This window comes from Colossoma macropomum, unplaced genomic scaffold, assembly GCF_904425465.1.
Source record: "Colossoma macropomum unplaced genomic scaffold, Colossoma_macropomum, whole genome shotgun sequence".
NCBI classification, from domain to species: Eukaryota; Metazoa; Chordata; class Actinopteri; order Characiformes; family Serrasalmidae; genus Colossoma; species Colossoma macropomum.
This window is the reverse complement of record NW_023495818.1, coordinates 759,145-1,042,410: the sequence shown is the minus strand read 5'-3', so window position 1 is coordinate 1,042,410 and position 283,266 is coordinate 759,145. Positions and strand designations below refer to the sequence as shown.

General features: G+C 38.5%; 1 protein-coding gene across 2 annotated transcripts; it reads left to right on the top strand.

Moving 5' to 3' along the window:
* The first annotated feature begins 97,905 nt into the window (after positions 1-97,905).
* nlgn4xa (neuroligin 4 X-linked a) lies at positions 97,906-220,515 on the top strand. 2 transcript variants are annotated; one of them, XM_036563566.1, is made up of 7 exons: positions 97,906-98,102; positions 104,380-105,119; positions 121,870-121,934; positions 131,948-132,100; positions 193,482-193,667; positions 201,814-202,603; positions 217,335-220,515. In XM_036563566.1, the coding sequence occupies exons 2-7, from the start codon at positions 104,659-104,661 to the stop codon at positions 218,224-218,226; spliced, it is 2,547 nt and encodes an 848-aa protein (XP_036419459.1). In that variant the 5' UTR covers positions 97,906-98,102; positions 104,380-104,658; the 3' UTR covers positions 218,227-220,515. The 2 variants fall into 2 exon arrangements, with proteins under 2 accessions (XP_036419459.1, XP_036419458.1); XM_036563565.1 differs by lacking the exons at positions 97,906-98,102; positions 121,870-121,934 and having other exon boundaries at positions 105,031-105,122.
* The last annotated feature ends 62,751 nt before the right edge of the window (positions 220,516-283,266 follow it).

Genomic DNA, 283,266 nt, shown 5'->3' with positions numbered 1-283,266 from the left:
GACTCCCATCATAATAGATGCATACTTCAGTGCGTTAACTTGTTTGTGATGAGATTCCAGTTAAGGCTACCTTCTGATAACCCTTCTGTGTAGATAATGCTTGTCCAGCAACACTGCACAGTGGGCCAGCACATCACTATTTTCATGCCATCCAAATCTTCCTATAGACCCTTGACAGTGATGTTGGGGTTTTGCTTTGCATACCTGACCAGTCTACAAGCAGATTTTTCTTGGTTTTCCAGATTTTGCTCTACTTGACTTCCATTTCTTAATGATCTTTCAGACACTGAAAACTATAAGCAGAAAGTGTTAAGATATCTTTTGTTGTCTTCTCCTGTTTTGTAGGAGTTGATTATCTTTAGTTTTAGATCTGCAGTGAGCACATGACTATCGCTGATAAGCACAACATGCTGAGAGGTTCAAAGGGTCACATAATTTATTACACATCTGCCATCTTCTCAAAGTTGTCCTAGAAACCATCCCCTTTGCAGCGCTACACAGTGTCTACATACTTACAATTCTGCCTGGGTGTAGTAAGCTGTCCAGGTGCTCTTAAATGAATGCAACTGTTTCAGACACGCTAAGCTTTCTGGAGTAGTATTCTCGCGTACAGATGTATGAGATTTCAGACGCACAACTAGTCTCAAAATGAACTAGCCCTGTTTATTTGTGAGAGAGAGGGAAGACATTGTTTCTGCAATTGTGCTGGAAGAGAGAAAGGCCCGGGCGAAGGCAGGCGCGCGCTAGCTGAATGACTTATTCATACGAGCTTGATGAAAGAATGGATTCCATTATATGAGCAGGTGGGAGGTTACAAATGAGAGATTCGAAGAAAAAGAAAGACTAAAGATATGCAGGAAAGTTCGAGCACCAATCCAGCTGCACCCCTGCAGATTAAACAGAGGCAATAACATAGTAAAATGAGCCTTTTACCCACACATACACGCACACGCGCACAAACACACAAAGATACCGGCTCCGTGTCTGCCTCTCTTTGTGAGACGGAATTGAAATAAGGCCCCCATTTTATTGTGCCATACATAACGAATCATATTAAATATTGCATGGTCTCAATTACTGCTTATATAATTATAATTACTGCGGGATGTAATGCAAATTCATTCATTATTCAGTGACAAGTCGGCTTGAGTGTCCTTGAGCTTTTGGAACAGAACTAGTCAGAAACCAGGCCATTCTCTGCCAAGGCCAATGACAGTAATATAGTACAGCTGGCTTTTATGGACTGAACACCTGCAAATACTGAGGAAAATGATAATAACGACTAGTGGCAGACATTTTTACATTTTTTTTTCTTTGACCCTTTTTTATGAGGACGGTTTGGTTCAGTCCGCGGTTCCTTGTTCAACCAGCTTTATGAAAAATGAATCTCAAATATAAGAATGTTGCTTTAAAAGGGTCACATTTTATATTTATTTTTTATATATATATATATTTTTAAATGGGGTCCACTTATTAAGTTTGTATAGCCATATGCACAAAAGAGTCTATGTTCATTTTTACATTGCCTTTTTCCAACCTCTCTTTATCCCTCATATCTAAGCAAGCTGTTTTTGTTACTGCACTTTTAAGACAGATATACTGTATGTTCATGATCTCTACTGTGTTGGGCCTCATTCAAACTGAAATGTACTGATCAAACTGTTATGTTTAGATTGAAATAAAATAAAAAAAAAAAGCCTGGTATGTAGAGCCGTTGGAAGGCTGCTGTAATATATTTGCTTCCCAACAGCCAGAAACAGCACAACGTTTCATTTTCCCACATCTTCTACTCCCATAACTCTGCTGCATACTGTCAGCAGTAACACCGCTGTTTATCACTTCAATTTGAGTGGGTGGCCAAACTGTGGTAGGGTGAATGGGAAGTCATAGTGTTGTGCAAAAGTCAGATACCACTTATATCTTTAATATCAATAGATAATTAAGATGTAATGTGATCTACTTGTATAGAGAAGGAGGCAGTCACAGAAAAAAAGATACAGAGAAAATAACTAATAACGGTGCAAGACCTAGTAGACCACCAACACCATTACCATCAGATAAACAGTACATAAGGCTTTCATCTTTGAGAGAGAGGAGAAAATCAAGCTCTACTGTTATTTATATCTGAAAAAAAAAATCTGAAAAAAAGCAATCAAAGAGGCTACTGGTGTTCTCAGAACAATGAACTGACCACTTCAGTCCTCAACATCACTGAGAGTGTTTGGGATTACTTGAATCATGAGAAGCAGAAAATGCAACCACCTACTACTGAACTTTGGAGGTTTAGAAAAATATCTGCAAATTTATTTGAAAAACTGAAGCAAGTCTACTATAAGAATAGAAGCAATAATAAAGGCAAAGGCTGGACACACAAAACACTGAACAATTTGATATTATATGTGGTTGTTGAGCCTTCTGCATAATTTTCTGTTAATTATACAGTGCTGCTTGAATGTTTGTAAACCCCTTAGCATTATGTGCATTTCCGCATAAGTTTAACCTAAAATGAGTCAAAACAATAGATGAAGAGAACCCATGAAAACAAATAACACAAAAATATATCGCTGTCTGTTCATTTGTTGAACAAAGTGATCCAACATTATATATTTTGCTTGGCAAAAGTATGTAAACTAATCATTTTGGTATAGTTGATGACAGTCAGGTGTGTGTGTGTGTGTGTGTGGCTGACTACCCTATTTAAAAACATGAACCTGAGTCTTCACCATCAATGTCTGGTCTTTATCACACATATTTGTTAGTGCATGCCATGTCACAGTCAAAGGAGATCTCTGAGGACCTCAGAAATTTGCCAATGCTCATTATTCTGGAAAAGGTTCCAAAACTATCTCTGAAGAGTTTGGACTTCACCGATCCACTGTCCGGCAGATGGTGTACGAATGGAAGAAATTCAACACCATTGTTTCCCTTACCAGGAGTGGACATCCAAAAAATGACTCCAAGAGTAAGGCATAAAATATTCTGGGAGATCACAAAGGTCCCCAAGGTAATGTGTGTAAGAATTTACAGGCCTCTCTTACAATGCTTAATGTCAGCGCTCATCAATCACACAAACACTGAACAAGTATAGTATGTATAGAATAAACATTGCTGCCTGTTTAAAATTTCTTAAAAGACCACCTAGATGATCCAGAAGACTATTGAAATGATATCATGTGGACAAATTGGGCAAAAATAAATCTTTCTGGCTTAATAAAAATGGCAAAATCCAGGCAGTTCATTCCAGCATATTAACCTCATCCCAACTTTGAAACATGGTGGTGGCAGTATCATGGTTTGTGGCTGTTTTGCTGCTATTGGATCAGAACAGCTTACCATCATTTGATGGAGCTATGAATTATGGATTGAAGAACACCATGTAGTCTACAAAGAATGGTTGAAGCAGACGAAATACCTGAGTCAAAGCCCAGAACTAATCTAATAGAAATGTTGTGGTATGACCTAAGATGTGGTATTCATGCGTGAAATCTCACCAAACATAACTGATCAACATGTACAGGAACTGTTTGGTTACAGTCCTTGCTGTTCAAGGGGGTCACACCAGTTATTGAAAGGAGGGTTTCACACACAAAGACATTTAATGTTGGATCACTTTGTTCATTTAATGAATGAAAAACTATGAAAAAAAAAATGTGTTATTTGTTTTTATTGGGTTCACTTTATGTATTGCTATGAGTTAAATGAAGATCTGGTCGTATTTAAGGTCACATTTATTTTTTATGTAAAGCTAAAAGGGTTCACAAAATTTCAAGCAGCATTTTTTTTTCTAATGCTAAAAAATGAATAATGTACTTATGAATGGTAATTAAATAAATGAAGAGTGATCTCTGACTTTTGCAGAGTACCATATCTAAATGTGTTCGCACTGTATTTGTGACATGACAATTATGATGAATTCAAAACATGCTGCTGTTTCCATATATGGACCCCATGGCATGGCCTGTTTTAAACCTTTAAGTGAGTCTTATTTTTTATTTGTTTGTTTACTTTTTTAAAGCAAGCAAAATGTTAGTTTTACATGGTATGGGACCATTAAGCTCTAAGCCAGTCTAGTGCTACAGTGCTACAGTGTGAAAAACATCTTAACACAGCACAAATAATGTACAGGCATTTCTCAAGTGTGCCGAGAGCTTAAGAGACCCTGAACAATTAGCGTGCTTTAGGCGAGGTCATAAAACGGCCATTGTGCCTTGGCTATTGGCAAGCCCTTAAGGGAGTGGAAGCCTGTCTTGAACACGCTTTGAACCGTCATGCCAAGAACCAACCTGCCTGTCCACGAAGAAAAACTGTCATAGAGTTTCAAAAAAAGTGCTTTGGACGTTTATCTCAGCATGCCATGTACTCTCTCTCTCTCTCTCTCTCTCTCTCTTTCACTGTCTGTCTCTCTTTTCTTTACACATTTTACTTTCTCTGTCTATCTGTCTGTCTCACACTTCACTACCCCCCTCACTTTCTTTCTAACTCTCTCTCTCTCTCTCTCTCTCCCCAATACTCGACACTCAAGCCGAACAACCTCTCCACCGCTGGAGAGTTCCATATTAGCGCCAGTGAGAGCCAATGAAATATGAATGTGTTCAGTGAGCGCTAGACATCATCAGAGTGCTGGCACTGCAGTTAAGCGTCCTGAAGTCTCCATTAAAAATAGGGTCCCTAGCGTCCCACCCTGTACTACACATCAAGACTGCCACATCCATCCCTTGATTTACTGTATCTCCGGGTGCCAGCTGCACCACCGCAGAGTCGGCCTCTGCTCTGCACACTCTATTACGCTAACGTCCCCTATCCAGTCTGCACTTTCGCCTTTAGTTGACAAACCCAAAAGCAGTGGTAGCACATCTGAAGCAAGAAACAACTTCTGCTGACCTCTAATGTATTACTGCAGCATATAGGGTCAGCTTCCTGGACATGGATTAAGCCTAGTTTGGGCCAAATTGCATTACCAATGGTGAGTCACCATTGAAAATCCTTTTTTAGTCTAGGCTTACACTTAATCTGGGTCTGGGAAACCAGCTTGAAATGTTCAGATGCTAACACCACTGAAAATAATATTAGAGTCCTGCACAGCAATATGGCGGTAAGGGTTATTAGTAAGATATATCAAAGTCCACCTGAAATCAATTTTATTCTTACCTTGTTAGTTCCCATCCCTGGTCATATAAAGTATGATTCATCATATATCCTTTGAAAGCACTGGTAGTGTCAAGAGGGCGCTGGGGGGCTGCAGCACCCCCTCAAATTTAGACAATGTTTGTATATTATTTACATGCTACTGTTGAATATGGTAAAATAGAAAGGATTGGATTAAAAATAATTCAGTTTCTTTGGGGTACCAGACCACTAGGGGTGCTATTTTGATACCACTTTATTGATGCCTGTGTGCACCATAAGGGTTGCACGATATATCAATACATACTAATATATACAACTATATAACAAAATAGCAATACAATATACTAATATATTAATTGGTGATAAATGACAAAATGCAATTCTTATCAGCCCAATATTGAAATTAAATCTGATAATTACAATTGACAACATTGTGCATGCACTGAAACGTGTAATCACTGGTGGTTAATTTTTAGGCACTGCTAGATCTGTTTAAATACTGTTGTGGATGTCTTTACCTAAAAGTGCCTGCTAAATATGTAAAATAACTATATAAAGCAATGTGAAACATTAACATTCAATTAATTAAATGAAATTTTAAAATATAACTTTTTTCTGTCACATACACTATATGGACAAAAGTATTGGGGCATACCTCTTAATCACTGAATTCAGGTTTCATTCAGTCCCATTGCCATAGGTGTATAGAATCAAGCACCTAACCATGCAGTCTGCTTTTATAACATTTGTGAAATAATGGGTCGATCTAAAGAATTCACTGAATTTGAGTGTGGTACTGTTATGGGATGCCACCGGTGCAACAAGTCAGTTTGTAAAATTTCTTCCCTCCTAGATATTCCACGATCAACTGTAATATTATTGAAAGGTGGAAGCGTTTAGAACCCACAGCATCTCAGCCAAGAAGTGTCAGACCACGTAAAGTGTCAGTACAGAGCAGGTTGCTGAGTACTGAGGCACATAGTGCATAAAAGTCACCAACGCTCTGCTGATTTAATAACTGCAGAGTTCCAAGCCTCCTCTGGCCTTAACATCAGCACAGAAACTGTGCGTCTGGAAGCTTCATGGAGTGAGTTTCTGTGTCCAAGCAGAAACTGAATCACAGTGCCAAGCGTTGGATCAAGTGGTGTAAATCATGCCACCACTGGACTCTGGAGCAGTGGAAACAAATTCTGTGGAGTGACGAATCACGCTTCTCTATCGGACAGTCTGATGTATGAGTCTGAGTTTGGTGAATGCTAGGAGAACGTAACCTGCCTGACTGCATTGTGCTAACTGTAAAGTTTGGTGGAGGAGGGATAATGCTATGGGGTTGTATTTCAGAGGTTGTCCTTAGTTCCAGTGAAGCAAAATCTTAATGCTTCAGCAGACCAAGACATTTTGGACAATTGTATGCTTCCAACTTTGTGGGAACAGTTTGGGGAAGAACCTTTTCTGTTCCAGCATGACTGAGACCCAGTGCACAAAGCAAGGTCCATAAAGGCATGGCTGGGTGAGTTTGCTGTAGAAGAACTTGATTGGCCCACACAGAGCCCTGACCTCAACCCCATTAAACACCTTTGGGATGAACTAGAATGGAGAATGTGAGCCAGACCCTCTCGTCCAACATCAGTGTCTGACCTCACAAATGCTCTTCTGGATGAATGGGCAGAAATTCCCACAGACTCTCTCCAACATCTTGAAGAAAGCTTCAAAGGGGGGACCAACTCCATATTAATGCCTGTGGATTTGGAATGAGACGTCATAAAAGCTCCACTAGGTGTGATGTATAGGTGACCCAAATCTTTTGTCCAAATAGTGTATGTAGTCTGAATGTTATGAAACATTCCTGATGTTGCCACTGTTGAAAAAAAGCTTTTCCCATAGTCTTCCATTAAAATATGACTTTTGCCCACCTCTAAATGTCTGATTTTTGGCTACAAGTTGGCAAAGCTAATATTAACCAATAATAGTGAAGGGGAATCCTCAGTGCTTTCTAGGCTTTCAGGGGAAGCCTAGTGATTTCAAAGAACTAAAAAATGCGTACTTGTTATTTTTACTGGCTAATCAGGAATTGTGGCATCTAGGTCGATATAGCTAAGCAAGCTCTTTTAGGACTTGACGAGCTGGAGTGTCCCAATGCGTTTGATTAACATTCAGCATAATTACGAAGTGACAGATTAATCAAAGAATTACATTTTGATTTCCAGTGGGCGGGACCAATTTCATGAGAGGAAACATCACTCTAAGCCTTCTAGAAGTCGTAGATACATCACTGGCTGAATACGAGTGGCAGCTTAATAAATGTTTTTTTCGGAATTTAAAACAGCACCATCAGCTCTGTACCAGGCTTTCCACTGAGTCTCCATGAAACTGCTACAAGGTAAAATATATGTTAATATGTCAAGTAAAACATGGAATGTCTTTTAGAAGCTTCAAATATCTGCGTTCAATATAGAATTGCCTTTTTAAATGTTCCATCCCACCTTAAATGCTGTAGCAGTTACAATCAGGTGCCAACTTAAGCCAAATTGTAAAAAGTACTGCATAATTTAAAGTGGAATGGAAAATTCAAACAAGAAGTTAATGTGAATTACATTTGTTCATGCCAATTGCTGTTAGCTTAGCAATAACAGACTATTGTCCAGGTGGGTTTTTTACTTATGTTTTGACCAAGTTTATTTATGGCCAAATTTTGACCGACATTTATGACCCAAAATGAAGGCCCATCTCTGATCGTCATGGTTCACCACTGAATAATATATTTCACCTTGACCAATCATCAAGTGTAAATGCTGAGCTAGTCAGAGGCCCTCCTTGACACCATGTTTTGAATGAATATACATCACTCTAAGGAGGGCTCAGAAACAGAACTTTCTAAACCTTTTATAGACATAAAGGAATAAAAGCTAGAGGGATTTTATTTTAATAATACTGCCTAACCTCTTCTGGAGTTCATTTGCTGTTAGCACTATTAGCGTTCTGAGTATTACTTCAAGTATTAAAGTAAAACACCTTTTAGCACATCCATAAATGCTAGATGTCTGTGGACAGAAAGGATGGAAGCCAGGAGAGAAAACTGTGTTTTTATGTTGTAATGCTTTGTATCCAAATTGCCAAGCGCTGAGCTGTTAGCTTGGCTGTAGCACACCAAGCCTCTTTTCAATCTGACCACTATTATTAAAGGAAATTACCCACCAATCATTTCAGATTTACCCTTACTTTCCAGACTTTTTTGAGCACTTAGCATCATTCTGTCTACCGGTCTTGAATGTTGGCTGTACACAGAATGCGCTAGGGGAAAACCTTCTTGCTATATGAGTTCTAGTTTGCATTAACCTCTGTCTGCCCCTGTACACATATTTAGTCAAAAACACAAACATGATACATTTTTAATATAGTCTTTTTTATAGTCTCTTCTGTATGTGCCTTTAGCTGTGAAGTATGTATGTGATATAGTGTGTGTTTACAGGCCTTACATCAACTATGAAATAACATATATAGCATTACGCAATGACCAAAACATATTTAACAAATCTAAACTGTCTTAGATTTTTTCAGAACAGCTTCATGAGGAGCCACCTAGTATGCTTTTCAAACAAAAATGTTTATTAATAGTCAGAATATAAAAGTCAGTGGTTTTTTTGAACCACGTCCTACATCTTTATATATTCACATCACGCGCAGGTTCAAAAAGAAGGTCCAGCTCAATGTTTAGGTCTCAAAAGCAAAATCACATTATACTGATGAAGATATGATGACCATTGTAGACAGTTCACTTACATCCTTCTGAAAATACGTCCTTTTTTTTTAAATACTCTTTCAATGCACTCGCAATCATCAGATTCATCTGAAGTACTTCAGTATCTTCTGCTTGTTGCGTGCAATTCCACAATTCCGCCAGAGAGGTCTCCAAATCCCCAAATTCTACATAGTGCTGCTTTAAACAACTAATACTCCTAAATGGTTCTTTTTGGGGTAATTGGTGTAGAACCTTAACATTAAGTGGAAGTCCTAACTTTAAAAAGGTTATACACACATCTCATTTACAGAAACTGTTCTTTAAAGAAGCATCACTTGAAAGCAGAGGTTAAATTGGGGTTCAGGAAGTGAAAAAGGGCCATTTCTTGTGTGGGTGTTGACAACTTGGGAGCAATATTGTTCAAATTATGTGGTATTATGTGGGGTATTCAGTTCTGATATCATGAACATTTAATTAAAATGAATCTAATTAAAACTAATATTTCTGTCCTAATGACTTAATTAAGTCAATGTATTCTCTTGGTTGTTTTCTGTATTCTTTGTTTGTCAGTTTTGGCATTAAAATGATATCAAAATATGATCTGATTCTTTTCTGATGAAGATGAAAGTCACTCTAAAGCTTTAAAGTAGCAAAGTGAATTGTTCCAAATAATGATACCACAATACGGTTCATTCAGAAAACTTGTGAAATGGTCCACCTCTGCACAGCATTTTACTGCCAAGTTTTCAATGTCATCCAATCAGATTAGAAACATATTTCTAAAACTACTGTAAACCTCAGCTTTCCTACAGAACATCACTAAGCAGTTTAACTCTGTTCAGATGGAGCTGAATGGCAATAAGGGACAAATGAGTATATTTAGCAATAGAGAGCAAAATTGTAGCCAAACCAGTGATTCTCAAACTGGGGGCCGTGGCCCCCCGGAGGGCTGTAGGAGCTCAGGGGGGGCTAATAAACAGCAGCTTAATTGTCTAATAGTTTATTAATGTCTGTTAATAATTACATAACTTGTTACATATTGTTGTCATCCAAAGATAAATGGGTATTTTCAAAGTGGTAGACAAAAAACATTCCTTACTTTTAAAGTAAGATAAAGAGGTTTTATTTTAAGCAAAGTTGGCATCTCTATTGGTCTATTCATTATAAAACCTTTACACAGTGTAAAGGACAGCTGCGGTGCTCAAATGTTGTAGGGGGGAAAAATGGAGGTTATGATATGCATTAATAACTGCTACCATTTCAAATTTATACCATTTACTTTTTGACATATGAATAATCAGTACTTATTTTGAATTTGTAAAATAATTATTGTTATTTGATTTTCATAATTCATTGCTTATATCACTTAAAATAGTAAGAATTTGCCTAGTAAATTTACCTAATTTGTCTTGCTAATTTGTGATGCATGAACTCTTCCATAATGCTGAATTAATTCTTATTAAGTGGTTAATACATACATTTTAACTTTGTAATGTATTATATTTGACACTTAAATGTAAGAAATTTATGAAAAGCATGTACAGTGCTTTAATTATTACTTATTGAAACACAGAATAAATGGTTAATAGTTCAAATGGTAGCTTTATTAAGGAATTTGTATAATTAATAATTTAAGATAAGGCCTTTTATTATAAAGAGTTACTGTTATATCTCTACTTAGTCATGTTTAACTTTGTCAGTTTTTTAAATCCGCTGTGGGTATATCTAAAAAAGTAGTTTAAAAATAATAGATATTATTAAGCTTTATTAAAATTTAATATACTTGCCAACTGATCAGAATTCATGGTCATTCAGAGCCCACTTGACAAGTTATCTGTAAAGTCATAGAACAGTGCCATACCAGGTAAGTGATGGCTACACAGAACACTAGGTGAAACTGAGTTCATTACAAAGGGGCCTGGGGGGCTGGAGAGGGATTAGGGGTTCAAAAATCTTTTTTGATACAAGTAAATTTCAAAGTTTTAAGCCTAAGCTCTTACACATCACTAAGACATTTCAAACTGACTTCAACAGACATGGCATCAGATATATCTAAACTTCTGACTTGCCTTCTTGTGACTCTCAGCTACATTGTTTGTGTGTATTTCTTTACTGAGTAACCTCCCACAGGTCAAGTCTAAGTACATCTTCAACTTCACATCTTCACTCTCTTACCCATCTTCCCTGGTATTAACTACCCATGGGGTCATGCGCCGTCGGGAGTCCCTTTATCCAATTCACCTCTATCCCAGCCCTCCATTCTTCCTTGCCCCTTACCTTTTTCCTCAAGCCCCTGGGACCTCAAAGCTCCCTCATGACTCCCTCCCCCTCCTGGGCCCATCTTGGAGCGGGTCGATGGCTCTGCTGCCAGCGGCGCTCGTCTCACGCCGAGATGTCAATAGATCGCAGGCCGCAGGAGAGCGCCAGGGAACGGCCGAGACTTTTCAAACAAGCCCCACCTGCTGGCTCTGAGGTATTGACGGCTGCCTGAGAGCATTCATGTGGAAAGATTGCGAGAATGTTATAATGTCGCGGCTTGTAAATCGGAGGATGGAGTTTGCACATCAAACAGAGCCAGGAAAAACTGCACAATCTCATACAGGTCAAGACATGGGCACTATTGCATTATAACAGAATCCTTTTCTGTCGAAGAAGAGTCTCTATGTGGTTTCTGGGAAATGTACTACAGTGTATCCAATAACCTATTCCAGATATTACAGTTCTATATATGACAAACCTGAGAATGTGGTTGGAAATCATTCTCACCCTTCAGAGGAGACTTTTTACTTTACATTTAATCTTTACATTTAACATTGCTTTTAATCTTTAGCCCTAGAAATCAAGAGTATTGCTGTTATTTTGCAATACTGTCTAAATATTAATGTATAATTATATAAGTAATTACATGGTTAGTTATATAACAAATTTCATTTACATTAGCAACAGGTTTGCATCTTCACAGGCTGTACTCACAACAACTTTTCATTGTCATCATCATTAACAACATCACTTTTATTTATATAGCTTTCCTGTGCTCAGGGATGTTTGATCAATCATCAATTTTCATCAAATTTAAATCATGATAAAATATATACTCCTTACAAACACAAATATGGTATTGATTGAAAGTTTAGAATCAACACTTCTCACAGAACATCTTCGCTTGTTTCAGTGAGCAATAAGTGAGAAATAGTAAATAGAAACTTGCAACTGGTGATAACTGATGGCTTCTGTGGGTTAACCTGCTATTGCATAATGTTGCCTCAGGGCTACAAACCCATTCTCCGCATGAGACAATGACATAATTTATATTTAACACCAATGAAATGGTTTATGACAAAGAGAGAAGAAAAAACAACAACAAATCTGAACCTGGTCATACTATTTCCTGGTGGGCACTTTTGAAAATTTGGTTGCAGCTTGTAGATGACACATTTTTCTGCACAGGACAGTTTCCCTCAGAAAAGCAGATTTTTCATTGACTCCAAAAAACAAAACAAAACAAAAAAAAACACATCTGTTATAGGTTGAAGTTATTATTTTCAGTTGGAGTTCATTTTTTGACATTCAATATCATATACATTAATTTTGTGTTATGAGTTACGATTACTAAAATATGTATGTTGCCTAGAAGCAACATTGCTGAAGGTAGAATGAATATAGCCAGTAGCAAGCAAATTGTCACTTATATAGCCACTTCAGAGAACACAGCAGTGTTTTAATGTGTGTTTTTACTTATTTAGAAAGTCTGTAATACTTGCTTTTTGACAATACTTGGTATTTTACTTGGCTGTCAGCATATAGTCTGTTTTACCAATGTCATCATAATGGATTAAAAAATGAAAGCTAGTTATGATTATTTAAACATTACTTGCTTTGTTATATTTCAGCATTGTGTTAACTATTATTTGTGATTTTAAGCACTTGTTTAGTATGCAAGATTCAAAACATTTTTGGTATTTAAAGATTAATACATTGCATAGTTTCATTCCAAATATTTAAATAAAATTTTTTTCCCATTGTTGCACATTGTTGCCTTAAGGCAACATACCCAAAAAGCCCCCCTACATGCATTTTTAAAAACTGTTTTAGATTTTAATAATCAGGTAAAGTTTATGCAAGTGAATCAAGTATGTTTTATTTTACTGTAAAATGAGGGTTGATAACTTGAGAAGAGGGTTAATAACTTGATTGAAATCTTGAAGAGGGACCCCATTTCTCTGGCAAAATGAGGCACTCCATAATCAGGATTTAAGCCTTGATTTGGTCATGCTAATATGCTTCATGTGCCCATGTGACAGATCATTACTGACTTTAACACCAGTGACTCAAGATAAATGAATAGACAGCTAATAAAGTAAGTACGGAATGGTCTACGGTGGTCTCTGCCTGTAGTGTTATTACCTGCCTGCTGTCTTAAAAGGATCTGGCCTCATGGCGTGTGCAATAAGAAATGTGCAGGGTGTTTAGTACTCTGCGTGTGTGTGTGTGATTGAGTGAGGACTTGTCGGGGCTAATCAGCGGAGGTGTGTGTGACGAGCTTCGCCTGGTGTTAATATCAGCACTCAGCGAGCCTGACAGAAACCCCATGCTGGAGGAATGAATTCAAACCAGTCGGCTAATCAATGTCATAAAGAAGTGAAGGGGCGGTAGAGTGAGCTTAGTCAAGCATGGAGTGGTAGAAGACACCAACCCACACACACACAGCTGATGACATTTACGTCAGATAGAAAGATGATACTGAGCCGTAAGTCATAAGTAATTGGAGAGTGAGACTTGGGTCTGTACACGAGACATTATAAAGGAGGAGGAGACAGTTCACTGGTTGAATGAATGGGAAAGCTCATAAAGCTCAACATGGTGTCTGTTAAGGGGAAAGTCCCACCCTTCAATTCAGTTGAATTCAACTTTATCGTCATTATACCAATACAGTGCTGAACAATGTTAGGATACTTCTTCGGGGCAGTGATAAAAAATAGATAGAAAAACAATAATGCAAAGACAGTAGACAAAAATACAAAGAAAGTAGGTGCACAGATACAGAGTATGTGCATGAACAGTAAGTGTAGATCAGAAGGTGGAGGTAGAATTTAAAGTGCAAACGATCCCAGCGCTCATTGGGTGGAAAGTAGGAAACACCCTGCAAGGTTGCCAGTCCATCACAGGGCCCAGATGTATACATTCACACACACATTCACACCCGGGGCAGTTTAGCATCTCCAACTGGCCTGACTGCATGTTTTTGGACAGTGGGAGGAAACCACAGCAACTTAGTTGTATAACTTGTAAGTTATAATACGATCAATTAGTTAATAGAGAAAATCCTATTTAACTCCTATTTATTAACTATTAATCCCTTATTGCATACTAAGGCATACTTTTTCGGTAACTGCAGGGACTTGCAAATAATGGAGCTATCCTTAGGATATAGAAGTGTGTAAAAAGAACTTTGGGCACATGGCTTGTTAACGGGTTCACTTATAATTCAAATTATCACTTACAAACTAAGTTGCTGTTTGTAGGCCCTGTTATTATAAAGCATTACTGTAAAAAGTAATATGATTACACTCACACCTAGGGGCAATTTAGCGTGTCCAATCGGCCTGACTGCATGTCTTTGGACTGTGGGAGGAAACCGGAACACCTGGAGGAAACCCACACAGACATGGAGAGAACATGCAAACGTCTATTTATTAACTATTAACTAATTAATAATATTATCGCTTACAAAATCTGTTGCTCTTTATAGGCCCTGTTATTATAAAGTGTTACTGTACAAACTTATATGATGTATCTGTGTAAATACATCAGAAAGTTACTAAAGAATATATTAACCATTTAATAATGATTAACTAAGCAATAAGGAAAACATGCATCACAGAATAATAAACAGATATTAAATAACTTAATCCTTTCAAACAAGACATAGACAATTATTTCATTATTATTAATACTTTTTTATGCGACCACATAAATTCTTAATGTTTCAAGTTACATATTAAAATGAGTTACAAGTATCAAATAACTAAATCATTATCAACAACTATAACTAATGATTCAGTTTGTACAATTCAGAACAATTATTGATTGATTTCATTTATCAAATGGTAAATAATTCATATGAAACAATTATGCAATTTTTAGCAGTCATTAACAACTTTTAGATAATGATTAAGTTTCTGTTTATTACTGCTGAAAAATGCCTTAGTTTTTATAATGATTAAAAAATTGTATCAAGTTTGTGGTTGAATTAAAATTTTCCGTTAATCATAGTCAACTCTTAGATGATGAGTTATGTCATTTTGCTATACTGTTCAAAATAAATACATTATTAAATAGTTAAGCATTCATTACATTTGCTTACTGATCTACATTCTATACCGAAAGATTCACTCTTAACTTTTTCTGTTTATTTCAATGCCAGACAAGGACAAACATGATAGCAGAATCGATTGCTTTCCTTTCACATAAAACAAGACTGTACTCACAACAACAACTTTTCATCCAATTCACATCAAACAAAATCTCTCCTCTTCTACTTCTACGCACAAATTTGGTATCAACTGAAAGTACAAAGTCTGCACCTTAGACAGAACGTCTCCAAGTGAGAAAATATTACTATGGAATTTTAACATGCTTTTGTTAGTGTTGATGCTTTTTAGCAACTTCAGTTTAGATGTATTTCCTTTGAGGTTGTTTTACTTTAATATTGTGAGACGTGTAAGAATTACAACCATTTTTATGCATAGTTAACCCCATTTTGTGGTACCATAAGAAATTTGACAATTGGCTGTTCAGTTGTTTCTTGGCCAGCTGTGTTGCTGCATCATTAGTCCATACTCAAGGGAAGAAGGCAAAGGTCGAGAGTAGCATTTGCATCTGGAATCTGTTCCTGTTTTCTCTCAACATGAGGACCAGAAAAGTGTCAGTGCCAGTAAAGCCAAAGAACAATGTAAGAACAAATGGTGAAAGTATTAGAGTTGCTAAAATCAAATGTTTGGTTGTTATGAAGCATGAAAACAAATTATCAATAGCAAAATGAAAAAACAAACATATCACAAAATATCACAGCAGTGAATTACTGATGAATACTTTCAATCACATTGAAAGACTGTTGAACAAATAAGAACATTATCCAGGATGTAACAAGGACCTCTATAAAGTAAAGACTACAGCTGATTGACCTCTAAGGATTTACCAAAACTAGAGTTCTGGAACGTAGGTCGTATGGACAGACATGGTGATGATCATCACCTTATCAGTGGAACCTGGTCTCATGGGCATGTTTTCCTGCCTCAATTCCCCCAGCCTGAAAACGGTCCCCTGAAACAAGCAGGAACTGGAAATAGATGCATTACAGGCATGGCAGAGCATCACCAGGGAAGGTGCTCCATATCTAGTAATGGTATTTAAAGGTATTATAAACATGACAGTTTGTATTCCATACCCAGCTGGAACACGTGACTAAAATGACAAATACACAGCTGGAACACGTGACTAAAATGACAAATACACAGCTGGAACATGTGACTGAAAACAACAAAAACACAGCTGGAACACCTGACTGAAAACGACAACAACACAGCTGGAACACCTGACTGAAAACGACAACAACACAGCTGGAACACCTGACTGAAAATGACAAAGACACAGCTGGAACACCTGACTGAAAACAAAACACAGCTGGAACACGACGAAAATGACAAAACACAGCTGGAACACTGACTGAAAACGACAAAGACACAGCTGGAACACCTGACTGAAAATGACAAATACACAGCTGGAACACCTGACTGAAAACAACAACGACACAGCTGGAACACCTGACTGAAAATGACAAAAACACAGCTGGAACACCTGACTGAAAACAACAAAAACACAGCTGGAACACCTGACTGAAAATGACAAAAACACAGCTGGAACACCTGACTGAAAACGACAAAAACACAGCTGGAACACCTGACTGAAAACGACAAAAACACAGCTGGAACACCTGACTGAAAACGACAACGACACAGCTGGAACATGTGACTGAAAATGACAAAGACACAGCTGGAACATGTGACTGAAAACGACAATAACACAGCTGGAACACATGACTTTAAAAAGGACAAAGACACAGCTGGAACACCTGACTGAAAACGACAACGACACAGCTGGAACACCTGACTGAAAATGACAAAGACACAGCTGGAACACCTGACTGAAAACGACAAAGACACAGCTGGAATACCTGACTGAAAACGACAACGACACAGCTGGAACACCTGACTGAAAACGACAAAGACACAGCTGGAACACCTGACTGAAAACGACAAAGACACAGCTGGAACACGTGACTGAAAATGACAAATACACAGCTGGAATACCTGACTGAAAACGACAAAGACACAGCTGGAATACCTGACTGAAAACGACAAAGACACAGCTGGAATACCTGACTGAAAACGACAACGACACAGCTGGAACACCTGACTGAAAATGACAAAAACACAGCTGGAACACGTGCCTGAAAACGACAAATACACAGCTGGAACACCTGACTGAAAACGACAAATACACAGCTGGAACACCTGACTGAAAACGACAAATACACAGCTGGAATACCGTAAATACTTAAATTCCACTGTCTAGTCACATAGGCACTGTAATATGTACATTTTTAGCTGTGCTTCCACAACTGTTCATCAAAATTTGTCACATTATGAGAGGCAGAACTTTCCACTATATCTCCAGCAATGCTCCTCTATAAGTCGTACGTTTTTTATTTTACTTTATGCATGTCACGTTAGAGAACTTTTATGATTATGATTGATGGCATAATTTAGCATGCTGAGCTTAAAGGGCTGGAAATGGCAGGCATCACAGACTTTCTCTAGTGTTTCCTTTCACTACCGATATAAGCTCATACGCTCGGATATTCTGCGAAATGCTCTTTGGTTTTTGAAATGCACCACACAGGGAAGACACATGGCCAATATAGCCCTGAGCATGAATTAGCTCTCAGTCTGGCTGTAGCTGCAGGTTCCACTATGCTTTGAATAGATTAAGACGAATGACTGTTAGACAAAACGAATGGGTCCATTTTCACTTGTCAAATTAGGATGACAACACAATGACAAAACGCTTAACTGGATGAATACGCGATTTACTATGAATAAATTCTAGATCCTGTATCGTATGGGAACAAGCTCTAAGACAGAGCTGCAGTGAACGTTTCAGTCGCTGTCCAAGGTGCTGAAACAGCACCAAATGAATGATGGGGCTTCAGTCTCTGTCCAAATGCTGATGTGGTTTCTACAACTCTGACGTTAATGGTCATGGTAGCTCAGAGATTTGGTGAATGTTGCCTCAAGGTCCTGTAGGCTGCATACAATTATCCCATTAAGCCCCTGTGGACCTCCATTATAGATCTTTCCCCCCGAGAGAAGCAGAAACTCAGAAATACTGCCAACGGCTCAAGAAATGGTGGGAATTCCACTGGGCTTGAGGGCTTCTCCAGAATTTCCTTTTTAGGCTTTTGGTGACTAAGAATCTGGCATGGTGTCATTTGACATCCTCTGTTGTTATTGGGATCAGGGAGAAATTTGCATAAGTGAGAAATGAGAATAAATCTCTCTCCCCGTCTGTTGATCTCTCTCTATTTCTCTCTCTCCCTCTTCGGCAACACCTGCTAAAGCCACATAATGACAAGTGTCATTTATCAGTCAGCCAGGAGAGCAGGTGAGCGTTAATGAAAATGCAGAACGAGAAAAGAATCTGCAAGATACCGGCTAAACAAAAGAGGGCACCTCAATTTCGTCTCTTTGTCGAGGCAGTCATTTCTTTCTTTTTTAACGAATGCAGCAGCGACTCAAGGATGCAAAACAGGACACGTCCAACTCCAAGCTGACACATTCACAGGGAGAGAAAAGAAACAATTACATTAGGAATGGAGAGGCAAACAAATCCATCTGTGAGCAATTGATAAACGGCAATGCATGAACATGAGCGAGGGGAAATATGAAGTAGCTCACACGCAATGCAAAATGAACAAAGGGCTTCAGGGTGTGGGGAGGCATCAAGAGGGGCCCAGCTATGGCCCGGAGAGAAAGAGAACATAGACGATTGCCTCTTCTGCTTGTGTGGGGTTAGGAACATGGCTCTGAGGACGTTGTTTTGTCCCTGCCATTGTGCATGATACAGTACTAGAAGTGGGGTGGGGGGAGTAGTTCAAGTATGACACAAACAAAGCAAAACACTAAAGCACACTCGTGGCCCTCTTGTGTAGGCCGAACCATACTGTGGGATGTCAACACGACAGCAGCTGGATCTGCGTTGTCATCAAATGTGACCTAACCGGTCATTGAAGTGTTTTTTTAGGTTGGATCTTGTCCCCTCACAGGGCTCTACAAATAAACATTCAAGACCATTTTAGGCAATGAGTGATGATGTTCACTGCCCTGACACTGAATGCAGTATGAATAATGTCATTGTCACTGACAAGCATGGTTTGATACATTTCACGGTACGGCAGAATCTAAGGAACAGTGGCTCTGGGTGACAAATGAGCCAAGCCGGATTTTTAGTATTAAAACTGGTTTGTATCTCAAACTATAAATCACGAGCGCATACCTTTTGTCCCTCATTATGAAGCGAGTAGTCAAGCGGTAAATGGTGATAAACAGTCCATATAGATATTCAGAACTATTTAGCAAAGGCTTTAAAAGAACTCTTTTGTTATGTTTAACCCTTTAACCCACAGGCTTGTTATTTAGTTATTAATATTCAGGCTTATTGTTGGGTAACTATGAAATGAAGATGCACAGTACTGTGCACAGGTCAGAGATCACCCTTCATTCATTTAATTTCCAGTCAAAATGGCCATTAAGTTCAAGTTATTCATATTTTCCAGGAGATCTTCCTGAGGAGATCGGATGTAAGACAATCCACTTTTATAAGGAAGAAAAGGAAAACAAAATTTAAAAATTGGAACTTCCTCCTGTCTGTTGTTTAAAAGATTGTTAAAAATACAGTGAAAGAGCAACTATTAACAACAGTACAAGACCTGGTAGACCACCAAAACTGAGACCCTCAGATAAACAGATAAAACTTTCATCTTTGAGAGAGAGGAGAAAATCCAGCTCCACTCTTACTTCAGATCTGAAACAATTCACAGGTGTTTCTGTCCATCCTTCCACTGTGAGAAGACAACTCAACACTATGAGTCTGAAAGGATGTGTAGTTGTTACTGGGAAAAGGAAATTTGGTAGGGAAAAAATGTGTTCATCAAACAATCATTTGCTGGTGTTGTTTGTGAATGTATTAGGGATTACTTGGATTGTGAGAAGCAGAAAGTGCAACCGACTACAACGACTGAGCTGATACTGAAAAAAGAAGAGCTTTTACTTAATAGCAGTACATTACATGGTTATTACAGTGTGAGCTGGAGACTGGCCTTATATATGGGTCCTTTCCTTAACGTTTAAGGGGTTTAACTATTATTTCCTATTTTGTTTGAAATAAGAGTGTCCAGATAATTTGTATTATAGCAGTATGATATGGTGGAGCCATAGTGCAGTGCAAGAAGGCCACACAAATGTCTGTGAAGAAGTGTGTATAGAAAATCATTGAAGGCAAGCTCACCCTCCATTGACTGGTAATTATGTCTCAACTGCTGCTCGAGCACAACATAAGCTCTATATACTTTGGCCCCAAACCCAAACATCCTAAGCTAAAATCTATTCCTCCTTCTGGAATCTAGTACGAGGTGTCATAGTATCTGAACACTGTCTAGCCTATAGCATTGCTTATAATTATGGTTATTTTATTTACTGTATTATTTATCTCATTATCCATGAACATCTATATTTTTACTAACTAAGTTGCAGGGTTTACATTTACATCCTTAGAGCTGAAGTAGTTAAGTTTTGGAATGCTATATTGCTGATAGCACCCATGTGATACCAGGTATCAGTATTGATATCAGCAGAAAACCTAGATTGGATATTGAAGGAAAAAAAGAGTCTGATCCAATCCTTTCATAAATCTAGCCTGAAATACCACTCACTCCCTCTCAGTGTGGTGTGGTGTTGTTAGCTGTTTATTTTTTCCTGTGAGGCAGTAAAGTGAGTAGTTTCAGCATTATATCCTACTTTTAGATGCTCATCTTAAGTGAATCTCTTCAATTAAAAATAACTCATTTTAAAGCTTAGCAGATGTTAAAGAACCAACACTTTAGGCCGGTATCAGCTGATACTAGGCCTGTCTTAATTATTACATAATCACCTGATCTCAGCTGTTTGAGCTGAGTGTAGTTATTTTAGCTGAGCATTTTTTTCCACACTTGTTACCTTTCACAGTTATATGCTTGTTGCAGCTGTGAATTAGGTGCATTGTCTTTTCACTGGCTTGAGGCAAATATGTGTACATGTGAACAAAATAAAGCAGAAAACACATATTAAGACACATCATGGGTCTTGAAAAAATAACCCAAAAATATTTTCTGTTGCTATGTAATGTGTGTTTATTTGATGTTTGTTAATAACATGTTATAGGGTGGCGATGAGTAATGTTGTTAACTTGATAATTGTTAATTGTTAACACCTTTAGAAGGCAGTAGTGAGTAATGTTTGTTGGGGGCAACAAACCAGAAGGTCGCCGGCTCAATCCCCTGAGCTGACAGTACGTGACTGAAGTGGCCTTGAGCAAGACACCTAACCCCCAACTGCTCCCCAGGTGCTGTGGATAGGGCTACCCACCTCTCCGGGCAAGTGTGCTCACTGCCCCCTAGTATGTGTGCTTTCACTAGTGTTTATGTGGTGTTTCACTGCACACCTGGGTTAAATGCAGAGGTGAGATTTCCCCGTTGTGGGACTAATAAGGGTCATGTAATCTTAATTTGATGTTTGTTAATAACACCTTTAGAGGGCTACTAATACCCACTGTGCCACTGTGCTGCCCCGGTGGTGAGTGATGTTTGTTTATTTGATGTTTGTTAATAAAACCTTTAAAGGGCAGCAGTGAGTGATGTTTGTGTATTTGATGTTTGTTAATAACACCTTTAGAAGCAGCAGTGAGTGATGTTTGTTTATTTGAGCTCAATTTTTTTCTGCTGTCATTTGGGGGCAACTAAGTATCAACAGCTATGGAGCCAGATAGCTGATTGGCCAATTTGGCCATTTAGGCTTGTTTGCACTTTAATAGTTGCATACAATTAACAACAAAATACATTTCCATTGTTCATCACAACTCTTTATATTGCAATTAATAATTCATATGGCATTTGAAATTTCACGACTGTGACAGGCCAATCTCCAACTCTCATGGTTTTGGCATTACACCAATGGTATCTTTTCTCAAGCTCTCACACTGTGCAAAGAATCTCAGGCTGGCCAACCTACATGCTCAGAGCCAACTTCTTTATGTTCTTTCTGCATGATGACATCTGACTGGCTCATATTATAACCTATTGAGAAAATATATAGCTGTTTTTTTAAAGTGGAGTGCTGGATTTTCCCGAGAGCGAGGAGTGGCTTTAAAAAGCATGAGTGTCCTCCCTCGCTCCAAGATGGCCCTGATACCACTCCATCTCACAAGTATAACACATGCAAAGTGTCTCAACGCATTAACTGGACGTGCTTGAGTCCTCTTTGGTTTAAGTTTGTGTCCTCGCCATGTACTGCTTAAAAAAGTAATACATTAAAACTTACCAGTTACTTCTTCCAAACTGCAACAGGTTTACTGTACTGATTCCTACCTTGAAAGCAAAAGGCTAATCTCATTACTCATTACTTTACTTCTGTGTTACACTCTAAAACAAATCTCTGCCAGCTGGAAAGGCAAAATTCATAGCAGTTTGCTTAGAAAGAAATATAAATCACAGTAATTATCATTTAAATGCCATGTGACTAAACCCTGCCTTTGCTCCATGCAAAATACCACTAGTTACAGTTGTATACAAAAGGGGTTTGGGCACCCCTGGTCAAATGACATGTAATATCAACATTTTGGAAAATTGTAAAACATAAAATGGGGCCTGTGCAAAATTTATGGCACATTTTATATTTTCTTATTCTTTCGTTATTCTTTTCCCAATATGTTAGATTCAGTAAATGAACAGAAATTGTGCAGTAAAAGGTGCAGAAATGTGTTCCCTGTAGAGGATGTGTTTCACATTTTCACTTAGAAAATCAACAAAACATGTAATTTGACCATGGGTGTTTAAACTTTTGCTTATGACTGTTTGCTCACTTAACTTTATGAATGGCTGCTGGACTGGCTAGAGGTCAGATTAGCCATCTCTAATTAGTACTGCATACAGCTTAACCAGTAGCCTAGGAATGTTAATGTACCTGTTGCATACAAACTTTGAATATTGCTTGGACTGGATCTAATTTGTTGTTCCTTTATCAAAATAAGCAAATCTGACTCCAGATCAGGTGTATATCACTTCTTGAAAAATAATATTTTCTGATTGGTCCTAAAAGTGCTGCTGGAATCAGCTCAGAGAAGAGTACACAGACAGTTCATTACTATGTTGGAAAAACCCACTGAAAGCTAAATATCCTAGATCACCCAAACAGCAGGGCGAGAGACCGAGTGGGGAGAGAGGTGTTATTTTAATAGTATGACATTAAAGGTAATGTATCATGTCTCACAGAGTGCCTGATTACTGTGGAGGTGGTGCTGTTTATTTTCACACTCTGCCCTTTTTATGCATCATAGCCTACACATTCACCGAGCAACAAACAAAAGGTCTGAGAGCATTTCAGCCATTAACCTTTGAAGTTTGAAGTTCAAAACATACTACATGGACTCTTTCCCTCGCCCCGTCTCTCTCTCTCCTCCTCAGCACATGTTCTCTTTACTTCATGTGTGTCATTCCTCCATATTTAAAGCATATTTTCACTGTAGAGAAATGACTCCGTGCGTGTGTTAATGCCTGGCCCTGAGCGATCGACACTACAGAAACAGTCTCTCTCTCTCTATCTCTCTCTCTCTCTCTCTCTCTCTCTCTCTCTCTCTCTCTCTCTATCTATCTTCCTCTGTTTCTCTCTCTTTCACCCTCTTTATTCTCATATTGTCTTCTCTGTTTCTCTGTCTCTCAGAGTCTTTTGCATCTCATCCCTCTTTCTCTCTCTGTTTTCTTTCTCTCTCTTTGTCTGTCTATTTCCCTCACTTTCTTCTCTCATTCTCACTCTCTTTTTTCTGTTTTCTTACTCTCTTTCATCTCATTGTCTTAATCTCTCTTTCTCTCCTTGTTTCTCCATCTCCCTATGTCTCTCGTTCCCCCTCTATTCTTTCATAGTCTCTCTCTTTTCTCACTTTCTCTGTTTCTCTCTCTTCCTGTTCTCCTTTCTATCTTTCCCCTCTTCTGTCTTACTCACTCTGCCTCCCCAAGTTTTCTTTCTTTCTTTCTTTCTTTCTTTCTTTCTTTCTTTCTTTCTCAGTTTTCTTTCTCTCAGTCCCTGTCCCTCGCTCTCTCTTTCTTTGTTTTCTTTCTCTCTCTCTGTTTCTCTCTGCTTTTTTTCTCTTTCTCTCTCTCTTCATCTCTCTCATTTATTTCTACCTCAACTTCTCTCTCTGTCTCTCTCTTTCTAACTTTGTTTTATTTATCTCTCGCTTTCTTTTTCTCTCTCTCTCTTTTATCCCCCCTCTTTCTTTCTCTCTCTCTCTCTCTCTCTCTCAACCTGCTGGGGGTAAAAAATGTCCCAGAGGCGACCTCTAAGCGCCCAGGAACGAATCCCTTCTTCTTAGTCTCTTCTATTCGTGCACCACTCCCACCGCGTGGAGCCCCCCGGACGCCTTTGATGACTCTGGCTTCCGTCTAATTAATGAAGGGAAATTAGGGGATACAGCTCTCTCCCTCTCTCTCTCTCTCTCTCTCTCTCTCTCTCTCTCTCTCTCTCTCTCTCCCCCTCAGCCTTAATACGTTTGATGGCTCATTAAAAACCATTCAGTCCGCGAACCCGCAATGCGATAGCCACTCCTGCTGGGAAAAAAAAAGGGGGGGAAGGGGTGGGCTACGGTCTCCACATCCCTTGTTCCCAGGGTGGATGTGTATTCTGATGGGGGGAGGATGGAGGAAAAGAGGTCCGAGATTCCCTAGGCTCCTCCAGCAGCCCGAGAAAAGGGCTATGCTTAAGAAAAAAAAATCGCTCTTTTGTCGTCCTCCACATGGGACAATCGCTAATTTATCCCTCTGGTAGTTCCGTTTTGTCTGTGTCCCCTCAAGGCCCTCGCTCGCCGGAATCTGAAAGCATGTGAGGTCAAGGCCGGAATATCATGAACAGCATTCAGCTTCCTTCTCAAAGCTCCACTAAGATTAAGGAAAGCAATGCTGTAGGGAAAAATGCTTAAGCTCTAAAGGACCCGTAAGCAGCCCTTATATATTGGTGACATAACTAATATATAAGTGTTTTAGTACTTTCAAAATTATTATTTACTTATGTACTTAATTACTGAAAAATAGTTATTAATAAGTGAATAATAAGCCTGCAGCTGAAGCAGTTAAAACACTACATAAGCAACACTTTGAGGCAGTCTTTGGAGACTTAGCTACACAACATGTGTTTATTTACTGCAAAAGTTCTAACCACAGAAACATTTGCTTCCTCAAGAAAAAGTTGAGTCTTTAATACACCGTATTTGGTCAAACTAGACTCTAAAACATTCTTTCTGATGCAAGATAACTACAGCTGTCACGCCTCCTGCCGAGGATGCCTCCTCTACTGGTTCACTTTTGCCTGCCGACTCATTTGAGTCAATGGACTGTCTGGAAAACCTCAGTTCCCATGATTCAGTGGGCAATCACATGACTTCTCCATCAGGACCAACAACCAATAGACATTCCAGCGCTCCACTTCACCTGAGTTCTGAGTCTACACACCTGTTTTCCATTACTTGTAGCTGGTATATAAGCCTGGGCTTTAGTTTCACACTTTGTGAAGAATTGCCAACATTTCCTGCTGTGTCCTGAGTGGTCCTTGTCTGTAAGTTCTCCTCCAAGCATATTGAGCTGTCCAATGATGTTGCCTTAGCACCAGTTTAAAAAGGTCCGGTGGTCCACAAGTCTCGGGGAAAGCATATACATGACTATATGGGGATTTTGATTTTTGAAGTGAAGCTGTAAACGAGCAAATTGTGAGTTTTACACCAGGAACCCCTGCAAGAAAAGTCAGCATAGGATATAAGGGGCAGATGTCCAGCCTTCATAACCTGTTTGCAGGAGATAGAAAGGACAACAGGCTGTAGTGGGATCATTTAAATCTAGTCCAGTCACTCTTAAAAAGAGAAAGAAGCCCCAAATGAGAGGCAGCTGAGGATTTATAACACTGCTTCAGGTCACCTCATTCCAGGCCTAGCGTGCTAAGGCCTATTTATGCTTCTAGGGAAGCAGCACCATAGAGGATTCAGGCTAAAGTCGGCCAGGGGCCGCACACACAGTGTACCAATGTTTAGTATGTCACACTACTCTGAGACACACACACACACACACTGGCACTCTTTCCACCCTCTCGCTCTGTCTTTCTTTCTCCATCTTTGTCTCCCTATGTTCAAAATCTGAGAGTGTGACCACATTTTCATGTAGATTTCAAACATGAAGGAACCACAGTGGAATTGAGCTGGACTAGTTTTACTTGGGGAGATGCTGTAATATCAACAAGATCTATTATTTTAATAATAAGATCTCATAATGAGAAATATTAGACGTATTCATTAGATTTAAGGCAATTTCATTTGCTAAGATCAATTTTTTGCAGAGTGTTATAGTAAGACTGCTCAAACTGACAGTCACTGCATCCTCAGCCAGGCTCCGCCCCTTTGTCATCCCTATCACCTGTGTCTAGTCTGTAGACTGGTTTTGTAATCATCTCGGCTCATTCTCATTTGAATTTTGTATATTTAAAGCCTCCATTTTCACCTTTGTCTTTCTGTGGAATTGTGGTTTTGTGTTTAATTCATTGCTGTGTCCTAAGTTAGCCTAGCCCTGCTTATTTCTTTGCTTTGTCTTTTTTGTGTTTTGTTCCTGAGCTTTCAGGTTGTTAGCTAGTCTCACAAGCCAGACTTCCTATTGTAAAAGAGTCTGGTGCATTTCATCCTTTAACATGGACAAGAACCACCCACTTGCAAAGGAAAGGGCTGTTGGAGTGACATGCGAAATATCCATCCCCAGAATGTTGCAGCATGAATTGTATGGGCGCATGATTTTCAAAAGCAGGCTGCAAACAAAACAAACCTGCAACAAACACATCAATATCTGGGCTGGGTTTAGTCTAGGCTGTCTGTGGTATATTTGGGGAAATCACACAGATATTTTATTCCATATATAATATTCCATATTAATTTTCTTACAAATCACATTACAGAACTTCCTCTGGTACATCTAATTCAGCTTTAATAAAGCACTAGTTATATTTTTGACTTCACCTCAGGCATCTGTTGTTCCATGCAAATTTTTCAAGATGTGGGTTCATTAAGCACGAGCAAAGAAACAAGCAAACCTTTATTTATTTTCTACTGTTCTACTGCACCATGAACAGGGTCATAAAGACTAATAACCAAATTTCACCCCATGCTTTTATTCTCTCATCAAATGTTGTCCAATTTGCTCTCTAATACAGCATTTTGTAGGTTTACAGTTACTGATTGTAGCCCATCTGTTGCTGCACAGTTTCTCAGAGAATGGTATCTGAGAATGGTCCACCAGCCAAAAAGTATCTGGTCAGCAGTGGTCCTGTGGTGGTCCTTTTCCACTGATAGACAAGGTAGAGGATGGACAGTAAATTGTGCAAGCACAAATTAACTGTAAACTTACAAAGGTAATCTATAATGGTGTTTCTAATAAAATGGCCAATGTGTGTAGGTACAAAGTAGGTGTAGCTGAGACTGGCAACTCAGGGAATCCAGAACTTTTTCAGATCATTATTTTCCATGTTCACAACATCAACTCCCTCACAAAGCCTAAGGCAGATTAACTGAATATATCTGATTGCCTGCAGTCTCAGCAGATGCCCATAGTGGCTGGGTCGTATTGCATTTACATGCATTATCCCCTTCATTTGCCAGACAGGTAAAGCATGCTGGAGAGCCGTTTGGTTGAGCATTACAGAGACAGGCCTGGTGTTGCCCGCCTGAAATATGTTGCCCACCGTTCTTCATGAATTCCAAATCACAGCGAATTAATTAATGTCCAAAGCGCACCGCAAATAGAAAATCCTTCAGCGGGAGAGGGAGCGTTTCGGGCCGTCGAGGGAGCATTATTCAGCGCCAGCTCACGACTGAACACGTCCGTGGGCAAAAGTCCTACTTTAGGAACTTTGATGCTACTTTTTTTGGTGAGAGCTTGGCTTTGCCTGTCAAAAACAGGATTTTGAGGGAAGAGAGACAGAGAGAGAGATAAAGAAAGAAGGAAAGAGAGGAGGGCTTCTCTTTAGAGGACATGATGAATTTACTAAATTATTTACTAGATTATTTTTGTAGGGTTTGAGACTAATCAGGCATCATAAACATATATACTAAAAAGGCATTCACAGTTTTTATCACCTCCATAGAAAAGTGCCGCCAATAGAATAGGACCCTCTGGAGCATGTGTAAATAAGCATAAGGTCACCATGTTAGCTAGAGGGGTACAAAGAAGCCCCCCAAGAATTAGCTGTGGAGCAGTGGAACTGCATTCTCCGGAGTGATAGAGTTCCATCCAGTACGTTTGGGATAAGTTGAAACCTAATCACCAGTACCAGACCTCACTAATGCCCTTGACTATAACATTGAGACAATGCTCTTGTGGCTGAGTCAATCAAATTCTCAAAGCAGTGTTCCGACATCTAGTGTAAAGAATTTTCAGAAGAGTAGAGGCTTTTACTGTCAACTAAAGGGGAAGAAACTCCCTATTAACACCTTTGCTTTCAGAAGAAACAATGGATAAGATGTCCACAAACTTTTGGACATATAGGGGATATAGTGCACATCCACCTTGTCTAACTTGGATGCTTTTTCTGCAAGGCCCACACCAGCAGAATGCGTGGGTTATTATGGGTTAAGATGAAAACTGAGATTTTTTTTAAAAATTCAGTTGTTAAGATGTAAATGAAGTCATTAAAATTCTGTGTTCTAAAGAAACTTACCAAGTCCGAATTGTTCACAGTGATAGTGAAATAGGAACCAGATGTACAAAGCATTTAATGCTAATTCTAAACTCTACCTCACAGAAAGGTATTACATGAAAATGGTAACAAATATACTGTCTGAGACTTTGTTCTACAATAGTTATGAATAACAGTCTGGCTCACAATATATTTCTTTTTTCAAAACACATTAATGGTGAAGGGGTACATGCAGGGTGTTGCAAGGTAACAATCTCCAAAGAAAACTTTTTTTTCCTGATTTACTACTATTTTACTATTATCAATATTACACACAAAACTCAGAAGGCATGTAGGTTCACTGGTCATTTTAATATTTAATAAAATTGTTATATTTCTGTCATAAACATTGTAACCCCTGGTTCTAATCACCACCACTGTAAAGACATCTGAGTCTATACGTTTCTCTACAATGCACCGTTTCACATTAAAACATTCTGAGTAACTTTGTTTACATCTCAGTGACTGAATTATGCAGAATGTATTGAACAGGTTGGTGAAATTCCACTTTAAAATAAAAGATGAAAAAAAAATTCAGCAAAGAAACAAAGTGGCTTTTCAGAGTTTGCTGTTTTGTGAATAGCTGCTAGTTTCATGCCAAATGTGAAACTTTCACCATATCAACTTGATTAAAGTCCTGCCAGCAGAATTTGATTAGCGCGCTTACAGCAGTATATGATACGCCTGAACCCAGGCTGCTCCTGTAGCCCACATAACAGTGTTCCTTTTGTAGCATAACTGGCAACATGAAGTGGTCTAATAATACCGGCCCACGTAATTATATTCATAGGGTCACCTCAAGGACCAGCATGCCATACGGTGCATTAGTGAGTACGAGGAACAGCCTTTTCTATTTATTAATTTATTTTTCCCAAGCGTTGCTTTATTCCAGCTAAATTCAGAGGGTTTTTTATTATGGTTATCAAAACCTTTTGAGTTGAGTGTAACTTTCACAAAGGAATTGGCAGACAAAAATTAGACGACAGTTTCAAAGAGCATTCCATGCACGCGTGTAAGTACTGCAAAACGTCAGAAGACTGAGAAGGGAAAAAAAGAAGGGAAAGCTCATGGAGCACTGGAAGCAATGGAAAAAAGAGCACAGGTGCTGGGAAGAACAAGGATAATGTAGCCAGGAGAGAGTTAGCTTTTATCAACATGCATTTGCTAAGCTGTCTTAGGAAGTGTGTGAGTGTGGGAACCGTCCAAATGTGAGAACACGTGTGGAATGTTAAAAAAAAAAAAGAAAGAAAGAAACAACAGAGCTGCTCAGGTCTAATCAACAGCAGCGATGGCTGAAGTATGGGAAGAAATCTTTATGCAGGTAGAAGAATTGTTACATCAGATAGAATCTGCTTTGGTGAAGTTATGATAGAACCAAAGCTTGTGGGAAAAACCACTTGTGAAACTCCTCCAACCTTCTATCAAAAGTCCTATATACACAATATGTGCAAAAGTATCAGGGCACCCCTTCTAATGAGTGAATTCGGCTACTTTAAGGTGCTGATACAGGCATTCAGTGGCTTACAGTGACTCATAGAAAAGCAATGATGATCTAATGGGATGCTCTGAAGAAGCTGCACATGAGCCTAAGATCATCATGCCTAATGCCAAGCATCACCTCCCCCACAAAGGGCTGTGGAGCAGTGGATCTGTGTTCTCTGGAGTTATGGAGTCAATTCAATAGCTTTGGGATGAGCTGGAGTGATCCAGAACCAAGCATCCAACATCAGTACCTGACCCCACTAATGCGCCGGTGCCTGAATGCAATCAAATCCTCACAGCAATGTTTCAGCATTTAGTACAAAGCTGTCCCAGAAGAGTAGAGGCTGTTAGTGCGGCAAAGCGGGAACAAACTTCCTATTATAACCCTTGATTTCAGAGGAAGTATTGAATGGGAGGGTGTCTATAAATTTTAGAATAGATATAGTGTATGTACCTTAGACTTATTCTGTGATGACTGGTTCAAGTGTGAACTAAAGTCAGAAGTCAGTTAAAAGTCCAAAATGCCTTTCCAACTCTGACTTTGAACCAATTTGGTAGACTGATTCATATACTTATCTGTACTACTATGTCACAGCAGGGTGGCTGTTGATATTTGCTTACTGATAAATCAGAGACCTACATGCATAACCTATATTTAAACAAGTTTACATAAAATATTATTCTGAGGCAGAACTTATGTGAAATGATAGAAGTGTATGTAGTTGTTAATATGAAATAGCATAGAAAAAAATCAGTGTCAAAGTAAGTAGTTTGAAGAAAAGTCCAAGCATAAGAGACAGACACCTTAACTATTTAACTAAACAGATTTTTATTCTGTTTTTTTTGTCACAAGCTACCATGTTGAGCAAATAAACATAAGAAAAGAATCACATTTCCCACTTCCGTCACCTTTTATTGATTATAGCAAATCAATTATTTCTATTATATCAATTAAGCATTTCTATGTTCTACAGTGAAGTGAGTTCTGATCTGAATGTGTGGAATGTGTGGGCGTCTTTTACATAGTGATAGGAAACAGCAGCACAGAGAAAACTCCAATTCCACATGCTGATCCATTTTACTGTGAACAAAGTTGACATGCATCATAACAACAGATTTGACTGAGTTAAACACTTTTCATGGGAACCATAAAATGCAATTTCCATCTGTGAATGTTTTTTTATGGCAGGGGGTCCACACCACTCCAAATTGATTTCCATTTCACCACTAGGCAACTAGATGAAATAAGGTTAAGGGAACCAAAAGCTTCACTACACAAAATATCTACAATAACGTTCCTAAAACTGGAAAAAATGAAGAACGCGACAAAAGAGCTTCTGGCTAAGTGAAGCACTTTAATTGTTGTTGTGGCCTGGTAGACTTTGAAGAGGCGAGTCTTTTAGCTGTCAAAATTGGAATGAGAAGTGGAGGAGAAAGCAGTGTTTTGAGGAAAGAGAAATGAAAAGAGAAAAGGACGATCGAGAGGACAGACTCGGAATAATTTGTCAGCAAACAAGCACTTAATGGCTGGTCTTTTGTGCTTGCAGAAAGCAAATCCTGAACTTCCTGACACAGTGATTTTAGAGAGGCATGTCGTATTTATGCGCTTTAATAGACTTGTCTGTGTGTGTTTGAGAAGAGCAGAAGGCAGAAGGCAGAAGGCAGAAGATGATCATTCTATATTGTTACAATATTGATTCTAAGGGAAATGATCATGTTTTCAAGTATTAAAATATAGGGTGTCTGCATTTCTTTAGTTTGTTTGCAAAAACTTAAAACTAAAGCCTGTTGTTGTGTGCACTGTGTGTTCAGTTACAAATGGTCACTCGGGTAGGAACGTTGTGTTGTTTATGTTAAGCAATAAGCTTTGTCTGTAATACAGTTTATAAAATAAGATTAAAGATCACCCAGAAGAACATCTTTGTGTAAAAGCTTCAGAATCAACCTGCTTTCTTGGAGATGGGTAAAGGCACCTACACTCTTAAAAAATAAAGGTGCTAAAAGGATTCTTTGGATTGATGCCATATAATAACCAATTTTAGTTCACTGTAGAACCTTTGAAGAACAACTACTTTAATGGAATGGTTAAATGTATTTCCTAGAACCATGCATTCAAGCCAGGAACCACCAGAAACAAGGAACCATTTTTGTCCATTTTTTTTTCAGAAGACTTGCTTTCAGTTTTTTAAAGAAATCTGAGAATATTTTTCCACACCTCCAAAGTTCAGTCTTAGATGTTGGTTGCATTTTCTGCTTCTTACACTGTTAGAAATAAAAGTACTGTGAAGGTACATTTCTCATTCATCAAGGTACAAACAATGTAAATGTTCCCTCAAAGGTACAACAGTGGTATTAAGGTCTAATTGTGAACCTTAAATAAAAAGCCTGGAGACGAGACGGGGTGTGTGGAGTCAATACAGCTTAGAAAATATCATTTCAATGGATTATGGCACAATTATTTTCCCTGACTAAAGGGACTGAGATGTACCCTTGAGGGGACCACCCCAGTGACAAGAGGGGTACTGCCCCAGTGACAGTGTCATATCTTTATTTCTGAGAGTGTATGATCCAAGTAATCCCAATTACACTCAGTGATGTTGAGGTCTGGACTCTGGGGTGGTCAGTCCATTTTTCTGAGAACATCAGCAGCTTCTTTTGTTTGTAAATTTGTTCTTTTTTTGTTTGTTTCCTATTCTTAGTAAGGGCTTGATGAGAACAGAGTTGGTGGTCTACCAGGTCTTGCATGGTTGGTTAGAATTCATATTCCTCTATATCTTTTAATCACTTTTTGAACTTGGAAAGTCCTGTTTTTCTTTTCCCTTTTGCTTTGACTTTCTCCTTCCTTATGCAAGTGGATTCTCTCATATCTAATGTCCTCAAAAATATGTCCTAAAAGGAAAAAATTGTACTGTGTGCCATTTATTCTGAAAATTAAATAAATGAAAGGTGGTCAGTGACTTTTGAACTATACTGTAGAAAACTGGATCTGTTAGCACTTTACAAGTCAGAAATGTCCTGTCCTGCCTGGTAGCGGCTTTCTGAGAAAAGGTCTCAACTGGCTGCTGGAAATGTGTTTATAACAGAAGAAAAAGCAGCATGATTCTCAGATAGAGTTCTGAGATAGAGAGAGAGAGAGAGAGAGAGAGAGAGAGAGAGAGAGAGATGAAGAGAAAAAAGAGAAAGGTCACAAGGGTCCGTATGACTCATTACTGTCACACTCATTACACACATCTGCCCGCCTTTGCTACATTTGCACTTGCACAGATACAGCTGGCATTCGGGCAATAATGCTCATATGAGAGGTGTTATATTTGACACAGAAATCAGATTAATGAGATATACAGCTGGCACTCGACAGATGCCACTTTTTGGCCAGGCCACTAGAGTTACACTCCTCAAAGGGCCCAAATCATGGAGAACTAACAACTTCAATATGCTTTTGTAAAAGTTATTAAACTTTCAAAATGTATAGTTCACTGCACAGGCCATACAATCCATACCCAGGAACTAAGCTGCAGAAACAGCCTGTTGTTAATTCATCATGGTTGCAATGACACAACCATGAAAAGATTTACGTCAGACTATGACAGTTTAGCCCCACACTGTAAGACATAACAATTGCACTAATTTAATTTACTTTACTAGTTTACATTACTTATCTGTTAAACTAATTTTAAAGCTAATGCAAATCCAGGAACATGTCCCATTTCCTGTACACTCTTAGAAAAAAAGGTATGAACCTATCACTGGGGTGGTCCCCCTCTTGTCACTGGGGTGGCTCCCTCAAAGGCACATCTCAGTACCTTTAGTCAGGGAACATAACTGTACCATAATCCACTGAAATTATATTTTCTAAGTTGTATTGACTCCACACACCCCGTCTCGTTTCCAGGCTTTTTATTTTATTGTTCTGATTTAAAACATTAGGTTATAAAAAATGTACAAATATGTACTTTTCACCTGGGAAAAACGTATTTAAGGTACGAACTTGGACCCTAAAACCAGTATTGTACCATTGAAGGTACATTTACATTGTTTGTTCCTTGATAAATGAAAAATGTACCTGCACAGAACCTTTATTTCTAAGAGTGTATAATGCCTAAGTAACTTAGATAATTAGCTAGTTAAGGTCAATTCATTTGGAGATGTCCTACAGACTGAAGAGTCTTTTGCCAGCATTCTTAGCAGTTTTGTTGGTTTCTATGGTTTAATTGTTATTTTTTCTAATTGTTCATTAGTTCTCTGTGCATAATGCTATTTTTGGGTGATTGAATATTTGGTAACACTTTCTATGATTGTCACCTTTGTAAGTATCTATAAACACATTCATAACATGTTATAATGCATTCATAAGACCTTATAAACATAGCTATAAATATATTATGAAAATGCATTATACGTTATAGCCATGTTTATTATGCATTATGAAGTACTGTTCATAAATTATAAGAGCTCATAAGTTGTATTTGTCCACTCTAAGTAAAGTGAAGCATACTGTACTAAAGCCTCCTCCAGTGTTAAGAGTGAGGCTTCAAGCTGAAGTATTTACTGAAGAATTTGCTGAAACACTAAAACATACACAGTAAAGCACATTACAGGCTTCAAATGTCATCAAATGTTTAAACTAGTGCTGCCATCAGTGTTTTACCCAATGTGGGAAAGTCAATGTACACCACCGTTAGCTTGGTATTTGTCTTTACTTTACACTCTCCAAGCTGGGACTGACTTCTTTGGCACTGACATTATAACATGTTATTAACACTATTTATAATGCATTATATTAACAATTCATAATGTATAATAAAAGTGTAATTCAGTGTAATTCTTTTTTATAAATATTTATAACCATGTGTATAATGCCTTATGAATACATTATAACATGTTATAAATGTGTTTATAGATGCTTACAAATGTGACATTCATAGAAAGTGTTACCGAATATTCTCATGCTAAAATGTTTTACTTGTTTTTGTTATACTCACTATGATTGTGTTTTGTGTTGAGGTTTATCAGTTCAGTCTGTAGCCAAATGTGCCGTCAGACTCCATGCAGTTTCTGAACAGAGTGGCCATGATACTTTAAGCCATTTAATTCCTCAGAAATGGGCGACTCAACCTCCATTCCTTTATTACTGTATTAAGTGATGGTTAAGAAAACATGTATCCATTGGATAAGCAGCCGTTTGTTCATTCCTGAATGAAAACAATCCATTTAAAATAATGGAGTTGGTTGTCAGCTGATACCAATGCACTGCACAGATAAGTATTTGCAGCCAAACACAATTAAATGAGAGGTTAACCTAACTAGGCTGATTTAACTTAACCAAATCAAGAGTAAACAGAACTTGAAAAAGTGGAGTGTTGTCGGCTCAAACTAGCGGAAAAATATTTTACATTTTGGGGGGTTTTGAGTTAACTTTACTCACTGTAGAAGTGTGAATCATTAAAAAAAACTACATAATAAGAAATTTAACTATAAAGTTATTTAAATGTTTTAATGAATAAACAAGTTTGCATGACTTTTTTCTTTTAAAGTCAACAAACAGAAGTTTACATTGCATTTGAAGTAATAAGCAGTGCTGCTCCAGCAGTAACTGCTTTCTGAAGGAGGCGCAAAGCAGGGTAGCCAGTCAGAAGAGAGATCATTTGCATATATACTTGTTAAAGGCCCAGTGTCAAAAACAGCCTGTCTGAAAGGTCATGTATAGTTTGATTAGGACTCTTTAGCTCCATAAACAAACATTATTCATTGTCCACAATATGTCAAGTAGAAAAATAAGGATACATAACAAGACAGGAAAAGGTAGAAAAAGACCCCCTTAAAACCTTATTCTTCCATTAATTTGGAGTTCATCTGTCATGTCTCCAGCTTCTCCTCAGGATCAGCAGCCAGTCATTCCAAGCTCTGGCCCCAGCTTCCTTGCTCCTTTTGTCCTTTTCCTTGTCTTGGCACCTCCATTATTACTAATTGAAAAGTTGATGAATTTTTAAAGCTTCCATTTGCTACAATGCAAGACTGGCTTGTTGTCAGTAGCAGCTGGCAAGGAGACTCTGGATGTCGGAGAGAAAAGCTGGGTCTTAGCAGAGGTCTTTCGGTGAATATGATGATAATCATAATTATTATGAAAGTGGTGGACAGTGCCCTTTTACATTAATCTACACTGCCAGTTAAAGTGCAGACGCATCATCTCATATATAGTGGACATCGAAAGTGTGGATATACTGCATATTTAATTGATGTCAGCAAGTTATGTAAAAGTTGGGTTAATACTGTACCATATAATTCCTTAACACTTATAACACCAGCTATTCAGTTTGTAGCTTGCTACTTCCAAAATGTCTTAACTACCACATTTGACAGTGCTTGAGGGTTTGTGCACAGTATTATGGCCATCCTATGATGTATACGCTACATCAATATACACAACATACAAAAGTGTTTTCAAAAAACTGAGACAAAATGTAAATAAAACATAATGCATTGATATGCATAATTTAAACTCTATATTTAATTGAAGATAGTACAAAGACGACAAATCAAATGTTGAAACTGAGAAATTATGCCACCCTTTGAAAACATTGGGTACATTATAAAATGAAAAACTACAACAAAAGAGATCCTGAACTTCTGAGCAGCTGAAATACCATTTCAAGTAAGAATGGGAAAACATTTCACTTTCAAAACTCCAGCAAATGCTTGCAGTGTTGTTAAACGAAGAGGTGATGCAACTGTTGCTGGCATCAAATTCAAAATGGGCATATATTAAACAATAAGATGTGAGTTTCAAAATGTGATATGTTTGTAGGATTTTCAATTAAATGTAGGGTTTTAATGATTTGCACATCATTGCATTCTGTTTTTATTTATTTATTTACATTTTGCACAGCGTCCCAAATTTTTTTGGAAACAGGGTTGTACACTAGCATCCAAAGTTTGGAATCATTGTTTTTGATCAAATAAATGAAGAATATATTGCAGGTTCATGTGTAAATGTTTCTATTATGATGCTGCTGCTGTAGAATGTCACAAATCTTAAATAATTTTTTGAAAGCTGTGAAAAAAGACGGATTTTAGATGATGAACAGAGAAGCTGATTATTCCTTAATGACTGAGAAAGCTGTATAACAGTGAGAATGTAGATAAAATAAAATGAACATCCAGAATGCCGCTTCTTGAAATATAGTGATCAAATCTCAAATAGAAATCACTAATAGAAAATTACAGTATATTATTTAACATGTAATATGTTATTGGTGCTCCTAAATACTAGAAACTAAATAATTAAGATAACTTCTGATGTTTGGCTTATAGTATGCCAGTCTACACAGTCTAAGTTAAAATAGAAGAACATATCAGCGATTATTAACATGACAAGTGATTCCAAAGTTTTGAGCACTAATATATGTAATATTCCAATATTCCAATTTAGAGTACTTCATGGCCTTATAATCAAAATGACAGGGTTTATTTATTTATTGGAAACATATACAGGACAAAATATGTCAGCATTAAACCTCGCCAGTTAACCACATTAAATATTCCTATAGACAAAAACGGATTTGACCCAGGGCTTGTCTTGATGCCAATGGTGAGTCACAGAATGCCAACATATCCTCAGACATAGACAAGCTGAAAAATTGAAATGCAAACAACATTTTTATTACATATTTGGCGGATATTCTTTACAATGGAATGATATGACAGATGTAGGAGAATGTAGTGTTAAGAGTCTTGCCCAACGACTCGTATTGGAATAGCATGGTGTGCTTGCACCGACCGAACCCGTGAAGGGTAGTGGAATTCATGTGGAGGGCAGCAGTTGTGCTGCACCAACCTCACTGAATGGGCAAACAGTCAGCATGCAGGGAATCCGCATGGGAAATAACAAGGTTCAGCAACATGCAGAGTGAGTAAACTACTGTTAAGACTTAACAAACTGCTGAGGGAAGCTAGGGAGTTTGTATGCTGGCGCTGATGAGAGTGTGTGGTGGAAACGAGGAACAGATGCTGGTGGTTTGTAAGCCGACAACACCGGCCACTGATAGGCCACTGCGGAGGAGCATTAGCTAGGGCATACACACACACTCATGCACTTCTATTCTCATCTGTCTGCTCAAATCAATGGCTTGCAGCCTCTATACAAATAGAAGGTCTCAGTGCCCTGGAAGCTGCTATTCCTTGGCATCATTCTCCTACAAATAACCTCAGCCTTGTATTATATTGCTTCATTTGGGACCGCATACACGCACTAGTCCATTAGCTGGAAAGCGAGTCCTGCATCTGCTGCGGTCGAGGTTGGAGAGATGTTTCACAGAGTGTGGAGCAGTTCCTGCAGGCTAAGGAAGCATCAAAGCCCAACAGTCCTTCCGCACCCAGGAGCCCAAGATTAGACAGACCCCGCATCAGCAGGAACTGTAGAATGGTGTGCCAGACCATGCCCAGGCTGAGTAGATCTAAAGAAACATCTCTACAACTCTCAACCCTGACCCCCTACAGGAGAATCTCTGAGAGCAGGAGCAGCTTCTTTCAGAAATACGTGCTTCGGGTTGTAGCTGTGTTTTTGTGTTGGTTTTTGAAAATTTACATCCCACCTGGTGCCTTACTGATCCACTTGAGCAAGCTTAGTATCCATTCCTTGTTAGAGTAAGAAGATTCAGAAAAGAAAGAACAAGCAAAGCGAGTAAATGAAAGTAAACAGACAGGTCACAAATTAAGGAATAAAACTTGAATAAATAATAAACATAACAAGTGCAGATGCGCATTTAATGACTGTGATGTTCATGCATTAATGAAAAACAGAGGAGCAAGTGTTCATCAAGTGGAGAATGTCAGTGTAGGATGTGATTAGACTGCATCAGCAAGAACAGGCTGTTCACAGCTACATAGAGAGGGATACTGTAGTAGGGCTGCAGTGCATAAGGCCTGAATGCTTGACCCCTACAGTTAGGTAGTCCAGTGTTATGCTGTAGAGGGCATTTTGTTGGCATAGTTTGAGTACACTTGTCCCCTTAGAGGCAAGGGTCACTTCAAATTAATTCAAATTTATTCTGACTGATTACTTTTATCCTACGATGAAACTTGTCTATCATGATGGGAGTTGTCTCTCTCAGTATGGCAGTGCCCTCATCCACAGGCAGGAGGGGTCACTTTAATAGTTTGATGAGTATGAAAATGATGTACATCATATGTTATGGCCTTCACAGTCACCAGATCTCAACCCAACAACACTCAAAGGAGATTTTGACCAATGTGTTAGGCAGTTTTCTCCACCATCATCATTAAAACAACCAAGTGAGTGGGTTCATTTTTCCAGAGACTTGTTCCAGTGTGTTTACATCTAAAAGAATAATGTGTTAGTTTTAATGATCAGTCTATGATCTGAGGATCAGGCTTTTCAATCATATATTTTGTGGTTTGGTAGTAAAAATTCCATGAATTAGTAACAAAGTTTTTTATGGATTTACAGATGAAATCATTTTTTTTTAACAGAGTACCTGTGGATTTATAGATGGCAATCCTATAGAAATCCTATAGAAACTGGCTTATCTAAAAAAGTTCTAATCCCAGACCATGGGGATTATTATATATCATTGCTGTCTTCACAACAGCTTGTCTCACTGAAATCATAACTTTACAGGAGAAGGAAAAAAAAATTTCGGTAACAGTTTCTATGAATGTCACATTTGTAAGCATCTGTAAACACATTTATAACATGTTATAATGCTTTCATACAGCATTATAAACATGATTATAAACATTTATAAAAAAGAATTACACTGGATTACACTTTATAGCCATGTTTATTATACATTATGAATTGTTAATATAATGCATTATAAGTAGTGTTGATAACATGTTATACTGTCAGTGCCAAAGAAGTCAGTCCCAGCTTGGAGACTGCAAAGTAAAGACAAATACCAAGCTAACGGTGGTGTACATTGACTTTCCCACATTGGGTAAAACACTGATGGCAGCACTAGTTTAAAATCTGACATGTGAAGCCTGTAATGTGCTGTATTATGTATGTTTTAGTGTTTCAGTAAATCCTTCAGTAAATACTTCAACTTGAAGCCTCACTCTTAACACTGGAGGAGGCTTTAGTACAGTACACCTCACTTTACTTAGAGCGGACAAATACAACTTATGAGCTCTTATAATTTGTTATGAACAGTACTTATAATGTATTATGTTAACAATTCATAATGCATAATAAGCATGGCTATAACGTGTAATGCATTTTTATAAATATTTATAGCCATGTTTATAATGCCTTTTGAACATGATATGAATGTGTTTATAGATGCTTACAAAGGTGACATTCATAGAATGTGTTACCAAATATTCTTAACTTCTAATGTATATTAAATTTAGGACCATTTTTATGGATCAATTCATCATGAAGTGTTCACACAATGTGAAATGCAGCTGTTTTCAAATGTTGTAAAGAAAGAAAAAGAAAACACAAAGTAACTTACAGATATAATATATGTCTAAAATAGGGGGGTAACAATGCAAAAAAAAAGTGAAATTCAATTGAATATGATATGGTGATGTATGATTTTCAATGCAGCAAAAGTAAGGATGACTTGAATATGTGCCTTGTATTCATGTGTTATGGTTAACATGCTGCATCATACACACAGTTTACAAGCATGGGGCATAAGGGTGCACATATTCTAAGATCAGATACAATTTTCAATTCTGAGGCCAAGATGCAATTCAATTTTTTATATTTTCTATGTGATTCTTCAGAGCTCTAAATTCTATCTTACACAGATTATTTTGGCTCAGATAGGTGCCACTCTCTAACAAAATAACCCCCAAAATCACAATCTCTAGAATTTATAATTGCTTTAAAAAAAAGCGCAGTGCTTTGAGTGTGATTGCATTTGTAAAATAAGCCCCTCCTCCTCACTGACAATGTTTTCATGAAAGATCATAAATGAAAGACAATTAGAAGAAAGCGAGAGCCGTATATAAATTTCAACACAGTTTAAAACTTGATTTTTCAATATTGGAATTGTTGTACCCTTAATCCATATATTTGTAGATGCCTGCTTATCCAATGTTTCTTCTAAAATCAAGAGTATTAATAATATTAATTCTCCCTTTGCTGCAGTAACAGCCTCTATTCTTCTGAGAAGGCTTTATTCCAAATGTTGGAACATTGCTGTGAGGATTCATTTGCATTCCGTCACAAGAGCATTAGTCAGGTACTAAGATTAGTCGGTTAGTTTTGGATGACAAATGCCCTCCAGCTCTTACCAAAAGTATTGAATGGAGCTACATCACTCCAGAGAACCAACAGCCCATTGCATATATTGGGGGCGGTCGTGGGCTGGAGGCTAGGGAAAAAGCCTTGCGACCAGAAGGTCGCTAGTTTGATCCCCTGAGCTGACAGTACATGACTGAGGTGCCCTTGAGCAAGGCACCTAACCCCCAACTGCTCCCCGGGCTCTATGGATAGGGCTGCCCACCGCTCCGGGCAAGTGTGCTCACTGCCCCCTAGTGTGTGTCTTCAGTAGTGTGTATGTGGTGTTTCACTGCACAATGGGTTAAATGTGGAGGTGAAATTTCCCCGTTGTGGGACTAAAAAGGTCACTAAATCTAATATCCTTATAGCTGATGCTCGACATTGGACTAATGACCTTAGGCTTATGTGCAGCTGCTCTAGAGTGTCTCATTCTATTCTCAATGCTTTTCTGTGGAGATCATACAAGCAGCAAGAAACCTTAAAGGATCAGAAGTAACTGAATAGAAGCAGGGTCTGGATACTTCTGGACATGGAATGTATTTTGATATGACTAACCACAATAATGAAAAATACAATTCTATGACTCTCTTCTGCTCTTTCGAATCAAGCTGAAGTCCATCTCTGCCAGCAATTACATAAGAGAGCCCAGAGTGCTGCTTTTGTGCTAATGGCTGAAGGAGAGGAAAGCACTTATATGGCAATGGTAAGACGCGAAAGAAGAGTCAGAGGTTTGTGTCCATTTATAGACGCAGCATTGGCCCTGTGAGAGAAGAACCTTATTTTTATCTCTCTCTCTCGCTCACTTAGCAATTAACAGCTGCACTATGTACAGTTAGGCCTAGTGTCGACTCAACAGCGCAAGGCCTTGTGCGCATGTTTGTAACTCTCTGTCGGGAAAATATGTTCCACCTCTCAGGTCAGCATGACCTGTGAGCCGCGGCGAGTACTGGAGTGTGCAGTGTTTTTCTCTGTAATTGTTCACCATGGATGCGGCCTGCCCGCAGAGGCGCAGCCATTACCGGGTAACGGAAAAGCGAAAATAACCCCAGGCCTGGCCGAGGCAGCCGTATTTAAACAGTTAGGCTACCTCAAAGCAAACTCAAATGCCCTTTTCATGCCTCTGCGCCACCAGGGCTCAAATGACTACCTTAAAACCATATACACTAAGTGACCTGTCACCTATCACATAATCAGCTTTCTGCCTGCCTGTTCAGTGCAACATGGGGATTAGGAATAGTGCAGGGAATAAAAACATAATCGAGGAACAAAATCAAGCTAGACTGAATAAAGTAATGCATTGAATTTGCTTGTTTTTAACATGTATGTCATTTTATAACCTGTATATCCTGTCTAGAATATTGTAACTATCTTTGAGGCTATTTACACCTTGCCCTAACGTGCTTCATGTCTGTATCAGATCTGGAAATCTTTGTCAGGTTCAATTTAGGGCCAGTTCACACCTTGAATCAACATGCATTTTCAGTGATCAGATCACGTTTGGATTTGCATAAAAAGCCATTTAATAATTGTGATTAGATTACTATCAGAACACTCAAACCACATTCGGAGGTGGTCAGAGACATCTTGAGAGCTTTTAACTGCTCATATGGCCATGGGGCTGCTGGTGGGCCCAAAGTTTTATTACACACTTCTACAACCTAAGAATGGTTCAGCCCATTTTCATTAAAGTCCCCATAGTTATAGAATAGTAAGCCTCAGTATGTAATAAGCCTGGGATTTTAAAGGGTTAACACAAGTGTAAATGGAATGCCTTTTCATTTTCTGTATTGAATTACATGCTGTGTGCTGACTAGCAAGTGAGAGGCTAAACAACGAAATGAAAGACGAAGGATACGCAAGGCTGATAATAGCCTCAAACCAAGAGCCTATTTGCACTCTTGTTCAATGAAAGTGATAACAGCTATTACTATAAAAAGTTACTATAACATGTTACCATTGGATCTCGTCTGGTCAAACTGGGGATGCATTTTAATGAAAATTGTCAAAGGAATCTGGCCAAAGTTTGTCCAGAAACCTGTTATTTGATCATATGAGATTCTGTTGTACTTTTTCTGCATAAAAAGCACAACAACACGTACATCAACTGTAACTTTCAATCACATTCTGTGAGAAATGTTGTCTTCAGTTTTTGTTTTTAGCTATTTAATTTAGATTTTCGTAATCCCTGGCGCCTCAGCTATGTAGCAGCAAAGCATGCAAGTGCATGACACAAAAGAGCAACCTGGCCTTGTGGGGAAGCACAACTCCAACAGCGTTTAACATTTAGTGAATGATTTCTCTCTCAGCCGCCCACGAGACGCCCAACTACCACATCTCTTGGTATCTCTGCATTAGACCTGGGGCGTCTGCTGAGCATCTGTTCAGCAGTACGTGAACTGTGGGTGATGGAGAAGTAGACTGAGCATAGCTCCCTCAAGGTCATGATGTTAGCCAGCAGGATGTAGAAGAACGAAACAGCATCCGCAAATAAACTATTTACCGAACCTTTTATATTTAAGCTTATTCAGTCCTTTTCTATCATTTTAAGGTTCTAATCAAATGTGAAATCATCATCATGTTCACTTCTGTTTCTAGCTCATGTATTTTCTCATTTTCTTATATGTAGAGCGTATCTCTGTGAGCAGCCATTCACATTCTTATACAAGCAAAAGAATTCTCAGCCTAACCCAAGACCAGCTAGTTTTAGCCAACCACTCTTGACAGTAAAGAGCCCAAAGAGGTTCTTTGGAGTGACGTTATAAAAGAACCTCTTTTGGTGTCTTGAAGAATAATGGATGATTCTTCAGTGAACTATTTTTATAAATAGTATAAATAGTGAATGTTGATAATTTGAAACACTTGCAAGCGTTAGAAGGGTTCCATACTTTTCTCTAGAACCACGAGGCAAGAACAATTTAGGAACCTTCATATTTAAAAGTGAAAATGAACCCTGTCAGAAATCCACAAATTTAAGATGTATGGGTGCGAAGAACCTTTTCAGACATTGAAGAACCTCCGTGCAAAGAACCTTTTCAAACATTGAAGAACCTCCATGCAATGTAAAGATTCTATACCAATTAAAAGCTTTTGTAGAACCAAGAGAATATATTCAAAGGTAAGTTCAACTCTTGCCTCTAGTCCAAAATACACCACAAATTCAAGGTCAAACGGTGTGAAGAACATCTTTAAAGTTTGTAGAACCTTCATGTAATGTTACGGTTCTATTCTAATTAAATGCTTTTTGTAGGGCTGCAAGTTTAAGACAAGTGCCATTTAGAAGACCTCATATTCACAAGTGAAAGTGAACCTTTCACCATCCAAAAGGCACCACTAATACAAGCTGCATGGGTGTGAAAGACCTTTGTAAAGTTTGAAGAACTTCCACATAATGTAAAGGTTCCACATCAATAAACTTTTTTTTTTTTCTGAAACCACAATTCAAGCCAGGAACCATATAGGAGCCTTTATATTTAAAAGTGGATGTGAATCTTGTCCATACTCCATAAAATGAAGAAATGAGGAACACTGTTTAAGGTTTGGAGAACCTTCACATGATGTAAGTGTTCTATCCCAATTGAAAGGCTTTTTTTAAGGTCCAAGTCCAAGCCAAGAACAATTTAGGAACCTTTATTTTAAAAGTGAATGTGAAACTTGTTTCCCATAAAAAGACACCACAAATCTGAAAACAGGCAGGTGTGAAGGACATTTTTAACGTTTGAAGAACCTCCACGTATTGTAAAGATTCTATAATGATTAAAGAAGGAACCTTTATATTTGGAAGTGAACCTTGTTGCCCATAAAAAAACACAAGCATTCATGTAATGTTAAGGTTCTATACCAATTAAAGGCTTTTGCTAGAAGCATAAGTCCAAGCCAAGAACTATTAAGGAATTGTGAACATGAACTCATCAACAGCCCAGAAGGCACCACAAATTCTGCACTGCGATCAGTGATAAAGTTCTCCTTCTACCAATATTCTCTGCTGGAGGGAATCAGCGAGTCTATCTGATTTGTGTGCAATGCAAAAACAAGGAACAGACACAAACGAACAACAGCTGGCATACACTCCATGAAACATCCACAATGAGAATGCTTCCCACTGCTCTCTGTTCTCACAGACAAAACACATTGTTTCTTGTTGTTTTTCTTCATAAAGATAAAGCAAACGCTAAAAGGAGAGGAGGCGGCTGCAGCATTTCTGCTATTGCTCATCTGTGCTGGTTTGTGTTACTGAAATGAGAAGCTTACTGTTTAAATTACAGAAATAAATGTAGTCTGGATGGATCCTTTTTGGTGATATACCCACTATACTACCACCCACCCTCCACCAAAGGCTTCAAACTGGTTAGAGAAATGAAAAGAAAAAAAAAGAAAAATAAAACACAAAGAAATGGTACTTTTCTAGGTACAACAACAAAACAGAAAAGCTAAAAAACGTGGCCTAAAGCTAGCATTTAATATGTTATTTGTCCTGTTATGTAATATTATGTAGTTCTGTTGTTGTCCTTCTGTTGTTAGCTTGCTAATCCAGTATTGGCTGGCTGCTCATTCGCCATAGCGGTGCTGACGCTAGCCTCAATTTAATCTTTCCACCAGTCTCTGGACGTTTTCAGGTTTACAAATATGTTGTGGCATATCGTGAGCATAGTTACAGTTGCTAGGCTATGAAGGACCAACTGTGTGAATCAGTTTGCTACAGCGCCACCCTGAGGCAGAGCAGTGCTACATTTCTAGTTAGTCAAGAATACCAAAGAAAGAAAGATAAAAATTCTGAATTTTGAGACATTCAGGGAGTCCAAGAGGGTAATTAAGGGGTCTCAGACTCCCTAGGATCCCCTGTATTTCACATCTTAATTGCATCCCTCAGCCTCATCGGTTTGACAGAATTCAGCATTTCAACACTCACCACAACAACAGCAGGCATGTTTACAACAGATGTAGTGATGATCACAGAGTGCTCCTATAAGTGCTCTGAATTAGAAACATTCATTCAATATTAATATTATTATTATCATTTTTTAAATTTATTATTAATATTGTTATGATTATTATTGTTATAGTTGTATGTAGCTCAAAACGTGTCAATAATTTAAAGCTAATTACTTACTTACAAATTCCAAAATGTCTTTCCAAACAGTATCTCATGATTTTATGATTTTATTGCATTAACATATGCATTAATAAAGTGTACAGCCATTTATTCATGATGGATGAAATTTCACATGATCAAAAACAAAACATTTTGCAATGACTTAAAAATATAAACCCACCTAAGTCAGGTACATCGATTTGTTATTAATTTTGCCAGACCAATCACTGAGCTTGACTTAAATATCACAGTATTTCTGTTTTTTATTTGTTTATTCATGTGTAAAATGATTAGTTTGGTTAAATGTCTATGCATATTGTAATGTACGTTTTGCCAAAAAACAAAAACAAAACAAAAAAAAACTCTGTGTTAGATAGATAACCAGGTACCTGTCTTATGAAATTAGAATATCTTGCTGAGTCAGCTAACTTTAAGCTTTGTTTGACCTAACTCTGATTTTTTGTCCCACAGTGAACACCAACAGCTTCTTTGTCTGATATGCAAATTTCATTTTTTTTGGCTGTATTTTTTTCTCAGTAAGCATTTCTTGACAGCTACACATCAATTTAAATTCTCTCGTTTTCTCGTTCTCTCCCGTTTTTCACTTATTTTTCTTTGTTATTTTCTCCTTCCACATGCAGGTGGATTATGTCACATCTTATCCTCTCAGAGACTTGTAATTAATGGTCATTTTCACTGGAAATTAAACAAGTGAAGGGTGGTCTCGTTTGCACAGTAGTGTAAATGCTTTCCTTTTTCTATATTCATAAGCAATAATACACAGCCTATGTAAAGGAACAGAGTTAATCATTAATTTGTTCTAAACAGTCTGGGAAAGTTATGTTGGGGTTACAATACAAGAATGGAAACTGAAATATTGGTTCTACTTTTCCGTTTCTGACATCTGTCCTCCGCACCCAGAGTGGAGGTTTGCTAAGCTTTTCGCAGGTGGTGAAAAGGCCCAGCAATTTTCAGAGTTTTTCATTAAGGGTTTTGCCAGAGAATTGCTTGCTCTCCTACACTGGAGGAAAACATTCCCTTCTGGATTATTACACTGCTGGAGGAAGGAGGAGCAGCTCGGCACGCTCATTGGGAGCGAGGCTTTTTAATTAATAATGGCTCCTCTACTGTTTCTGAAGGACCTCTCTTAGCACGTGAGCCCAGACTTGTCCTAATAAGTGCTCCTTAAGGTACCGCACCGCCTGACTAGAGCAGGCCTGCTCACGCCACGCCATTTAGGCTCAACATGCTTTTAGCATTAGCGATAAGGTTCATCACGCGTGCTAGCTCTCGCAAAGGAGCCTTTGCAGCACTTAGCAGCCGCCCGCTACAGCTAAACAGTACCAGAATTTACACGCTCAAGCAAAGTTAATGCTTTTTATTCTCAAAGAAAAATGGTAAATTAACTCACGATAATGTGCTACCTGTCCCTGTCTTTGAATGTAGGCTACCATAGTCCAGATAATTGGCTTAGATCACCACTTCCAACAATGCTGAGCTTCAGCAATGTGAACCCAGTACACTAAGAACTATAGAGTAAGCTGGCTACCTGCAACGTTAGTGACAGTAATGTTAGTAAAGTATCTAATTTTCCTGCTGTGTTGGGTTCATTTGCTCTTCTGACTTCAACAATGGAAAAACAGAACCACTTAGGTAGGGGTACTACTGACACAAAGGAAAGGAAATATATGGTGATATTTGCTGCATGTCACCCTATAAAGTTTTTTGGACCGCATTATATGTCTTTACAAATTAACTTCAATTACACATTTCTTCCAGAGAGGTCTCCAGATCCCCAAATCTTACAGTGTAGGTATAATTTTCTTTTCTCCCCCCGACAATTTCCTACCCAATTTGGTCGTGACCAATTCAACCTGCTGCCTAGGTCTCCCCCTTATCTCACAGTGCTCACAATCACCTCATAGCAAGAAGGATCTGGGTTCAAATCCCCAGGCCAGGGAACCAGGGTCCTTTCTGTGTGGAGTTTGCATGTTTTCCCCATGTGTGCATGGGTTTGCCTCTAGGTGTGTGTGTATGTCTGAGTGTCTGTGTGTCTGCCCTGTGATGGACCAGCAATCTGTCCAGGGTGTTTCCTGCCTTCTGCCAGTGAGCACTAGGATAGGCTGCAACAGAAGTAATAAATCACATTACATATTTTTAACATCATATCTTTGGGCCTGTACAAATTCCCTCCCCCACAGCTAGGGCAGTTTTCAGTAAGGTAATAGAGCCAATTCACTTGCTCACAGCCTGACTGGAAGGCAGTGTAATGCTGAAATACATGCAGGAGGAATGGCATGCCTTATGCTACCACTCTTACAGAGCTGCATCCCTCACCATCATGTCTTGTTAGCAGCTTCTGCAATGCAAGCAAAGTGAATTATTAGTGAATTATTCATAAGTGTGGCGCCCAAAGTGTCGGCGGGTTAGGGGCGGCTATTACGTTCTGTTCCTCTACCAGCATAAGCCTAATTATGGATGGGAAGTGCAGGTGTCTCTATTACCCCCAGGCCACGAGGATGGAAGGAAGAGACTTGGAGCTTCTTCGCCAGTCACACATTCACTTCAGAGCAGACTTGAGAATGTCATTCACACTCCTGGCTCCGCAGCTGACACCATGGCAAAGCGTCTGTTACAGCAAGAGGTGTTCCGAAACAGATTCCACGTCCGGAGGCCTGCTGTCTCACTCATGACCAAAAGTGGGCTGTTTGCACTCTTGAAAACAAAGGTGTCGGAAGGGGTTCTCCGGAGTGATACCATAGCAGAGCCACTTTAGGTTCCCTAAAGAACCTTTCAGTGGCTGCTTGTTTCAAGAATCTTTCCTATCAATGACATGGGTGAGCCTCAAACTCAAAGTACCTTCCACAGAATGCAAAAGCTGTATATACATTACAGGTTCTACCATACACTCATACATTGTGCCAAGAACCTTTTAGGAATCTCTACTTTAAAAAAAGGGTTCCACTGATTTTTCATAGTTTCTACATAATTCAGTCGGTAAGATGTAAACAAAGTCAGTCAGTGTGGTTTGATGTGAAATGCTCCATTTTAGAGACACTTACCAAGTCAGAATTGTTTATAGTGGTGGTGATAGGAAGCAGACATCTGAAGAGTTTAATGCTTTTAAAAGCTCCTTCACAGAAAGCTGTTTCATGAAATGGTTATGAATACGCTGCGATGCCTGGGAGATTTTTTATGATGGTTTAGAGATAAGGTTTGGCCTGAAACTTGCCGGAGAGGTACATGCAGGATGCTATGGGGCACGATACTTATTTTCTTGGATTTCCCATTATTTTATCAAGATCAGTGTAACATATAAAAACTCAGAAGATGCCTGTAGGTTCACTGGATAGTAAATAAAATGTGCATATTTGTGTTGTGACCCCCAGATCCTTGGAAGCTATTACATTTTTTTTAATCAATTAAGTGCTTTTACACAGTCCTGTAACTGGCAAACTTTTCAAAACAAATAAAGACATAACTGTCATCAATATTACAATGTTTTAAATGCACTTACTACTAACTACTAAGCAAAAACACAATAGCAAAGCTGCAATTAAAGTTGTTTAAAAAGTTGTTTAATTTAAAAAAATTGCACTGGTTGTACAAATGTTATGGTAGCGTCTTAATTCAATTTTACGGTGTGTTTAGTGGGGGGATTACTCCCCCCTTTAGTCATAGCCAACTCCACCTGCTTGGTAGGTCTCCCTCTATCACACAATAATACCTTCTTGATACAACAAAAATAAGCAGTGCCTTAAAATATGTGCCTTTTGTTCAATTTAGCAGAGCAACATTTGAGACCTTAGCACAGTTTTGCTTGATTCATTTAAACTGATTTCTAAGCAACAAATAAACAGAGCAAAACCTGTTATAATCTAACAAAACCAAATCAAAATAAATAACAATAGGAAATGTAATCTCAGCTCAACACCAACTACACCACATTGTTCAGCTGTTTTCTTCTAGCTGGCTGACAGAGAAAGACAAGATGTTTTGATTAAACAAAAAAATGCATGATGTTTCAATCTAATCAAAGATAGTTTGGGGATTAAAATATGTATAAGCACTGTATAAATATAGCATAAGACACCATCACAAATGTAAATTTGTCTGTATACAAATTAATAACATTTAACATTTTCAGTTATCCTAAGAGAAAACATCCATAAGTTGCCGTGACCCAATTCTTAAAAAAAACAGTATTGTCACACATCCCTCCAGCCCTGCCTCGTCCATGAACTCAGTGTTCCAGAACTCTCTGGGTGGTAACATGACACCCACATCTACCTATTGTAGATCAGCTTCCCCTGAGTACAAATGTGTTGCACCTGTGTCTGTAACTATTTAAGTTGTTTGGTGTCTGAACCTCTTGTGAGGTATCGCTTTTTTCTATAAGAGCTATTGAGCTGTTTTTCCCGTAGATGTTCTACCTGTGTACTGAACCATTTTTCTGTATTTTTGAATTCTGCCTTTTTGCCTTTTGGACTGTTCGCCTGGATTTGTCTTTGGTTATGTTTGTATTTTGTTGTATTCAGTTTTTCCTGGTTTTGACCTTTTTGGCCTGTTTTCCGCCAATGTCTCTATTGAACCCCAGTAAAGTCTCTTTTGTCTCTGTTAACCACACACACACGTCTGACCAGTTCTGTTTTGTTACAAGTATTTGAAAAAAAAAGGATTATTTTTTAACTGAGGTGATCTAATATTGGATAGCAATGTTAGCTAGTTAACCTAAATAAAAATATGTTGCAGCATTGTCTGACTTATCAAGAAATACAAACAAAGATCATTAAACTGTAATCTACTTGGAGCACCTTCAGCAACAGACTCAGTCAGCTCTGCTGCAGTAAGGAACAGTACAGGAGATTGTTTTTACCAACAGCAATCGCACTGTACATACAAATTTGTCACTGTGCACCTCGTCACTGTGCCCGGACATTATTGTATACTGAGCTACTGACAGGACAGGCTCACTGAGCACCAAGTGGACATTATATATCTCTACTCTTTACTATGCATTGCCATTTTGTTTATACATCTATACATATTACATATTGCACTGCCACTTGTTTATACACCCATGCATATTGCACAACTATTAACATAGGTTATCGTATGTAACCATCCATCCATCACTTACACTTAAATCCAGGGTCTTGAAGATTGAAGGAGTGTGGCTAACAAAGTGATGAACTTAGCCCTCCTGCAGTCTGCAGTCTTGCCTGGGTTTTTTATTACAGTTCACACAATATAGGCAGTATTAAATAAAGTATTTCATGATTTAATGAATGAATTAATGATTACTCATGCATAAATGAGCATGCAGGAATTAATGCGATTTGGTGTACCCTTATTATAAAGTGTTACCAAATTCCCCTTCATAAACAAAAAAGTTCTTTGGGGAGATGCCATAGATCAACCACTTTTGCTTCCCAACGAACCTTTCAGTGGATAATTTTCTAAAGCAGTGGTTCTCAAACTAGTCCTCGGGCATCCCAGATGGTCCACATTGGGATAGAGCAAATATGTAGACTGGTCAGGTGACAGGTTTGAGGGCCCATATCGTCACTGTCCAAAGAAAAAAAGGATCTCCAAAATGATAATTTTACAAGAGAGGGCAAAAACTTTCTTAAGTGTAATGTAAGTTAACTTGATTTTATTCTAAGCAATTTTAGAGATTTTCTGATTTTCCCCACTTATGACATCCACTTATGATGTTTATGTTGTTTTATGTACCAAAAATAGGCATAATTTATTTTATCTGTTCATTTTCCAACCTCTCTTTATCCCTTACAATCAAACAGCACGTAATGTTACCGTGTCTTTAAGACTGATGTAAGTAAATAAGCTCTGTTCTGATTGGCTGCTCTGTGTTGTGCCTGGTTTAAAAAGCACTCTAAGCTGGAACATTTCTGTAACATCAGCCTGAATAGGCAGAGCTAAATTGCTGTAGGCTGAATAGAACTGGATGTATGTAAATGTGCTGGTTTTTGTGACATGTGAGCTCAGAACAGACCAATTTTCCATGTGTAGATTCTATGGACTGAAGCATGAATGGTATGTTTTGACATTATAACAATGTCTATATACTAAATTAAACTCTTTTATTCAACAAAAGGAAGGGTTTTATTGACATAGACCTTTTAGAAAGTCCTGAAAATTAGATGAACAAGTGAGAATAACCTCCACATATGGTAAAACAATTAAAGATTTTTCCATAGAACTGTATCTCAAACCATTTAGGAGCATTTTATTTTAGGTGACTAAACATGAATTCCCTAACCTTCTCCATTTCTCTGTATGTGAGCCTGTAAATATTACCAATTTGCTGACATTCCAGTCCATTTATCATGTCTTTAGCCAGGTCAAGTGCTATACAATCCTGCTGAATATTAGTGCCGTGCTGCCTCTATGGAAAAAGGCAATTTTGCAACACTACTCACAAATGAGTTTCTGCCAACGACGGCGGTGGAGACAGTATTTATGGCCATGGCTAAAGTTCCTAACATCAAACCTCTTGGTAAGTGCTGTCGAGAAGCACCCCGACTTCTGGACCTGCTCCTCACAAATGAAAAAAAAAGGAAAAAAGGCAAAACGAAAAGAAAAGTATTAAAACCAGAAGAACATTAGAGGCCACAATATTGCACTTAATAACTGGACAAAGTTCTGTAATTGAATTTTATCTGTTAATGTTGTAGCGGCGCGCCTCATGCTAACGCTAGAGAAAGACTGCTGTTGGCATGTGTGTAATTGGTTGAGTTGGTTAATGTTCAAGAGCGCTGCCGGCTGAAAGCTTAATGCCAGCCGCAGGAGGTAATTTCAAAACTACGGGGCGGCGCATGATCAACGGCAATCAAATGGCAATTAAATTTCACTGCCTCCTGCTCAGCCTGGCTAACAGGGATGGCTTAGCATAGTGGGGCTTATTGCAAAAGTGCTTATCAATCAACTGTGCAACAATTGAATCCCTCGCCAAGAAATTAAACTCTTTATATAAGGTGAAATCTAAGAAGATGGCTGGCAATGATAAATCTGACCTAGATTTGTTTTCCAATGTAATTGCTTTCCATTGACTTTAGAACCGGAGGCGTTCAATAAGAGACCCTGGCGTAGTCTGTGAATATGAGAATTGTAACTGTAACCAAAAGTTTGCATCAGAAAAAAAAAAAGACTTGCACTACACATTTTGATAGACTCCAGTTCGGTCATTCATCAGTGCCCTAATACTGCAGCACTCTCTTCCCTACTCTGTAGAAAGTGAGAACTAATTAGTCCAAGATTAGAGAAGTATTAAGTTAGGGCTGATCAAATGAACCACAGCAACTGGTTTCCTTGAACTATTTGAGTTAATTCAATTTCCAGGGCTTCACTGAGTGAGTCACACTCCTTTATATTAGCAATGACATCTCTGCGCCACGTACAGTACTGTGCCAAAGTCAGAGATCATCCTTCATTTATTTAATTTACAGTCAAAGCAGCCTTTGAGCAAAAGCAATTCATTTTTCAGCGTCAAAGAAAGTAGAAAGCATATTCAACAGTAAATGACATAGAACTGAATATAGTATATTTTTTCAGTATTTTTCAGTACTCTGCCTTTATTACAGTTTCCATTCTTCCATTCCATGTGAATCTTTTCAGGGGACTTCTTCCACTCCTTTGACAGTTCAGTCTTAGAAGTTGTTTGCACAATCCAAATAACCTCAAACACATTCAATGATGTTGAGGTCTGGGCTGTTATTCGGAGAATACCGGCAGCTTCTTATTTTATTTTGCACGTTTTCTCTTGGATTTCTCTCGACATTTTCTCAGTAACAGCATCTTGACAGCTACACATCCTTTCAGACTCATAGTTTTGAGTTGTCTTCTCACAGTGGAACAATGGACAGAAACAGCTGTGGATTTTTTCAGATCTGAACCAAAACTGGAGCTTGACTTTCTCCACTCTCTCAAAAAGAGTGCTGGGTATCTGCTGGTGACAGTTTTGGTGGTCTACCTGCTCTTGCACAGTTGAGCGTCCAATGTTCTCTATGTCTTCTAATACCTTTTGAACTCCAGTTATAAAATAAAATTTTTTTTTCATTTATTTTCTTTGACTTTCCTCTTCCTTACGGGAGTGTATTATGTATCACATCAAATCTCCTCAGAAATAGTTTGAATAATGTAAAAGATGACTTTTTGACTGGAAATGAATTAAATGAAGGGTGGTCACTGACTTTTTCACAGCACTGTAGAATCTGCTCCACCCTCACAGCCACACTGTCTGAAGAAGTCCCCTATCGCCATTGTAATGACGAGCAAAATGTTAAATCAATTCTAGAGATTGCACTAGTAATGGCATGCCACTAATTGGCCCTCAGGCTGAACCCTGTCAGTTCACAGTGCGTGTGTGTGTGTGGGTATGTGTGTTCATTGGTGCCATGACTGAGCACTTGTAGATGGGACCAGCTGTGAGCCTGTCAGCTTCCTGACACATCAGTCCTCCTCCCTATTCATTAGCGACTCATTGCAAGGACAATGAGGAAAACAGATCAGACCGACCGAGTACCTGCGGCATCAGTACCTACAGCCTCAAACGCTTTACAGCATGCATTTCAAAGTTACAGTAATACGAAGGACTGCAAAAATGGCAAGGCATAAGACACTAGAGCGACAGCAAGGTGTTTTAGAGAAGTGGATAGAGCCTTTGATAGCAATTTCATGGACAGATTTTTGGTGCCTTTGGCTGTAAAGAGGCCACTTCACTTTGAGTGAAGAGCAAAAATGCAGCCTGAAGGATGGAGAGCAGTGTAAAGGAAACCTATTTTCCAGCCAAGGTACATTATGCCTTTTTTAGAAGTTTAGTGTGAATTGCAGTATCTATAGCTGTACACTCTGTGTACACTCTGAGTGAGTCTCTGCTTTTTCTGGAAAGAAAATTCTGAGGCAACTTTACACTCTCAAAAATAAAGGCACCAGAATGGTTCGTTGGCATTGAACAAGTCGATTGTTCTTAGGAGTAGCCATTGGTTCCTCTTGGTTCCTATTATTGGTTCATAATTTACCCTTAAACTAGTAAAGAACCTTCTCAAACTTGGTTCTTTAGGGAACCAACATGGGTCTTCTATAGCATGGCGTTCATGGCATCATTGCAGACAATGCTTTCACTAAAAATACCGTTCCTGAATGGTTCTTGGTTTGGATGTATAGCTGTAGGAAACTAACTAGTGTAGATCCTTTTGTGTGGAGGTTCTTTAAGCTTTGAAAAGGTTCTTCACACTCACAGCTGATTTGCAAAAATGGTTCTTTAAAGAACTATCCTTCTAAATGTTCTTTAGGGACCCAAAAGTGTTCCTTCTGCACTTTTAAAAGTAAAGGAGCCATTAGCTTAATGAAAAATAAACAGACAGTTGAAATTGCTGTCTGTGGAATGCGACAGAAAGAAATAGAAAAAAAAAACAAAACGCTGGAGTATTCCTTTAAAGAGCCACTGAAAGGTTCTTTTAGGAAAACAAAGGTGCTTTTTTCTACACTGTTAAAAATTAATTAGCCAAAAAAGGGTTCTGTGCCTCCTGCCATGGAAGAACCATTTTTAGTTCCCTACATAACCTTTTAATGTATGATTCTGTAGGGAACGACTTTTGTGAATGAGATCCTTTTTTAACATAAAAAAACCCTTAACATCATAAGGAATAAAGAACCCTTAAACTGACATAGAACCTTTAAAATCTTTTAAATCTCTTTTTTTTTACACTTGGCCCCACCAGGAACCAAAAGTTGTTCTATAACATGGAGTGTGGCATCGTTCCAAAGGACTCTTTCACTAAAAATAAAGGTTCCTAAATGGTTCTTGGTTTGGACATATGGCTCTAGGAAAAACCTAGTTGGTATGGAACCTTTTACATCATGTGAAGGTTCCTTAAAAAGGTTTCTCACATTTTAACATCTCATTTGCAAAAATGGTTCTTCAAAGAACCGTCCAGTGTAAGGCTCTTCAGGGAACTAAAAGTGACATCACTCCAAAAAAAACAACCATTTTTCAGACTGCAAAGTTACTTCAAACTGTCTCTCCAAGAGAACACACAGACACCCAAGCAGTCACCTCCAGTCTTTCAGGGAACCAGTCAATGACTGTGCTTGTGAAGGATTGGCTCGAAGGAGATGTGCATTTGTGATTTATGCAACTGGTGTTAGACTCCCCTCACAAGCTGAGGAAAACAGATGATATTAACCCGAGGGCGTTCGATAACTAATTTAGCCCGGGACGCTAATGATGAATATGATATATCAATCAGAAGAGCGTTAGATACGCTGATGTGTAGTGCGACTCTCATGGTACGCCCCACTCAGTCCATCAAACTGTGCTAGCTGCCTGTGCTTACAGACTCCACAGGAAAATAATCGCACAAAGATGCTAATCCAATGCTAGCCAGTCTGATCATTGCTGTATCAATCTAAAAGACCCCCACAGCCGGTATTGCTAGCCAGACTATATCAAGATGTCACTGAGTGAGCGTTAATTATCATACACAGAGGGATTGTGGAACTAGCCGTGCGTTCAGTCATGCTAACTCTCTCTAATGCCACTAGCATCCGAGAAACGATGCATAATCCAGACTGATTAAAGTCTGTGATGAGCAGAGCGCGTGGTGCACTCAGGCTTGGAGCATGTGCCAGATAAGCAGAAGAAAACATGGTCTGAGTGAAAAAAGAGAAATACAAAAGTGACGACAGTATTCAGATATACATCCTTCAGCAACGGCAGCTGGGCTTCTTCCTTTTCTTTCCTGATATCACTCGTGGAATAGAGGCTGATATGATTGTCTCTTTGGGTAACTTATTAATCCTGGAAAATCTTGAGTTGTTGACCTAGTTATGTAATGAATTACAGTTGCATGGAAAAGTTTGTGAACACCTGGTAAATTGCATATTTTTTGCAGTAAAGCATGAAAAACTATTTTTATGTAAATGTTAATGTACAGTTACTGTATATTTGCTTCATGTAATAATAATTGTGGCATGTGAAAAGGTTTGCACACCTTTCTAAGTCAGTTCTTAGTATCACTACTTTTGGGAGTTATGACAGCTTTCTGTAGCCATTTGGGAATCTTCCTCTTGTTTTAGGAATTTTCACCCACTCATCCTTGCAGAACATTTCTAGTTCTGCAATATGCTTGTCTCGCTTGCATGCATAGCATGTTGAAGATCTACCCATAGATTTTCAGTGATGTTCTGTGGACTGTGAGGGCAATGAAAGCTTCAGCTTACATTTCTTGAAATAGCTCATGGTGGATTTGGAGGTGTTTTGTTTCACTGTCCTGTTGTAGAAGCCAGCCTCATTTTAGCTACAGTTTTTGACTTGCTGTGTCACATTTGCTTCCAGAATTTGCTGACATTTAGTGGAATCCATTATTCCACTTCTCTGTGCAGTGTTTCTTGTCACACTGTCACACAACCCCAAAGCATAATAGTTTCACCCCAATACTTAATAGTTGACAAGGTTTTTCTATCAAATGCTTTTTATCTCTAAGCATACCTCTAGTGATGGTGGCGAAGTGTTCCATTTTCACCTTATCAGTCAACAGCATTGCTTCCAAAACGCCTCTCGATTATCTGGATGTTATTTTGCATACTTCAGATGTTGGCTTTTGTGATGAAGTCACAAGTAAGATTTCATTCTGATGGCTTTCGTGCAGATAATGTTTGTTCAAGCAAAGCTGCACAGTAGACTGGTGCAGCACCACTCCTGTGTCAGCACCTTCCTGCAGGTCCTTTGCTGTCACATGGGGGTTTTGCTTTGCCTTTCGAGCCAGCATAAAAGCAGTCCTAGCTGAGATCTTGGTCTTCCTGATTTTTCCTTGATTTCCACAGTTCCCCTTAACTGCCATTTGTCAATGACATTTTGGACAGTGGAAATTTAGTATCTTTTTACAATCTTCCCCTCCTTTATAGGCATCAATTACCTTCATTTTCAGATCTTCAGCCAGCTGCTTAGAGGAGCCAACAAAAAGAATTTATTACTCTATGGAATTATCATGAGCTGACCGTTCCTCATGACCTGCATAACCAGTCCTAATGAGACAACTAAGGCCTAATGAGTTAATTAGGTTCTGAGGCTTTACAACTGGAAGACTATCCATTTAGCACATACTACAATTACTACTTTTAGATTTTTTTAAGTTTATATTTGTTAAAAGAATATTTTCATTTTTATTTTTTTTTAACAGTTTGCTATATAAGTTGTGTTCTTTTTACTTAAAAAAATCAGCAAAATTATGTAATTAAGCCAGGATGTCTACTATTTGCATACAACTGTACACCCACACACACACACACACACACACACATAAATCTTCTAAGCCTCTTCAACTGACATTCTGTATGGACATATTGAGAGCTGTTTCCTTTCATTTCAATGTCAAGAAATTACAAAAATGTGGCAAAATATAAAGCTTGTTTTTAAATCAAAACAAAATATCTCCTTTTCTACATACAAACACAAATGTGGTTTCATCTAAATATTTAGAATCCAATATTAGGCAGAATTTCTTGACTTGCTGTAAGAAGAGTGTTCAATGGCGTGAAGCATTGCAGACCTCAGAGGGTTAATTCACTGGATGTGAAAGACTCCTTCATGGGCATGTTTACAATCTTGTCTTGATTTCTTAGGCAACGTAATGAGAAATGCTATGTAGTTTGGCTGTCGTAGCCCTGCTGAACATCACTGATCTTTCAGGGAGAAATATTGCTAGCATGGACTGTACTGCTTGGAGCCTTGAGGATGTTTATTTCAGCAGATGGATGGCAAGCATGTTTTATCCGAGCTAAGCAAAATGGTAAGGGTCTGGTATTGACCAGAGTTGCCTTGGAGGAAGCGGTGATTGCTGCCCATCAAGCAGCCTATATTTCTGACATTCATTCAAATGTAATTAAACGGGTCCGTCAGCGTTGCCCATTTTTACAGGACGCGGGTGGCCGCGACTTGACCTCTCACTCAAGTCCTGCGGTTTCCAGCAAATCGTGCCTTTCATTCAGGGTTTGCAAATGCAGTAGTATGCTCTTAAAATAACATACTTCTAAATGGTTCTTGGATTGGATATACAGTTCTAGGAAATTATAGAGTCTTCATCTCAAGGTTTTCAAAATTTTGCAAAGGTTCTTCACACTTACATCTGATTTTTCCAATAACCACCCACTGAAAGGTTCTTTAGGGAACCAAAAGTGGTCCTTCGTTGCATCAAGCAACAAATCCTTTTTGGCACCTTGACTTGGTTCCCTTAAGAAACTTTCAGTGGACGGATCGTTATAGGACTACTATCCATTGAAAGGTTCTTTAGGGAACCAAAAGTGTTTTTCTTTTTCACTTCAGAGAACACTTCTTAAAAGAAACCTGTATTAGGTTTTATCAAAGAACTAGGAAGTAAGCAATTCATAGAAAAGTAACCATAATTAGATACAAAGGTGCTTTGTTGTACTGAGAAAAGGAAAGAGAGAGAGAGAAAGAGAGAGAGAGAGAGAGAGGTTGTCTTAGGGGCTGTTTCAAAGCATTGTGCAATTTGGGCGTGCTGATTCACAAATCGATTGGCCAGTGCGGATAGCATTTGATTAAGATCCTGTATCTTCCTCTCTCTCTCTGTCTCTCTTATTGCTTTTCTTTCTTTCTTTCTTTAGGTCCCCTCCCTCTATCAGCCTCATGAAGTGATGTCTGGGTGAAGAACATGGTCTATGACATGAGCAATGCAGCGAACACACCATACAGATGGGCTGCAGGTAACATATCGATCTGGACCCTGAAAACTTATCAAGCCATTCCAAGAAAATGTCCCTTGGATTCAGCATCCTGGTCATCACTCTGGAGCACCATCACACACTCACACACAAACACACTCCAGCCCAATTCTTCCAACTGACGAATCCATTCCAGTCAATCACATGGAGGCCACAGACCTAATCCAGCATCTCCCTGAGCCGTCTTTATCGGTTATTTATCCATCCCCACCGAGGACCAGCATCCATGATCGCGGTGAAATATTCTTGCTAAGAGTTTGTCGCCATTTAGAATGACTCATGGGGTGTTTTCACACTTGAGGTTTATTGTCTGGACCCGAGGCCATTTGCACTGAGAGTTCAGTATGTCTTGTCAAGTGTGAAAGCTGTTTTCGAACCCAGGAACAGTCTAGAGAACCTATATCAGTGCACTGGGAAAATTATACATTGGAAATAAAAACATCTTAAGTCTTGTCAATTTAATATCTGATATTTCCCCTTAGAGAGACTGTTGTAGGAATATAATCAGATTGTTCTACATATTTCTAGATTTTTAATCTAGTAAAAGTGTCTTCTTTCATTGGTAAATCATTTTTTGTGTTGTAGCCTCTTTCTGCAAGCCCCCTAGTAATTAGTTCCTCCAGTGGAATGGAAACTGTGTTGGATATTATTAATTAATATCAATTGAAGTATTTTTCTTGCCACTCTGTCATCAGATTAATTTGGACAATGTGAAGTGTTGTGACTCCGTGTTGAGCTGCTAATGAGCAATGATGGGTGAAAGAGAAGGGATGAGAACCTCCTGCTGGGAAACCAGTTCACACCTCTCCACAAAGACGGTTGTGCTGAGATAAAAAGAACAGCACAACTGCAGCTTTCTTGATATCAAAAAAATAAATAAATACAGCTACCACAACAAAAAATAACAATTATACACATTAAAAATACTTCTATGAGTGTTAAATAACTTGCCCAACTATGAAGATGAAAACCCAGTTTGAATCCAGGTCTGTCTTTTAAGCATATTGCCATCAGAATATATTCTGTCGATATGATTAAAATAAATAAATAAATAAAAAATAATGAAATATAAATTTTGGTGGTCTGGTGTTTACTTCAAATGAACTGCACCATGGTGGTCTGGTGTTTACTTCAAATGAACCGCACCATGTCTGAAAGCCTATCCAGTAATGGTTTGTCTTGCCACATTACTTCCTGCTTTTCTTCTTTCTTTTTCTTTATTTATACAGAATGGTGGAAATAACATTTTTATCAGCAGATGCAGATTGTTTTTTTTTTCCTTTTCAGGAAATGCATAATATGGCAATTAACTTCAGGGTTTTGGTTTTTGTTTGTTTTGTTTTTTAAGCATTGGTAAGTAACGTATACTTCTAAAAAGGAAAGTGATGCCATAAAACAGGACTGCTCTGGAGAGTTCAGATCCAACATACCTGCCTGTACTATTCTGATGTCCCTGAAGGCTTTTATTACCTGAATCAGGAGTACTAGATTAGGGCTGGAGCTAACCTCTGTAGGGTGGTAGATCACCAGGACCAGGATTGAGCACCCTTGCCACTGAAGAACCACATTTGGCTCCCTAAAGAACATCAGTGACCTAAACAAATGAATGTCAAATATGAAAAAGCATGTGGCTTTTGCACACTTCACATGTTGAATGTGTTATCACATTTAAAACCATGTGTGATCATGTGTTTTTTGCATGCTTCACATGTAAAATATATGTGACTTTTCCAGAAGGGTCCAGCATTTTTTTAGGAAAATCTGTTTCTGTTGAATCTGTAGTGTATGGTTGCTTACCGTGTCTCTTAGTAAAAGGATATACTACTCCCTTGTGCTCTTTGTGGTGCTGCTTTTGCATAAAAAGTAAGTAAGTTGCAAGTAGTTTGCTGCAGATCAAAACAAGCTTTTAATAGAACCCAATGGGTAAATGGGTTTTGACTTCTTTGGCCAAATACAAGCATCTAAATAACGGTGGTGACTGACCACTACAGATGTGGCTGGATAGAGATTTCTATTTCTTTAAAGATTTCTTTTCTTTCTCATCACTCTTCATTTTAACAGTACACACAGACTGTGCTCAGTTCTGAATAAATTCTCCTGTGTGAAAACAAACCTGGGGTGATGATCTCATCCCCCAAATAAGCCTAGAATCAATCTTCAGAGCAGGTCAAGTGTGAAAGCTCCCAAAGTAGCAGCACATAAACTTCTGTCTTTCTGAAATTGATAAACCAATAATCAGTTTTATTATTTTCCCCTCTTCTTTCTAGTAGCTGTTGGAGACTAGAGACAAAGCCTGTTTGTTTAATTGTGGAGAGAAAGACTTGCTGTAGACATAAGTGCTAAAAGCCCTGGGGGATTGTTTGTGCTTGTTTCTGTTTGCTTTAGCTCTCTGGTCTCTCAGGCAGTGAAAAATGAAACATTTTCATTTTGCCTCATGTGTGATTCTACCTGTGTCACATTTGTCACAATGTGTTTACATTGCTTTGGAGCAAAAAAGAGAGCACCTCCCTGTTGTGCTCTCTGTGTTGGCATTGCCCTTTGTTTGGTTCTAAAGCTCAGCCAGTGCTGTGCTCGCTCTCCCTTTATCTGCTTGTTGTTACACATACGTTCACATACAGCGAGAGTCTCTTGGCTAAAGGGAGGGAGGGAGCACTGGACCACTGCATATGTTAGAGGCACACTCTTAAAGGGTTTCAAGGGTTCTTTAGTAAATAAAATGGTTCTATATAGAACCATGAGCAGTCAAAGAACCCTTTGCATGATTAAAGGGTTTTTTTGCATCATGAAATGTTTCCTCAGATTGATGGAGAATGTGCTGTAGATGGTTCTATGTAGAATCTTTTTGGAAAGGGTTCTATAGCACCCAAAATCATTCTTTAAATTGTTACAAGCTTGACATCATAACAATAGCAGAACCCGTTCTCCATCAATCGGAAGAGGCAGGTCACCATGCAAAGAACCATTTAAGCATGCAAATGGTTCTCCGAGTGTTCATGGTTCTATATAGAACTGTTGTCTTTTTACAAAAGAAGCTTTTAAGTTGCAAGTAGTTTGCTGCAGATCCAGTGAGACCTGCATGTAAAAACTATAGTTCTGTTTAACAGAATCCATGATATTCCAGAATTCTATATATTAACAGAATTCCATGTTATTCCATGATATTCCGAAAAGTGATTTCCCACTGGCTTTTTCAGTGATATTTACAGATTTTGCACGTCTACTTGGTTGTAGAGAGTCCTGGATTCTGCAGCTTAAACGATCTAACATATAGTTGAAGTATTTATTATATTAGTGTGGGCATAAAAAAAGAAGTACATTCACTTTAGAACAAAGCTTGCTGAGTGCAAAATTATTCATATTATTATCTGATATTATCGCTATTAATATTGTTAGGGTTTTGCTTATTTGACCACAAAAATTGGTTAAAAAATTACACGTAAATTTAAACACACTTTTAGTGAGTTTGATTGACAGGTACACCAAAGATAAAACAGATGAATTACAGAAACTCGATATGATCAGATTTGATGAATAAGGGACAGTCTTTCTTCATACGAGCATCTACAATGCGTTGTAAGGCTAACCTTTTGTTGCCTTGAGCCCCTTCCCCCCTAGAATGTCTGTGCACAGGCCTAGGTCTTAAAGAAAATTTGTACAGACTGATCATCTGATTAGTTGGCTGGATCTGGATCTGGTTGGTTTCTGAACCTGTCCCTTTTTTCATGCCTTGCAGGTTTACAGGCCTGCAAACCGCTCCCTCTCTGGCCTCCAGTGGACAGATTACTTACTAACTTACTCATACCCATAGTATGCTAGTTGTTCTAAGTGGATATGAGTGTCATTTGGAGCCATACCCTCAGACCCTTTCATGTGTGATGCTGCGAAGCAAAGCAGCCACAGGTCAGATGGTCCGGAAGGAGCACGTGTTAACATGTACTGTCATATCCACACGCACAGATATATACAAACATCTACAAGCAGCCATGCTACAAGCAAATCCCTGCTTCCCCCTCTTTCCAACAGAGTCTAGCTGCTGACATGCGCTCTCAGCCTCAGTGAGGTCATGTACACATGAACTCTCTGCCACAATGGCAGAGGGCAGCCTGCGGCACATTACTATTTGGCTGTTTCTGCTTAACGAGTTAAGAGGAATCTTAAAGCAGTAGAGAAGAACTGCACCCTCAGCCTGACATGAACCTTCAGCCTATTAATAACGTCAGTGCACGCTCTGCCATGGATGTTTGCCGAAGAAGAGGAACTTAAGGAATATGGTGGCTTTCGGTGCACAGTTTGCAATATTCATATTTTGTAGCTAACATACAATAATATGCATGGTTTGTAATATTCACAGTTTGAATTTTTTTATACATGAATATGTAATATTTGTATTTTGTAGCTGAATCATAGAGATTCATGAATCATACAGAGAAACACTGCACAAATATTTGCCTTGTTTTGTAGATACTAGATTGTGTGCACTGTATTTTTCATCATATTGGTAATAATAAAGTTCTGTTGTTGATAACTAGGTAGCCTGTTAGCTAGCTAGCCAACTTGCCATCGAGGTTCCTTATTGTGAGGCAGATTGATAAATAATACAGGATAAGATAGGATTTTTCTCTTAATCATGGAAAGATGTGTTGTTAATGCTGTAGTGCAATTGTTTTTTATTCTACTTGTTCTTATAGATGCACCAGTCAATATTGACGCTAAAGCAGTGCTTGTCATGCTGCAGTTTGTATCATTATCTTTCATGCCCTGCCTTAAAACAGACAAAGCTGACAAGATTTTAACAGCATTTCAATTGACATTTAAAGAATGAAGTAAATAGCTCTAAAGAAAGCAAAGCTTTTATGTCATTATTATTATTATTATTATTATTATTATTATTATTATTGCAGCAATATTTTTTCCCCATTCTCACCGACAGAACTGTTGACATATAAGTGCCTCAGCTGCCCAAAGCACATGTTGGTAGAAATAGCTTTTTATGCTGGCCTGAGACTGTTTTTGCCTTTCATGTTGCAGTGGTTCAGATTAGGCTGTGTGTAATGTACCTGATCCTAGGTCATCTACGCAGTGAGATACTCCACCCAGCAGATTAAAGAGATTTTCCAACTGTGCAGAAAAGGGTAATAACATACTAGGTAAATAGAACGAAGCTATGAGGACATTTGCCATAATGAAATTCACTTCATTGTGTGCTCATAACTAGCATGACTGCCTAGCAGGCAAAGGAACATCATGGGGTGCATGCTGTATAAGTTCCAGTGAGTGAACTTTATTGTATTTTGGGGAATTCTTGGCAGGCCAGGGAAAAAAAAAACAGCCTTGAAACTACATTTCAACAACACTTCTTTGATTGTTTTTTTCTTAAAATGCCTGTGAGTTATGCACTGAGTTATGCACCAATTGTGCCAAGTGAGCATATGACTTACAGATCAAAAGAGCTTTAAATATGGAGAAAATATGAATATTCCAAATATCTTTCTGATTTATGTTCTAGGTTTTCAAGCTGACTTCGCGTTATTAAGGAACTGTTGGCAGAACCCGAAACACCACCCACTAAGCTATTGTCCACCAGTATTTCTAACAACATCTTTAAGTGAAAATGATGCAGCCCAATGATTACATTATATTCACTGAACTATTGTGTACTATATGGTAAGTATGTGGACAAACTTCCTAATTATTGAGTTCAGCCAAACAAATTGCTAAAATGTATATAAAATCAAGCACATAGCCATGCAATCTCCAAAGAGAAACGTTTGCAGCAGAATGGTGGCACCACATTTACCAAGTCAGTTCTTGAAATATCTGGAATGGTGTAAGGCACGCCACCACTGGACTCTGGAGCAGTGGAAACTTATTATCTGGAGTGGTAAATGATGCTTCAGTATATGGAGGTCTGATGGATGAATCTGGGTTTGGCAGTTGCCAGGAGAACCTATTGAAATGCATAGTGCTAACAGTAAAGTTTGGTGGAGGAGGGATAATAGTCAGGGGCTGCTTCATAGGGTTTGGGCTCTGCCCCTTAGTTCCAGTGAAGGGTAATGTTAATGCTACAGCACACAAAGACATTTTGTGGCCCTTTCCTGTTCCAGCATGACTGTGCCCCTGTGCACAAAGTGAGCCCCATAAAGACATGGTTTGATGAGTCTGGTGTGGAGGAACTCCTGTGGCCTGCACAGAGCCCTGACCTCAACCCCACTTTACCTCTTTGGGGTGACTTGGAATGTTGATTGCGAGCCAGATCTTCTCATCCAACGTCAGTGCTTGACCTCACAAATGCTCTTTTTATCTGAATGGGCACAAATTCCCACATACTCCAAAATCTTGTGGAAAACTTCCCAGAGAGGTGGAGGCCATTATAGCTGCAAAGGTAGGCCAACTCCATATTAATGCCCATGGTTTTGGAATGGGATGTCCAACAAGTGCGTGTAGGTGTAGAAATGTCAGATTGTAGGCAAATTATTCAGATCGTAGGGAAAACTTACAAGGTCCAGTATCAGCTACTATTCCTCCTTTGGAATGTGAACAAATTCCAAAATAACAAAACAAAGCAAAAGTACTACAAGGCAGCCAGCAAGGATAGAGGTAAATTAGGTCGGTCTTAAAGGCACATTAACAAAAACAGCCTGTTTAATTCTAAAGGACCTGGAGAGGTTGGAAAATTGTCATGTGACAATGAATTACAACTGACTTTAGTACGTAAGACCACACAAACTTTAGAAAGGGACCTCAAAAGAAAAATAAAATTGCAGAAAAACATGGGATGTGGGAACTTTATCAATGCTTCACAATACATGAAATTCTGGAAGCCAAACTGCTGAGAATGTTACTGCACACCCAGGACTTTCATCATGCAGTGGAAAGACTGGTTTGAGTGACAGTTCTCATTGTAATCTTTAAACATTTAACTACCACAGTGGAGACTGTGGAAGAGCCACACTAGTCCAGAAACACATCTCTTTACAAAGTTACAAACTATTTTTCCTGTTTAGTTCACAAGTGGTAAAGAGGCTAATTATCACATATCTGTGTTGCAGCTGAGGCAAGGCTGAGAACTGGACAAGTCTGAGTCCAAGATCGAGACTTTCTAGTAATAAAGACTGAGTCAAGGCTGAGACCAGAGGCAGTATTACAGAAACATTCTAACTCTGAAATCTCCAACAAATGTAACTGTATAATGTCTTTTCAAAATGTAACTTGGACAGAATACAGATACTTAATTTATGTATTCTGAATATGTATTTCCAATACTTGTATTCTGTGACATCTCAACCCTGATAACAAGTTTGGTATAACTAGAATAATGGTATTATATTTATTCATATTGAACAACGGCAGTTTCACTTGTGAGACTGAAGCATTTTTCCCCTGAATCTGCAGTTCAGAAACCCCTGTGGTGAATAATGAGGAGGCAGAGTTCAACGTGTGGCTGTTTATTAAGAAGAATTGTGTTAGCACTGCTTGCACTCCAGCTAAAAGCTTGTGAAATGGAAACTGAAACTGGGGAGCACTGGAACACTTCCAATTTCAATTTCTTCCCACTTTAGTTTTGTTTTGGCATTTCTTACACTGGTAGCTGTCTGGCTAACTAACTTACATTTAGTGTGTTATTTTGATTATGTGTTTACATTTCAACTGTGCACTGCTGCTTAGTAAGAGGCATAACAATGACTATCAGTCTTAAGTAGTTTAGGGTTTCCTAACTGTTTTAAGACACGTTATAATTCCTCAATTAAGATAAAATTTGCTTCTGTAATATGAATTTGTGAAAAATCTTATCTTGATTAGATCTTAACTTAGGACCAAAGGTAGAAAATTTCTGTAATACAGGCCCAGATTATAATTTTTAGTCTTAGTCCAACTCTGCATTCTAACTCTTGGAAGCAATGCAGTGAGCTTTTTTAAGTGCAGATTCTATTTTAAACGTGTAAGGAATGTTGTTGATATTCAAAAACAATAAAAAAAGGAGAAAGATTAGTTACTACAGGGGCTGGCCTAACCATTTTACAGGCTTTGAATGCTTGGTGATATTTCCAAACAAGTGCATAAATACTGTTTCTCAAAATCATCCTTAAAAATAATAGTGTCTGAGGCATTTTAGTTGTCTGTTTGATGGAATAGATATGCTTCCATTTTAATGTTCAGTTCATGTAGGCTATGCTAAATGCATGTACATAAGAATGAAAATCTTTTTTTTATGTGCATGAGTGAAGCTTAAATGCCACAGAGATGCAGTCAAATTACTCACTCCCACTTTTAATCATGTTCTTAACTATATTTACAGTAATACATTACCTGAATGTAGTGATTTTGTTGGTGTGGTAGTTGTAGAGCAGCTCCTGTGCTGTACTAACAGTGAGTGGAGGAGACTGTTCTCTGATACATGGGCAAAAACTTGATTACAATAGTGATTTTGTTGCAGTACACAGATCTGCTGAGGCATCGTGGAGGCACTGTGGAATGGGCACCTGGTTGAACTTGGACAAGAATCACTGTACTTCCATATCTAAGATGATTCATCATGCCGTCATGGTACACCAACCTCTTATTGCATATTTTGTGTTTTTCTCATGATCTGATGTGATTTCTTTGGCATCTTTTCTCTTTTGATTTTTAACACCACCCTTTCAATGTTTTATCGATTTTCTCATAGACAACTCTTGCATTCTATATGAGAGGCATCGGAAATTACTGCGAGCGACATCTGTTAAAGCAGCTACTTGAGAGATCCTCTATCTTTGCTTCATGTAAAGATACTCAGGATGCTTTTCTTACAACTGGTGGCCTCCAGATAAGGCACCTCTATTGTGGATTTATCTTCAAACTTCAAGGGGTCACTATTGATCATGGTATTTTGACTGTAAGTCTGTACTCAATCGTCATACAGGAAATGTGTTTGATTAATACAGCAAAATCCTGATTAATTCTGTTTTAATATTAAACAGAAAGATATTCTGCTTAAACTCAGATGCGCTACTTTTATTGATTATGCCGAAAAATCTTGCTCTTTCTTGTCACAGCAAATGCAGGACACAATAAAGCATTACGTTACTGGAAAAACTGTTAAGGTGTCAAAAGGCCACAGCTCTGAAAGGCTCTTTCTCTGTCTGTTTCTAGAAAGCAATAATCATCCAATTGGACTTAACTGGCATGTATTGATGTACTCAACTATTCAATTTACTGCTGTTCTTTGTAGCATAAAAGGGTAATTCATAAAGACCAACAAATGAACAGTCTTTGGTGGCCTTTGTAGATGAACTTGAGGGACAGGTGAGAAGTGATTGAAGTGAGATCTCAATGACCAACCATTGAATGTCATTCAGTTAGATCTGTAGCATACAGCACAAATTTCAAGGAATTTTCCATGAAAATGAACAGTCTGAAGTTGGCTTTATACTTTTCAAATGTAATCACACAGTTATGTGATTAATTACAGTTAGTAAGATAAGTAATTACATTTACACTGGATTTGCAATCTGTTTACTTCAAGTTAGAGTCTGTCTTTTAAAATAAGACAAAAACATGGCAAGAATGTAAACAACAGTGCAACAAAACAGTATTTTTCATCAAATTCAGTTTTAAAATTTTGAAAGAATTGAATTGGATGAAAATACAAGTACAATGATTGAAATAAAAACCTAAATCGTATCATGAAACAAATATTTTTCTCAAATCTGTGTGTGCCATAATTACTGGCACCTCTAGAAATTCTCATGAGTGCAATCTAACCGAAGTATATTCCCATTCATATTTAATGTTTTAAATTTAACCTTAGTAATTAGGAACGCTTAAATCCTTCCTGTTTCACTGGAGTATAAATCTGAGGTGACACCCAGGCCAAATTCCCTCAGTCATCCATCACTGTGAGAAAGACCAGAGAGTACAGTTGATGATAATGTGATAAAAAGTTGTTGAGCTGCACAAATTAGGAAATGGTTACAAGAAAATATAAATAGTTAAAAGCACCCATTTCCACTATCAGGACAATAATAAACAACTGAAGAATCTGCAGGAAGAGGACATATATCTATACTGAACCCATGCACAGTGAGAAGGATGGTTTGAGTGGCCAAAAAACCTCCAAGGATCATAGATGGGGAAATACAGACATTAGTTAGGTCTTGTGGTCAGGAAATCCCCCAAACTACAATCAGACACCACCTATATAACCACAAGTTGTTTGGGAAGGTTGCCAAAAGAAAGCCTCTACTGTCAAGGACCAACAAACTTAAGCTCCCACAGTTTGCCAGATGTTGCTGAAACCTTCAATGGGACCATGTTCTATGGTGAGATGAGACCAAAATAGAGGTTTTTGGCAACAAACACAAGACATGGGTTTGGTGTAGACACAAAGAAAACCATGCAGAAAAGTACCCCATCCTCATTGTGAAGTATAGCAGTGGATCTGTGATGTTGAGGGGCTGTTTTTCTTCCAAAGACCCTGGACAACTTGTTTGGATACATATTATCATGGACTCCATCAAGTACCAGCAGATATTACATCAGAATCTGATTGTCTCAGCCAGGAAGCTTACACTGGGTTGTGGTTGGATCTTCTAGCAGGACAATAATCCAAAACCCACCTTAAAATCAACCCCAAAATCATTCACAGACCATTGAATCGAGGTTTTGCCATAGCCATCCCACTTCCTTGACCTAAACCCTGAGCTGAGGAGAGTCCACAGTGTGGACCTCAGAATCTGAAGAATCTGGAGAGGTTCTGTATGGAGGAATGGTCTCAGATCCTTTACCATGTGTTCTCCACTCTCATTAAGCATTATTGGAGAAGACTCAGAGCTGTTAAACGTTGCAAAGGGAGGCTGTACAAAGTATTGAATGGAGAGGTGCCAGCAATTGTGGCACACACAGATTGGAGAAGCATATTTATTTCCTGATAGGGTTTTCTTTTAATCACTGAATTTAAAATAAAGTGTATAATTTTTTATTATATTTAAAAAATATATCTATTAAAAGGATAAGCAACAAAGAATGTTTTTTTACAGTCTGTTTGCTCATGATTACCAGGGGTGCCAATATTTGTGAAGGACACTGTACATACACACACACTAGTAGATATGCTCTTCTGGAACATATTTAGACATTCATAGTTACTTACAGCACAACTGATGTGTTCAGCATCAGGTTATCAGGGCTATACAGACACATTGTTATTACACTGCATTCAGCCCTGCAGTAATAAACTCTCTTTTATAATAAACACTTTCATTGCTTACTTCTCAAGAGCAGTGCGAGTCTATAATTGCCTTAAAGTCCATGTTCATGCTTTTATAAGCAGAGATATGGCATCACATTTCTCCACTGAAGAGAAACTGAAATCTAACTTTTTTTTTTTTTAATGCTATCTTTGGGCTTTCTAATGAAATTACTACAACACAACATTATCTTACTTAATTTTCCCATGAACAACAGATGTCACTGAACTGAGAGAAGCAATTTTAGCTTTAATTACACTGAACAGCTCAATTTGTTTAGTGTAGCAACTGGAATCTACAAATTAGTGGAAAATATTGTCATTTACGCTGACCTAAGATCAGTTTTAGAGTTTCACCAAAAACATGGTCACTTAATGGAGAAGAAGGTCTTGTTCAATAAAAAAAGCATGTGCTATCAGTTTCAGTAAAGCTGGGACAATATGTGAAATGAGAATAATAAAAATAGAAAGCAGTCATGAGTAAATTCCGTTTGACCTGTATTAAATTAAAAACAAGACATTTGATGTTTTGCCTTATGAACTTTATTGTTATATGCTTATGCTGCATTCGGGTGCTCATCAGCCAGCTGGGTAACTAGTAAATATGACTAAAGTAGCTCGTTCATAAATACGCCCACCACACAGAAAAACAAAGCATGGAGATCTGGAGAAGCCGTATGTAGCGTTTTCTTTGCATTCATTGCAAGTCTAGAGTTTTTCACTTATGTGAAAGGTTAAAGGTCTGGTTATACGTTCCATCTCGTAACTTAATACATAATCTAGAACAGGTTTTTCAAACAAACTACTACATGAGCCACAAAAAAATCTCCAAGAATCTGTGGACCAGAGAGCTTCTATGTTTTTATTTCATTGTTAAATATCATTTTCATGACGTGAACCGGCCACTGTTTATTCAAAATACAGCAAAACGTCAACAGCAAAATATGGGCACTTGTACCAGACCTCGAAATATTACACAAATACTTGAAATATCCACCCCCCTCAAAAAGGTTGGGTGCCTAGGAGATAGGTCTCTGAAACTAGACACCTGGCATATTTTCTTAGCTGCAAGTTTACTCAGTCTTGGGATCCGTTTTTGAGCTGTTGAGCTGAGAGTTTATGTTGCTTGAACTGCAGCTGAAATGCAGCTAGTGTGATGATGTGGCTGATGTGGTAAAATTGAGGTGTAACCGTTGTCCCTTAGATTGACATTAGGAAGGGGGTTGGGGGCTTACATTTCATTGCAGTGCATGTTGTAGTTTAGGGCATTGTGAATTGGGCTACTATTAATAGAAAAAGAAAATAACTTCACAGGCCGGATAGGACTGTGTTGTGGGCCTGATTTGCCCCTGCAGGGCTTGTGTTTGACATATGGGATCCAGAATCCTGAGATTATTATTTTTAAATATGACTTTGACGGCCCTTTACAAGTGAAGGCACCACTTGAAGGCAGCATTATTCCACATAAAATGCCTAAAGTTGGGACAGGAGCAAGTTTACCACTTTGTTACATCATTTTTCCTTTTAACAACACTTAATAACCGTTTGGGGACTGAAGACACCAGTTTTGAAAGCAGAAGTTGTAGTCATTTTTTCATTATACAAGTCTTCAGCTGTGCAACCATACAGGACCATCATTTCTGTATTTTTTGTGCTTCAGAGTTTGCTACATGTTTTCACTGGGACATGGTTCTGGATTTTTCTTTTGAACCCTTCTTTAAATCCTGACATCAGTGCCAACCGTGTTCTGTAAACTTCTATATTTATAAGATTGTTAATAGCCTACTTAATTGCTGCTAGTTACACAGAGCTGACATCATCAAACTGTACCCAAGGTTAGTTAATAAGTGTGTTCCAATTCAGGGGCTGCATCCTTTGAAGGACGCATAGGTGTGTCTACAAAGGTGTATCCTTTGAAGGCTGCGTAGACCCGCAAAGGTGGAACCTGAATGAGATGGTCTACTTTACGGCAGATTTCCCGTTTGTGTCACAGCACTGGTGTTCCTTACCGCTGCGTCATGAAACGTCGCTCCTGTCAAGTTCTTTTAAAGTTCTTCAAAGATGGAGCCAAAAACTTTGATTTTAGTTTTTTTTTTCATTTATTACAGCTGAAGATGCTCCTCTCTGTCTGCTCCTTGCTCCCTAAAACAAACGACACGTAAGTTTTGGCTCCTCAGTCACTGTCTGCTCCTGTGCGGATGCCGCCATGTTGTCAAATCCTCGCCGGCACGCAATGAACCTCGGGATATGTTGGCTGGTGAAGGATCCACCTGTTGGATCCTTCGTTGCTATGGAAAAGAAGGACACGTTTCTCGGCCGCTTATGAAGGAGCCCTCGAAATGGGACAGCCTAGTCGCACTGCTGTAACGCAATCGGCATTCAAATGCAGCCTCTGAAGGATGCAGCCCCTGAATTGGGACACAGCTAATGAGTTGGGCTACTTGTATGAGCACGACATGGTCATATTTATCAGAACCAACATTCACAAGAGTTTCCAGTCACAGTGTGTCACAGGTATTTTTACCTCAGATCATGTTGACATGTCTGACTGACTGAAAAAGACTAGAACACAGTGGTATCCTGTGATGGTATCCGTAGAAAAAGATGAACACAAATGAATCAAAATGGCTTATTAATCACGGAATTGACTGATCACTTCATGAAACCTGTATGTGATGTATGTCTTCTGCTTGACTTCATAAAACATAAAACATATAAATGCTTTTCCACAAAACTGCACCTGTAGAAATCAGTAAACGGAAATAGCCCTGTAAAACATTCAGTATACGTGCGTATCCACCTGACTACACCACGGATTGAAACGAACAGTTTGAAAGAACCGGTTCAGTGAAATGAATCAAGCACTGCAGCACTGAGACAGTGGCTCTCACTCCTGACCTTTAAAAACACTCAGCAAAGACAAACTCCCGACACTCACACACACAGCCTTAGCCCACTCACCATCTGTCAAACTAACTCTGACCCCACATAATGACCTCAGAATGTTTTCCCGCACACTCCATATGTAAGGCTTTCCCTTTTTTCCCTCCCTTTCCTTTTCTTTTACCTTCGGCTAACCAAAGTGAAAATGAAATCTGCTGCACAGTTACGCCGGGGCTGCTGGGTTGAGTTATTACCTCATTATTATTATCTCAGTCATCCTCTTAACTGAAAAAAGCCCCATCGTAGTTTTTTTGTTATTTGCCAAGGCCATTGCTTTGCCTTAAGTCGATGTATCAGTCTGCTTGCAGCTGCGCCAGCTGATTTAGAATGCAGAAAGCGCAAACAATCTGAAAGAGTCATTATTCCACGCGCCTCCACGAAATGAAGCTACTTCAAAAATCTCTTTTCCTTGTAAAATGCATCGCCGAAGGATAACTAGCGCAGTTACTTTGTAAACACAAAATTAGCTAATCGATAAGAGCAGAGGTATCCAGTGATAAATATAACGAAGAAGGCGATATAAATGTCAGAACAATTTCATCTTATCACAATAAGACAGACTAATCAATTTGACACGTATAATAGACATATGAGTAAAAAAAAAAAAAAGATGGGATTTTTCATTCAGAGTTTTGAATATTTACACCCTTGAGGCAGATAATTATTTAGTTGGTTGAAAAAAGGACACTTATTATTTATAGTCTATTTATTTATTTTACTAAAACAAGCTTAATTTGTTTTTTTTTATTTGTTTCTCATTCAGGTTATACTGCACATCAGCATATTCACCGCAGGTTCTGCTGTTAACAAATACATTTGAATCTGATATTTCCTGATATGCTACATGTCCAAAAGTATCCAGACACTCCTTCGAATAGTGAGCTCAGCTACTTTAAAGTGCCCCCGCTGCTGATACAGGCACCCACACACTGTGACTGCTGTAACCGTTTACTGGTTTGCCAAAAAGGATGATTGATAAGTTACAGCTTGTCCAGAATGCTGCAGCCACATTGCTAACAGCAACGCACAAGAGCGAACATCACACCAGTTCTGGTTGGATTGTATACACTGACTTCCAGTCACTTTTAGGATAGATTTTAAAGTATTACTACTGGATTTTAAAGCATTACATGGATTAGTGCCATCATACATAATGGACTGCCTGTTTCTATATGTTCCAAATCGTTCTTTGAGGTCAAGTAATGGAACCTAACTATGCATTTCTTATGGGGCATTTAGAAAATAAACTAGATGCAGAGTGGATTCATTAAGATTTTATACAGACAAATTTTCTAAAGATTAGAAAGACTTTTCTGTTGCTTTTTGCCTTACATACGGTCTTGAGAGTAAACAGATTGAATCAGTTATTCAACAACATTGGCATATTTTTTAAAAACTTATCCTAAACTTTCACAAGTTTTCACAAGCCTGTTCTTTTTTTATTTAAGAGAGCATGTAAAAAAAGACAGATTGGTACATGCTGACTGTCATTTTCAGAAAAAGACAGTTAGGCCAGGTTGTTTTCCTTGCCTTCAGCATGCTGCATGTCATAATCTGGTAAAACTATTCTTTTACGTATCCAAGAACTGGTAAAAGATGTTTTGATTAATAGTTGTATTTCATGTAATGTAAGAATGTTCCCATTGTGCCCATGTTCAATAGGATATGTGGGACAGATGTGAAGACCACTAAAAACCAGAATATCAGAACATAAGATACACTTGGTAGGAGAGGTAGGATAGTAATAACAATATTTTCTATATGGATTCATACGTAAGGATAACATGGCACCAGAAAAATAAGTTTAATATTGCATGATTTTTTTTTAATTAGACAAGTCATAATTTTTTTGTGATATTCCTTTTAGAGATTTATATGTGTAGATAGTCTGCTTAAACCCACATCTACATGTGGCAGATGCTCTTATCCAGAGGTAGGCAAAGATAGGGTTAGAAGTCTTGCCAAAGGACTCATTGATATAATGTAGAGTGCTTGACCAGGTGTAGGGATTGCTTACTTTGGTCTATGTCAATGGTATTGATGATTACGCGAGAGTCATGTGATATGTCGTGAATATTTCAGGCTGCACCTTTGTGCAATGATTTTGAATGGCGTTGAGGACGGAATGAGATGAAACATGTCCGCCATGAAATGCAAAGATTTAAGCATCTGTAATCTCTCTAGTTTATTGCTGAGTGCAGGCCTCTGTGTTCTATTAGAGATCCTGATTTTTTATAACTAACTGGTAATCTTGAACTTTCAAACTAAACAGAAACTATACAGAAATGGCAAATGTAATCCATGTAGTCCAATGTGGCTGCTCCTAGCGTTCAGCTACTAGTTTTGTTCATTTTTATCATTCACAGTTAGACAAGTCTATGTAACCTTAATGAAGACCTGAATGCAGGTTAAGCAGGAGAGAAGTTTTGAGGATGTATTTACACAAAGCATTTGGGTGATTTTTGAAATCTAGTGTTGGCTATTAACATTAGCCCTTTAGCTCCAGCACTAAACTAAGGAAAAAAACTGAACTCCAGATTCAGTGACTCCATCTCAGGTAAGTGGATTTGATTCATTGATCCATTTATTTACTGTTCTTGATTTTGGAAGAAATGTTGGTGACACTTTATTTTGATGGACCATTGTAGATGGTTTTTAGATACTCAGTCTGTCTTACAGTAAGATTCAACTAAATATCTACTAAATGTAACTGAACTTGAGGTCGAGTGTGATAAATTCTATTAAATCTAATCCTCAACTTAAACCTAACCCTAACCTCAACTCCAACACAAAACCTAAAGCTACTTCTAAACCTAACCCTAACCATAATATTGTCGATAATCAACTATCATGGGAAAGTCTCTTATTTATTTGAGTATCTGTAGATCTTTTATAGGGAACTATCAGAACAAAGTGAAAGCAAAATGTTAAATGAGCAGTTGTCCAAAACTTTGGGACATATAGTTAATGTATGTATATAATGCAATATTGTACTTATGATTTATTAATCTGATATTTTACTGCTTGAAACAGATGAGCCAAACACTTTGTATAATAATAATAATAATAATAATAATAATAATAAATAGTAGTAGTAGTAGTAGTTCTCATGTAGAAAAAAATGTCCCAAATTAAATGAAAATGCCCAAAATTAAGTCATGTTTAATGTATTTAATGTATTAATATATACTGTCTTGGGACTTTATTATTATTATTATTATTATTAGTAGTATTAGTAGTAGTAGTAGTAGTATTAGTGCTAGTATGTGTGGTCAACATAATTATCATATTCATTATTCATAAACAGCCTCAAGTTCATTCCTGGTCATATCATCCATATCTATCAACACAGGGCTGATTTATTTATTTATTTATTTATTTATTTAGCCTCTTCAAAGCACATCTGTGTCCACTGCAAGAAATCAGGCCAACACATTTATTTTAGCTGCACTATAAACAGAGATCCTTCCAAGTGAGACAGCTGTCTGTCTGTCTGTCTGTCTCTCTGGCTGTCTCTTTGTCTATCTGTCTGTCTTTCGGGGAGTGGCAGGTGTCAAAGATGATTCAAATCAAAAGCTGTGAACAGCTGTGAGGCGCAGGCGTCTCCTCTCTGAGCGGAGAGCGGCCGAGCCCCTGGGCTAGTATCAGTCTTACAGTTGTAAATGTGAGAAATGGGCTAGCTTGTAGCTGACCTGAGGTCAGCTGAACCCTATGGCCAATGGTCCAGAACAAAAGGGAGCATCACAGTGCCCTCCTCAATTTGAAGGGCAAGCACTCTGAAGCGTAAGCTTTTGAAGAGTTCAGGGCAGAGCCAGCAGAGTTCACTCACTCTCAATACACTTTGTTTTTATTCCTCATGCATCACAAGAAGTGTTACCGACAGCAGGATACAACAGGATACTATAGGACTTGCATACCTTGTTGCTTAACCCTATCAATCAGAGCTGATTATCCATTCTAAGCCCATTTAACTCTTTTAAATCTACTGCCAGAGGAGTTGTCCACATGTAAAAACTTTCTGTGTGTTATTACATTTTCTATCACTGTATACAAGATGCATGAGGCTTCCAAGTGAGAGCGCAAGCTCATTCAGAGCACAATTTGGATCAGTAAGAGCTTATTATTGTTTTGTTTAACCAAACTCATAGTAAAATGCAACTGATGTGTTACTTAGGTTTCTATTCATGCATGTTCTTGTTCATGAGACAAATAAAAATCAACAAATTCTCATCTTTGTTGGATCATTTCTTTTCCGTAGCAAATAACTGCGATAACAGGACTGAAAAATCGCTTGATTAATGTTGTAGAATTAATCAAAAGAATAAATCAGCATGCTTTTGCACAACCTTAAAAGGATACACAGGTAATGCTACCTAAATCATTCAGCAGTTGAGACCCTCGGCAGTCTTAATCTTACTCCAAATGCAGTCAAATAGCAAAGACATGTTTGATGTCTGAAGTTTGCTTTGGTTTGCTTCCTTTTACAGTCCCTCAAAACCCCTTATCAAGACATGGGTCCACCAGCGGGCCCAAAGTTTTATGACACACTTTTTTAACCTAAGAAAAGCGCCATTAGTTTGGATTGAAGTCCCTGTAGTTAATGATAAGTCTGGGATGTCAAGGGGTTAAGTCTAGGTATTAACCAGGTAAATAAGAGGCACAGGAACTCAAAAGTACTAGCTAATTATTTCAGATAACATGATGTATGTTCCAAGGCAGTCACTGAAATTTTCTTGGGTAAGTATGTGGTACAAACTCCACAGTACTGTGCAGTTATTTTGGGTAACAAGTACTACATAGTATGCATTTGTTTATTACCTAGATCCAAAACCAAATCTCAGATGTAAAAGCAAAGATTCTTACTCCAGTTTTACTGGGTTTTAACTGTTTATTTCAGAAAGCAATCTTTGTATTGTGCGCTGATATTTTAGCCCATATAACTATTCAGTGTTTGGAAATGTTTCTTAAAAATGTCTTGATACTTACTTAGCATGGTACTTACTTAGAAGAACCTGTTAAGCATTTCAGTGTAATTCAGTGAAACTATTTTGGAACTTACCATCAAATTACCCAAAATATATCTAGTACTTCGGAGTTTGTACCTCACACTTGCTTGGGTAATACCTAGAACTTGCTTTTTTAGTTTTGCACCTGAGCTACAAGGCTAACAAGTGATAGTTAGCAAGTAATAGCCAACTAGCATTGAGCTAACTGCATGGCTACATCTTCACACTCTTGTTTCCAACCATGTTGAGTTGTTCAGTAACCTCAAATAGACTTTCCTGTAGTTTCTGACACTGTGTGATATACTATTATCTATAAAAATGGATAGTAGTAGCCAACCTGAAGCCTGAATTGTGTCCATATTTTTGTCCAGTTTTATAGTTAACAGTGACATACATGGTCATAAACCACATAACCAAGTCCATTTGAGATTTGATTTAACAACTCCATGAAGTTCGAGGGGAGCGAGGGATGATTTAAACATGCAGTTTATAGCAATGCTAAGTACTGAAGCTAATTAATAAGCTTCCATTACTTCAGACAACACACAAGTCTTGGCTGATCAACTACATTTGGGGTAATGGGAAGATTCACTTTGGGCCAGAAATTATAATATTGTTCTGTGACCAGTCAAGACCAATACTGCGGAGTTCTTTAGAACAATCTTCTGTCTAAATAAACATTTATGCCCAATTGTGGTCTTGATTTTTACGATTATATCAGGGAGGTCCTTGATTTGGTCAATTTTGCTAACATCTGTGTGGAGTAAGATTCCATCTCTTCAACAAGCCCTGCATAAAAAGCTATTCTGACCCATCATCTACTAGTCTTGTCCTTGGTAAAGAACAGGTCACTTCTTTCAAGACTGCTCTTTACACCTCCTCCTTTCCTTTTGCTCCTTTTCATACTACTGTAGGACATGGCAAGGTCAGTGCACAAAGCTTTAAAGGCAGTTGCCACTCTTCCAGTGCTTTAATAGAAGATTATGAACCTGTAAAGAGTTTTAGCATTTAAAGGTTATTACATGTAAAAGCTCATTATAAATGTGCTGCCTTTTAAAAGTGCAAGATTTAATCAAATGAAGAAATATTTAACAGGCTCACCAATCAGAGCTCTGTTGTCATGGTTGCAGTCCAAGCAAATGTGAATCAAGATAGCAGCAGAACAGCTCATCTTGCTCATGGCAGAGCACAAAGCAGATATAATCTTTGGCAAAAGCTTATAAGACAAGCAAAATATTGACTATAAAAGCACAGAGGTTAAAGAAAATATATGGTGGACAACAGTTAAAAGGCTGCTGATGACAGTGAGGAAGTGGAACTCCTCCCTGTTGTTCTTTTTTAGAATGGGGTGACTTTTTTAGTTGTAATGTTTAAAAAAAACGTTAAATTCATTGTTGCAACTTGAAGAGCCCATTTCTCTTTCTGTGCTTTAAGGGGGCAACAGGCCTGATGTGAAGATTCCACTATGTTAATCCTTTTTTTGTCTGTCAACAAATTATTGCTAGCTGTTGTTGTTAGCTGTTAGCTTGCTAGCCCTTAGCTTGCTAACTAGCAAGCTAGCTACCAAGCTAGCAAAGTAAAGTATTAATGGCTTAGATCTGGCAATTTTTACGCATCTGTTGAAGCATTACCCTACGTTCACACCAGCAGCGACTTTTCGCCTCTTGTCGCCCAGATCGCTGGTCGCTCATCGCCTGTGGGCATTTCTGAACTCGAACAGACCGTTGGTTGCCATAGTTTCACTGACGCCAAGCACAAATCAGAGGCGTTCCCGCTAAAAATAAGAATCCTGGTAAGAAATCGCTTGTATGCTTATTTTTGTTTAATGCCTGTGTCTGTGCAGTCATTTAGTGAAGAAAATGCTATATAGTCTTTGTGATTACTGTCTATTTGCAACGAACGCACCACCGTCATTATTCCACCTGTAGAAGGAACAATTATCTAGGAACCAAAAATGGAGCGTACCGTTTCACAGTGGCAAAGATAAAGCGCCTACTACGCTGCTCAATGCTAAATTCCTATTGCTAATCATCACATCGCTTCACTCCTTATTTGCATAAAGTTAAACTCCGCTCAACTTTGTCGCATCGGCAATGTTTGCGCCGCCTCCTGACGCTGGAAATTGCCAGCTCTCATTGAAAAAGAATGACCTCTGGCTGCTTTTTCGCATTGCGTCACTGCCGGTGTGAATGCAGGGTTAGAGCTTGACTGACCACTGAGTTTAGCAGAGGCAGGCTTACTTCAAACTTCTAGGATCTCTTACAGCTCAGCTGGTGGCAAATAATTTTCTTATATAGCTTCTGAACTCTGGAATAACATTCCAGAGAATATTAGGAATGCAAACTTGATAGGTGTTTTCAAATCCAGATTAAAACATATATTTGTTTAGGCTAGCATGTCTTCTTCTTTCTTAGTAATTGTGTTGTTGTTTTGGGTTTGTGCATGTTTGTATCTTTCCAACATTTTACTTATACAGTTGTAAGTCCAACAGTTTGGGTGCCTGTTGTCAAATGACATGTTTTGTTGTTTTTCTGAGTCAACACAGTCAACACATTCAGCACAGAACACTTTGCACATTTTAATATACAAGCACTTTTTATTTGCTGAATTTAACATATTGGAAACAAACAACCAACAAAAAAAAGAATTATAAAAACATAATGAATTTCCTGCATGACCCTTTTCCACTCTCTTTATGCCTTAGCATTAAACCAGCTGTTTTTGTTACTGTAGACTGATATATGTAAATGACCTTTCTTTTGATTCGCTGCACTTTTTTTGGCTACTTAGAGATGCCATTATTTGGTAATTTTGATAATTTTATAATTATTTGGTGAATGCTAAAACGATTTTGATATCTTCATGAAGTTGGCCTACTTTTGATTAAAAATGTACTCCCTACATTTGGTACATTTTTGCTTATAGAGATCTTGAAAACAGGTGTCAACTCAGATACCTTTTCAGAAATTGGTTGTCTAGAGTGTCTAGAATTGTGATGGTGATTCATTCTATTGATTATTATTCAGTAAAAATTAATCCATATCATAAGGGAGCCATTTTTATTGGTTTTCTGTCCTCTTAGATTCATGCTGAGTGCTAAAACTGATACACACCAAAACAGGCTTTATTTTTAAGTATAAATTGAGGTGCATGTTTGCCATAATGAGTGTTCTGATGTGTGAATCATGTCACTCTTTCAACCCTTTCTTATAATATGAAGACTAAAAGCAGAGATATAATATAATGGCAGTGAGTGGATTTTGGGGGGTTTCTGGAGCTGGATTTCTGCCTGATGAATGGTCACACCTGGATGAAATCATGCTAGTTAGTAAGGCTGAGTGTTGTGGTGTGTGAATCATGTCACTGTATTACCCCTTTGTTGTTAAATGAAGTCTTAAAATAGTGCACTAATCAGGATTTTGGGTGGTTTTGAGCTGGGTTGCTCATCGATGCTAATGTCCCAGCTTGTTGATCTCATGCCAGCTAGTGAGGACGGGGTCTACTGAGTGTTCTGATATGTATATCATGTCTGTAGCTTAAACCATTCTGATGTTGTGAAGGCCAGAAGGCAGCTATGCACATTTCCCAGAAAGATATATTATTATTATTGTTTGTTTTTGGAGCCCAGCTATAGTTTTGAAATACTAATTATATTAAAATATAGTTATAGTTTTGAAATACTAATTATATTAAAATATTTTCTTGCTCTGGCTTCTAAACAGCTTTGTCTGCTATTTTTTTTTGTGGGGTTTGAAATGGGAACTGTGTCAGATTGCAGTTCTGCTGACGTCTACAGTTATGTTGACTCCATCTCTTCCGCCTCCAAGGCATCTAATAAACTTCACTTGACTTATGATAGTAATGGACCAACCCTTAAGATGGCTTCGGGGATTCCCTCAAGGGGAAGAGGCAAGGGCAAGACAATGAGGGCATGTTAAAAACAGTACTGAATCAGTTTTGCTTACAGCTGGTAATATCAGAGGGAGGTCAAAAGAGACTGATCAGCTTAGAAGGGAAAAATATTCTTTTCTAAAGCCGTAACTAGAGAGTTTGTAGATGCGTTCAGTAAATATTGAGCCATTTAAAGTCTATGTAACTTTTCTTTCAAAGAATTCTGAGATTTCTTAGATCGGAGTAATATTCCATACCGCCTTAGTCACGCTCATATTTCATTTCTGCCCCCTTCGGAGGAGTAGAGATTAAACATTAATTTTAAATGGAACAGCCAGTCTTTGAACCACAAAGAATGCTCATATAGAACTTTGACATCCATCCAATAAAGATTCCATTCACCCTCTTATTTGAAAACGAAATTTCCAATAAACTCTCAGGATTATTAGAAGAGGCCTTTTTCCCACCAATTGCATGTAATTAAAATCATAAAGAAAACTGTTGCGAGACTAATACTCTAAAAAATCCTGTTGTAATTCATTAGGGCAAGGGAAAGTTAATAAGAGATTATTTATTCATGCTCGCATTAATATTTAACACAGGCATTAATATTCATTGGCACCGAGCTTCCATATTTATCACGCAAAGTAGACGTATTGTGCGGGATGGGGGTAATTTTTGTGCTCAAGCATTCCTTTACACTGCTAGTTCACCACTGCTAGTCAACACAATCATATTGACAGCAAAAAGCAGGCCACTTTTTTCCCTCAGTTAAAAAGCCTTCTGAAGGTAGGATTAGAACATCCTGGAGAAAAACCTTAAAGGGTTCAAGGGAGATACCTTTGAAATGACTTCAGGAGATGATCTGTTTGGCTGATGATCTGATATCTTGAAGTATCCAAACCCCAAAAAGCTTCAAATGCATCTCTATCTACAGATGGAGACCAAGTCTGAGATAAGGTTCCAAAAAGAAGTTATTCAAAAAGAGTGGTCCCTAACCCTGCTCCTGGAGATCTACCTCCACTAGAAGCCAGCTCCAACCCAAATCTAGCTAATTAGGTGGACTGATGATCTGAATCCAATGTGTTCAAAGTGGGTTAGAAAGAGATAGAAGGTAGATCTCCAGGTACAAGCCTGGTAACCACTGCCCTTGAGGAACCACGTTTGGTTCTTTGAAGAAGCTTTCAATGAATGGATTTGCAAGATATTGTAAATATTTTATAACATTTCAAGATTTTGTTTCATAGAATTATACTTCAAACTCTTTATTTAGAAATCATCATTTTTTATGACTTTAGTCCTAGGATGGTATCTTTTCACAGCCATGTCCAATATTTTAATCAGGGCCATTGAGAACTTCGGCATGATGAAGTTATTGTAGCCATACCATTTTTAAGCCTTTCACATAGTAGACTGGCCAAATTATTAGCTTTGGTGGAAATGAAAATGGTGAGATCTGTGACTTCTTTGTTATAAATTAGTTTTAAAATTCTATTATTTCTCTTCATGTAAAAATATAACAATATTCAAACTTTTTGTAGTCATTTTTAAATTGTTTTAAGTGATTTACCTAGTAAAAATACTGAATTTTCCAAATGTTATTCCACTGGCAGATCATTTTACTTGCTTCAAGAAATAATCCTTCATGCCAGGCTTTGAAAATGTGCAGACAACCTATATACAAGCGCAAATATCATATGGGTGCTGTATCAAATAATCAATTAAAAGTATAGAGCCAAAAATATACTCAAATGAAAGTCATAAAAGTATTTATCTTTAAACATAATTAAGTTTGTAAAAGTAAAAAGTAAATCTTTTTAAATATGTCCTTTGCTTGATGGGGGGATATAGTGACTAATGGATGGTACTGGTCCTCACACAAAGACAAATTAACAAATTTGTGGGCCATTAAGTACAATTTACTCCTTTTCCAACATCAGGAAAAGCAGAAAACGTATATTTAACATACAATCACACAGAAGCCTCAACAACTGGTTATAATATTATTTTTAGTTCTTAGTGTGTCCACTCTTCTGTTTAATGCATGCTTTCAGTTTTTCAGAGAAATCTGCAAGAATATTTTTCTACACTTCTAAAGTTCAGTCTGTGATGTTGGTTGCATTTCCTGGTTCTCATTATCCAAGTAATCCCAGACACATTCAGTGAAGTTGTAATGTAGGAGGCATGTAGGTCAGCTCCAAGTGCAAAATAACTTTATTTAGGTCAGTCCAACACACATAATCCATACAAGCAGGGGTCAAAACACAAGCAGGCAACATAAGAGGCACATCCCATAGTCAAAAACCAGGAAAACAAGCAGGGGTATGCTGTCGATGTGGAGATAGGCTTGTTGGTAGACAGGGGTTTGAAGCCACTCACTGCAGCCTTGATCGGCAAAGTCTTTTGTAACATCAAAGGCATGTAGGTCAGCTGCAAGTATGAAATGGCTTTATTTGGGTCAGTCCAATACTCAATATCACAACAGGCAGGGGTTAAAACACAGGCAGGTGTCATCAGAGGCAGATTCATATTCAAAAAACAGAAAGACAAACAGGGCAAAGAAAAGAGACTTAGAACTCAGGTTGGCAACACAGACGCTTCGTGAAAACTAAACCAAACAAAGGGGGTGGACCCAGGGACAGTCCAAGAGGAGTCTCCCCAAAGGAGGAGACATCAATACAGATGATGAAGTCTGGACTCTGGGGTGGATAGTCCACTGTTCAGAGAACACCAGCAGCTGTTTGATTTGCAATGTTCTTCTTTTTTGTCTATTTGCTTTTCTCAGTAAGGGCTTCTTGTCAGCTACACATCCTTTCAGACTCATAGTGTGCAGTTGTCTTCTCTCTGTGGAAGGATGGACAGAAACACCTGTGGAATTTTTCATGTCTGAAGAAAGAGTGGAGCTTGATTTTCTTGATTATCTCAAAGATGAAAGCTTTAAGAACTGTTTATCTGATGGGGACAGTTTTGGTGGTCTACCTAGTCTTGCATGGTGTTATGAGTCCCATTTTCTCTGAATCTTTTAAAGACTTTTTGAAATCCAGTTTTGGAAACTCCTGTATTTTCACTCATTTTTCTTCAACTTTCTTCTTCTCCTTCTTGCATGGGTATCTTATCTACTCTCCTGATCTAATATCTCCTGAAAAATAAAAAGTGAAAATACTATTCCAAATGTTACTTCATTGGCAGTTAAGAAAACCTATACACAAGTGAAAATATTGCATTGGTACTGTATCAGTTCTTTAATCAATTAAAGTATGGAGCCAAAAATATACTTGAGTGAAAGTCAGGAAAGTATATACATTTAAACATACTTAAGTGTGTTCTTTGCTTGATGGTGTGTGTGACACAGTGACTAATGGATGGTACTGGTGCTCAGACAAAGACAAATTAACAAATTGTGGGCAGTTTCATTTTACACTCAACTGAGTGGAAAGAGACTGTCAAGGGAGGGTCTAAATAAAAGTTTAAGTAGTAGACATTCTGATCTAACTCCTGATCTAATATCTCCTGAAAAATGAATGATTTGTATTTAGTGACTGCTTTGACTGGATATTAAATAAATGAAGAGTGATCTCTGACTTACTGTGCATCAAGTTCCAAAGTGCTTTAATTCTTGATTATGTTGCCAGACGGAAAATGCAACAGAAAATGCAGTAATGATATTCAGCAAACGCTGGCTTTATTCCTTCCAAGGTTTTCCAAAGTCATAACGAAACCACATTGCGCTGCGTTTGGACAGCTACTGTATTTGGCTGTTTTAGTTAACTAAGAAGTAAGCGGAGTTGAGAATTTGTGAAGCTAGAAGAAGCTGCCAGTTTCACTGTGTGTGTATCTGAGCGGTGTTTTCTTTTTTCTTTTTGCTTTTTTCACGCTGCATTTGATCTCTCATTTCCAAGGTTAACCTTTCTCCACACAAGAAGCTGCTCAGCTGAAGCACCCTGTCTGCATTTAGATGCCACCTAAACGTTATATGTCATTCCAAACAACAGATCCAAAGCTGTGTCAAATGATTCTCATCAAATATTAATAACCTACCCCCCCCCCACTCTCTCTCTCTCTCTCTCTTTCTGTCTATCACAGACACTCCAGATCCAGATGTAGAGGTCATTGCCCAATCTCAGTGACATGCTTTCATCATCTCCGACACATCATAGGTCTTTTGCATGATACACAGCAATTGTGCACTGAGATCATTCAAAAGTTTGGAATCACTGTTTTCAATAATATAAACAATCTTTTATCTGATTTCAGATAAATGTATATAACGATTATAATATGCTAGTCTATATATAATATAATATGATAAGAAAAATTATTGTAAACATGTCCAGAGATGGTGATTCTAAACTGACGTTAAACATGACGCAAACAAAAAAAACAACATATTTTTATTGTTGTATACACTTAAGCTAAATTGAGTGAATTGGACTAACACCATTCATTGTCTTGATCTTGGCAGAGTATTTTAAACTTATATGAAATAGTTGTACAAGTTCAGTATAATTAAATAATGTTGACCTAGGGGAGTTGTCACGGTAACATAACTTCGCTATCATTACACAAATCCTACCACTCAAGTTTAGTGGTTGAGAGTTGAGAGTTTTTATGACATTGTGTCTTGTGTATTTGGTTGGGTTGGTGTCACACTGCAGTGCGAATGTGCAAAGTGCACCAAATTATAAACTTTACTGTTTGTTTATTGGGCAGAAATTTTGCAAGGACTCACGTGCTCTCTTACTCTCACACTTGCTGCCAAAAAACTCCAACTTTGCATGAAAAGAGACTCTTAATGTCGATGTGTATCACAGCCAAAGAACTAATAATAATACTTACTTCATATCTGCTTCTTTATGAGTTGTTTGTTAATTTGAACATAATGAATCAAGATGTTGATACAACACATTTCGCGATCCGTGTGCCAAAATTAAAGGCATTGCCTCGCTTTCATTTCATTGCTCTGACCCTTTTAGCAGCAGCTTGTGCTGCAAGAACGAAATGAGCATCTGTGAAGAGTCAGACGTTAAAACAGGCAGATTATGCAGACAGTACAGTGCTGACATGCTGCTAGAAGAAACAGAAAGCATGCTCTGATGTTGAATTCTCTTGTTTGGTGTGGATCATCATAAAAAATGTGTTCCCACCAGCAGCAAACTGAACCAGGGTTTGTTTGGAAATAAATCGAGTACCATGGGATCTTTGTTTGGTGCGCACATGAATACTGGTGGAGTGTTTACACTTATCTAAAGAAAACAGTTTGATAGGGCCACACCCAACAAGGTAGGTGTGAAAGCACACTAACTCAGTTTGTTCTGTTAAGAAAAAATAGGTTTTAGTTGTAACAATGCTGAACTGTATTATGTTATATTAATTAAAGAAGACAAGGTCTTATACAATTTAATATTACACTACATCAGTTAGACTTTGTAATAAACTTAGCAACCATCACCCAACATAGGCTAAAACTTTAACTATTCAGGAGTAAATAGTAGTCCATTACAGGTGTGCATATATATTTAGAAAAGGTCAACAGTCCATCCATAATAAATCGTAAACAATCTTTAAAAACAGCCCATTATTTACCTGCCTTTGTATTTGCCTGTAACAATCAGACTCGAAATGACTGTGTTATTATGTGAAAAATTCTTTATTGAGTTAGTTTGAATTTTTTTGTTTGACTTATATAAGTGAACTTGTCATTTCATTAAGAAGTGTAAAGCTCCATGCAGTTATAACCCCATTAAAACAGCTGGTTTTTGGGGATGTTTACACCATTTGGGACAAAGCAGAGGACAAACTAATCCTTTGATGTCTGTGAAAAAGTTTTAGTTGCTAAGACATCAGTCATCTTGGTTGTCGCTATGCCAATACCAAGGACAACATATACTGAGCTCATGTTGGCTGTGAAAGCTTTCAAAACTCGGACCAATAATGAATAAAATAATGTTGCCTTCAAAACATCACATTTGGTGTGAAATATATTATCTAACTATCTACATGTTTGAATTCATTTGTTGACATCTGAATAAATGGCACAAACAAATAGTGTTCAGTGTTTAACGCCCTTAAAAAATGCAGTACATTTAGAAAAAAAAACAATAAGATGCCAAAAAAGGTTCTTTGTGCAATGCTGTAGAACCATTTTGGCAGCCTTTCACTCAATGATTCTTTAGAGAACCATGCTTGTAAATGGAATGTGTGAGTGCACAGATTTTTGAAGGTTTAAAGAATGTTCACATAATGTAAAGGTTCTATGAAGAACGTTTAAATTGGCATAGAACCTTTACATTATGTGAAGGTTCTTTAAACTTGTAAAAGCTCTTTCACCCTTGGCTTGTATATGAAAGCTAAGCTGCAAAAACAGCCCATTTTAATTTCACTGGTATTGTGATGTCATAAAAACCAATGCATGTATATATATTCTTCGTGGGGTAAAGAGAGGTTGGAACATGGTCATTTTGGTACATGAAACTACACAAACCTCCTAAAAAAAAGAAAAGTGTAGGATGTGTCTTCTTTAACGTGACAAGCAATTCAAAACTTTGGAATAACAGTGTGTATGGGGCTATGCTGAATGCTGACTGGGAGGTGAATGGCCTCAGTATCATGCCTCTGCAAACCAATATGAAGTCTGACAGCGTCTGCACAAAAGCCTGGCCACTGGGCCGTTTACCTTTACTAGAGTGTGAAAATACCAGGCGCATTCAGCGCAACGCAGCAGAGGGGGCTGAAAATATCACATTCGGTGAATCGCATTGTAGGGAGCTGGCGCTGCCATGTATTCAGAAATTCAAAGGTCAGCCACCATAAAAATGGACAAAAGTATGTTGAACTGGTAAAAACAGTAGGAAACCTGGATTCTGTCTGCAGTTTTGCTCATTTTTATAGATAACAGTATATCATACACCACAGGATAGTTCTTTCCGGGTTCTTTAGTAAAGACAATGGTTCTATGTGGAACCATGCACACTAAAAGAACCATTTGCATGCTTAAAGGGTTCTTTACATGTGAAATGGTTATTTAGATTGATGCAGAATGTGTTGTATATACTTCTAAATAGAACTTTTTGAATAGTGTTCTACACACTTAAAAAGATGGTTCTTTAAGGGCTCTTTAGCAAAGAAAATGGTTCTATATAGAACCAAGAAGTTGTATAATTATAGGGTTCTTTACATCATTAAATGGTTCTTCAGATTGATGGATAATGTGCTGTAGAAGGTTCTATATAAAACCTTTTTGAAAAGGCATATATATATATATATATATATATATATATATATATATATATATATATATATATAGCACCAAAAAGGGTTCTTCAATCATTACAAGTTTGACCTTGTAACAATAGAAGAACCTTTTTTTGTGCTATATAGAAGCCTTTTCAAAAAGGTATAAAAAGGTTCAAAAAGGTTCAGAAAGGTTCTATACAGAACCACTGTCTTTACTAAAGAAGCCTTGAAGAACCATCTATTTTAGAGTGTACAGTGTCAGAAACCACACAAGTCTATTTGAGATTACTTAGCAACTTGCTGTGTTTGAGGCAAATGTGGGATGATTTAGGCATGCAGTTAGCACAATGCTAATAGAGCATTTGACAAGTTACTGTTGTTATATTTGTCAATCTCTCAGCTCAGGCTACCTGGTAGCATCTGTAGCACTTTTACTGAAGTATTAAAAAGGTAGCACAAATGTAAATGTGGAGGTTTACAGAAGAGCATGTTTAAAACATTTTATTACTCAAAAACTGGCCTGATTTCTCAACATATTACTGGCTTTGCAGAATATTCAGTGCCAAACTGTTACATGTTTGGGAACTGACAAAACATGCATGTAGGCCAATTGAAAGTAAAAACTGGATTCTGGAAACTATGCCTACATTAATCTGAGGAGGGAAACATTTTAGCAACTGGACATTAAAGTGGCAAATTTTCATCTCTAATAAGGAGATCTGAGCTAAAAAGACTGCCCCTTCATAAGACCTAATGCTAAAGCTAACACTGGCACTAGCCAAAGCAAATGTTGAGATGTTTAGGAGGAAGACGTCTTTTAAATGTGGATTTTTAGTGAAATGTCATGGGAAAAAAAATGAAATGGTGACGTCTTTAAGTGCATTATTAATCCAAATCAGAATGTTTTTAATTAGAAATGTGAGCACTGTATAGTCAATATTTACTCTGACTGATTTATAAAGCTTACTATCAACAGCTAAGTTAAGAATGGCTAACTTAGTTATTTAATAATTTTAACCTTGATTTATAATATTATTTGCCATTTGAAGGCATATTTTATGTGTATTAGCAATTACAGCAACCTAGATAAAGACTGGCTTACCTTAGAGCCAGTATAATATAATATAATATAATATAATATAATATAAAGAGCCAGCTTGTAATTTATTAGGTATTTATTAAGTGGGACCCTCTAATTAACCTCTTGCACCCCCGAAATTTCTCAAAATCTAAATTTTGGGTGGGGCTCCCTGAAAATAAACTTATGATGCTATGCTGTCCATTACGAGAAAAACAGATGCTCAAATACAAATTCAGGGAAAGCTTATTGTTTAGCTGCTTCTCCTACAATCAGATCACTTCTGTCTTTGATATTGTTAACTAACTAGAGATGCAGCACTTGCATGCCTAAGGTGGCACTGTAGCAAACTGGTTCACCCAGTCGGTCCTTCACAGCCTACCAACTGTAACTATGCCAGGGATACCTCTGAAAAAGTTTACAATGTGCAGCAGCATATTTGTAAATCTGAAAACTTGCCGAATTTTCCAGTAGTTTGGTGGAAAGAGTGAATTGTTACTCATTTCTCAAGCTGTAGACAGAAGAGGAGATGTGTAAGATCTCACTTAATGTTTGGAAAAGAGCATTATCAAACTAGGAAAAAGCATTTCCAGAAGAAGAATTGTTAAAACAAACATTTTGTTCCCATTTAAGCCTCAGCACCGCTATGGAGAGCGAGTTAGCAGCCAGCCAACACTGGACTAGCCAGTCAACATGGGACCATCCAAATACCAGGGGATATTTTGCACACTGCATGTATCTGAAATAAAGCTTTCCCCCATCTTATAGCCCTAGCGATTCTAAGTGATTTACCACCACTGCCATTCTCACTGTTCTCCCGTTCGGCTGAGTTCTGTCTGAATTATTAATAAGTAGGAAGTAGCATTTAGAGACAGTTGTGCCTGGCTTAGAGACATGTCAATCACCATTTTGGAAATGGTCAACTGGTGATTATTAAGTTTTATCACTTGTTAACTACATCAGCCTCATATATCCAGTGCAAAACCAAAGAAGCACACTTCAGATACCAGACATGTCTCTCCTCAGATACCAATCATGTCTGATTGACTACCACAGGAGTAAGGGGCAATTTTATTTTTCGCTATTCCTTTAACGGGGGCACATTCCCAGAATTTCAATCAAGTCTCACAGATTGTGTGAGATTTTGAGATTAGCAGGCTGGTTAATCTGGGAGGAGTGCAGAAACAGGGAAGCAACTCCAACACGGAATGCTCCAGAACACACGATGCGAGTGGCCAGCTACTGGCAGCCGTATAAGTACTCAGCTGTAGACGGCTTTTGACTCAGCGCAGTAGTAGAGGCTGGAGAACAGGACTGCTGTCAGCTGAATTATACTCTTACACTCTAATGTGGTATGTTTGCTTACATGGGCTGCTCTGCTGGTACAGGGGAGGCTCTGAGAGTTTGCAGTAAAGAGTTTGTAAGATGCTCTAGAGTACACAGAGTCTTTTTTGACCCTTATCCTCAGAGGACTCATTTCACTGTCTGTGGTGATGCTGAAAGAAGACTTCTAGTGCAGTGCATGATTATCTTTTCATAAGCAGTGCACAGGAACAGGACTGGAGACAGCGGTGGTAAATGATGGTACAGCTTCATGCTCGCTCTCTCTCCCTCTCTCTCTTCTTCTTCTTTCAAACTCACACACACCCTTGCATTTCTATCGCTGCAGGGTTTAAAAAACCAAACCAGTAACAGGGGCTGTAAATTAGATTTAGCTAGATGCCCTATGCATACTACAGGGCCACCCCTCATGTAGATACATTCATCACATTCATCTAGGAAAAACAAGAGCATTAATAAAGAGTTGACCCCACATTACTGTTAGAACAGCCTCTGCTCTTCTGGGAGGGCTTTCCACAGGATTGTGGAACATTGCTGCAGGGATTCTCTTCCATTCAGCCACAAGAGTATTAGTGAGGTCAGGCACTGATGTTGAGCGATAAGGCCTGCCTCGCTGTCGGCATTTAAGTTCATCCCAAAGGTGCTGGATGGGGTTGAGGTCAGGGCTCTGTGCAGCCCAGTCAAGTTCTTCTACACCAAACTCGCCAAAGCATTTCTTTATGGAGCTCTCTTAGCTTTGCACAAAGGTGTAGTTATACTGAAACAGGAAAGTGTCATCCTCAAACTGGTGCCACAAAGTTGGATGCACACAATTCTCTAGAATAGCAATTCTGTTCTGTAGCTCTAAGACTTCCCCTTCATTGAAACTAAGGGGCCAAGCCCATTATTCCTCCTCAACCAAACTTTACAGCTGACTCTGCAATTTTTTTCCATTTCATGTGCATTCTGCAATGTGATCATACATTGACAATTGCCCTGTGAATGACTATCACAGCAGCTTGGTTACATGCAGAAATGCCATCAGAAACAGTATTTTCCTATCATATTATTAGGGTAATGATAAGTTGTCATGTGATCTTTTCATACCGAGTCAATTTTTATGGATGAAATTGAGGTTTGGAATTTCAACACACTGAAATGTAATGCCAATGCACTTATTTATTATAGACGAAGAAGAAATGGATCCATTGAGTACTAACTGCAACAAAGTTATCATTTTGTTACCTGGTGTGACTCAAAGACACAGACACTTGGTAACCACCCATTCCACCCAAACAAACAAACAAAAAAAATATCAATACTGACTCATTTTATAAAGCAGGAGCTTGGAGCACTAACCTTATGGAACTAAGCGTCTCACTTTTGATACATTTGAGAATTTTGCAATGGCCCCTTAAACTCATTTAAATCTGCCACCAGTTATTATGTTATTATGGCATGTGTGTGTCCACATTGGCTACAGTGACACATATCAGCTGTAGAGTCAGAGCTTGTTAGTTCACGTTCTTTGCATGTCAAATAAATGCAACAGCACTAAGAAATCACACAATTAATGGAAAAGAGTCATGCTTGAAAAAGATGGTTCTTTAGTAAAGAAAATGATTCTATACCCTGTCAGAAATAATGGTACTAAACTGTCACAGGGGCAGGACCCCTCTTGTCACTGGGGTGGTACCCTCAAGCATACATCTCAGTACCTTTAGTCAGGGAACATAATTGTACCATAATCCATTTAAATTATATTTTCTAAGTTGTATTGACTCCACACACCCCGTCTCGTCTCCAGGCTTTTTATTATATTGTTCTGTTTTAAAACATTCGGTTATGAAAAGCTACAAATTTGTACTTTTCACCTGGAAAAACTTATTTAAGGTTCAAAATTGGACCTTAAAACCACTTTTGTACCTTTGAGGGAAGATTTACATTGTTTGTACCTTGATGAATGAAAAATGTACCTGCACAGAACCTTTATTTCTGTTCCATTATATTATATAACAGTATATAGAACCATGAACACTTAAACAACCTGTTGCATGCTTAAATGGTTCTTTGCATAGTATAACAATTCTTCAGATTAATGGATAATGTGATGTATATGGTTCTATATAGCACCAAGAAGGATTCTTCTGTTGTTACAAGCTTGACATCATAACAATAGGAGAACCTTTTTGGTTGCTATTAAGAATCCTTCTCAAAAAGATTCTATATAGAACCATATGCGACACATTCTCCATACAATCTGAAGAACCATTTCACGAAGTAAAGAACACTTTAAGCACACAAAGAGTTCTTTAAGTGTTCATGGTTCTATATAGAACCATTTTCTTTGCAACAGAACCCTTGAAGAACCATTTTTTAAAGAGTGTAGATTAAACTGCACAATAAGCCCAGCGAACTAATGATCATGAGCTCCGATTTGAAAACCAATATTAGTTTTAATATTTATGTTTTGCCCTAGAAACTGCTCTAGATATATTGAGTATTACTGCAAAGTAATGGTATGTAATAATACATGCCATTATAAATAATAGTCGTTTAAAATAAACAGTGGCAGATTTTTCATATCTGCTTATTGTCCAGCTCTATTATGGCTGTCCACATATTTTTGCCCATGTACTGCTCATCTGTATATATAATAATGTTTACATGTAAAACTATAAACTATCATTTTCTTTGCCCTCTGCATTATTATTATTATTATTTTTATTATTATTACTATTCGGTGTTATTATAATTATTACAAATTATGAAGAGAAAACGTCCTCCAAACGTCACACTGGGAATACACTGAGCTAAATACTTTAATCCCCCTCACTTCCCACCCCCCATCTATCTCCCTCTTTCTCTCTCTAACTCACACATTTACTCATTTTCCTCTCTCTCTCCATCTCTTGGGTCATACGTCACGCCCGCGTGGCCCCCGCTCGCTGCCGCGCGGAATCCATTTGCGAGGCTCGAGGCGACGAGTTTCATCTGCGCGCGCCGCGGCCTTTGATCTTTTGCGCGTGCGTGCGCGCGCGCTACAACCTCTATTGCGGCCGTCCAAGAGCGCACATGCACTACACATTACATTACACATGTGCAGCGATACGCATGCGCGCTGTCATGATAAAGCCTGGACAGCACACAGGCTAATACATACATTATATATGTTGAAACATACTGTGAGGATTTGATTGAATGTATATCTATTTCAGAATAGGATATTAAACATCGACACACTCACAATATCTTGAATCCTTTGATGATTTTATGCACTATAAACAGTGAACCTAAAATTCTGGCAGTCGCTTATTGAGGAAAGTTGCTCTCAAACTGATGGATCATTTGCTGACACTTATCTTTTTTTGGCTAGCCTCTTTGCTGATAAAGTACTCAGCCTTTCCTGGACGTTCTTTTTATAGCTAAGCATGATTGCATCACCTGTTTCAATGTTTTTTGAACATTTCACAATGTTCACAGTCTTACATTGCTCCTTTCCCAACTTTTGTGGAACATGTTGCAGGCATTAATTTCAGAATGCGTGTATATTTACAAAAAAACAGTAAAGCTGAAACAGTAAAATATGAATTGTCTTGTCTTTGCACTGTTTCAGTTTAAATACCGCTCAAAGTAGATTCATAAATCACTGTTTTCTGTTTTTACATCACTTCCTGTCCCAACATTTGGGGAACTGAGGTTTGTACTTGAAAAGTGATGCTGCTTAAATAAATGCAAGGTCTTCAAAGCAGTTCTTCTCCACATTGAATAATATAGTGAGTGTAGTACATTTTCTGTGAAATGGAAGCCCAAAAGGACTTATTTTAGATGAGAAAGACATATTTTAGATCACTTATTTTACCTATAAAGACTTATTTCACAAACGAGTTAAATGTGTTTGTTTGGATTAAAAATACAGAGATTAAAAAAAGCAATCAAACAAATAAAGAAACAAACAAACACCACGCTCTTGGAAAAAAATCAGACCATCACGGAGGAGGCGCTAAAAAGCCCAGCACGGCCGGGGGCACGAGCCCTGCGCTGTGTGTGTGTGTGTGTGTGTGTGTGTGTGTGTGTGAAGTTAGAAAAGTGTTACGCAGCTGGTTAACGGTGATGGAGTGAATGCGGCAAGCTATTGGCTGTGGGCTTTGTAAATTTCACTCAGCGCAGTCCAATGGCAGCGAGAGAGCGAGAGAGCGAGCGAGCGAGCGCGAGAGAGTAAGAGAGGGGGAGAGAGAGAGAGAGATACAGATAGAGGCAGAGTGAGAGAGGAGGGGGGTGTGCGACTGGTCCAGCTTTGGTGTCTCTCTCCCACTCTCTTTCATCTTCTCTTTCCTGGGCCGCTCTCTCTCTCTCTCTCTCTCTCTCTCTCTCTCTCTCTCTCTCTCTCTCTCTCTCTCTCTCTCTCCTCTTCCTCCTCCTCTTCTTCGATGTGAATCTCCTCCGGTTTTCTGCGATGGTGGTGTCGCGCGCTTGCTGAGCAGCAAGCAGCAGCCCCGGGAGTGTCCCCAAATCTCTCTCTCTCTCTCTCTCTCTCTCTCTCTCTCTCTCTCTCCTCTTTCGCCGGACTGCAACACCGCTCGGATTCTTTCTCTTTTCTATTTTTTTCATTTCCACTGGAAGGAGGGAAGAAAGGAGGGAGGAGTGGTGGTGGAGGAGGCGGAGGAGGGGGGAGGCACAGTGGAGTTTTTATTATTTTTTTTTTATTTTTTCCCTCCTTTTGCTTCGCGGCCCGCGTGCGTTTTATTCCTCCGCATCATCTCCCCGTGAAGTCGGCGGCGGCGCGGCGAGGGAAAACGAGCGGGCACGATGCAGATGTGGCCAAGGTAAGGGAGGCGCGCGAGCGCGCGTGCATGTGCGTAAAGTGTCTTTTTTTGGACATTTTGTTTTTTCAAATGAAAAAAGTGCCCCCGGTTTACGCTGGTGTGGAGATTATGGCTCGTGCGTAATTCCAGACTGTAGGACTCTCTTCTGACCGCTGTATTCTCCCTCTGACGCCTGTCCTGCTTTCTAATAGCCGTGAAATGGTGAGCAGGGCTGAGATCTGAAATCTGCTGGACTCTAAACGGGCTGTTTTTGGAAGCGCTTCTGAAACAGCCGCGTAAAAAGTGCAGGATGTTTTTATTTATTTATTTATTTATTTATTTGGCAAGGGCTCACTATTTACTTACCTGTGGCGAACTCAAGCTTGGGCGACACGCTATCAGTGCCCCATAAAATTGTGGGCGCTCGTGCGCTTTCCGCGCTTGGCGCATTATTAGAAACCCCCCCAGCAGACGTGGAGAAAAAAACAGGAATGCGCAGTATTGGGACTCCAGGCGTTGTGGCTGTGAAGAAGCCAAGAAGCTCGTTCAAGGCGCGAGCGCTTAGTATCGCCTGCCAAGCCGGGTATAGGGGCTAATCTGGAGCAACAGTAGGCTATCTGGGCTCTGAAAGCAGCCTCGGGGCGAAACGCTCTGCACGCGTGCACGTGAAGCAGGCAGCAGTCAGGAAGGCGCGTGCAGGGTGAAAGTTGGAGTTGAGACCGCGCGTTTGGTGGTGCTAGCAGGAGCTCGTGCGAGTTTCAAGGCGTTTGCATTTGGGGGGGAAAAAAGCACAGCAACGCGACGTCTACCCTCGTCAGCCTGCGCGCGCCACTGTCCCGCCAGTTCGCCACTGAACCGCAAGGTGGTACTGTGGACATCTGCATACGTGCGCTTTTTTGGGGGGAAGGGGGAGGAAGGCAAGGTGGGAAAAGAAGAAGAGGACATCTCTGTAGTCGAGAACAGTGCTTAATCATCTTCCCTTTCACGCGCTGGTTGTTTGTGAAACTGCAAGGACCCGTATGTTGACCCCACACTTCAGTGCCTCCCTACATCTTGACTTAGATATTAGTTTAAGAACAGTAAGTCACAAAAGGGCATTTTTGCTGTATGTCGTATAAGCAGTTGAGCCACCAGAGGAGCAGGTAGAGTTTTCTTCTTTACTGTTTTTCAGTCATGATGTTGACAGAATGGCATCATATCAAATCATTGTTGATGGCATTGCATCCATATTTGCATTATGTATGTCATATATGTTATTGTTATTCTATTGCATTGGCACATATTCAACTCTTTTGTTGTTAAAATGAATCAAATATCAATTCCTTTTCATTCTTTCAAACAAATAATGTTGTGAATGGTGAGGGCCCTCAAGTAGGACATCATTTAGGGCCCTCAGATGATCAGAAACAGCTCGTAACTTAATAACAAAGGGCATTAGCACTTAATAGCATAACATAGACGTCAGCCATATGGAATACGTTCCTGAAAATGCACTGTGCTGGTGAACGAAGGTTCATAAGATGACCCCAAGCTGACAGCTCCACCTCCTAGAAGAATAGTGGTGATTGTATTCTTATCAGTTAATGGCCTACAGTGGACGGCGCTGTCCATTCTCCACTCACGCTCAAGCGTACTGATCCCATCCGAAATGTCTCTTTATGGGCCTTGAAAACACACCATACCGTTCCTAACAGGGATTGATTTCTTATCAGGTACCGCTGTGCAATTACTTTAAACATCACAGTGGGACCAGGCCAGATTTTGAAAGCGTGGGGTTGCGTGCTGGACATAACAAAGCCACGTAGATGTCTTATCATAACCACTGTCTGGCTATGAGGATCAATGTTTGTTTTGATTTGAATCACAGGTGCAATTCAGCAGATTATGTATGGTCCAATCTCACTCGCCCTTCTCTCTTTCTCTCTCTCTTACTCTCCCTCACTGGATCACTGGCTGGCCCGTGTGTTCTCGGCACTGTCACCTTTGAATAAATCCCCCTCTCCATTCACTCGTGGCTCTCTGGGGTCCCTGTCCACACTTGGGCAGTCGCTAGAAGGATGGAGAGAGAAAGAAAGAGAGAGAGCGAGAGAGAGTGAGTAGAGCGAGCATTGCTCGGAGAAAAACAAATTCTAGCTGGCTCTTCCACTTGCCGGGTGATAGCAGGTGCATTTGTGGCAGCAGAACTACCACTTCTGTTCCGTGAAGTTCACCCAAAGGTCAAGCACAGTTTTTATGGTTTATTTCTTGCCTTTTTTCTCTCTCTCTCTGTCCCTCGCCCGAAACAGCTGATGTCACCACCTAGTGCCTCGCTCTCTCTGTCTGGAAAGGAGCCTCTACTAACCCTGCCCTCCACCACATCTTTTTATAATAATTAAAATGCAAATGAAGTGCCTGCACCTTCATTGAAATTCGCATGAGTTATCGGTGGGGGCTATCGCGTGGACAGTGAACGCTATCTTCTCCCTTCTCTTGTTGCCATTTTGCTCTCTGCCAGGACGTTGCGTGGGCGTGAGTTTAAAAGAAAAAAGGAGAAAGGGTCTCTATGGGCAGCACATTCAAGACATTTCTCTGACTCTACAGACTTATCTTGTTCAAGGATAACGGAGGCAGAACAGGCCTTCAAGGCTGTCAATGACAGTGTCCAGACACCCAGGAGGCACACACACCTTTTGGCAGATATCTAATTATCCCAGTAGAAAAGAGCTTTTGCTAAATCACATGCTAAATGACATCAAGCTAGCTTTTATTTGTTTTTAGCCACATAAGCATTTCTAGGCAAGTTACTGTTTTAAAGCCTTTGTAAAGAAATTCCAAAAAAACAGTACTGCTGCCCCAGGAGTAGCCCTGAGTTTGACTTCAAAGAGCCCAGCACACATAAATATTCTACCTTTTCGGTGAATTCTGTCTTATAGTGTTACTGCTGAAGCCTCTTTTGTTGCATTGCCATAAACTAGCACACGGTTGCTGCTAGCCATACTTGAAGTTTGTCATTTTTGTAATTTTTTTTCTTCAAACAACATCAGTTCACATTGGCTAATGAGTGGCACATGAGCTTAGTTTTGTTTAGTAGTAAAAAGAATTGATGTTATTTCAAAAATGCTAATTGGTAAAAATTCAAATCCATTATTAGCAAGATTACCATATTTATCTGACCTCTTTCTTTTGACCTCTACTACGGAACAGCAGATAAAAAATATGGCATAATTTCAACTATTTTTAACTTGTATTGTAAGACAGGTGCTGCCATCCAGTCCTTATGGTGTACACCCTCCTTTGGCATGGATGCTAATTCAAAGCTCCCTCAACTCTCTGATGCTAGCTGGATCTATGTGAGGGAATCCTGGACGAAATACCACCAGCTTAACATTTTGTTGGAAGTAGTTTGCCCTGTTTTTGGAAGTGAAATTTCCGACTGGTCTGTCTGCCATGAGAGCTGCCAGTGTGAAATGCGCATTATCATATTCAATGTGTTCCAGATACAGAAAATGATGCAATGATGCAGCACAGAAGGATGTTTAGCCTATCAGCAGGGATGGCTTTGTGTTTCATATGCAGGGCTGGTTTTATTCTATTTTAACTGCTTTTTTCTACTCAACTGCAGCAGAAATCCTGTTTACCTGAGTGAATAAACTAATTTACTTATCTTCTCTAGTTATTTGATACATATGATAACCACTCTTGAGAGCTTGTTTATCCAGCCTAGAGTTGTTTCAGAACTCAAGGGTCTCCATTACAGAGACCTGGCAATAAAGCTTGTATAAAAGCTGTCATTTGTACAGGGACTTGAAGTCCCATTTGAGGTCCAGCAGCTTCATAACTAGCCAACCTTTGGAGACAGCAGCAAATGTTCTCTGAGCAAAAGCTTCCTAGGGTTTGCTTCTTTTTTATGGTTTGTAAAGGCATCAAGGGATGTTTTCAGTGCTAGAGAGCAGAGGAAGCAATGTTTTTGTTCTTTGTTTTCTCTTGTGACCATTGGTACTTAAGAAATGTACTGCTGTAAAACGTTCTGAAACTGATATTCCCTGGACTGGTTTAGTTTAATGCGAGTATTTCAGTGAGTGCATTATAGCAGCTGTGCTTTGTTTGAGCAATCAACTTCTCACGAGAACTATTATCTTCCATCTGATCACTGCTCAAATTGCACCGCAAGATGCAGATACTAAAATTAAGTTCATTCTCCAGTCTCACATTCTTGGAAGATTGCTGGAGAACAGCAGCTGCTTTGAACATGGCACGGCAGACAGTCTGGAAGGTTCTGTTTGGCGCAGATCTGTGACCAGCCTTGCGGTTTCTCATCTAATGCTTAAAATGAAAGATTCAGGCATTGGAATCTGGGATTGGATCGGGCCTACTTTCTTGTCAGGAAAGTGGTTTTCATTGCTACAGTACTACATTTATAATATTATGTGTCAGCTGTGAGTGATCTCAGAAGCTCTGGGTGTTGGTAGAACATACCCATTAGCTGCTGAGTTGAGACCTTTGTTTTCATTCACAGTGGGTTAATGATAATAAGAAAATTGGTGATCATGATCCTAGATCAGCACTTTTCAGAAGACCCCCTCATCTCAGTTACTGACAATTTTGTTAATGAAGAGATCAGAAGAAAGGTAAGAAAGTACATTCCCAGTTGATGTATGTAGAGCTCAATCATTAAAGCTACAGTACGACAGAACCAAAGCCCACTCAGCACCCCAACCCCTCCCCACCCTACCATAAATCCAATCCACTAATGCGAACCAAATGTGCATGATCAATACATGTGATTAACATGCCCTGAATCCTTTCCGGGAATAAAGAGCAAAGAACGGACATTGTAACGCTGTAACGGAATTCTATCTGTATCTAAATAACAGCTTTTTACTATGTAGTAAAAAACCTGACCGTTATGTGTTTTGTCTAAATCCCCCTTTAGAATGACCAGGGCCAAAGGCTGATGCTGCATGTGGTTTGACATTATCTGTAATGTCAAACATTTAAAGACATTTCCACTGATTGTTCTAAATTTCAACATAATTCTATTATTGAGATGTAAACAAAGTCATTCAGAGGTTTATGTAAATGGTGCATTGTAGGGAACCTTAGCTCATATTTCTTTACAGTGATAGTAACCAGGGGTTGAGATGTTTACAGCACAAACATGGCCATTTTATTTACTGTCTAAAATGACCAGTGAACCTACACATCTCCTGTTGATAATATTGTTGGTAAAATAGTTGACAATTTAAAAAAGATACATTTTATGTGGAAAATATTTTGCCCAACAACACTCTGAATGTATCTATCTGCCATTAATGTATTAAAAAATACATTACAGGCCCAAACCTCAAAACTATCCTAAAACAACACCCCTTTTCTAAACAATTCTGACTGTAAATTTCCATAGTGTGGTGCATTAAAATCCTACTTAGACCACTCTGAATCATGTTGTTTACATCTTGGCAGTTTAATTTAGCAGATATTTTTAAAAAAAATCTGTGGAATCCCCATTGACCTAAGCCAAAACACAGGTGCTTTTGTTAATATAAATGTTGAATCTCTGTATAATCCAACAGCAACAATCAGCCACCTGAAGAGGACATGAGAATTAGTGTCTCTGAGACCAGTTAAACATTAATTGTACCCCTTTTGTCTCCACAGCAGCCAAATTTATTTCCCATGGCCACTGATGATAATAGCTGGTCACCTGATGTGCTTGAATATACTTGTAAATTTAGGATTCAAGCCTTTGAAATGCAATATCATGATATCATTTGTGACATTGAATCAAGAGACGGACATACTGTAGTACTGAATTGGTCAGTTTTGGCCATTGAGAACTTCTAATGGAATAGGTGCCTTAGAGATATTGATTGGAAAAATAATGAAATTATTCCAGAACTGACCAAAAATAAGAACAATTGCTGAACCATGGAGGATAAAACAATCACAAAAAAGACATTTTCAACGTAATAGATATACAACCTTTTTGATTGTTCTTTTAGTAGCGATATCGACCTGAAGGTGGGACAGATCAATTGTGTTTTATGTTTATGTTGCAAATATTCCATGTGTAATGTGGATATTCGATCCTCTGTTTTCCAGACTGCTTATAAACTGTGGAGTTCTGTAATGAGAATCATATTTCAAAATAGCCTCACTTTCAACCTATGTGTTCACATCTCTTCTCGAGCTGGCTCCTCACTGATGTGCTGAGTATGCACCTTCTTTACAGGTTTAACTCCAAACCTTCAAAAGGATTGTTGCATTCATCAGCATTTGTGAGCATGCATTTAAACATATTCTACTGTTTGTCCTCCAGGCAGACCACTGAAAATGGAGTGAAGAGAGGACAATAGTTATGCCAGAGGACATCTAAGAAGTCGGAACCTTTCGGCTTCTGGGAGAGGATAGCTTTTTCACAGATCTAAACCTGATCTAGACCTGTGTTCCTGTCCAGGGATGGGGGATTTCAATATTAGAGGTCTGATTGGAGGGTGTGTTGCCCATCATCTGTCCATTATAGCCTAAGGGAAAGGTTTCACCGTGGCTTTGTGAGGGGGACCATAGACACCTTCTACTCACTAACCTCAGCTGGACCATGTCACGGCAAGGAGGAACCGCATGGATGCCTTCAACCATGGTCCAGCCATTTTCTACTCTACCCCGAATCTCTAGGATCGTGGTCGTAGTGGTCTGGCTAGCCATGGCTCAGGCACAACAGCATCCCATCGTCACTACAAACTATGGCAAGCTGAGAGGCTTAAAAACAGCGCTGCCCAATGAGATTCTGGGGCCCGTGGAACAATACTTGGGGATTCCCTATGCTCTTCCGCCAACAGGGGAGAGGAGGTTTCAACCCCCGGAGCCACCAATGTCTTGGCCAGGGATCCGAAACGCCACTCAGTTCGCCGCTGTTTGCCCGCAGTTTCTGGAAGACCGCTTTTTGCTCAATGATATGTTGCCTGTATGGTTCACCGCCAACTTGGATACAGTGGTAACCTATGTGCAGGACCAGAGCGAAGACTGCCTGTACCTGAACATCTACGTCCCCGACCGAGGATGGTATGTCACCTTTTTTTATAGATAATCTTTGCCTTTCAATCCTTGTTTTCCTTTCTCAGGTTCATCCTTTCTGAAACAACTGTTTGTTATACTGATTGTAACAAAAGGTTAGTCAATTCTGTCAGGACCACACTGTGGTTTTCTCTTTCTTCAAATCTCAGACAACACCACACCTTTGTCCTCTCAAAGCCACTTGCAGCAGTCACTCCTGCAGAGATCTCAGATGAAGGCTCTAGGTGCTAGCAGTTGATACTCCAAAAGTTCAATCCAAAAAATCAAAACTCCCAAAAAGCATTTGGCCTCAGTGGCAAGGAAGCCACATAGTGCGGTCTGCTGAGACTCTCAAAAGAGATTTTAACAGTATTGATTTTCTACAGTGCAGAGGCCCAGTCAAAGAAAGCTCTCATAAACACTAAATATCATGAAGCATCTTTTCAAAGGTAGTACAAGATTCTTGTTTTGTCAAACAAATCTTTTATTTGGCTTTGTATCTCTGAATGAAACATGGTGAGAGTGTCTGTGAGATAGCTGAGCATAATATTTGTTCAGAATTTTTGTAACAATCAAAATTCAGAAGGCATTTTAGAGGTGGACATTTTGATGGTACACTCTTAAAAAACAAGGGTGCCAAATAGGGTAATTTGCATTACCCATAGAAGAAACACTGTCAGTGGCTGGTTCTTTAAAACAGTGGTTCTCAAACTGGTCCCCAGTGACCCCCAGATGGTCCACATTTTGGCTCTATACCTATGTAAAGACCAGTTTGAGAACCACTGCTTTAAAGAACCATTTTTGCTAACGAGAACCTTTTCAAAGTTCAAAGAACCTCTGCAAAATGTAAAAGTTCTCAGAAGAATTCCTAAAATGTTATAGAACTTTTACATTATGTGAAGGTTCTTAAAAGATTTAAAAGGTTCCTCACACTCAACAATTTTTTTTTTGAAACGTAGTTCTTTAAAGCATAGTTCTCAAACCAGTTCTCAGGGATCCAGATTTTGCAACACTCGAGTATAGAGCAAAAACATGGCCTGGCTAGGAACTGCTAGAGAAAGTGGTTCTTAAATAACAGCCATTATGGATTATGGAAAAATAAGAATTTTATCTTTTAAATTATATAATAAATCATGTTGATTATTAGCAGACACATGAACTATATAGTGCAATAATGGTCAGTTTTAGTTTCAGGTAGACTTTAAGAGTGCATAAGTTTTTGAACTGACTGCATTTGACACTAAGCATGACAAAACTCTGTCAGAGCTGCCGTTTATCTGTGTGTAGCTTTGTAAGTTTTTAATTGTGTGCGAATGATCATAATCCTTTGAGTTTAAACCTGTGCTCATAATCATTAACCCAGCAGAGATTTGGGGTCAACTGAGGTTAGGAAGCGATTGTACTAATGATCCTGCCTGGAGTGTGTGCGCGCCCCTCTGTGTGCTAAATTTAGCCGGAACTGGATTGAAAGCTAGATTAAGGAGGAGAGAAAAGGGATAATCTCACAATCGAAAAATCGGAGTACAAAGAACAAGGGCTCTAATTCCGACAGATTCTGGTTAATTCTTCTGGAGAGGGCAAGCAGCCATGCCCACCTCTTCAAACTGCTGCTGTCTTATTATCGTGACACTGCCTGGGCAGGAGTCTCTTGACGAGGCTTGTTGTGCCAAGAACTTGATTATTCAACCTTGTGGAAGGCCTAAGTGACTCAGCAGGGCTAGAAATAATGTCCCCGCATATCTTGCTGCGAAGAATCTTGTGCTTACTAAGCAATGGTGGGCAGATAGCTGAGTGGTTGGGGCTACTGACTAGCAACTGGAGGGCTGTGGGTTTGATCTCAGCTGGGGATGTGAGTGGGCACCTTATACCAGAGAGCTTCACGTTGCTGCCTTCACAGTGAGAAATGTTATGGTGCCCTTTGTAGCCATTGTGCCCTTGAGCAAGGCACTTAATTCTATGTTTCTCCAGTGCACCACTGTTCCTGTTGCTCCTTCGCTCCTTCTCAATCAGAGAGCCCCTTGAATAAAGAACAGCAAGTTCCCAACGGCCCTACCTCGAATAAATGAGGGATGTTAGAAAAAATAAAATAATGTTCTAAGTGGTAAAGTGTACTGGGCTGTGCTGTTAACACAGTGATGTGAGAATAAAGGAATACTCTAATGTTTTTACCTGAATCTCTCTGTATTATAACCTTGATACCCACAGACAATAATTTCTAAGCATTTTCCTGTGCTCACTTATGGACTTATATGGGCTTATAATAGAAGTCAATGGGCAGTTGCTGAAATCTATGAATAAATGTTTGAAATACATGACGATATACATTTGAAAGTGCAACAGTTACATTCTAACCATACAAAGGGTGGAGCCAAGGGGGATCAAGTGGTGCATTCAACTGATTCCAAAAAACAAAGATCCAAAAAATGTTTAAAAAAACCTTCAATATTATATCACACTGTATCTTTATCATAAGTACATAGTTACTGCCATATAATTTGGGTCTGAATTAGCTTATGAGTAATTCAGTTACATTAATTATTAACCCCTTAAAATCCCAAGCTTATTACATACTAAGGCTTATTATTCAGTGACTACAGGGAGAGCTATTCTTAGGTTATAGCAGTGTGTAATAAAACTCTGGGCCCACCGGCAGGCCTTGGCCATTTAAGTGGTTAATATGATAACCTAAGTGAGTCTAAAATAGTCAAAATGGTCAATATAATTACAAATCACTGGATTCACTTTTCATGGGTGAAATATTAGTATTTATTAAAAGGCTGTAAAGGCATTGTCAGGTTTTGTGTTAAGCATTGGTAGCCTGGGTTGTAGATAGCAACATAAAACTGAAGTGCTTGGCTTTATTTTTCCCAGAATATAGAACATTTAGTTTCAAAAATAATGAGAGAAGGTGGGTCTATGTCTGCTCTAGTTTTCTTCTATTGTATTAGCCATTCACAGGTGGTTAGCTTGATGACTAACAGACAAATGAACTATGCTAGTGCTATCTATCATCACATTTATACCAGGGCCTGAAATGAACACAAATCAAACACCAAGGGCATATTTCTGGCTAGGACTAAAGCTCAGGTCTAATATACTTCAACTGTGTCCTCAATGTAAGTAATAGTAAAAACAAAAAGAGAACAGACAATAATAACACAATAACATGATAAAATCCTGTGTTTGAGTCTGTCGTGTCTGTCATGTCAAATGTATCCAAGTGCACAATGGATTTTACTTAAGTTGTTCCTGTTTTGCTGCTTTCAAAAGCAGGTAGAGTTGCTCTAAGTAGTATCAATCCCAGTGAGTGATCCACTGTGTTTGAGCCAACAACAATGTAGCAAATGTGTTAATTGCTATTTGACTTTGTAAAGTAATGTATGTATATTGAGTTATTAACGTACAAAGACCATCTTTTTGGGCAAACTTAGCTCTCTGAGATGCACACAGTGTAATCTAAATAACAGTAATTGTGTCTGAAAAACTCTCTGTACTCCAGAAATTTAGGGTTGCTCTGATGTATTCTCAGAACTGGTCCAGTATAAATCATGTAGAGGATAGCAGAAGTGGTGGACGAGGATAGGGGAAAAAGCAGGCCCACTTAATTGCTGTGGTTAATAATGTGTAGTAGCATGAGGTCAAACGCTGACATATGTAATATACCCTGTGCTGATGATTAAAAGTTCCACTTATGGGAGAAAAAGGCCCTCCCCTTCTAGTATACTGGCTAAAAAGTTTTTTCCAAAGCTGATCTGAAGTTTTATCAAAACTCCACCCACAGTTATTTGAGCTGATTTCAATTCTTTTACGTTACAACAAACATGATGTGAAATGGGTACAAAGGACAGCAGGAAATGCATTTATTGCAACACATCATATCTCTTATGAAAACAAAGAAAACTTCCTCTAAAGGTGCTCTATCACTTTTAGAGGCAGTGGCAAATAATGTTTATTTATTTGAGCTCGAGCTATGCCTTCACTCTGGAGTTACTAAGTGCAAATAGTAAAAAAGATTTGGCTACTTTACACTTATACTTTAATAGTTATATACAATGAAAACAAAAGAGATAATTGAATTGTTAATTACAGTACAGATATGGAAATTAATAGTCAGCTGAAATTTCAAGATTGTGACAGGCCTGACAGAATTCAGCAACTGTTTACTGTTCTTTTCTAAGTACAGGGAAATGTGTGTGCGGTAACTGAGTGTATTAAGTTAAGCTGGCGTATTCCTTTAAACTGACTGGTTGAATTTCTGAAGCATGAAATTCACCCACTGGATCTAAAAAATAGATCTGAGGCCAGAGCTCTGTTTGTTTAAACTATATCCAAGTGCTTTGACAATTCTGGCGCTTATCAGTGTTTGATACGCAAGCTAAATACAATTTACTGTACATGTAAACAGATATGTCAATCACTGGCCTGGTCCATGTAAGAGGTCCCTGATGTCTTGTTAAATCTCTGGCCCTCTGATGGGGACCATGGCAGACAAGCCTTTGCAGTTAGCTTTCCGACTCTGCCTGCCAATCATGCTTTAGCGCTCAAAACTGCCCTTTTCAAATCCTGTGTAATGTGGAAACATCCTGCCACTTCAGGATCAGAGGGAGACTTAGACTCTCTCTCTCTTTCTCTCTCCCTTCAAGTATGGAGACAGATTTAAAATGCCCTTTTATTGCCGCGTCTCCTTTGAGAAGGAAGCCGGAGTTACAGGGCTAGCATGGTCAACCGGGTTCAACTCCTCCTCGCCTGAATATTACGCTACGCTCGCCTTGTTTATTCTCTGCAGACAGCTACATAGCCGCGGGGACTCAGGGGCCAATAGAGCGGCGTAAATGCTCTGAGTGTTTGAGAACACCGAATCTTTCCCTTTTTTATTTTTGGTTGTTTGTTTGTTTTCTCGTTTATTTATTTCTTTCTCGGCTACGTCGGAAATAGCGCAGAGGGGCCCGCGGTCTGTTAGCGAGCGGCTTTATCTTCCCGCGCAGCAAGTTGTGCGCAGGCAGCGGAGGTGGTGTCCCGTTTCATTGTGAATTAATCAGAACGAATGCTTTGGCCTGGGGGGACGTTCTGGGTGAGGAGACAATGGCACAGCGGGCTCCTCTCCACTCTTTAATTGCGAGCATTTTCCGCGTCCGCTCTCCGTTGGGCGGCCTTTCAAAACAAGCCATTCACAGAGACAGAGAGAGAAAATAGGAAAACAGCAGTCCCGATAAATCACTGCTTGTTACCTCCAGTGAGCCTACAGCTCCCCCTCCACACCCCCCTAGTATAATAGCCTCTTTTCGTAGATGCTGAAACACAGTCTTTATGAAGAGACTCCATGGGGACGCGAATGCAGGATGTCACAAATCAGCATGGGGTTCCCATATGGAACGGACATGGACGGTCATTTCCATTATGTGTAATTAATACAACCCCCTACTAGGAGTGAGCGATACGGCAAAAATATGACATCACGATACTTGAAGACATTTTCACGATACACAATATGTACCATGATATTTATTTATTGTTTTCCTGAATGTAAAGTTGAAACTGACAAAAAAGAATCAGTAATGTTTGAAACAATTGCTATAAAAACTATGCATACAGTGCTTTTTATTCAACGTTTCATACATTGCAATAAAATCCAATTATGCTCCGTTTGTAATCAGACATTCAGTTGGAGTTCTTTAAGTACTGACGATATCCACAATATTCTGACATCATTTATCACAGTAACGATAAAATATCATCATATTGCCCACTGCTAGTCCCTACGACACAGCGGTCATATAGTTATTGTTTATGCAAATTCTTCTCGAGTTCTCTTACAGAATAGGGTTTATTGCTATATCTGGCTCTACTGGCTTAATGTGGAGCACAGAGCAAAAAAAATAATAGGCCTCTCCATACAAAAATTAGGAGAGAATTAGGTTGGTTGGCACAGTGTTAACTTCTGGGTCAGTAGGGGGAAATATAACATGCTGTCTTCACCAGCATTCATCCAGTTTGTCAAGAAATCCAAACAGTACAGTTTGTTCAGGTGGGGACAACATTTTCATTTTTATATGTTAAAACAACAACAAATGTCTCCCTCAGTAAATACATTATAGAAATGTAACAATTCCATGCTGGGAGTGGCAAAAAACCAAAACATCCATCCATCCGTATCCACAAGGCATGTGCAAAATAAATCCCAGAGCAAAGAAATTCCCAGGCACACCATCTTAGGAGAAGTATAAAAAGCCATATGGGCACATTTTTATACATATTGCCATATTTCAATAAAGGCTTTTTATACTTCTCTTAAGATGGTTTGCTTGGGAAATTTTTGGCTCTGGGCTTTATTTTGCACATGCCTTGTAAATGCGGACGGATTTTTTGGTCTTGCCTCTCCCAGCATGGAGCTGTTACTTTGAGTTTGCTGCACTCGTGCCCCAGGAGCACCTGTCTTTTTGCTTCATATTTGTGTCCTCTGCAGCGCTTCTTCATTTTTGTTTTTTCACAATATAGAAATGTTTCAAGAAGAGATACTGAAAACATATAACGTTTGAATGATTTGTGTTACCAGTATTTACGGTGGCTGACACAACTCAATGCAAAGTACATTGAAAATCATGTTGCAAACTCATAAATGTAATGCAAAGAAACATTCATTCAGAAAATTTGAAAATTTTGAAATTTTTGAAAATTTGAAATTTTAGTTACGCTCTGCAGCTCACATTTTCATTGTGTTGTGACTGGCTTTGCAGTTTTCTGAAGTTGCATGTGTTAGCATGTACTTGCACAGTGTTTGTGAGATGTAGCACTGGTGTAGTCATTTTGATGAGTGTTTTCTGACTTTTCAGCTCATTTTTTTTTTATTTTGCAGCATGTTGGATCTTGTTGGCCACCATAAATATTGCAACCGCAATGTAAACTGCAGTTGTTTTCTGAAAGTAAAGGTTCAGGCTTGTTTTTTTTTTCTTTTTTTGACCAATTAGAGCCAAATATCCACATCTTTGGGCTTGAGGCTTGAATGGTAAATGTAATGTACCAGACTCTCAGTTGTCCAGAGCTGCAGACTACCATACCAAATAGTATGTCGAAACTAGTACTCCATCACTACAAGTCTATTCATTAGTATTGTATGTGTAGTAATGTAGTATGCAGTTTTAGACACAGCCTTAGTCGTGGTTGTGATGTCACAGCACGTGGGTTCCAATTGGTCAAACTCACTTACTGCCAGTTTACCAGCTCTGTGTTATCAGGTTAAACGTCCTCACTTTAAACCTGTTAAGGCAAAGTTGTTGATAATATAGGCTATAATACCCACTTTCAGCTATTAGAATTTTCAAATGACAACTTCAACTTTTTCAAAACAATACATTTTTCAGGCCTTCAATCAGCTCTATTTTGCTATAAGATTTGACAGCCAAGAATCAGTAACGCTAGCAAGCTAACAATGAAATAAATACAGAGCTGTGTCCTAATGTGGGTGGGGTTGGTTGGCACATCGATTTGGCGTTTCTTATTATATTTGTACACTGGTCTTAATCAACTCTCAAGATGAAGAAGAAATAACCCCGAATGCAAACTATGTACATTTGACCGCCATTAAATGTTTATAAGTGTGGTTTGGTTTAAATGAATAGCTCTGATCATTTCTATTTGTTACTTTATTTCTTGAAATTATAGCCTTTACAATCCTCCCCACAACATGTGCCAGCTAAACCCATGTTGGGGCTGGTTGGCACAAGTGGGCCACATGAATTTACCTATAAATGCACTAATTCCAGTAATTCCTGAGACATGTGGCAGAAAACTGTGCCAACCAACCCCACTCTACCTTACTCTCAATGAATAAAAGAATGACAATGTAATTACTGTTTATTTGCTGTTGTTATGTGTCAGACAAGTTGATTCTCCCAAGGAATCCTATCTCCACCCGTTAGCATCTAATGTTAACCTAAAGGTTTATGTTATAGTGCTTGTTTAACATTTTAGAATCATAAATATTGAATGTATCAGGGATGCGTCTGAAAATGTTTACCATGGATGAGATGCATTATGAATGAGGAGATAAATAGATGTCAGTGCTGTTTGTGTAATGTTAGAAGTGAACTGGTTAGGTATGTTGTTAGGAAACAGACTCTTTTTTATGAGTAATGGGTGTATAATTTCTCAGCATCTACATTAGTGACCCAATTAAGATTTTTGCCATGGGCTTGTGTGTGATTGTCTCTACCTCTACAATGATGCTAACTTCTGCTAGCGCCCCTATGGGATTCATGTAGTATGTGAATACTAAGCTAACAGCAAGTCACATTAACATATTGACATATTCTGGCTTTTATGCATTAAACTGGACATTAAAAGACTGTAAAAGAAGTTACATATTTTATTTAAAGCTTGTAACAGACAAACACATTAATATATATATTTACTAGGTAGTAATTTTACAGTGACTCCTCAGTAAAGTGTCCTGGCACTGAGGTGCTGCTGTTTTCCATTTCTAACAACTGATTGAAACGCACTGGTCAGGCTGCCACTTGTACTCACACTCAGTGACATATCTAGGACTTTCAGATGGCTGAGTATGATGTTTGACACCCCCCATTGGAAATCAAAATGATTGGTTGATTCAACTGTCGGTTCCTAAATATATTAGAGGTTAGTGTGGGTCATTAGGCCTTCAGTTTCGTTCCTGAAGGCTTAAGCAATGAGAGAGCTTGCTTGGCTGTATCTACTAAAAATCCTGATTGGACAGTTTTCCATTGGATGTTTCAAGAACTCTTTTGTTTCCAACATTCCAAACCAACAAAGCAATGAAATAAGAGTATTTGCAGGAATTGAAATAAAACAAGCATAATAATTATATACAATAAAAAATGACAACTAAAAATTAGAAAGGTTTTTTTAACGTAACAGTATTTTATTTTAGGTTACCCCACAGCAAAAATCCCATTCAAGCTAACGAGAAATTAAAGAACTCGTTTGTTTAGAGACTTTCTAGTTTAAAGTTTGACTTACAGAGCTGGAATTTGTTGTTGTTCTTGTAATAGCATTATGCTAACAGTAGTTGAATCATATTGCACAATATCTAGACCCTATTTGACCATTTACATGCATCTAAAATAAATATCTTTGAAATTAATAACGCGTTCCCCTTTTGCTGAATATGATTTTGGCCAATGTTCTATAAAGCTTGTCCAGCTTGACAATATTTGATACAAAAGAACATTTGTTGATTGGTCAGTTAGTCTTTCAGTAGTAAGATAACTGATGTTACCTGTGTGCCCTCTACAGGGGTAATACTCCAACCCAACCTTCAAAATTTAAATTCAGATCTACTTTTTTCTAATTTGTGGATTTAATTGGGCAATTTACGCAGCTAATTGGCCACTGTGTCACCACACCTGACACCTACATGAGGCAAGGCTGGAAAATCTGCAGCCCCTGCCAATAGGAACTGTGAATTACACATTCCAGCTCCATACATACAGTGTTCTCTGAAAGGTTTATTAGGGCTGGCCATTTTGGGCTGCTGCCTAATGATATGCTTTGAAGCCTGATGTACTCCAGTCCAGTGTCATGCTGCTTCTCATGACATTGCATTATTGATGACCATAGAAATAATGAATTCCCATATATTATTATTTAATACATCAAATGCGTGCTTGAAATACAGACTTTTGGCAGGGTTAGAATGTAATAAGGAGAGCAGATTTAAGTCCTTAACCTCTAGGCTTATTTTCAGTTGTTAATCTGAGACATTATTATTCAGCAGCCACTATGAAACTCTGATGTGTAAGTTATATAGAATGAGATTGAGAAATACATATATATACAGGACATTACTCGGAACTTACAGCTGTTGTGACACTAGTGTTCAGTTACTCAGTTACTCAGTTATGTTCAGTTCACTGCATGCAAGCAATAGCAGCTCTTTTTCTTTTCTAATTAAACAGTTTGATGTCAGGTATAAAATATGATGACTTAAAAATGTATGTTTAGAATCTTTTTAGGTGGTATAAAAGCCTAGTAAAAATCTAGGTATTCCTAGGAAAAAGCCTAGTTAGGCTGCTGAGTTGTGCATCCATCTAAGATTTAGCACTATTGTTAGAAGATGGAGAGTTTGATGCCACACATGATGAAGCCACAGCCATTCTTAGTCCGGAGTTCAAGTAGTTTAACTGGCCTCACCGTCCTTTAATGTAATGCTGGTCAACGCAGGTGTATGTTAGCTAATGTTAGCAGATTGCCAAGCACATTGAGCTGTCCAATGATGTGTTAATGGCAGTTTGAAAAGGTGCAGTGGCTGTGGAAGAAAAAAGAACCAAAGAAAAAAGAAACCAAAGACCTAGTCATCATTATGGTGGTGTGACAGTTCTGCCACTATTAGTCAGGTGCACCCGCAACAAGATTGTAACATTGTAGTTGAGTTTAACCCTCAATTACATTGAGATTGTTTTTACTTTCTTAGTGTTTGGGGTCTTAAAGACCTTAATGATCTAAGAGTAAAATTATAATAATTTCAAGCTTTTTTACGCTTAAATGTTTGAGTTCTTGGTTGTTGTCTAATTAAGACCCAGTAGACAGAACATAATTGAAGCCTCAATCCTCCCTTTTGCCACAAAGGAAGTGTGTGAGAAACATCAGGAAACAGCAAGGAAATGACAAGAGGGAAGTTGCTAAGGGCTTGAATTTTGACAGATTTAAGACGTGCATCTGCTGGAGGTGATGTGAACTGAAACAATGATTAACCCCTCAAATGGACCCGTCAGCAAGTCCAAACATTTATCACACCTCCTCAATCTAAAATTAACTCAGATAGTTTGCATTGCAGTCCATGTATTTACCAAATAATAAGCCTTAGGATGATAGTCGAGGTGATCATTTGGAGGGAGGGACTCCAATGAAATGTGTATGTCTGTCTGTCTGCGCTGTGATGGACTGGCAACCTGTCCAGGGTGTATCCTGCCTTCTGACAGCTGGGATAGGCTCCAGCACCCCACCGCGACCCAGAAGGATAAGCGGTTTAGATGATGGATGGATGGATGGACTCCAATGATTTTTAAAAATTCTACATAATTGAATAATTTAAAGGGAAGCATTCAGAGTGGTTTGATATGATTTCTTTGCAGTCACAGTGATAGTACCCAGGAGTCACAGTGTGTGCAGTGAAATGCAGTTCATTATCAAAAACAACCAGTGAACTTATGTTTTCTGAGTTTTTCTATGTAATGTTGATAAGGGCAAAACGGTGGCAAATCTGGAAGTTAAATTTTCTTTGGGGACTATTTTGCCTTTAAACAAACTGCGTGTACGTATCTGCCAGGGAGATTTTAAAAAGCACATTTGAGGTCAAAATCTTAGCTCATCACTGATCACTCATCATCACTGCTGTGAACAGTTTTGACTCGGTAAGCTTCTTTAGAATGGAGCATTTCACATTAAACCACTCTGAATGACTTTGTTTACCTCTTAATGATTTAATTGTGCATACTTTTTTGAAAAACAAAAGGTGGAATAACACTTTAGGGGGTTACAATTGAGCGATATCTGTTTAGATTATAGAATGTATAGAATGTTTAGATTAAAAACCCTTAAGAAACAATTTTGGTGTGAATTGGCATTGAAAGTTTAAAGGGTTTAAATAGAATAGAATAGAATAGAATAGAATAGATCTGTGGTTCCTATTGCTGAGTCCTTATTGTCTGCCCTACTGTGCTTGAAGCCCAGGTTTAAAGCATTGGTGCAGTAGCTGTTAGGAATTGTTTGAGATGTTTAGAAGCTTCCAGTTTGGCTGGGAGCAGAAGGCTGTTCAGAGTGGCAGGGGAATGTGTTGGAGTGATTATTTGGCCACGTGGAAGCTGCTGGATCTCCTCTCTGACAGACAGCTAGTGGCATGCGGGCCCAGGCGGAGCAGAGATGACCGCGGGCCAGGTCAAGCAAAGAGAGCAACCGAATCTGCACCACACAGCTGGGGATCGGCCATGTGGGGACTGTCCTCACACACATGTGCGAACACACAGTGCTGTTCAAAAGTTTGGAATCACTTGTAACTATCATTTTTTTGGGATTTTGTGCAACAATAAGATACAAATGGTGTAGACTGAAACATTACATACTGCACCTAAAATTATTTTTGTATGCTTTAATTCCAAATTTCAAGCCATGTGAATAAGAAATCAGACAGAAGTAGTTACTCTTAAAAATATGCTGTATAGTTATATTATGCATATGTTCCACCATTTCAAACAATTCCTCACACAGCACTGAGGTGTTTTAAGAATCTATAGACTGATGTTGCCCTATGGCATGCCGCCGGCTCAGTTTAATTATCAACAAGAACAAATAGCCACCTCCGATCGATTCGACTCAGATCAATTCATGCGCAGCCCGAAGAAAGCTGTGCTTCTCAAATGTGTATCGACATAACCAACGACGCTGCCATCTCAGTTACTGAGTCATCTATCTGTCCGTGCCTGATGATGTCATAGCCCGCACCCAGCGCACGCTGGCAGAGTACGCCACCGCCATTCGTCACAAAGCTGTCAGCATCACTGACTATGGATTAGCCCAGTGGCAATGATCCACACGATGGCCCTTATTCATCAAAGTCACATACGGTCAGAGCAGGATGTACAACAGGGCAGTTTTTTATTCACCACTTTAATTTTTTGCTGTTTATGGATGATCAAACTCATTTGTTCAGATGTGTACATTTGAACCTGAAACATGCTTGCTTTGCAATTAAGTATTCAAAGTCAATTTTAATATAATCAATACTAAGTAAAACAATACATCACATACATGGAAATCTAATGGTTAAAATGGTAGATGTATGTAGTTTGAATCTTAGCTCATTAAGAGTAGTAAGTAGGGTATAAATACACAAATCTTTGAGTCTTAAAATATCTCAATGCACTTGCATTTGAAACAGCATTCCGTGACTGGGTAGATCATCATAGAGGACAGCCGTTCATTTGTGAGTTTGCTGAATGCTTCACTTCTGCAGAAACCAATTACATATTCAAACCTCAAGAATTATGATCTATTTAAACCCAAAGCATTAATTGAGATAGTAATAAGCTAAACATACATAAAATCCATAATTTACAGGGTTACATACACTCTCTATTGGGAGGTGGTGAACCCATACATTTTAACTTGAGCAAAAACCACTGAAAAATATTTTTGATTTCTTTTAAACTGAGATTGAGAGGTTATTTATCATAAGTTTCATTTTTAAATAAAAACACTATTAAAAAATTGCTATCTCTCATGGCCACATACTGAGCAGTTGTAGCCCATTGTTTTGAAGTAAATGTGTCCCAGAGTCAGAAAATCAGTATGAAACATTAAGAATTTTCACTACCTAAACACATATTTTCTTCAAGTTAGGTTTCAACTTTCTTGTGTAATAAAAATATTCTGATTTTTTGTTTATACAGCTGTTCAAAGTGTGTTTGCTAGTCATGTACTGGCTAGTGTTTTTGACTTCTGTTGAGTTCTGTTGCTAAAAATTACAGTTTCTAAACATTTGGTGAAGTTTCAGAGGCATCATGTTTTGATAGTGATAGTGTGGACAATTAGTTGAAAAAGCAACTTTGACAAGTATTGCGGTACTTTGATATACAGACACAAAGCCCTACTAGTAGCGCCACATTTAAAACCTACCATCAAAAAATCTGGGTACCATGATTTGTACTGAATGTTTGACATACTGTGCTGCACTAAAACCAACTGAACAGGACAAATTATTTTCTTTTTATAAAAAACATGCAGTTGGTCAGTGTTATTTAAGTACAAGTTTTTTCTTACATTTGTTCTTGAGAAAGATACTAGTCTCTATCAAAAAGTCTACATCAGATTCATGACGTGTTCTTGACTGTGTAGATTCTGTTCTTACCTAAGAACAAATCCTAAATAAGAAAACACTGGTGAACATCAGAATCTTCAAGAAAACTGCGTAAGTGAGTTTTACGAAGACATTTCTTCTTAAGAACAGTTGGTGGATGAGGCCCAATATCCATAATAAAAACTCAGAAATACATATTGTGTAGAACAAAACAAAATGTATCATGATAATAATAAAATATCATCATATTGCCCACCCCAAAGAATACATATATCTGTATTCTGGGACAGCATAGGGCCATAGGAGTATAGGTCTGATTCTGTTTAGTGTGAAAAGGACCTATTTGTGCACTCAGGTGGTCCTCGTCCACTCAGAAAGTTGGATAGCTCTCATTGTAGCTACAGTTGTCTGTTTTTTTGCAAGGTTCTCAGCAACCGTATCACAGGAACAATACAGATGAAATGATAACATTAGCTTGTTCATGACTGTTCACATGGTGTCAGAGATTGCACTGGTCTCTGATGTCATAACTTGTCAACTTGGGTAACACTGAACTTGCGTTACCTGCATGCACCACGTTGTTTACGAGTTCCTCAGAATTCGAATATAAGTCTGAAAGCCATCTGAATGCACTGTAACTAGGCTAACCTTGCAACTGTTTTCAGCTAATGCTGAAGATTCAGCTTCTAGGCTCTCGAGGACACACATAAAGATGCTCATTCTTATGCTAAGGTTGTGCCCATATTAACTGAATATGTGTTCATTTCCATAAAAATGTAATGAGCTCATTTTTTGACCGGATTACACATGCATGTTTTCCCGTCAAAATCCAGCAGAACAACAGAAAACAAGTTCAGAGAGCAGCAAAAGAGCAGTCAACTGTGAAGCGCTCCTCATGGGCAGTTGTGACTCAGATGGCATGACTGTCCACCACCCCACCCCCCAACCCTGTTCTTGTTGTCCAGTGAGAGTGGGAATGCACAGGGGGAAAAAAGGCAGCAGACTTTGTGCTCCACTCACATTAGAAGCCTCGTCTGCTTCTACTGTCGTTCCCTTTTATTCATTTATTCTGCTGTTGATGCAAATGGGTGTTTGAGTCATCGCAAGGCTGAAAGGACAGAATTCACAGTAATTGATTTCAAAGCAATTTGCTGTAATGCCTGTATCGACCACGAGGCCGGCTAACAGCTTTTTGGTTTGTTCCTTTTTTATTTTACCCTTAGAAGAGTTAGAGAGAGCAAGAAAAGAAAAATAATCTAATATTTAGATATTTCCTGATAGAATTTCTGGTAATAACTTTGTGTGGTGCTCAGACTATTAGGTCTATAATTTCCTTATCTAACTGCAGGTAAGGTTGAAAGATGCTCAGCCTTGAAGACACCGTATCCTTGAATGTAATGTCTTTGCTTGAAGTTGCCTTATGCGGTTTGTCTGGGTTTATGTACAAAAAAACAAATTTTCTCTGTGCATTTAGGACTGATATATGTAAACCAGGCTCTATAGAGAACATTTTCATGCAGAGTTTTAATGCACAACTACTGTTTATTTTCTGAATGTAACATATTGGAAAAAATAATAAAACATAAAATATGGCTTGTGCAAAAGTAATGGCACATTTTACATTTTATTTTTTTTACATAGACGTAGTGCAATAAAATCAACAGAAAATGCTGTATTTAGGTTTGAAAATCAACCGAACATTTAATTTGACCAGGGGTGTTCAAACTTTTGCACACGACTCTGTGTAAACATGTTAGTTTTGTTACAACCCCAAAATAATGCATTCAAAACAGCAGATAGGTTTCCATATTTAGGCTGTATGAACCTTGGAGTGAATTGAATGTACTACATCTTCACATCTTAAATCTTCTATTTCTAAATAGTGAGGAAAATTCATTTTTCCTGATATTGGCCCTTTAAATTCTCACTGATTGTGTATGGGAGATATGAATTTCTCATATTTCAGTATATTTCAGGTTTATGTCCTTGTGAAGTAAGAGAAACATGATTTTGATGTCCACCATCCTATCTGCAAACAGATCTGATTGCCTTTAAAACCTCATGAGGTGCCATTCGCTTAAAGGAATTCTTCACCTTAATGCTAACCTTATGCAAAATGCTAACTTGCCCTAAGTAGCTTTCATTTAATGTTAGAATCATTAGCATCTCAGAGGTAACCTCTTCACTGCGATACGTTCAAGGACACTGCAGCTGCCCAAAGAACAGATTAGACTTTGATACAGGGGCACATTGAGACCATGCATTTTAGAGAGGGCAGCCTTGTAGCATTGTTGTTGTTGTTGTTGTTTTTTTTTTTTTTATTTCTTTGTTTGTTTTTATCCAAAAGTCTAAGAGCCCTTGGGTTTGCAGTAAACATAAACCCGGCTAGTTGCAGTAACACTTGATTTCGGCTTTAATGCTACAAAGATGCTCACTTGCTAGCCTTTGCAAGGAACATCAAGGTCGCTACATTTGTTCCAGGGTCGTTGTCCAGATTTTGTATTGCTATAAATACAAAATGACTTGGCAGTGGAATGTACAAATGATTCACTGATGCATCAGTAACATTTGAACAATGAATATTTATGATATTTCATTGCATATCTGTCCATCTGTAGCTTGGGTTTCATGCAGATTATAGCCGCAGAATGTTCTTTTAAATGAAAGAGGTTATTAATGTTATTATAAAGGGGTAATGAGGACAGGCATGTCAAACCTTTGAGACCTGATACTGCCATATCTTGACTGTATTCCCAAATGCAATGACTCCTGATGCTTTACAGTAACTCCCGGATTTTTTTTTGCGGTTGCGTCAAAATTCATGAAATCATTTTTAATTGTGTTTTTGGCATTTTTTTTCAAAAAAGCTGATGTTTTTAAAAGTCTGTTCCCCATTTATCCCCTGTGTATTTTTCTCCTGTTGTTGACAGTAGGAGCCAACACATACAATCAAGGCGATGATTTCACCAATAATGAGGGTGGCGAAGATGAAGGTATTTTTTCTGTCTTTTTTCCTTTTTTTTCCCCTCAAAAACAACAAAGACTTGACAAAAGCCTGACTCATGCATGAGAACGAAACCTATAGATCTTTTTCTTTTGGTAGCTTAATTTGGTTTGGGTTTTTTTTTCCCCTTTTTTTCCTCCCCTGGAGGTGCTTCTGCATCTCTTTGCTCTTTTTTTTTCATTAATTTTTAACCTCTTTCCTCTTTGGAGATATTTAGCACAGAGTCGGAGGGCTGTGTAAAGAAATCATTCGTATATGTGTAAAGAAAAAAAGAAGAAGAAGGTCAGTGTTCAACTATGAGCACAACATAAATATATATCTCTAAAAAAATTCCCGTTAGCATTATGCTGGTTTTCACTTCGACACTCCCTTCCCCCGGTGCTGCAAAGTGAAAGATGTTCCACTGAGAAGTCTGCATGCCTTTTCTCTTTACTTCCTCAGAGAAATGATTACAGTCATGTTGCCCTTACTTTCTCTTTTTTACGTTATGTATTGTTTTTTTTTGTTTTTTTTCTTTCTTTCATTGCTCGGTGAAGCATGAACACTAACCTGTGTTGTTTTGACAATGGGAGATCTGTTCATTTGTAACTCCTGCCACAATCCCTGTACTATAAACAATTTTTTTGGCCTGTAATATTAATGGCCTGCTTCTTTGCATGGCAGTACACTTGGACAAATGGCATATTTGGGCAGCAGTAGTGATTCTAGGAGAAAAAAAAAAAAAAGAATGTTAAAGTGGTTCAGTGAGTGCGGTCTAGTTTTTAGATTTCATCACCGTACCATGGAGGCTTGTTTGCTAATGATGACGGGAGATAACTCACATGGAGACTGAGGATGTGCATGAAATACAGTCCTTTCTGTGAATATTTAATGTTGGAAATAGGACAGTCGCCGAGGGAAGATAAGAGTGAAACATGTTTTGACTGACTTTTAGTGTTTAAATATGGGTTGGCTGTTTTTAGATGGTAAACAGGTGGTTTACGTCAGCTTTTGAGTCATCTGAGTGTCATTCTCTTAAAAATAAAGGTGGCTTCTGAGTGGTGCCACCATCTAAGCATTGGCATATCATTGGAAGATCACTGGGATTCCAAGAGTCCAAGAGAGCATAAGTGGCCTCGGTCTCTCTGGGTGGGGATTGGCCCTCCCTCTTCACCACCACTGAGCATATTGCTAGCCAATGCAGGCGTCTGTTAGCTGACGTAACAGATTTGGCAGTTAGTGGTCTCCAGTGAGTGTGCTGAGCTGTCCAAAGATGTTGGCTTGGCAGCAGTTTGAAAAGATGTGGTGGCCCTTCCTAAGACCTGGAGGGATGCATGCTGGCCTCCACCCACCCAGCTTGATAGCATCGTGTGATAAGAGGAGACCTAGCTAGCAGGAGGAATTGGGAATTACTAATTTGGGGAGATTTTTTATTTTATTTTTTTTTTTTAAAGGACCAAAAATGGGTTTTGGACTTCTTTTGGAACAATGCCAGAGGAAAACCACTTTTCTTTTCCTAAAGAACCTACCAATGGCTGGTTCTTTACGGAAACCATTTAAATGGGAGGTTTTTTAATGTAAAGAACCTCCACATGATGTAAAAGTTCAATATTAATTAAAGAAACTGAAAAAGCCAAAAACCAGTTTCCTGTCAAAGCCAAAAACCATCCACGAGCCATGTATGGACCTTTATTTTTAAAAGTGTAGTATAATATGATGTTATAATTTATTATACGTTATTCTTTTCTTCATGTTTTCCAACTGGGTCTAGGAAATTGCAACTAAATGAGAGCAGAAATGAGAGAGAACGGTGTGGTTTATTTATCACATGATGAATATCTGCATTTTTGAGGCTTGCTACCTTCTCATGTGGTATCACAATATATGATAAGGCATTCTATAACTAAAGCTTGCTCCTGTAATAAATCTGACTGAAGGATGCTCTATCTCCAGAATCACATATCTGCCATTCTGCTGCGCTCTGCTATGATGACTGAAAAACAATTCTTCTTCTGGGCGTTTCTTGGAGACAGGGGAAAAATAAAAAGCTTGAAAACCCTACACTATCCCCCTGACAGGATAATCAAAGCCACAGCAATGTTTTAACCCACAGTATCTTGTTGATGAAAATCAACCAGACAAGCATGCAAGAGTTATTGTGCTACAGAAAAAAAAGAAAATACAGAGAAATCCCAGCATTAGGGTAAAACAGCAGCGAGGCGGCCGGGTGCCGACGGCTGGTCTTCATTGCTCTGGAGAGATGGCGGCGGGAGTTTTGCAGAAGGGCACAATCGATGCAGGCTGACTGCGTGCACATCTGCAGTGGCGATGAATTACTCGTTCTGGCTCCCTCGAGGCTGTACCTTCACCATATAGAGCTCCATTGCAGAACAGAGAGAGTCTCAGTAAATGGAAGAGATACTCCAGCAGCTACACAACTCACCCACAGGGTCTAGGCTTATGCTCTTTAAAATAAGGGAATGATAAAGGGTTCCTTGGAGCTATGTCATAGAAGAACCACTCTTGGAGGTTCGTCATTATGTGGAGAACCTCCATATAAGGTAAAGGTTCTACACACTCTTAAAAACTAAATGTTTCTGATTGGTTCTTGGCTTAGATGTATCATATAGAATTTTCCTTTTATCCATCCATCCATCTTCTAAACCGCTTATCCTTCTGGGTCGCGGTGGAATTTACCTTTTAGTGGATGATTATTTAAGTAAGCGTTTTTGTAAATGAGATGTTTTGAGTGTGAAGAACCTCCATGTGATGACAAATTTCTGTAACTTTCATCTATGTCAAGAACTATTCAGAAACATTTAGAGAGGTTCTTCTATGGCATCGCTCCTTTATTTTTAAGTGTGTGAAAACTCCTTGACCCTCTTTGTTTCGATTTTCTTTTGTTTTGTTTGTCAAAAACTATACTTCTATTGAGAAATGTATGTCGGTAATAAAGCCCTTGCTTGAGAATTAGCGACAAAAGGAGGGCTCATTGGAGAGCTAACGAACGAAGGGATCCCTCCTTGTCAGACCCGTTGTAATTGGTTTACATGCATATTGAATGTGAAGCCTAAGGCCTTAGCTTTAACGGTTATTAGAAGGTGACGTTGAATGCTCAGTTTGAGACATCAATAGAAGTTATGCTGTCTGTCCAGGGGCCATGCTTGACTCCTCTTTCATGGCACCATGAAATCTGACTTTTTATTCGTATGCAATGGCAGCAATTACCCTTTCGACTGAAGGATTATGAAGGACATTAATGCATATGACACAGTTGACTCACCTGCTGGAAGGTCTAAAAGCTTTACAACTGCTACACTGTCACAGTTACCACTAAAACAAAGACAGCATTGAATTTTCTTGATTCAAAAGTGTGCATCATTTACACATTAATCAAACATATCATGAACATTTTGTATTTTAACTTATTAATTTTTGGCAATAATTGGCTTATCTCTGCTCCTACACATTTCTACTGTTGCTAAACTGAACATGCTTTACAGAACATTGACAAAAATTGGATTCAGCCTAATGAGAAATTGTGGCACTGAGTTTTAGTAAAATACATACATTTAGAGTGGGTTAATAATAGGGCTGATCAAAATCAACATCAAGACCAAGCCTGAAGGGGGCATGATCAAGTCCAAAATTGGTAGAGACCGAGTCAAGATTGAGACCCAAAAAAATCAAGGCCTCTTCAAGACCATCCCTTAACTAGTCTTTAACTGCTTTCAGTCCATATTTCTTTGTCTTCTCGAGTTGTTTTAATCATTTAAAAGTGACACAATATACACTTGTGTTTGATTTAGCAAATGTCAGTCCATAGATCTCCCTCAACCATTGTCCGGCATAATCTGCTGAAGGTAATGGCTTTAAAAGCCATTTAAAAGATGTATTTAAATGATCAAGCTATAGTCATATCAACATGTAACAACATAGAGTATTAGCAGCTAGGCTTCAGCCAGCTCTACTGCAGATGGTTTGATGGGTAAAATTAGGAAAATGACGTATTACATATATTATTAAGTCCAAGACAAGTTGGAGTCAACAGTAAACGCGTGTATGTGTTGTGGGCTGGAGGTTACAGAACCAACCTTGTGACCGGAAGGTCGCCGGTTTGATCCCCTGAGCTGACAGTACCTGACTGAAGTGCCTTTGAGCAAGGGACGTAACCCCCAACTGCTCCCCGGGTGCTATGGTTAGGGCTGCCCACCACTCTGGGCAAGTGTGCTCACTGCCCCCTAATGTGTGTGCATTCACTAGTGTGTATGCGGGTGTTTCACTGCACACCTGGGTTAAAATGCAGAGGTGAAATTTCCCCGTTGTGGGGAAATAAAGGTAACTTAAGATGCCTGTTTTCAGTTAGCTGCAAAAGCATTCAGCTCAGACGCATAGGAAACTGAACATTTTGTAATTTCTGATTTGATTGAATAGAATTTTTGTCAACATTCTGTAAAGTAACCCCAAAACAGTACCTATGACAGAACGTATTTGTGGGCAGAGCAGGACAGTTCCATTGCTTAAGTCTTCAAATCTGGACCAAGATTTTGTAATCACTAGTAGTTGATCTGTTGATGTAACTGACTGGCCAGCTAGTGTCATAACCACCAGTGATTACAAAATTCAGGACCAGAACTGGTCCCAGTGTATAAAATCCAGGACCAGGAGCTGGTCCAAATGTACAAAATCCAGGACCAGGAGTGGGTCCAAACATACAAAATCCAGGACCGGAAACCGGTCCGAATTTGCAAATTTAAGGATTCGAAAGTTGTCTGAATATACAAAGTTCAAGACTGTGAAACTAGTCCAAATTAACAAAATCCAGAACTAGAAGCTGGTCGATTTTGCAAAATCCAGGACTAGAATATGGTCTGAATTTATGGAATCCAGGACAGGAAACTGGTCAGAATTTACAAAATCCAGGACTGGAAAGTGACAGAATTTGTAGACCTCTGGTTTCTTGTGTTGACTGAATATGTATTATTCATAAATAGGGTACATATATGAATCAAGTACATTCAATGCATTGCTTTCTTCAGTGTACGATGGTGGTTACAGCTGAACAGACACAATGGAAAGCTAGGTGCTGCACAAACGAAGCTTCGGCAACTCCTGCATGGAAACTAACAACCATCTACATCTTTCTCTACTAACACTTGTGAATTGCTGAAATGGATGGAAAATTCAGATGACCCTACTCCCTCTCCCTCTCTCCCTCTCTCTCTATCTCTCTCTCCCTCTCTCACCATATAAAGATGAGTAATGTGTGTGGCGCCGTTCAGCCCATAGGGGAATATATTATCCCCCTCAGCCTGTCCTGGCAATGATGAATGTCCGGGGCGCCAACGCTGCAGAGTCACCCCCACTATGCCTCCTCTCTCTCACCCTTTCTCCCTCTCTCTCTCTTGCGTAATGCCATCAGAGCGAAGGAGAACAGGAACATTTTTATTTCTTAGTGAACCGCTGACCAGTGACAGCATTGGGACACAGTGGGTCTCTTCACCGTGCCTTTACATCCTCCGCCCTAGATCATGTTTGTTTGCGAGGAACCAAAGTCCCTAGCGTTCCCCGCTGCATTCGCCATCGGCAGCTTAGAAAGGATGCCCTGCTCGATCTCAGGGCGGTGATATTGGCTGCGTCCCCGCAAGCAAATGAAAATTGTCGGACAGTGTAGTAATAGTCAGCCCAAATTGCATCCTAGACTGCCTTGCTGCTGAGTGCTCCGAGATGCATATCAGTTTCAGCACTTTGACAACTTTATGGAAGCACTCTATTCTCCTAATGTGTTTCTGAGATGTTCCGCTCGGTTCAAAGCTCCATTGCTATGTTTCAAAGTGGTTAATAAAGGGCTCGCTAAATTACTACTAAATTGTAATGAAGGAGAACTATGGCGTATGATGTAATGGTGTTGGTACAGTTTGGCCTTTGTCTGCTGACGGCTGTCTTTGTGCCATTTTATGGGTTTAGTTTTATGTTTCTTGTAGGGGTTAAAGAAAGAGACTCCAGGTTAACATAAAATGGCTTCCCAAGCCTTCTGGAGCATCTCCATTAGAGGAAAGGGAGCCATTCATGTGACTGAATGAAACACTATGGTTCTTCTATATGAAGGGGAAAGAAATATAGTGCATGGCATATTTGCTGTTTAATGATGAGGATGAAAATCACATTTTGGCAAGTAAAATATCTTAAAATTGTAAGTAGCTTCAAATAAAGATTAGTATATAAAGTCTTATTCTATTGGCAGATAATGCTGCACATACAAAACATAATGTAAATCAAATAAGCTAAATAAGTTCATAATATTCTTACAAAAATCTCAAAAGCATTTTCTCATAATGGGTAAGATTAGGGATTTAAGTGATACTAGCTTAGCATAAAGTGACATAGTCTGACTATGCACTGCAGAATTTCTCCACTAGAGGAAACAGAACCGTTAGCTGGACTGAATAAAAGAATTTGGTATTACTAAATGAAGGACAAAGTAAGTATGATGTAAATGTTGGTTCTGGTTTGCCATTGTATGCTGATCTGGGACTAGTTTTTTGTTTTTTAATAATGGTTAAAGTTAAAGATTTTAGATCCCAACAAAACAAAACAGCATCTTCTACCCAAGCCTTGTGGGACTTCTCCACTAGAGGAGACAGAGCCACTAGCTTGACTGAATAAGAGAGTGTGGTTGTACTAAATCAGTGGTTCCCAATCCAGTCCTCAGGCCCTGCCACACAGTCCACATCTTTCCTTCATCCCTATGTATTGGGAACTGGAACCCTGAGGACCAGTTTGGGAACCACTGTACTAAATAAAGGAGAAATAAATATGATATATGATGTAATGGTGTTTGTACAGGTTTGTTATTTTTATGGTGAAATGTGGCTAGTTTTTTTTTCTCATATTGGTCATAATTAGGGTTTTAGATAATAGTTAGTTTAGCATAAAGTATTGTTTTTTACCCAGGCTTTATGGAACATCACTAGAAGAGACAGAGCCGCTAGCCTGACTGAATAAGAGAGTGTGGTGGTAGTAAATCAGTGGCTCCCAATCCAGTCCTCAGGCCGTGCCACACAGTCCACATCTTTCCTTCATCACTATGTGTTGGGAACTGAAACCCTGAGGACCAGTTTGGGAAGCATTACTAAATAAAGGAGAAATAAATATGGTATTTGATGTAATGATGTTTGTACAGGTTTGTCATTTTTATGGTGAAATGTGGCCAGTTTTATATTGTTCATTGTTAGGTTTTAGATAATAGTTAGGTTAGCATAAAGTATTGTTTTCTACCCAAGCTTTATGGAACATCACTACAACAGACAGAACCATTAGCTTCACTGAATAAGAGAGTGTTTATTAAGTGAGGTGGTGTGTGATGTAATTGTTTACTTAAACTTATTGTTTTACTTAAAAAAACTGGTGGGTTTGCTAAAAATGGCACAGTTTTCCCAGGTCTTGTGAAACAACAACACCAGAGATAAAAAAGCCATTAGCTTGACTGAGAGTGTGATACTACTAAATGAAGGAGAAATAAATATGGCATGTGATGTAATGATCCTGGTCCAATTTTGCTGTATTGTGCTGGTAAAGGACTATATTTTTGTTTGATGGTTTCAAATAAAATAATATTGTTCCTAGGAAAGCATAAAATAGTATCTTTTCACCCAAGTCTTACTGAACATCTCCACGAGAGGAAACAGAGATATTACCATGACGGAATAAAAAAGTGTGGTACTACTAAATGAAAGAGAATGTATGATGTAAAGGTCCAGGTTTGTCATTTTATTCTGATCTTGGACTAGATTTTCTTTCACAATGGTTAAGGTTCACAGCTTCAGGGAAAAGAAAATGGTCCTAGGTAAGCATAAAATACGAACTTGTAGCCAGGCTTTGTGGAATATCTTCACTAGAGGAGACAGAGCCATTAGCTTGGCTGAAAAAAGAGAGTGTGCTACTACTAAATGAAAGATAAGTATGATGGAATGGTCCAGGTTTGTGATTTTGTGCTGATATGGGACCATTTTGCATAGTGAATAAAGTTTTAGTAAATAGGGTTTTAGTTAAAAGGAACTGATCCTAGGTTAGCATAAAATAGCATTTTTTATCCCAGTCTTATGGAACATCTCCATTATAGAGGAAACATGACTGATTAAGTGTGGTTGTACTACATAAAGGAGAAATAAATATGACCTATAATGCAACGTTGTTGGTACAAGTTTAATACATTAAGCTGACCTGTGAGTAGTTTTTCTGCTAGTGGTTGAAGTTACAGTTTTTAGGTAAAAGCAACTGATGCTAGATTAGCATAAACAGGCCTTGTGGAACATCTCCACTAGAAGAGACAGAGCCATTAGCTTGAGTGAATAGAGAGTATGTTGTGCTGACGGTCCAGTATAATAAAAGCATGGTGACGTTGAAAGTCATATAGTAGCAAAGAGCTGCGAAATAGATGCCCTCGCATTAGCGTACCGCCTGGCTCCCGCTCAAAACTCGGCCGAGATTAATCACCTGTCAAAATGGCTTGTTTTCCAGTCTTCTCTCTCTTACTCTCACTCCTCTCACACTCTTTTACTCTCTTCCTTTCTCACGTATAATTTTCCTCACCATCTCTACTATCCCCCTTCCACTCTTTCTGTTCTTTTATGGAGGGATGGGGGCAACCTGCCCAAAGGCACTGCGGATGATGAGGGGCTGGGGAGTGTGTGCATGTCTGTGTGTGTTGGCCACCCTATGCAGCTAACAAAGGCACATGTAACAGACTGTGCTGCCTGAATGCCAATTATCCAGGGGTCTTGGATAAAGCCCTAGACACCAGGGTCATGCTGCTACGTTAGTGCTAATGCGCTAACCCCTGCTGGACTCCACTTCACAGAGAGGGCCAGAGTGGCTAGCGCGCTAACAGCTAATGGTGTCTACTATACCCCGCACAGTGTTAGAAAAACAAAGAGAACACGCAGAGGGTGACAGCGATAGGCACTTACTCGCACACTATAAGCTAGCCATGATCATAACCCTGTCCTCGTGGCATTTGCTCTCATTCGATCTGACATTTTGCACAAGCTCAGGGAAGCCATTTGCTGCGCTTGTACATAAGCCTCAATAATCAGCAGTAGACGCCACGGCCATATGAGATACACATAGCCTGTTCACCATCCAGCAAATGTCTTTTCATCATACTGTACTGCTCTGTATTCCCAGCATCCACTTTTTCCTATTTTTTATTTTTTTTTGGTGGGGTTAAGTTTCCTACAATACTCCCCCCCATAGGTATTCACTCAAAGGAGCTGTTGCTAATGAGGCTAGCAGCGGCAGCAGGAGCAGCAGCAGCGGCCGTCTATGATCTATGAAGCCTGCTGGCTATTTGTGGAATGATACCTGTGATTTTGTCTCGAGTTTCGCCAACCCCTTCATTTATAATCAGCTTCCAGCTCCAGGTTTGCTAATCAGCCGGTATAATCAGAGCAGGAGAAAATCGCAAATAGCCTAGTCGACTCATGTGAGGAAACAATGACCTTCTCTGCACATTAGCGCACATCTCGAGGTAGAGTGTTACAAGGGCACTGATTGGTCTAAATGGAGTCTTCCACTGCTAAGGGCTGAATTAGCGAGCTAATGAGAGAAGTCGCTGTTTGAGCCTTATCTCTCTCTGCGTTGCATTGCGGTGTACGGATCAAACATCTGAGAGTGAGAACTGATCCAAAGACAATTTGTACCTGGAATGAATGTGATTACGTGGAGGAGAAAGCTAGTCAAGCAAGCGAGTAATGAATGGAAGCTTGTGATAGCATTATGCAAATGCGACTAAGCTAACTGGTGCCCACTAGCATCAATTCAGTGTTGGGCGCATTATCATTGTTAGGTAATATATTCTTTTAATACTTAGTTCTAGTTGTACTCTGGGTTGCTTTGCTTGTCCCACTACGGATATCACTATTTAACACTTTTGATCACCATAAGTGACCACAGCATGGACTACAAATTCTCTTGTCAACATCTCTTAAACCATCATATACTTGCTGCTGTCTCCTTTTTCAGATATCCACGACGAGAATGGTCTGAGACCAGTCATGGTGTATATTCATGGTGGATCCTACATGGAAGGCACGGGGAACATGATCGATGGCAGTATCCTGGCCAGCTATGGCAATGTCATTGTGGTCACCCTCAACTACAGACTGGGTGTATTGGGTAAGTCATCTGCTTGGTTTAACTGGACGTAATGTTGGTGTTGGACTGTGCTTATCTTGTTACTGCTAAAGTAAATGATTTAGAAATGGTTGGAGAAACAATGGCAGGGCGTTAATTTTAGTTTGAGTGTTTTAAGGAAAATTTAAATTTTAATTAGATAGAGGCACAACTGAGTGAACAGAAGATTCCTGGTGGTTTGGCCCTGTGAAAGCTCAGAGGACGGTCGAGGCAGCTGTTGTGACTGTATTTCTTGGATGGCTTTCTTTTTTCCACTGTGGTGCTCATGCACCAGTCTAGGCGTTTCCAGGAACGTTTTCATTCTTTACGAGGCAGAGTTTACTACTCTCCAGAAATGCTGTAGTATTTGAGGCGACAATGTCTACATCCTTTTATAATTGCAAGCGTATTGGATTGTAATTATATTTGACATAGAATGAGTTGTGTGGATATTGACATCTAGGAATTACCCTTGAAGCAGCAACGTTCAGTGCAGTAATTTAATAGATAACCCAAGCAATTATTCTTTCTCTTTCTGATAGCAATGCGCTAAAAATCTTCATGGTTCACAAATGGTTTGTCAGTCTTCCATTGTCTCTGTTTGCTTTGCACTACTTTTGTCCCTCTTGAAATTCCCAATGCATTTAAACATATAACAAAATTATGTAAAAGATATGTTAATAAACTGGCAAAATATGTAAAGTCCATAACGTTCCTACTTTGGTTGGATACGGAGTTGGCAAAATATTAAAATTTTCACCACTTTTTTTTTTCCGTCACGCTTGGAAGGAGCTGCTCTGCTTACCATTTGTTATCGGCTCGAGCTGTCGGCAAAGCTCCCTATATTTAGTTGTGCTGGAGCCAGGGGGAAAAGGTGTTCTGGAAAAAAAGTGTGCACTACAGGGAAAAAGGGGAGAGAAAGAGGGAGAGAGCTGACTTAGAACTGAAGAGCTTGTTAACCATGTACCTTTTCTGATTGTGGTCTCTGAAGGCTGTCTCAAACGCCTGTCGCTCTCACTCTTCAGCTAAACCTATTTATGATTCTAGCCAAGTTCTAGCCAAATCAAACATAAATCAGAAATGTCGGATGAATGGTGGACTTACCTCCCTAAGCAAAGACGAACATAATGATGTTCGGCTTACAAATATATGTGACTGGTCAGCAGCAATAGTGACTCGAGTCACAAATTTGATGATCAAAAAATTAAAAAAGACTTGTAACTTGAAACATGCTTCCAAAAATGATCAAAATGATCTTCTTCTGCTCATTTTTGTGCTAAGTTCAATAGTATTGTTTACTTTTTATTTCGTGTGAATTGCACTACTCTTTGTCTGTGGTTATCCATGTACTACTAGTCATTGTGGAAGGGTAATAAAAAAAAGAAGAACATTTACAATGTACTCCTAACTGCTATCATTAAATAGGTTTTATAATCGTTATCATCAATTTTGGTGTTTTGTGTTGAAATAGCATTAAATTTGCTCAGGACTTGACTTGAGACTAGTCTGTACTGCTTTAGGACTTAACTTGAGACTAGCCTGTACTGCCTCAGGACTTAACTTGAGACTAGCCTGTACTGCCTCAGGACTTAACTTGAGACTAGCCTGTACTGATTTGGGACTTGACTTGAGACTAGCCTGTACTGCCTCAGGACTTGACTTGAGACTAGCCTGTACTGATATGGGACTTGACTTGAGACTAGCCTGTACTGACTTGGAACTTAACTTGAGAGTAGTCTGTACTGATTTGGGACTTGCTGTACAATTAGAAATAAACATCTCAAAATGTATAACAAATGTAATAGTAAATAAAATCAGTGTAGGAGTTTACCTGGTCATGTCAACACTTGAATGTCTTTCTGTACTTCTTGGTTTTCCACAAACTGATTTGATTTTTATTAAAGGCAGATCTCAACTAGACAACAACGAAATAACAATAGTATCCACCAAGTTGGGCCTACGCCACACAGTTATTGCCCGATTTTCACCCTGATTTGTCCTTTCTGACAAATTTCACAATTTGAAGATTTCCCAGGTCGGGAGCTACATGGGAAGTGACTGACAGCATGGATGATCTGGTACTGTGAGAAGGGGTAATGAGTCATCCTATAGCCTTCCGATTGAGCTCTGAAGTGATCAGTGGCCTTCTGATATTTTCACACGTTTGAGTTTTACAACTCAATACATTCATGAGTCCTGTGGTGTGAGATGGTCAGAAATGTAAATGAGTGATTCAGGCAACAGCCAAAGAGAGAGCCTGGAGAGTGGAGCAAAAAGGTAAAGAGACATGCATGACCTCAGCCGTGAGCAGCCGACCATGGAGACAGAGGAGCTGCTTGTTCGGTTCAGTCAAATAATCACTCTCTTTACAATTACAAGTCAGCAGCCAGCTTGTAGTAAATTTTTTCTTCAGCTCTGTCTATTCAGCACTATTCTTAAGATTCATCCTTGGTTTGCATTTTCCCTGCTCTTCTTGTATCAGGTGATAACAGCAGGATCTGGGTTTTGAGTGCTTTTTGTGGCCAAAACTTATGTGTGTTGTATCCTCTTTTTGCCTTTTTGTCTTGTGTGCATGTCCTCGGGACAAAGAAAAAAAAAAAAAATAACAAGACATTCTGTTGAAGATGGACATTAAGTCTGTGATGCTCTCTCTCTCTCTCTCTTTCTCTCTCTCTCTCTCTCTATGTACATCACAGACTTAACGTCCATCTTCAACAGAATGTCCTGTTATTTTTTTTTCTTTGATTTGAAGGATTTGAAAAGTTGTAATGTGTATACCCAGCTTCAGAAAAATCGCAGTTTCACTTCATCAAAGAGGTTCACTTATGACATTTGTCTACGTTTATGTATCAAAATCAGTCATAATTAATTTTTACATGACTATTTTTTAGCTGCCTTCCACTCAATGACTGCTGGGATGGGCTCCAGCTCCCCCTGCAACCCAGAAGGATAAGCGGCTTAGAAGATGTGTGTGTGTGTGTGTGTGTGTGTGTGTGTGTGCATGTATTTTGGCTTCTCTTTATGCCTATTTATTTTTGTTACTGCCCCTTTAAGACTATGTAACATTAAATAGCCTCTGTTTTGATTGGCTGCCCTGCATTGTGCCTCATCCAAAAAGCAGTCTGGGCTGAAACACTTCTTATAACCTCTGCAGGGTGGAGCTAAACTGCTATAGGCCGTGTAAATGCAATGTTTTTTTGTGACATCACAAAACATTGAATTCAAAATGGGCTGTTATTGCAGCATAATGTCCATTTATAGACTGGGGAGTGAACAATACATTCTGAAGCAATCTTTAACAGTGTTTACATACTACATCAAGCTCTTTTATTAAAAGAAGTGAAGGAAATTGAGTGACTGTGATTTGGTGCGCAGCCTGCTTTGTTTGAGATGTTGATTGGAGCCTGATGTCCTTCTGTAGTGCTGTTTTGGGAGCGCAAACCCTTTTTACACTTTGAAGGTTAATGTTCAGCACTGCTGAAGAATCTTAGTGACAGAATGAGTGTTGTGTGTGAGAGTGGGCAGTGAGCACGCGTGTGTGTGTGTAGACACCAAGCAGTCTGCTGTTTACTTGGCTAGAGTCCAGCTGTACCAGTGAGAAGTACATAAGGCCTCAGCTGTTGCTAAACCCTGCAACGTTTTAATTAATTTACCCTCTTACGACACACTTACACACTTACTGCGTGAGAAATGACATTTAAGTTCTAGAAACACATTTATAAAAGGTAACACAGTTACAGACTGGGAGAGTAAGCGGGAAATGTGTTGCGTTTTCTGCTCAGGAATAAGATTACTAAATTGGCTAACATGTGATTGTGACTGTATATAGCCTTAGATAAATGATAGCTGGTGAGGGCAATCAATCAAATGTAATGGGGCATCAGCGTTTGGTTTTGTGTATTGTTTATGTGTGCGTGTGATGCTTTCATAACGACTGCACCATCTGTGGCGGAGCGTCACATGCGGCTTGCTGATGAGGTGTAGCAGAGTGTGTTTAGGGTGAGCTGAACTGAGACGTGTCACTGGCACATGTCTCTCTCTCTCTCTCTCTCTCTCTCTCTCTTGCTTGTTATACACAGATGTGAGCAGACTACTGATGGGCGGTACATACAGCAGCATGTGTTTAAGCATTAACACTAACTATAGGAAATGTGGTTCAGTGTTTTCAGTGTTTCATTCTTTTTTACCTTTAGTTGAAGGACAGAACATCAGACCTAACCTTTATTGCCTGTAGCAAAGCTTTGGAACTACATTTACATACAGATTTCTTATTTAACAACAAAAGAAAATTTAATTTTCATCTGTTGATGAAACTGTTGATCATTAATGAATCAACTTTTGACTCAGACCCAGTTTGTTTCACTCTCAAAAATGATGTGTTTAACACATTTTTGTGATATTAATATTAGTTTGAACCCATTTTATGTCATATTATCAATTGTAACCCATTTTTTATCATATTATTGTCAGTTTCAAGCCATTTTATGTCAAATTGTTATCAGTTTTTACCTATTTTGTTTCATTTATGTCATATTTGTATTAACTTTACACACACACACACACACGTGTGTGTGTACAGTGCTGTGCAAAAGTCAGAGACCATTATTTTATTTCTAGTCAAATTTAAGTACAAGTTTTTCATTTTTCAGTGTCAGGGACAACAAAAGTTTAAAACATATGTAACAGAAAATTACACAGAAGCCTCAACAGCCAAATATAATATGTGGGTTTTCAGTTTTTAGTGCGCCCACTATTTGTCCTTATTATCATTTCCATTCTTTCCTGTTTGGAATTGGTTGGTTGCATTTTCTGCACCTCATGATCACGAGTGATCCCAAAAAACACTCTCGGTGATGTAAAGGTATTGGCCCTTGGGTGGTCAGTCCAGCGTTCTGAGAACACCAGCAGCTTCTTTGCTTGCCTCGGGAATGTTCATTTCTCAGTAAGGGCTTCTTGTCAGCTATAGTGTTGTGTTGTCTTCTCACAGTGGAAGGATGGACAGAAACACCTGTAGATGTTTTCAGATCTGAAGTAAGAGTGGAGCTTGATTTTCTCCTCTCTCTCAAAGATGAAAGCTTTAAGTACTGCTCATCTGATGGCGATTTTGTTTTGGTCTTATCTACCAAGTCTTATTGAAACAAGTGGGGAGATAAGGAAGAAGTGTGGATTCTAAACTTTTAATCGATGGCTTGTTTTGTGTTTATAAGTAGATGTTGATGTTTTATTATGACGTGAATTTGATGAAAAGTTGCTGTTGTGTGTTCAATCTTGTGTTTGTGTTTTTGCCACATTTTTGCTTTTTTGACAAATGTTTTTTGAGAAAAAGTCAGACATGCCGACCTGCTTATACAGCATGTAAATCGAATACAAATGCAATTAATTATGTAACTAAATTATTGTAATTATGTAATTACATGTAACTTATTAGTTGATGAAAATGTTACACACTCTTAAAAATTAAGGTTTGTAAATGAGTCTTGGTTTGGAAGTATGGTTCTAAAAAGTGATTAAAAAAACTAAAAGCCTTTAAACTTTAAAAAGGATTTTCATACTTTCTGGTATGTTTGGTTTGTCTATGGTGCTACTCCAAAGAACATTTTTTGGCACTATTACTTTTAAAAGTGTACCAAACTGCCATAAAGTCTTTTACATGTTGCTGTTAATAATGTCATACCTCGTAGCAGAACTGGTGTTATCAGCAACAATTTGATATGGACATATGCTAATTTTTCTAGTGGTATGTTTTTGTTGAAGTTTGGGTGTTATTGTACATTCAAGGCTATGCCTGGACTTCAACCATGAGCATTCAGTGACAGTGTTTTCACAAAAAAATCAATATCTAGTTTATTCCACTGCTGAGGCTGATGGCAGAGGTTGGCAAAGTGTAACTCTTGATGGAGTGTTAGGCTGACCACTGAAACCCTGTTTGTTCATTTAAAAACAGGCACTATTTGGTTTGTTGTCCCACCATCATCTACCATCATACAAATCCTGAAATGTGTCTCTCACCCTTCTATTGGGTTTAGAAGTGTGTCAGTGGGTGTGTGCGCATGCAGAGGAGGCCAAAAAAATGACCCCTGATGGACCCGAGAGACCACTGAGAAGAAAAGGGCTCCTTAGGGGAGAGACAGGCAAAACTCAGAGGAGCTCAAATAGAGAGAAAGAAAGACAGAGACTGGATTTTAGGATCATACAGTGAACAATGAAGTGACTGGCAGCTGGAACCTTTCTTTTTTCAGCTTAGTGTCAAGTTGCGGATGTGTAAGTGGTGAGTATGAGAGTGTAGGTGTAGGTGTGTGTGTGTGTGTGTGTGTGTGTGTGTGTGTGTGTGTGTGTGAGTGAGTGGACCTTCCTGTGGAGTGTCATGAAGAGCTGGAGGGCAGAATGGTAGTTTCATGGCTACTTTAATGACCATGTTGTCTGTCAAAAGAGAGAAGGGGAGGGGGTGTGGGTGGGTAGATGATATGAGGCCGAGGTGGACAGGCGAGAGCCAAAGAGTGAGAGAGAAAATAGAGAACAGGAAAAGGAATGGGAAAGGAAAGGGGGCAAACAAAAGAAAGCAACGGATTGAGGAAAGATAAGCATCAGTTAGTAGAAGACAAGGGCAATCAAATGGAATTTCATTCAAGAGAAAATGTCTTAAAAAGAGTAGCAGGATATCAAGAATTTACTGCCTTTCATTACTACAACTTAGTTAACAACATTGTATCTTTCAGTTCTTTCAATTCTTTATTTAGCACTTAGAAGTCAAAGTTATTCAAGACATAACAAAAGCATGTTGTAATTAAATGTTACTTATTTCTCACTCAATTCTGTGGAAAGTGCAGATTCTAAAGTTTCAACGAATGCCACATTTGTGATTGTAAATATAAGATAAAATATTTTGGATACTAAGATGCAAAGCACCTCATGGACTTGGCTTGATCGCTCACTCACTTACATTTAGCAGGCTGGAGATTCTCCACCAGGGGGTGCTCTTAGCACCCAAGTAGATTTGGTCCTTCATTAGAGTGGTGCTTTAGATCAGTGACACTGAGAGTTCTTATGTTATTATTTGAATTTGATTAAAAGTTTTTTTTTTGAACAGTGTTGTTTTTGCAGAAAGAAAAAAACATCAAATGTAAATGTAATTAATAATGCAACTGGATTTCTAAAGGTTAAGCTAAAACTGTTGGCGTAGTATTCTGCCTGCAATCTCTGACACAAATTATATTTTAGATTGTAAGTTATTCAGTTCCTTAATTTAAATATTACTTTTTTTGATTGTAACAAAGGTTCACACATTTATACATCCCTTTTTATGATGAGTTCCTCAGTGAGGATGAGACTTATGGCTATGTTGCTATGTTACTTTTCAAAATTAAAACAACATTTTGTAAAGGGTATTAAACATTTAAGGACACAGAAATCTGAATAACGTCTGGTGCAATGGACTAAGCATTCACCCCCACCAGGGTGTTGTAAGCTTAAACCCAGTGATGCTATGGCTGCCTATAAGAGGGAGAAAATGTCTGGCGGAAGTATCTGTCCCAGCTAGTGGGGAAAAACCGTAAGCTAAGAAGTTTGAGTTGGGTGAACTCTAGTGTCCTCAAGTTCAATGTACTCAAGGAAAGCAGTGTAATCAGGTACATTATCATTTTTAGTTGGGCAGCTATTCATTTTTAACAGCGTATACTGACCAAACAAATGAATGTGCACTCAGCTTTAGCGTCATTTAACAGTTACAGTTACAAAAAACAAAAAAAAAAATATATTTGTTCATTTGTCCTTGTATAAATGCTGTTATCTGATTATTTCTTGCTTACTACTCAGTAAGTGTATCTTACTATATTGACACTGTCAAAAATTCGATTTGCATTTTTCTGCATCTTTTGAGCTATCCTTCATATTGTGTGACCATTTTATGATGAATGGACCAATAGGAGTGCTTGGAATAAAATCTCTTTACATTAACATCCATTAAAAGTAAAGAACATTTTTGCCTTCTACTGTGAAATTGCCATTTTGGAGATGCTTTTTTGGACAGTGATGATAACTTCCATCAGTCTTCAGTCAGTTCAGTCAGCAGGGAAGTTTTGTTCAATTGTAGCTAGAGAGAGTTCTTAGTTTAAATATGCCAGGAAATAATGATGAAATTCATTACTTGTTGTTGTCGGTTTGTTTCATATCACTGTTATTTATTTAGAAATACTATTTTTTTATGATGTATTTTTAATATTACGATTTCAATAGTACAATTTCAGTCCTGGGCTTATGACTTGGTCTCTTGGTTTTTAAAACAAGGATCTATAAGCTTCTAACTTTGAAAATGGTCAGGAACCTACAAGAGTGTTCTACAAGAGAATTCTGTTGGGGTCTTCCTCTAGAACATGTCAAATGAGGTCCTGTTTAAACTCCTTAATAAAACATTTGTTCTATTTCATACTTGAATAGATTAGTGTTGACAAAAAGACACTAAATTTGAAAATCAGAGATATTAAATAAGCTGTAACAATTCAGGTCACAAATGTTTTGAATTATTTGTCAATAGTATCCATTTGGTCTTGAGTACTGGCTTTGAGTACTGGATTTCAAAGTCAAAATTCAGGTAATGTGAGAACCCTAAAAGAAAGGCAAGGAGAAACTGAAACAACTGAAGACTGAAGTTGTTGGAAGAACTGAAGTGTAGAAGAGACCTAGGAAGGAACTGTTTTAGCAAATTGCTGAAGGCAACAATCCTGGTCAAGAGCACTCAGGCAGTGCCCGTTATGCCAAGCGGTCACTGACTTTTTGGTTTCAAACGGCACACGGAAAGCAAATAAACAAATGACTAACAGTAAACAAACAGCACGCACATCCTTTAGGCTCCTACATGTTAGCCAGAGCGGATTTGCCTGTGCTAATTAAAAACACTTCATTAACATGACAAAAAAAGCTCCTTCTCTTTTTCCGCTTTTGACGTCTGCCTCTTGCGTGATTTCGGTAATGGACCGAGACCACTCAGAACCTCACTAGCCCCTCTTACTAAACTCGAATCAGGCCATTAGCCTGTCTTAACAAAAGGGTACAACCTGAAAAATCACGAATCTAGTTGTTTCTCATTTTTCAAGTGTATTTTATTTGTTGTTGTTTGTTTCGTGTTCATGATGTGAATCAGTAATTAGCAAGAAAGGAGCTGGTGGTGATTTATTATACACAACGATGGCAGAGTCTGCCGCTGTGGTTTGTAAAAAAAAGCTATACTTCTTGAAATCGAATGCTTGAGCGTGTAGCAGCCCTTGTAATTCGATCAGTGTGTTTGCGAAAAACAAGCACGTCCATTCTGTTTTGATGAATTGGATATGACACCGGACAAGACAGCCGATTTAGACACAAGATGACCCACGCTTGCTAGTTAATGGTGCTCATAGTACATTTGGATTGTACATACTATTTTGATTTACAAAGAAGTGCAATGATCATTCATTGATTAAATGTAATGTATCTTATCTCTTGGTGCTTCAGAGGTATGCATCAGTTCATAGTGTACATCATTTTCACATGAGTAAAATATAATACATCATCACTAGAGACGGCATGATACTACTTTTTCTTCTCTAAAACTGAAACAAATACTGAAACCTTGAGTGTCAGCCGATGCCAATATCAATCCAGTCTTTTTTTTCTTTAAAGCGACTGTCACTACAAACAAAAGTGTCAATAATCACCCACATTTTTACTGCAAAACCTCTCTTAAACCACTCAAACCACATCCAAGTTTTCATTAAGGTCATATCAAAGTACATTTGAGTACAATATGACTTCTTGTGAGCTATTAAAGTGAACAAAACCTAAATAGTCTTGTAGCTAAATTGTACAACAGCCATTTTAGACAGCGGCTAGCAGTCAAAAATGGCTGTTGCAAGTCTTTGCAATCTTATTGAAGACCTGGAAGCAGTTTGAGCAAACTCTAAGAAGTTTTGGGGCTGTTTATACAGAAAAGATTTAGGTGACTATTGACTTCTAGTGTTTGTTAGCAACATTAGCCTCTTAGCTCCAGTAGTAAATCATAATAAGCACTATAAGCAAAATCTGGAAACCAAACATGTCTTGGTGGATCGAGTGCATCTGGAATGAGTGGACAATTGTGTAGATTTTTCACCAAACTATACCTTTAAAAGTTGCTAATCTGTTTATAATTGTAGCTCTTCAGTAAAGAGGGGCTTACAAGTATGCTCATGCTCAACTACTCAAGCAATATATTACCCCACAGGAAGAAATGCACATCACATCACATTCATTCAGTGTGACTGTGTTTGCTGTTTCAGAACAGATTTGTTATAAGATTCAATCGAACTCATTCTTTTTTCCCTCCAATTCCCAATTACCAGTACCATTATCAATACCTAGGATATGATTGGTGCCATCTCTAATTATCATAATTTACCCTTTTTTTTTTAGCCAACTGTGTCTGAACACGTCAGAATTAGATCTCCGCATTTAACCCATCCGTGCAGTGAAACACCACATACACACTAGTGAACACACACACACTAGGGGGCAGTGAGCACATTTGCCCAGAGCGGTGGGCAGCCCCATCCACGGCGCCCGGGGAGTAGTTGGGGGTTAGGTGCCTTGCTCAAGGGCACTTCAGTCACGTACTATCAGCTGAGGGGATCGAACCGGCGACTTTCCGGTCACAAGGTTGGTTCCGTAACCTCCAGCCCACGACTGCCCTTATTGCCAAAAGTAAGTAAACTGAAGATTATTTTTTGTTTTGTTTTTTGTTTTTGTTTTTTGTTTTTTTCCTGTGGAGGTTGTGTAAAGATTTGGATCAACCAAATTCAGTGCATCCCTTTTTTCAGTGCATTCAATCAGTAATGCCAGTAGATTACCACATACTTCCTGCCCTGACTTTTCAGAGGTGTGTTTGTCTTGAGGACCTTTAGGAAATACGCAGTGTAACTTCAATGTTCTGTGTTAAAATAAAAGTTCATGGCTCAACAAGGTTAGTCAGCTTCAGAAAGGTCACTGGCTGTTGTAATGCTGTGCAAAGTACATGCTGCAGAGGTACATCATTTTGAATTACATCTCAGTCCTTTGGAAAAAAGTTGCTCTTTTCTACAGGATCTTTTAAGCTTACACTCGTAAGAATAAAGGTGCCAGCCAGGGTTCTTTGGAGTAATGCTACAGAAGAAAAACATTTGGCACCCTCATGAAAATTTCAGTGAACAGTTCGTTTAGGCACCAGTTTTGTGGATGAAATGTGTGAGTTTGAAGAAGCTTAATTAAGTTTAAAGAACCTCCAAATAATGTAAAAGTTTTATATAATTTTAATGGTTTTCCCAGAACAGTACATCCAAGCCTAGAGCCATTTAGTAACCTTTATTTTTTAGAGTGTGGGTGCCTGACCTTATGCACTTGTACAGTCTTTAACTGAAGGGGTTCTTTAACGGTTCTTTAGTAAAGAACCACGACTAATCTAAGATGCATTTGAATACTGAAGTGGTTCTTTGCAGATTCTTTTATGCCATTGGTCTCACTTTATTTGGATAGTACACTACAGTCTCCTATAGATTATCTACAGATGTTCAAATTGTTAACAAACTATCTGTTGAAACTCAATTGATTCTAAATAGTTGTGGGGTTAGGGTTAAGATTTGGACCAGGGTTAGTGCTAAGACCAGGGTGAGGGTTGGGTTTAGGTTTTGGGTTGAGATTAAGGTTAGGGTCAGGATTAGAGCCAGGTTTAGAGTTAAAGACAATTATAGTGAATCTAGTAGATATTTTGTCAAATGTAACTTAAAAGTAAATTAAGTATCTACAAAGCATCTAAAGTGTACTATGCAAATAAAGTGTTACCATGCCGTTTAGCGCTGGTTTGAATAATTAGACTTTTTGAGTAATTTTTCATTACGTTGGTATTCAGAAGCTTCTTCTTTTCAAGCCAGAAGAATTTTAGTCCAAACAACAACACTTTTAATCAGCAAATGCCTGTTGTTGAACATTGTGGCTGGTTTAGTTGAATGCATCATAAAACCATGCCCAACATCCACCTTACCTCAGAGCTCAACTAGGCATGTGTGTTACTCTCATTACTACTTTCCAACATTTAAAAGTGGAGGAAAAAAAAAGAAAAAAATGGGCATATAAATAACTCGGCAAAATATAGAAAAACAACTGACTACAACTGTGACGAAGATGAAAAAACTGCAATTCTAATTGGTCACACCTTTAGCATCTACATGACTCATTAAAGCACAGCCTGACTATTAATACATATTTGCAACTTATTGGATATAGTTTGAACTGCAGCAATGAACATAACATCATGGATAATTATGAAGCATTAATATTATTCCTTTAAAGTATCTTTTTTAAGGGTGCCTGTAAATTACTGATGGGCCAGCCTTAATGCCATAATGATAAAGCTACTGATTCCTCCACAAGACTACAATGGTCAGTTATATTCTCCACTGCACCAATTCTTCTTCTTCTTAGGCTTGTTATTATTCTTCTCATGTATAATTTCCTTTGAAACTACACACTTAAAATGGTTCTTTAGTATAGAACATGGTTCTATATAGAACCATGAACACTCCAAAAATGATTAAATGGTTCTTTGCATCATGAAAAGTTTCTTTAGATTGATGGAGAACATGTTACTTATGGTTCTATATAGAACCTTTTTGAAAACTCTTCTGTATAGTACCAAAAAGGTTCTATGTGAAGCTTGCAACAATAGAAGGACTCTTTTGGTGCTACATAGAACGCTTTTCAAAAAGGTTCTATATAAAACCATGTACAGCACATTCTTCATCAATCTGAAGAACACTCCCATGCATGCAAAGTGTTCTTTTGAGTGTTCATGGTTCTACATTGAACCATTTTCTTTACTAAAGAACCCTTGATGAACCATTTTTTTATGAGCATACTATAGATGGTTCTTTAAAGAACCTTTATACAGTGCTAAATAGGGGTTCCTTTTTCAGTCCTATGTAGAAACGTTTCTGCTAAGATTGTAAAGTCTGCATCATTTCCAGAATTTGCCTGCCTTTTGGCAGTTGATGTAGAACAGTGCCATTATTTGTCACAGTCTGGCAACTTCACACAGACACGAGACATGCTCTGACCTTTGAATGGACCTTCCTGTTGAAGCAGATGCACTGGAGAGATTTGGGCTCGAGATTTTGTGTCCCCCTCCTCCTCCTACATTACTCCAGATGGCGCGATCCCGGCAAGAGGATGAAACCTCAGCATCTCCGCACACAAATCCTAGCAAAGCTCGCTGAAATGCTGCTGGATGACAGCTTGCCGCTCTAGATTCCAGAGCGCAAGGGCGCACAGAGGTGAAGGGTTAATAATGGCTCTGGTTGTGGCCTCTCTGTCTGCTTCTGGCCTGTTCTGCTGCGATATCTGTCCTGTTTTGGGCAGTTATAACTGCCAGGAGCCATAGAATCTGCCCAGTGATGGCTAATGCGCTGTTGATATTGTCGTTCCCATTTTGAGCAGGACAGTGGACGCATAATTGCACGGTGCATTGAATCACCTGGTTATTACCAACAAGACCCAGAGTGGGGCAGAAATAATGAGGCAGAGCAGGAGTAAACATGCTACTGCAAGAGTCAGACTACTGACATAAGCAATTTGAGGATAGCTAAGCTCACAGCTCACCGGTGGGGTGGCGGCTGTAATGGCGGCTTTTGCATGGGCCACACATACAAGGGTTAAACCACTGAGGTAGGAGGTGTAAATGTGGAGGCGGGGTTTTAACCACAACTTTCAACCACTGCAAGTTAGCGAGGGTCACCTGTCTAGTTTCCTCTCATTACTTGGTGTTCAGAGTGTCAAATATCAAATGAAGTGTTGCTACAAGGCAAATATATAGGGATATGCACCATTATAACATTTTCTCTACCAATACGGCTTCAGATACCTTAACTCTAACATCTTTAGCTACAAAATATGTCACTTTTTATTTCTCTCACTGATTTAGTGTAGTTCATTGAAAGAAATGGCAAGAATCGTGTGGGGAATATTTATCTTTGGACAGATTTGTTTAATCAGTATTGGACCAGTGTATCAGATGGATATATACTCTACTGTGCAAAAGTCCCGAAATGTATTTAATTTCCAGGCCATTAAATACAAGTTATTCATTTTTCAGCATTAGAAGAAAAAAAAAGAAAATCCCCAATAACTCAAAATCTCAAACTATATATTTTCAGTATTTAGCGTCTCCACTCTTTGTCTTTATTACAGTTTCTATTCCGTTCAGGAGACTTGCTTTCATTTTCATCAAGAAATTTGCAGGGATATTTTTCCACACCTCCAAAGTTCAGTCTTAGACGTTGGTTGCATTTTCTGCTTAAGTCCTAAACACATTCAGTGAAGTTGAGGTCTGGACTCTGGGGTGGTCAGTACATTGTTCTGAGAACACCAGCAGCTTCTTTGTTTGATTAACAAATTTTCTATTCTCTTTTTCTCAGTAACAGCTTTTTGTCAGCTACACACCCTTTCAGACTCAGAGTGTAGAGTTGTCTTCTCACAGTGGAAGGATGGACAGAAACACCTGTGGATTTTTTCAGATCTGAAGTAAGAGTGGAGCTGGATTTTCTCCTCTCTCTCAAAGACGAAAGCTTTAAGTACTGTTTATCTGATGGGGGCAGTTTTGGTGGTGTTCCAGATTTTGCACAGTTATTTGGAGTCCTTTTTTCTCTAAATCTTTCAATCATTTTTTGAACCTTCATTTTTGGAAACTCCTGTTTTTTTCACTTATCTTCCCCCCTTCTTCATTTATCCCCTTTCCCTATTACATCTAATCTCCTCAGAAATATCTTCTAAACCAGAAATATCTTGTGCTAAATGACCATTTTGACTTAAAGTTAAATAAATGAAAGGTGGTGTCTGACTTTTCCATAGTATTGTACAGGCAATGTTGTCATTGTCATAACAAAACCTTGTATCTCTATAATGGAAACTCATATAAGTTATATACAAGTTCTATAAGTTTTCATTATAACTAATGTATGTATAGAAAAACCATTCTTACATATTTAAGGAACAAGATATATGTAATTTTGGACCATTTCTGTTGGTCCATTCACCATGAAATGTTCACATAATGTAAAGAGCATCTGGCATTTTCAAAAAATAAAAAGGTTAGGAGAAGTTATGAGGTTTTTGTTGCCATAGTTATGATACCATAATCTGCTCAAAATGTGCTGTGGCATTTTGTAGGAAATTGCTTGGTTCCCTGGGCTCACAAAAGAGACGGCAGCTGTCAAGAGGCCCATGCGTTTGGTGTGCTGTCACTACTCTTTAAAAAGTCTGCCTTCAGCTCAGGACAGAAAAAAGAGACTTTCGCATCGTACATGAACAAACAAGCAGCGAGCGGATACATGAATGAGCAGGAAAATGACAGAATGTCAGGCCGTTGTGTGGAGAGAGCAAAAGCCTTTGTTATAAGCTGTATCTCAGACGTGGCATCAGATGGCATGTACTATAGCCGTTTCTGCCTCAACCACATGTGCAACTACATCATGACACGTTCTGAGATTCTGGATTCGATGGGTTCTTATTTAATGATTCAGAGAGTCTCTATGGTCAGCAAGCATGATATTAATATGCAGCGTTTGACAACAGTGTCAAGAAAAGTATTGAAACAGCAGGAGAGAAATGAAATGGAAGAAGTATTGTGAGATCATATGAAGGAGAAGATGACAATGTTAATGCCTTGGCATCGGTGTCTTTTTTTGTTGTAATGTGGAGCCTCGCATTTTTGCAACCAGAGTCCGAAGAAAAAGACAAAGGCTTGAGCTTGACCTTCTCATATGAAGTTGTTGACATTTTGCATTGTTCTGAACACCACACCTTCTTTCTCGGCCTATTCAAGCACTCGGTGGCAGTCAAGCTTCTTCTCAGGGAATGTCAAGTCCGGCTTGCTCAGAGTCAACATGGAAACTAGGAAAAATATACACCCCTTCCTAAACAAAGCTCATTTACTATCTACTATCTACTATCAACATTTGGCCATTTGGGTTGAATTGGGCTGAAGGGAGAAAGAAGCTCTGGTACTGTAACTTGATGGAAATGATTGTTTGTGAAATCCATTGAATTTTCCAAAATGGTAAACCACCCCAACAGAAGAACCATTATACAGTTTTCAAATGAACGACCCCCAAGGTTTATCTGTATTTTTGCCACTGCATGTGGCGGCATGTTAGGTGGCAGACCCTCTTTTTTCCAATTTTCCCAGTTGTGTTGGAATGTATTGAATCCTTCCTGCTCTTTCAAGATATTTTAAATTGAACCTTAAACCTTCAGTACTGTGAAAAGTGTTGATTCCCCTGTTTTTCCATATTTGTCACACTAAATGATTTCAGATCCTCATATAATATATAAGTAACACAAATACATAAAACACAGTTTTAAAATAATTTCACTTCATTTATTGAAGGAAAAAAGTTTTGCGATGCCTATATCACCTATGTGAAAAAGTAAATGCTCCCTCTAAACACCAGAAACAACTGCAACCAAGCGCGTCCTATAACTGGAGATCAGTCTTTCACATTGCTGTGGAGGAATTTGGCCCACTTGTCTTTGCACAATTGCTTTAATTCAGCAACACTGGATGGCTTTTCGGCATGAACTGCTCATTTAAAGCTTAAGCATCTCAATGGCGTTCATGTCAAGACTTTGACTAGGCCATTCCAAAACCATACTTTCATTTCTTGTGAGCCATTGAGAGATGGACTTGCTCTTATGATGTGGATCGTCGTCTTGCTGCATAACCCAATTGCGTTGAGCTTCAGATCAAGACTGGTGACTGGACAATGTCCAGCAGGATTTTCTGGTAGATTCATGGTGTGCTGCATCACATTGCTGGAAATGTTCTACTGAAGTGATGTTTAGATTCATCAAGGTTGGCAGTAATCAAGCCTAGTTTAATTGATCCCAATTATCAACTAAATATGGTTAATTAGTTGACTAAGTAATTAAGAGGGCAGTTGCTTTTTCACAAAGGGCCAGTTAGTGTTGGATTTTTTTTCCCTTAAGTGTAAAAGTGTTTATTCACTTTTTTAATTAATTTATTTATTTTTTTTGGAAGATCTTAAACAAGTTTTACTACCAGTACTCATGGCACTGTAAACAAACAAAGTATATTAATTATGCCTTAACCTGAGTAGCCTAGATAACTGCTGTTTGAGAAGAATGTTTCTGATCTAGTTGGATAACATTGAACACTTGGCAGTACAGAGCTGCACGGGAGTGAACCATTTCACAATAAACTGTATTGTCTCCACCAGCATTCAGTTAAAAAGGACACCAAGAGTGGTGTGATTGTTTGGAACAGTTGATAAAGACTTAAACAGATAAAGACTGAAGTTTCTTTGTCAGAAAAGAATGTAATGATGTAAACTCACAAAGAATACTTAAACAGCAAACAATGGACCTGTTTGTAAGTCCAGTGGACCTATAAGTAAATCAATGGACCTGTTGAGTAATAAAGACAGAGACAGAAAGGCTATTACCACAAACCAGAAAAAAGTTGGGACAGTATGTTAAACTGTGTTTTAAAACAGTGATTTGTGAATTACATGGAAAACAATATAACAATATGAGTGCTTTACCTCATGCATTGTGTTATTTTTTCAAATAAACACATTTCAATATTGATTCTTGCAACATATTTCAAAATAAATTGGGACAGTAAAGCATTTACCATTGTATAATGCACCTATTCCTTTTTACAACACTTAAAAGATGTTTAGAGACGACACAGAATGATGAAGTGTTTCAGGTGCAATTTTGTGTCATTCTTCCTGCAAACAAGTTTGAAGGTGTGCAACAGTACAGGGTCCTCGTTGTCACATTATGCATTTGAAAATGCACCCCACGTTCTCTGTTGGGGACAGGTTTGGACTGCAGACAGGCCGTTCCAGCACCTGAACCCTCTTTTTCTTCAGCCATGCTGTTGTAATGTGTGCAGAAATGTGGTTTTGTATTGACAAGCACTGATTCATCTGTCCACAATACATGTTTCCAGCCAGACTGTGATGGTCCATTACAGATGCCTCTGAGCCCAGAAAAGTCAACGGCACTTGGGTCGACTACATTTGGGTCTTTGACATGACCTGCAGTTTTGTGTCCATTATTTTCTCATCGCAAAAAAAAAAAAAATAAATAAATAAATAATAATTTTATCTCCGGATGTCTAAAAATGTCAGGTGGCGCAACCGTCCAACCATATATGTTCATTAAGTAAACTATCATAAAAGATAATTTAGTTATATAAACTTCTTAAGAAAATAGATTGGTATGTTTTTATGTTTGTTATGTTAAGCTTTTACTTCTTCAAATTTCACGCGGCACAACCAAAAACAAAGGACTTTTAATTTGACATGTTTTAAAAAAGAGGGGCCATGGTATTGTATTATAAAGAAGAACCCAAAGTAACCTTCATGGTGCAATGCCAAGGTCAGTGGACCTTTTAGAATTTTGAAAAAAAAAAAAGTCATTTTTGAGTCAACAGTGGTTCATTTTACCATGTCAGTATGACATGAGGATGACCATGAAAACGTGTAATTGTTATAATGTTCATGCATTTGAAAAAGTATAAGTCTAAACTCAAGTTCAAGTACAAAGGTTTCTACAGGTGATGCCTGTTTAATTTGAGATTAGTCTGAAAAGTCAGGTGGCGCAACCAGCAAGTTAAATGGTACAACCTGACCACCATAGTTTTAATAACTGAAATGGGCAATTAAAAGCTTTGAAAACACAAATCATTTAAGAGATAAAATGCCCATAGATAGAAATGCAATTATATATGCAGATCTAAAAATGCACAATATCATTTTTAATTAGATATTGAAAAATTGTCATTTTGAAAACCTTATGTCATTGACCTATTTCCAAATGAAATGAACTTGACCAGATAAAACATAAAATATCTTGTGTTCATACTGCCTGCAATGAAATACGAGTCAACCTTCGTTTTCTGTATTTTCTCTGTTTTATCGATTTTTGACTGGGGTTGTAGTTTTAATCACATTTTCATATTAGTGCTGAGAAATCCATGTAATTATTTCCACACTGGAGACAACCACAGAAAAATAGAGCTTCCCCACCTCCCCAGTCCCATTTTATCTCCTGCACCTGGCTGACAATCAAATCCATTCTGCTCACCCTGAGGTGGTTAAAAAAGCAAGGAGAAACTCAGAGGAGTATAAATGGTAACACTCACAGGCAACTTTAGCAGTTATTTAAATGTAGCCTTTACTTGGCCATGGAAGCGAATTTAGCTTAGCACTTTGATAACCTCTGAATCTAAAACACTGTAGTACTTCTCATCTCCTTTTGTTACCTTTTTTCCCCCTCAAACATCTCTCTTCATTTGCTATTAAAGAAAGAGCCGACTGTACAAAGTACCTTATCTCTCGACAGGATAGCTAGCGGGGTTTCAAATGCCGTTTTTCACATCAAAGAACCTTTCTTTTTATCCAGTCCAGACATTTAAGCCTCTGTCAGATGATATTACTTAAATGTTCTTATCTGGAAGTTCTCACACTTAGACTTAAGTGTTAGGGAAATGGGGAAAAGGCTTCACATGGCTGTTCCATGGAGTTTCTGTTACAGTGTGTTGTATAAGCAGATGCATTCATGAGTTGACTTGAACAAAGTGGCATGCTGAAGGACCCATATACTACATGTTTCTTCTGTATGAATTTCAAATGTTTATGACCATTTTGCAACTTTATCTCTTAGAATTAAATTGGCTGTTTTTGTTGTGATATCTTTAATGGGGCATTCTGACATAAAACTAGAGTACAAATACATCCCTCATACAAAATTGGGAATTCCTGAGGTGTCAACCAGTCCAAGCCACTGAGCTATATGTTAAAAAGTACAACCAAGCTAGCATTAGTGTAACTCTTACCTCATTTTGAAAAAAAGATCAAAAGAAAACAGCAGTACTATCTTTAGTTAGCACATAATTGACAGCAGAGAACTACTTTTCAGCCAGAGCAAAGAAACCAGACTAAGGTAAAGTATCTAGATAGTCCACTACCTTGCTAACTTCAGCTTTTAGCTTGTTGTCTCCTCATCTGATGAGTTATTTCTGTATTCCTAGGGTTGGCCTAGACCCCTTAGCTCCAGTGAAGGGATATCTTAATGCTTCAGCAGACCAAGACATTTTGGACAATTCTATGCTTCCAACTTTGTGGGAACAGTTTGGGAAAGACCTTTTTCTGTTCCAGCATGACTGCAACCCAGTACACAATGCAAGGTCCATAAATGGCTGGGTGAGTTTGGTGTGGAAGAACTTGACTGGCCCTCACAGAACCCTGACCTCAACCCCATCAAACACCTTTGAGATGAACTAGAACAGAGACTGCGAGTCAGGCCCTCTCATCCAACATCCGTGTCTGACCTCACAAATGCTCTTCTGGATGAATGGGCAAAAAATTCCACAGAAACACTTCAAAATCTTGTAAAAGCTTCCCAAAAGAGCTGTAAAGGTGGGACCAACTCCATATTAATGCTTATGGATTTAGAATGGGATTTCATAAAAGCCCCTGTATGTATAATGTGTAGGTGTCCCAATACGTTTGTCCATATAGCATACATACATACATACATACATACATAAATAGCCCACCCTCAAAATCCCCCCAAAGCAGTTGTAGTTTTTCAAAAGTTCCTCCCACCTTCAAAATACATCATCAAAAAGGGGCTTTCCTTGTCTTTGAACTGGAAAATCTCACTCTAGAATTACTGCAGCACTGCTATAGGAGGTGATTAAGCATGATTACAACAAATGAAGCAATGCTACATGTTTCTTGTTGGTCAGATGTCCCGTTAAGACTGATGTATGTGAACAAGCTCTCTTCTTGTTGGCTATCTTGTATTGTGCCTCATTCAAAAAGCAATCACTCCTATCGCCTCAGGGTGAATGGGTGGGGCTGAACTGCTATAGGCTTAATAGATATATGCAATTGTGTTGGTTTTCATGACATCACAAAAACAATGAATTCAAAACAGACTCTTTATGCGGTTTAGTTTCCATATATAGACCATATGAACAGTACATACGTTTGTAGTAGGTAAACATTTTGAACCATTCTGATGAAACTAAATGCAAATTGAATGTCCACTGCATAACGTACTATATAAGTAAATATGTAATCACATACATCTGAATACAACAGAAAAACAAAATAACAAAACTTCACCTCTAAAGATTAAATATATCCTTATATATTGCACTGATGATATAATGTTTTTGCTAAAGATCTTTTCACATAAACATGGCAACCTGCAGTAACTTGCTCCCCTGCCAGAGTAATCCACGGTTCTTGTGATTATGAGCCATAATTAAAGTTCATTGGCAATTATTACAGGTCTCTGGTCAGCTATTATTTGGCAGCTTTGTTTGTCTCTGCAAAGCTGGCTTGCATATTTGCTGAAGTAAATTGTAGGGCTTTGATACAATTTAAAACTCACCTGCTGTGCATGCATAATCTAGAATAAATTGACTAACTAAACAACCAGAGCAAACTGAGACTGAACCTTTTCTTGGCAGAATCAAGGTGGGCAAAACTGGTTGCATGATTTTATCTTTTATGGCAACATATTGTTTAGCCGGTCATTTCTTTGTACAGTCTGTATATTGTAAACTACAGGGACTGCATTCAAAGACTACATTTAGCCTGTTTGGTCCATGAGGTTTTGGCATATAAAAGGGCCCATATTGTGTGTCATATGTATCATTTAATCCCAAGTCCATATATATGGAAAGTGTAATAAGTGTAAGCCTATAACAGAATCCATTGATTTTGTGATGTCACAAAAACCTAATGCATTTACATGTATCCACTTATTCAGCCTGTAGCAGTTCAGCTTCACCCATTCACATTGAAATAGAGCTGAATGATCTGGGGAAATATATTTTTGCCATTTTTCTGATCAACATTGTGATGGCAATTTCAATGCAATTATTGTCTGCAAATGAAACTTCAGGCCTTTTTGAGGCTTTAACACTGAATATAATGTGCCAGACTGCCAGTTCTTGAGCTCAGCATTATAAGGTTAAACTTACGCTCTTGGAAGGACGTGGTGTATTTTTTAGAAAAATATCTGTTAAGCACCAGATACTATCAAGTAAGCAGTAGCTACTATCAGGTGAGCAACAGATACCATCAAAAAATACACCACATCCATATCTAGTGCTCACCACATAGTATCTGGTGCTCACTTGATAGTATCTGGTGCACACCAGATTTTTTACCCCCAAAAATACCCAATGTCCCTTCAGGGGCTTTGTACAATATTAGAAATGTAGAATATTTTTAAAATTGCAGGAAAATAGCACTCTTTCAAATGGCGGTTTCAGTATGAATATGTATCTTCAGCTCTACATTCAGGTTATAAGGAGTGTTTCAGCCTGGACTGCTTTTTGAATGAGACTCAATATGGGGCAGCCAATCAGAACAGAGCTCATTTACATAAATCAATCTTTAAAACAGCCTGTTAAAATCTGAGGGATTAAGGAAGTGTGGAAAGTGGTCATGAACAATGAATTGGTCATGTAAAATGCAACTTTTCGGTACATAAACTTATACAAACGTCTTAAGAAAAATAAAATGAGTGTAATTTAGAGCATTTTGATGGATTCTAGAGAAATTTACCAGATGGAAACTAGGGGTCTCAATGGTCTCAATGTCTACAATGCAACGCATATATATATATATATATATATATATATATATATATATATATATATATATATATAGATAGATATATAGATATTGTCTTCCAAGAGAGCACAATTGGCCTCGCTCTCTGGGTGGGTAGGATGGCCCCTGCTTCTCCCCCATCACTTAACGCGATGCTAGTCAGCGCAGGCGTCTGTTAGCTGACGTAACAGATCTGGCGGTTGGCGCTTTCCTCCGAGCGCGTTCAGCTGTCCAATGACGTTGCGTGAGCAGCAGATGCGGTGGCTTCATAGGTCTCGGAGGAAGCCTGTGTTAGCCTTCACCCTCCAAGCGTTGATATTATCGTGTGATTGGGGGAGTCCTAACTAGGGCGTGGAATTGGAGACGACTAAATTGGGGAGATAATTGGGTTAAAACTGTGGTAAAACAATGTCCTAGGTATCATGCAACACATTCATAACCATTTCATGTAATATCTTTCAGTGCTGTAGTATTTAGAAGCAATAAAATCTAATACACTCTACTTTGGATGTCTGGTTCCTATCACCACCACTATGAACAATTCCGACATTTCTCTAGAACAAAGTATTTCACACAAAACCACTCAGAATGACTTTGTTTACATCTTAATCATTAAATTATACAGAAATTAATAATTAAAAATCCCCTTAAATAACCTGTTTAGACGATTAGTGTAAGAGATAAAAGATATTAACAACGTGGCATTTTAATATATGTAAATGCTTCTTATGTAGTCATTAAGCAGCTCCATGGTGCATTATATTATATGGAGAGATCTGTTTATGTAATTTGCTTTTCAGTTTGCTTAATCAGCATGCTTTAATATTCAGATCAGTGAAAGGTTTCAGGGTCAAAACTCACACTTCCGCTTTGCATCGTTCTTCAATTAGAGAAGATGACGCGCCCGTCTTTTTTGTGTGACATCATCGCTCTTAACAGAATAATTATATTTTGGGCTTTGGTAATTGACATTTTGCTCCCTCGTCCACCCCCTCCCCCCCTTCATTTCAAATTACGCTGTTTTGATATGGCGCTCTGATTAAAATTCATGAAAATGTGTTTTAAATATGCTGTTAACAGACATATAAAAGAAAGTTAATAGCTTGACACTAATTACTGGATGATCCCCGCTGAAGACGATTTTAATTATATGAGCTCGAATCCGATTAGGGCTGTCTGTATGAGTCTGTGTTCGGAAAGTTGATACATATGCAGCATATACGCTGCTTCATCTTCCGCAAGATTGACTTCAAGTTCATTTGCAAAGCAAGAGAATTCACACTCAGGGCCCGATGATGTTCGCTCAGCATGTTTGCTTTTTTCCATGTTATGAAGCAGAATGAAGCCATTATGAGCTGTGACTCGAGCTTTTCTGTACATTTACTGCTGACCTGAGAATCTGAGTCTTTTTAGCTATATGGGTTGTTAAATACAAGCTCGTAGCTGTTTTCTTTGCAGACATCAGATCAAAGCTGTTGCGGCTTCAAACTCAGGGCTTGGATCACTTTACTTACAGGTATGTTTGACAAGTGGTGAGCATATGTACAGGTTTAGCACTGCTTAAATCGTTTGGGCTCATTAGACCTTCATTATGAAGGCTATGCTGTAAATAGCACACATAGATGACTTTTTGCTGCATGTAATAGCTGCTCTTTGTGTTTATTTATTTATTTTTTATTATTTTTTTATTTCAATTGCCCTGCATGTACCTCTCCACCATGAAGTTTTATGCCAAAACTATTATAAAACAAATATTTTTTTCGTATTTCAATTGAAACACATAGAAGTAGCTTTCTAAAAATATAAGTAGGTATAAATTGCACAATAAAAAGCATCTTCAATGTAGACAAGATGTCTTATACTTCTTTTTATGTTTGTAATGTTGTTGATGGTAAAATATTGGTAAATCCAAAGCCATAAGGTTTATTTTGGTACTATTTTGCCTTACATTGCCCTGCATGTACCTCTCCACCATGAGTTCCATGCCAAAACTATTATAAAAGCAATATTTTTAGTATTTCATTTGAAACACATAGAAGTAGTTTTCTAAAAATATAAGTAGGTATTCCTGTTTAATCCCTCTTCTCCTTTAACATGGTGATTGTCATTTCTTTTGATAAATTAAAAAGCATGATCTAAAAATATTTCTTTCATTTGTTTTACAACCTCATTCTGAGCGAACAAACATATGAATGGGTACGTATTTCACACTTTAATTTCCTGTTATCTTTACTGTGATGTTGCAAGTTAATAATGAGCATTTCCATAGAAATCTGAATTCCATTCTGAATATGAGTGCTAAGGCCTGACCGATACAAACATTTTATGGCTGATATCAGCTGATATAATTTTATATATATTTCAATTTTTATACCCTGATTTATAGTTTTTAGTTTTAGTTAGTGCTTAGCTGATACATGTGACTGTTAATTCTCAACCAACCATTTTTCTTTTTTCAAATGGAAAAAAATCTCTCTTTAGAAACAAAATTGAGTGAATAAAACAAACACAGTCAACTACACAACATAATTATTCATTTGACAGATGCAAAGAATGCAATTTACAATTCTGATTTTTTTTTCAAGCACTAAAAACATGTAAATTTAAAGACAGACAAAGCCTCCAATTTCAGGAAACTTAATATCCCATTCTTGGCTGAGCAGTTGGACTGACATTCCTGCTCAGTTTGCTGCAGATTTGTGCAAAGCCGTCTGCCGGGTTGAGTTTGTAGGCCAAGAATGCTCAGTGGGTCTTTGAGAGTGAGCGTTTTGGATAGAAACACCAGACTGCTTGCAGAAACAGGTATCAGCCTGAGGAACCAGCCGCATCAGAGGCGTCCATCCGTTTCAAATCCTGCAGACAGAAGTGAACTGAAGAACCATCGGGTTGCACAAACAGAGGAATGTGGAGGAACAGTGGCAACTCAAGCTGAACAAAGAAAAGCAGTCAAAATCTTCTATGTCATTGCACCCTTGCTCCTTGGCTGGATTATGTAATGGCTCACTAATGTAGCCTACTTCAGTCTTACTTACAAGACTTGAGGCCCGTCTCAAGGTTATGCTTAATAAACCCTGCGTTATATTTGCATTTTAGGATACAATTATAGCATAATGTATATGATTATATGCTCTATGATTATATGCTCTCCGTCTGATCATATCTCTATCTATCCCAGGAATTGCTTGTGATTTTCAAAGAAAGAATAAAGGAAAGTGAATATAAGCTACAAATGCACAAGGAAAAGTATCTTAAATGTAGGCAAGATGTCTCATACTTTTATGAGGTGAATTGCTTGTTATTTAGGAATATTAAGATTATTAAACCATCTGTAAGACACTTTTACTTATTTGAAGGATTATTCTGCGTAATTCAATAGATGAGGTGTAAACAAGGTCATTCAGAGTGGTTTGATGTGAAATAGAAACTTACTAACTCTTTACAGTGGTGGTGATAGGAACCAGGAGTCATATTGTCTAGAACACAAATGCAGCCATTTAATTTACGCTCCATAATGACCAGTGAACCTGCACAAGTTTTCTGAGTTTTTGTTTGTAATGTTGTTGATGGTAAAATTGTGGTAAATCTAAAGCCATAAGTTTTATTTTGGTACTATTTTGCCTTACATTGCCCTGCATGTACCTCTCCACCATGAAGTTTCATGCCAAAACTATTATAAAGCAATATTTCAGGCATCAGACAGTGTATTCATTACACTGAGAGATGCACTGAAAATTTCAGCCTTTGGAAATTTTAGCCAAAAATGATCAAAAATGATACGATTTCAACTAAAGGGGGAAAAAGTCCAGTAATTCTGAACAAAAAAGTGGTTAAAAACAATGTTGTTTTCCATTCAATCTCTTGCACCAGTCAGCATGGATGTGTTAAAACAGATTGAGCTACAGCAGATCAACAGTGAAAATACTGGCTATCCAAACTATTTCATGTTTGGAGTTTTAAATCAAAACATGAAGTATGCTGGATGCCTTATAACTTATATTTTATTGAACTACAAATAATAAGTTAACAGAATGCAACACATAGTTTGGTTGACTTACTTTAAAAGTTAAGCTCCCCAGACGTCCATTACTGGTTTGATGCCACCCAAAAACACAACATCCTGCTCAAAATGCAAAATACAATAAAACAGCTGAAAGGAAGGTCACTGCTAGCACACCAACACCATCTGTACCCTCAGTTTGTTAAAGTAAAAAGTGCAAATTACAGCTAAAACAGTGGAGCAGGTTGAGCACCTTGAATTTCATGGCACATACAATGGCCTACATACGGTAATCAAGTCTATTTTATGTATACTGTTTTTTAATATTGCCACCTGTTTTTAGTTTTGGGATTTAGCCCAGTCCAACCTGTATTTTGGTTTTGGATTTGACTAGAAAACTTTAATTTCGGTGCTAATTTCACATAATAGCTGTCTGTGAGGGAGCTTTCTGGAGCTATAAGACGCTTCAGCCACTGGTTCCTATCACCACCGCTGTAAACGGTTCTGAATTGGTGACTTTCTTTAGAATGAACTATTCACAAGAGACTTTCTTATGAATTATGAAGTGAAAAGAGCTTACTTCACTGCACATAATAGTCTTTTTAAGAAATAATGATTGAAGGAAGTAAAATGATCATTTCACTTGATAAAATGACAAATACAAATCTAGAAATAGAAATACACGGAGTAACATTATAATAATCTTACAACAAATCTGCACATATATTGCATGTTTTTACTGGCTGTCACTAAAGATATAATTTTTTCCCCAGTGTTTTGTTGCTGTTGTACATTTCTTACTGTTCTTTTGATAATGAAATATAATAAAGAAGCACATTTTCAAATTTAAATACTTTTCAAAAACAAACACACACACAAAAAAACTGTTTCACAGATTCTTAATGGCCTTTGCGATTTGACAGATAAAGGGGTTTTGCTAAGGCAGAGCAGAGGAAAAAATAGCACAAGTTGATTTGCATGATTCCTTTAGGGCTGGGGCTCTTCCCTGAGAGCAAAGCTGATTAAAGAGTAATGCCACCCAGGGACTAGAGGCTATAGCCACCCAGCGAGACAGAAAAAGCGTCCAGCCGACACAGCAACGAAAGCTTTGATCATCGCCCTGCCACAAAGCGCACAGGAGAATAGGGGCTGTTTGTAATGCGCTTAATTAACATGACGAAATGTAAAATGAATATGCATACAGCAGCGATTTTATCTCCTTATCCTTTGCTTCCAATCAGAATTAGCAGCTTTAGTATGGCGAGGCAGATAGAAGATTCTTTACCATCAGACGATACATCTTGATAAATGTTTTATGACGTGTGTTTTCAAGAATCCCTCCATTCTTCATGTACCGTAACCAATCTTGATGTAAAAGAAGGTTAATTGAATGTTTTAATATATACTTTATGTCTAAAAGTTTGTTGACATCTGCTCATTCAACGCATCTTCTGAAATCAAGGGTATTAATAGACGGTTTGTCCATCTTTGCTGCGTTAACAGCCTCCACTCCTCTGGAAAGGCTTTACACTAGATGTTGGATTTGATTGCATCCAGACATAAGAGCATTAGTGAGGTCAGAATAGAGGTCCATCACTACACATAACACAGTTCCACTGCTCCACAGCCCAATGCTGGTGAGCTTTACACCCCTTTAGCTGACACGTGGCAGTGAACATGGTGACCTTAGGCTCATGTGTGCTTGCTCCAGAGGACCCACTCTATTAGCAGTGCTTTTCTATGGAGATTATATGAACTGTGATTATACAGCTAAGCATAAGCTTAAGCATTGCCAATAAAATGGGATCCTCTGGAGCAGCATATACACATGCAGTGCAGTGTAAAAGTCAGAGACCACCCTTTAAGTGCTAATTAAGTTGTGTTGCTGACAAGAAGCCATTACTGAGAAAAGAAAATGTAATTTAAAAGAATAACATTTGCAAATCAAACAAAGGAGCTGCTGGTGTTCTCAGAACAATGGACTGGCCTTCTGAAAGTCCAGACCTCAGCGTCACTGGATGTGTTTGGGTTTACTTAGACTGTGAGAAGCAGAAAATACAACCAACTTCTAAGACTGAACTTTGGAGGAGTAGAGGAATATCCCTTCAGGTTTCTAGGAAAGACTGAAAAGAATGGCAGCTTTAGTGGACACACTAAATACTGAAATAATTTGTATTATTTTTAGCTGTTTAGCTGTTGAGGCTTCTTTTTTGTAATTACAGTGGGTAATTACTTGTATGTGCTCTGGTTCTCTGCTTCAGTTGCTGCACAGAAATATGACAATCAAATGTGGCAGGAAATACTGCTGTGTGTCACAGTGTGGCAACATTTAATTATAACACTTCCACAGAGAAGCAACATAATGTAATCCTGATTGTGTTCTCGTGCGTTAAGCAAAAACTCAACGGAACAATGAAAAGAACAATGTGAGTTTGATTAACGAAGGACGACTTTCTGAAGTCTGGATGAACTAAAAAAAAAGTGCATGATTAGAAACTTGCGTGTGATTTGTGTTTGTGTATAGAACAGATATTTTGTTATGGTTGAAATTCAATGAAAAGTCCCAAAGTCTGGCCACGTTGGAAATTTGTGATTTTTTTTATTTATACCTGGGAAAAAAACAACAGACAATTTAAGAAATGTGATAAAAAAAATTGCACTTTTCTAGATCACATCATTCAAATTTAAACAAGTTTGTGACATTTTTTTTTTTAATTTAATTATCTTTTTTTCACTGAAAATTGTATTCAGATGACTCTCAGGTGGACTCAGTGAACTTTCATAGAACATATGAAACATATAAATGTTCATGTCGATATCTGCTTATGCTGATAATGTTTTATACTAACACATTTTACATTAAAGTAAAAAGCATGCGAAAGAGAATCGTTTTCAACAGAGATTTCAGACTTTTGGATCATACTGTACATGAATTATAATACAATTCATGACATAACTATGTACTTAAACATATAATTACATAATTACATTTCTATAGTATAACAATACAAAAGTAACAGTTCAATTCTTAGGACTGAGGAGTACATTGTGACACTGTCTCGATGCCTATTCTTGTTCATTAGAGTTGGCTTTGAGTGATTGACTCAGGCCTTGTTTGTTTCATTTGCAAAGTGCTGAAGTGCTGGAAGGTCCAGGAAGGTCCAGAAACAACTCCAGTTCCTGTTGACAAAAGAGGATTAGCTTGTGTTTTGACATGGTTATGTATTTGCTTAGTATCGATCCATTCTTAATGTTTTCTGCTCTGCTCTCCTCCTCGGATTGAATAAACAGTCTCAAAGGCACAGCAAGGAGCCTTACACCAAAGCAGCGAGCACTTTCTAAACTCAGCTAAAGAACTCTATCAAGGTCCAGACTGATATTAAATGAGTTGGTACAAAACATTCACTTTACAACACTCACTGCAAGCTTTCAGTGCACTGTTTTCCTAAGTTTGTTTACCAAAAGCCAAAGCAATGTTCCAGCTTTCCCACGCAATGATGTTCTGAATAGTAATAGAATATTTCAGGGGAAGATCTACTTTAAAAAACTCAAACCCAAAGTTCAACATTAATATTTAGCTGTTGATTGTCACTACCGCATACAATTTCTCAAAAATAACCCAAAATCATGAATCCAAAAGAAAGTGGGCTGTTAAATGTTAGATATCCTCAGTTCTCATGTGTATAATTTGCTTTAAATATCATCATGTAGACTTTTAGTACATATATTGTAGTAGTAACATCATGTGAACTTGGAGTTTATACAATTTAGAATCATTATGTACAATCATAGTATGTATGATGTATCATCATGTCAACTTTTAATACATGCAATATATTAGTAATATCATGTAGAGTGTATACATGTAGAATCCTCTTTTACACTTGCAGTATGTATGATCTATCATCATGTAGACTTGTAGTGTGTATGATGTAGCATCTCCCTGTAGACTTGTAATATGTATCATGTAGCATCATCATGTAGACTTGTAGTATATATTGTGTGTTATCATCAGCAGACTTGTAATCGGTATGTTGTATCACAGAGATTGTATGTATATGTAGTATAATAATGCAGACTTCTAGTATGTATAATGTATTTAAACCTGTAGTACATGTAACGTATTAGAATCATAATGTAGACTTAAAGGCTTATGATGTATAATCATAATGTACACTTGTATGCATGATGTATCACCATCATATAGACTTGTAGTATGTATGGTGTATTATCATCATGTAATAGGTATGTTGTATCACAGAGACTAGTATGTATGATGTAGTGTCACCATTTAGCTACCAATACCAATGCCTGCTACTAGCCTTGTAATATGTACAGCCCCATAATGAACGAACGAATGAATGAATGAATGAATGAATGAATGAATGAATCCTCAACATTAGAGACGCACGAAATGAAAAATAATCAGGATAATATTTGAAGTCTATATGAAATCAATTGATATAATTAGCTCGAGGAGTTTTCCTCACAGCTAGTCACAGTATACTACCCACTTCAACTGGCATCAACATGTAGAAGTATTTATGATGCTGTAGTATCATCATGCAGACTTGCCCCACTGGCTATAGCCTACAGAATTTTATTGTCCGTTTGTTTAATCACTGAATGATTTGTGTCTTATATTTTACGATAAAGACAGTATAGACTGTATATAGCCTTAATGTTCCTCTGCAGCTTACAGTGAAGATAGCTTGGCTGAAATGAGTAGGTCAGACACTGATGTCCATCACTCACTCAGACAGTAGTCCATTCCATGCGGTTCACCTTGGCTAGCCGAGTGAGAGATGGCACCCTCAGAGCAACCGCCGCAGAAAGAGAGACCACTCTGAGCTCCTGTGATCGTCAACTTCTGAAGGGTTACTTAAGCAGCAGATGTCTGAGTGATGGGCATTCTGATTCTCGTAGACTTATGATCATGCTGGGACCTCAGGCCAAGCTGGGGCTTAAAAAGAAGTAAACTAGAGTTTCAAATTTTGGCGTATTTCTGTTAAAGATTAAAATTATTGTACAGGTTCACTTGATCTAACAGATAATGGTATTCAACATTTATAGTGATTAGTAGGTCACAGCATGACCAAATCATGGTCAAATTGGTATACTGGTATATCGGTACCATAGTCAAAGTGGATGTGTTGCATACTTGTAAGTTTTTTAAGTGAGAGGAGAGATGCATGCAGATGCTTCCAGACAGATGTATACATGATGCAACTAAGCAATTAAGTTCATACCATGCTCCTCTGTATGTATAAATATACTCAGCAGACCCAGTCCACCTTGATTCTGGGATCAAGAAGGCTAGAGGAAAAGATTTTTGAAAGAGGGTTCATTATTGGGGCTCAGATTGCAGAAGCTTCAGTCAAAAAGGCTGCTCAATTGGCTAGTGTTTCAGTAAGAACGGTGACTAAAGTGACATCTATGTTTAGATCACTGGAAGCACCTGTAAATATGATGGGAAATTGTGGTCAAAAATGCACATTAGTTTGATATGTAAGGAAAAACAGCAAAGCTGCTCCATAGGTGACATAACAGTCCATCCACAACTACATAGGGAGGGATATTATAGTAGGGCTGCAATGCATAAACCCCTCATTACAAATACAAATGCCCGTTAGAGAGTTCAGTGGGAAAACATACACAGTGTTCAGGCTGCCTTCAAATTTTGAGTTTATTGAATTTAGTATATTAAGTAACAGAACAAGAATCTGTATTTTATGCCCTATCAAATTATTTTTGAAGTTTAAATAAAAAAAAAAAAAAAAAGTCAAAGAAATTAAGACAGCCCATGCACTAATTCTCTAATTCTAATTTAAAATCTCATTTATTATTATTATTATTATCATTATTATTATTATTATTATTATTATTACATTTTTTACAGTGCAGAGATGTGGAAAAAAGTGATAGTCAAGTGGGTGAGTGCATATGTGGCATACAACAGGAGAATGGTACAGGCCTAACTGCATGACCCCTACAGTGTGGGGGTCCAGTGACTCTGGTAGGCATCGGTGCATGGCGCTATTCACTGCTACAGTATTACTGCTTTTATTGATTGAAATTATTCTCACTTTCCCAACTGTTCTAGAACTCACTTTTCTATCTGCAAAAGAACCAAAGGACAAGTAACATATAACATCTTATAATAAAAAAAAAATGTCCTTGATCATATGGTAATATGATCATGGTAATTGTTAATATGGTAGTTAGATCGTAAGTTATGGTCAAATTGATGTGCCCATAAGTCAGTGTAGCCAAAGCATCTGTGTTGCAATCTGTTCTTTTTTTCAGTCAATGCTAGACATCGGAGCATCAGTAAAATGCAGGGCTACTCATTAATGCATTGTAAGTACATTATTCTACAGGTCAAGTCATTCCTCCCAGGTCCCCTATGGCGTAAACAGCGTCTTGTTACATATTGTTTAATTATTTCTCACTCTTAGCTCACTGAAACAAGCAAAGCAATGCAATCAAAAGTGTACATTCTCATCTTTCAATCGATGCCACATTTGTTTTCGTGAGTAAAAGATGTTTCAATATGATTTGAATTTGATTAACAGTGTCTGTGGTCTGTAGAGTCTTGTTTTCCAAAAAGAAAAAAAAAAACATTATTTGCATTTTTAATCGTTCTCTGACATCAAAACAAACAGGAAAAAGTCAGAAGTGCAAACTAAAACCTGTCGACACAGAATGTAAATTAAATGTAAATGTAATTCATTATGTAACTTGAGGGTTCCCAACCATTTTAATAGCCCAGACTGATGTGCAGCGCACAGTGCTTTCACAGACTGCTGGTGGGAGGTGGTTTGGGCTGTCACGATGCACAAGGTCCACCAACAAATCATCATGCCTTGCTAAACCTACTATTTTGTACATGCTGTTGTGGAAAGCAGCAAAAAACAAAGTGAAAGCTCTGGGTGCGCTGCTGCACTTGTTGCTGTGAGTGTCTGAAATAAAAGACTACACAGATTAAAATAAAATGTCAGCTGGCACTGCCTGTTTTATAGGAATGTGCTGTATGTTGTGGGAAGATACAGCAGTAGACGTGCTAAATGAGAAGATATTTGGTGATTGTGTGTGAATATTGGTCTCTTGTTGATTCTGTCCTGAATGTGTGGCTTCTTTGGACAGACCTGCTGTAGATCTTTTGCCCTGTACTCTCCCTTATCTGTCATTTCTGAGGACATCATATTTTCCATTAAATGCTTTTTTGGGTTATGTAGGTATCATTTTTTTTTCTTGTCTTCTGTTTTCACTGTGTTTACAGATCCGAAAAAAAAAAAAAAATGCTTATTAATATTCTCTGTTTATTCATTTTTGTTTACTTCTTCACTTATGTTAGCTTTCAGCTCAAATCAGCAAATAATGACCTACGTGTGCTCATGAGGCATACAGAGATGTGAAGTATGCCAATATGGTTAAAATGACATAATATTTAATGGGGTTTAAGTTAAGCCTTAAACAACAACATACTGTTATAATAATTTGAATTACATTCATAATAAAATAGTGGATTTCAGTAGTTTGGCTATTAACTCCCCCTGCTTACTGCCACACTATTTTAGCCTGGAATCAAACTATTCTATAGCCTGGTGGTTGTGAACCACTGATGTAGTTGTGTAATTAATTATGTAACAATGTAATTACATACAACTAATTGAGTTTTAAATGCATAGCAATACCGCTACTCTGTATCTAAGGGTTAATTTCACTTTCTTATCTGCCCTTGGACCCAATTTCCTGTCTTTAACATCACATAACCAGTAAGCAGTCTTGACCTTGCCGCTAGCGTCAAACCCAGCAGAAGCCTTAATGCGTTCTCGACTAGCGTCATGTGCTTTCAAACACACAAGCATTCCGGCAAGCAAGAAGGCCAGCAGATAAGGCTGGGTCCAGCCTCTGGCACTGCTTAGTGAGAGGAGAATCCAGGCACTGGCAGGCTAGCTTTTTTGCAGAAGGGTTGGGCATTTGTAGGAGAATGGGCAGCGCATTGGTCAGATGGCTCAGGCACGTGGGCACGGCCGCCCTGTGGATATCGACCTGGGAGACCCTGATGGATTTGATTGCCGTGCTTTTGGAGGACAGATGGTGTGTGCTGAGGTGTGTTCGCGTGTGCGTGTGTTTATGTGTGTATGGGGACGCTCGACAAGAAGATTTAATATTTTCTGATCTGATCCCGGTTAAGCAGTCTTCACTTCTAGACCCTGTTTGACGTTGTAATAATTTCTGGATGTGTTTTTTGTTGTTCTTTATTCTTCTCTATTCAGCTTTTGTCTGCTTTTGTCCTTGCCTCCTTTCCTGATGCTCAAAGTCAAGGACACACTCACATTTTAGATTCAAAAGTACAAAAACACACACATAGAAAAACAGCTTCATCACAAGCTCTAGCCAAACAATGTGAAAAATTTCCACTGATACTGGTTCTAAAGTAAGGCTGATAACCAGTATCAGCTGACTCTATTGGTTTTAGCAAAACAGTGCTTTGCTGATATCGTTGTTGGTTGTCACTGGTTAAATATAATTATGTCCCCTGTTTCATCAACCATATAAATTACTGGGTGACCCACAGAATATTTGTCTGTAGTGTTTGATTAACATTTATGTCACTTGGCGGGCGCCCTCATCCAGAGTGACTTACAGTCCAATCATGTCGAAGAGGTACAGTCTTGTGCAAAAGTTTTGGCACCCCCAGTCAAATGGCGTGTTTCATTGATTTTCAGATTGCAAATAAGCCAACACATCCTCTTCTAGGAACAAACGAAAACATGGAATATTTCTGCATTTTTAATACACAATTACAAATGTAGAGTTAAGAGTCTTGCCCAATGAACCAAACTGGTATAGAGGGCAGCAGTGTGACCCACATCATTGTGATTGTTTACTTTCGCACAGTGGTGGTGTTCTTATCCCAGCATACTTTATGTGATGTGCGAATCCAGGAGCAATTTGGCATGAACAGTAAAGCAAAACTGCTTTGCAAGGCTTTTTCAGAAAGCACAGGAAGTGCTGTAATTTTGATGAGTCATCTGTCAAAGCATCTAATCGGGCTAGTATGAAACTGATGGATAAAAATCCCTGTGCAGAAGAAGAAAGACACCTAACTACACCTAAACAGGCAGTCCAGTTTCTACTGAGTTTCACAGCTGGCTGTGTCTTGTTCAGAGTTAGTGACAGCCTTTTTAAATGATTCTACTGTGATGGGCTCGGAAAGGAACACTGGGTTTTCTCTTGTGCAGTTGATGTGGGCTTTACAGAGCAAAGCCATGGTCCCTCCAAGCTGTTGTCTCCCTATTTTCTTCTCTGGGGAGCAGCAACAATCTGGACTGTATGGGTGGTCCTGACATGATGTCCTTTTGGAGAGAATGTGTAGTTTGGTGAATGACTAATGCTAGCTAGTTAGCTATTTTTTACAAGTTTTCAAATAGTAGTTTCCACAGCTCGCCGTCCTTTTGCCCAATCCCTTTCAACTGAATTGGCTTTTCACCAGATAAACTTTACTTGTGTTTGGTATGACTGAGGCATAATATAGAAGTAAGGTAATGAGTAGGTAACCTTCTCCAGGAGGTAATAAGTAAGTAGTGAGTAATCCCATTATTGGCGAATCAGTGCGCAGTATTCAGGGTCAGGTGATGCAACACTGCCGCATACTGTTTTATGCAGAATCTCAAATGGCTCCCTTCTCCCGACATACTATATCAGTCTTAAAACAATGCATACTGTATATAAACAGTGCACAGTGTGTCTAACAAAGAAGCACTCTGGATTCAGCCATGTGTGCACAATTCATACTGGACGTAAAGTGTAAAATGCAAAATTTCATAACTCACATAGTGCACTACATGGGGAGCAGTGAGCCATTTGAGATTCAGCCTTAGGATTTTCTTTGGTATGATCTTATAAATATATAAATAAAAAAGAGATATCTATTTTTGCACATTAACTGTTCACTTTATACCAGGCATGTGCTAGACTCCAGAATGTGACTTCTGCACCATTAAAAATGGAACAGAACATTTGAATAAGAAGCTAGAGAATAGGAAAGCCAGCTTCAGCCTCATCATTATCACCTGAAAGTAGTGCTAAAAAACATGGCAGTCCGTAAGAGAGCTTTGACAGCCTGACCTCTGACTACTGCCAAGATATCACTCTGCAGCTATTGTGCACTACTGGGAACTTGCTGTTTCCAGTTGGACTAATAGAAACCAATGCACTGAAGCACATACTTCCATAAAAACAAGTAGAAATCCAGCCATTCAATGTACTTTTTTGTTTCTGAAAACTTTAATTATCAAATTTATCAAATTATATCCAATGCTTTTTGTATCCCCAGATTGTATTGTTCATCATTTATTTAACAAAACCTTCTTGGGTCTCTTAGTAGTGCTGACACATCTAAAGGTGTCTGTATCTTACATGTACCATAATGTACATTCAAACAGTACAAATGGCAGCTTTTTCAAATGGACCAAATAAAATAAATAAAAATGAAAAATATTTGGTGGAGTGTTGAAAAGACAGTGAGCGGACCACTCATGTACACAGTACTGGCGGGAGAGTGTTTTTCAGTCTGAAGAGCATTACTGGAGCTGCCAATGGCAGAGTCTCCATCACTGTCACACATGCCTGTCCACCCCCTGAACAAGCTGTCATGAGACACACACATACACTTATGCTGAGCACCACAAACACACTCCTATCTTCTACCTGAACGAACTGTCATTGCAGCCCCCTAGCCTGGGGCCGGTAGACTGCTCATATATGTATTACACACTTGCCCTCTACCTGAATGTCCTGCCCATACATCCTCCCACACACACACACACACGTCTGTGAGCACCAGGCTTGACACCAGGCCTGACAATTTAACCATACATCATACTCGTCCCCCAGCAGAGCAGAGAGGCAGCACTGGTGCGTCTACAGTCTGTCACCCAGAGGGGCTTCATCACTCACCTATTCACTATTGATCCTTATCCAGCCATACTGACTGAAGAGGACACCTGTCACTAGGAGAGAGCCGAGTGAGCAGCAGAAAGAGAAGGACAGAGAGTTAGAGAAAATGAGAGACATTAATAGGAAAAGGTAATCTTTTGAGAAATCTGTTTAACCAGTAGGAGTCTAGGCAGTAACACATGCATGACATCATTTAATATTTCTCTTAAATATTATAATATAATATAAATATCTCACTTAAACGGTCAAAAGTGCAGATTCTAAGTTAATGTGTATACTAAGCTAATGTATGTACAGTCTTTTTATTGCATATATATGATTCGTTTTTTTTAATAAATGCACATTTTAAATTTGTTAGCAGCAACACATTTTGAAAAAGCTGGGACGGAGGAAACAAAAGACTGGTAAAGATGTGTAATGCTACAAACACTTTTGGTGGTCAATTGACAACAGGTCAGTAACATAATTGGGAATAAATAGATCATCTTAGTGAGGCTTTCAGAAGTAAAGATGAGGAGGGAATCACCACTCTGTGAAAGACTGCGCAGGCAAATAGTGCAACAATTCAAGAATAACATTTCTCAATGTAAAATAGCAAAGAATTTGGGGATTTCATCATCTGCAGCATATAATATCATTAAAAGATTAAGAGAATCCAGAGAAATGTATGCAAGGGACAAGGCTGACAACGAATATCAGCTGGCCGTGATCTTCTGGCCCTTAGGCGGCATTGCATTAAAAACAGACATAACTCTTTACTGGAAATCACTGCATGGGCTCAGGAACACTTCTGAAAACCACTGTCTGTGAACACATTTCAATGCTGCTGCCACAAATGCAAGTTAGAACTCTACCATGCAAAGAAGAAACCATATATAAACAGGATCCAGAAACACCAACACCTTCTCTGGGCCCGAGCTCATTTAAGATGTACTGAGACAAAGTGAAAAAAAATGTCCTGTGGTCCAACAAATCAAAATTTAAAATTCTTTTTGGAAATCGTAGATGCTGCATCCACTGGGCTAAAGACCACCTGGGTTGTTATCTGGCTTCTTTGTTCAGCATGTTCATAGTGTTGAGTTGTCTTTTCACAGTGGAAGGATGGACAGAATGTAAGTAAGAATGGAGCTTGATTTTCCTCTCTCTCTCAAAGATGAAAACTTTAAGTGCTGTTTATAGGGCCCGTTATTATGAGTCCCATTTTCTCTATAGTTTTATGTTTTTTGAACTCCAGTTGTGGAAAGTCCTGTTTTTTCCCACTTATTGTCTTTGACTGTGTCCTTTCTTACGTAATGGGATTATTGTAAATCTAATCTTCATAAGAGTTTAAAGAAAGGAAAATTCAGCATTTTTCAACCTGATCTTTATCTGCTGCATCTGTATTGTAACTTTGACTAGCATAGCCAATCATTCCAGTTTAACTCTACTTATAAAAGAACAGAAAACCTGCTGACTTGAGCTATGTTATAATAAAAATCACTGAGGCATTCACTGAATTCAGCAGCTTCCCCCTGGCTTCTATTATAAGTGTTCTTCAAGTCAACAGTTTTTCTGTTCTTTTCTAAGTACAGGGAAAGGCATCAAAATCATTGTTAGTGGTACTCGACCGTATGCTACAGCTCCAGCAGAGAGAGATTAGGCTGAAAAACTGTGAATTATTCCCTTACCTGCTCTGCCTTTTATAAAACAGAGCTCATTGCTTCTAAGATGCCTCTCACCAAATCCAAATGCGCTGCACACATTCATCATCGAGGGCTAAACTGAGACTGTGGGGTAATTTAGCTCCACTAGCATCGCATTAGTCTCAGGAGAGGATTGGTTTGTGTGACATGTACGTATTCGTTTATTAGCATTTTTGCTGTTTACATCATTTTAATAAGCATCACAAAGGCCCTCCAAGCATTCTGCGGCTAAATGGGACTCAGGGTGTGTCTGCAAATCTGAAGGATGCAGTAAGCCTTTATTTGCAGGGAGAAGGAGGCTGTGTGTGTGAGGTTTCTTGCATTTTCTGTACAAAAATATCAAATTTTGAAGTAAAACCAGAGGAAAACAGGCATCAGCAAACTTGTACATGTTTCAATTGCTGGAGGAGCAATTTGCAACTAACTCACATGATTGGGTATAAAAGAATTTTAAAGAGGCAGAGTCTCTCACAAGCAAAGATGAGCAAAGGTTGACCAATCTGCAAAAAACTACGTCTAACAACAATTTAAAAAAATGTTCGTCAATGTAAAATTGCAAAGATTTTGGATATCCCAACATCTACAGTATATGGTATCATCAAAGATTCAGAGAATCTGGAGAAATCCCTGTATGCAAGCGACAAGGCTAACGGTCAATATTGGATGCTTGTGATCTTTGGGCCCTCAGGTGGCACTGCAATAAAAACAGGCATGATTCTGTAGTGGAAATCACTGCATGGGCTCAGGAACTCTTTCAGAAATCACTGTATGTGAACACAGTTCACAGTGCAATCCACAAATGCAAGTTAAAGCTGTATCATGCAAAGAAGCCATATGTCAACACGATCCAGAAACGCCGCCGTCTTCTCTGGGCCAAAGCTCATTTAAAATGGACTGAGGCAAAATGGAAATCTGTTCTGTGGTCAGATGAATCAAAATTTGAAATTCTTTTTGGAAACCATGGATGCCATGTCCTGCGGAGAGGGACAGTCCAGCTTGTCATCAGCGCACAGTTTAAAAGCCTGCATCTCTGATGGTATGGGGTTACATTAGTGTCTATGGTGTGGGTAGCTTACACATCTGGAAAAGCACTATCAACGCTGAACAGTACACAGAGGTTTTAGAACAACTTATGCTCCCATCCAGACAATGTGTCTTTCATGGATAGTTGAAATGAAGGGGTTAGGGTTTGGGCCAGCCAGTCATATATTTATTCAGTTGATATCTATAGAACAGCCTAATGCTTCAAATTTACCACTAATATAATTAGAAACTCACAGTGGATCATTTGCTGAATTTAACATATTGGTGGTGGGAGGGGGGATTCAGATTTAAATTTGTTCCATATAGAGAATGTTTTAACAAATCAACAAAACTAGCTATTAAGCTTTTAAGCTATTAAATATTGATGTGTAATAATATGAAGTATATATATGAAGTATAAAAAAAATATATGTGCCTGCGTCTGAGAGGGTATTCGGGATGTGGTGGGGGTTACATGTCAGTCTCTCACTGTGTGCAAACATGCAGCAGACAGGCTGAGTCAAGTCCGTGGGCTCAGCCATGTTAGTGACTGCGTCGGAGGCTTTCTGTCAGAAAGGATGCTGTGATCCCTCGCTATCCCAGAGAGAGAGCGAGAGAGAGAGAGAGAGAGTCACGTGACGAGGGTTAGGTTCAGAGTATGCTCATGGAACTAACAATGAGCCAGTGTCATTGCCTAAGGCCAGACTACTCACATACCACACACACACACACACACACGCTCACACAGACACACACACAGACACACATGTGGACACTATAACTACTCATACAAGCACTGCATACATTGACTCTATTGCCTGCTTTCACTGTGGTTGCTTTTTGAAGACAGTAAATATAGATGTTATGGATCTTCAGACAATAACAACATAATATCACATGCAGAGTTATCAAATGATTAAAATAATCACCTGCAAATAATTACATTACTTTGTGTTCATCACATTTATTCACTCAAGTTTGACCATGATGAGAGATTTTTGTCCATATCTATAAGTGGACAAAATAAACTTTGTCTCAATATATTTATTAGTTTCAATAATTTAAGGACATTATTTTCATCATGTGCTTCTTTATAGTTGTGAAAGCTGGACAATAAACAAGCCAGTCAGGAAAAACATAAATGCCTTTGAACTCTTTTGTACACAACGACTTTTGAGAGTACTATGGATGACAAAGCAAACAAACGAATAGATCCTTGAACAAATCAAGTCTCACCTCTCACCTGAGAGATGACCAAAATGAAATCTTAATTTGGACATATTCTCAGAAGAACCAGTTCATTGGAAAAGACCGTCATGTTTGGAACTGTTGAAGTTAAAGTAGGAAGAGGAGGACCAGTTACAAGATATATAGATACAATCAGGGGAATCATGAACCAGCCATTCAGAAGACTGGAGACCCAAACAGAAGACCGGATATTCTGGAGAAACACTATCCATATGGTCACCAGCAGTTGGACACAGCATGACAGCATTTAATAATATAGCTAGACTACCTACCATCATTTTACCCAAAATAATTCCTGCTTTGGAGTTTGTATTTCACACTTACCCTAGTTAATATGTAGAAGTCAGGGGTTTACTCTTGTCCAGTCTCTTTTTCTTTTTCTCTTACTCGCTTCATTAGACAATGTCTTCTTAGGTCTGTTGGCAGCCTCTGCAATGATGTCCATGTTGGGAAATACTGAGCTAGCTTCCTCGGATAACTAGCTGAAGAGCCATAGTTGTTGGTGTGTGACGTGGTGCCGCAAAGTGATACGCAGTTCTCGTGAAAGGTCTTGGGCCCGCTCTTCCAAAATTACATAGTGCTATAGCAGGTGTTCTAGGCCGGGAGTGGCAATGACAGAAACACCATTCTCACTATTGTAAGTGTACCATCAAAATAATTCTGAAGCTGTTATTTTAAGGTAAAATTGTTACAAGATGTTGCTGGAAGTGAAATGATCTCACTATATTGGGGGAGAATTTTGCTTGCTGTAAGAAATATTCTTGAAAGAAGTACATTTATCTGCTAATATAATGAGATGATTTCACATAATGAAATCACTTTAAACAAGTAAACATGGCAATAAATAAGTCAAATAACACCATAATAAGCTCATTAAACTCTCAAAAGGAAAACATGATACGATTTTTGAAAGTGTGTTATTTGGTGCCACCAGTATGGATGATTTAAAACATTTATCATTATCAGCATTATTTGCTTGCATGCTAACTGCAGCAGCGGAGACTGTGTGGTGTTTCAAGGTAGCAAAAAGGGCTCATCTGGTTCGAGAGAGTCAGTTGCAACAGAGGAAAACACACACACACACACACACACACACTTTGCCTTAGAGAGGGGTCACCACAAATAAAAGTGATGATGATGGAGAGAGAGAGAGAGAGAGAGAGAGAGAGAGAGAGAGAGAGAGGAAAAGAGAGAGAGAGAAATTGAGAAAGAAACAAAGGGTATATCGAAAAGTAACGTGGTCCAGAAAAAGACATCATCCATCAAAATAAGTCCACCTGACAGAAGCAGGAAGTGGAGCAGGGTGAGGGGTCCATCTATTAAGGAGAACACTTTATTTTTTGCTGATAGATGGGAATATTTTGTCCTTTTACTGCATTACTCCCCCTTGTAGCTCATCCACTTTCGCAGCTTGGAGTCAGATTGGCCCCATCTGACACAGCTACATATTTTAGACTCATTTGAAGCTTTACAGGCCAGAGCTGCAGCATCTAGCCATGACTAACGTCGCAAACATCTTTGGAAATTAATTCGCAAATTTATGAGCGTTATTACTCTCGTATCGGAGTTTAGCCTGACTGGAGGCAGAGGCAAAAAAATGAAGTATGTACTGCCGCCACTTGCGCAGTGACTTGCACGCAGAGTTATGTACTGTAGTTCTGCAGTGCTCAGGTATTTATTCACGTTCTCCCTTTATTTATTTATTTATTTATTTATTTATTTATTTATTTAGTTGTTCTGTCTGGAAGATCTTGCAAGCAAAGCAGATCCTCTCATGGTGGTGTCAAATGGAGTCTAATTGCCTAGGCATAATTTAATGAACATACGTTAATAGATCACACGGGTCATAGCCCACTTCCAAGGATGTGTTGCCAATCGCACTTTTTCACGGTTCGACTGAGTGCTGGAGCCAAGAGGACACCAGATTCTATCTCTGTACCATGTATTTCTCCTCTCTTCGTGTTGATATTAATGAGAGTTGACCTTGCATAGGGATCATGGTGGACCATTTAAAGTGACGGAAAGCGATACAGCTCTGCTCAGTGGATGTCATGTAGTGTGTAGAATTGCAGGGCTCAGATATATGCAACAAATATATACAAAACAAAACATTAAAAAAGCTGTTCTGCTTACAGCAAACTCATATATATATATATATATATATATATATATATATATATATATATATATATATATGTATGCAGTCCCACCATAGCATTCCTAAACCTGTTAAAACAAAAACAGAAAGTTCATTATGTTCATTGTGGGCTGAATGTAGGCCTGAGCTAATAGAATATGAGGTTTAGAAAGCTATTAGACTCAGCAGCGTGTTTTATTGATAGAAACTTTCACACACATAAGCTAATATGAAATTTCACTGTTCCAAAATAATCAGATAGTCAATTATTTATTTTGTTATGATAGCATTGCAGTGCACTAAATAGGCCATGCTATCATAACAAGCACTAGGCCTGTTTCTCTCATACATATTTTGATATAATTAGGTGGGTGTTGAGAAATGTTCATAGTAAGCTCAAATTCCCATGAATTGTGTTATGACAGCAGTCAAAAACACTTGAGATACTATAACATTGCTATAGTTACCTCACTGAGTCTCGAGATACAGCACAGTGTGCGTAAATTGATATTCTGAGTGAAAGCATGCAAGACATGCTGTGATCTAAACACATTTGGGAATGTGGAAGTAAGGCAATACAATAAGCTAACTGAAAGAATTGCAAAGTTGTGGACTACAAGCAAAAGGAAAAAAAAGTTTTGAATCAATAACAGAAATTTGAAGTCTATGTAGAAAAGTAAAGAATGATTACATTTTTGATTTTCGTCTTGTTTCTAGCAAAATACTATTCCCTCAGTTTTTGATTTTGTTCATCAAACTAGTTTTTGATAAAGTAAAACGATGCCCTGTGTGAAGAGGGAAAGTAGAGCCACCTATTTTCTAGAATCTCTGCCTTCTCTGCTGGGCTAAAAATAAGCGAATCATGCAAAGGGCTCATACAACTCTATATAATCGAGACATATATGATATATATTATCACAGTGAAATGTGGGGATATGAAAGTGTAAAATGATACATTGAATAAATGTATGCAGGACATACTGTTGATCCAAAGATGACAGCTTATAGACCACAAGGAACTTTTTTACAGTGCCTAAAGTTCTAGATACTAGCCAGGCAAGTGTGAAGTACTTCAGATTACTGGATAAGACAGTCTAGCTAAATTACACTGAAATGCTCAGTGGGTTCTAGGTATTAACTGGGTAAGTATGTGGTACAAACTCCACAGTACTGCATAGTAATTTTGAGTAAAAACTATCAAATAGTTGAACAGCATAAAGAGCTTGTACACAACAAAGTAGAAAGAGTTATACATAGTATTTCAACACTGTCCAAAATTTAAGCTCAGCAGCTGCCCTTTACATTGTGTATAATTTCATTATGTTTGGACCAATAGAAATGCTGTAAAAATTGCTTGGAATACAATCTCTGTCGTTAATTTGTATTGAAAGTAAAGATGGTTTTTGCCTTCTCCTGTACGTGAGTTACAATTTTAGAGACACTTGTTTTTCTTTGGACAGTGATGATAAATCTGTTTATTACCTATTAAAAATCTGATTCTAGGCTGTAAAAGAAAGCATTGTTTCTCGCTATTGCTTTACTGGGTGCTTATCATTTGTGCTGTCACTTTACACCATAAAACCTCCTAGACGTTGGAGATGTTTCTGAATTACTTTCCCACTTAAACATGTTACATTACTTAGAAATTTACTGTGAGTGTGTTTGTACTTACTTTATTACTCCAAATAACTATTTGACTATGTCCTTTATCAGCTTAATAACTAGGACCTGTCAATAATGTAGCTGTAACTTAGTCAGACTAACCTGGTACCATCATTTTACCCAAAATAATTATGCAGCACTTTGGAGTTTGTCCTACAGACTTACTCAGTAAATGTCAAAACCATGTTGGAATGGATTGTAATTTAGTTAAACTGTCTTAGAACGTACCATCATGATGCCCAAAATAATTATCTAGTACTGGAGTTTGTACCTCAAAGTTAGCCAGTTAATACCTAGAACATAGGGGACTGAAAGAAAGCATTACTAAAAGAGAGTGCATTATAAGCTGGTAGCCAGGCCTTACAGCTGTTTGTGACTAGGCACAGCTGCCTATAGAAGCTCAGCCTTCTCTGCTTCCCCTTTGAACTGACTACAAGTTGATCATGCATTGAGTTCATACCACTTTATGTGGTCAAGCTATGTACAACAAACTTCTACACACAACTCTCCTAATACAGTTTTTAGAAAGAACGTTGACATGAAATGGAGCCGGATAGTAAGTGGTAGTCTGCGCTAGAAGCATAAGAGATTTCGTGAACGAAAAGAGTTGTTCCTCGTTCCTGGAGACCTTGAATGACTTCAGAGGTGCAGCCAGCCGGTTACACTCATCTAAAATGTATGCAGTCTTCGATATGGTGTGTCAAGCTTGTGTCGATGAATAATACAGTTTCCTAGCTGAGTCCAGCTCTATGGGATAATCTTTTGGTTTGCTGCTTTAAATTCCTTGCCTTAAACAGAGTGGAAGTCCCAATAGGGCTTCCTTTTAACGCTGATGGTTAGTGACCTGGTTTACTGTACAAACATTAACAGCAGAAATAGCAGAGCAGATCTCAAACTTACAGCATAAGACTTTTTTTTTCTTTAAATGAACATATTCACAGATGTTGATTCAAATAGCATCTACCAACACAATATTTTTTTTTTGCTTAATTTTAAGTTTGTTTTTTCTTATTTTGTGGGAACTGAAAGCTCTTCTTTTGTTATCCTTTGTTTCCTAAGCTCCTAATTCTCTTGATACACCATTGACTGGTAATCTGTCTCCTCCACAAAATGTCTAATATAATCCAAACTTTCTTTAAAGCTGCTGCGCAAATGCACAGGAGAATATATTAGCCCTCAGTTTGCGACGTAGATAACGGAAAGAAAGGGAGAAAAAAAAGAAAAGGGGACAGAGAGAAAGTAACAACTGTAGGGAGAAATGTCAGCATTTGTCTTTCTCATTTATAATTATGACGCCATTTGGAGTGTGAGTAATAACGCGGCTGTCGTTTTAAATCCGTGGCCCTAATACGTCCAAATTTCCCCGGCAATTGGAGATGCATTTTGACAGCTGTTCCTGTTTGTTTCTCTGCTCAGCTGTCAATCACACGGTAATATTTAAATAAGCTCGACCCACCTGCCCCGAATCAGCCGCAAATGCGGTTGCCCTTTGCTGCTAATCTGAGAGCCGTTTTTGCGGTTAGTCACATAATACTTTTAAGTGGTTAAGGGTTTCACCATTATGTTTCTGTCAGACGTGGGGAGCAGGGTGTATGTTAAATTATTTCAGTTCACTTGTCAGCTCACAAGTGAGCTACAGATGCAGACTGTGGAGACATCTTGCTGCCCATCTAGGTCCAGCATCATATCTTACAACCCCAGTTCCAAAAGTTGGGACAGTATATGAAATGCTAATAAAAACAGAAAGCAGTGGGTAGTAAGTTATGTTTGAGCTGTATTAAATTGAAAACAATACAAAATCACAATATTTGATTTTTACCCTATTGTTTTTTTTTGTAACTATACACTCATTCCAAAATGATGCCTGGAACACATTCCAAAGAATTAGGATAGGAGCATATTTACCACTGTGTTACATCACTTTGACTTTTAACAGCACTTACTAAATGTTTGGGGACAATTAAAATTTGAATTTGAAAAGCATAATTTTTTGCCATTCTTCTTATATGTCTTCAGCTTTGCAACTGTACAGGGTCTTTGTTGTTGTAGTTTGAGCTTAATAAGACACTCGTTTTCAGTGCGAGACAGTTAAGGACAGCAGGCAGGAGAGTGCACCTGCACTCTCTTATATGGCAGGCATGCTGTTGTAACACATGCGGAATGTGGCTTGGTGTTATCATCTTGAAATAGGCATAGAGGTTTTTTGCAGAAGACGTTGTCTAAAAGGTAGCATATGTTGCTCAAAATGTGTTCAGTGTTAAAGGTGCCTTCAGAGATGTGAAGGTTACCCACTAATACCCCTTATTCCATTACAGACTCTGGCTTTTGAACTTTATGCTGGCAACAATCTGGATGGTCCTTTTCTTCTTTGGTCTGGAGAGCACAACGTCCATTATTTCCATAAAGTGCCCCATTTCAGATGAGCCTGAGCCCAGAGATCAGCAGCGTTTCTGGACGTTATTGATATACGGCTTCTGTTGTGCACAGTACAATCTTTACTTGCATTTGTGGTGACCAACAGTGTTTTTCAAAGAATTCCTGAGCTGACATGCCGGCTTTTAATGTAGAGCTGTCTGAGGGGTCATGGGCATTCAGTTGTGGTTTTTGGCCTTGTCCTTTGCACACAGAGATTTTTCTGGATTTCATGGATCTTTTTATGATATTATGCACTATAAAGGGTGAAATATCTCGTAATTCTGGCTGTGAGACTGCTAGATTTTTTGCTGATGCATTTTTGGCAAAGTGGCAAACCTCAATCCTTGCTGATAAAGCACTAGGCTTCTTCTGAATGCTCCTTTTCTATCACCAGCTTAAGATGATTTTTTACAATGTTCCTAGCTTTAAATTGGCGCTGTGCCTTCTGTTTTTATTTGCATTTCACATACTGGCCCAATTTTGGATTTGTATTTACTTATGTATTTTTTCTTTCTAGTTCCCAAAGTTCTAGATGTTTAAGTTGTTCGAACTTTCTCTATAATTAATTGGTAAGGATGTAAACAGAGTCATTCGGAGTGGTTTGGTGTGAAATGCTCCATTCTAGAGAAACTTGCAGAATCAGAATTGTTCACAGTGGTGATAATAGGAACCAGACCTCTGAAGAAATGGATGCCTCTGAAATGCTCTCTTATAGAAAGTTATTACATAAAAAATGGTTACAAATACCCTGCCTGATGCCTGAGACATTGTTTCATGATAGTTTTGAGATCAGGTTTTGGTCAAAAATATTTTTTAAATGCATTAATACTATAGAGATAAAAAAAAATTCCAATGGCAACCTATTTTTTAGACTTATAACTTATCATAATCACCATTACACATAAAGACTCAGAAGATGTGTAGATTAACTGGTGCTTTTGCATAGTAAATTAAATGCTGATATTTGCATTGCGACTCCTGGTTCCCATCACCATCATTGTAAAGAAATGCAAATTAGTAGCCTTTTCTATAATGACCCTGTTCACATCAATACGAATAGGAATCCTATAGAAGTATATGGGATGTATAGTGATATCTGTGTAAGTGTATGTGAAGAAAATGGACAGAGGGATGAAAAAAGTTGTCTTTCTGAAAAGCACAGTGTGAGTGGGCCTTGGGCAAGCACTTTTGGAAAGTTTTTGTGGTAGGAGGAGGAGTTTAGCATTTAGAAATTTGTGAAAAAGAATAATAATAAGAAGACAATGGAAAATAAATGAACACCAAGTTTGCCTTGGCAGGCCAACTAAAAACTTGTGGAGAAATAATCACTGTGCTGGAACATGATCAGAGCAGCACAGAAAAACCGGGGTTGCTTCCAGTGCCACTTTGTTCAGAGAAAGGTGAAGAATGTTATGCCTGGTGACTTTAAAAGTGTCCACTGCATTCAAAATAAAAGAACAACTAAATAAAAAACTCACATTGTTATGATTATGTTTTTAAAATAAGTTTTCAGTGCCAGAATGTGAATCGGTTACTTTCGTAAGTGTCTTTTATTGAGTGATATGGACAAAATACTGGTATTGAGTTGCTACATATAACAATTGCAGTATGCCTTGCAATATATTCTAAATGCACTGGTGAATGAATAATGTGACATGGTTAAAAATTGGCCTGCATTATTTTGACCAAAACTATTTACCTTGGTTGAATTACCAACTCCAATAGAAACATCTTCTGGAATTGTGATTGGTCAAGACTTGAAGTTGGCATGAGTACTGAAGTAACTGAGTACTCGTTATGTAACTGCCCAGTAGGCTTTGTAGTTCTTACAATGGTTTGGTGGTTCTTGCTATGGTTTGGTGTTTCTTGATATGGTTTGGCAGTTATTGCTATAGTTTGGTTGTTCTTGGTATGGTTTGGTTGTTTTGGTTTGATGTGGTAGTTATTGGTATGGTTTGATGTTTCTTGATTTAGTTTGGTTGTTCTTGGTATGGTTTGATGTTTCTTGATTTAGTTTGGTTGTTCTTGGTATGGTTTGATGTTTCTTGATTTGGTTTGGTTGTTCTTGCTATGGTTTTGTTATTCTTGGTCTGGTTTGGTAGTTTTTTGTATGAATTGCATATAATGAATATGTATTGAATATAAAACAGCTAATGGTTAACGGCCTAAAGGTTACTGTTACTGCAAAAACTCACTCTATTTTTATTTTTTTAACTGATGTAATCTGTTGCAACATGGCTTTATCAGTTTAACATGCAGACAACAGGTGAGAGAAAAAGATATACCTTGCACTGCTACGGAGTAGACAACATATCAGCACTGTAAAAAAAAGGGGGGGATTTTGACAAAAAAAGTAGTGTCTGGGAAATTTTAGTTACTTGATTATTTTAAGGTAGCCCAAACAATGATGGCTGATTCAAGACATGGACTACTGTTACATGTCAATAAAAAACTTGAAAGAAAACAGACTGAGAAACAAATGTAATTATTTTTCTACATTATAAAGCCACTAATAGTGTGTTTAAAGGCATTTTAGTCATCCAACTTGATTACTAGTAGCAATGGATAGAAGTCAGTCACTATGGTCAGTCAGCTTAAACCTACTGCCTAGTGAAGTAGTGAAAAAGTACTTAATATTTACAAACTGATTTTGTGTTGCCTGTGATCTGAGATACAATTGAATCTATGGCATAGCTCATTTTCTATTTGCCAGTCAGGCAGGTTAATGCCTACTTTGACAAGAAAAAGCCATTTGACTGACATGAAGATCAAGCAATTACAGACCGCTGTTTGCGCATGACATGCAGAGGTAAACAATTGTCTGCACTGGGCTACAACAAAAACAGACCTGGGGGAGGTATAGCAATGTACAATGGTTCACAATGCTTTAGCAGCTTTGAATAAAACTTCAAAACTTCAGCTACTGTGTCTACTTTCACTTAGAAAATGAAAAAATGAATAAAACGTAATTTGACCACGGGCGCCCAAACTTTTGCCTACGACTATTCATTTTGATCAAACTGTTCATTTTGAATTTTTCAGGTAATTGATTAGTATTTTTATATTGTTTTCATGTTTTTGCACTCGATCACAAAATGACTGAAACTGCCTATCCCTATTCAAGACACTCAGTGCGTAATAAATAAGTGTTGTGATTGTGAATAATATACTGTTTCCCTAGTTCTCTGCACGTAAAGAAGAATAGTGGCACTACTAGAGAGTACATCATTCTGTGTTGATGCAGTTAGACTTGGAATTACAATGAGGATAAATTACCTTCACTGCATTGTTATGCTAACCCTTCCTGGCTCCCTCTCATCATCCACTTAGAGTGGGGATTTCAATGAGGATTAAGTGTTTATTGTCACAGCTGTTTGATGCCTTAGGTACACAAAACAGGAACTGTAATGCACGAGTCTTTGTCTTTTGCCTTCAAAGAAGCATGTCGCATTCTCTGATATTATGTGGTGCGTCAAATAAAGCATGTAAACTATTCTATGTATTTTAGTAGGGTGGCACAGGGCACAGGCTAACGTGGTGTAAAATATAGAGCATGATATTACCTTTTCCAATACCAATACTGAAATCTTAATAATCAGCATCGGCCAATACAGAACCGATGTTTCCTCTTTAAAAACTACTAAGCTTTGAAATTAGCAGGTTTTTTTTTATATATTAAAGAGCTTCACTTAAAATGAGCATCTAAAAGTAGACCATCATGCTCAAAGTACTTAAACACTGTATTAGGCCCACAGGTAGCAATGCACAGCTCACAACATCACATCACACAATGTGAGTGAGCTCTGTTTCAGGCTAGATGTGTTACAAGATTGGACTGGATTCATTCTTTTGTCCTTCAATATCTGATCAAGTATTTCCTCCTGATATCAGCCTAATATATAGACCTATCAATAGTACACCAGACACTATTAGGTGTGCACAAGATGCTATCAGGTGAGCACCAGATACTATAGTATCTGTTGCGCACTCGATAGCATCCAGTGCTCCCCACATAGTATCTGGTATGCACCTAATAGTATCTAGTGCTCACCACATAGTATCTGGTGCACACCAGATATGCATCGTACCTAATCGGCACCTGATAGTATCTGTTGCACACCTGATAGTGTTGAGTGCTCCCCACATAGTATTTAGTGCTCACCATGCAGTATCTGTTGCTCACCACATACCATCTAGTGCTCAATACAAAGTATCTGATGCTCACCATGTAGTATCTGGTGTGCACCTAATAGTATCTAGTGCCCCCCGCATAGTGTCTGGTGCGCACCACATAGTATCTGCTGCTCAATACAAAGTATCTGGTGCTCGGCATGTAGTATCTGGTGTGCACCTATTAGTATCTAGTGCTCACCACACAGTATCTGGTGCTCACCACATAGTGTCTGGTGCACACCAGATTTTTACCTAAAAAATACACCCTTAGGTGCTCTGTAGCAATCATGTACTATCATATCTCTTTTACTACTGCATTGCCTGTGTGAGTGATAGAATTCACTTTGCTGCAGTAACAGCCCTCACTGTTCTGAGAAGACTTTAGACTAGATGTTGGAAAATTGCTGTGAGGGTTTGATTGCATTCAGCCTAAAGAGCATTAGTGAGGTCAGGTACTGATTCTGGTTGATTAGTTCCGCTTCAGCTTATCACAAAGGTATTGGATGGAGCTCCATCACTTCAGAGAACACAGTTCCACTGCTGAACAGCCCAGGCTTCATGCCCCTCTAGATGATGCTCAGCATTGGGCTTGCTGACCTTAGGCTTATTCTCATTCTAGGTGTGTATTGAACACCTGAGTCAACAATAGGTGCACCTTAAAATAGCTGAATTCACTAGATTTAGTAGAGTCTTAGTAGAGGCCCATGAACTTTGCTCAAACATTTTATACATTGTTTAAAAAAAGCCTCCAGGCTTCCCTCCATAATGGTACAGTGCTTAGTATAGAAGTGTATGAAGATGACTGTCATTCTACAGCTAGTGATTGAAGTCCACTCTTAATGTGCTGGCAGTAATGACTGGACAAAGTTGATTCTTATCAGCCCTGATGGCAGCCAGCATGACCCGCAGCTGCTCAGAACGCTACAGATCACGTCCCGCAATCCTTCGTGGCTTTGCTGACGTCAGTTCATAGCAGTCATGGACTAGTTGAACGGCAGAAGCTGGAAAAGGGTTCCTTGGAGTGCGTATATGTGTGCGCGCATGTGTACGTGTGTGTGTGACCTGACCTCGTTCAGCTAATCCGGAACGTTCCCCTCACATCACTCCCTTTGATAATTAACATTTCATCTGGGAGCCAAACGGATTATCTTCCTGACAGCGAGCACAATTAGGCGCTATTACCGTCAGCCTGTAAGGACGCTGCCTCTCTTTAGTCTTTTTCTTTCTGCTTTTTTCCTTTCTCTTCTCTTGTCCTTTGCGCTCACATCTCTTCATATTTTGAGTAAAAAAAAGTACTCAATGACTGTTCAGCATTCTGGACAAAAGGGTGATGTCATGAAAGTGACATGTGATGTGCGGCTATTGTGAAATTATATCCTGTGGTTCAGTGTGAGGTGAAGAACAGGTGGGATTCAAAGCTAAAAGTAGTGTCAATGAGTGTGGCAGTTGTCAGCCCTTTGCAGTGAACAAGCAGAGAATAGGCCTACAGCCAATAGTGAACATTAGAACAGTTGTGGTTGTTGGAGTATATTGTGTAAAATGTCTGGAACAAGCCTATACTAGAGGTCACAGGCATGAAATTGAAGCCAGACTCTGAGACCTGGCCCAACTCGGCCCGAGTAGCACAGCTAAATTTGAAACTCAAACTCACTCGCATGCAAGCGTAGGTGTATCACTACCTGGCTAGCTACCCTAGCTGATGTTAGGCCCAGAAACAACAAGAATACATTCCTCTGACAAACAACATATTGGCACACTGTCCACTGAGGAGAAAATACCTTGTATAGAAGACGAAGAGTCTTCATCATCATCCAAAGCTACATTTGTTGGCTCTGTTAGCTCATTAGTTTATCTAAAGAGGGAGCCTCTGTTACTCATCCAACATATAATATAATATGAATAAGCAAACATGTTTCTCTGCATGCTGCTATATTTTTGTGCAACACCAGTACTGTCACCTAAAAAATTACCGATACTTTCCACTATTATTATATTTTATTATTTTTTATTTTTTATTTTATTTTTTAGCATTGTTTGTCTTTACCTGCAGTAACTTGATATCCACTCATGAACTCTTAAATTAAATTAAAATTAGTCAGAATGCACCTTCTTAGCACTAACAGACATGGATTAGACGCAGTTTTAGCTTTTTTGCTAAGCACGAGTTCAATACAAAATTTCCCCAAAAAAAAGACAAACATTTGCTGTGGCCTACACTGACTTAACTGCCTCAAGGAAGTACTCTGACACTGACATTGGTTTCTGGCTAGTGGCTGCTGTGGAAAAGCTTCATCCACAGTAAATGTGTTGCTGAAGAGATGATGTGCCAGTCCTTCTGTTATCATAGCTCAAAATAGGATTATAAACTCTACAGAACGGGTCATTCTATTTCTGTTATTATAATTATTTTAAACAGTTCCCCTTTAATGAGCTCTCTTTTTATTTCATCCATTGCAAAGAGTTAGTGAGATCTTGTACACATACTAGACTATACATTTGTACATGAAAAATCATCCCGAAATGGGCCTGAAACGTAATATTTTGTTTGAACTTAGGTTGGGTAGCAGACCTATAACCCATTCTCATAAGGCCATTCAAAGTTTTTCAAAGGGACAAGTTCTCAAAGTTACAAAACTGCACATTTTGTAAAAAACCTAGCAACTTTTTTTTTTTCATAACACTTTACATAAAAGGTTGTCGGCAGAACACAACCATAACATTTCACCTTAACACTTTAAGACATATTCATAAATATTTTAATCAATATTGGTGAAGTATCCATATTTTACATTACATTAATATGGATTACTACGTCGTTTTACACCTACTATGTACTAAGAGACCACCACAGGACCCCTACAGACCAGATATGATTCTGAAGTGGTGAACCATTCTCAGCACAACAGTGACACCAACATGGTAGTAATGTTGTAGTGTGTGAGACTCAAGTTGTGCATCATGTACAGCAGTGTTCCTGGTGTAACACTGTGTACACTTACTTGGCCACTTTATTAGAAACACCTGGCCTGTTGGTCCAAATGTAAAGTTAGAGATGATATCTCATGTATAATTTGTGCTAGTCATCGTCTAGTCTTTTAGAAGTGGTCAGGTTCTGACCGCAGCGCTCAGTTGGCTGGAGGTTTCTGGTTCGTAGACTATTCTCACTCTAGCAGTGACACTGATGTGTATAAAAACTCCTGAGTCTGATTCACTTATACCAGTGCAACACACATCTCACTGCCATGTCAGTGTCAGTGCAGAAAGAACAATTCACCACCAAACTGATATCATTATCGGTGGGCCGATGGTGGCCAATTAACGCATCATAATAATGGAAAGTAATAGTATTTTTGTTTTTTCGTAGACACACTTTCAGTTTGGATATCCCCCCACAAAGATGCACACCCATGTACCTGTACATGCTTTTAACTCATCAGTCTCTATCTCCTTCTCTCTCGAAGCCCAGCTTTGTACTGTTTATTATAAAGTGATTTTCCATTTTCTTCAGTACAAACCTAAAAGAATACAGGCTGCATCGCCTCGTTATGAAACAACATCAAAGGTGATTATGAAGGTGGGCAGGATGAATTCTCTTAAGTGGAAGTTGTGCAGTAACAACAATGCCTGCAAGGCCTTATCTGTTTTGTTTTGTTTTTTCTTTCCTGCTTTTTTGTTTCACATTTTAATCCTCAGCTCGTGCATGCTGGAGTACGACAGCATGGCTCACATGACGTGGTGATTCCGAGAAATAATCAAGGATTAAGGCGAATACTTCTCTGAAGCTCCAATACGCTACTGTTGACATTCTACCATGGTAAAAGGGCTTCATTTTTGCTTGGCTTTCTGTGCTGTAGGCTGAATTGATTGTAATGCCCAGAGAATTTGGCAGACATGCATCTAAGTAAATGTGTTCTCCCAGCGTTATGATTAGAGCTAGTGCTCATATTGATTCAGTATTGAAATCTCATTAATTAAGAAAAAAAAATGTGTGTGTGTGTATGTATTTATATATATACATATATATATATATATATATATATATATATACATACATATATATATATATATATATATATATATATATATATAGTGACATGAAGTCATTTTAAATTAACATTGTAAATCTTAAATCAATCACTGAAATATTTCTCATTATAAGATTGTAAGAATATTGCAAGAGTGAATAATTATTCAATTTATTTGTAGACTTTGTTTGTTCTCTGTCAGCAGATAGAAACAAGAAACACGCAAAATTATCCACTAACGGAATGAGATAATCTCACTAGATTGAATTACTTAAGGAAAAAAACACAAATAGAACTGGGTTGAATTATCTTATAATATTCTCATAATGACAATGACAATGACTGTGACTATACCTTCCCCGTTCACACATGGCATTTAAAGGGAATTTCACCAGTTTTTCAAAGTATCTATCATTTTAATGCTGAGATGCTACATTGTGGATAAACTCACCAACTCAGATTACTTTACACTGGCAGTGATAGGAACCAGGCGTCACCATGTCTACAGCTCAAATATAGCCATTTAAAATGACCATTTTGTGAATCTACACGAGTGTCTTCTGAGTTTATCTGTGTAATGTTGATAATAGTAAAATGGTGATTAATCTGAAAAAGTATGTTTTCTTGCAGGACTATTTTGCCAAAGTGACTGAACTTAAACAACATATATGTTTAAGGCCAAAATCTTATCACAAAACTATGATAAAACAATATCTCAGATGTCAGGTAGCGTGTTTATATCCATTTCATGTAATACCTTCCTGTTAGGGAGCTTTTAGAGGCATTAAAATCTTTGGACATCTGGTTCCTATCACCACCACTGTGAACAATTCTGACTCTCTAGAGCGGAGCATTTCATGTCAGACCACTACAGATTACTTTGTTCACAGCTTAAACTGGCCTTATGCTACTTCTTGAGGCTTTCGTCAGTTAGTATACTGGACCGTGATAGGTTTAAGCTCTTTCGTGATGTACAAAACTAAGCTGCTATGTAGCACCATTTTTTTTTGTTTGTGTTTTCAATGAAAAACTGTGAACTATAGTGACACAATTGATAATGTTAGTGTATATATCCATAGCTAGCCATACAAGAGGAGTTAATCATTTAAAAAAAAGAAACATTTGAGTGCAAGGGGTCTTTAATACAAGGTATGAACAGGGCTTATGTTTGGTTAGTTTCTGTATAGGTTATTTAGTACACAGGCTGTGAATATTATATGGGTTTGATAGCAAATCAATCAGTCCACCTAATAAGCAGTAAGCCAGCAGTGCTTAATGAGCACTGCTATTTACAGTTGTTATTATTGTTTCTGAAAGGCTGAGGATGGTGTTACATAGAGCTACATTATCATGCATTGTGATGTAATATCAGCAGATTTTTGAGACCAGTACTTTAATAGCCACTGGGAAAAGACAGGGGCATATACAGTGAAGTGAAACACACATATATACGCCGTTATTTGTGCATCCCACTGGAGTTGTCTTGCATTTGTATCCCTTATACAGAGCTTTTGGGTCATATTTGTAGACCAGGCTTTGAAAACATTGCTACTTGACAAACCTTTATTGTCCTCATACCTCTTCATTTCTTGTTTACTTTGCGCTAAGCGAAAAGCTGTAAACACCCCCAAACAAGTCATAAAAACCTCCGTCTAGCTCTGGAGAGAGACTGTTGTTCTTGCATAATTGTGTCGTTCATGCTTTGCTGGTGACAGTAATATGCCCACACTCACACCCGACTCATGCATTCAGATGCAGTGTGTCAGACGTCGAGACTGAGGTGTTAGGAACGATGGCTAGCTGTGTGGCCGACTGAAATGCTGATGCCACTGTCACTCCACCTACTGATCTGTCCCGGGTGTTTAGAGGGAGCGGCCTACATTGTGCTCGCTACTCTGCTGGCTTCATTTTTTAATACGGACAGAGATTAGCGTGAGCTGGTGAGATGGGAGCAGGGAGCTGATCAAGGTTCAGCTTTAATCCCCACACCAGGGACTGCATCAGACCCTGCGGAATGCTCTGTAGTATCCAACCTAGAACTTTAGAATGCTCTGGAATATCTGACCAAACACTGGAGAACTTTCTAGAAAACTTTAGCTAGCCATGTGGAAGATTCCAGACTGGACTGCTTTGCTTTTAGAAATGAAGGTGCCAGAAATGCTTTCTTTGGAAAAAAGCCATAGAAGAACCACTTTTGGTTTCCCAAAAGCAGTGGTTCCCTAACAGTGGTTTGTCCGAACAATCCACGTTTTGGCTCTTTCCCAGCTCACAACAAAAAATGTAGAACATCTAGGGGGAGCCCTGATTTAAAAAACCCTGCCCTAAAGTACCTTTCAGAGGATGGCTCTGTAAGAAATACAATTAATATCATGCAATTGAAAGGTTCTTCAGAGGACCATTCTATGTCATCTCCTCCAGAGAGCCCTTTTTGGCAAAATTATTTTTAAGAGTGTCTCATCAAGCCATGTAACTTAAAAAGAATATCATTAGAACATTTGACTCATAAAAACAAGTTGTGTGTTTTGTGTACCAACATCAGAAGACCAAGATCAATGCTCTTAGTAAAATATGAAGATCAAATCTCGCTGCCTTTCAGGCTGTCCCTGTAGGTGTCCTGGATCCAGTCAAGGCCTTGGGTTATCCGTTAGAGTGTCTAATGCTGCCAGGCCTTTTGTAATCCCTCTGCCTTCAGCTAGTTCCTTCCATGCGGGCATGACCAACTGGATCTGCCCCCAATCGTAGAGCCATGGGGCTAGCCCCCTTCTTACCCATGCTTCTTATCCTATTTGTCCTGAGCTGCTGTGGTCCATGACCAGACCTCTAGAGGGGGTATCGAGGACCCAGCCTTTGCCAGTGGCTGGGATCGGAGATCCAAGCCTGGCCAAGAGAATGAAGCAGACACACTCGAGCCTGCTCCAGGGTCTCGCTAATGGGTTTAAACCAGTTGGCTAATTTGTCAACAAGTCGCAATTTTGCGCTCATTGGCAATCTTGTTTTGGGGGTTTAGTGAGCAAGCTTCAAGCCGCTCAGTGCAATGGGGTTTATTTGAAGTCTTCTAGGGAGGGGATTTTTGCTTCAGGTTCTAAGTCCTTTTTTTCGAGAAAGAAGAGGCATCCATGGAATGGCAAAAGCCTCCTGTCAAACAGCCAGAGGACTGAAAAGATCTTGCCATTCCAAGAGTTCATTATAATTCTAATTGAGCTGTATTTCTTCTTCATAGCGAGGATCTCACAAAGGTCGCTGCCAAAGAGTCATTTTTTTGTGTCGTCTGAATGACTTACTTTAAACACAGCAGTAAATAGGGCACTTTCGCATTGAAATTCCAAATGAGCAGCCAAAAACTACTGAAATTAAAATGGAAGTAACCTTCACCTTTTCCACAAAGACCGCCAAATAACCCCATTAAAGTGCAGAACACCACCTTTAACTGTTCTCTGTGCCTGAAAGCACATCTCAGCCCAGAAGTGGGGCCTTTTTGATCCTGTTCTCAAGAAGATGGGGCCCTTGTGAAAAGGCAGAAATAGAGAACGGGGGCTGAAGTAAAATAGTGGGGAGATTATTAGGGCAGCCATTAGTGCCCTCTACACAGAGCAATGCTGCAGTTCCATTAAGAGCCTGTTTTAGGATTACTTTTCATACCATATCGCATCTGCTGCTGTGATGGGTCTCTGGGGGTGGGGGAGGGGGGTTGGGGAGTGCTTTTGCGATTATTAAAGACCAATTTATTCTACATGTGTAGACGTGTTACAGCACAAATGCCACAGTTGGCACCCCACACTCCATACAGGCCATACAGACAACGAAATGGCAAATAGAGTGAACCACTAACGATAAGCTTTCAATTGATTGGCCTTACGTTTTCCGGTCTAAAGTGAGGTAAGACAGGGTGGAAATACTTGACTAACTGTACTATAATATTTAAGAATTATTTTGGAAGATTTGTTCTTTTCTTGAGAATTACTGAAAATCAAAGCTTGACCTCAATTGCATTTCCATGAGAAAAAACATTTTTTCTCCTTACATTTTCATCTATTTAATCATAAAGATCTGCAGATTTTTCTGTTTCTCTCCTGCCAGTCATTTGAAATGTGTTGCATTTGAGTTTAGTAAAACATCTAACATTGAAACATCTGTCAATGGGTGAGGACTTGTATCTTCAATCAGTCACCACTGGACCCTTGTCTTGTCCCTGTCCGCAACCTAAATATTTTATCCCGCTCCCACCCGCAGTCCTGCATAGCTGGTTTCGATCTGCAATAATCATGATTGAAAATGACTGCCTCATGTCATACTTGCCTTCAGTCATTCTCATTGTCATGTATTCATCTTTATTAAGAGCACTTTCCATGGCTGTGGCCATCTGACTGTCTGAATGCTTCGCCCCTTCTGTAGACTACAAGAAAGGAATTCATGTTTTGGCCACATGTTTGGTTACTTCACAGCTATTTGAAATGAGTTTATTAGTTTTCATTACTTCCATACTTTTAATTGTGTAAAATGTTGTAACAGTAGCCATATTTTCACTTAAAGGGACACTTTAAAAAATATTTTAAAATGTAAATATTGCCGCATCTGTTGACGATAAAATTTTTAAACACATGCTTCAAGGTGGACACCAGGGGGCAGTCTGTTTTAGTTATTTATTTTTTGGCAGCTGACTAATTCTTCAACTAGATTATTCCTTTAACAAAGAAAACGTTTGACCAATTGAGATTAGTGCTATATCATTAATGCTAGCTAGCAGATGTATTTATTAGCCTCCAGATTAGTCAGTTTAATTTATTAATCTTTGAAAGTTTTCTAAATGGCTGTGTGATGTATTTGCATGCAGAGTGTTGTGATACGAAAACCCTGATGGATGAAAACACAATGACATATTAAATGCTAGTATATTTTAGACCTTTTAATATTATCTTGTTTTACAGCTTATGCACCAGGAAAACAAGAGCACATGTATATTTTTTTCCTGTGATCCAGAGAATTGCAAAAGAAATAACATATCTTGATGTATTTTTGTTGTAATGTGCATGTTCTAACATAAATTGATGTCTAAGCTAAATCAGTTTGACATGGGGAACTATGAATGTTATCAACCTCTTTCTCAATCCTTCTTTGTTCTTCTTGATTAAAAACAGCCCATAGAGGCCTGCACAGGCAAAAGGAGATTCACAATCAAACATGTATTAATGGATTACCAGATACCAAAACACGTACATGCTACATGCTCCACAACCTTGGATTTGTAATTGACATGAACAATGTAATCACAGATAGAAAAGCACCTGACTGCAGATAAGACAGAAGATTTCCTGTCCTTTGATTTCCTAACGGGTTATTCTTATTTTCTATGCCAACAGGGTTCCTGAGCACAGGTGACCAGGCTGCCAAAGGGAATTATGGTCTGCTGGACCAAATTCAGGCATTGCGGTGGATCAAAGAGAATATCCAGGCCTTCAAAGGAGATCCAAAAAGGGTGACGATATTCGGATCAGGGGCTGGGGCATCATGCGTTAGTCTGCTGACCTTGTCGCACTATTCAGAGGGTACGTAACATTCGGTTATGACTTTTCAAGCTATTGTTTTTGTCATTGTTCAAAGCAATAGCTCAGAGGTTTTAAGACTGTCATCAAGTGTTATTTGTTGATGTTTTTGGGTTCTGTGGTCTAGAAATTTTGCCATATACACTTTCCTTCTGTGGCAATGAATGGTTTCAAACGGGGGAAATGGCCTTGTTCTTACTGTGGCGGCACGCACACACACACACACGCACACACACACACACACACACACACACACACACACATGTTTTAGTAGGATTTTTTTTGGTCTTAATAGCCATAACTTACTGACCAAAGAACCAGATTTTAGGGTCAAATCATATTTTCAACTGTTTAGCTTTGTTTGATTCAGGCAGATAAGCCAGAACCAGCTTAGTAGTTATGTCAGAGACATGTTTCTTTAGAACATCTAGTTACCTTATTTGTTGGTAACTGTTTCTGTGAAGTCCTGTATTCATAAGCCATTATAAATATGCTTATAACTCTTTGTAACAAGACTTTGTAAGTATGTTTATAAACTCGAGTAATGCTTCATAAAGCTCAAATAGCAAACTATGATTAATTATTTGGTGACTCGTGAACATGTAGTAACACAAGTGCGACTGTTCACTATAGTGCCTTTTAAACTGATTATGATTTGTGCATAATTATAAAACACTTATAATATATATTAGCAATCACAAAAAAAACATTTTAAACATTTACAATGCCTTCACAGTGCTTCAAGTAAAGAGATTGATAATGTTATTTTTGTTGTAAATAATTTATGAGGTACTTTATTTTTATAGTATGAGGTTTAATGAACTTCGTATAGGTCCTTATAATTATTGACTTAAACACAAGGGTACCAGAGTTTGTTTCCCATTCAGGCATGAACACTAGGGGAAAGCAAGGCACAAACTAACATAACCAAAAAAATAACATGGATATTTTAAGTAGTTAAACCAATTTTAAGTAGAACCTGCTTTTATTCATGTTCTTGTAACACCATAACAATGCCATGTATGAATTTTTGACAGCAATCACACACATATTTCTCAAGATTCAACCTGAAGTTTTTGTACCATAAAAGTAACAGTTTTTCAGTCAAGTTGTGTGTATAAATGTAAGAATTTTCACACTTGTATTATTTTAATTGCTCTATTAATGGCATCATTTTGAAACACATAAATAGCTCACAGTGAGAGATACCCAGGCTAAAGTGCAACCTCCACATGGTGGGGTTAGTCTTAATAAAATTAATCAATGCTATATATATATATATATATATATATATATATATACCATAGAATTAGCACACAATGCAAAGAGTAACAGGAATTTTTAAATATTGCAATAAAGTAAAGAATGCTAAAAATGGAGATACAAAGACTTGACAGTGACAATATTTTTGGCATTTTTGCCATATTTGCTGTTCTACTTTGTAGTCAACAATAAATTTGCCATTGTTTGTCACAGTCTCTTTTCACTAATGATCTTTATTATGATCAATATAGTTTTCATCAAATTATATTTAGATTGCATATCATATTTGATACAGAGAGCCACTAATTTTATGGCTGGTTATAGAAACTACAAAAGCTGTGTCCTAGTCATTCTTTACCACCTACTCATACATCAAACAGGAGAGGTTTCTTGTGCCCTGACAAAGAATTTAGCCTTGAAGTCTAGTTCTTATGGTGTATGAAAAAAAAAAACAGCCCATTGAGGCAACATGCTTGAGATGCTCATACAAAACTAATCTTCCAGAGGAACAAAAACAGCTCAGATTGAAGCTGAATCTCATAATGGATCAAATGACCTCCAGCAACAGTTCCTCCTCCCCAGAACCTGCAGAGCACTGTACAGTTCTTTAGGCAATCAAGGGTGGTTCTGCCATGGAATTGCTTTGAATGAACTGTGTGGACTTGTATACTAACTTGATTAGTTGACTTGTAACTTTAAATGTTAATATTATAGATATTACTTGTAGAACTGATGTGATTAAAATGCCCTATTTCATATATTTTAGCTTCAGTTAGAATATAACAAACTTTTTAAGATTTTTTTCTCCTGTCTGTTGTCTAACACACTAAAGGCATTTTGATTCTCCTGGTCATGAAAACAGCCTCATGGTCACATGGCCACAGTAATGTCACATGAGACTCAGGCATAACACTTTAAAGTGAGGATTATCACATTAGAACAATAAGGGTATTATGAAGTGTGCTTGACTTGAGTATTAAATGGGGGGATACAGGAACTACAAAAGTCCTAGTCGTTCTTTAAACAGTAGAAGCTGCAGTTGCTTGTGCCCTGACAAAGAATGAAGGCCTGCAGTCTGTTTTTTTTGATGTATGTAAAAAAACCTCAAGATGATTGTGAAACACTTACCTGGAAAAGAACAGCTCAGATTGGAGCTGAATCTCGTAATGGATCAAATGACCTCCAGCAACAGTTCCTCCTCTCCAGAACCTGCAATTCAATCTGGATGGAGGATGTGACAGACTTAATCAAAATAACATGGACGAGATGCACTGTACTCCCTGGTGTTCTTGTCTGAAAGGGTCAGCTATGATTTATGAATGCATTCTGAATTATATAATGCAAACTGTGAAAAGCACTTACTGCCATAAAAGCACATCATTTCACCTGCCGCTCCGGCTGCCGATGTTCTTACAGATATCCCTTTGGTTCTAAGGGTTGTTGGACTACCATTTAATGTCATTAACTCTTTTGAAAATGAACTTGTGTATTTAACACATACATAGCATATCAATATCATCTAATTCCAACTTGTTGAATATTTTAATACATTATATGAGAATGACAGCTGGCTTTTACCTTGAGTTTACATTTCATGATGAATGGACCAATACAAACGCCACCGGTACAGAATTACAATCTTATTCTTTCTCCTGTTAGGTAAGCATTTTGGAGATCCAGTAACCCTATTTTGGCACAAAAAAGAGAACAGATTTACTAAATAGGCACAACAGCTCTTTAGTGCCGATGATAAGATCGAAACGGCAGCTGCTCTTTTACACTTTTGCTTCTTTGCACATGAATTTATTGTAGTTTTCCTCTCAAAGCACAAAATACTGGGATGAGATCATTATAATAAAACACCTCCTCCACTTTACTAAGGCTGATAGTAAAAACTGACTTGATGATTAAGTGCTATATTTTAACCTGTAGAGATGCCTCCCTCAACAAAATGGAAGCCCATTTCTGCCAATTAAAAGAAAATGCCTGTTGTTTTCCCCCCTGTTTCGGGCAGCAGTATGTGAAATTATAAAACTCATACTAAATCACCTGAGAATTAGTAATTATTTTGACATAATAAGTCATTATTTTGGCTTAGTCAGTCAAACATTGAGAAAACATCATTATTTTGAGGTGAAAAATTATGGACAGACAAAAACAGTCACAGTTATTCTATTACCTGGTGGAAATGGGCTTTGATGCAAAAAGGATTTGAGTGAAATGAGTTTTTATTGAACCAGTCATACGTTAATTACAAAGTTGTACCTGTACTTATTGGCATAAAAATAACCTGCTAAATTGGCCACGTTGACCAGCGCAAACAATCTGTAGATTAGTGTGTCTCAACTCTGGCTCTGCAGATCCACTGCTCTGAACACACCTGATCCAACTAATCACCTCATTAACAACACCTCACTGAGTTGAAGTGGGTTGGTTAAAGTAGTAGTGGATATATATTCTCACATTAGTCAGAACCGTTATACTAGTATGCCACAAAAAGCAAAGATAATGTGCAAACCATGCTAGTGTTATTCCATTTAGCTGAATGACTGAATCAGGGATGTTTCAAATTAAAATATGACCCTCAATCACCTCCCTCTGTCTTATCCGCTGCATCTGAAGTAGTGCACTTTGTTTTTGAGGCAGTGGACATAAAGGAATGGCTGGATTTTGGGGGTTAGCCTTAGCCTAGCATAGACACCTTACACAGACTCCTCTCGTACAGCCTGTGAAGTCATGAGAAGATGAGGCCGAGGTTTTGTGGCCTTGAGTTAACAACTCATTAACCAGCTTGTACTGAGAGCTTAGATGACTGAAATACTTTCCAAATTCCTGCAGTGTCTGACAGTCGGAGACATGAGTGTATGAGACAAATCACTTAAGAAATTTGATGAAGCTGAAGTTGTCTTCTTATTCAAATTTCCTTTTTCACCTTAAATGGCAAAGCAGTGATATTCAGGCGGCTGTACAGGTGCCAGAATGTGTCGCTGCTCAATTTAAGGCGGAACAGAAAATTCTAAGAAAAATCTGACAAATAAGAAGCCAATCTTCAGCCTTGAAGAAATTCAGACATTTTGCCAGTGAAGCTACTCTTAGAAAACAATATTGAGAAGTGCTTCAGATTTACTTTGGTTGTTAAAAATGGTTCTTATTAAAAATGAAAGGACATTCCAGAATAATAAGCCACTGTAAACCTACCAAAATAGGTTTACAGGTATCTGAACTAATTTTATCTGAAAAAAGTATACACTGTGATATTTATGAAACAATCAGATACTTCAATTATTTAATCTTATTTAGTCTTTAACCTTTTTTTAGGTTAAAGCAGGGCAGTAGGCCTCCAGGACCAGAACTGGGAAACACTGCTATAGACGGTCGGTAGTTCGTGCCTCCTAGTAAATCACAACAAGGTTAGGTTAGGACAGCAACGTTATAAAAGCAAGCAAAGGAATCTATCATATGCTTATTTCTTTATTTATTGGTGGAACTTGCTGATGGCTGTTTTTCATTTATTCTCTCATGCGATAAGAATAACTTGCCATGTCCACTTGCAACTAATTGTCAGTCATGCATAGTCAGGCATTTTTCTTGTAGTGACTCTGCTTTCATCCCTTCCTTTCTTTTTTCTTTCTGCATTTCTGAGAATGTAGAATGGAGCAAGGGCTATTTTTCCTTCTGTGTCACTGAATCATATGCCTCAGTCAGGCCTAGTCAGTTCCATGCCCCAAGGTGCCGTCTTTTTTTGTAGGACACAGTCTGTGGCACGAATCTGCTGCCACGCGTGGCTGGACTGACAGAGGTACGACACAGAGGCTTATGTGTCTCGGTTAGCATCTGCGTCAGGTGTTTGGCGATGTTCTTTCTCCTGAATACTAAGTGCAGGCGAGGAAAATGAAGGGAGCTGTGCTAACCAGTCATAATGGAGACGGTAACTTGGTGCTGAATAGACTCCTCATATTGCCCTGGTTGAGTCACTGAAGCTTCTGAGAGGATAAAAATAGAAAGTATGGGCAAAATATCACAAACACACACACACTCAGAGTTCCTGGTGTGCTCTGGCCTATTTACAGAGTGGCAAATCAGGGAAAAAAATAATTCTTCTCCCCAAAAAATGTTCACGATGGGGACGTTGCCCCAAGCGTCATTACAAAACGTTGTCATGCTCTTTAATTTCCGTCTGGTTCCTCTATTTGGCAAGAATGGCATAATGGAGTCATGCCTATGAGACTTATTTTTTCCAGTCATGCAACACAAAGAAAGAAGTATCCCAAGAAATTCTTACAGGTTTAAAAAGAAAAATAAATAAATAAATAAATCTCCAAAGAAATCACAGGCAGCATCTGCTTACTATGTGATTGGATGTGAGGTTAAAGTCCAGAATATCAGTGTTAATTCAGCAATGCACTCAAAGTCAACCAGATGTTAACATTGACCTTTTAGACCTTGTTAGTTCATGTTCCTGGCAGTGTTAAGCATGATTCTTCTTACTGTATCAAGAGAACAAATGACAAATGTCTTGTTTTCCTGTCATTTTTGATCAAATAGTAGTATAATTACACCATTGTACATCAATAACCCAGGGAAACAATATTAACCAACAGTTTAATGCTTCACCTCCCCCTTTCACCTCTCACCACCCCCACCTATCATCAAGGGAATTGCTGGGCTAGTTCAGAGACCTTGCCAAATACTGCCCTTTATTTAGACATACATCACAGTACAGAAGGGAAATGCATTATAATTTCCAATTGACGTTCACATAAAATTCATTTTGGATGAACTGTAAGATGTTTAAGATCTTTTAAGATCATAATTAGATCATAAGATCATGAAAGAGTTTTTATACATACTCCTCCTATCATATAATTGGTCACAAATTTTAGTCAAAGACTGCCTTAATAGTCTAAAACTACTCAGTAGTCTCCGCCTGAGATGCTCCACCCACACATACTCCTAGCATCTGATATCTATCGTAGACTAAATGGGCCACTACTGTGATTTTGTCAGTGCCTTTCTGAATGACAAGCCAATCATGCACTTCCATGCAGCAGGTTTTCTCAATGTGATGGGAAACACACTTTTCCAAGCAGTTGCCTAGCATGACAATATGAGCCTTTCTGTGAAATGTTAGATATAGTCACTGCATTCAAAACAGTTTGTGAAGTTCATGACATTACATGTTTAGACGTTACTCAAGTTTTTCTTTGAATAATTGAAGCAAAATATGCTGGCATGTTTGCTGAGGATTATACTGAATGGTTTGATATTTTTGTAGCCCCTTTTTAGAAAATCACCTATTGCTACACATAAAAAAACAACACTCTGTGGTTGGTTATTTATGCATGATGGTCAAACAACCCTTTCCTGTCAAAGTAAGTTGTTCTTGGACGTGGAAAGCTATGAAATGCATCAGACTCTGATTAAAGTCGTAAGTCTGACTTAAAAGACTAGCTACCCATAGACGTTACTAGATGCCAGACTGATTTGCTGGCCTTTACACTTCTTTGGTCTTCATGTTGAGATTGAGTTAGGGTTAGGTTGGGGTTGTATGTACAAAAGATGCTAGATCTAGGCTCTTGACCTTTTCTTAGCTCTCATGTTTGAACTAATGATGCTACAACACACAACTAGCCAACATTATTTACGGTCTCCAAAAATATGGGACCATGGTCCATATATAAAAAGAGCTGTGCTTTCTTTGTGGTTCAGCCAATGTAGATGTAAATACATACAAATTAAAGCTGACATTCTGCTGTTTAACCTCATAGACATTGTTTATTTCAAATCTAACTTGCTGTAATTGGCACTAATCCTTATATACCTTCTCTCATTGTCCTGGTTTGTTATGGCCTGTTGCTGGATATCTTCCCTGTGGTATCTTCCTAGTTTATGCCTGTTTTGAAGGCCTTCAGTCTTGTCTTTGTGTGTGTGTTCAGTTGAGTTAAGGTCAGTCAAGAACATTCACTGTTGGCCTTGAAAACTCATGACAAGTCCGGGTTTGCTTTAGTAGTATGCTTGAGAGCATTGTCCTGCTGCAAGGTGAAGGACTATCCACTGAGTTTTGAGGTCATTGGTTGGGTCTGAGCTTCTGTAGATGCTTCTGTAAACTTTAGAATTCATTTTCCTGCTGCTGTTAGCAGTAACATCATTAGTAAAGAGGTGAAACAGTTCGACAAGAATCCATACATGCCCAAAGTCATGCATGGTATAGGTTAATCTTTCTCTTAACAGCCTATAAGAAGTCACTTTTTTTTAAACTTTGATTTGCCTTTTTTCCTTCTTAAGGTTTAGTAAAAGTTGTGGCCAGCCTTCTGAGATCATGCTGTTGTATTCCTCCTTTTAAGGTAGTATAGTATGTTTTTGGCTTTGTTATTGATTTGTTACTGTTTTCTCGGTCTTATGATGGACTGTTTTGCTGGCATTGACACTTCTTTGGTCTTCATGTTGAGATATAACAGCAAATTCTAGATTCTAGGCTCTTGATCTTTTGTTAGCTCCCATGTATGAGCTAATGATGCTACAACACACGGCTGGATGACAAGCAACCAAGCAGTTGAATGTTGCATTATTTATGGTATCCAGAAATATGGGACTATGGTCCACGTATAAAAAGGGCTGTGCTTTCTCTGTGGTTCAGCCAATGTAGATGTAAATACTCACAAATTAAAGCTGACATTCTGCTGTTTAACCTCATAGACATTGTTTAATTTCAAATCCAATTTGCTGTAATTGGCACTAATCCTTACATACCTTCTCTCATTGCCCTGGTTTGTATGTGGCCTGTTAACGATAATACAGCGTCACTGCTAAAGGTTGTGCAGATGCTTCTTTTGCTTTCAGCAAAGTGGTCTGAGCGCACTAATGGGTTTCTTCTTCCTCTTTCCAGATCTATTTCAGAAAGCCATCATCCAGAGCGGAACTGCTTTGTCCAGCTGGGCCGTCAACTACCAGCCAGCCAAGTACACACGTATGCTAGCAGAAAAGGTGGGCTGCAACATGCTAGACACTACAGATCTGGTGGAGTGCTTGCAGAAGAAGAACCACAAGGAGCTTATTGAGCAATACATCACCCAAGCAAAATACCATATTGCTTTCGGACCAGTTATAGATGGCGACGTCATCCCAGACGACCCGCAGATTCTCATGGAGCAAGGCGAGTTCCTCAATTACGACATCATGTTGGGAGTCAACCAGGGGGAGGGTTTTAAGTTTGTGGATGGAATCGTGGACAGTGAGGATGGCGTCTCCGCAAACGACTTCGATTTTGCCGTGTCTGATTTTGTGGACCACCTGTACGGTTACCCTGAGGGTAAGGATACGCTCCGCGAAACCATCAAGTTCATGTACACGGATTGGGCTGACAAGGAGAATCCAGAGACCAGGCGCAAGACTTTGGTTGCGTTATTTACGGATCACCAGTGGGTGGCGCCTGCGGTAGCCACAGCAGATCTTCATGCACAGTATGGATCACCAACGTATTTCTACGCTTTCTACCACCACTGCCAGAGTGAGATGAAACCGAGCTGGGCCGACTCGGCACACGGAGACGAGGTGCCATACGTGTTCGGAATCCCTATGATCGGTCCGACGGATCTGTTCAACTGCAATTTCTCCAAGAATGATGTCATGCTCAGTGCAGTGGTGATGACCTACTGGACAAATTTTGCTAAGACAGGGTGAGTGTACAGTGATATTCATTATGCCTTGTATGTTGATCCTCTAAGTGATTCCAGTATCATGTCCTTGCAAATCTTCATAGAAAACTTGCACACATGGCAGTTAATGTGGCTGAAAACATAATAACAACACAAAATTTTAAAACATTCATAAAGTCAATGTTGTATGTATCATTAGATCAATTAAATATTTTCAGAAACATTGATTAGGTTAAAATTGGACATTCTCTGGTTTGGGGACAGAGGTCAAAATTGATTAGCACTTGTAGTCAACATCAGTTATTTCATAATGTGATTACCATTATACCAAAGGTGCACTGATATGGGAATTATGGGCAGATGCCAATATTCAGTTTACATATGTCAATATGTTTATGTATCAGTTTGAAATATTGTTCAAATCTAAACATCTACATGACTAATTATATTATTTAAAGCACATATTTGTTGATGTGGATGGGCAATATGGAAAAAAAAATAGTATATGATGATATTTAAAGGACATTTTCATGATATATGACATGTATCAAAATATTTTGGCATGCAGAAAAAATGGCAAATAAAATCACATAGCATAAATATAATGATTATTACTCAACATTTTACATACTGCACTCCACCAAATCCAGTTAAACAGGACTAATTATGCTGTCTTTGCAATGAAACATGTACTTGAACACTTTTCTTTGAATACTGATAATATCCAGGATATGCTCAGAAATCACATTCTCACGATAACAAAATTTATCACGATAACATTCAAATATCGCCATATTGCCCACAAATTGTTATGATTCCAATGCAATCTTCGATCTCTAGTTTTCCCATTTGGATTTTGAAATCTGGAGGGATAGCTGTTGTGTATGAATGTACAGGCTTTTGCACAGTTGCTTATTCTTATTCCTTATCAAATGTGCTTCTTATGAGCAACTGAGAAACAATAAGAATGTTTCAGGCACAATAGTCAGCTCTACTCAGATTTTTCAGTGTCATTCACCACATGGCCTCTTATGACAAGCTTTCTATGGAAAACAAATGGGATTCATTGCAGAATGTTCCCATCTTCAAATATTGTAAACTCACAGTGAAAGATGCTTTATGAGTGAGTGTTCATATTTAATAGGAAGGAAACACATGATGTGTATCCTAGCCCACATTTGAAGGACTTTGCTTCTAGAATCCCAGTTGAGTCACACAGATCTTGTGAGATTGTCAGAGCTTGTTATACAGAGCATGAAACATCAACGTCATGTGTGATGCTGTTTGTATGAAGTGTCAAAAATAAACTGATATTAGAAGACAACTCTGTGAGCCATTTCAACTAGTGCAGTTTTCCTAGTTGTCAGTTTTTTTCTTCATAACAGTATCAAATACAAGACCAAAATCCAGACAGATTCCTGTAGAGGTCAAAATGTCTATTAACTTTACTTGGACCTGACATAACCGTTCCATAAACATGTTATAGGAGATGTTATTTAGTGTCAAGAGTTGTCATGGCAGGTTATGTCTAGTAATGTTACTGTTACTGTAATGAAGATTTTCATGACATATCTCATCATATATGATGCCATGATGGCTAACTAGAGTACACTGAGCAAAAAATAGCATGTGATATTAGCTGTCATGACATCAAACATTATGACATCATAGCAACTGCCAGTAATGGTAATGTGTAATGTGTTATATTACAGAATAAAGTGTGATGACAGCATATACCATCTGGCATGACATTTATGTTATGTAGCACAGTTAAACTATACGGTAACACTTTAGTGTAGATTGGTGTTGATAAGGGTACATGACAATCATATAAACCTATATTACCTATATATGTTATATATACACTGATCAGGCATAACATTATGACCACCTCCTTGTTTCTACACTCATTGTCCATTTTATCAGCTCCACTTACTATATAGGTGCACTTTGTAGTTCTACAATTACAGACTGTAGTCCATCTGTTTCTCTGCATACTTTGTTAGCCCCCTTTCCCGTTCTTCAGTGGTCAGGAACCCCATGGACCCTCACAGAGCAGGTACTATTTGGGTGGTGGATCATTCTCAGCACTGCAGTAACACTGACGTGGTGGTGGTGTGTTAGTGTGTGTTGCGCTGGTCTGAGTGCATCAGACACAGCAGTGCTGCTGGCGTTTTTAAACACTGTGTCCACTCATTGTCTACTCTATTACACACTCCTACCTTGTCAGTCCACCTTGTAGATGTAAAGTCAGAGATGATAGCTCATCTGCTGCTGCATAGTTTGTGTTGGTCATCCTCTAGTCTTTTATCAGTGGTCACAGGACGCTGTTGGCTGGATATTTTTGGTTGGTGGACTATTCTCAGTCCAGCAGTGACACTGAGGTGTTTAAAAACTGCAGCAGCACTGCTGTGTCTGATCCACTCAGACCAGCGCAACACGCACTAACACACCACCACCACGTCAGTGTTACTGCAGTGCTGAGAATGATCCACCACCCAAATAGTGCCTGCTCTGTGAGGGTCCATGGGGGTCCTGACCACTGAAGAACAGGGTAAAAGGGGGCTAACAAAGTATTCAGAGAAACAGATGGACTACAGTCTGTAACTGTAGAACTACAAAGTGCACCTATATAGTAAGTGGAGCTGATCAAATGGACAATGAGCGTAGAAACAAGGAGGTGGTCAAAATGTTATGCCTGATCGGTGTGTATATACTCCAGTCAACTCTAGTGTTGGATTTTGCTGACACTGTGTTAGGACAATGCTGTGTAATGAAAACTGACTTTCTAGCTCAGTGTAGTTTTGGTATATTAGATACCTAATGGTGATTATGTTACACAACTTGACAACTGAGGCTGGTTGAAAAAAAAAACAAAAAAAAAAAACAAAGCTATGTACTCTTTGACACTCTGTGGTTACACTGGAATGAAAATCTACTGTATTATAGTCATACTGTGAAGGTAACAGAGTTCTTTCTGCCCATTCAGTAAAGCGAGTGTCATATTCTTATAAGATCTTTATGAATCATTATTAGAGTGTCTAAGCACTAAAATGAGTTTTCTATGTTTTATTTCATTTGGCTCCTAAGTAAAATGAGCAGTTTTTCGCTGAATATTCTGAGTAATCGTTTTTTGCTGAATGTTCTGGCACACAAAACACCTGCTTCATGGAGTCACGTCTTCCCTATCTCTTTTGCTGTAGAGGTGCTGTTAGGAATTGCTTTCACAATAGTCAGTTCCCAATGGAAAACTACCTTAATGTAGGATAGTTTCAGGCCACTTTATGTCATCTTCGGGAACGACTTGGGTTATTTTGTCAGGATTAAAAAGTCCAGGGCCTGGTTTTTCAATAGCATCTTAGAGTTAAGATCATCTTAACTACTAGAGAGAGTGTTCAGTGTAATACTCACTCTACCATTTACATGTTTGTAAGGTAAGGTACTTTTGAGAAACCCAGCCCAGTATAGTATTTTAAGAAATCCAGGAGAAATGGACACTATAGGAAACAGGAGATGGACTGTGAAATGGACACAATGACACTAAAAGGTCACCTAAAATGCTGTCATTTCTCCCCAGAAACTGTTATGACACAATCTAATATCAACAAAAACCTGTCATTTAACATAGATGTTATGTCAACTTGACATCGAAGTATTCAAAAGCAGCCTTCATGACAACTGCTGCTTGCAAAAAGCCTTTATAAATGTTTTTATTAGCTTATGTCAGTTGTCATGAATGGCTTATGTAATTGTCATGTAGCCTTATGAACACTGCTCAACAGTAAAGTGTTACCAAGTAGACTGTTACCAAATATCTTTTACATGGCCAATACATAGAAAGATCTGGCTAAAGCAGCAGGCCTTCTGTTTTGACACTTGTGCTGAATGAGTCATGGTTTTTGCATTAGAAATCACCTTCATCAGACCTTGCTCTCTCTGCAAAGCCCTTCTCTTTCTTTCATTGCATTTCAGAGCATGTACACGCCACCTCATTGCAAAGGCCGTCCATTTAAAGATAAGTGGCTTAACTCTCAAGCCGCTTCCCAGACGAGAGGTTATATGTGACAAAACCTTTTAGACTGAGAGTCCAGATATAGGATTAGATTTTGCCCTTTCCCTGATTATATAGCAACATCTGGAGAACTGATCCCAGATCAGCACTCCTGCACATGAGCCATATGGGCCTAGGTGTGTCATTGCCTACATTTGCTACCACCTCTCTGCTAAGCAGGTCCAACTTAGAGTGTAAACGTGTGCAGTCATCTAGTGGGTGATTCAACTGCAATGGTGCAATGTTTGAACTAATTATAATGAGTTATAATAATTAAGCAATAGAACATGAACCTGAAAATAACATCATGATACCACACAAACATAACTTACAAGATTGAGTTATATTGCACAGCCTAACTTGGGATAAAAGTGCATCTTTTTTTGCAGTTAAACAGGTTCAAATAGAAGGTGCTTTCAATAAGATGCTAACTGCAGCTTTACTGAAATTTCCAAGCCATTTGTCTTATATGTGTGTCCCATACACTCATGCCTCTGACCGTCAGACACTGCTGGACTGGAATGACTATTACAGTCATTCATACTTCAGTGGCAGCTGGTCCATGGTTTGTTTCGCGCACAAGGCCCCAAAATCAGCTGCTTCTGATGCAACAGACTTGACAGCAAGGGGATGATCGAGGAACCAGTTCACAGCCCAGTACTAGTACACTGGGAGCTCTGAGAGGCCCATAACTAACATATTAGAAGCTCCAGGCAAAATGAGGTCAGGGTGCCCTATAGAAGGCACCTTCACAACCCTTCTACTTGTGGTATGGGCCGTGTGCAGCTTGTAGCCTGTACTTCAAGGCAAGGCTCGCGTGACTCATGGCATCTCTCCAACTGGCACCATGGCGTCAGGACCTAGACTAGCAAGCTCATCAGCATCTCTCTCTCTCTCTCTCTCTCGTTCCTCTATCCGTGAGTGTTTCTCACTCAGCCCAAGTGGCTTAAAAACAGAGCGGGCAAAAAAACGAAAGCAATTTCCGCCTCACTTGGAAGTGCTCTCGCCTCACAGGAGAGTCTCTCCAGCCACTGATAAACACTCCACTCATACAGCTAGACTTTAACTTAGCTGAGTGTTATCCAAAAATCATGATCATGAGAGAGAGAGAGAGAGAGAGAGAGAGAAGACCCCAAAGAGACAGAGACAGTGAAAGAGACAGAGAGAGAGAGAGAGAGAGAAATAACGAGAAAGACAGAAAGAGTGAAAAAGAGACAGAGACAGATTCCCAAATTAGAGTCAGAGTGATAGAGAATAAAGACATAGAGAGAGAGAGAGAGAGAGAGAGAGAGAGAGAGAGAGAGAGAGAGAGAGAGAGAGGCAAAGAAACAGAATTACATTTAGATTCAGAATTAGATTTAGACATTAAGATAGAAAGACAGAGATAGAGACAGAGAGAGAGAGAGATTGAGAAAGAGAGAGAGATAACATAAAAGAAAGAAAAAAAACAGAAAGACAGAGAGAGATAGAAAGACAGAGACAGATTTATTGATAAAAAATGAAGACATGGAGAGAAAGACAGAGAGAGAGAGAGAGAGAGAGAGAGAGAGAGAGAGAGAGAGAGAGAGATTTTGCCTGTTTTGAATAACTTTTCACTTCTTTTTGCCTTTTTTCATCTAGTCAGTAGACCACTAGACTTTGACATGTTAGGTATTATTCAAAAATGAGGTGAGAGACAGAAACCCAAATTAGGGAAAGAGAAACAGAGAGAGAGAGAGAGAGAGAGCACTAAATTAGGCTTGCCATTTTTTGAACTTTTCATGTATTCTTTTGCCTTTTTTCTCCTAGTTTAGTGCGCCGACGTAATGTCTCGCACCTATCATTACAACCTTTCATTCCTAATCCCCTTTTTGTCAGCACTGCTATGAGGAGAAAATTAGTTTGGAGAGTGTATAGCATCGGGGAGAAGGATGCTCTTTTAGCCTTGAGGGGAACAGTGTGAAAGAGTTTGTGGATGCTTTTCAATACAGATTAAGCGTCATCCTGAAAGGATTCTGCAGTGGAGAATGTGTTCTGAATGTAACCTGCTGTGATGCTACGCTGGACGAGTATCAGGACGTTCAGTGTGTCTGCTGCCCAGACAGAGTCTCTACAAGAACATAAATGGCAGAGACATGGCCTGTTTTACTTCTGTGTTGATTTGGGATGACCTACCAAGCTGTTCTAGACCTTGGTTTCATAGTGCTTAAAGGGACACTCCAACCAAAATTAAAAATTTAACCATTGTTCTGTTGTTAACATGCCTACTTGCATCTCTAGAGCAGGTGTGTCAAACTCAACCACTAAGAGGGCCATATTAACAAATCTCAACAAATCTGTGTGCCAGCGAACAACTATGTTTCATTTCATTTTTAATAAACATGCTACGTGTTCATACTGACTGAGAGGATTGTGTCAGCCCGCAGGCCTTGTGTTTGACACATGGACTCTAGAGTGAGATCTCCATGTTTAAAGACTAGGAAAATCTTAAAGGTGGGAGGAACCTTTAAGAAAACTACAACTGCTTTGGGGTGGATTTTTAGAGGCTGGGCTTTTATTTATTTATTTATTTATTTATTTATTTTTACTTGAGAAGAATGCTAGATAGCTAGCATTACTGATAGGAAGCCAAATATCTTATTGCAGTCTTTTAACTGTAGCAACTGCCCTCAAATTGCCATTACAACGGAGAGAATGGATTATCTGAATGGAAGAAATGATTCAACAGATGAAGAGGATAAGCTGAAAGCTAAAGTTAGCAAGGAGTGTTTATTAGATATTTTACCTAAGTTTGGCTTCTTTTCTTTGCCTGAAAAGGAAAAAAAAAATGGTACTAAATAATAATACTCTGGTACTAAATAAAGATGGAATCATTTTATTTAAATTACAAGATGAGAGTCACACTAATGCTGGCTTGGTTGTATTTACTAGCCTATAGGTCTTAGGCTAGCAGTCATAATTGGTTGACATCCCATTGACATAGGATTCCTAATAGCTGTATGATGTACTTGCTAAATGCATACTGGGTATTGTAGTGAGATAATATTGATGAATAAAAACAAGGAAATGAAATAAAACTGTGAAAGAGGTTGAAGGATGCAGTGCTGAGCTGCAGAATGCTGCTTTACACAGAAAAAAAAATAATAACATATTCAACTCTACTTTTAAGCCAGAATACCTTTTTACTATCAGGGGGAGAGAAAGCTGCACAAATGTCATTTACATGGAAGTAGTATGTAATTTCAGTGTGATTCTGTGACAAAGAACGGATAATAAAAACACTCGTAAGGCATGCAGGTTACATAGATGTAGTGTTACGGCATTTACTCAAAATGTCCAGGCTTAACCAATAGAATTAACCTATACAGCACCGGCTTCAACATGAATCATTCATACTTAGGCATCATAGTCTTCGTTTGAAAAGGTATTAGTGTCATTATAATATGCATATATAATGATTTTGGGCCATTTGTTTTGGTCTATTCATCATGAAATTTACAGACAATGTAAAGGGCATCAGGCATTTTCAAATTATGTCAAAAACTGAAAAACGACAAAAATGGAGAAGCAAGGTTTTGTTCCAACAGCAGCGATGTATTTGTATATACCTCCCAGAACTCCACCCCAAGTTTTTAGAGTTCCATCCTCTCCCTCTTACATTAGGCACCAAAGCACAATGTAGAAATAATACATAAACATGTATATATATATATATATATATATATATATATATATATATATATACACACACACACATATTGTAGTGCAACTTAAATAAGTGAATCACAATGTAATAGTCAGACACAGTAATTGGAGGATGATAAGGATGTTTAGTCAAGAGCTGTGCTGTTAAGGAAATATACATTCTTTCAGCTAGAATGAACCATGACTGTGCTTGGATGCATCCTGAAGATGTAACAAGGTTAAATTCCAAAGCAGTTTATTTTTTTTTCTTTTTCTTTATATGAAACAGTCATCGCTCTGAATGAAGCAAGCTGAATGTGGTAAATGCTTCAGGCTAAAGGGGAGAGATAGAGAGAGACAGACAGACAGACAGAGAGAGAAAGAGAGAGAGAGAGAGAGAGAGGGAAAAAAGAGAGAGAGAGAGAGAGAGAGAGAGAGAGAGAGAGAGAGAGGGAGAGTGTGTGTGTGTTTTGGAGGTTATTTATATCCATGAACTTTCTGTTTTCATTTGACATTGCAAGGAGATTTGAGTTTAGGCTCAGCCCAACCCAGCCACCTTTTTTAAGCACAGACTAAAATTAGAAATGAAACATAGAGCTGTAGTATAAACAGTATAAACAAAATATCATATCATGTTGCCACAGGGAAATCTGGTCAGACAAGTGGGGGGGCAGTGACACTATGGCCAACATGCAGCAATTCAAACATAAAACCAGGTTATCAAACACCTGCACACCTGCAGTTTGAATGACTGTATTGTCATGATATGTGAAACATCTAATGATGAACTTCATGACCATGAATCACAATACATATCATTACTGACCCACTAACTATAGGAAAGAACAGTTTGGGTGTTTGGGCTTTAAGTTTAAAAATGTAAACATCTGACAACTCTTTCTTATCTAGGTTAGCCAGGATGTAGTGATGTCTACTTAAGTGATAAGTCTAATAGGCAAAAATATCTTCTCATGTGAGGTAACTGAAGGGAGCCAGTTAGCGCTCCATATGTAGACACTTTGTTGCATGGTTACTTCATCATCACTTAACGATACAAGTGAAGGCAGTGACATTTGCTGTCAGGTTAGCTGCTTGGCTGTGTGCTGTTGCACACTGATGGTGACCTTTTATTTTTGGTGCAATCAGCACAGTGATTCCATGTAAGCTTGCATGAAAAACATGATATCATTGGTGAGAGACATTTATAGAAAATAAAGACTATGTAACTTTTTCACCTGCCATCCTACAATCCCCCAAAATTAGCTTTGCGCAGTAATGACCACCCTCCTCTCCTCCACATGGCATCCCACTGAGCTTATTGTGATTTTGATATGCTTTGCAATGCTTTAAAAACACAAGAATGTCTTGATTGGTCAAAAATCCCACAGAAACCCACCTGGAACATCTATGATTGGTCAAGATTAGGGCCTGACTAATATATTGGCTGGCAAATAAATTAGTCTTAATTATGTATTAATTATATTAAGATTTTGTGGATCAAAAAATCTGCTGACAAAGCACCTATATTGCTTTTTTGCCTTATATTGTATTTATTATATACATCATTTATATAATTAATTTTCAAGACTGTGAGTTTCTGTTGTTTATTTGAGAAAGAGTTGAGAAAGTTAAGAAAGTGGATACTTTATCAGGCTGTAAGGCTATGTTTAACCTATTCATTTTTGAGCATATAAAATCATATTATCAGTTATTATAATAGCTCCTTAAAATCAGTATCAGTGGCAGAATCTGCATATCTGTCAGGTCCTAGTGAGGATGCTCACAGTAAACCATCAAATTTGTAACTAAATACTCTGCAACTGCAAACGTCAGTTTTGTGCTAAAGTTTGTGCACCCCTGGTCAAGTAATGTTTTGTAGATTTTCTAAGTGAAAATAAGTTAATCTTCTACAGAGAACACACTTATACACATTTTAATGCTCAGTTACTGTTTATTTGCTGAATTTAACATGTTAGGAAAGAAATAAAACATAAAATATGGCTTGTGGAAAAGTTATGGCACATTAATATTTTATGTTTTATATTTTTCCCAATATTTTAAACAGTAAATGGTAAAGTTAAATCATTGTGTGCTAAAATTTGGAGAAGAATGCCACATTTATGTTTGCTCCCTGTAGAGGATGCTTTAACTTATTTTTATTGAGAAAATGTTTTGCATATGACTGTACTGTGCAGTGTGAATTGGTCATATGTTCAGCAGACTCGTGCTCTTAGCATAACGCCTCTCTTGTCAAATACAAGCATTTCTACGGGCATCTACAACTCAAAGCACTTCATCACAGGTCTAGAGCAACAGGGGAAGCCACGGTACAAAACATGTCATTATCGTAAGTCCTCCAAAGCTTTCATAATGGACTGATCTAACAGAACCATTTTATGTCATTGATTCTCCTCTTTTTCTGGCTCACAGCAAGATTTCTCTGAAGATTTTTTTATCCGTGTTGACTAAGTGGTGCACTATTCTTTGGTATTATTTGGTAGTGGGAAGTGGTAATACACAAAAATAAATATATTGGAATGCATTTGCGCCTCAATTTCGCTCCCTTTGAGTCAGAGATAAATAGCGCAGTCAAATAGGAGATGAATAACTTGCCGTCACCTTTTCTGTTTGGGTATCAGTCACACGCAGCCTTCATACCACTGATGCTTAGATTATGGGTCAAAGCTTCAGACATCACAGAGCGTTACTTTGATACTCGGGAAGCTGGGAGTCTGCAGGAAAAACAAAACTAAAATATCTTTCACTGTTTTTCAGTGTTGTAAATATGAAGATGCTTCTATTAATGGAATATAGTAACCTAAGTGATTCTTAAAGGGCGTATTTGCTACACTTTTCTTGTATCAGATTTTTTGCCCTGAAAACCTTTTATGAAGGTTTCGTGGGTTTATGTACCAAAAAGTTTCATTCGTTTTTATCTTTGTCCCTTAAACTGTTTTTGTTACTATGCCTTTAAAGGGAAATTCCTCTATTTGTTCAAAATCCTTCAAAATTTAATTGTTGAAACATGAATAAAGTCATTCAGAGCAGTTTGATGTGACAGGGTTTATTGCAGAGAAATATACTGACTCATATTTCTTTGTAGTGGTGGTGAAAAGAACCACAAGGTCACAATGTCTACAACATGAATATAACCATTTTATTTGCTATCCTAAACCACCAGTGAATTTTCTTTTGGTATTATTTTGCCTCACAACAACCCTGTATGTATATGTATTAAACAAAAGGCATTTTAGGCCAAAACTTGATCTCAAAACAACCATAAAACAACATCTCAGACATCAGGTAACATCACAATAACCATTTCTGTGTAATAACTAATAACTGCAAAGTAGCTTATAGAGCCATTAAACTCCAGACGTCTGGTTCCCATCACCACCACTGTGAACATTTCTGAGTTGGTAAGCTTCTCTAGAATAGAGCATTTCACATTAAACCACTCAAATGCCTTTGCTAACATCTTAGCAGAAATTTTGCAAATTTGCTGGTGATGAATTCATAACCCACAATGCTGCAGCAGACACATCGCCCCCCCCACTGCAGGCCCAGTCACCCCACTAACACAGTTAAGACCATCGGGATGAATTACTATTGCTAAACCAGTTCATCATGCGCCTAATGACATCATATTGCAATCTGTATGTGCGAATTGCATTTGCCGAGTGGATCGCCTGCTGGTGTTTTGTCCGACAGCGTCATGGCGGATTATCTGCATGCTAGCAGGTAGCGGAGATTTCCTGCTTTTGTACGACGTTAACATTCCGAACATGTCCCTGAGAATTACTTCTGATGTATTTTTGGGAGTGAAGTGTGTGCTAAAGCTGGTGACTCATAAGCTGTACCTGCACGCTGCTTTAATGCACATGCAAATTAAACCAGCAGATTCCTTTTTTTTTTTACCTTTACCAGGTCGTCTGTATCTTATTTGCACAAATCCTGTGAAGGCATGTGCTACAAAGGCATCTACTGACAAACAACTAATGATCAAGCTGACCTACTTAGAAAGAGTCCTTTGCTGTATACAAACCACAATTGAGACAGTGTGTGAAATGCAAGTAAAAACAGAAAGCAGTGATTTGTAAATCCACTTCGACCTGTGTTAAAATGAAAATGAAATTGATGCCTGCAACACATTCCAAAGAAGTTGGGACAGGGGCAGTTTAAGACTAGAAACATTGTGAAATGTTTAAAAAAAGGGTAATGCAATAATGCTTGGGTATAAAAGAATCATCCAGGAAAAACCTAGTCGATGGGTCGAGGCTCTCTACTTTGCCAAAAAAATGCTTCGGCGAACAATTCAACTGTTTAAACACAATGTTTCTCCATGAGTAATTCATGGGAGTTTATGTATTTCACCACATATGGTGCGTAATATAATCAAAAGATTCAACAATCAACAGAAATTGCCAGAAATCTCTGTCGTCAATGTACAGGGTTCGTCGCTGCATCCACAAATGTGTTAGGACTGTACTACATTTAGCAGAAGCCATGTAAACAACTTTGCACAGTCAATTAAAAACAGATATTATGGTCTGACAAGTCAACTTTTTGTATTATTTATGGTAAAAATGAATTGTGTTCACTGTGTCAGTTTAAGTTCAAGAGCCAAATCTATCACTGTGTGGGGGTCTTTTTCAGGGGCATCTGTCCTTACAATGTGACAATGCCAAGCCACACTCTGCACATTTCAATAGCATGGCTGCTAGACTGGCCAGACTTGTCTGATTGAAAATGTGCAGCACATTATGATGCACAAAATGAGACAATGAAGGCCCGTATGGTAACACCTGTAAACTCACATAACTGCTATTCAGACTGCAGTAATTGGTGTCTTATGTTTGCAAACAATTATTAAGTGTTGTTGAAAGGGAAAGTGATGTGACATGGTGGTAAACTTTTTTGGAGCTCAAATCTGGAATGAGCATATAAATAATACAATTGATTAGGTAAAATAGCAAATATAAGTGCTGTTTTTAATGTAATACAGGTCAAACAGAATTCACTGCTTTCTATTTCTATTAGCGTTTCACATATTGTCCCAACTTTTTTGGAATCAAGGTTTGAATTTCAGCTTCGGTAGCTTTAAACAGATGTATAGTTTCCTTTCCTTTATGGGTGATTCTAATGAATTTGCATTATGATGTGTGTGCATATATGCCTTGAAAAATAGGTTGGGAATGAACCTTGAATAAAAAGCCCCAGACATATACAGTACACAAAGTCAGAACATGTCCTTCGATATTCCTTTTACATGTTGTATTTATTTTTACTTTGTTGGCATAACCTTAAGGTTTGAAATATTTGACTAAGTTGTGATGTCCAGAGGACAAACTCTCCACAGGGAGTAGGGTGCTGGTGGGGAAGGCTGAGATTTTTAATGAAAGTCACTTATCCAGTCATTAGTCATTTTCAGACCCATTAGAATAATTTGGTGGGAGTCCAGTAGCACCATGTAATGAGTGTGTAAAAAGCATGATGAAAAGAGATGACTGGCATGGCCATTTTTGTGGTCAAAAAGAATTCTCACCACATAATCCACGTAGGAGTAGAGCCATTATTGAAACAACAAACTTTAATAATGCTAATGCACTCTGGGAAAAGGCAAAGTATTTTACCACCACATCTCTGTATTTAGAAACCTTTTACATCTGTCTGGGTTTTTTGTGCAAAATGAACAATTGCTGAACTAGTTGCTTGAAAATGAAAGATTGTTTTTTTTGGATGTGCTTATATGAGAGAGGTAAAAGCTGTGGTTTTGATGTTTATTAAAATACAGGACATCATTTCTGATCTGAGTCCGTAGGTTTATTATGATATTTCCATAAATATTGGTTGTGTTATGAAATAAAATGAAAAGGCTAATAGACAAATCCTGATGCTTGACAGACCACTGTTAGGCCACAGATAGCATGTGTGTGTAGGCTTAAAGGAATGAAATAATCCCCAAAACATGATGAATAAGGTTACAGCTGTTACATAATGCAGTGGTCACCAATTCTCCTCCTGGACATTTACTTTCCTGCAGTGTTTAGTTCCAATACTCCCAGCTAATACTCAGCATGGAACACTCAGCATCTTCAGAAAAGACCAGATGATTTTTGGGAACATTCATATCTGTAACGTTTAGTTTGTTTTTATTCAATAACACCATCATGCTTGTTGTATGTAATCTCTGTAGGAACTGTAGTAACACTCTCATTCCATAGTTAGGATTTGGTCAGAAAGGATTATTATTTTCAAATGTCCAACAGAAAAATGATCCAGTCAGGATATTTTTCTCTGTGGAAACTAGGAAGATGAAGAATGATTAGGCCTTGAGGAGCTGAACCGAAGGCCTAATACACCCATTTAACTACCACCATGATTAGGAACTGACAGTGGAATCACGTTTTGATTTACAGTAGATGTGACCAATTTCTGTATGTCCTAGATACATCACTGTACGTAAATACATGCCATGTATTTACCAAATATCAGTCAGTTGTTAGAAATGGAAAACAGCAACACTTTATTGACAGAATCACTGAAAACTGCACCTTACAAGGGAACATATATGTAAATATCTGTTTTGAGATTCAAATAAAAACATGAAATATTTTTTACTTCAAATAATGGTGTTTGGTATAGAATGGCCAAAAATGGCGATTAGCTTAGCACTAACATCCTATAAGAAATCCCATTTGAATGCTAGCAGAAATAATAATTGTCTTAGAGGTGATTTTTCTCATTTTAAATGTACAGCCTGAACTGAAAGCCTAGCCTAACAGTCATGGTTCCTCACTGGTAGTACTAATTCATCTGATCCAGGCAATCAGGGACTTCTGAAGATGTTAAGTAGCTGAAGCAGGTATGGTAGGTTATGCTTGGAGCTACATTCTGCAGAAAGGTAGAACTGCAGGACCATAGTTAGTGATTACTGATATTGTGCATATATGTCGAGGCATCTATGAGTAAACTGTTCTTAATCTCAGACAGTATTATAATGCAGAAACTCATGCACTCTTTCTTTCTTTCTAACAGAGATCCAAATCAGCCGGTACCCCAAGACACCAAGTTCATCCACACCAAGCCCAACCGCTTTGAAGAAGTGGCCTGGTCCAAGTACAACCCGAAAGATCAGCTCTACCTTCACATTGGCCTGAAACCCAGGGTTCGTGACCACTACCGCGCTACTAAGGTCGCCTTCTGGCTAGAGCTCGTCCCTCACCTCCACAACATCAACGACCTGTTCCAGTACGTCTCAACAACCACGAAGATTCCACCGCAGGACACCACGCCTTTCCCCTACACCAAGAGACTGGGTAAAACATGGCCGTCAACTACACGCCATCCTGGGGTTCCTCCGCCCAACACCAAGCAAACAACGGATCAGCGCAAGGGCAGCGACCTTGGTGACGACTCGGCTGTTGTGATCGAGAACAAGCGGGACTACTCCACGGAGCTGAGTGTGACCATCGCTGTAGGAGCCTCGCTCCTTTTCCTCAACATCCTCGCCTTTGCTGCACTCTACTACAAGAAGGACAAGCGGCGGCATGAGTCCAACCGCCGGGGACCCAGCCCCCAGCGCAACTCAGCACCAGCCAATGCAGCAGCTAACGCTAACGACATCGCTCGCCTGCAGAATGAGGAGCTGATGTCCCTGCAGATGAAACAGCAGCAGCAGCTGGAGCACGAGCACCATCATGAGTGTGAGTCCCTTCAAGCCCATGACACGCTGCGCCTGGCCTGCCCGCCCGACTACACACTGACCCTGCGGCGGTCGCCCGACGACATCCCACTCATGACGCCAAGCACCATCACCATGATCCCCAATTCTCTGGCCGGGATGCAGCCCTTGCACAATTTCAACACCTTCGGAGGGAATCAGAACAGCACCAGCTTGCCTCATGGTCACTCCACCACCAGAGTATAGCTCCGCGCCTTGGACTTCGTGGGCTGGACCTTTCAGAACTATCTGGGGGAGTCTGGGGATGGTTTACTCCAGCATGGGAATTAGGACATGGATGAAGGATGAAGAAAGAATATACGGTTTCTTTGTTCCACTTGGAGACTGATTCTCAGTGGATAAGATATTATTTTGCTACAACCTCTTCTTGAAGAACAAAGTCCACCATGACCTACTTGTGGGGAATAAAGTGAATGTTTCTAAACTAATGGTGTACTCGGAGCCAAGTGTAGAGAGGAAAGTGCGATGTTTTACCAAAATAATTCCTGGACTTTTTTTTGTGAGGGCAGATTTTTGCTGGCAGATTTGACACATACATGCAAAGGAGAGTAGGCAGCTTTGTATGTGCCATTCTGATTATCCTATATCAAGAGTAACAGATGACATTGGTTTGGTGCCAGAACACTGTATTTTGAACAAATGGATTAGTCTACTTTTCCGACGTTGTTGTCACATATTGAACAAAGGGGACTGAATTCTAAATCTCCCAGCCTGAAATGTATTTATGACAAATTTGTAAAGATGACAATTATGTAAATAGCTGTGAGTTACAAATCCAATACTAAAAGAAATTACAAGAGCTTTTATCGTTGTTTTGGTTCAAAATATGACTATTACTGAGCTTGTGCTTTCTGTTGAAGTGACTGTAAATATACCAGTCAGAATCATTGTTTTCTTTTCCAAAAACATCTATGTTTAATGGTATTCCAAACTATACTCATTCCAGCAGCCATCAACACTCATAACCATAACCTCTCAGTGGTCCTTCATTGTTATGTCTAGCAGATGTTTTCCCCAAGAAACAGCCTCATACAGTGACCTCAAAATGCAGGATCGCTGTTTGCAAATGCCCTATTATGCTAATGTGAGACTGTATTTTTAAGTTTCTCTTCTACTTGGTGAAGAGATTGTTTCGCCTGGACTGTCAAATTGGGTTAAGTACTTCCACTTTTGGAAAGTGCAATGTATTACAAATGTCATTTTGTTGTAGGGGATCACATAATGGGGCAACTCAAAATTGCCAGGAAAACCACTGGACCATGGTGCTGTCACTCAAGCACATTCTTGCCATAAATAATTTTTAACACTTTGGTCACCACAATCTGCCACACCCTACCAAATTCTACAGGAAAGTAGATGCAGGAAAATCTCAGAAAGATCTATTTTGGTTCCAGTCTGCACCATATAAGCTGCCACAACTTAACTAACACTAAGGCATCTGATCCAGCCAGTCAAAAACTCTGAAGAAGTTCATTAGCTGGAGCAGGTGTGGCAGATTGTGGTTGGAACCAGGCTTCACAGGAAGGTAGACCTCCAGGACCAGGGTTGGTGACCACTATCCAGATGGTTTCCAACTGTTGTCGTGGAGCACCCCTGACATTCTAGTGTTTTCCTGGAACAGGACTGGGAACTATGTACAGATAAAGAGATACAGTTATATGTCAGATTTCACTTCAAGCCAGAGTGAATGTACTTTGAGTCCAGGGAATTGGCACCTGAAAGTGTGGCTAGTATTTCATGGGACAACAACCGAAAACCGCATCTCCTTTCTCCAACATGTGTAGGTCACCACCTGCTTCATCCTGTCCTGCTTTTGGCCTTTTATTTTCCTTTTTACTTAAGTTTTTTATTTCGATTTTTCTGTCACATGCACCACTGCCTGAACGGAAGATGTGGCCAGCATTGTACTGTTTAGAAAAAAAAAATATATACATATATGAAAGAAAAAAAAAAGCAATTTAAAAAATAATGCAGGCAGTGGATTTTGGTATCAATATTAGTTGGATATGTTTGTAAAGCAGTATATGTTAGATATTTCTACTTGTCATATGCTAGCAATATGTAAAGTATCGTGCCAGGCTTGTGATATTTTTGGGTTACAACGCAAGTGAATGAGTGTAAATAAATAAAAAAAAGAATAATAATAATATTATAAATGCTATTAAAAAATCATTAACCCTGATATTTTTAGTTCTGCATCCTATAACAAGAAAGCTTGAAAGCGCAAGCAAAGATATATTTAAAAAAAAAATGCAATTCAAATTTATAAAGTTACATTTGTATATTGAATCTAAGGTATTCATCTAGCCCCTTCAACTGTCAATAATTCAAGGGTGAAATGTAGGATTCTAAATAATAGTTTGTCTCATATTGTTTGCGTTTTTTGCCTTAAGTGATAGATGATATTTCTGGCTGGACACCTATATAAATTTTTTCTGCAGCGTTTCTAATAAAATATCACAGTATTTTCTAAAACTGTGTGTGTTTTTGGACTTGTGTGTTTCAATAATTCAATAAAGTGGGTAGTAACTAGTCATTACATGCATTTAAACATGCATACAAGAAGCTGTAGAAGCAGTTGCTAAGGGCGCCCAAGTATTTGTTTATGTATTTAGTTATGTCAAAAAAAAAAATAAGTAAGGACCTTCTTTAAAAAAAATAATCTTATATACAAAAAAAAAAAATAATTGATTGGGCTAGGTGGGGTGAGGGAGATCCCCCCACATAAGATGGTGCCTTGGGCCCCCCAAATGTTCAGAAACAGCCCTGTATAGTACTGTACAAATATCAGAGACCACCATTTAAGTTACCCTTTATTAGTCCCACAATGGGGAATTCACTGAAACACCCACATACACACTAATGAATGCACACACACTAGGGGCAGTGAGCACACTTGCCCAGAGCGGTGGGCAGCCCTATCCACAGCGCCTGGGGAGCAGTTGGGGGTTAGGTGCCTTGCTCAAGGCTTCAGTCAGCTCAAGGGATCAAACTGGCAACCTTCTGGTCACAAGGCTGATTCCCTAACCTTCAGCCCACAACTGCCCTTTACTAAAAGAGCAACCAACTTTTAAAACTGGACTTTTATGGTTTTTCTCTGAAAAACTGAAAGCGAGTCTCCTGAAAAGAATGGAAGCTAAAAGTGTCAAAGAGTGGGCAAACTAAAATTTTAGATCATTCGTTGTTGAGGTTTGTAATTTTCTGTAAAATATAGGTTTTCTGACACTCAAAAATGAGTAACTTGTACTTGTGCTGCTTTGACTGGACAGGAAATAAATGAATGGTCTCTAACTTTTGCACAGTACTGTAGATGCTGAAGATGCAAAGAAGTTCCACTGCAGTTCTATAAGTTAGTAAGTAGTTTTTTGACTTGCTATGTAACAGTACTTTGCTTGAGTTGGGTTGAGTCTATCTACCCACGTCTGGCACCAGTGAGTCAGCTTTTTAAAAAAGTATGCTTCAGGAATGATTGCTGAAGTAATGGTATCAGTATTTGGTTTTTGTGACAGTTTTTGAATGAGACCTAACACTAGTTAGATAACATATGGAACAGGTACAGTGGTGTGAAAAAGTGTTTGCCCCCTTCCTGATTTCTTATTCTTTTGCATGTTTGTCACACTTAAATGTTTCAGATCAGCAAACAAATTTAAATATTAGACAAAGATAACACAAGTAAACACAAAATGCAGTTTATAAATGAAGGTCTTTATTATTAAGGGAAAAAGAAATCCAAACCTACAGGGCCCTGTGTGGAAAAGTGATTGCCCCCCGTTAAAACATAAATTAACTGTGGTTTATCACATCTTTGGAGTTTTTAGTTCAATTTCTCTAGCCACACCCAGGTCTGATTACTGCCACACCTGTTCTCAATCAAGAAATCACTTAAATAGGACCTGCCTGACAAAGTGAAGTAGACCAAAAGATCCTCAAAAGCTAGACATCATGCTGCGATCCAAAGAAATTCACAAACAAAGAGAAACAAAGTAATTGAGATCTATCAGTCTGGAAAAGGTTATAAAGCCATTTCTAAAGCTTTGGAACTCCAGTGAACCACAGTGAGAGCCATTATCCACAAATGGCGAATTACAGTGGTGAACCTTCCCAGGAGTGGCCGGCCAACCAAAATTACCCCAAAAGCGCAGCGACGACTCATCCAAGAGGTCACAAAAGACCCCACAACAACATCCAAAAAACTGCAGGCCTCACTTGCCTCAGTTAAGGTCAGTGTTCATGACTCCACCATAAGAAAGAGACTGGGCAAAAATGGCCTGCATGGCAGAGTTCCAAGAAGAAAACAACTGCTGAGCAAAAGAACATAAAGGCTCGTCTCAGTTTTGCCAGAAAACATCTTGATGATCCCCAAGACTTTTGGGAGAATGCTCTGTGGACTGACGAGACAAAAGTTGAACTTTTTGGAAGGTGTATGTCCCATTACATCTGGCAAAGAAGTAACACAGCATTTCAGAAAAGGAACATCATACCAACAGTAAAATATGGTGGTGGTAGTGTGATGGTCTGGGGCTGTTTTGCTGCTTCAGGACCTGGAAGACTTGCTGAGGTAAATGGAACCATGAATTCTGCTGTCTATCAAAAAATCCTGAAGGAGAATGTCCAGCCATCTGTTTGTGACCTCAAGCTGAAGCGCACTTGGGTTCTACAGCAGGACAATGATCCAAAACACACCAGCAAATCCACCTCTAAATGGCTTAAGAAAAACAAAATTAGGACTTTGGAGTGGCCTAGTCAAAGTCCCGACCTGAATCCGATTGAGATGCTGTGGCATGACCTTAAAAAGGCGGTTCATGCTCAAAAACCCTCCAGTGTGTCTGAATTACAACAATTCTGCAAAGATGAGGGGGCCAAAATGCTTGATTGCAGTTGTTGCTGCTAAGAGTGGCCCAACCAGTTATTAGGTTTAGGGGGCAATCACTTTTTCACACAGGGCCCTGTAGCTTTGGATTTCTTTTTCCCTCAATAATAAAGATCTTCATTTATAAACTGCATTTTGTGTTTACTTGTGTTATCTTTGTCTAATATTTAAATTTGTTTGGTGATCTGAAACATTTAAGTGCGACAAACATGCAAAAGAATAAGAAATCAGGAAGGGGGCAAACACTTTTTCACACCACGGTATGCTTTCCTTTTGTTTTTCATGTGTTTTCTTACTTCACTTAGTGCAGTGAAACTCAAGATCTGGGCACAATCTTCCAAATGCATCAATGTTGTTAAGAAAAGTGAGATATTCACTGTCATAATTTATAATGGAGAGCGAATAGGATCCAGACAGAAGGCATCTAATTTATTCAGCGTGTGCCGCATCTTAAGGTACTGCTAAAGTAGGATCATTGTACATTTAAAAAGTTCTTATTTTGGAAAGGATCTTTCGGCATGTATGAGTAAAATCTCTGGTACAGACCCAATCACTGAAATAAGGATCTGGGCCAAAGAAAGGCATGCTGGCAAAGTGATGGAGAGATGGGTTCAAAAATAGCGAACCTTTCCATTAAAACCTGAAGTTTCAAGTTAAAGTGTAGAGGCAGTTTTCTAAATCTTCATTCATCCCATCAGTGGCATGCTGCCATCTGGCTTATTTTGATGGCTGGCTCTTTACTGAGTATTTGACACTGCAGTTTTCTTCATGAAGCTATGACCTAGAGTTTGTGCCACAGAGGTGATAAATAGAGACCTGGCTCAAAAACAGGGAACCTGTCCTCTAACAGTTCTCTAAATAAAATGAAAACATACTTTACAGCCCCTTTCTTTGAAGAAAGTTTTAGAGCTGGGTGATATGTCAATACCCATAGACCTACACTGGTGTCAAACCATAATGTTAATTTTCAACTTTAACGACATTGAGATAATGAGCATTGCATGCACGACAACATTCAGATGTATAAAATATCACAGTCCCTATTGCCAAGCAGTTTGTTTTTAATAGAGTTGGCAAAATTTACTGTTCTTCATTTTCTTATTATTATTCTATGGTCAAAAATGTGCAATACTACTCCTCCTACAGCTTTCAAGCTAGAATCACAGACCTTTGCAAGATTGTAGAAACTATACACAAATAATTTGACTGTGCTTTTTTTAGTTTTTGTACAGCGTTCATTCAAATGCTTTTTTTCCCCATTGGAAATAACACAAATGATATCAACAAGGACACTTTTCACACTGCCTCTCATAGACATTACATACAAATTCACTTACTAACTTGCACACATATATACACACATATTAGCAACTCCTATGGATACCATAGCAAGAGCCTAGCAGCACCTTAGCAACCAGCTGGGATAGCATAGCAATCACATAAGAACACATTAGCAACCACCTGTCATATGATAGCAATGGTGTGGCAACACCTTAGAAATCACTTGGGATACCATAGCAACGATGTAACAACACCTTGGCAACCACTTGTTAGATGATAACACTGGCCCTGCAACACCTTAGCATTCACCAAGCAATGCTCTAACAATAAGCTGGAATACCATAGCAACCTCATAAAAAACACCATAGCAACTTTAAAAATCCAATTAAGTCATCAAAAGCAGTCAACAGTGTTCTGCAACTGCTTTAACTATTGAAGCGTTATTAGCTGTTTTTTTCAAGCCAACTTTAAGTTCTTTTCACAAACTTTCCCTTCCCTGTTCTGTTCTGTGCACTTTAATCTTGTATTTAGGACCTGACATTTAACTGCAGTTCATGTAATTTGGTGGGTGACTGTTTTGAAAGAACACTTTAAAATATATAAGACCAAAATAAATTGTATTTCTTTTTTTTCTGGAATGTTCTTTCTGTCTGGTTAACTTAAATAACACTGTGAGAGGTTCTTTTTCATTCAGGTTTCCAAAACAGTCCAATTAAAACAAGCTAAGCTAAGTTTGTGGCTTCACTAACTTTATTAATGGGTTCACTAACTTTATTAATGGAAAATAAAAAAAGGAATTTCTTTCATTTTTAAACATTTCTGCATAAAGCAGTGGCTGAGATGTAAATTAAGTCATTTAGAGTGGTTTGATATGAAATGGTGCAATCTAGAAAAACGTCTCTACTTTTTTTAAAGTGGTAGTGATAGTAACCAGGGGTCACCATGTCAACAACTCAAATATGTCCATTTTCGTCACTATCTAAAATGACCAGTGAACTTATACATTCTACTGAGGTTTTGTATGTAATGTTGCTGACTGTAAAATGGTGAGAAATCTGAAAAAAAAAACACTTTCTTTGCAAACTACTTCGCCTTACAACACTCTGCATGTGCCCCTCCACCATGAATGAAAGGAGTGTCCAGTCTTATCTCTAAAGGGCCAGTTTCATTTGAAACGAGTGGGAGCACACCTGATTCTAATCGTTTAATCAATTGATCACAGACTTCAAACTGATCAGGTGTGCTCGGGCTTTGTTAGATTGAAAACCTGCAGCCATGCTGGCTCTTTGAGGATAAGATTAGACATCTGTTTTAGGCCAACACTTTATCTTAAAACTAAAACAACATTTCAAGCATCAGGCAAAGTATCTGTAGTCATTTTGCATAATAAGTTCATGTGAGGGAACTTTCTGAGGCATAAAAGCTCCTCTGGTTTCTCTAGAATGTGGAGTGTTCCACATCAAACCACTCTAAATGACTTTGTTTACATCTCAACTGTTTAATTATTCAGCAATTAAAAATGTATTCATAATTAATTAAAATCCAATCCTAAAAAAAAGATTTCCTCTGTAAGAAATTCGTTATCGGTGGGCACTGGGACTTGCCGAATGCCTCTTAGCCAGTCATATTGTGAGGACAGAGCAAACTGTGATATAATTTACTTTTTAATGATTAAATTATGCAGAAATATTAAATACGTGGAATTCTCCTTTACATATCTTTAAATATATTTGGAAAACACTGTGGTGTTTAACTTCACTTTAAAGACCCTATATCAGGGGCCGGTAACCCAAATGTTAAGAATAGCCATTTTGTCCTTTCAGCAAAAATCAAACCACCTTGGGAGTCACATTTTATGCCTATTTTACTGATGTAAAATTTTACTGTCTTGGCTAAAAAAATGTCTCAATATGTGGTAGCTAATGTCCTACTGTAGAATAAAAATATAATATAAACAAAAACGCAGACTTACTTAGCTAACATAACAGAGCTGGTGGTTAGTAACTCCAAGTGCGTTCAGCTGTCCAATGTTATTGTATTAGCAGGAGCTCAAAAAGATATAGAGGCTGGCTTCACATGATTTGGAGGAAGCATATGTTTGCTTTAAGCTTTAGCTCAGCTATAGCTGCTTTTCTCACATCTCCGACAGGAAACTTTTCCAAAAGTACAGAAGTTTCTAGTAAAATGTCTCTCAATCGTTCGACTTTTTACGAGGCTGAAGTCGCTTCTCAATCACCAGCTTCTTGTTCGATTTTTCCTATTCCACGTTAAATGGTGCGAGACGCCAGAATGTAACTGCTGTACCATTTAAGGCGGAACGGGACAATTCGAAAGAGAATCTGACTTTAGCTTCCAGACTTTTTAGTGTTTGACAGTTTCTCGTTGCAGATTAAATGTATCAAGAAACCAGTTGGAGTGATTATAAGTGCAATTAAGTCCATTCGTCTCCAAATTATCGATGTTCGTCTCAAATCTTTTTCTGGGCTGTTTTGTTAGTTACTAGCTAGGCGAGATTCTTGTCTGCGTTGCTATGGTGACTAGTAGTCCGCATGCCAACCTTTGGGGTTAAAGGGTGAATTAGCAGTTTTGCATTAACTCCAGCGTTTCAGACCATTTTTTGTTTAAACCATGTTAAAAAAGGCCAGCAGAGCTTTATTTTACTGCAAAAGGAGGATTATTTTATTTTTACCTAAAAACTGGATTCTGCTGTGGAGCAGCAACAGGGCAGTAAAAGAGCTGCATGTGACTCTGGAGCTGCATGTTGTCAACTCCTAGCATATGTCCTAAATTTTGCTTGCATTTTATTTTTCCCCTCCTGAGGTTAGTGTGTTTTTTTTGTATCAAGAACAGATATATTTTATTTTTCATCACTATTTGTCATCCCTTAAAATTAAATAAGCTGTTTTGTTATTGTGCTTTTAAGACTGTTATGTTTAAATAAGCTCTGTCCCGATTGGCTGCCTTGAATTGTGCCTTATTCAAAAAACCAGTCTGAGCTGAAACATTATAGATTCTGCATGAGTGGGTGGAGCTAAACTGCTGTAGGCTGAGTATGTAAATGTGTTTGTTTTTGTGACATCACAGAAATTCTAAACGTCCATATTTGGACTGTGTGGGAGTGAATGGTATGTTTTGAAATGTTATCAATGTTTATACGCTACATCAAACTCTTTTATTTATAAAAAAGTGAGGGAAATTCAATTATCTGCCATAATTTCATTCTGATTGAACACGTAACAGTGGAGCTTGGTTCTAAGGTCTCTGTCTTCGTCTAGTCAAATCTTAATGTTATTTACAGTGACCTAGCAATAATTACATGCTTAAATGGTAGCTAATTTGCCATTGCAAGTAATGTCCACAGTAATGTCCATGTGTAAAGCCAAATCAATTAGACAATAGCGGGCGGCCAAACTTGCGCCCAGCAGGATGTCCAATAATGGGGTCATTTTCTCTCTCTCTCTCCTCTCTTACTCTCTTTCTCTCAGCAGGGAATGCTGTTTGTTGCAAGCCTTTAAGTGGCTGGAGGACACATTCAATAAGCCTTTCTAAATTAATGCATTAATGAAACCTATATTTCCTTGGCCTTAATATGCCTCCTGAGATATGTGAATTTGTCAAGCATGACGAAAGTCAGGTCACGTGATCAGTGTTTATCATGCTGCAATATACATGTCCTGAATCCCTGAATGTTTAGCCAATCAGCCCTGATTCAGATGTCAAGAAACGTAAACACTTTCATGCAGTTTTGCAATCATTAGCGCTTGTTTTGCCCATTCGCTCTTAACCAATTTTCTTCTGGTTTGCACATATAGCAGTTCTGGCTTCATTCAGAGGATACCTGGCATAAAAAGCATCCAAGAATTCCAATTGCAGAAAGATGAAATGAATTCTGTTCATTAGGTTGATCAGCTTTGCGGCCACGAGTTCGCAAACATTTTCCCTTCGATGCCAATTCATCCATCTGCCTGCCAATCAACCCAGCTTCCCCTGTTTCTCTCCTTTTGCCAGCTTTCTCAGATTTCTGTTCACATCAGATAAGACAAGTGGGGAGCGGAGGAGGTAAATTTGCTTAACGCGCTCTGTAAATTGTTTGTGTGTAGCCTATAGCTGCACTTCAGCAAGCAGATAGAATGTAAAAAATAAAAAAGGATCTGTTCGTATCCCAGGGATGAACCATTATGGATTTCAAGGCCTTCAACGAAGGCTCAAAATAAAACACACTGAAGACAGAATGCAAGGTATGTAGATTAGATGAGTAGAATAGCTTTCCAGCTGTGCATCTTTATCTAATTTGGTGGGTGCTTTCTGTACAACATCAAAGGCCTAAGAATACAGTAGATGCTACTCGTATCCAGATTTTCAAAGAATAAAGCGACATTTTTTCTTTAATCCATTGGTCATAGTATTTACCCCATTACTGACATAGGTCAGCTTAGGCTTTGTGCCATCACTGAGGAAAAAAAACCTTGTGCCTCCATTTTTGTCAAGGTTAATTTCTTTGAAAATGCCAGTCACCCTTCACATTGTGCCAAAATTTTGTTCTCCTGTAAAATTAGCATTTTGGAGATTCTAGATGTTTGTTCAACAGCGATGTACATACTTATAAACTCTTTTTTTTTCAAATTTTTTCCAATTTTCACCTCAATTTAGTCATGTCAAGTTTCACCTACTAGTTAGGTCTCCCCAGTCACACAATACCACAGCTCTGGGAAGGCAAAGACAACCACAACAAGTCATGTGATGCCAGCCACTGTATCTTTTTGAGCTGCCGCTAACGCAACATCACTGAACAGCTGAATGTGCTTGGAAGAAAACACTAGCCACTAGCTTTGTTATGTTAGCTAACAAACGTCTGCACTGGCTGGCATTGTGCTGAGTGACAGATGAGAGGGAGGGCCATCCTACACACCCTGAGAGAGTGAGGCCAATTGTGCTGTCTTGGACTCTTGGCCGTGGACGCTGATGTTTGAACTTGCAATCTCCTAATGATAGGGCCAACATTAAGTAGCACCAGAGATGATATAAACTCATTAAACACTGTTAAAAAAATCATAACATTCCAATCCAAAAAGGCTGTGTGCAGTAAAGTGGAATGACACAGGAAAAAAGTGTTGAATACAATGATAAAAAACACTAAACCCTGATTACACTAATTACCTATTTGTGCTCATTAGAATCAGTTTAGTGCATGTTAGTGGGTTAGTACTTCTACTTTTTGAAAAAGGGGTACCCACCTCTGAATACATCTCATGAAACATCTCATGATGGTAGAGGTTAAGAGATCTCCCAAGAGTTTTGCGACAAGATAATTATAAAGTTAGAAGTGCGAAGAGTAGCTTAAGAGCCAAGGACCCAAGGATATATATATATATATATATATATATATATATATATATATATATATATAGAGAGAGAGAGAGAGAGAGAGAGAGAGAGAGAGAGAGAGATCTGCAAGCTTACATGTTTCTTTGGATCATGAAATGGTTCTTTAGATATGGTTCTATATAGAACCTTTTTGAAAAGGGATCTATATAGCACTAAAAAGGGTTCTGCTATTGTTATGATGTCAAGCTTATAACAATAGAACAACTTTTTTGGCGCTATATAGATCACTTTTCAAAAAGGTTCTATATAAATTTATATACAACACATTCTCTGAATGAGTCTGAATCTATCTAGATACAGAACCATAGTCTTTACTAAAGAACCTTTCAAGATCCATCTTTTAAAGAGTGTATAAGCACTCCACCATGGTCTCCATTCGTGGTCACCCTGGAAGAATCGTATTACTGACTGAAAAGCATGTTGAAGCTCATTTTGAACTTTGCTACAGAACAATTGAAGAATTCTGTGACAATGAGAAAAATCAAATGTTTCAGAAACATGATGCACCATATTTGGAGGTGAAATGGCTCTGCATATGACCCTAAAACTACCATACCTACAGTGAAGTTTGGAGGTGGAAGCATCATGGTATGAGCCTGTTTCTCTTCTTATGGTTCAGGTGGAATCCAAATAATCAAAGGAAAGATGGAAGCAGCCATTTACTGGGAAATTCTTGAGAAGAACCTTTTGCCATCCATTAGCATGACACATGGGTGGACCTTCCAGCAGGACGATGATCCAAAACATACTGCAAAGGAGACTCTCATTCGGTTCCACAGGAAGAAAGAAAGGTGTTGAAATGACCCAGTCAATTACCAGACTTAAACCCAATAGATAATTTTGTTGAAGTAATTGAGGATCATAATTTACCATTGGGGCCCCCAATAATCTTTGTTTTAAAGACTGTCTGAGTAGAGGAATAATCCCACAGGAAGAGTCTTGAAGCTGTCATTGCAAACAAAGACTTCTCCACCAAGTAGTAATTCAATTTCTGCTAGTGTGCCAAATACTTTTTTCCTGCATCATTCCACCTTATCGCACATAATTTTTTGTTAAATGGAATGAAATGTGATGATTTCTTTAGCTCTGTAGCTTTACTGAGTTAATACCAATGTCTGGTCTAAATTCCATCTGAATAGCCGCAGTGATAATATATTTAATAAAAAATGTTGACACATTGAATACTTATTCCCCCACTATATATAATATCAAAAGTGATTAGAGGTGACAAAAGTTGTAGGCCTCAAAGCAATGTTTCTGACTAGCACTCATCATTGGTAGAAGATGGATTACTACGTCATCTTATTTCACAGGACTTAATAAAGAACAATGCATTATGTTTTAGAAGAAAAGATAGACGGAAGCAAAGAGAAAATGACACGTATCGGATAAAGATTCCCTCTGGCCCCATTCATTAATTGTTGGGGTTTATTCATTTAGCGCAAGCTTTACGCAGACTGAATGTACTGCATATAATCATAATCATAATTAATAAAAAGGGTAACATTTACCTTGAGGGGTTGGTAAGGTCTTGTTATTTGTTTAGTAAAACCCAAATTAGACATGAGACACTTATTCACTAAGCTTTAAGCTTTATTCATTATGTATTAACACATGATTGTTGTTAAGACATTGTTATGCACATTTCTGAGAATGAATAATCACCTAAATTCACATTGTTCTAGTGGATCATTGCCAGATTTTGATTCCTATAGATTCTAGATACCATTAAGTGTATTACTTTAATACAGTTTATTACTTTAAAACTACTAAGAGTCTAATAAGTCACTAATACTTCAATGTGTTCTAAAGAGCTGTTTTAGTCATTGAACTGTTTTGTAGAACACATACTGACATATTAGAACACGTACTGACAATTTGTGAGGCATTCTTACAACTAATAATGTAATAATTAGTGATTTTCATATAAAAGAACTCTTATTATGTACTAAAACAGGTCTATGGATAAAGCTTAATGCATAGTAAATAAACATTTTAGAAGTGTCCCCTGAGCAAAGCTATATTGAACAAAGAACAAAACCTATATAGAAACTGAAGTTTTACCATAAAATGATAAAAATACAGTATATATATATATATATATATATATATATATATATATATATATATATATATATATATATAGTGCCCTCCATGAGTCATCCTGTTAATGCTAGCACCATTGACAGACAGCTGCATAACCCAGGAGTACATGCATGCAGACCGTTACGATGACTGCCCTTAACACCACGTCAATGTCACCAAAGGCTGCAATAGTGTCGTGCCAGACTGTCATGAAGTCACTCAGAATGGCAGCGGGTCATCTTCAGTGACGAGTTCCACTTCTGTCTTGGTGGAGATGACCAACAAACCCATGTGCGGAGGCACCGTGGTCAGCGCCAAGATGAGCGGTTTGTTGTCACACAACCAGAAGGCCTGGTGTCAAGGTGTGGGGTGCAATTTCGTACGATGCCAGATCGCCTTTGGTCTTCATTACAGGCACTTGACAGCCCAACATTACAGCAATGAGGTCCTGCAACCAGTGGCCCTACCTTTTCTGAACACACACACCGGTGCGCTATTCCAACAGGACAACACTTATCCTCATACTGCTGCCGTATCAAGAGCTTGCCCTAAGGACACAGATACTATGCCATGGCCAGCAGCATTGCCAGACCTATCCCCTATTTAAAATATGTGGGATGCTATTGGATGTACTAACAACACTCCATCCCTATTGCAAAATCTGCAGGAACTGTGTGAGACTATTCAAGCTGGATGGATATCCAAGGATGGATTATCGCAGCACACCATTAGGAACCTCTACAACTCCATGCCGAGACGTCTGGCATGGCCCGAAGCCATACTGAGAGACATTACTTCTGTATTTGTATCTCAATAAACATTGCCCATATCAGTATAAATTTTTAACCATTTATTGCTCCTGGTAACCTTTATCTTCCTTCTGAATAGCATTGCAATCCGACACTTCCTTCTGGGTGCAACTATTTTTTGACGATGAGTGTATAAATTCTGACAGCAATGATATGACTTGCTAGACTAGGCCAATTAAAATCAGCTAAGAGAATTAGCACTGTCATTAATGTCATCTCTGACACCTGACACTCCACTTTGTGTAACATAAAGCAGGGTCCAATTTCCCAAAAGCGTCGTAACAAAGAAATCATTCTTTGATTAAAAGAGTGTTCATAGTGATACTTGCTCTAGTGCTTCAGATAATTCAGTTTAACGATTAAGATCATTCGATTAAGATAACGCTTCAGTCCCTTTTGGGAAACTGGGTGCAGAACTGCTACTGCCCTCAGGTTGTGCAGAAGTAAAGTCGCTAATAGGCGCATTAAAAATCGCTGAATTGCCGACTGCAGTGGCTGGTTTAACGACAGCTGAGTAAACACTCTTTCAGGAGGAAACCGTACTGAAATTGACAAGACGAAGAAACAAATGCTCTAAAATCTCATTTGTACTTGAACAGAGATAGCCTATTTATTTTATGATGCACTGATGCGTGTATTGCTGGCATATAGAGCACACACACACACACACACACACACAGACACACACACACACTGGGAGAGAAAGCGGCCGAGAGAGTGAGAGTGTGTCGTGCTATTTACCTCATTGAGTTTTCAATTGAGAGTTTATCAACTTTGGCAATCTAGCCACTGGAACTGTGAGAATGCTAAATTGCATTTCTAAATTGTTTAGCGAAAGCCACTGACTCCTGCTCTGTATGCAAGGGCGGGGTGGGGGTGTTGCAAGGGGAGGGGGCAGGATGTCAGAAATAAAATGCATTGTACTTTGCCGTATTAAGTTTTAAGAGTATTTTGAAATAATTTGCATACCACATTGCGCCTTGTTTTTGCGATAAATTGCTTTGTGAATCCGCTGCCTGCTTACTCGCCGCTCGCTTTTATTGATCTTTCTTCAAACGACGCCAGCAAATTAGCTTTTGACTTAACGCCAAAACGACAGCAGCAAAAATCGAAAGCTTTAATAGTTATTTGCACTGGGGTAAAGTAGATGTCTCTATACATTTCACTGGCAATGTCTTGAGTCTTTCGTGGGATCAAAATCCATATCAAGCAGTTTCTGCGAAGCATGAAAACTTTAGGGACACTCTGATCTGTAAAAAGAATGAGCTATGCTGCTTTTCTTTCTAACATCTGCTGGGTTAAAGGGCCCATTTCATGTTAGCACTTTTTCAATAAAATACTTTGATTTCATTGTTTTTGTGATGTCACGAACACACACATTAACACATGATTATTTAAGCAGCATGCAACAGTTTAGCTCCGCCCATTCAGAAGTGTTTCAGTCCAAACTGCTTTTTGAATGAGGTACGATCCAGGGCAGCCAATCAGAACAGTGATGGCTGATGGATTTCCATCTTAAACAACAGTAAGTGTTTAATTTAAAGAGGTAAATAAAAGTTGAAAATGGTAATTTGTGACTTTTTTTTGTATGAAACCATACAAATATCATAAGTAGACCTCAGGGAGGAAAAAAAAAAATACAAGGATCACCCAAGACATAGACCCTTTAAATCAAATAACGAACAAAATCAAACACAACCAACTAAAAGGCACAATTTCCCACTTACCCCAGGTGCAGTTGATTGTCTGAGACATGTTTGAGTCCAAATTTTGCTACTTTAGTTTAGAATTGGGGATGCAAGGCTAACATTGCTAACAAACACTAGAACTCAACGGTCACCCAAATTGCTCAAATCATTTCTCTAATAATGAATCACTAAAATTTCTTTCTAACCACTCAAACTGCATCCAGGTCTTCATTAAAATCATACAGATGTGTCAATGTGGTTTAAGGCACAGTATGACTTACTGTGAACTGTAATGCGGGCAGCCACTCTAGAGAACAGGGTCTGTATTAACAACCGACATCAGGAGTAGGTGTGCTGAGCTATCAGTATACGTGACAATGACTGTCTTAAATAGAGAAGAATCTAATCCAAGACCAATGTTAGCTAATTTTGCTAAACTAAAAGAGACTCCAAGCGTGTCTTGGGTGATTGACTACATCTGGACTAAGGAAAGTTAAGTAAAGTTTTCTTTCTTTTCTTTTAATACTATGAGATTATTGGCTAAAATCATGTCAGCCTCTAGATGCCATGTAAGTGCTCCATTGTTAATGAGAGGCGAAAGATGAAGAGGAAGGAGAAGTGTGTGTGTGTGTGTGTGTGAGAGTGTGTGTGTGTGTATGTGTATGTGTGCCCACACACGTCTTTCACAAAGTGTGAGCAGGCATGAATACTCACGACTCAACTTGAAGTTAATTAACCCAGCTTCAGCATTCCATCAGTCTTCAGGCTCGCCTCGACTGCCATTCATGCATGGACCTCTCCAAACAGCCATTACACGGCCATATCGATCCGGCCATGACAAGATAGCCAGCAAAGGAGAAAGGCACGAGGGAAAAGGGCTGAACATGGGGTGGAAGTGGACACAAAAGTAGTTAAAATAAATTTAGAAAAGTGGTCGCCATGATATTTTAACAACCTTGTCCTCGTCTGGTGGGCAGAAGACTTTTTGTCATTAATTTATATTTTCTTTAAAAGCTTTCAATCTGTTACCTTTATCTACACTCTTAAAAATAAAGATTCCTAAATGGTGCTTGGCTTGGATGCATGGTCTTAGGACTAACCTTAAACTAGTTTGAAACCTTTATGCTGTGCGGAGGGTCATTAAACTTTAAAAAGGCACTTACACTGACACATCTCATTTACAAAGAGGTTCTTTACACCATAGAAGGCTCTGTAAGGAATCAAAAGAGGTCCTTCCTCTGAAGAATCTTTCCCTTTATAGAATTTAACATCACATTTTGAATGTTTGTAGTGGTCTTTCGTATGTATTTGCCAGTTACTTTCAAACATAATTGTTGCATTTTGTTTAGCCTGCAAAACAATTGTTATTAGTACATCATTACTGATGCCAAGCATAAAGTTATGCCACAAAATAAAACTTTGTGTTGAGGCTGCCCTAATGGCAGGTTGCATTTATTCAGCACTACCAACTGTCAGTTAAGGCTACCATAACTACTAAAACTTAGCAACAATTTCCTAGCTAATGCTAAAGCACAATGCTTTCAACAACACCATGTACAAGTTATAGTAACTATAATAGACCAAATCAGAATGTTTGTAAACATACATGAATGTTTGGCAATGCCTGCAGGTGGATAACCCTGCTAGGAAACCAGCATAGACCAGCATATGTTGTGTTTTGGATGCTGGTCTGCTGGTCAGCAGCAATGGAAGCTGATATTTTGGTCACCACTAAAACCAGCATATGTTGCGTTTTTGATTTTGGTATGCTGGTTAACCAGCACACCCATGCTGGAACAAAATCTTGTATCTCCAAAATGATAACTTTACAGAAGATAGATAAAACATACTTCATTTTTTATCTAAGTCAATGGAACCAGACTTTTCACCAAGTAATTTTGGGCTGTTTCTTTTGGTCCATTCATTATGGAATTTACACACTATATAAAGGGCAATAAGCATTTTCAAATTATGCAGAAAACTGAAAAACAACAAAAATGGAGATACGAGGTTTTTGTTCTGACAGCAGCGAAATAATGGAACAGACTGAACTGAAACATTCGCTGATAACGGTGAAATCGTGTTGTGTATGTTGCTATAATGTTAAATATAACCCAGTATGCTATGCTATTTTTTTGTCCCAAAACCAGGTAGAGCTGCCATATTCTTAAACCCAGTTTGGGAAAGCGCTAGCTTTGTACTACAATAACATTGCAGATCCCATAGAGATTACCACTATAGTAGCACTAGTAGGTGGATAAACAGGCTACCTATCGAATATCAGATGCATTGGATAAAATGGCTGCATGAAGTATAGTTTTCTAAACTGAACACTGCTATATTATGTGCATAGATGTTTATGTGCATATGACAAAATCATAAAAAATGTCATTACATTACTGGAATACAACTGGAAATGAAATATCGTTTTTAATAACTGAATAAGTCGACACCAAACAGGCACATCCTTGTTAATTGTGGAGTTATTGGTGTAGGAAGAAAAGTTTGGTAAAATGTGATGACCATTCTGGGCCATAACAGTAACAAAATGGATTTCAAACAACAATGGCATTAGGAGCATAAAGCTGGTCAAACTGTGAATATTTAGAGGTACACAATATCTGATACCCATTTTTTAATGCTTAATTCCCACTTGCTAGCTAGGCCTTCTCCTATTGCACAGTGTTACTAAGCTGGAAGGTGAAGGTGAACACATGCTTCCTCTGAGACACATGAAGCACCACTGCATCTTTTTCAGCTGCTGCTAACACAACATTATTGTACAGTTTAACATACATAGGGGACACTCACTGATGCCTGTTTTGGCTAGCATTGCGCTGAGTCATGGGGGAGGAGGATCGTCTTAGCCACCCAGGGAGATCAAGGCCAAACACGCTCTCTTCCAGGCAGGGGTGGCTGTGGTATTGTCAATACCGTGTGCCGTTATCCACTCAGAAGTACGATTTTTTTTTTTTTTCATTATCTTAGATACTGAATATTTAATATTTTATCCTGGAGAAAAAACATCAACTTACTTGATTCTGCTGGCATTAAAAGCTTATATTGCAGGCACCACAATGGCCCTGTTCACATACTTCTGGAACACTGATTCAGAATGAAGAAAATGACGTTTCAGACATCTTATTATTTGGTCAACAGCATTTGTTTGTGAATCTTTCTCACTCTTTTTTCTCTTGCTATCTCTCTCTCTCTCTCTCTCTCTCTCTCTCTCTCTCTCTCTCTCTTTCTCTCTCTCTCTTTCTCTTTCTCTCTGGCTGTCACTCTCTCTCCATCCTCCCACCCAGTCTAAACATGAATTAAGATTCAGGTAAATACCTCCACATCCAAGCCAGTTGATTGCCTTCGCTCCCTCGGTGGCGGGACCCTAATAGGTGAATATGAAATCTTCTGAGCCAATATATATGCTGAACAGTTAAGTGAAGAGGAACGTTCATCTGAGCCACCCTGCCTGAGTAATGAATATGGCCTGGAGAAACTCCCTTTTTCCTCTTTTTTCCCCACTTTCTTTCTCTCCATTCCCTCCCTGATGATGGTACATTACCAACTTTTTCTATAAACTTATCTCTCCTTTTTCAGATCTATGAATAAAGTGTGACTCGGCTGGAAAAGTTTGAAGTGCTGCGCTTCTTACTAATCAAATGTGTGGCTACTTTCTCGGGCCTACTGTTAAGGAACCCAATAAATTATAGTGATACCTTCTGTCTTTGTGTCTACTATAATACGCAGGTTGGCCCAATATATAATGGTATGATCAGTGATAATTAACACCTATTATGAACTCTTTAAATGTACAATATTTTCATAATTTTATCGAAATCCGTTCACTGTAAGTGAATGTAACATCGAGGGTCTTGCCCGAGGACTCTTATTGTGCCTTTTTCTTTATTGTTTCCATGTGTGCTATCAGTTTGTGTGAGTTAAATGAAATGAAATGGCCAGCACTAATGACAACACATGCTAGTTATGGAGCACTAAACTATCCATTGCAATTTTCAGCTGTATTTCTAATATCGGAGTGATAATGTTGTTATTCCATTTTTCTGCTGTTATGTTTGAACACAAACTTATTACTGCTGCATCTGTGTTCAGCTATGCTGCAGATCCTTGGTGATGCCTGATGTGATAAATCTGTGTTGATTACGCTGTCTGGGTTTTGCTCGTGTTGAGTAGTAAAAGTCTGAGTGAATGTTAATGCAAACACAGTGTTGAGTTCTGCCTATTAAGAACACAATATCTGCAAATGATAAATCTCCCACAGATATATTGTGCAGCTCTAATAATAAGGCCCCATTTCTTGATTATTACCAAAAACTGGTTTGAAAATGACCCAAAGGGGCCACAGCATTCATTAGTCACCAATGATGAGTGGGTAGAAGAGGGAGAGTGGCCATCGTAGACTAGTCTGATGAACTAATTTGAGGTTATTAAAACTCATATGCAATCTATCATCTTTCCCATTTGGACTTCACCTTCCACATTTAGACTGCACTTATCACTTCAAGACTGATTTTATACAGAAGAAACAGGGTACAGAGGCAGGATACATGCACTAAGCAGAAAACAGAAAAAGAGTCAAGGTATGAAAGATTACAACACAGGTGATTACAAGAACAGGTCTTTGGGTAAACTGTAATCTGTATTTACTCTAGTGCAGAGGTCACTAATAGTCCGAGTCCAGACCCAGACGCTGTCCTATGTGGACCTGGAGCTATAACCGATAAACTATGGAGAATTATTTAATTTCGATGGGGTGGTCCTATTTCAATCGGCGTAGCTTTTCTAGCCTTTACGGTACCGCTTTAGCAGCCCGGGAAACTCACAGACCAATTGCATGCATTGTAAATTTCACATGTGACGCTACTCAGCCAGTCAGATCTGTGCATTACGATGAACACTGAGACTCGAATGAGTGACGCACACACAGCAGAGGGATGAGGTGAGAAACAGCAGTCAGAGAAGAAAGTGAGTCAGAGGGAAATTATTTCACATGGCGCGCTCCAAAACTGACAATAAATTGTTGAAATTTTACTGAGTTGTACTTTATTTGATTTGACATTCAGTTGTTGACTGTATAAGATGTTGATATACCTACTAGGTATCTTCAGTATACAGTATATGGCACTGAATCATAATGCACGTTACACATTATGATGTTCTGGACCTCTGGAAATTTTCTCTAACTGGACCATATTGAATTATAATTAAAGACCCCTGATTTAGTGTAATGTTCTCTTGATTTTTGACTTTGACACATATACACCTACCTACTGGAGGGGTTCTTGATCTGTTCAGCTCATCACTACTGTTGTTTTCCGTGGTCTTCAGGGACTTTTGGTGTTTCTGAGCTCACCGGTGTGTTCTTTCTTCTTAAGAATGTATAAAAAAAGTAAATTTGGCCACAACTCATTTTTTGCTAATTCTCTGATGAGTTTGTTTTTAGTCATTTTTACAGCCTAATGATGGCTTGCTTCACTGGCAGTGGCAATTCTTTGGACTTCATATTGAGAGTTAACAGCAACAGATTCCAAATGCAAATGCTGCACTTGAAATCAAGTCTAGACTTTTTGTCTGCTTATTTGTGGGTGAAATAATGAAGGAATAACATCTACCTGGCCATGTAACAGCTGAGCTTATTTATGAAAATAACTGTAAAACTGTTCTCCTGATTCGGATATAAATACTCTCACATTGAAGCTGAAAGCCTTTGAGCTCATATTACTTATTTAATGTCAACTCCAACATGTTGAAGTAGATAGCTAAATAACCATGGGCCTCATTCACCAATATCTTCCTAAGTTTTTACTAAGTTTGTTCTTGAGAAAGGTCCTAAGAAAAAGTCTATTTGGATTCATGGCGTGTTCTTCTTAATCCTCAGAATTATTCACAGCTATGTGTTCTTGAGTGTATGTAAATTCTGTTCTTACCTAAGAACAAATCCCAAATGAGAAAACACCAGTGAAAGACTGAATCTTAACAAAAACTGTGGAAGTGTGTTTTAAGAAGAAATTTCTTCTTAAGATTGGCTGCGGAATGAGGCCTATTGACTTTGGTGATGTCTAAATGTTTATGGATCTCACTGCTCCTACTGTGTAAGACTATGTAATGTGTTTGTGTATAATCTAATTACCCAAAATAGTTGTGCAATTACCCAGTTACTACATAGAATCTGTAAGACAGGGGTGCTCAATGCTGGTCCTGGAGATCTATGACCCTGGAAAGTTCAGATCCAACACACCTGGCTCTAATGTTCAGGTGCTCCTGAAGGCCTTCATTACCTGTTTTGTCAGATTAGGCTTGGAGCAAAACTCTGGTAGAGATCCAGGACAAGGATTGGGCACCAATGCTGTGAGGCATTTGAGTGGAATTTTGTAATTTAGAGTTTGTATCACACAATTTCCTGGTTATTACCTAGAACTTAAAGAACTGTAAAAGAAAGCATTAGCATTATTTAGTAAATGGTCTGGTCTAACTGACCTAAAACTTCCCTGAGGCTCTCTAAGGCTTCAAGGACTCTGACATACACAATGATTATTGTTCTCTGGGATATTCCACTTTTGGAAACCTCTTGGTTGGACTGTAAGGGGGCTGCTGGTGCGAATCTAACTGTGCCTCACTATTATAAAACGTTCACACACTGCAGCGTGTTTTCTCTAGCGTTTTACATTAGCTTCGGCCTCGCCTCGGATGCAAATTGCCCCACATAATACGCCTGCCTGACTGGCCCATTATCCTAATGGACTAGGTAGAGTGCTTAGAGTGGTCCGCAACCAGAGTTGGCCATAGAAAGAGAATGCCTGGAAAATCTCAACCTCCTTTTCCAGCCACCGGAGAGGACAATTTGGGATACGTATTCGAAAGCGATTCAACAAACAGCGGTCCAGCTGCAGCCAAGTTCTTGAGTGGGAATGTCCATCAGTGACCAATCGCAGTTGTACTTGCGGTTAGACTTGTTGTTGCCATGACAACTGCAGTCAACCCTTTAAGTAATGTCTACATCCATACAGTTCTAACGTTCCTCTCTCTCTCTCTCTCTCTCTCTCTCTCTTTTTCTCAGACAAGACCTCACAATTCACAACTTGACAGAGCAAAGCACCCAACATTCAGAAGCCAAAGCCTACCAATTACCAGCTAATAACACACTCTATTGTTTTGTAGCTGCACAGAACACGTCCAACTGACAGCCTTGTTATAAGGTTTCTCCTTAAATCTGCCTTATTTGCTCTTCTTGACTGTCTGGATTCTTTGTACTATCAAAAAATCTGAGGTTTTTCAGCCACAAAATATACTTTTGTCTGATGCCGTTATCTTTGTTTGTTTTCAGCACTTTTTCAGCTTTATCTTATTAGAATTAAAGCCAAAACTGATAGTATCATTTATTTCTTGGCATACAGCTTCAGCCCACAACCCATCAGTCATTATGTTTTATTCAATGTTTGGATGTACGTACTGTATCAATAACAAGATAATTAATTCTAATGATTATGCTAATGCTAACGATTACCTACAGAACTTTCCATTTTGTGGCAAGTCTTGGTCATGCTTCTTAAAATTAATGTTATCCAGCTTCAGGGTCTAATCTACTTTGATTGTGTGGAGTATAGTACTGTGCAAAAGTCAGAGACCACCCTCCATTTATTCATGTCCAATCATAATGGTGATTAAGTCATCAGGTTTGAGAAAGGTGCAATATATATTTAACATTATATTATTATTATTATTATTATTATTATTATTACAAGTAAGTACAAGTTACTCATTTTTCAGTGGCAGAAAATATGCAAAAAGCCTCAATAATTTAATATAATATCACATTTTTCAGTATTCAGTTTGTCCACCATTTGCCATTATGACAGTTTCCATTCTTTTCAGGAGACTTGTTTTCAGTTTTTTCAAAGAAATCTGCAAGGATATTTTTTCAGGTTCATTCTTAAAAGTTGGTTGCATTTTCTACTTCTCATAATCCAAGTAATCCCAAACACATTCACTGATACTGAGGTCTGGACGCTGGTGTGGTCAGCCCATTGTTCTGAGAACACCAGCACCTTCTTTGTTTGATTTACAAATTTTACTCTTTTTTGTCTATTTCTATTTATCAGTAAGGTCTTTTTGTCAGCTACACATCCTTTCAGACTCATAGTGTTGAGTGATCTTCTCACAGTGGAAGGATGAACAGAAACTCCTGTGGACTTTTTCAGATCTGAAGTAAGAGTGGAGCTGGATTTTCTCCTCTCTCTCAAAGATGAAAGCTTTAAGTACTGTTTATCTGATGGGGACAGTTTAGGTGGTCAACCGGGTCTTGCACAGTTGTTAGTCATATTTTCTCTAAATCTTTTAATAATGTTTAAACTTGTTATGCAAGTGGATTATCTTTGTTCTAATCCTCTCAGAAATATCTCCTGAAAACGATATGCTTCTGGGATGAGGTGTCTGTATGAAAACGTTCTATCTAAGCTAAACTATGCAGCACTGTGGAAGACATACTTCTGGAAGTAGATCAATGATTGCAATAAATCAGCTTCAACAAAGAATTAATTGTGCTTGTGAGAAGTCAAAGTCTTTGACAGTTGTAAAGGGTTTGGCTTCTGGAGGCTTTTGTGACAATTACTGCAGTGTCTGCACTGCCAGATAATGTTACTAACACCAGTGAATTCCAATTGACTGCGACTAGAGTTAGTTTTTAAACTCTGGAGACACTTCACAACACAGTGCTAATGCTGGGTGCATTTCTCAGGACAACTCAAGAATGGAGTATGGATTAGATTTGAGCTGCTTCATATATTGAGATGCTGCCTGCATGCTTAATGAATGTCCAAATAACAATTTAATTCCTAGGCAAAAAGTTCTGCCTTAAAATCTACACTTCTCCCTGAATAATTAATTTCTCAGTGCTGCTGTTGCATTTATTTTTGCATGTAAAGATTCTGCCAAAGCTTTACTTGTGTCATAAACTATTTCTTTGAGCAATAAAACAAATGCATATGAATATATTTCACATTTCAGTCACCCTTTATTATTACTCTGATGAAAAACCTTTGCAGCGTGACTTTCATTCACTGTGTGCACATGCACATTATCAGAAACTATCACAGTACATCCAACAATAAAGGCAGCATGGAACTTATTTTATACAGTGCTAGAAAACATCATAGCACACTTAAAGCTCCAATTCCACATGTACTGTAACCAATGTGGATATGAACGCAACAGCCTATACTCTGGGGGGCCTCAAAGCCTCAAAATGAATTGCCAGTGTATATTAGTAAGACCAGGTTAAATGGTCACAGTCATATGTGAGTTTGAATGATAATGTAAATTTATACAAATGATTATCACTGCAGAATTATCACAATAATCAATACCATCTTGATACTGCATGACAGCAAGCCTAAACTCTATAGCTTGCACTTTTTCCTGATGGTCATATAATTACTTGATTAATATTTGGGCTACCTTCTAATATTATGAAATAATTTATCATAATCACAGACGGCATGTAACACTGTTAACATCCACTGGTTCTCCACATTTGTTTGGTTGGACACCAAAATTGGTGCATTGGCATCCTTTTCCAGAAAAGCTTGTCCATTTTATAAACTTTTCAAGTGAAGTTCAAAGTACATTTGTAATTAGTTGGTGATGTTTAAACCTGCATAATATCTACACTTATTGTGATATTAGACAGTATCAATTATCAGCCCAATGCTAGTTACTCTACTTTGACTGCAAGAGCATCTCTTTGAAATGTAAAAACCAGAGATTGTCCAGGAGACAAACCTGGTTCAGAAAATAGCGAAAATGCCAATGAAAACAATGTGACTCTGCAAAGAGCAACTTTATAATTTAGTGGTATGTACTAGTTAAAAAACTCAATGAGTCAAAATATTATCTTGCATTAACACCTCATGCGCAGACCTCTATCAGTTAAAAGCAGGCACATTATTGGAGCCCTACTGATTCGCAAAAGCTGATGAATGGAATTAATTAAGCCGACCTGAATGGATGCTAACTCATTTCCAAGCTAAACGCAGCATGCTGGAACTTAAATGTTCACAAGTAGGATGTGCCCTGGAGCATTCATTTCAAGTAGAGGATATTGGCTGGAGCTACAGCACCATTAGTTCCTGATGCATGTCTACACCCTCAAAAATGAAATCTCCAAAAGGGTTCTCTGGAGCAATGCCATTGAAGAACTGGCTTTTGTTCCCTAAAGAACCTTTCAATTGGTGAAAAGAGTGAGTGTAAAGAACCTTGAAAGGTCTTTAGTAGCAATTTAGGAGTTTCTCTAGAATCCTTGCATTATGTGGTTCCTACATGATTCTTGGACTTTGCATTATAGCTTTACACAGGTTGTTTACACACATTTCATTTACAAAAACGTTTCTTTAAAGCATCCATTGAAAGGTTCTTCAAGGAAACAAATGTGATGCTTCTAAGGCACCCTTTTGGCATCTTCACACTTAAAATGTGTGTTCCATAGAAGAACCCCACTTTTGATTGCTGAAGAACCATTTTTGTAAATGAGATGCCATCCACAGAAAGGCTCATTGGGGAACTAAAAGAGGTTCTTCTGTGGCATAGCTTTGGGTTCCTTTGGGTTCCTTTACTCTTACAAATAAAGGTGTCAAAAATGCAATGCCTTAGAATAACTACTTCTGATTCCCTGAAAAAACCCTTTAAAAGGTTCTAAGAGGAACCTTGAATTGGTATGGAACCTTTACATTATAAGAAGACTCCAAGTTGAGCAGCTGCCCATCCTGTGCGTCCTTCTGCCTTGATTGGGTGCCACTGCTCGCCATGCGAACTTCACCCCCACATCCTGACCCCAGTGATGCTGCTGCTGCTGCTGCTGCATGAACTGAACTAATCAAATTAATCATTTGCTCCACCTGTTTTCCCTGTTTTTGTACTATAATACTTTTTACTTTCCAGTGTCGACCAGAGGAGGATGGGTTCCCCTTCTGAGTCTTGGTTCCTCTCAAGGTTTCTTCCTGTTTCTCTTAGGGAGTTTTTCCTTGCCACTGTCGCCTCTGGCTTGCTTATGGGGGCTTGGACCAGGATTTCTTTCTGTAATGCTGATTTCCTTGTAAAGCTGCTTTGTGACAACACCTGTTGTAAAAAGCGCTATGTAAATAAACTTTGCTTGCTTGCTTTAAACTAAAAGGGTATATATATATACACACACATATATTGAAGAATATAAGGAGTGAAACTTTTTAAAGCAATTTTTTTTTACTTTTCTTGTTGTCTGAGTAAAACTCAGCATTCTTGTCCATATGGCAAACACATGACCTTCAGGTCAACATAGCTAAAGATGGTCAGCAGCTCAGGGAAGAAACCTATCTTGTTTTACAAAGAGGTCTTGCACACTGAGTCACTCCAAAGACAGTAGAAAGGTGGGAAAATTCACCGGTCCAGACCCATCCTTGAAAGTCAGGTGGAAACAAACCTGCCCACTGGGAAACATACTGGTGACCTCCAGCTAGAAATCGACTTAGCTATTCTGGGCGAACTGTGCCTTTTGTTCTGGGTTAGAAACAATGTTTCATTTTTCTTCGGCAAGTTGAGAATTTACTGTCTATGTTCCACCTGGATACTCACATATAGGTTTTTTCTGAATGTAAAACTGACGCAGCCCTCAATTTCCTTCTGGACAAGCAATGTCAGCTGAATGGCTTTCGCATAAGACTCTCTCTCTCACTCACCCTCTTCTTTGAAAGTATCAAGCTGAGAACCTGTGTCCCTTTGGAAATGCATTTCCATGGTTACTGATGTAATCTGAAGTTGGCGGGGAGCGGACAGGGAAGAGGCTGTTTGATGAATGATGGGGCCCAAACACTGACATGAAGAAGCAGCAGTTTATCACACACTCCGAAATTCAGTCTGCATCCTAGAGCAGACACCGCAAGATGAAATGTACCGCAGCAGCAAATTATACAAGCACTCCCGTTATAAAGACAGCATAGCATTGTCCTGCAGCACTGTGCAGAGCGGTGAAGGCTAAGATGGGAAAGTAATATCTCGGTAGAACATTGTTGAAGAATGGCAATAAAGGATGAAAAGTGGGAGGTTTTTGAGATTCAGTCGTCTAAAGAACATAGTACACTGACCCAAAACTCTCCAACAAACACCAGCAATAACGCTGGGCTGGTGTGACATATCTGCTGCTGCATTCAGTATCGCTCCCTACTACAAAAGAAGTGCACTACATAGTGCCAGCCATGTTGAAGGGCAGTTCCCATTCTCAACTGAGCAAAATCTTTCAGCCGTTTCATCATTCATTCTCCAGTCAGTTCACTTATATAGCAAATGATAGGTAGTGAATAGTGAACGAGCTGACGTGTGAACCATTCTGAACACACTGTATGTGTGATTGTAAGGAGACTGTACAATGTTCTCCACCATTCACACTGTTCTAAAACATCTTCCGCTTATTCAAGGTCCTTCAGTGCTCTGCCTATTCACACTGTTGTTGAATGTTCTCTCCATTTACAATGTCCTTCTTATTCAGACTCTTCTTAAATGTTCACACCCAATCATACCGTTCTACGATGTTCTCCCCGTTCATGTGGTTCTAGAACATTCTCCTCTATTCACACTGTTCTAGAATGCTCTCCCCATTCACATTGTTCTAAAATGTTGTCACATTCACACTGCTGAAGAATGCTATTCTATAATGTTATCCCCAGATTTATACACAGTTCTAGAATGTTCTGCCCAAATCATACTGTTCTGCCATATTAGATGTTGATGTTCCTTGCATTCTGTTCTCCTCAGTGCTCTAGAATACTTTTCTCATTCGTACTATTCTACAACTGTCTTCCATTCACTCTAGAAAGTTCCTTCTCTTCACACAGTTTCAAAATGTTCCCCCATTTTCTGTTAGAACATTTTTTCTAGTTATCTGTTCTATGTTCTCCCCATTCATTTAGTTATAGAATGTTCTTTTCTATTCACACTGTTTTAGTATCTTCTTCCCTTCCATACTGTTCTACAGCATTCTTCCATTCACATAATTCTAGAATGTTCTCCTAATCCATACTGTTCTAGAACGTTCTTCATATTCACATTGTCATTGAGTGTTTTAGGCCATTGACACTATTCTGTTATGTTTACATTATTCTACAATATACTCTAGAATGTTCTCCCATTCATACTGCTCTATAATGTTCTATTTGTAGAATGTTCTCTATGTTTTAGAATATTCTTCCCACATTCACAATGTTCTAAGATGTCCTCCCTGTTTACACTATTCTACAATGTTCACACTGTTCTAGAATGTTTGCCTTTGTTTACTCTGATCTAGAACATTCTCCCAATAGCATTGCTATAGAATGTTCTCCTCCATTTACACTGTTCTAGAGTGTCCACCCCTATTCACACTGTTCTAAAATGTTCTCATCTATCAGTCTGGTTCACATGGTTTGTCAATTCCCAGTGTGGAACAACTGGGTACCTTAGAATGCAGATGTTTGAAGTGGAACACTGGGTCAGTGTGGAATAGCTTTAGGGTTGGCTTTTCATGGCATTCCAGGCATCTTGCTTGAAACTTAAATGGAACAAAGTTTCAATTGCAATTCGGTATGATATCGTAAGGTTCATGATTACATGCCGTGACCATGTCAAACAATACTATTTGACAAGTCACATTAAGAAAGTAAAACAGAGGATAGTCATTTAGACTACAACTGAGTGGTGTTAATATACACTGTTAGAAATAAAGGTACTGTGCAGGTATATTTTTCATTCAAGGTACAAACAATGTAAATGTACCCTCAAAGATCCAATTGTGTACCTTGAATAAGTTTTTGCCAGTAGAAAACTACATAATTTGTACCTTTTCATAACCTAATGTTTTAAAACAGAACAATAAATTCTTATCTTAATTGTTGAACAAGAATGTTAGAAAAACAGAAAATGTATCTTTATTCAGCCCAAAATGGACACCACAGATAAGTCTTTTACTCTTTTAGCCAGAGAAAAGAAGCCAAACTGAGGTAAGGTATCTAGATAGCCAGCTACCTTGCCAATCTACCCTGCTAATTGTAGTTTTCAGCTTGTCCTCCTCATCTGACAAGCCATTTCTGTCATTTGACTAAACCATTCTATCCATTGTAAGGACGGTTAGGAGAAACAATCCCTTCACTCACTGTTCTAGAGTGATATCCTTTTAGAATGTTCTGCCGATTCTCACTGTTCTAGAATGATATCCTTGTTCCCACTATTCTAAAACATTCTTTGCCCATCCACACTGTTCTAGAATGTTCTCCCCGTTCACCGATCTCCTCATAGTAATGTTAGCTATCTGGTTTCCAGGAAAAAAAAAAACATTTTAAACAGCCCACCCTCCAAAAATCCACTCAAAGAATAATGTTTCTTTCGTCTTCATCATACATCATGAAAAGAGACACTTCCTAATCCTTAAACTTGAAAAATGTCACTCTTGGGTCTACTGCAGCACTACTGTAGGAGGAAAGTAGACATGTTTACAACAAATGTAGCTTTACAAAAATGTTACATCGTTCATTTTGGCCAACGTGCCCCTTTAACTGGCTAGTTAACTGTCCATCTAATTTTAACATGACTGCTGTTTGAACAGCTGCGTGTGCAGGTGTTTATTTGTTAGCCTCCTGCATTGTGATCTACGTATCTACATTGTTTATTTTCTTTTCACTTCACAATCAAAGATGTACAGATGCAAAGGCAGGCTAAATAAAACATCTCAAGTGATTTGATATAGTCAGAATAATATATAATAAAAATAAAAATAGCTAGTATTATTCTTGCTAATCAACTAATAAACTAATTAGTTACAATCAAACATGTTATCTGCAATTTTAATTACTACTATAAATGACTTTGTGTGACTGTCAGCATCATGCCTGACACTACCTGCAATCTGCCACTACTTGCCTAAAGTCCTTGCGTACCGCATTGCCCACCCGCCAGGTGTTCGTTCAGTCTCCTGCACTGAAAGCCTAAACCCTCTTTTTGTATGTCATATCAATGCCTGCTGGGACACTTTACAGAGTTTCTCTGTCATTTGTCAAATTTGGAGCATTAGTCCTCATTCACAGCAAGAGCAGTGCCACAATCTAATTCCCTCTTAATGGCTAGCTGTGCTTTCACAACACTGTTCATGGGAGAGCACTGCAGTACAACACAATCAGCGCGCTGATCCCTCTCATACTCTGGCTTTATTAGATTAAACTCAGCAAGGTTAATTCACCCATTTTTGCAGATCTGAGACCGCTCTCCCATGCACAGAACTCCTCGAGCAAGGCTGGAGCTGCCGTGAAAACTGATCTCGGAGCAAAGCTGGAAGGACCACATCCCCTAACATTAGGTTAAGTGCTGCCCGTATTTGCGGTGGCAGCACTGACCCAGTTGGCCTAGAGAAACGGTAATACGGCGTAAGCTCTCAGCAGCTGGTTAGGCAGCTGTGTCTCTCTCTAATGCGCTCTCTTCTCTAAGTGTTTTACTTTCCCCCTGCTATCCCATTACCAGCACATTTGACTAATGTCAGTCAATTACGTGAACACGAGTAACCAACACCAGCCAAAAGATAAGGGGAATGAGAAACTTTACTTCTTTTTCTTTTTGTCTCTCTCTCTCTCTCTCTCTCTCACACACACACACTCTCTCTCTCTCTCAAAGTGCTCTCATTTTTGAACGGAGATGAGAGATAATTATATCACTTCAAGTCGCATGAAATCAGAACAGATGTAGCGCCGTCTTGCCTCTTAAGCTGCGTTCGTCTCCAAGCGTGGCCAACTTTAGCCTCTAGATGATGGCGGACATGTGTGCAGTGTTGAAACGTCATTAGATGCTTCTTTAAGCTGACGAGAAAAGAACGAGGGCAGCCAGTATAATGTAAAATCACAGTTTTCCTGAAATATGATGCAGTGTTCACTTGATCCATGGCCTAGATGGCCATTAAAAGAGTTCTATTCTCATGGCGCAGACCATGGACATTATGTTCAGAAAACACTATAGACTCACTGAGCACTTAATTAGGTACCACCACCTTGTACTATGTTATTCTACACTATTTGTCCATTTTATCAGCTTTACTTACCATATAGGTGCACTTTGTAGTTCTACAGTTACAGACTGTTGTCCATCTGTTTCCCTGCATACTTTGTTAGCCCCCTTTCAGCGGTCAGGACCCCCTACAGTACTACCTCGGAGCAGGTATTATTTGGGTGGTGGATCATTCTCAGCACTATAGTAACACTGATGTGGTGCTGGTGGTGTGTCAGTGTGTGTTGCGCTGGTCTGAGTGGATCAGACACAGCAGTGCTGCTGGAGTTTTTAAACACCTCAGTGTCACTGCTGGACTGAGAATAGTCCAACAACCAAAAATATCCAGCCAACAGCGTCCTGTGGGCAGCGTCCTGTGACCACTGATGAAGGGCTAGAGGATGACTAACACAAACTGTGCAGCAGCAGATGAGCTATCGTCTCTGACTTTACATCTACAAGGTGGACTGACAAGGTAGGAGTGTCTAATAGAGTGGACAGTGAGTGGACACAGTGTTTAAAAACTCCAGCAGCACTGCTGTGTCTGATCCACTCAGGCCAGCGCAACACACATTAACACATCACCACAACCTCAGTGTCACTGTGTTGCTGAGAATGATCCACCCCCCAAGTCCCACCTGCTCTGTGGTGGTCCTGTGGGGGTCTTGACCATTGAAGAACAAGGTAAAAGGGAGCTAACAAAGCATGCAGAGAAGCTGATGGAGCTGATAAAATGGACAAAGAGTGTGGATACAAGGTAGGTTTACCAAATAAAGTGCTCAGTGATTGTATATTATATTTTATACAACAGTTTGACAAAATAAAGAAAGATGTAAAGCAAAGCAGCCCTGTACATTGTATCAATCAATCCTTTCCATCATAAAACTGTCACAATATCAGGTTCAGCTCAGCTTTTTTCAGTATTTGCCAGATTGACCTGAATGTGGTTTTGTTTCAGCCAGTAAAGCATTTCACAGCCCTTTTTGCCAAATTGTATTCTGTTGATTTCTGCTTTATTCCAGTTTGTTTGGTTATTCTGCCATTGTGACAAGTTTTCTCAAGGGCAGCAACAGGTTCGGGATTTAATGTAGTCCTGTTGTCACACTCTTCTTCAGAATCTGACCAAACAGACTGTGGGTCAAATATTATCTTATAGAAATCATCAAAAGTAGCAATTTTCTGTTTTTTATATGTGGTGAAGTAGAAACATTGTAACAGTTAGCTGCATCATGAAGTGAATCATTTCTTAGCAACCAGTGCTCAGCAGAATGTTAAGGTTATTATTATCAAAAACAACAGAAAAAAAAAAACAAAAAAACATACTGTTAGCCCAAAAAACACAGGTAGACCACTTCTTAGCCCATCAGATCTGGCCAATGGAACTAACTGTTATATAAAGTACACATCAACATTGTCATACACTGTCAGAAAAAAAGGTGTCTGTGCAGGTGCGTTTTTTGTTCATCAAGGTACAATGTAAAAGTACCCTCAAAGGTAAAATAATGGTTTTAAGATCTAATTTTGTACTTTCAATACGTTTTTCTCTGGGGAAAAGTGCATATTTGCACCTTTGCATAACCTAATATTTTAAAACAGAACAGTAAAATTAAAAAGCCTGCAGATAAGACATAGTATTTAAAGTCAAAATGACTTACAAAAAATTAATTGCAGTGGTTCATGGTACAATTGTGTTCCCTAACTAAAGGTACTGAAGACATACCCTTGAGGGTACCAGGATAGTGAGAGTTTAGTACCTTTTTTCTGACAGTGTATATGTCATGCATTAAGCTAATCATATGAAATGAATGAAAGGTACACAGTGCTATGGGCTGCAACGTCTTTACATTAGTCCATGAAATGAAACTGCATAACATGACAATGACAGCATTTATTTTCTTTAATTTTATTTAATTACATTATTTTGCTCCACCATTTTCAAACCTATTATGTATTTGTGGAATTTGTAGCATTGACCTTCATGAAAAAAAGTTTCCCTACACTTACAAAACTCCAAAACTGTTCATCACCTGCCTGTTGGGTTTTATTATATATGTTTTTTGAGTCAGCAAGAAAAGTATTGACTATACACTACAGATGTGGCAGATAACGATAGTTGACAAAAAGTCTAAAAAATTCCTTTAACCCTGTTTGAAACCACCATGCCAAGTTGGTTCATTTCTTGATGATGCAAATGATCAAGCTACCAGCATTTTTAGAAAGTTTATCCAATAGGCCAGGTGTTCAGTTTCCTGATGAAAGGTCTTTTCAGGTAAATGAGTCATCGGAGGCAAATTCTTGTCTCCATACTTGGTAGTACTGTGGTCAGTGATGCAAATTCAATTTCTTATTTGGACGTGAAGGTCAGCACGCTCAGGTCCTAGCAATGCAAAATCCAGGAGGCAGCTGAGCTGCATTAGAATCTGTCTCTGCAAATTCATGCAAACTATTTCATCCTTTCAGCTGGGACTAACAAACAGGATGCCATGCTGCTCTGTTGGCAGCTCCTTGTGGTCTGCTGCCACCAAGGCGTCCCTGCTAACCTGCGTCCAGGGCCCCTCGCTGCTGCTCCTTTCACCACTTTCTGGGGCTTTGCTAACAGTCTTCATCACGCTGTCGTCGTTTTCGGGGCCCTTACTCGCTGTCCTGCATCTTCCTCTACAATCTTCGGCTGGGCTCGTTCTACTTCACTGATCGTAGTATTTCCATTCCACTCCAAATGGCTAGGGGGCAATCCCACCTCTGACACCAAATGTGACGTCTACCAAAGAAAGAGACGCGAGAAAGGCTCTTTTATTGAACAGGCAGCAGTGGAGCACCGCTGCCCAACGCTGGCTGAGCGGCTGAGAAGCAGGGTAGGTCACTAATCGCCACACACCTCCGAATGACGGTAGACGCACAATCGCCCCCCAAATCAGTCACATTGTCCAGCAGAGAACATCACCTGCAACATGTGCGTACAGTAATAATGTCCATTACCCCATTTACAAATTTAAGTCTCTCCTCCTGAGCTCGTGAATAAACTGAAGCAGAATGCTACATTATGTAGTATCTCCTCACCAGAGATGCTAACTTATTGCTAACATGCTGTGACAAGGCACCACCTGCTAGAATCCTGGCTTTTTCACATAAAGTTCTTGATTAAAGACAAACAAATCTGATGATATTAAAAGAGTCATTAGTGCGAGTCTCAAACAGATGATGTAAATGAACCACAGGGCTCCTGACACTGCAATTATACGCTAATACACGGCTCGGAGGACACACCGTTGACAGACCCGCTATGTAGGACAAAAGGGCGGATATTTTCGCCCTATCACTTTCCGCCATGGGGATGAAACGGCAGCAATGATTTATGGGGAATCTTGCGGATGACACGAGCCGAGCGAGGCAACTTTTTTCAGCGGACCGGCAGATGTACTGAAATTGGGTTACTCACAAAATGCAAAGGGGTCTGTCTCAGGCTTACAAACTCAATCAGTCATCCGATCCCTGGAGGTCATTTTAATAACGCCGCATGACAGGGAACTCTTGCCAAACAAAATGCAATTTCTGAGCTCCTCTTTTGGAAAATACAAAATATCTTTTTTTTTTTATATGTTGCTGCTTAGCAATCTGTGGGACGAGATGGGAAAGAGAGAAAAAAGAAGGTTTATATGTATTTTGTATGAGATCAGCACTCAAAGTAATGTAATTATAATTCACCCAGCTATTATACAATAATCCAGGCTAGTCTAACAGGCCTAGCATTTTCTATGGTGAAAAAAAGGGGAAAACAGGCCTTTGAATGATTCCAGTGGAAAGATACTAAGATCCTATCCATATGTATCCAGATATTTTTGAAAGTATATATTTTTAAGGTTTTTTTGGTGGTTGCTATTTTCATTCATTGAGCTTACAGACCTCTATTTAAATTATGACTGATGGCTGGGTTTATGCGTGCTTGGCAGTTTGGAGGCTGATATTATGTTTACAAATTAATTTAGCTTAACTTTTCCATCAAATTGTAGTGCGATAGTACATCAGAAGAAACTGCGCTCATTAAGCTGGGTGTCAACTTGTTAACTTACTAAAAATAAATCAGTGAATCAATTCTAATGACATGTGACTTGATGAGCATTAATCATGTCAGAATTATTAAAGCTAGAAAAAGACTTTCTTAATTCAATGAAAAAAATCTGATAATACATGTAGACAAGGCTTGAGATTGCATACCCAAACTACTACTACTCCTACTTTCTGACAGAATAGCTGAAACTAGCTAAAACCCAAGCAGGATGGGGTACATATATAAATGGCAGATTATGGTAGATTAAGGTTTTCTAAACTTTAAAAAAAAAGCAACTAACACATCATTCACAAAAAAAGGTTTTTCTGCAGGAAACCAAAAGTGGTTGTTCTATGGCCAAAGTTCTCAAAGCAGTCCTCCTTGCCCCCCAGCTCTAACCCAGCTCCAAATATACCTGAACCAAGCCATGAAGACCACTGAATACCTAATACAGACGTGTTGCAAGCTGGGTTTAGAGCAAAAATGTGGACCATCTGAAGTCCGCTGAGGACTGCTTTAAAACTGCTGACCCAGAGCTTTGATCCAAGGATCCCCTTTGCACACGTTCATTTTGAAGGGTGTGCCAATAAGCAAACAGTGACTAAGACTTCATACCTGTCCACCCCACCCCCCACCCACCCCACGCCACGCCAAAGAAACTGAATGCGTTATCTCAAGACACTGGAAATAAAAGCACGTTTATCATTATCTTCCTAAATGATGGGCTAGAGCTGGAGGATAGTAAATTACACAATCAGCACTGCATCCGTCATGGCCGTTTATAAGCCCTCGAGTCTGAGGCGCTGCACAGCTCTTGGATGAGGCCGTCTCCATTTCACAGTCTGTTACGCTGAAGTATACTTCTCCAACATGGATGCGATAGGAGCCGCTCTCCGTCACCGGCTTCAATTTGCAGGATCAGAAATCAGCAATTACCAGCCAACCCTGCCTCGCGGGGACCTCGCTGATTATCCCTGCGCCTGATCAAGGAAATGCCTGAGGCTGTGTAGGGAAACAGTTTGTCTCTGCTTACAGTAGAAGCCGATGGTTCAATAGCTTAGTGCCATTTCCCGCCTATTACAAAGCAAGAGAAAGAAAGATTATTTTTTTATTGCTGGAAAATAGGCTTTAGGAAATAACAGTGATGGGACACTCCATATAAGCCATGCTGAAACCTTCATGCATGCTACAGTAATTCAGATTACTCCCGTTTTTTCCCCGCTTCCATTATTGGAGGGATTTTTTATTATAGCATTAGAGCTAAGACTAGCATCCACGCAACTTAGCAAATTCTCATGGATGCAAGGTTCTGTTAACGTGGCAAAAGCTTCATTTTGGGAACATGTTTTTGCTTTTACATTCTGGCAGAGGTGGGTAGTAACTAGTTCCATTTACTGTGGTAAGGTGACATATACTTGAGTAAAATGTTCTGAGTGTATTCAAATGCAATGTAAGTGTTTTTGTGAGGAATGGAATCTACATTCCTTTAAGTGGAGCAGCTGATGCTGTGTTTATGTGCTGGCATTGAAAAAAAGCATTGTTCTTTTTTGCGTGACTGGTGGTGGCATGCAGCCATGTAGATGTTGCCATTGTAATAAGAGTATCTTACAGACATTACAGACCTTTTTTGTTACACTTTTATTGACACCAGAACCTTTTTAACAATCAGAAATATGGGGGAGGATCTGGCTTTCAAGTGGGAATGCCATGGCCCCTTAAACACCCCCCCAGCCCCCGCAACCCATAGCTACACCACTGATTCACACTGACTTCCTTATTGTCTTTTTGTGCTTTTTTTTAATTTAATTCTGTTCTGTTGGTCCAACACCTAGACTGCTATGTCTCACTTTCAAGATTTAGACCAAATGTCCCAAAAACCGTAAGTCCCTATGCTGGAAGATGGTGAATGAACCAAGTTCCACTGCAGTGCTATAGATTCAAGATTCAATATTCAAGAGTTTTATTGTCATATGCACAGCAGAAACAGGAAGTTACACTGTACAATGAAATTCTTACTTTGCTGCTCCTCCATTCACCAAATATAATCTTAGAAAAAAAAAATAGAAATCTAAAAAAAATATATTAAATACACAGAATAAGTCGAAACACACTAAAAACAATAGTAAAAAAGTAGAGTTATATGTGCAAAGTTGAAAGAAAAATTAAAGTTATATGTGTGTATGTGCAAGTATGTAGAGCAGCGGTCCATAAAGTGCATGTTGCAAGAAACAGATGTAAACAGTAGTGTTCTGTGCTAGTAATAGATGTAAACAGTAGTGTTCTGACAGCAGCAGTGCAGTGTATGTAAAGTGCAGTTATTGAGTGCAAAGTCGGCCAAAAGTTAAACCAGTTCGGAGTGGGAGGGGGGAAGAGGTAGTGAGTGAGGTGTTCACAAGCCTGATGGCCTGTGAATAGAAACTGTTCGTCAGTCTTGTAGTCCTGAACTTCACACTCCTGTAGCGTCTGCCTGAAGGTAGGAGTGTGAAAAGTCTGTGCTGGGGTGTGTACTGTCCCTGATTATGTTGTGGGCCCTCTTGATGACCCTGGTGTGATAAGACCAGGGAACTCAATACTCATGTAGGGAACATGGGAACTCAACTCAATGTAGGGAACTCAATACTCATGTATACTCTTAAAAATAAAGGTTCCTAGGTGGTACCTAGCTTGGATATAGGAATGGTTATAGGAAACCCTTTCGTTGGTATAGAACCATTACATTATGAGTTTCTTTAAATTTTAAAAAGGTCCTTCATACTCACACATCTAATTTACAAGAATGGTGCTTATCACCAGTCGGAAGGTTCTTTAGTTAACCAAAATGGTTCTATAGCTGTTAAGAAAGTACTTTTTTGCTAGCTCTCTTTTACATCTACTTGAGTCATTATTTAATTGAGGTAACAATACTTCTACTTGATTATGAGTTTAGGCTACTCTACTCGTCTTTGCATGTTATGGAAGGTAAATGAACTGGTTGGAAATGGTGATCAATGGGACAAGCCGCATTGCACACAACGCAAAAACCACCCTAGGGAATTAAACCCATATTGACAAGTGCCAAGAGTGGGTGCTGAACAAGGTGATTTGCCTGCTGTCAATATATCAGTGGAAATGGCTGTGGAGAAGTCATCTCATGAGGAAAGACAGTCAACATTTTTAGTAAAGAAAACAAAAATATACACTAGAACTTAATGCCACTGAACCAGATGTGTGACTAAACTTTGCTGTTAAGTTTAAAAATCCAATTACTATTGAGTTCACTCCACATTATCCAGTAGAAAGGGCACCAATCTAGTAACAAACAAAATGAATATGATTTTAGCATCAGAGGAAAGTAAGTCTAGTTAGCTGGTCAAGCCTTAAAGATTCAGTCATTGCAGGATTCAGACCAATTTAAGAATAACTGCAAAGTTAATTTAGAATAACTGAATAACTTTGTAATGTTTTTGTTTAAGACTAATGTACAGTGGAGTCTGAAAGTCTGAAACCACTGTGAGAATCTGGGACTTTTTTGTTTAATTCTGGAAATAAAGAACAGTAAGTTTTAGAGTTTTAGAAAAATGAAATCGAAGAAAAGTCACATAAAGAAGAAATATTTGAGATTCTGCACTATTTCTAGGCCACTATTTAAATGTAAGCAAATTTGTGACATTGACCAAGTTCAGGCATTTGTATAAAAAGATCAGATTTTTATTTTAGTCTGATCTCCTTCAGTAAAGCTCATGTTCAGACAGCTCTCAGGTGGATTTAATCTCATCAGAGGTTTTTATTACTGTTAGTGATCAGAGTCACGCCAGCTCGAGTGCATGCGGTCATTAAAGCAAAAGGGGGGGAATACCAAAGACTAAAATTTCAAAGATTCTACTGTTTTTACTTAAATTATTATGTTGATAATGTAATTTGTAATGAATGATGTTGTATAAAATCAGAAAAAATACTAAATAGAACCATTTTCACTAGTGGTCTCAGAGTTTCGGACCCCACTGTATGTAAATGAGCTTTTCTGATTGGCTGGTTTATGTTGTGCCACCTTTAGAAAATTGTCCCTTTGTTTCCATAGATGGACTTTGTTAACTGGGCAGTGTTTTCTATTTAAACATTAACAATAAATAGATTTCAGTCGGCTTTGTTGGGAACATAAGATAATATTTAATATAAGAGGGCATTACAAATGAATATCCAAATTAAAAAGTGAGCTGATGCTGAAAAATCTAAGCATGTCCAATGATAAATCTCAGGAGAACATTTTGAAGCCAAAAAACAAAGCATGCCAAGAATCTGATAACAGAATACAATGTGACACTCAATATCCCCCTCTGGGTAATGAATTAAGGAACAGAATTCATCAAAGTTGGCGTATTATTGATTCTGATCCTTATCTTAACCCACTTTTGTAATAAAACCTCCCCAGATGATCTTCAGGAGACCACCTGATGTGGAAGATGTTCTAAAAAAGAACTTCCAAGTTCTTTTTTTGATGAATTGTCCCACTTTTGGAATAGCAAAAAAGCATTTATTGTAATTATTCTAAATAAGACTAGTCTAATGACGTTTTGCTGATTTCCTAAGTGAAAATAAGTTAAAACATCTTTGACAGAGAACACACTTCTGTACACTTTAATGCACATATTTAACATATTCAGGGGAAAAAATATATGTATAAAATGTGGCTTGTGCAAAAGTTTTGGCGCATTTTGTTTTATTTTTCTAACATATAAAACTCAGCAAATAAATAGAAGCTGCACACAAACATTTGCAGAAAAATGCCATATTTAAGTTAGAGGATGTGTTAACTTATTTTTGCTTAAAAAATCTGAATAAAAAAAATACAAATAAATAAATAATTTGACTGGAGATGTTTACATTTTCGCATACAACTGTATACTGCTGATGCTTGCAAAGCACTCCTGCATTATGGTGGACTTGCAGAAGATGGTGTTGCAGGACAAACGCACCTTTACATGTGGGCTCTGGTGTGAAAGGTTTTGGTAACCCCTGTTTTAGATGTTAAATGATGGATTGTGCTTGACATGGCATGAACTAACAGTTATAAATAGTCCATTTTGATTTCAGGTAGATTTATATTAGTATTTATACTAATAGAAGGTGGGCAATATGGCAAAAATTTAATATCAGGATACTTCGTGAATTTTCACAACACACGATATGTCACAATATTTACGTTTTAAATAATATATTATCAAAAACTGTAAATACAGTGACTTTTATTCAATATTCAGCGTAATGTGTTGCACTAAATCCAGTGAATCAAGCAGTTTGTCAGTTCTACAAGTGCTGATTAAATACACAGTATGTTCAGAAAAGCATATTGTATTGTGATGTAATTTATCATGATAATGATATATATTGTCATATTGTTCAGCCCTAATACTAATGTTAATCTTGCCTGCTTTAACACGCTATACTACACTGCATTGCCAAAAGTATTCGCTCGTCTGCCTTCACACACATATGAACTTGAGTGACATCCCATTCTTAATCCATAGGGTTTAAAATGATGTCGGCCCACCCTTTGCAGCTATAACAGCTTCAACTCTTCTGGGAAGGCTTTCCACAAGGTTTAGGAGTTTTTTTGTGAAGTTTATGAGAATTTTTGACCTTCGTCCAGGAGCGTATTTGTGAGGTCAGACACTGATGTTGGACAAGAAGGCCTGGCTCGCAGTCTCCACTCTAATTCATCCCAAAGGTATTCTATCGGGTTGAGGTCAGGACTCCGTGCAGGCCAGTCAAGTTCTTCCAAACCAAACTCGCTCATCCATGTCTTTATGGACCTTGCTTTGTGCACTGGTGCGCAGTCATGTTGGAACAGGAAGGGGCCGTCCCCAAACTGTTCCCACAAAGTTGGGAGCATGAAATTGTCCAAAATCTCTTGGTATGCTGAAGCATTAAGAGTTCCTTTCACTGGAACTAAGGGGCCGAAAACAACCCCACACCATAATCCCCCTCCACCAAACTTTACACTTGGCACAATGCAGTCAGACAATTACTGTTCTCCTGTCAACCACCAAACCCAGACTCGTCCATTGGATTGCCAGACGTTGAAGCGTGATTCATCACTCCAGAGAACACGTCTCCACTGCTCTACAGTCCAGTGGCAGCACGTTACACCACTGCATTCGACGCTTTGCATTGCGCTTGGTGATGTAAGGCTTGGATGCAGCTGCTTGGCCATGTCAACCCATTCCATGAAGCTCTCTACGCTGTTCTTGAGCTAATCTGAAGGCCACATGAAGTTTGGAGGTCTGTAGCAACTGACTCTGCAGAAAGTTGGTGACCTCTGCGCACTATGCGCCTCAGCATCCGCTGATCCCGCTCTGTCATTTTACGTGGCCTACCGCTTCGTGGCTGAGTTGCTGTCATTCCCAATCGCTTCCACTTTATAATACCACTGACAGTTGACTGTAGAATACTTAGTAGCAAGGAACTGGACTTGTTGCGCAGGTGGCATCCTATCATGGTGCCACCCTGGAATTCACTGAGCTCCTGAGAGCGACCCATTCTTTCACTAATGTTTGTAGAAGCAGTCTGCATGCCTAGGTGCTTGGTTTTATACACCTGTGGCCATGGAAGTGATTGGAACACCTGAATTCAATGATTTGGATGGGTGAGTGAATACTTTTGGCAATATAGTGTATGTAATATAGCTAATACAGGTTAACTGGGCTTACTGCTTACATGAAATTGTAATTTTATCTCTTCACTTCATGCTTATGTTGTTCTTCATGTTGTTTCAGCATTTGCAGACACTGACATTTCTGTTTAAACAGTTGGTATTTTTAGCTGTGATAATGAAAACTCACTTGTGTCAAAAATGTTACTGTGAAATAAATAATTCTGCAAGCATTTGGAACAGTGTGCTGGCATTGCCTATTTAATTCAGGAATTTAGTCCAATCCAAAAGCCAAAAGCAGATTGTGTTAGCTTTTGTAAAACAGGCCCCGGAAGAAGGGAACCTGAAGATAAGTGTAATGACATTATTCAGGGGTCTGTGGGGTCTCTAATTGAAACAGAATTGGCACACTCAGGAAGGTATCTAGACTCCTACACAAACACAAACCATTTAATGATACATTGCTAACAAATAAATACTTGTATCTAAATTCTGACCCAGCCATGTCTGCATCCAGACCTTAATATAGTCTAATAAGAGCCTAATGAAAAGAGTCCACCAGCAATTTCACCTTGAACAGAGTTATGTCCGTATATGGGTTTTAATGAGTGGAATACTGAAACCCAGCAAGGACTTCTCCTCCTCCTGCGCCACCTCTCACTGGATTAGCCGACTCGGTATTAACGAGGTCACACGTCGTTATCATGGCAGTGGCCGCGCGTGCCGTTCTGTTTTTAATGATGCTGAGAGGAGAAAAAAGATGGAAAGCAACCGAACAGCCTTTTTTGTGCTAGTGAAACCTCACCTGAGGTGTGCGGCAAATGGACAGCATTAAAATTCTTGGAGCTGCTTGGGGAGGCAATCAGGAACATGGGAAAAGCTTAAAGCAATATTTCAGCCAAAAATCAAATGAACATAATTTTTCTCATTTTTCGTGAATGCAGTCAATCATCCAAGACACATTTGGTGTCCAAAGTTTTTTTTAGGTTTGCACTGGATCAAGTAATGAAGATTTATAGTCAGCAGATTATCATTGTGAAAAAATCATGTCTAAATCAACACAAACTTGTCTTAAAAATGTCAGGTTGGTAAGTATTTTGAAATAGACTGACATTATATGACATTCTATTAAAATGGTAAATCTATAAAATCTATAAAGTCTATAAAAATGATCAAATGTACAGACCAAGATAGCTGCTACTACTATTTATAGCTACAATATGTGCTATGTCTGCTATTTTCTATGTTTTGTCTTTTTATATAGTAGATAACAGAATGCCATACAGTGTCAAAAACCACATACAAATGTCTACTGGGAAAACGTAGAAAAAAAATTTAGGCATGCAGTTTTGCATGATGCTAACTAGGAATCGGTAGCTTCCATTTGTTATTAGCTCCATTAGCCTTGTTCCTCCACTACAAAACTAAAGAAGAAAACTTCAGACACCAAACATGTCTTGCCTGATTTACTGCTTTTAGGGTAAGGGGAATATTTAAACCAGTAAGCATGGCTGGACTCGATATTTCAATGTGCCGTGGCATCCACCCCAGTCCGCTCTGTCATGGGCAGCTTACGGGGTGTGGCCATTCAGAGTGGCTCTCGGGAGACACCAACAGGGACAGTTTGCTGTTGTTGTAGATTAGAGAAGTTGTGTTATTAGAGCAATTGTGTCCAAAGAGGGTGTCCACTGTTCTCTTACTAGGGTAGTATATAATAATGGTTATATAATCAAAACATACAGTACTGTGTATTTAAAAAAAAAAAAGAAAAGAAAAATAGATTTAACAGAAAACTGTACAGAAACCTCAACACTTAAATGTAACATGTAATTTGACAGGATTTAGACACTTTATTACAGCTTCCACTCTTATTACTTGCTTTAAGTTCTTCAAAGAAATCTGCTGGAGTATTTTTCCACACCTCCAAAGTTCAGTCTTAGAAGTTGGTTACATTTTCTACTTCTCACAATCTGAGTAATCCCAACACATTCAGTGATGTTGAGGTCTGGTGGTCAGTTCATTGTTCTGAGAACTCCAGCAGCTTCTTTGTTTGATTTGCAAATGTTTTTTAAATCTATTTTTTTCTTGTCAGCTACACATCCTTTCAGACTCATAGTGTTGAGTTGTCTTCTCACAGTGGAAGGATGGACAGAAACACCTGTGGATTTTTTCAGATCTGAAGTAAGAGTGGAGCTGGATTTTCTCCTCTCTCTCATAGATGAAAGCTACTGTTTATCTGATGGGGACAGTTTTGATGGTCTACACTGCAAAGAATGATATCTTGGCAAGGGAAATCATTGTAATCGTAATCTAAATATCTTATATTTTTCATTTTGAGATGGTAGTAAGCTTATTAAAAGATTATTTAACTTATGTCAAGCCATTTGTTGCATTTTTATGTGATTTTATCAAATAAAATAATCTCACTGTATTGACAGTTTTTCTCGTTTCAAGAATATTTCTTAAAATAAGCAAAAAATATTTAGAAATATGTGAAACAATCTTATAATAAGCTTACTTCCATCTCAAAATGAGAAATATTAGATATTTGGACTATGTTTAAAATCTTTCAATGGCTAAGGTAAAATTTGTTGGACCCTAAACAACCAATCTTGCACGGTTGTTTGGGGTCCCATTTTCTCTGTATTTTTCATTACTATAACTCAAGTTTTGGAAACTCCTATTTTTTCACTTGTTTTCCTTTGGCTTTCCACTTTCTTATGCAAGTAGATCATCTTATATCTAATCTCCTCCGAAAGATCTCCCAAACATGAACAACTTGTACTTAACGGCTGTTTTGAGTGGAAATTTAATGAAAGGTGGTTTCTGACATATGCATAGCACTGTAAATGTAAGGGGATGAATGAAGTACTGTGCAGAGAAGGCTTCCTGATAAATAATTTATGGGTGATAATGGTAGTCTGGAGATGGAGCGGGGCACACACACATATACACATGCAGCACACACATAAAACGAGTATAGTGAAAAAAGTGTAAAATGTAGGAACAGCAAGATTTATTTTTCAAAAAGTTTATTGAACTTTCACTTCAAATCAGAAATGTGTTTGAGAGTATTCTACATCATTGCATTTGACAAGTGATGGCTTTCAGCGCTAGAACTCTGTTCTTATTTGTGTTAGCACAGTCTCCTTGAACTTCTTCTTCATGATTGAGTGCTCTTCCCACTCACAGTTTTTATTGTATGAGTCCCTGGAGGATCAGACACTTTTCCCCATGTCTTCACCTCAAAGAGTTTGGTCACCAAAGCTAATGTTAGTCAGTGATGAATTATAAATTACACTGAGTCATTGTTAGCCCCATTAGCTTGATCATACTATCCCTTTAAGATCTTTCTGAAGGCTCAGATCATTGATCACCTTAAACATCCCAAGTCTGACACTTCCTTAGGGCTTCCCATTACTCATCAATGAAGCTTTAAGTTGGCCACAGAAAGACTGAGAGCCAGTAAGGCTCTGGTTCTTGATCACTTAGCGTTAGCAATCGGTTTAAGTGATATTAAAAAGTGGTTCCTTTCAAATGAGTAGTGAGAATGAAACAGTAAAGAGAAAAAAAAAGAAAAAAAGAGGCTGTATGGCAGTTGAGCAATAGAATACAAGAGGGAGCATATTATTATGAGTAACATGATGGCTGTGCTCGTATATCAACTTAACCATTATGCCATTTACAACAACACATGACTTTGAGTAGTAAAGTAAAAATGTAGAGCTACCAAACAATGTTTCAAACAGATGCATTTAAAGCTGCTTAATAAAGATTTTTTGTTGTTATTGATTGAAAGAAATAGCCTTGCTGAGTCAGAATGGAAAAAAAAGGCTAAAATAATAGTCACCCTGTACCACCAGAAAGATTCAATTAAAAGACAGAGGGGTCTATTTTGTGGGCACTTTTTGGACCATGTGATACATCTTTATCTATTGACACAAGCTCAAAAAGAAGGTCCAGCTTTTTTTTTGGGGTCTCAAATGCAAAATCAACATTATACTAACGAAACTATGATGAGAACAGTACATAATTCACTTATATCCTCTGAAGACACGCCCTTCACCAAGTTTTGACTGTTCTTTTTTAATTCTCTTTCAACACACTCGACATCATCAGATATATGCACTCAGAGAAGCGGTTTGAAGCACAACCGACATTATAAAATGTTTTTTCACATGTTGCATGCAATTACACATTTCCACCAGAGAGGTCTCCAAATGCCAAAAACGTACATAGTGCAGCTTAAATATGAATATTGGCAATTTCTTCCACCAGAACAAGAACAGTTTTAGAGTATTAGAGTCAGCTTAGAGTAAAGCAACCATCGTTGTTACCTAGCAACAGGTGTTAAGTAGCATGATAGAGGTGTGGTTTAAAAAAATGTTGTTCTTAGCCACATTGAGGGATGAAATCAAATAGATTCTCTTAATGATTAGCGGATGTCTAGCTAGCATGTCCATATTATACCTAACAGCGAAAATCACTGTAACAGATGAGCTTGAGTGCCTCATTTTGTTTATTAAACTGTGATAAAATATAACATGACAAAGCATACCAATGGTCACTAAATAATTTAAATTACTATTCAAACAAATTGCAATACACAATTCTCCAACCAGAAAATGTATTTGTTAAGGCTAGGCTATGGTTGCTAAGGCACTTTTTGCAATACAGGATTCAAGTGAGTAGTTATATGTGTGTATAATGACTAAGCAATATTCCAGCATGTGTTAATCTACCTGCTGCACTGTATTGTACTATTGATTACCCTGGACAATAATTTTGATATTGGCCTGATATTGATATTGCCCTGTATCAAGAAAACCTGTTTACTAGAAACAGACAGTGGATTTTGCTGAATTACATGAATGTACATTGGAAATATGTCACTACTTAAGGTTTTGCACATCCTAGCCAATCAGGCAATTCAGCTGCCATCTCATTTCCTAATATATATATCATTATATATGATGTTCAAAAAAGAGAATATTGTTAATTACAGCACACACAGCTGTGAACATGCAGCCTTGTAAGAAGAAAGTAATTTAGTGTAGGTTTACCGTGGAGCTAATGTAGCTAACAAGTGAAGCTTATGGCTACTAGTTAGCATCAGGCAAAATCATGCCTGAATCAGCACAAACTTGCCTCAAAGTTGCCTATGTGGTTTCTAACACTGTATAACATTTTATTATCTATAAAAGGAAAATTCAGACCTCAAAGTATCTGTTTTTAGTTAAGCTATGTGCTTCATTGTGCCCTTTTCTGTACAGTACAGAGTTCCATACAGTCTCGTAAACCACATACACAAGATTGAGATTACATAGCAACTAGATGCAGATGTATGCATGCAGTTTGCATGATGCTAAATGGTAGCTAAATGTATCTTCCATTGTGTCTAATTCTTTTAGTAACATTAGCCTTGTAGCTCCACTGGAAAACTACATAAGAAAACTCCGGACGCCAAACATGTCTTGTCTGGTTGGTTACTTTTAGGTAAGGTGAAAGTTTTCATCGTAGCATTAAGCACATCTAAACTGCTATTTCAGAGCATGTAAAAAATGAATACTTAACTATGTGCAGTACGTGGTTTTGGGGTGTTGCAAAGAAACTTCCAAAAGAACAGGAACTTCATGGTTTACCACTGCAAATAAACCACTGGGAAAGTAGTTTGCTGTCTAAAAGAGCCATTCAAGGTCAAAAGGCTAACATCTTTAGCCACATGTTGAATGTCTTTGATGTGTGAAGCTAAGCCGCCTCTGTAAGTTTATGAAAAAGTCTCAGACTTTCAGTTTCTCAAACGTTCAGTTCCACCGGCAGTCCTTTCTTGTCGAACATGAAAAGTAATTTTGCAGTTGATAAACCACTTTGGGGAGGGAAAAAAAACTCATTTAGTCTACGCACCGAACGGCGGATCTTATGCAACACCCTTGAGCCTGTGTATGTCACCTTGGAGTGTGTGGGTGTGTGCCTGAGAAAGCCCATTTCATTCCGCTCGCTTCTTTTTGATATGGTGACGTGGAGGCAACACGGCAGAATAAACGGTGGAAAACTGCACCGGGCGCCCTTGAGCCTGAGCGGGTGAGTGAGACAGAGAGAGAGAGAGAGAGAGAGCAGTCGAGGTTCCGTTGTGGCTCAAAAAGCGCAGAGTCACGGAACGGAGCGAAACTGTCAAATAGAATCACCAGGCTGCTTCATGTGCAGGTTTCAGGAGGTTCACACAGCTGTGGGTGTCACTTCAGACGCAGCTGAGGACGGCTAATTGGAGAGCAATGGGCCTGTGGGCCTGTGTTTGTTGCGCCGCTGACTCAAGACCGACCATGATCCTATGCCGCGCCAAATGCACAGCGTATGCATTTTTTATACGGGTGAGGAATTATTCAAGAGTAATGACGGGCCTCATGCTCCATTGAAGTTAGTCCAGAAGTCACTTTAGTGCAAGCGATGCGTTAGCACAGTGCACATCCTCTTTTACTGGTTACTTTATTACGTCTGTTGAAGACAATGATCGCTTAAGGCACCCCATTGTCTGCATGCTACATGCACAATATGCTAATTTCCCATTTCTAAACTCGTGCAAGGCTGGGAAGCACTGAAGAGTCCATTTGAGCACAGCTTGACTGTGATCAGCCAAGACATGTTTGGTGCCTGAAATTTGCTTCTTTAGGTTTGCACTACAGCTTATGAGGCTAATGCAGCTAAAAGGTACAAAAAAGTACCAGATTCTAGTACCTTAAAAAAGAAATTTACATACATTACATTTAAACTACATACTTTAAAAGAAGAGATAATTATTATTCTTCAAAAACGTATTAATAATTCATAATTATAATAATAATAAGTCTTCAGATCTTTCTTAACTTTTCTCTTAAGAACAGTTATGAATTCACCTAATAACAGCCTTGCATTTGGTTTAGACTGTAAGAATTGACAAGGTAAGCTTAAAACATATAATTGTTAAAATAAAGTAAACAGGATTTTTCTGATTTCTTCCATCATCACCTCTGGTTCTTGTTTGCTACATTTTTTCGAGTATTTGTTTTGATCTTCTTTTACCTTCATTTTGTAGTCCTCGGTCACTGAGGTGATTTAACTGAATAACAGATTCATGGAAATATGGCATAATATGTAGTAATTGGTGAAACGTAACATGATATAAATGGTCTCTATGAGAGAATAGTTGAGAACTTCTTAATAGAGTTATGGAATATCTAAAGTTTGGGATCCAATCTAACACTCTATAAATTCACATCCTCACCTTCTGTTCCTGTGACAAACCCCCGACCACTCTATCTCCTCTCAGTTCTTCAGTCCAATGACAGTCATACCCCAGTTACAAGGTAGGTCCAGCTTTCTAGTGACTGGCAGAAGCTGCCCAGATCTCCAGCCCAGGTTCTCAGAGCTCTCTCTCCTTCCACAATCTTCCCTCATACTACCACCACATGTTAAAGGCACAACAGAAAATTGCATTTAAGAACATCAGGTCTCATTTGTACTAAACTGTGTTGAGTAATCTTCAGTAGAAGTGCTTGTGTGGTTTCTGGATGATATATTGTTATCTATAAAAATAGTAATGTAATGATTAATCTTGCGACATCTTGTGTCACAAGCCAAATTTGAACTCTAATGTACTCTAATTAACAATCCATCATGACATCAAGCAGTATGTAATAGTAATAGTAGCATAACACTGTTATATTACTGGACATAATCTGTCCTGACATCTCACAACAGTATATGACATCTGCCCTAACATGTTTATGGCATGGTTATATCAGTGTTACATATCAGGTCTCAAGTAAAGTATTACCAATTTTTCAATAGGGAAACAATATCCTCAGTGAGGCTAGCATAAGTGAGCTAATTAGTTAGATAAGCAAACTTTATAAAGTATCAAGTATGAATCTAATGGATAACTGTTAAAGAATCCAAACCCCAATGAACCAGGGAACTAGGTCTGTTGTCTGGACAAATGAAGTTTATTCATTGTGCGCACAGGTTCCAGATAACCAGCCAGCCCGTAAGACACTGGGCTGATGCAGTTTTATAGCAGGACTGATGCCAAGATTAGGCTCAGACTATACATGACAAGTGACAGGTGTGACAGACATGACCATGTAGGGATAAACAAGAATAGGCAGAAGAATGTTCTAAATACAGTCACAGTACAGAGCACACAATACTGAAAATAATGACATATAACACAACACTAAACACATTACAGTGCAGTATATTTCTACACTGTCTTTAACCTTGGTGCAGTGCCCTTGTTGCTAACAGTGCAGCCTTTAGCTTTTTAGCTAGCAAGCTAGCAAGCTAGCAGAATAAAGAAACATCTTACAGCACACGTATAACACATGGAGTAGTTTACTGGTTAACTATATAAAGCCCAGTTTGAAAAGAGCAAATGGAACGTCATGGTTTTGAGATATTAAGTAATGGATGAAACACACATCAGATCCTGAAATCTACATTTATGCTAACTTCGGTAATGTAGAAAATGTCTTATTTGTTTCCAAAATTACAAAAAGAAACACAGGACCTACAGAACATAGAACCCTGGGGATTGGAGTTTTAGCTATATGATGCACTTTTAACATAGAATAACAGGTACTTTATAACATAGAATTACAGGTAACAGAATGTTATATATTGTCAGAAAACACATAAACAAGCTTCTAATACTTTAGCTGTATTAGCCTCATAGCTCCAGTGCTTCCAGTAAGGAAGCAAACTTCAGACATCCAACATAACTTTCTGATGGACTTTGTTAAGGAGTAAATCGTGTCCATCTACTGTGCTGTGTTTTACCATATTACCTTTGCCTTGTGCTTGTATACATGGCATCATGCAGGCCAAGTTTCTGTGTGTCGTTATGAGTATTCTCCGATCTGTTCTCTGACCTTTTCTTCATGCATCTCAGTGATACAGGTCTTCCATCACGACAGGGTGATGATAAGGCCAAATCAAAATGATGCTCTGCGAATGAGGGAAAGGGATGGGCCTCACATCATGCCAGGCCTTGAGAGCAAGCCATCTTTTTTTAGGCGCGCAAATGGGGAGAGTTAGTGTAATCGCTCATAAAGCTGAGGAATGTGTCAGTAACGGATAAGGTTGACCGCCACCTCATTAGGAGAAGGTCCATTCATCATGGATCCTCATTCGCAGTAACAGTAACCATACCCAGCTTGACATATGCCTTCTTGGTGGGAAAGTGCTGATCTAGGATCAGTTTTCGTGACTTTCATATGCTAATGAATGCTATTATGTCCAGATTGAGGGGAGCCCATTCCAGATCAGCACTCTTTAATTAGAGACAGTTTACACATATAATCTTTCACAGTGGTCTGCAAGTACATGCTGAGGGGAATTTTGGTACTGCCGCATGCTTATCAAGCCTGTATACTCTAGCCAGAAATGATTTGTCACTGTCAGAACAAAACCTTGTATCTCCAAAATGGTAGAAGGTTTCCTAACCTGGAAAGGGAGTCAATGTTAAGATATTTTTTTCCAAGTAATTTTGGACCATTTGTGTTGGTCAGTTCAACTCAAAATTTTAACACAGTGCAAAAAGGAACTAGAGTTTTCAAATTATGCAAAAAAGTAAAAAATGTCCCTCACTTTTATTACATAAAGTTTGAAGCAATTTATAAACACGGTTCATGTATGAAATGTGTGTGTGTGAGTGTATATGTCTGTGTGTGTCTACCCTATGATGGACTGGTGACCTGTCCAGGGTGTTTCCTGGATAGGCTCCAGCACACTCTGTGACCCAGGAGGATAAGCAGCATAGATAATGTGTGTGTGTGTGTGTGTGTGTGTGTGTGTGTGTGTGTTAATATATGAAAACTAGACTGCAAAAACAGCCCATTTTGAATTCATTGTTTCTGTGATGTCATGAGATCTAATTCACAAATGTTCACTTATTAAGCTGACAGCAGTTTAGCCCCGCCCATTCTTAGTCTTAAAGGCACAATCCATCCATGCCATTATAAATTTGGTGTTCCACTGCTTTTGCCTGCAAGTTATTTTGAAAGTGAATCTGAAAATGCGAATCAATAGAGAAACTGAATTTCAGGCATAAATTTCAGTTGTACATCATCAACCACAAAATTCAGCTTCAGATTTTATTTTGCTCTCTTATAAGCCTGAAAATTCAATTTCAGTTCAGAATTTAATTTGAGGTGGTAGAGATTCAAAATAATAAAATTTTAATTCAGATTTTTGCATTCAAATTCAAATTTCTAATGATATGAATCGAACTCCAAATGCTTGGTAAATAAAATCACAAATGTTGTAAGTGGACAACAAGGGGACACGTGAAATGCTAGAAAATGTAGGATATGGGCTCCTTAATCAACTAATGATAATGTCCTTTGCTGCACAACTATTGTATATTGCATTGAGGGTGTGTGTGGATGATTTACTAACAAAATATCTACAAAATAATCCCTTTCTCGGACTGTGTGCAAAGCCTCAGCCATTTTCAGGAACCAGTGCACTACTTGCTCAAAGGCAAAACAAGAAGGCTGTTATGCGAAGCCTACACTGTTTTTTTTCTGTAGTACTTGATAACATGATTAAACGCTTTTCGTTTGGCCAGCCAGAGATATATGGGTCCTCTCGTGTTAATTGCCTGCATTGGGTCGGTCAGCGAGGGTTAAGCCGAGAGGGCAGTGGTCACTGGTGTCCCTATAGAGCCATAATTCTCGAAGAGAGATGAGAAAGGAAACACACAGTGGAAAGGAGGCTATTCAAACACACTAATTATCACATCTCGTTAAGTGTTAATTGCCACAGTGAGGGGCCGCTTGTCTACACCACTGCACTGCTTACTGAGGCACACACACAGTCGGTCCCACTCTCACACACATACATATGTATATGTACAGGTGTAATGCTTATGTTCCCTACGCCGCTTTATAGGGCTATTAATATGTACTATTTAAATGAGCCCCTTTGTTGCAAATCCTTTTTAGTTCATTAAAAGTAGCATGAATAACCTTATGCAGTAATCTTTTTCAGCCTGTGAAAGCCCTCCAGTGTTAACAGCAGTTAGCTAATGAGTAGCTTCACCGAGCCAGCTTTTTTCAACCACAGCCGAAAGCCTGAGGTCGTATTAGCTTTGTATTAGATCCACCTGCAACATAGAAAGGGGATTGATTTGTGCCTCTGGCAGCCAGTTTTGATGAAGGGCCATCTTTAAAGGTGCCATATCCCACTTTTTTTTGGTATTTTTATTTTACACTAATGTATGTAAATGACCTCTATTCTGATTGGCTGCCCTGTATTGTACCTTATTCAAAAACAAATCCATGATGAAAAACCTCTTAAGGCAGGGCTACAGCCAGGACATTTCATTCATTTGAACATTTTTGCTCAGGAGGTGTGTATGCAGAATAAAGCTAACAAAAAAATTACACAATGCTAAAATTCTCACGTTTCAGAACTTATACCATGTTTAATCTTTGAATTTTGCTGCTGTAGTTAAATATCAGAAGTTAAGAAGTATTACATTCTCTATTCTTTAAAGGTAATTGCAATATTACATATGTAGCTACATCATAAGTTCTGCAAGTAATTAGATACATTTGTTTTATATTCTGTATCAAGTCTGCACTTCCAAATGTATTATCTTTGTTTCAGCTCCAAGAAATAACAAAAATGTGGCAAAAATGTGAGATTTTGTCCCCTCACAACAGCAAATTTTTATCAAACATACTTTATTTTATCCATAAGTCAATTTTTTGAAAGTTTTGAAAGCTTAGTTCAGTTAAACCTGATATATCTGTTTAAGCCACTCTGTTTTCCCAGTGTGGCATATATACAGTATTGTACAGTGAGAGACCATTCTTCATTTATTTAATGTCCAGTCAAACCAGCTACACTCTTGCTTAGAAAGGTTGTTTTTTTTAAGGAGTTTTAAACCATAAGGGTTTGCAGCTACACTTTAATTACAACTATATTATAACAAATTAGTTACACAGTACTTACTAAATTAGCTGTAATATTTACTGAATAATAAATAAGTTTTAGGTGTCAAGCATAATCTTGTTATGGCAGAATAAACAGAGAAATAAATAGTAAATGTTGCATCATGTTATTTTCAGGACTCTTACATGGCAATTACTAGATGTGAATGTGACAATTGCTCATTGAAAATATCAATAAAATATATTTAGCCTGTTGTGAGAAGGTAACAGAATGAGAATTTATTCTGTGTTAATGGTGACTGTACAGTTATTGTATTGTCATGTGTCTCTGAAATCTTATTTTCACGATTATTTGTGTAATCACAGTTAGAACACTGTTTACTCCTTCAGAAAAAAAGTGTGTGACTAATGCTACTGAGCATACAGTGGAGATAATATCAACTCATAAATCACTGTAATACAGCACAACTGTTTACGCTCAGAGGAGGGTGTAAACATACATTGAACTATACTGGAGGAACTTACAGAAACATTTTTCAGAAGGTATTTCTGAGGATGCTAGATATAAGATAATGCATTTGCATAAGAAGAGGAAAGCTAAAGGAAGATAAATTAAAAGCTGTAGTTTTCACAAAAAATATATATTTTTTTGTAGTTTTCAAAACTTTAAAAAATTAAAATATACAGTGAAAAAAAGGACTCATAACAACAGTGCAAGTGCTGGTAGACCACCCAAACAGCCCCCATCAGATAAACAGTACTTAAAGCTTTCATCTTTGAGAGAGAGGAGAAAATCAAGCTCCACTCTTACTTCAAAAAGGAAGGAAATTTGAGAATCGAATAAAGAAGCTGCTGGTGTTCTCAGAACAATAGACTGACCACCCCAGAGTCCAGACCTCAACATCACTGAATGTGTTTGGGATTATTTGGATTGTGAGAAACAGAAAATGCAACCAACTTCTAAGACTGAATTTTGGAGGTGTGGAAAAATCCTGCAGATTTCTTTGAAAAACTGAAAGCCATTCTCCTGAAAAGAATGGAAGCTGTACACACTAAAAACTAACAAATGTGATTTCATATTTAGTTGTTGAGGCTTCTGTGGAATTTTCTGTTAAATATATGTTTCCTGTTTTTTCCTTATGCTGAAAAAGTTCTCATAAAAACCTGTACTCTGACTGGAAATTAAACAAATGAAGAAGTGGTCACTGACTTTTGTACAGTACGATAGTCAGACAATCTTGTAGGTAGGCGATTACTAGCATTACACGCCTACACTGAAAAACCACTGAAGTGCTTCAGATGGTCAGTGGGCTGAAGATGAGACAGAACTAATGACACACTTGTGGTGCCTAATATACATATATTTGAACTATGGTCTCCTGCTGATAGAATCACTTTGTTGAAAGATACAGATTTGTGCCATCATCAGTATGTTAGAAGAACAGCAGTTCATTGGCCTTTACTACTAGTCTTCATTTGGTCCCTCTTGTGATGTTCAGTTACCGCAATTGATAAGTCTTCACTATCATAAGAAAACTACTTTTTCTTTCCAAAATTCTCACATTCCAGATCATGCAACATGTTTGGTCTTTAAACATTTTGTAGCTAAATGCTTATTAGATATTAAGCCAATGTTAGAACATCACAGATCTAGATGTTTGTATGTGAGAAACCAACACCACAAAATGTTACAACTGACATTGTTTGTTTGTTTGCTTATTGTTTCTATGCCATTTGAAACCACCAGCTGTGGAAATTTCATGTTGAATGGATCAACTGATAATTTCAATGGATTATGGTACAATTATGTTCCCTGACTAAAGGTACTGAGATGTACCTTTGAGGTTACCACCCCAGTTACATCAGGGGTACTAACCTAGTGACAGTTTCATAGCTTTATTTCTGAGAGTGTAGGGAAACAAGTGTTAAACCAAAATGTACTTTATTTTATTTTATTTTATTTTATTTTTTTTGTAATTTTCCCCACTTTGAGTTTTTTGAAATTCATTCTTGGAATCATCTCAAGCAGCTTCATGAGGAGTGGCCTAGGATGCTTTTCCAACAGGATATGCTGAGACTTTGTTGTTTCTGAAAACCACTTGTGTCATATAAACAATTTTTATTTGCATTCAACCATAAACCTTCAAAATGTCTTTAACAGTGCATGTTCAATTGGACGTTCAAGCTTTTGACCTGTAGTATATCTTGACTCTGTGTTCATTTGTACTGAGGTTATTTGCAATGAAGGCACAAGATTTAGACTTCTACAACTAACATCACCAAAGATGTAGCAGACAGTCCATTGGCTCCATAGTGGGAGCCTCTTCTGAGTGATCCTGGTTCAGATGCAAGTTGTGTGAAGTGTACCAAGGTTTTTGTTTTTTTTTTTCACAATGACAATCAACAAACATATTATACAATCCCTTTTACCCTTCACATATTCAATTCCACTCAACCATATCCTCATTGTGGCTGGATTTGCTCTATTAACTCTAGCTAAAGACAATTCCAATAGAGGATATCTAAAAAGGATTGCATCCAGTGTGTGATTGTAAGAGATTGAGGTGGAAGCCAGCTCTGACCATTAATTTATTTGGCAGCTGTCATGCATGCCAACCATAGTTTTCATACTCTCTTTGCAACAGGAAAAGTGGCATCGTCAAACAATGGATGCAGAGATGGGTTTATTGGGAAATCCATGTTGATTAATGAAGAGATGATTCCAATTACCTTTCCCAAAAAACTAACAACTCTGGACAATCCCAGAATGCATGCATGAATGTCTAAAGTATTATTATTACAGAATGTACAGTAGGGATGGGAAGCTAGTCCCATTGGAAATCTTTTCCACAGAGTTGTAGCAACACTATAAAAGAGGCTATTAAGGAAAACTTACAGGCAACTGCTGAACAGCCAGACCAATGATGAATTCCTGAATAATCGAGGTCTTGAAATGTGCAGGTGTAGCACTTAATGAAGCTCTCTGATGTGCAAAGTCAGTTAATGAGGTTATGTGTTTGTTTTTTATTATGAGAGCCATCAATACACTGATATATTTTCAGTTTCTAATGAACCCCTTAATCCCTGTAATTCCTATGATTATTACATTATTCCTAGGCTTATTATCCAGTAATTACATAGAACACAATGCAAACTTGTTGGGTTATTCTTAAAGTTATAAGAGTACCTAAATGGCTCCTCATCAATTAAAGAGTTAAACCCTAAGAGTTTGTATGTTAGACCATACTTTAGAGCCACACTCCAATAACTACAGAAAGTTGTTACCTGTTAATTGCATAGCAGTTATGCAATAATTTATATTACTTAGTGATTAATAATTGAATAATACACCTAAGAATTAAAAGTAACCAGTGTTTTATGTGAAGGAATAAATTGAGAAATAAATCATAAATGTTGCTTCATATCATTTTCAGAACTCTTACATGACAATTACTAGATATGAATGTGACAAATGCTGTAATTACCAGTAAATATACTCAACCCTGTTGTGAGAAGGCAACAGAAGCTGAATTCCTTCTCTGTTAATGGTGACTGTACTGTACTGTATTGTACAGTGTTTCTGAATTCCTATTTGCATGATCATTTGCGTATTTACAGTGAGAAAACTCTCCTTGAGGGAAAAATGTGACAAATACAGTCGAGCATGCAATTGAGATACTGTTGACTAATGTATCTATGTGTCAACAGTACAACGTCCCCCACTCAGGGGAGGGTGTAAACACACATGGAACTATACTGGAGGACGATACAGAAACTAATTCACACTTTGCATTGAGAAAAAAAAAACACAGATTTTAAATAAAATATCCCTGTAAAATACCACAAGCCCAAAAACCGGCAGCCCTATGAGCGAGAATCAATTCAAAGAACTGGCACAGGTGTGTTTCTGGTGAAAGTAAGCCTTAAAAGCTGCCTACAGAATCTGTTGGAGGGTAAATTGGGGTCATACTAAAGGTCATCTAGTGCTTGGCAGTAGGGGTGTCAGATGGGAGATGTAGATTTGAGCCACTGAGGGATTACAGAAGTAGAAGCCAAACAAATGCTATCCAAAGCACAATCCTCACTTTGTTAAAGGAATATTTTTTTCAACCTAATCTCTACTGCATCTGTAGTGTACCATGGACAACAATTTCCCTGCAATTAGAAAAGAACAACAAAAAAAAAAAGCCTATTGAGATGAAACGCACATACAAGATAAGTCAATGAGAAGATGCTGAATAAAGGTTTTAAATATGTGGCTATATATTAAGATGAGACAAACTTAAGAAAATGTCTTACCAAGGCTATTCTCATGCAGATTAGATCACAAATAAGTAGTTCTGGCAACTGTTGCTTTCCCTAATGTTTAGCAGTGATGAATGAACTCTATGAATAAACTCTTGTTCTTGTTCTGTTGTACTAAATAGTTCACAAACTATCATTTCCTCAAAGGAGTTCATTCTACTGTAGAAATGCAAAGGATTGAAAATGTAGACCCTGCCATTATACATGCAACTCTATTCTTTTCTAAAACACAACTGAAAGTTCAGACCCTTTCAGCATTTGTAATGAGCAGCACTGAAATAAACTAAAAATATACTCAGACTACTGTATCCCAATGAGGTTGCGCCTTATTTTGTAATCAGCATCATGCCCTAATAAGGACTCTCGGGTCTTAGACATTTTTGCCTACAGGAAAAATGTGCTGTTTTTGAAATTGCACTTTGTGGTAAATAAAATGTTTAAAATGTTTTTCTACATGTTTTCCCCAGATGTCACCGGATCCTCTGAACAGGATGTCTGTGGGTCCTTAAAAAGTCATAAAATACATTTTACCATAGACTTCTTTTTTCTGATTTTTACCTGTAGAAATCCACTTTGAAATCCACTTGTAAGGTTCTATTTGCCAAAACAGCTAGAATTCATTGTCACAAATTAATTTCCAAGCTCTTTTTAGCTCCCAGAATGATTTGCATTTTGTCTTTAAGACTGATGTATTAAAAGAATCTCTATTGAGCCTCATTCAAAAAAAAAAAGACAGAAACACTCTTTATAACTTGATGTTATAAATAGGCAAAGCTACACTGCTGTGTAGATATGTTGATCTTTCTGACATCATAAAAATAAAGAATTCAAAATGATATGGATATGGATATTGTCCATGACATGGGCCTGTTAAAGGCAGTAAATAAACTATGCAAAGTAAATGAAGTAATGCACTCTTTTTAATTCAAATTTATGTGGCTCAAAAAACTTCACTGTAACTAACCTACTGCATTGTATCTACTATAAGCAGGGACTATAACCATCAGTAGGCGTAGATATCTAGGGTGAATGATTTAAGACTGATTTATTCATTGTTTTCAGTATTTTTTACCACTTTACTCTTCTCATGTAGCTCACGAGAAGAAGAGCACATTTGGGTTCATCCTTCATTATAAGAGCACAAGACGACCTTATTGCCACTATATCTTCACTCTCTGTAGAGAATATTCGGACCTGCCCAGACTGGACTGGCTGATTCCAGCTCCTCCTCCTCCCTGGCTCCACCCCTTTATCATTCATGGAGACATCCGGTTACCCCTACAAATACTCATTTGTTTGGCCTTGTGCTTTGCAAAGTCTCTGTCACACTGATTTCTGGGTCCTCTGTTCTTGTGTTGGAATTTTCCAGTTATAGATATGGTTATTTGGTTATTATATGGTTATTTTTCTTGTTATGGTTTGGTCTAGTGTGTACCTGCCTGCTTGGTTTTTGGCCCCTGTCTGCCTTGAGGATTGTTGGAAAGCCCCTAAAAAAGCTTATCTCTACATGCAGCATGGCTACAAGCTTCTTACATTACACTTATGTTTTGTAACATTTTTATGGACATCTGAGGACTTTTGTTTTTTTGGAGCTCTCAGAAATTTGCCCTGGATTTCTCATGAGAGGGCCACCCAAGCCCCCCCCTATAACTACATCCCTGAAATAACTTTTGGAACATTTTGGTTAATCAGCACGATTTTCAGAAGCACCGTTTATTTTTCCCATACACACCTTAGACCGGCTTGCCTCTTTGCTAAAAGTGAACTACAACACGATACATCCACAGAGGTCAACTGTAGCATGGCCTTCAAAGTAACAAATACTTTCTTGGGCATATTCTGTAGGCAACTGTTGGCTGCCCCCAAATATTGGTACCTCCCAGTAGAGTACTACAGCTGCAGTGGTTGTTGCCATGTATGTTTGCATTATGCCCCCTCCTAAATTTCACAGCTACATCCTTCTTGCTATACATCCAGAACACTCCTGACCTGAGGGTTAATGAACATGTGTTGATTGCTGCAGTGTGCAGGAGAGTGAAGCGCCATTCACAAAGAAGTTCCTTTGAGAAGCTAACCTTCATGTACAATAGGGAAAAAAAAACTACTTGCATCTTCTCTGACTAAAAAGGGAGAAAAACAAGTTAAGATCATTTTTTTAACTGGTCAGAAAAAGGACGAGGTCATTTATCCCTATGTGCAAATGATTTCTTCATGTGGATGAATACGAAAGGCTTTTTTCTCTCCTCGAAAAGAAGTGGAAGAGGTAGAAGGTCTGGTGAATAATGATGCCATGGAAGTGATTTAACCATACAACATGTTAGTGGTGAGCAAAGAGACGACAGGTCAGCCTCTTGCAGCCATTCCTGAGAGGTAATGAGACCCTCTTCTTTCTTCTGCTTCTTTCTTGCTATTCGTCTTCTTTTGTGTCCCCTCTGTCCTTATGTCTCATTAAACCATGCTTACAGCATGGCAGGCTAGACCTGAGCAGCGGCTCCCTGTAATCAGCGAAAGATATCATGGTAACGCTAATTGATTCACAGGATTTCGTGTACTTCTGACAACTTTTCTTTTTTATTATTTCATAAGGATGGGGACAGGGGTTCACTTTGGGCCAAGGATTTTTAAGAAAGAGGCAAGGCGATCATTACTTTCAATATATCAGCTCTGAAGTATGACTCAAGAATGGACAAAAAGAGATCGTTTTACACAATGAATTTCTTGAGCACGTTTTCAAAGATTCTTGAAAGGAGCAACTGAAAGTAGACAGTGTTACACATTTATAGCTGCTGCTACCAGCTTTGTTAAAACAGCATGAAAAAGAAAGAGTAGTTACTAGGACTTGGCATGCATTTCTAAAAATGACAGGAACCATTTCTTCAACGTGCAAATTCTCCACTTTATCAAGCACTGGTTTTGTGACCAAGATTGGTTCCTGCAATTTCTAGGATTGTTGCAGAATCCAGCATGTCAACTTGCTGTAGTTTGATAATGGATTTCTACTCCATGCTAATTATGACTGAGGTATCGCTCATAAATGGCTTTTTGGCGCTGCAGCAAAAAGCCAATTTACTCCCGCAAAGAGGAATGACTTCGCTCCCGACATAGCCAACCATCCCTGAAACACAGATTGACGAGCAAGACAGCAAAAGGAACCGTGGCTCTTTTATCTAAAGACCTCATTATACCCTTTGCTAGCTTGAGTGTATGTAAACACTAAAATGAGGCATAGTCCAGGAACATGACAAAAAAAGAAGTGGGGACAAAACTTAACCAGGGTTTGGCTGGTTGGTATTTACAGTCAGAGAGTGAGTGATTGTAGAAGACTGTACAAAAGCAGTGGTTTTAGATGGGGCATGATGATTAGATGTTGGAGCATTGCCCCAGTACATGACCTCCTGATGCCAGACATGGATTTAAATGACATCATCATTGCACATTTGAAGTGACATTTCAATAACATACATATTAGGAAGAATTACGTTCTGCTACTATAACTAACCTACTGCATTGTATCTACCATAACCAAGGACTATAATCAGCACTAGGCACAAATGTCTAGAGACATACACTATGAACTAGCATAGGCCACCGAAGGTCCATAAAATCTGTATAATGCAGAGTAATCTGTGTTTGCATATTATTCCTGCTAAGAGGAATGACTTTGCCTGTGATGTAGCCAACCATCTCTGAAACACAGTTTGAAGAGCAGGACAACAACAATTGGTCTTTTATCTAAAGACTTCCTTATAACCTTTGCTTGCTTAGAGGTGTGTAACACTGAAATGAGGCACAGTCTAGGAATGTGATATAAAATGTGCGGATGTCATTTATTGACCAATGCAAAGATAAGTAGAACAGCAAAATAAGCTTTTATGGAAAAATATCATCATACATTTTACTAGTTTAAGCATATCGCTGCCATCGGAGCAAAACCACATATCTCCATTTTTGTTGTTTTTCAGTTTTTGACATAATTTGAAAATGTCTGTTGTCCTTTACATTGTATGTAAATTTCATGATGAATGGACCAAAATAAACATCCCAAAATGACTTGGAAAAAACTCTGGTTCTGGTTCTGTTGACAAGAAAAGTAAAGTATGTTTTTTCCTTCTGTAAAGTTCTCATTTCGGAGATACGAGGTTTTGTTCCAACAGCAGCGATACGTAAACATAAAATAAGACATGGTTCATGAATATGAAAAAAGTAGGGAACTAGCATCCAGCTGGTTACTATGACATTTACATGCAAGTGAGAGTGAGGAGACCCCATGGGACTGCATGGTTATACAGTGATATGCAAGAGGATAGCCACCTATGAATTCTACATATTGTAGAAAGTGACCTTTGTCACCCACTAAAGGGCCACTTGGTTATATAGTGGTTTAGAAGAAGCTAACCAGCTAAGGTTATATGTATGTAGCATCAAGCTTGAAACTTTCATAATGTATAAGGCAGCATTATTTGTCTAAATGCACCTTGTGGCTGCTTGGTTGTATAGTGGTATAGCAGAAGCTGGTCAGCAAAATGTGTGAGACTTCATACTAACTTAGATTCTCCACACTATAGAGTATGACATTGTCCACCATGGGACTGCTTCATTAGATAGTAATATACAAGAAGTTAGCCTACTATTCTAAGACTTCAAGCAAACTCAGCTTTTCCACCCAGTAGAGGATGACGTTTGTTGCCCACCATGGAGCTGCTTGGCTGTATAGTGACATGGAAGAAATTAGCCAGGCTACATGTCTAAATCTTCAAGCAGACTTGTATTCTTCACATTGTAGTAGATGACACTGCCCTTCCAAATGCAAACTCTTTCCCATAAGGCTGCTTGACTGCATAGTGGTAAGAAGCAAGCCAGCTACATGTTTGAGTTCTCAGGCACGCTAGGATTCTGCACATTACAGAATGTGTCATCCACCGTCCAAATGCAAAGTCCCCACCATGAGGCTGCTTGGCTCTGAAGTGGTATAGAAGAAGTAAGCTAGCTACATTTGAGTCTTCATTCAGGCTAGGATCCCTCATGTTATAGAAAATGACATTTGTCACCCACCATGGGGCGTCTTGGTTGTACAGTTGTATGGAAGAAGCTAGCCAGCTACGTGTCTGAGACTTTAGGCAGACTGAGAGTCCTCAGGTTGTAGAGGTTGACATTCCTGGTCTCCACATTTCTGAGGTTCTCCTGCCTGAAAGTGAGTAGTCAGCAGCTCCAGGGAAATTCAAATTGGTCTCACACTGTCCACACCATGTGGCAAACAAGTCCATTTCAGCACAGAAACCTGCCTCCTGTCTTGGCAAGCTCTGTTCACAGCACTGTACGGGGTTACTGTGGGAGGTAATGACTAGTAGGAGACAGAGAATGAAGTCAGTGGGGAAATGTACATGCAGAATTAGTGGAATCGGTGAGAGAGCATGACTTGATAGACATGGTTATTACATATGAAGAGCACAGTCTCTGTGCATGGTTCTGATACTTCGGTGGTGTTCTTTGTGCACTGAGCACTAAAATTGCACTTCAAATCTGCATAATTATGTGCTAATGTCAAAATGTGCATATTAATCTACAGTGACATACATTATGTAGTTTTAGAGCCACTAATGTGCCAATATAGTTTCTACTAATGTACAGTGATAAATTATTGTCGAGCGAATGCCGTTTGACATATAAGTTGAACCTTAGCGCTGAACACTGAAAGTGCACTCTGAAACATTTTTCTGTTACTGTCATAATATGGTAATTTTGTGTCTAATAATGTATGATTATATATAGGGCTACTAATGTGCTGCTGTAGTGAACTCTGCTGATATACAACGATATTTTAAAGCAGAGGCACCCTTTATTTCATTTCCAGTCAAAATTGCTATAGAGTACAAGTTCTACATTTTTGCAGAACAATAGGGTTGTTTTTCAGGGGTTGGCCTAGGCCTCTTAGATCCAGTGAAGGGAAAACCTAATGCCAAGACATTTCAGACAATTGTTTGCTTCCAACTTTTCTGTTCCAGCATGACTGAGCCCCAGTGCACAAAGCAAGGTCCGTAAAGATATGGCTGGTTGAGTTTGGTGTGGAAGAACTTGACTGACCCTCACAGAGCCCTGACCTCAACCCCATCAAACACCTTTGGGATAAACTAGAACAGAGATTGTGAGCCAAGTCCT

Bases quoted from the DNA above. Each gene is read 5' to 3' on its own strand.
- nlgn4xa (XM_036563566.1), top strand. From the start codon at position 104,659: ATGTCACGGCAAGGAGGAACCGCATGGATGCCTTCAACCATGGTCCAG. The intron at 105,120-121,869 runs ATGGTATGTCAC...CCTGTTGTTGAC, and splicing joins ATCTACGTCCCCGACCGAGG to AGTAGGAGCCAACACATACA. The intron at 132,101-193,481 runs GTAAGTCATCTG...CTATGCCAACAG, and splicing joins CTACAGACTGGGTGTATTGG to GGTTCCTGAGCACAGGTGAC.